Source organism: Narcine bancroftii, chromosome 11, assembly GCF_036971445.1.
Source record: "Narcine bancroftii isolate sNarBan1 chromosome 11, sNarBan1.hap1, whole genome shotgun sequence".
Taxonomy (NCBI): domain Eukaryota; kingdom Metazoa; phylum Chordata; class Chondrichthyes; order Torpediniformes; family Narcinidae; genus Narcine; species Narcine bancroftii.
The window spans coordinates 55778644-56058656 of NC_091479.1; the positions used below are offsets into that span (position 1 = coordinate 55778644).

Consider the following 280013-nt stretch of genomic DNA (forward strand, 5'->3'; position numbering starts at 1 on the left):
CTAACTTTGAATAATCAGATGTTCTTCCACAGATTCACATTTAAACATCCTATGTCCATGGGCACTTTAATTCAAAGTTTTAGTAACATTTAATCACTTGGACCTTGCCTGATCTGTTTGTGTTTTTTAATGGTAGTGAAATTTTATGTACTCACTAAAGAACTTCAGAAGGGAAGGGGAAGGAATTTTGAGTATAGTATACTCCTTAAATCATGTTCTATTAGACATATGTTTTAATTGTTTAAATGTTTATCACTTTATTTCTGTTTGTTATGATATAATGGTTAGACATGATCAATTTATTTTTATAATTTGTATTTTATCTGAATATTCCTTTTTATGTATTACCATTGATTAATGGCTTCTGTTTGTTTCCTGTTTCTGTAAAGGCAACTGAAAATATTTTAAAAGAGAGCCTCATGCCTTTGAAGCAATGGGCCTCCTGCCGGGTACCGGATATGAAAGGGGCCACCAGCCGGATGTGGATTGGGCCTCCTGCCAGATGCCGGATGTGGTATAGTCCTCCTGCCGGATGTGGAATGGGCCTCCATCCGGATGCCGGATGTGAAATGGGCCTCCTGCCGGATGTGGAACGGGACTCCTGCCGGATGCTGGATGTGGAATAGTCCTCCTGCCGGATGTGGAAAGAGCCTCAATCCGGATGCCGGATGTGCAGTGTGCCTCCTGCTGGGAAGGTAATTATTTACATATTTTTTGGTCTCATGCATGTATTTCCACTTTTTGTGAAGATACCTTTCATATCTTGTCAGGTTCAGAATCAGGATTTATTGTCAAGAACATGTCCTAATATTTGGTGATTTGGGGCAGCAGGATGGAGAAAACATTCATCTTATAACCATCGTTCAGAACTAGACTTAAAAATAAAGTTAACAGTGCACAAAAAAGCAAGGCTGTGTCTTTGGCTCATTGATTATACAGGATCTGGTGGCATCAGGGAAGAAACTGACATGGTGGCATTGACCTCTATTCCTCAGGCTCCAGTACCTTATCCAATGATAGTAGAGTGAGGAAGTTATGGTCTGGTGTGGTGGAGGTTTTACATGATAGAGACTTTTATTTTAAGACAGCATGTCATGTATAGTTTCTGACTGGAGTGAATTCTGGTGCCTGTGATGTTACAGGGAGAGTTAAACACCCTCTCGAAATTATCATTTTCCTGAGAGATGGCACCTCCAGACCAGGCAGTGATGCAACCTACCAGAATGATCTGCATAGTACACCTGTGGAGGTTAAGGTGTGTCTTCATTGCGATAATGAATCTCCTCAGGTACATCTCACAGTATAGCCAATGGTGAGGCTTTTTTGTGAAAGCATCACCATGGAGGCTCCATGACAGATCCTCAGAGTTTTAATGCTTAGGAATTTGACGTTCGCGAACATCTGCACTCCTGAGACCTCCATGAAGACTGGGTCGTGTTCTTTTGACTACCTGCTGAATCCAAAATCTTATCCATTGTTTTGTTGACATTGAGTGAATGGTTTGATTTGTTAGCTTTCAACCAGCTGATCTATGTCCTTCCTTCTTCGCTTCATCATTGCCATTTATTGTTTGCTGACCATTCTGGTGTCATCAGCCAACATGTCGATAGCAATGGAATTATGGCTCACCACACACAGTCATGGGTTTGCAGAGAGTAGAGCAGGGGGCTAAGCACACATCCTTGGACTGCGCCTGTGTTGATGATCAGTGGGGAAGAGACCTTGTTTCCAAATCGTCCTGACTGTGGTCTTCCAATGAGAATGTCAAAGATCCAATTGCAGAGTGAGGTACAGAGGGATAAAGTTAGTTGCTTTTTGACCAGCACTGAGGGAACAATGGTATTGAAGTACGTCCTGAAGTTGATAACTAATCTAATATTGCTCCTTTTGAATCAACAGAGACTACCGAAATGAATTGAACTATGAATTAACCACATGCAGTCTCTTTTGCCTCCCTTGTTGCTTGACGTTTAATATTGATGAGTTGGAAAGATGCTGTTGCCCGTAAAAACACTCAATTACTCTGTGATATGGTGGCAGGCCTAACTTTGAATAATCAGATGTTCTTCCACAGATTCACATTTAAACATCCTATGTCCATGGGCACTTTAATTCAAAGTTTTTGTAACATTTAATCACTTGGACCTTGCTTGATCTGTTTGTGTTTTTTAATGGTAGTGAAATTTTATGTACTCACTAAAGAACTTCAGAAGGGAAGGGGAAGGAATTTTGAGTATAGTATACTCCTTAAATCATGTTCTATTAGACATATGTTTTAATTGTTTAAATGTTTATCACTTTATTTCTGTTTGTTATGATATAATGGTTAGACATTGTCAATTTATTTTTATAATTTGTATTTTATCTGAATATTCCTTTTTATGTATTACCATTGATTAATGGCTTCTGTTTGTTTCCTGTTTCTGTAAAGGCCACTGAAAATATTTTAAAAGAGAGCCTCATGCCTTTGAAGCAATGGGCCTCCTGCCGGGTACCGGATATGAAAGGGGCCACCAGCCGGATGTGGATTGGGCCTCCTGCCAGATGCCGGATGTGGTATAGTCCTCCTGCCGGATGTGGAATGGGCCTCCATCCGGATGCCGGATGTGAAATGGGCCTCCTGCCGGATGTGGAACGGGACTCCTGCCGGATGCTGGATGTGGAATAGTCCTCCTGCCGGATGTGGAAAGAGCCTCAATCCGGATGCCGGATGTGCAGTGTGCCTCCTGCTGGGAAGGTAATTGTTTACATATTTTTTGGTCTCATGCACCTATTTCCACTTTTTGTGAAGATACCTTTCATATCTTGTCAGGTTCAGAATCAGGATTTATTGTCAAGAACATGACCTAATATTTGGTGATTTGGGGCAGCAGGATGGAGCAAACATTCATCTTATAACCATCGTTCAGAACTAGACTTAAAAATAAAGTTAACAGTGCACAAAAAAGCAAGGCTGTGTCTTTGGCTCATTGATTATACAGGATCAGGTGGCATCAGGGAAGAAACTGACATGGTGGCATTGACCTCTATTCCTCAGGCTCCAGTACCTTATCCAATGATAGTAGAGTGAGGAAGTTATGGTCTGGTGTGGTGGAGGTTTTACATGATAGAGACTTTTATTTTAAGACAGCATGTCATGTATAGTTTCTGACTGGAGTGAATTCTGGTGCCTGTGATGTTACAGGGAGAGTTAAACACCCTCTCGAAATTATCATTTTCCTGAGAGATGGCACCTCCAGACCAGGCAGTGATGCAACCTACCAGAATGATCTGCATAGTACACCTGTGGAGGTTAAGGTGTGTCTTCATTGCGATAATGAATCTCCTCAGGTACATCTCACAGTATAGCCAATGGTGAGGCTTTTTTGAGAAAGCATCACCATGGAGGCTCCATGACAGATCCTCAGAGTTTTAATGCTTAGGAATTTGACGTTCGCGAACATCTGCACTCCTGACACCTCCATGAAGACTGGGTCGTGTTCTTTTGACTTCCTGCTGAATCCAAAATCTTATCCATTGTTTTGTTGACATTGAGTGAATGGTTTGATTTGTTAGCATTCAACCAGCTGATCTATGTCCTTCCTTCTTCGCTTCATCATTGCCATTTATTGTTTGCTGACAATTCTGGTGTCATCAGCCAACATGTCGATAGCAATGGAATTATGGCTCACCACACACAGTCATGGGTTTGCAGAGAGTAGAGCAGGGGGCTAAGCACACATCCTTGGACTGCGCCTGTGTTGATGATCAGTGTCGAAGAGACCTTGTTTCCAATTCATCCTGACTGTGGTCTTCCAATGAGAATGTCAAAGATCCAATTGCAGAGTGAGGTACAGAGGGATAAAGTTAGTTGCTTTTTGACCAGCATTGAGGGAACAATGGTATTGATGGACGTCCTGAAGTTGATAACTAATCTAATATTGCTCCTTTTGAATCAAAAGAGACTACCTAACTGAATTGAACTATGAATTAACCACATGCAGTCTCTTTTGCCTCCCTTGTTGCTCGACGTTTAATATTGATGAGTTGGAAAGATGCTGTTGCCCTTAAAAACACTCAATTACTCTGTGATATGGTGGCAGGCCTAACTTTGAATAATCAGATGTTCTTCCACAGATTCACATTTAAACATCCTATGTCCATGGGCACTTTAATTCAAAGTTTTTGTAACATTTAATCACTTGGACCTTGCTTGATCTGTTTGTGTTTTTTAATGGTAGTGAAATTTTATGTACTCACTAAAGAACTTCAGAAGGGAAGGGGAAGGAATTTTGAGTATAGTATACTCCTTAAATCATGTTCTATTAGACATATGTTTTAATTGTTTAAATGTTTATCACTTTATTTCTGTTTGTTATGATATAATGGTTAGACATGATCAATTTATTTTTATAATTTGTATTTTATCTGAATATTCCTTTTTATGTATTACCATTGATTAATGGCTTCTGTTTGTTTCCTGTTTCTGTAAAGGCAACTGAAAATATTTTAAAAGAGAGCCTCATGCCTTTGAAGCAATGGGCCTCCTGCCGGGTACCGGATATGAAAGGGGCCACCAGCCGGATGTGGATTGGGCCTCCTGCCAGATGCCGGATGTGGTATAGTCCTCCTGCCGGATGTGGAATGGGCCTCCATCCGGATGCCGGATGTGAAATGGGCCTCCTGCCGGATGTGGAACGGGACTCCTGCCGGATGCTGGATGTGGAATAGTCCTCCTGCCGGATGTGGAAAGAGCCTCAATCCGGATGCCGGATGTGCAGTGTGCCTCCTGCTGGGAAGGTAATTGTTTACATATTTTTTGGTCTCATGCACCTATTTCCACTTTTTGTGAAGATACCTTTCATATCTTGTCAGGTTCAGAATCAGGATTTATTGTCAAGAACATGACCTAATATTTGGTGATTTGGGGCAGCAGGATGGAGCAAACATTCATCTTATAACCATCGTTCAGAACTAGACTTAAAAATATAGTTAACAGTGCACAAAAAAGCAAGGCTGTGTCTTTGGCTCATTGATTATACAGGATCTGGTGGCATCAGGGAAGAAACTGACATTGTGGCATTGACCTCTATTCCTCAGGCTCCAGTACCTTATCCAATGATAGTAGAGTGAGGAAGTTATGGTCTGGTGTGGTGGAGGTTTTCCACGATAGAGACTTTTATTTTAAGACAGCATGTCATATATAGGTTCTGAATGGAGTGAATTCTGGTGCCTGTGATGTTACAGGGAGAGTTAAACACCCTCTCGAAATTATCATTTTCCTGAGAGATGGCACCTCCAGACCAGGCAGTGATGCAACCTACCAGAATGATCTGCATAGTACACCTGTGGAGGTTAAGGTGTGTCTTCATTGCGATAATGAATCTCCTCAGGTACATCTCACAGTATAGCCAATGGTGAGGCTTTTTTGTGAAAGCATCACCATGGAGGCTCCATGACAGATCCTCAGAGTTTTAATGCTTAGGAATTTGACGTTCGCGAACATCTGCACTCCTGAGACCTCCATGAAGACTGGGTCGTGTTCTTTTGACTACCTGCTGAATCCAAAATCTTATCCATTGTTTTGTTGACATTGAGTGAATGGTTTGATTTGTTAGCTTTCAACCAGCTGATCTATGTCCTTCCTTCTTCGCTTCATCATTGCCATTTATTGTTTGCTGACCATTCTGGTGTCATCAGCCAACATGTCGATAGCAATGGAATTATGGCTCACCACACACAGTCATGGGTTTGCAGAGAGTAGAGCAGGGGGCTAAGCACACATCCTTGGACTGCGCCTGTGTTGATGATCAGTGGGGAAGAGACCTTGTTTCCAAATCGTCCTGACTGTGGTCTTCCAATGAGAATGTCAAAGATCCAATTGCAGAGTGAGGTACAGAGGGATAAAGTTAGTTGCTTTTTGACCAGCACTGAGGGAACAATGGTATTGAAGTACGTCCTGAAGTTGATAACTAATCTAATATTGCTCCTTTTGAATCAACAGAGACTACCGAAATGAATTGAACTATGAATTAACCACATGCAGTCTCTTTTGCCTCCCTTGTTGCTTGACGTTTAATATTGATGAGTTGGAAAGATGCTGTTGCCCGTAAAAACACTCAATTACTCTGTGATATGGTGGCAGGCCTAACTTTGAATAATCAGATGTTCTTCCACAGATTCACATTTAAACACCCTATGTCCATGGGCACTTTAATTCAAAGTTTTTGTAACATTTAATCACTTGGACCTTGCTTGATCTGTTTGTGTTTTTTAATGGTAGTGAAATTTTATGTACTCACTAAAGAACTTCAGAAGGGAAGGGGAAGGAATTTTGAGTATAGTATACTCCTTAAATCATGTTCTATTAGACATATGTTTTAATTGTTTAAATGTTTATCACTTTATTTCTGTTTGTTATGATATAATGGTTAGACATTGTCAATTTATTTTTATAATTTGTATTTTATCTGAATATTCCTTTTTATGTATTACCATTGATTAATGGCTTCTGTTTGTTTCCTGTTTCTGTAAAGGCCACTGAAAATATTTTAAAAGAGAGCCTCATGCCTTTGAAGCAATGGGCCTCCTGCCGGGTACCGGATATGAAAGGGGCCACCAGCCGGATGTGGATTGGGCCTCCTGCCAGATGCCGGATGTGGTATAGTCCTCCTGCCGGATGTGGAATGGGCCTCCATCCGGATGCCGGATGTGAAATGGGCCTCCTGCCGGATGTGGAACGGGACTCCTGCCGGATGCTGGATGTGGAATAGTCCTCCTGCCGGATGTGGAAAGAGCCTCAATCCGGATGCCGGATGTGCAGTGTGCCTCCTGCTGGGAAGGTAATTGTTTACATATTTTTTGGTCTCATGCACCTATTTCCACTTTTTGTGAAGATACCTTTCATATCTTGTCAGGTTCAGAATCAGGATTTATTGTCAAGAACATGACCTAATATTTGGTGATTTGGGGCAGCAGGATGGAGCAAACATTCATCTTATAACCATCGTTCAGAACTAGACTTAAAAATAAAGTTAACAGTGCACAAAAAAGCAAGGCTGTGTCTTTGGCTCATTGATTATACAGGATCAGGTGGCATCAGGGAAGAAACTGACATGGTGGCATTGACCTCTATTCCTCAGGCTCCAGTACCTTATCCAATGATAGTAGAGTGAGGAAGTTATGGTCTGGTGTGGTGGAGGTTTTACATGATAGAGACTTTTATTTTAAGACAGCATGTCATGTATAGTTTCTGACTGGAGTGAATTCTGGTGCCTGTGATGTTACAGGGAGAGTTAAACACCCTCTCGAAATTATCATTTTCCTGAGAGATGGCACCTCCAGACCAGGCAGTGATGCAACCTACCAGAATGATCTGCATAGTACACCTGTGGAGGTTAAGGTGTGTCTTCATTGCGATAATGAATCTCCTCAGGTACATCTCACAGTATAGCCAATGGTGAGGCTTTTTTGAGAAAGCATCACCATGGAGGCTCCATGACAGATCCTCAGAGTTTTAATGCTTAGGAATTTGACGTTCGCGAACATCTGCACTCCTGACACCTCCATGAAGACTGGGTCGTGTTCTTTTGACTTCCTGCTGAATCCAAAATCTTATCCATTGTTTTTTTGACATTGAGTGAATGGTTTGATTTGTTAGCATTCAACCAGCTGATCTATGTCCTTCCTTCTTCGCTTCATCATTGCCATTTATTGTTTGCTGACAATTCTGGTGTCATCAGCCAACATGTCGATAGCAATGGAATTATGGCTCACCACACACAGTCATGGGTTTGCAGAGAGTAGAGCAGGGGGCTAAGCACACATCCTTGGACTGCGCCTGTGTTGATGATCAGTGTCGAAGAGACCTTGTTTCCAATTCATCCTGACTGTGGTCTTCCAATGAGAATGTCAAAGATCCAATTGCAGAGTGAGGTACAGAGGGATAAAGTTAGTTGCTTTTTGACCAGCATTGAGGGAACAATGGTATTGATGGACGTCCTGAAGTTGATAACTAATCTAATATTGCTCCTTTTGAATCAACAGAGACTACCTAACTGAATTGAACTATGAATTAACCACATGCAGTCTCTTTTGCCTCCCTTGTTGCTCGACGTTTAATATTGATGAGTTGGAAAGATGCTGTTGCCCTTAAAAACACTCAATTACTCTGTGATATGGTGGCAGGCCTAACTTTGAATAATCAGATGTTCTTCCACAGATTCACATTTAAACATCCTATGTCCATGGGCACTTTAATTCAAAGTTTTTGTAACATTTAATCACTTGGACCTTGCTTGATCTGTTTGTGTTTTTTAATGGTAGTGAAATTTTATGTACTCACTAAAGAACTTCAGAAGGGAAGGGGAAGGAATTTTGAGTATAGTATACTCCTTAAATCATGTTCTATTAGACATATGTTTTAATTGTTTAAATGTTTATCACTTTATTTCTGTTTGTTATGATATAATGGTTAGACATGATCAATTTATTTTTATAATTTGTATTTTATCTGAATATTCCTTTTTATGTATTACCATTGATTAATGGCTTCTGTTTGTTTCCTGTTTCTGTAAAGGCAACTGAAAATATTTTAAAAGAGAGCCTCATGCCTTTGAAGCAATGGGCCTCCTGCCGGGTACCGGATATGAAAGGGGCCACCAGCCGGATGTGGATTGGGCCTCCTGCCAGATGCCGGATGTGGTATAGTCCTCCTGCCGGATGTGGAATGGGCCTCCATCCGGATGCCGGATGTGAAATGGGCCTCCTGCCGGATGTGGAACGGGACTCCTGCCGGATGCTGGATGTGGAATAGTCCTCCTGCCGGATGTGGAAAGAGCCTCAATCCGGATGCCGGATGTGCAGTGTGCCTCCTGCTGGGAAGGTAATTGTTTACATATTTTTTGGTCTCATGCACCTATTTCCACTTTTTGTGAAGATACCTTTCATATCTTGTCAGGTTCAGAATCAGGATTTATTGTCAAGAACATGACCTAATATTTGGTGATTTGGTGCAGCAGGTTGGAGCAAACATTCATCTTATAACCATCGTTCAGAACTAGACTTAAAAATATAGTTAACAGTGCACAAAAAAGCAAGGCTGTGTCTTTGGCTCATTGATTATACAGGATCTGGTGGCATCAGGGAAGAAACTGACATGGTGGCATTGACCTCTATTCCTCAGGCTCCATTACCTTATCCAATGATAGTAGAGTGAGGAACTTATGGTCTGGTGTGGTGGAGGTTTTACATGATAGAGACTTTTATTTTAAGACAGCATGTCATGTATAGTTTCTGACTGGAGTGAATTCTGGTGCCTGTGATGTTACAGGGAGAGTTAAACACCCTCTCGAAATTATCATTTTCCTGAGAGATGGCACCTCCAGACCAGGCAGTGATGCAACCTACCAGAATGATCTGCATAGTACACCTGTGGAGGTTAAGGTGTGTCTTCATTGCGATAATGAATCTCCTCAGGTACATCTCACAGTATAGCCAATGGTGAGGCTTTTTTGTGAAAGCATCACCATGGAGGCTCCATGACAGATCCTCAGAGTTTTAATGCTTAGGAATTTGACGTTCGCGAACATCTGCACTCCTGACACCTCCATGAAGACTGGGTCGTGTTCTTTTGACTTCCTGCTGAATCCAAAATCTTATCCATTGTTTTGTTGACATTGAGTGAATGGTTTGATTTGTTAGCATTCAACCAGCTGATCTATGTCCTTCCTTCTTCGCTTCATCATTGCCATTTATTGTTTGCTGACAATTCTGGTGTCATCAGCCAACATGTCGATAGCAATGGAATTATGGCTCACCACACACAGTCATGGGTTTGCAGAGAGTAGAGCAGGGGGCTAAGCACACATCCTTGGACTGCGCCTGTGTTGATGATCAGTGTCGAAGAGACCTTGTTTCCAATTCATCCTGACTGTGGTCTTCCAATGAGAATGTCAAAGATCCAATTGCAGAGTGAGGTACAGAGGGATAAAGTTAGTTGCTTTTTGACCAGCATTGAGGGAACAATGGTATTGATGGACGTCCTGAAGTTGATAACTAATCTAATATTGCTCCTTTTGAATCAACAGAGACTACCTAACTGAATTGAACTATGAATTAACCACATGCAGTCTCTTTTGCCTCCCTTGTTGCTCGACGTTTAATATTGATGAGTTGGAAAGATGCTGTTGCCCTTAAAAACACTCAATTACTCTGTGATATGGTGGCAGGCCTAACTTTGAATAATCAGATGTTCTTCCACAGATTCACATTTAAACATCCTATGTCCATGGGCACTTTAATTCAAAGTTTTTGTAACATTTAATCACTTGGACCTTGCTTGATCTGTTTGTGTTTTTTAATGGTAGTGAAATTTTATGTACTCACTAAAGAACTTCAGAAGGGAAGGGGAAGGAATTTTGAGTATAGTATACTCCTTAAATCATGTTCTATTAGACATATGTTTTAATTGTTTAAATGTTTATCACTTTATTTCTGTTTGTTATGATATAATGGTTAGACATGATCAATTTATTTTTATAATTTGTATTTTATCTGAATATTCCTTTTTATGTATTACCATTGATTAATGGCTTCTGTTTGTTTCCTGTTTCTGTAAAGGCAACTGAAAATATTTTAAAAGAGAGCCTCATGCCTTTGAAGCAATGGGCCTCCTGCCGGGTACCGGATATGAAAGGGGCCACCAGCCGGATGTGGATTGGGCCTCCTGCCAGATGCCGGATGTGGTATAGTCCTCCTGCCGGATGTGGAATGGGCCTCCATCCGGATGCCGGATGTGAAATGGGCCTCCTGCCGGATGTGGAACAGGACTCCTGCCGGATGCTGGATGTGGAATAGTCCTCCTGCCGGATGTGGAAAGAGCCTCAATCCGGATGCCGGATGTGCAGTGTGCCTCCTGCTGGGAAGGTAATTATTTACATATTTTTTGGTGTCATGCATGTATTTCCACTTTTTGTGAAGATACCTTTCATATCTTGTCAGGTTCAGAATCAGGATTTATTGTCAAGAACATGTCCTAATATTTGGTGATTTGGGGCAGCAGGATGGAGAAAACATTCATCTTATAACCATCGTTCAGAACTAGACTTAAAAATAAAGTTAACAGTGCACAAAAAAGCAAGGCTGTTTCTTTGGCTCATTGATTATACAGGATCTGGTGGCATCAGGGAAGAAACTGACATTGTGGCATTGACCTCTATTCCTCAGGCTCCAGTACCTTATCCAATGATAGTAGAGTGAGGAAGTTATGGTCTGGTGTGGTGGAGGTTTTCCACGATAGAGACTTTTATTTTAAGACAGCATGTCATATATAGGTTCTGAATGGAGTGAATTCTGGTGCCTGTGATGTTACAGGGAGAGTTAAACACCCTCTCGAAATTATCATTTTCCTGAGAGATGGCACCTCCAGACCAGGCAGTGATGCAACCTACCAGAATGATCTGCATAGTACACCTGTGGAGGTTAAGGTGTGTCTTCATTGCGATAATGAATCTCCTCAGGTACATCTCACAGTATAGCCAATGGTGAGGCTTTTTTGTGAAAGCATCACCATGGAGGCTCCATGACAGATCCTCAGAGTTTTAATGCTTAGGAATTTGACGTTCGCGAACATCTGCACTCCTGAGACCTCCATGAAGACTGGGTCGTGTTCTTTTGACTACCTGCTGAATCCAAAATCTTATCCATTGTTTTGTTGACATTGAGTGAATGGTTTGATTTGTTAGCTTTCAACCAGCTGATCTATGTCCTTCCTTCTTCGCTTCATCATTGCCATTTATTGTTTGCTGACCATTCTGGTGTCATCAGCCAACATGTCGATAGCAATGGAATTATGGCTCACCACACACAGTCATGGGTTTGCAGAGAGTAGAGCAGGGGGCTAAGCACACATCCTTGGACTGCGCCTGTGTTGATGATCAGTGGGGAAGAGACCTTGTTTCCAAATCGTCCTGACTGTGGTCTTCCAATGAGAATGTCAAAGATCCAATTGCAGAGTGAGGTACAGAGGGATAAAGTTAGTTGCTTTTTGACCAGCACTGAGGGAACAATGGTATTGAAGTACGTCCTGAAGTTGATAACTAATCTAATATTGCTCCTTTTGAATCAACAGAGACTACCGAAATGAATTGAACTATGAATTAACCACATGCAGTCTCTTTTGCCTCCCTTGTTGCTTGACGTTTAATATTGATGAGTTGGAAAGATGCTGTTGCCCGTAAAAACACTCAATTACTCTGTGATATGGTGGCAGGCCTAACTTTGAATAATCAGATGTTCTTCCACAGATTCACATTTAAACATCCTATGTCCATGGGCACTTTAATTCAAAGTTTTTGTAACATTTAATCACTTGGACCTTGCTTGATCTGTTTGTGTTTTTTAATGGTAGTGAAATTTTATGTACTCACTAAAGAACTTCAGAAGGGAAGGGGAAGGAATTTTGAGTATAGTATACTCCTTAAATCATGTTCTATTAGACATATGTTTTAATTGTTTAAATGTTTATCACTTTATTTCTGTTTGTTATGATATAATGGTTAGACATTGTCAATTTATTTTTATAATTTGTATTTTATCTGAATATTCCTTTTTATGTATTACCATTGATTAATGGCTTCTGTTTGTTTCCTGTTTCTGTAAAGGCCACTGAAAATATTTTAAAAGAGAGCCTCATGCCTTTGAAGCAATGGGCCTCCTGCCGGGTACCGGATATGAAAGGGGCCACCAGCCGGATGTGGATTGGGCCTCCTGCCAGATGCCGGATGTGGTATAGTCCTCCTGCCGGATGTGGAATGGGCCTCCATCCGGATGCCGGATGTGAAATGGGCCTCCTGCCGGATGTGGAACGGGACTCCTGCCGGATGCTGGATGTGGAATAGTCCTCCTGCCGGATGTGGAAAGAGCCTCAATCCGGATGCCGGATGTGCAGTGTGCCTCCTGCTGGGAAGGTAATTGTTTACATATTTTTTGGTCTCATGCACCTATTTCCACTTTTTGTGAAGATACCTTTCATATCTTGTCAGGTTCAGAATCAGGATTTATTGTCAAGAACATGACCTAATATTTGGTGATTTGGGGCAGCAGGATGGAGCAAACATTCATCTTATAACCATCGTTCAGAACTAGACTTAAAAATAAAGTTAACAGTGCACAAAAAAGCAAGGCTGTGTCTTTGGCTCATTGATTATACAGGATCAGGTGGCATCAGGGAAGAAACTGACATGGTGGCATTGACATCTATTCCTCAGGCTCCAGTACCTTATCCAATGATAGTAGAGTGAGGAAGTTATGGTCTGGTGTGGTGGAGGTTTTACATGATAGAGACTTTTATTTTAAGACAGCATGTCATGTATAGTTTCTGACTGGAGTGAATTCTGGTGCCTGTGATGTTACAGGGAGAGTTAAACACCCTCTCGAAATTATCATTTTCCTGAGAGATGGCACCTCCAGACCAGGCAGTGATGCAACCTACCAGAATGATCTGCATAGTACACCTGTGGAGGTTAAGGTGTGTCTTCATTGCGATAATGAATCTCCTCAGGTACATCTCACAGTATAGCCAATGGTGAGGCTTTTTTGTGAAAGCATCACCATGGAGGCTCCATGACAGATCCTCAGAGTTTTAATGCTTAGGAATTTGACGTTCGCGAACATCTGCACTCCTGAGACCTCCATGAAGACTGGGTCGTGTTCTTTTGACTTCCTGCTGAATCCAAAATCTTATCCATTGTTTTGTTGACATTGAGTGAATGGTTTGATTTGTTAGCTTTCAACCAGCTGATCTATGTCCTTCCTTCTTCGCTTCATCATTGCCATTTATTGTTTGCTGACCATTCTGGTGTCATCAGCCAACATGTCGATAGCAATGGAATTATGGCTCACCACACACAGTCATGGGTTTGCAGAGAGTAGAGCAGGGGGCTAAGCACACATCCTTGGACTGTGCCTGTGTTGGTGATCAGTGGGGAAGAGACCTTGTTTCCAATTCGTCCTGACTGTGGTCTTCCAATGAGAATGTCAAAGATCCAATTGCAGAGTGAGGTACAGAGGGATAAAGTTAGTTGCTTTTTGACCAGCACTGAGGGAACAATGGTATTGAAGGACGTCCTGAAGTTGATAACTAATCTAATATTGCTCCTTTTGAATCAACAGAGACTACCTAAATGAATTGAACTATGAATTAACCACATGCAGTCACTTTTGCCTCCCTTGTTGCTTGACGTTTAATATTGATGAGTTGGAAAGATGCTGTTGCCCGTAAAAACACTCAATTACTCTGTGATATGGTGGCAGGCCTAACTTTGAATAATCAGATGTTCTTCCACAGATTCACATTTAAACATTCTATGTCCATGGGCACTTTAATTCAAAGTTTTAGTAACATTTAATCACTTGGACCTTGCTTGATCTGTTTGTGTTTTTTAATGGTAGTGAAATTTTATGTACTCACTAAAGAACTTCAGAAGGGAAGGGGAAGGAATTTTGAGTATAGTATACTCCTTAAATCATGTTCTATTAGACATATGTTTTAATTGTTTAAATGTTTATCACTTTATTTCTGTTTGTTATGATATAATGGTTAGACATGATCAATTTATTTTTATAATTTGTATTTTATCTGAATATTCCTTTTTATGTATTACCATTGATTAATGGCTTCTGTTTGTTTCCTGTTTCTGTAAAGGCAACTGAAAATATTTTAAAAGAGAGCCTCATGCCTTTGAAGCAATGGGCCTCCTGCCGGGTACCGGATATGAAAGGGGCCACCAGCCGGATGTGGATTGGGCCTCCTGCCAGATGCCGGATGTGGTATAGTCCTCCTGCCGGATGTGGAATGGGCCTCCATCCGGATGCCGGATGTGAAATGGGCCTCCTGCCGGATGTGGAACGGGACTCCTGCCGGATGCTGGATGTGGAATAGTCCTCCTGCCGGATGTGGAAAGAGCCTCAATCCGGATGCCGGATGTGCAGTGTGCCTCCTGCTGGGAAGGTAATTGTTTACATATTTTTTGGTCTCATGCACCTATTTCCACTTTTTGTGAAGATACCTTTCATATCTTGTCAGGTTTAGAATCAGGATTTATTGTCAAGAACATGACCTAATATTTGGTGATTTGGGGCAGCAGGATGGAGCAAACATTCATCTTATAACCATCGTTCAGAACTAGACTTAAAAATATAGTTAACAGTGCACAAAAAAGCAAGGCTGTGTCTTTGGCTCATTGATTATACAGGATCTGGTGGCATCAGGGAAGAAACTGACATGGTGGCATTGACCTCTATTCCTCAGGCTCCAGTACCTTATCCAATGATAGTAGAGTGAGGAAGTTATGGTCTGGTGTGGTGGAGGTTTTACATGATAGAGACTTTTATTTTAAGACAGCATGTCATGTATAGTTTCTGACTGGAGTGAATTCTGGTGCCTGTGATGTTACAGGGAGAGTTAAACACCCTCTCGAAATTATCATTTTCCTGAGAGATGGCACCTCCAGACCAGGCAGTGATGCAACCTACCAGAATGATCTGCATAGTACACCTGTGGAGGTTAAGGTGTGTCTTCATTGCGATAATGAATCTCCTCAGGTACATCTCACAGTATAGCCAATGGTGAGGCTTTTTTGAGAAAGCATCACCATGGAGGCTCCATGACAGATCCTCAGAGTTTTAATGCTTAGGAATTTGACGTTCGCGAACATCTGCACTCCTGACACCTCCATGAAGACTGGGTCGTGTTCTTTTGACTTCCTGCTGAATCCAAAATCTTATCCATTGTTTTGTTGACATTGAGTGAATGGTTTGATTTGTTAGCATTCAACCAGCTGATCTATGTCCTTCCTTCTTCGCTTCATCATTGCCATTTATTGTTTGCTGACAATTCTGGTGTCATCAGCCAACATGTCGATAGCAATGGAATTATGGCTCACCACACACAGTCATGGGTTTGCAGAGAGTAGAGCAGGGGGCTAAGCACACATCCTTGGACTGCGCCTGTGTTGATGATCAGTGTCGATGAGACCTTGTTTCCAATTCATCCTGACTGTGGTCTTCCAATGAGAATGTCAAAGATCCAATTGCAGAGTGAGGTACAGAGGGATAAAGTTAGTTGCTTTTTGACCAGCATTGAGGGAACAATGGTATTGATGGACGTCCTGAAGTTGATAACTAATCTAATATTGCTCCTTTTGAATCAACAGAGACTACCTAACTGAATTGAACTATGAATTAACCACATGCAGTCTCTTTTGCCTCCCTTGTTGCTCGACGTTTAATATTGATGAGTTGGAAAGATGCTGTTGCCCTTAAAAACACTCAATTACTCTGTGATATGGTGGCAGGCCTAACTTTGAATAATCAGATGTTCTTCCACAGATTCACATTTAAACATCCTATGTCCATGGGCACTTTAATTCAAAGTTTTTGTAACATTTAATCACTTGGACCTTGCTTGATCTGTTTGTGTTTTTTAATGGTAGTGAAATTTTATGTACTCACTAAAGAACTTCAGAAGGGAAGGGGAAGGAATTTTGAGTATAGTATACTCCTTAAATCATGTTCTATTAGACATATGTTTTAATTGTTTAAATGTTTATCACTTTATTTCTGTTTGTTATGATATAATGGTTAGACATGATCAATTTATTTTTATAATTTGTATTTTATCTGAATATTCCTTTTTATGTATTACCATTGATTAATGGCTTCTGTTTGTTTCCTGTTTCTGTAAAGGCAACTGAAAATATTTTAAAAGAGAGCCTCATGCCTTTGAAGCAATGGGCCTTCTGCCGGGTACCGGATATGAAAGGGGCCACCAGCCGGATGTGGATTGGGCCTCCTGCCAGATGCCGGATGTGGTATAGTCCTCCTGCCGGATGTGGAATGGGCCTCCATCCGGATGCCGGATGTGAAATGGGCCTCCTGCCGGATGTGGAACGGGACTCCTGCCGGATGCTGGATGTGGAATAGTCCTCCTGCCGGATGTGGAAAGAGCCTCAATCCGGATGCCGGATGTGCAGTGTGCCTCCTGCTGGGAAGGTAATTATTTACATATTTTTTGGTCTCATGCATGTATTTCCACTTTTTGTGAAGATACCTTTCATATCTTCTCAGGTTCAGAATCAGGATTTATTGTCAAGAACATGTCCTAATATTTGGTGATTTGGGGCAGCAGGATGGAGAAAACATTCATCTTATAACCATCGTTCAGAACTAGACTTAAAAATAAAGTTAACAGTGCACAAAAAAGCAAGGCTGTGTCTTTGGCTCATTGATTATACAGGATCTGGTGGCATCAGGGAAGAAACTGACATTGTGGCATTGACCTCTATTCCTCAGGCTCCAGTACCTTATCCAATGATAGTAGAGTGAGGAAGTTATGGTCTGGTGTGGTGGAGGTTTTCCACGATAGAGACTTTTATTTTAAGACAGCATGTCATATATAGGTTCTGAATGGAGTGAATTCTGGTGCCTGTGATGTTACAGGGAGAGTTAAACACCCTCTCGAAATTATCATTTTCCTGAGAGATGGCACCTCCAGACCAGGCAGTGATGCAACCTACCAGAATGATCTGCATCGTACACCTGTGGAGGTTAAGGTGTGTCTTCATTGCGATAATGAATCTCCTCAGGTACATCTCACAGTATAGCCAATGGTGAGGCTTTTTTGTGAAAGCATCACCATGGAGGCTCCATGACAGATCCTCAGAGTTTTAATGCTTAGGAATTTGACGTTCGCGAACATCTGCACTCCTGAGACCTCCATGAAGACTGGGTCGTGTTCTTTTGACTACCTGCTGAATCCAAAATCTTATCCATTGTTTTGTTGACATTGAGTGAATGGTTTGATTTGTTAGCTTTCAACCAGCTGATCTATGTCCTTCCTTCTTCGCTTCATCATTGCCATTTATTGTTTGCTGACCATTCTGGTGTCATCAGCCAACATGTCGATAGCAATGGAATTATGGCTCACCACACACAGTCATGGGTTTGCAGAGAGTAGAGCAGGGGGCTAAGCACACATCCTTGGAGTGCGCCTGTGTTGATGATCAGTGGGGAAGAGACCTTGTTTCCAAATCGTCCTGACTGTGGTCTTCCAATGAGAATGTCAAAGATCCAATTGCAGAGTGAGGTACAGAGGGATAAAGTTAGTTGCTTTTTGACCAGCACTGAGGGAACAATGGTATTGAAGTACGTCCTGAAGTTGATAACTAATCTAATATTGCTCCTTTTGAATCAACAGAGACTACCGAAATGAATTGAACTATGAATTAACCACATGCAGTCTCTTTTGCCTCCCTTGTTGCTTGACGTTTAATATTGATGAGTTGGAAAGATGCTGTTGCCCGTAAAAACACTCAATTACTCTGTGATATGGTGGCAGGCCTAACTTTGAATAATCAGATGTTCTTCCACAGATTCACATTTAAACATCCTATGTCCATGGGCACTTTAATTCAAAGTTTTTGTAACATTTAATCACTTGGACCTTGCTTGATCTGTTTGTGTTTTTTAATGGTAGTGAAATTTTATGTACTCACTAAAGAACTTCAGAAGGGAAGGGGAAGGAATTTTGAGTATAGTATACTCCTTAAATCATGTTCTATTAGACATATGTTTTAATTGTTTAAATGTTTATCACTTTATTTCTGTTTGTTATGATATAATGGTTAGACATTGTCAATTTATTTTTATAATTTGTATTTTATCTGAATATTCCTTTTTATGTATTACCATTGATTAATGGCTTCTGTTTGTTTCCTGTTTCTGTAAAGGCCACTGAAAATATTTTAAAAGAGAGCCTCATGCCTTTGAAGCAATGGGCCTCCTGCCGGGTACCGGATATGAAAGGGGCCACCAGCCGGATGTGGATTGGGCCTCCTGCCAGATGCCGGATGTGGTATAGTCCTCCTGCCGGATGTGGAATGGGCCTCCATCCGGATGCCGGATGTGAAATGGGCCTCCTGCCCGATGTGGAACGGGACTCCTGCCGGATGCTGGATGTGGAATAGTCCTCCTGCCGGATGTGGAAAGAGCCTCAATCCGGATGCCGGATGTGCAGTGTGCCTCCTGCTGGGAAGGTAATTGTTTACATATTTTTTGGTCTCATGCACCTATTTCCACTTTTTGTGAAGATACCTTTCATATCTTGTCAGGTTCAGAATCAGGATTTATTGTCAAGAACATGACCTAATATTTGGTGATTTGGGGCAGCAGGATGGAGCAAACATTCATCTTATAACCATCGTTCAGAACTAGACTTAAAAATAAAGTTAACAGTGCACAAAAAAGCAAGGCTGTGTCTTTGGCTCATTGATTATACAGGATCAGGTGGCATCAGGGAAGAAACTGACATGGTGGCATTGACCTCTATTCCTCAGGCTCCAGTACCTTATCCAATGATAGTAGAGTGAGGAAGTTATGGTCTGGTGTGGTGGAGGTTTTACATGATAGAGACTTTTATTTTAAGACAGCATGTCATGTATAGTTTCTGACTGGAGTGAATTCTGGTGCCTGTGATGTTACAGGGAGAGTTAAACACCCTCTCGAAATTATCATTTTCCTGAGAGATGGCACCTCCAGACCAGGCAGTGATGCAACCTACCAGAATGATCTGCATAGTACACCTGTGGAGGTTAAGGTGTGTCTTCATTGCGATAATGAATCTCCTCAGGTACATCTCACAGTATAGCCAATGGTGAGGCTTTTTTGTGAAAGCATCACCATGGAGGCTCCATGACAGATCCTCAGAGTTTTAATGCTTAGGAATTTGACGTTCGCGAACATCTGCACTCCTGAGACCTCCATGAAGACTGGGTCGTGTTCTTTTGACTTCCTGCTGAATCCAAAATCTTATCCATTGTTTTGTTGACATTGAGTGAATGGTTTGATTTGTTAGCTTTCAACCAGCTGATCTATGTCCTTCCTTCTTCGCTTCATCATTGCCATTTATTGTTTGCTGACCATTCTGGTGTCATCAGCCAACATGTCGATAGCAATGGAATTATGGCTCACCACACACAGTCATGGGTTTGCAGAGAGTAGAGCAGGGGGCTAAGCACACATCCTTGGACTGTGCCTGTGTTGGTGATCAGTGGGGAAGAGACCTTGTTTCCAATTCGTCCTGACTGTGGTCTTCCAATGAGAATGTCAAAGATCCAATTGCAGAGTGAGGTACAGAGGGATAAAGTTAGTTGCTTTTTGACCAGCACTGAGGGAACAATGGTATTGAAGGACGTCCTGAAGTTGATAACTAATCTAATATTGCTCCTTTTGAATCAACAGAGACTACCTAAATGAATTGAACTATGAATTAACCACATGCAGTCACTTTTGCCTCCCTTGTTGCTTGACGTTTAATATTGATGAGTTGGAAAGATGCTGTTGCCCGTAAAAACACTCAATTACTCTGTGATATGGTGGCAGGCCTAACTTTGAATAATCAGATGTTCTTCCACAGATTCACATTTAAACATTCTATGTCCATGGGCACTTTAATTCAAAGTTTTAGTAACATTTAATCACTTGGACCTTGCTTGATCTGTTTGTGTTTTTTAATGGTAGTGAAATTTTATGTACTCACTAAAGAACTTCAGAAGGGAAGGGGAAGGAATTTTGAGTATAGTATACTCCTTAAATCATGTTCTATTAGACATATGTTTTAATTGTTTAAATGTTTATCACTTTATTTCTGTTTGTTATGATATAATGGTTAGACATGATCAATTTATTTTTATAATTTGTATTTTATCTGAATATTCCTTTTTATGTATTACCATTGATTAATGGCTTCTGTTTGTTTCCTGTTTCTGTAAAGGCAACTGAAAATATTTTAAAAGAGAGCCTCATGCCTTTGAAGCAATGGGCCTCCTGCCGGGTACCGGATATGAAAGGGGCCACCAGCCGGATGTGGATTGGGCCTCCTGCCAGATGCCGGATGTGGTATAGTCCTCCTGCCGGATGTGGAATGGGCCTCCATCCGGATGCCGGATGTGAAATGGGCCTCCTGCCGGATGTGGAACGGGACTCCTGCCGGATGCTGGATGTGGAATAGTCCTCCTGCCGGATGTGGAAAGAGCCTCAATCCGGATGCCGGATGTGCAGTGTGCCTCCTGCTGGGAAGGTAATTGTTTACATATTTTTTGGTCTCATGCACCTATTTCCACTTTTTGTGAAGATACCTTTCATATCTTGTCAGGTTCAGAATCAGGATTTATTGTCAAGAACATGACCTAATATTTGGTGATTTGGGGCAGCAGGATGGAGCAAACATTCATCTTATAACCATCGTTCAGAACTAGACTTAAAAATATAGTTAACAGTGCACAAAAAAGCAAGGCTGTGTCTTTGGCTCATTGATTATACAGGATCTGGTGGCATCAGGGAAGAAACTGACATGGTGGCATTGACCTCTATTCCTCAGGCTCCAGTACCTTATCCAATGATAGTAGAGTGAGGAAGTTATGGTCTGGTGTGGTGGAGGTTTTACATGATAGAGACTTTTATTTTAAGACAGCATGTCATGTATAGTTTCTGACTGGAGTGAATTCTGGTGCCTGTGATGTTACAGGGAGAGTTAAACACCCTCTCGAAATTATCATTTTCCTGAGAGATGGCACCTCCAGACCAGGCAGTGATGCAACCTACCAGAATGATCTGCATAGTACACCTGTGGAGGTTAAGGTGTGTCTTCATTGCGATAATGAATCTCCTCAGGTACATCTCACAGTATAGCCAATGGTGAGGCTTTTTTGAGAAAGCATCACCATGGAGGCTCCATGACAGATCCTCAGAGTTTTAATGCTTAGGAATTTGACGTTCGCGAACATCTGCACTCCTGACACCTCCATGAAGACTGGGTCGTGTTCTTTTGACTTCCTGCTGAATCCAAAATCTTATCCATTGTTTTGTTGACATTGAGTGAATGGTTTGATTTGTTAGCATTCAACCAGCTGATCTATGTCCTTCCTTCTTCGCTTCATCATTGCCATTTATTGTTTGCTGACAATTCTGGTGTCATCAGCCAACATGTCGATAGCAATGGAATTATGGCTCACCACACACAGTCATGGGTTTGCAGAGAGTAGAGCAGGGGGCTAAGCACACATCCTTGGACTGCGCCTGTGTTGATGATCAGTGTCGAAGAGACCTTGTTTCCAATTCATCCTGACTGTGGTCTTCCAATGAGAATGTCAAAGATCCAATTGCAGAGTGAGGTACAGAGGGATAAAGTTAGTTGCTTTTTGACCAGCATTGAGGGAACAATGGTATTGATGGACGTCCTGAAGTTGATAACTAATCTAATATTGCTCCTTTTGAATCAACAGAGACTACCTAACTGAATTGAACTATGAATTAACCACATGCAGTCTCTTTTGCCTCCCTTGTTGCTCGACGTTTAATATTGATGAGTTGGAAAGATGCTGTTGCCCTTAAAAACACTCAATTACTCTGTGATATGGTGGCAGGCCTAACTTTGAATAATCAGATGTTCTTCCACAGATTCACATTTAAACATCCTATGTCCATGGGCACTTTAATTCAAAGTTTTTGTAACATTTAATCACTTGGACCTTGCTTGATCTGTTTGTGTTTTTTAATGGTAGTGAAATTTTATGTACTCACTAAAGAACTTCAGAAGGGAAGGGGAAGGAATTTTGAGTATAGTATACTCCTTAAATCATGTTCTATTAGACATATGTTTTAATTGTTTAAATGTTTATCACTTTATTTCTGTTTGTTATGATATAATGGTTAGACATGATCAATTTATTTTTATAATTTGTATTTTATCTGAATATTCCTTTTTATGTATTACCATTGATTAATGGCTTCTGTTTGTTTCCTGTTTCTGTAAAGGCAACTGAAAATATTTTAAAAGAGAGCCTCATGCCTTTGAAGCAATGGGCCTCCTGCCGGGTACCGGATATGAAAGGGGCCACCAGCCGGATGTGGATTGGGCCTCCTGCCAGATGCCGGATGTGGTATAGTCCTCCTGCCGGATGTGGAATGGGCCTCCATCCGGATGCCGGATGTGAAATGGGCCTCCTGCCGGATGTGGAACGGGACTCCTGCCGGATGCTGGATGTGGAATAGTCCTCCTGCCGGATGTGGAAAGAGCCTCAATCCGGATGCCGGATGTGCAGTGTGCCTCCTGCTGGGAAGGTAATTATTTACATATTTTTTGGTCTCATGCATGTATTTCCACTTTTTGTGAAGATACCTTTCATATCTTCTCAGGTTCAGAATCAGGATTTATTGTCAAGAACATGTCCTAATATTTGGTGATTTGGGGCAGCAGGATGGAGAAAACATTCATCTTATAACCATCGTTCAGAACTAGACTTAAAAATAAAGTTAACAGTGCACAAAAAAGCAAGGCTGTGTCTTTGGCTCATTGATTATACAGGATCTGGTGGCATCAGGGAAGAAACTGACATTGTGGCATTGACCTCTATTCCTCAGGCTCCAGTACCTTATCCAATGATAGTAGAGTGAGGAAGTTATGGTCTGGTGTGGTGGAGGTTTTCCACGATAGAGACTTTTATTTTAAGACAGCATGTCATATATAGGTTCTGAATGGAGTGAATTCTGGTGCCTGTGATGTTACAGGGAGAGTTAAACACCCTCTCGAAATTATCATTTTCCTGAGAGATGGCACCTCCAGACCAGGCAGTGATGCAACCTACCAGAATGATCTGCATCGTACACCTGTGGAGGTTAAGGTGTGTCTTCATTGCGATAATGAATCTCCTCAGGTACATCTCACAGTATAGCCAATGGTGAGGCTTTTTTGTGAAAGCATCACCATGGAGGCTCCATGACAGATCCTCAGAGTTTTAATGCTTAGGAATTTGACGTTCGCGAACATCTGCACTCCTGAGACCTCCATGAAGACTGGGTCGTGTTCTTTTGACTACCTGCTGAATCCAAAATCTTATCCATTGTTTTGTTGACATTGAGTGAATGGTTTGATTTGTTAGCTTTCAACCAGCTGATCTATGTCCTTCCTTCTTCGCTTCATCATTGCCATTTATTGTTTGCTGACCATTCTGGTGTCATCAGCCAACATGTCGATAGCAATGGAATTATGGCTCACCACACACAGTCATGGGTTTGCAGAGAGTAGAGCAGGGGGCTAAGCACACATCCTTGGACTGCGCCTGTGTTGATGATCAGTGGGGAAGAGACCTTGTTTCCAAATCGTCCTGACTGTGGTCTTCCAATGAGAATGTCAAAGATCCAATTGCAGAGTGAGGTACAGAGGGATAAAGTTAGTTGCTTTTTGACCAGCACTGAGGGAACAATGGTATTGAAGTACGTCCTGAAGTTGATAACTAATCTAATATTGCTCCTTTTGAATCAACAGAGACTACCGAAATGAATTGAACTATGAATTAACCACATGCAGTCTCTTTTGCCTCCCTTGTTGCTTGACGTTTAATATTGATGAGTTGGAAAGATGCTGTTGCCCGTAAAAACACTCAATTACTCTGTGATATGGTGGCAGGCCTAACTTTGAATAATCAGATGTTCTTCCACAGATTCACATTTAAACATCCTATGTCCATGGGCACTTTAATTCAAAGTTTTTGTAACATTTAATCACTTGGACCTTGCTTGATCTGTTTGTGTTTTTTAATGGTAGTGAAATTTTATGTACTCACTAAAGAACTTCAGAAGGGAAGGGGAAGGAATTTTGAGTATAGTATACTCCTTAAATCATGTTCTATTAGACATATGTTTTAATTGTTTAAATGTTTATCACTTTATTTCTGTTTGTTATGATATAATGGTTAGACATTGTCAATTTATTTTTATAATTTGTATTTTATCTGAATATTCCTTTTTATGTATTACCATTGATTAATGGCTTCTGTTTGTTTCCTGTTTCTGTAAAGGCCACTGAAAATATTTTAAAAGAGAGCCTCATGCCTTTGAAGCAATGGGCCTCCTGCCGGGTACCGGATATGAAAGGGGCCACCAGCCGGATGTGGATTGGGCCTCCTGCCAGATGCCGGATGTGGTATAGTCCTCCTGCCGGATGTGGAATGGGCCTCCATCCGGATGCCGGATGTGAAATGGGCCTCCTGCCGGATGTGGAACGGGACTCCTGCCGGATGCTGGATGTGGAATAGTCCTCCTGCCGGATGTGGAAAGAGCCTCAATCCGGATGCCGGATGTGCAGTGTGCCTCCTGCTGGGAAGGTAATTGTTTACATATTTTTTGGTCTCATGCACCTATTTCCACTTTTTGTGAAGATACCTTTCATATCTTGTCAGGTTCAGAATCAGGATTTATTGTCAAGAACATGACCTAATATTTGGTGATTTGGGGCAGCAGGATGGAGCAAACATTCATCTTATAACCATCGTTCAGAACTAGACTTAAAAATATAGTTAACAGTGCACAAAAAAGCAAGGCTGTGTCTTTGGCTCATTGATTATACAGGATCTGGTGGCATCAGGGAAGAAACTGACATGGTGGCATTGACCTCTATTCCTCAGGCTCCAGTACCTTATCCAATGATAGTAGAGTGAGGAAGTTATGGTCTGGTGTGGTGGAGGTTTTACATGATAGAGACTTTTATTTTAAGACAGCATGTCATGTATAGTTTCTGACTGGAGTGAATTCTGGTGCCTGTGATGTTACAGGGAGAGTTAAACACCCTCTCGAAATTATCATTTTCCTGAGAGATGGCACCTCCAGACCAGGCAGTGATGCAACCTACCAGAATGATCTGCATAGTACACCTGTGGAGGTTAAGGTGTGTCTTCATTGCGATAATGAATCTCCTCAGGTACATCTCACAGTATAGCCAATGGTGAGGCTTTTTTGAGAAAGCATCACCATGGAGGCTCCATGACAGATCCTCAGAGTTTTAATGCTTAGGAATTTGACGTTCGCGAACATCTGCACTCCTGACACCTCCATGAAGACTGGGTCGTGTTCTTTTGACTTCCTGCTGAATCCAAAATCTTATCCATTGTTTTGTTGACATTGAGTGAATGGTTTGATTTGTTAGCATTCAACCAGCTGATCTATGTCCTTCCTTCTTCGCTTCATCATTGCCATTTATTGTTTGCTGACAATTCTGGTGTCATCAGCCAACATGTCGATAGCAATGGAATTATGGCTCACCACACACAGTCATGGGTTTGCAGAGAGTAGAGCAGGGGGCTAAGCACACATCCTTGGACTGCGCCTGTGTTGATGATCAGTGTCGAAGAGACCTTGTTTCCAATTCATCCTGACTGTGGTCTTCCAATGAGAATGTCAAAGATCCAATTGCAGAGTGAGGTACAGAGGGATAAAGTTAGTTGCTTTTTGACCAGCATTGAGGGAACAATGGTATTGATGGACGTCCTGAAGTTGATAACTAATCTAATATTGCTCCTTTTGAATCAACAGAGACTACCTAACTGAATTGAACTATGAATTAACCACATGCAGTCTCTTTTGCCTCCCTTGTTGCTCGACGTTTAATATTGATGAGTTGGAAAGATGCTGTTGCCCTTAAAAACACTCAATTACTCTGTGATATGGTGGCAGGCCTAACTTTGAATAATCAGATGTTCTTCCACAGATTCACATTTAAACATCCTATGTCCATGGGCACTTTAATTCAAAGTTTTTGTAACATTTAATCACTTGGACCTTGCTTGATCTGTTTGTGTTTTTTAATGGTAGTGAAATTTTATGTACTCACTAAAGAACTTCAGAAGGGAAGGGGAAGGAATTTTGAGTATAGTATACTCCTTAAATCATGTTCTATTAGACATATGTTTTAATTGTTTAAATGTTTATCACTTTATTTCTGTTTGTTATGATATAATGGTTAGACATGATCAATTTATTTTTATAATTTGTATTTTATCTGAATATTCCTTTTTATGTATTACCATTGATTAATGGCTTCTGTTTGTTTCCTGTTTCTGTAAAGGCAACTGAAAATATTTTAAAAGAGAGCCTCATGCCTTTGAAGCAATGGGCCTCCTGCCGGGTACCGGATATGAAAGGGGCCACCAGCCGGATGTGGATTGGGCCTCCTGCCAGATGCCGGATGTGGTATAGTCCTCCTGCCGGATGTGGAATGGGCCTCCATCCGGATGCCGGATGTGAAATGGGCCTCCTGCCGGATGTGGAACGGGACTCCTGCCGGATGCTGGATGTGGAATAGTCCTCCTGCCGGATGTGGAAAGAGCCTCAATCCGGATGCCGGATGTGCAGTGTGCCTCCTGCTCGGAAGGTAATTATTTACATATTTTTTGGTCTCATGCATGTATTTCCACTTTTTGTGAAGATACCTTTCATATCTTCTCAGGTTCAGAATCAGGATTTATTGTCAAGAACATGTCCTAATATTTGGTGATTTGGGGCAGCAGGATGGAGAAAACATTCATCTTATAACCATCGTTCAGAACTAGACTTAAAAATAAAGTTAACAGTGCACAAAAAAGCAAGGCTGTGTCTTTGGCTCATTGATTATACAGGATCTGGTGGCATCAGGGAAGAAACTGACATTGTGGCATTGACCTCTATTCCTCAGGCTCCAGTACCTTATCCAATGATAGTAGAGTGAGGAAGTTATGGTCTGGTGTGGTGGAGGTTTTCCACGATAGAGACTTTTATTTTAAGACAGCATGTCATATATAGGTTCTGAATGGAGTGAATTCTGGTGCCTGTGATGTTACAGGGAGAGTTAAACACCCTCTCGAAATTATCAATTTCCTGAGAGATGGCACCTCCAGACCAGGCAGTGATGCAACCTACCAGAATGATCTGCATCGTACACCTGTGGAGGTTAAGGTGTGTCTTCATTGCGATAATGAATCTCCTCAGGTACATCTCACAGTATAGCCAATGGTGAGGCTTTTTTGTGAAAGCATCACCATGGAGGCTCCATGACAGATCCTCAGAGTTTTAATGCTTAGGAATTTGACGTTCGCGAACATCTGCACTCCTGAGACCTCCATGAAGACTGGGTCGTGTTCTTTTGACTACCTGCTGAATCCAAAATCTTATCCATTGTTTTGTTGACATTGAGTGAATGGTTTGATTTGTTAGCTTTCAACCAGCTGATCTATGTCCTTCCTTCTTCGCTTCATCATTGCCATTTATTGTTTGCTGACCATTCTGGTGTCATCAGCCAACATGTCGATAGCAATGGAATTATGGCTCACCACACACAGTCATGGGTTTGCAGAGAGTAGAGCAGGGGGCTAAGCACACATCCTTGGACTGCGCCTGTGTTGATGATCAGTGGGGAAGAGACCTTGTTTCCAAATCGTCCTGACTGTGGTCTTCCAATGAGAATGTCAAAGATCCAATTGCAGAGTGAGGTACAGAGGGATAAAGTTAGTTGCTTTTTGACCAGCACTGAGGGAACAATGGTATTGAAGTACGTCCTGAAGTTGATAACTAATCTAATATTGCTCCTTTTGAATCAACAGAGACTACCTAAATGAATTGAACTATGAATTAACCACATGCAGTCTCTTTTGCCTCCCTTGTTGCTTGACGTTTAATATTGATGAGTTGGAAAGATGCTGTTGCCCGTAAAAACACTCAATTACTCTGTGATATGGTGGCAGGCCTAACTTTGAATAATCAGATGTTCTTCCACAGATTCACATTTAAACATCCTATGTCCATGGGCACTTTAATTCAAAGTTTTTGTATCATTTAATCACTTGGACCTTGCTTGATCTGTTTGTGTTTTTTAATGGTAGTGAAATTTTATGTACTCACTAAAGAACTTCAGAAGGGAAGGGGAAGGAATTTTGAGTATAGTATACTCCTTAAATCATGTTCTATTAGACATATGTTTTAATTGTTTAAATGTTTATCACTTTATTTCTGTTTGTTATGATATAATGGTTAGACATTGTCAATTTATTTTTATAATTTGTATTTTATCTGAATATTCCTTTTTATGTATTACCATTGATTAATGGCTTCTGTTTGTTTCCTGTTTCTGTAAAGGCAACTGAAAATATTTTAAAAGAGAGCCTCATGCCTTTGAAGCAATGGGCCTCCTGCCGGGTACCGGATATGAAAGGGGCCACCAGCCGGATGTGGATTGGGCCTCCTGCCAGATGCCGGATGTGGTATAGTCCTCCTGCCGGATGTGGAATGGGCCTCCATCCGGATGCCGGATGTGAAATGGGCCTCCTGCCGGATGTGGAACGGGACTCCTGCCGGATGCTGGATGTGGAATAGTCCTCCTGCCGGATGTGGAAAGAGCCTCAATCCGGATGCCGGATGTGCAGTGTGCCTCCTGCTGGGATGGTAATTATTTACATATTTTTTGGTCTCATGCATGTATTTCCACTTTTTGTGAAGATACCTTTCATATCTTGTCAGGTTCAGAATCAGGATTTATTGTCAAGAACATGTCCTAATATTTGGTGATTTGGGGCAGCAGGATGGAGAAAACATTCATCTTATAACCATCGTTCAGAACTAGACTTAAAAATAAAGTTAACAGTGCACAAAAAAGCAAGGCTGTGTCTTTGGCTCATTGATTATACAGGATCTGGTGGCATCAGGGAAGAAACTGACATTGTGGCATTGACCTCTATTCCTCAGGCTCCAGTACCTTATCCAATGATAGTAGAGTGAGGAAGTTATGGTCTGGTGTGGTGGAGGTTTTCCACGATAGAGACTTTTATTTTAAGACAGCATGTCATATATAGGTTCTGACTGGAGTGAATTCTGGTGCCTGTGATGTTACAGGGAGAGTTAAACACCCTCTCGAAATTATCATTTTCCTGAGAGATGGCACCTCCAGACCAGGCAGTGATGCAAACTACCAGAATGATCTCCATATTACACCTGTTGAGGTTAAGGTGGTTTCATTGTGATAATGAATCTCCTCAGGCACATTACACAGTATAACCAATAGTCCTTTTTTTGAACGCATCAACAGGGAGACTCCATGACAGATCCTCAGAATTTTAATGCTTAGGAATTTGACATTCGTGAAAATCTGACGACTCCTTAGTTAATTTGGTGTTGCTTCTGGTATGTGTGAGTTGGTCATGATCCCAGTAGTATCTTCCTCCTGCTTGATGTGGAATTCTCCAAATGCCAGATGCCGGATGTGGAATGTTTCTGCTACGAGATGCCGGATGTGGAATGGTCGGCCTGCCAGATGCCAGATGTGGAATAGTCCACCTTTCAATGCCGGATGTGGAATGTTCCTGCTGCTAGATGCCAGATGTGGAATAGTTTTTCTGCCAGATGTGGGATGGTCTGCCTGCCAGATGTTGAATTGTCCGCCTACCAGTTTCCAGATGTGGGATGGTCTGCCTGCGAGATATGGAATGGTCTGCTTTCCAGATGTGGAATGGACCACCTCCCAGATGCCAGATGAGGAATGGACCGCCAGCCAGGTGCCTGTTGTGGGATGGTCTGTCTGGCAGGTGCCGGATTTGGACTGGGCCTCCTGACGGATGTCGGCTGTGTAATAGTCCTTCTGGTTGTAGAAAGGGCCTGCTAAAGGAAAAGATACTTTGGGGAATCACCGATGTTCTTCTACCTTGATCACATTTAACCTTTCTCTGTTTATGAGCTACTTTTATTCAATATTTTCCTAATTTATGTGATCACTAGAAACTTGCTTTATTATTTTGTGTTTTACTTTAATGGTAGTGAAATGATTTGTACTTACCCGAGAAGTTTTTGGAACGTAGAATAATATCAGTAGTATTTATAAGTACATTTAAACTGTTTTCAAATGATCAAAAACAAAGGCACATCCCAACCAGAAAGGCCTCTGCAGAGAGTGGGATTACGGTGGCTGTGGGTAGTGGGGTTACGGTGGCTGTGGGTAGTGGGGTTACGGTGGCTCTGGGTAGTGGGGTTATGGTGGCTCTGGGTAGTGGGGATACGGTGGCTCTGCGTAGTGGGGTTACGGTGGCTCTGGGTAGTGGGGTAACGGTGGCTCTGGGAGGTAGGGTTAAGGTGGTTCTGGGTAGTGGGGATACGGTGGCTCTGGGTAGTAAGGTTACGGTGGCTCTGGGTAGTGGGGTTATGGTGGGTCTGGGTAGTGGGGTTACGATGGCTCTGGGTAGTGGGGTTACGGTGGCTCAGGGTAGTGGGGTTATCGTGGCTCTGGGTAGTGGGTTTACGGAGGCTCTGGGTGGTGGGATTACGGTGGCTATGGATGGTGGGGTTACGGTGGCTCTGGGTGGTGGGGTTACGGTGGCTCTGGGTGGTGGGGTTACGGTGGCTCTGGATTGTGGGGTTACGATGGCTCTGGGTCGTGCGGTTTCGGTGGCTCTGGGTATTGGGGTTACGGTGGCTCTGAGTAGTGGGATTACGGTGGCTCTGGGTCATGGGGTTACGGCGGCTCTGGGTAGTGGGGTTACGGTGGCTCTGGGTAGTGGGGTTACAGTGGCTCTGGGTAGTGGGGATACGGTGGCTCTGGTTAGTGGGGTTAAGGTGGCTCTGGGTAGTGGGGTTACGGTGGATCTGGGTAGTGGGTTTATGGTGGCTCTGAGCAGTGGGGTTATGGTGGCTCTGGGTAGTGGGGTTACGGTGGCTCTGGGTGGTGGGGTTAGGGTGGCTCTGGGTGGTGGGGTTAGGGTGGCTCTGGGTGGTGTGGTTACGGAGGCTCTGGGTGGTGGGGTTAGGTTGGCTCTGGGTGGTGGGGTTACGGTGGCTCTGGGTGGTGGGGTTAGGTTGGCTCTGGGTGGTGGGGTTACGGTGGCTCTGGATGGTGGGGTTACGGTGGCTCTGGGTAGTGGGGTTACGGTGGTTCTGGGTAGTGGGGTTATGGTGGCTCTGGGCAGTGGGGTTACGGTGGCTCAGGGTGATGGGGTTAGTGTGGCTCTGTGTGGTGGGGTTACGGTGGCTCTGGGTGGTGGGGTTACGGTGGCTCTGGGTGGTGGGGTTACGGAGGCTCTGGATGGTGGGGTTACGGAGGCTCTGGGTAGTGGCTCTGGGTGGTGGGGTTTCGGTGGCTCTGGGTAGTGGAGTTACGGTGGCTCTGGGTAGTGAGGTTACGGTGGCTCTGGGTAGTGGGGTTACGGTGGCTCTAGGTGGTGGGGTTACGGTGGCTCTGGGTGGTGGGGTTACGGTGGCTCTGGGTAGTGGCGTTACGGTGGCTCTGGGTAGTGGGGTTACGGTGGCTCTGGGTAGTGGGGTTACGGTGGCTCTGGGTAGTGGGGTTACGGTGTCTCTGGGTAGAGGGGTTACGACTGCTCTGGGTAGTGGGGTTACGGTGGTTCTGGGTCATGGTGTTACAGTGGCGCTGGGTCATGGGTGTTACGGTGGCTCTGGGTAGTGGGTGTTACGGCGACTCTGGGTAGAGGGGTTACGACGGCTCTGGGTAGTGGGGTTACGGTGGCTCTGGGTAGTGGGATTAAGGTAGCTCTGGGTAGTGGGGTTACATTGGCTCTGGGTAGTCGGGTTACGGTGACCCTGGGTAGTGAGGTTACGGTGGCTCTGGGAATTGGGGCTACGGTGATTCTGGGTAGTGGGCATACGGTGCCTCTGTGTAGTGGGGTAATGGTGGCTCTGGGTAGTGGGGTTACGGTGGCACTGGGTGGTGGGCTTACGGCGGCTCTGGGTAGTGGGGTTACGGCGGCTCTAGATGGTGGGGTTACGGCGGCTCTGGGTAGTGTGGTTAGAGAGGCTCTGGGTAGATGGGTTACGGTGGCTCTGGGTAGTGGGATTATGGTACCTCTGGGTCGTGGGGTTACAGTGGCTCTGAGAAGTGGGGCTACGGTGATTCTGGGTAGTGGGGATACAGTGCCTCTGAGTAGTGGGGTAATGGTGGCTCTGTGTAGTGGGGTAATGGTGGCTCTGGGTAGTGGGGTTACAGTGGCACTGGGTGGTGGGGTTACGGCGGCTCTGGGTAGTGTGGTTAGAGAGGCTCTGGGTAGTGGGGTTACGGTGGCTCTGGGTTGTGGGGTTACGGTGGCTCTGGGTAGTGTGGTTAGAGAGGCTCTGGGTAGAGGGGTTACGGTGGCTTTGGGAAGTGGGATTATGGTAGCTCTGGGTCATGGGGTTACAGTGGCTCTGGGTATTGGGATTAAGGTGGCTCTGGGTAGTGGAGTTACGGTGTCTCTGGGTAGAGGGGTTACGACGGCTCTGGGTAGTGGGGTTACGGTGGTTCTGGGTCGTGGGGTTACGGTGGCACTCGGTAATGGGGTTACAGTGGCGCTGGGTCATGGGTGTTAAGGTGGCTCTGGGTAGTGGGTGTTACGGCGACTCTGGGTAGAGGGGTTACGACGGCTCTGGGTAGTGGGGTTACGGTGGTTCTGGGTCGTGGGGTTATGGTGGCACTCGGTAATGGGGTTACAGTGGCGCTGGGTCATGGGTGTTACGGTGGCTCTGGGTAGTAGGGTTACGGTGGCTCTGGGTAGTGTGGTTAGAGAGGCTCTGGGTAGAGGGTTTACGGTCGCTCTGGGTAGTGGGATTATGGTAGCTCTGGGTCATGGGGTTACAGTGGCTCTGGGTATTGGGATTAAGGTGGCTCTGGGTAGTGGAGTTACGGTGTCTCTGGGTAGAGGGGTTACGACGGCTCTGGGTAGAGGGGTTACGACGGCTCTGGGTAGTGGGGTTACGGTGGTTCTGGGTCGTGGGGTTACGGTGGCACTCGGTAATGGGGTTACAGTGGCGCTGGGTCATGGGTGTTACGGAGGCTCTGGGTAGTGGGATTAAGGTGGCTCTGGGTAGTGGGGTTACATTGGCTCTGGGAAGTCGGGTTACATTGACCCTGGGTAGTGGGGTTACGGTGGCTCTGGGTAGTGTGGTTAGAGAGGCTCTGGGTAGAGGGGTTACGGTCGCTCTGGGTAGTGGGATTATGGTAGCTCTGGGTCATGGGGTTACAGTGGCTCTGGGTATTGGGATTAAGGTGGCTCTGGGTAGTGGAGTTACGGTGTCTCTGGGTAGAGGGGTTACGACGGCTCTGGGTAGTGGGGTTACGGTGGTTCTGGGTCGTGGGGTTACGGTGGCACTCGGTAATGGGGTTACAGTGGCGCTGGGTCATGGGTGATACGGTGGCTCTGGTTAGTGGGTGTTACGGCGACTCTGGGTAGAGGGGTTACGACGGCTCTGGGTAGTGGGGTTACGGTGGTTCTGGGTCGTGGGGTTACGGTGGCACTCGGTAATGGGGTTACAGTGGCGCTGGGTCATGGGTGTTACGGAGGCTCTGGGTAGTGGGATTAAGGTGGCTCTGGGTAGTGGGGTTACATTGGCTCTGGGAAGTCGGGTTACATTGACCCTGGGTAGTGGTGTTACGGTGGCTCAGGGAAGTGGGGCTACGGTGATTCTGGGTAGTGGGGATACGGTGCCTCTGTGTAGTGGGGTAATGGTGGCTCTGGGTGGTGGGGTTACGGTGGCATTGGGTGGTGGGGTTACGGCGGTTCTAGATGGTGGGGTTACGGCGGTTCTGGGTGGTGGGGTTATGGCAGCTCTAGATGGTGGGGTTAAGACCCCTCTGGGTGGTGGGGTGACGGCGGCTCTGGCTGGTGGGGTTATGGCGGCTCTGGATAGTGGGGTTACGGTGGCTCTGGGTCGTGGGGTTATGACGGCTCTGGGTCGTGGGGTTCCGGTGGCTCTGGGTTGTGGGGTTACGCCGGCTCTGGGTTGTGGGGTTACAGCGGCTCTGGGTCGTGGGGTTACAGTGGCTCTGGGTCGTTGGGTGACGACGGCTCTGGGTAGTGGGGTTCCGGCTGCTCTGTGTCGTGGAGTTACGGCGGCTCTGGGTCTTGGGGTTATGACGGCTCTGGGTCTTGGGGTTACGTCGGCTCTGGGTAGTGGGGTTACGTTGACTCTGGGTAGTGGGGTTGCGGTGGCTCTGGGTAGTGGGGTTACGGTGTCTTTGGGTAGTGGGGTTACGGTGGCTCTGGGTAGTGGGGTTAAGGTGGCTCTGGGTAGTGGTGTTACGGTGGCTCTGGGTACTGGGGGTTACAGCGGCTCTTGGTAGTGGGGTTACGTCGGCTCAGGGTGGTGGGGTTACGGCGGCTCTGGGTCGTGGGGTTACGGCGGTTGTGCGTCATGGAGTTACGGCGGCTCTGGGTCTTGGGGGTTGAGGCGGCTCTTGGTAGTGGGATTACGGTGGCTCTGGGTAGTAGGGTTATGGTGGCTCTGGGTAGTGGGGTTACGGCGGTTCTGAGTGGTGGGGTTATGGCAGCTCTAGATGGTGGAGTTAAGACCCCTCTGGGTGGTGGGGTTACGGCAGCTCTGGCTAGTGGGGTTACAGCGGCTCTGGGTGGTGGGGTTACGGTGGCTCTGGGTGGTGGAGTTAGGTTGGCTCTGGGTGGTGGGGTTATGGTGGCTCTGGATGGTGGGGTTACGGTGGCTCTGGGTAGTGGGGTTACGGTGGCTCTGGGTAGTGGGGTTATGGTGGCTCTGGGCAGTGGGGTTACGGTGGCTCTGGGTGGTGGGGTTAGTGTGGCTCTGGATGGTGGGGTTACGGTGGCTCTGGGTAGTGGGGTTACGGTGGCTCTGGGTAGTGGGGTTATGGTGGCTCTGGGCAGTGGGGTTACGGTGGCTCAGGGTGATGGGGTTAGTGTGGCTCTGTGTGGTGGGGTTACGGTGGCTCTGGGTGGTGGGGTTACGGTGGCTCTGGGTGGTGGGGTTACGGTGGCTCTGGATGGTGGGGTTACGGAGGCTCTGGGTAGTGGCTCTGGGTGGTGGGGTTTCGGTGGCTCTGGGTAGTGGAGTTACGGTGGCTCTGGGTAGTGAGGTTACGGTGGCTCTGGGTAGTGGGGTTACGGTGGCTCTAGGTGGTGGGGTTACGGTGGCTCTGGGTGGTGGGGTTACGGTGGCTCTGGGTAGTGGCGTTACGGTGGCTCTGGGTAGTGGGGTTACGGTGGCTCTGGGTAGTGGGGTTACGGAGGCTCTGGGTAATGGGGTTACGGTGTCTCTGGGTAGAGGGGTTACGACTGCTCTGGGTAGTGGGGTTACGGTGGTTCTGGGTCATGGTGTTACAGTGGCGCTGGGTCATGGGTGTTACGACGGCTCTGGGTAGTGGGGTTCCGGCTGCTCTGTGTCGTGGAGTTACGGTGGCTCTGGATTGTGGGGTTACGATGGCTCTGGGTCGTGCGGTTTCGGTGGCTCTGGGTATTGGGGTTACGGTGGCTCTGGGTAGTGGGATTACGGTGGCTCTGGGTGGTGGGGTTAGTGTGGCTCTGGATGGTGGGGTTACGGTGGCTCTGGGTAGTGGGGTTACGGTGGCTCTGGGTAGTGGGGTTAGTGTGGCTCTGGATGGTGGGGTTACGGTGGCTCTGGGTAGTGGGGTTATGGTGGCTCTGGGCAGTGGGGTTACGGTGGCTCAGGGTGATGGGGTTAGTGTGGCTCTGTGTGGTGGGGTTACGGTGGCTCTGGGTAGTGGGGTTATGGTGGCTCTGGGCAGTGGGGTTACGGTGGCTCTGGGTGGTGGGGTTAGTGTGGCTCTGTGTGGTGGGGTTACGGTGGCTCTGGGTAGTGGGGTTATGGTGGCTCTGGGCAGTGGGGTTACGGTGGCTCTGGGTGGTGGGGTTAGTGTGGCTCTGGATGGTGGGGTTACGGTGGCTCTGGGTAGTGGGGTTACGGTGGCTCTGGGTAGTGGGGTTATGGTGGCTCTGGGCAGTGGGGTTACGGTGGCTCAGGGTGATGGGGTTAGTGTGGCTCTGTGTGGTGGGGTTATGGCAGCTCTAGATGGTGGGGTTAAGACCCCTCTGGGTGGTGGGGTTACGGCGGCTCTGGCTGGTGGGGTTATGGCGGCTCTGGATAGTGGGGTTACGGTGGCTCTGGGTCGTGGGGTTATGACGGTTCTGGGTCGTGGGGTTCCGGTGGCTCTGGGTTGTGGGGTTACGCCGGCTCTGGGTCGTGGGGTTACAGTGGCTCTGGGTCGTGGGGTTACGACGGCTCTGGGTAGTGGGGTTCCGGCTGCTCTGTGTCGTGGAGTTACGGTGGCTCTGGATTGTGGGGTTCGATGGCTCTGGGTCGTGCGGATTCGGTGGCTCTGGGTATTGGGGTTACGGTGGCTCTGGGTAGTGGGATTACGGTGGCTCTGGGTCGTGGGGTTATGACGGTTCTGGGTCGTGGGGTTCCGGTGGCTCTGGGTTGTGGGGTTACGCCGGCTCTGGGTTGTGGGGTTACAGCGGCTCTGGGTCGTGGGGTTACAGTGGCTCTGGGTCGTGGGGTTACGACGGCTCTGGGTAGTGTGGTTCCGGCTGCTCTGTGTCGTGGAGTTACGGTGGCTCTGGGTAGTGGGGTTACGGTGGCTCTGGGTGGTGGGGTTAGGGTGGCTCTGGGTGGTGGGGTTAGGGTGGCTCTGGGTGGTGTGGTTACGGAGGCTCTGGGTGGTTGGGTTAGGTTGGCTCTGGGTGGTGGGGTTACGGTGGCTCTGGGTGGTGGAGTTAGGTTGGCTCTGGGTGGTGGGGTTATGGTGGCTCTGGATGGTGGGGTTACGGTGGCTCTGGGTAGTGGGGTTACGGTGGCTCTGGGTAATGGGGTTACGGTGTCTCTGGGTAGAGGGGTTACGACTGCTCTGGGTAGTGGGGTTACGGTGGTTCTGGGTCATGGTGTTACAGTGGCGCTGGGTCATGGGTGTTACGACGGCTCTGGGTAGTGGGGTTCCGGCTGCTCTGTGTCGTGGAGTTACGGTGGCTCTGGATTGTGGGGTTACGATGGCTCTGGGTCGTGCGGTTTCGGTGGCTCTGGGTATTGGGGTTACGGTGGCTCTGGGTAGTGGGATTACGGTGGCTCTGGGTCGTGGGGTTATGACGGTTCTGGGTCGTGGGGTTCCGGTGGCTCTGGGTTGTGGGGTTACGCCGGCTCTGGGTTGTGGGGTTACAGCGGCTCTGGGTCGTGGGGTTACAGTGGCTCTGGGTCGTGGGGTTACGACGGCTCTGGGTAGTGGGGTTCCGGCTGCTCTGTGTCGTGGAGTTACGGTGGCTCTGGGTAGTGGGGTTACGGTGGCTCTGGGTGGTGGGGTTAGGGTGGCTCTGGGTGGTGGGGTTAGGGTGGCTCTGGGTGGTGTGGTTACGGAGGCTCTGGGTGGTTGGGTTAGGTTGGCTCTGGGTGGTGGGGTTACGGTGGCTCTGGGTGGTGGAGTTAGGTTGGCTCTGGGTGGTGGGGTTATGGTGGCTCTGGATGGTGGGGTTACGGTGGCTCTGGGTAGTGGGGTTACGGTGGCTCTGGGTAGTGGGGTTATGGTGGCTCTGGGCAGTGGGGTTACGGTGGCTCTGGGTGGTGGGGTTAGTGTGGCTCTGGATGGTGGGGTTACGGTGGCTCTGGGTAGTGGGGTTACGGTGGCTCTGGGTAGTGGGGTTATGGTGGCTCTGGGCAGTGGGGTTACGGTGGCTCAGGGTGATGGGGTTAGTGTGGCTCTGTGTGGTGGGGTTACGGTGGCTCTGGGTGGTGGGGTTACGGTGGCTCTGGGTGGTGGGGTTACGGTGGCTCTGGATGGTGGGGTTACGGAGGCTCTGGGTAGTGGCTCTGGGTGGTGGGGTTTCGGTGGCTCTGGGTAGTGGAGTTACGGTGGCTCTGGGTAGTGAGGTTACGGTGGCTCTGGGTAGTGGGGTTACGGTGGCTCTAGGTGGTGGGGTTACGGTGGCTCTGGGTAGTGGGGATACGGTGCCTCTGTGTAGTGGGGTAATGGTGGCTCTGGGTGGTGGGGTTACGGTGGCATAGGGTGGTGGGGTTACGGCGGTTCTAGATGGTGGGGTTACGGCGGTTCTGGGTGGTGGGGTTATGGCAGCTCTAGATGGTGGGGTTAAGACCCCTCTGGGTGGTGGGGTTACGGCGGCTCTGGCTGGTGGGGTTATGGCGGCTCTGGATAGTGGGGTTACGGTGGCTCTGGGTCGTGGGGTTATGACGGTTCTGGGTCGTGGGGTTCCGGTGGCTCTGGGTTGTGGGGTTACGCCGGCTCTGGGTTGTGGGGTTACAGCGGCTCTGGGTCGTGGGGTTACAGTGGCTCTGGGTCGTGGGGTTACGACGGCTCTGGGTAGTGGGGTTCCGGCTGCTCTGTGTCGTGGAGTTACGGTGGCTCTGGGTAGTGGGGTTATGGTGGCTCTGGGCAGTGGGGTTACGGTGGCTCAGGGTGATGGGGTTAGTGTGGCTCTGTGTGGTGGGGTTACGGTGGCTCTGGGTGGTGGGGTTACGGTGGCTCTGGGTCGTGGGGTTATGACGGTTCTGGGTCGTGGGGTTCCGGTGGCTCTGGGTTGTGGGGTTACGCCGGCTCTGGGTTGTGGGGTTACAGCGGCTCTGGGTCGTGGGGTTACAGTGGCTCTGGGTCGTGGGGTTACGGTGTCTCTGGGTAGAGGGGTTACGACTGCTCTGGGTAGTGGGGTTACGGTGGTTCTGGGTCATGGTGTTACAGTGGCGCTGGGTCATGGGTGTTACGGTGGCTCTGGGTAGTGGGTGTTACGGCGACTCTGGGTAGAGGGGTTACGACGGCTCTGGGTAGTGGGGTTACGGTGGCTCTGGGTAGTGGGATTAAGGTAGCTCTGGGTAGTGGGGTTACATTGGCTCTGGGTAGTCGGGTTACGGTGACCCTGGGTAGTGAGGTTACGGTGGCTCTGGGAATTGGGGCTACGGTGATTCTGGGTAGTGGGCATACGGTGCCTCTGTGTAGTGGGGTAATGGTGGCTCTGGGTAATGGGGTTACGGTGTCTCTGGGTAGAGGGGTTACGACTGCTCTGGGTAGTGGGGTTACGGTGGTTCTGGGTCATGGTGTTACAGTGGCGCTGGGTCATGGGTGTTACGGTGGCTCTGGGTAGTGGGTGTTACGGCGACTCTGGGTAGAGGGGTTACGACGGCTCTGGGTAGTGGGGTTACGGTGGCTCTGGGTAGTGGGATTAAGGTAGCTCTGGGTAGTGGGGTTACATTGGCTCTGGGTAGTCGGGTTACGGTGACCCTGGGTAGTGGGGTTACGGTGGCACTGGGTGGTGGGCTTACGGCGGCTCTGGGTAGTGGGGTTACGGCGGCTCTAGATGGTGGGGTTACGGCGGCTCTGGGTAGTGTGGTTAGAGAGGCTCTGGGTAGATGGGTTACGGTGGCTCTGGGTAGTGGGATTATGGTAGCTCTGGGTCGTGGGGTTACAGTGGCTCTGAGAAGTGGGGCTACGGTGATTCTGGGTAGTGGGGATACAGTGCCTCTGAGTAGTGGGGTAATGGTGGCTCTGTGTAGTGGGGTAATGGTGGCTCTGGGTAGTGGGGTTACAGTGGCACTGGGTGGTGGGGTTACGGCGGCTCTGGGTAGTGGGGTTACGGCGGCTCTAGATGGTGGGGTTACGGCGGTTCTGGGTGGTGGGGTTATGGCAGCTCTAGATGGTGGGGTTGAGACCCCTCTGGGTGGTGGGGTTACGGCGGCTCTGGGTAGTGTGGTTAGAGAGGCTCTGGGTAGTGGGGTTACGGTGGCTCTGGGTTGTGGGGTTACGGTGGCTCTGGGTAGTGTGGTTAGAGAGGCTCTGGGTAGAGGGGTTACGGTCGCTCTGGGTAGTGGGATTATGGTAGCTCTGGGTCATGGGGTTACAGTGGCTCTGGGTATTGGTATTAAGGTGGCTCTGGGTAGTGGAGTTACGGTGTCTCTGGGTAGAGGGGTTACGACGGCTCTGGGTAGTGGGGTTACGGTGGTTCTGGGTCGTGGGGTTACGGTGGCACTCGGTAATGTGGTTACAGTGGCGCTGGGTCATGGGTGTTACGGTGGCTCTGGGTAGTGGGTGTTACGGCGACTCTGGGTAGAGGGGTTACGACGGCTCTGGGTAGTGGGGTTACGGTGGTTCTGGGTCGTGGGGTTACGGTGGCACTCGGTAATGGGGTTACAGTGGCGCTGGGTCATGGGTGTTACGGAGGCTCTGGGTAGTGGGATTAAGGTGGCTCTGGGTAGTGGGGTTACATTGGCTCTGGGAATTCGGGTTACATTGACCCTGGGTAGTGGTGTTACGGTGGCTCAGGGAAGTGGGGCTACGGTGATTCTGGGTAGTGGGGATACGGTGCCTCTATGTAGTGGGGTAATGGTGGCTCTGGGTGGTGGGGTTACGGTGGCATTGGGTGGTGGGGTTACGGCGGTTCTAGATGGTGGGGTTACGGCGGTTCTGGGTGGTGGGGTTATGGCAGCTCTAGATGGTGGGGTTAAGACCCCTCTGGGTGGTGGGGTTACGGCGGCTCTGGCTGGTGGGGTTATGGCGGCTCTGGATAGTGGGGTTACGGTGGCTCTGGGTCGTGGGGTTATGACGGCTCTGGGTCGTGGAGTTCCGGTGGCTCTGGGTCGTGAGGTTACAGTGGCTCTGGGTCGTGGGGTTACGACGGCTCTGGGTAGTGGGGTTCCGGCTGCTCTTTGTCGTGGAGTTACGGCGGCTCTGGGTCTTGGGGTTATGACGGCTCTGGGTCTTGGGGTTACGTCGGCTCTGGGTAGTGGGGTTACGTTGACTCTGGGTAGTGGGGTTGCGGTGGCTCTTGGTAGTGGGGTTACGGTGTCTTTGGGTAGTGGGGTTACGGTGGCTCTGTGTAGTGGTGTTAAGGTGGCTCTGGGTAGTGGTGTTACGGTGGCTCTGGGTACTGGGGGTTACAGCGGCTCTTGGTAGTGGGGTTACGTCGGCTCAGGGTGGTGGGGTTACGGCGACTGTGGGTCGTGGGGTTACGGCGGCTCTGGGTCGTGGGGTTACGGCGGTTGTGCGTCATGGAGTTATGGCGGCTCTGGGTCTTGGGGGTTGAGGCGGCTCTTGGTAGTGGGATTACGGTGGCTCTGGGTAGTAGGGTTATGGTGGCTCTGGGTAGTGGGGTTACGGCGGTTCTGGGTGGTGGGGTTATGGCAGCTCTAGATGGTGGAGTTAAGACCCCTCTGGGTGGTGGGGTTACGGCAGCTCTGGCTAGTGGGGTTACAGCGGCTCTGGGTCGTGGGGTTACGACGGCTCTGGGTCGTGGGGTTCCGGCGGCTCTGTGTCGTGGAGTTACGGCGGCTCTGGATCTTGGGGTTACGGCGGCTCTGGGTCATGGGGTTACGGTGGCTCTGGGTAGTGGGGTTACGGTGACTCTAGGTAGTGGGGTTACGGTGGCTCTGGGTAGTGGGGTTACGGTGTCTTTGGGTAGTGGGGTTACGGTGGCTCTTGGTAGTGGCTCTGTGTAGTGGTGTTACGGTGGCTCTGGGTACTGTGGGTTACAGCGGCTCTTGGTAGTGGGGTTACATCGGCTCTGGGCGGTGGGATTACGGCGGCTGTGGGTCGTGCGGTTACGGCGGCTCTGGGTCGTGTGGTTACGGTGACTGTGCGTCATGGAGTTACGGCGGCTCTGGGTCTTGGGGGTTAAGGCGGCTCTTGGTAGTGGGATTACGGTGGCTCTGGGTGGTGGGGTTAGGGTGGCTCTGGGTAGTGTGGTTACGGAGGCTCTGGGTAGTGCGGTTACGGTGGCTCTGGGTAGTGGGGTTACATTGGCTCTGGGTAGTCGGGTTACGGTGACCCTGGGTAGTGAGGTCACGGTGGCTCTGGGAATTGGGGCTACGGTGATTCTGGGTAGTGGGGATACGGTGCCTCTGTGTAGTGGGGTAATGGTGGCTCTGGGTAGTGGGGTTACGGTGGCACTGGGTGGTGGGGTTACGGCGGCTCTGGGTTGTGGGGTTACGGCGGCTCTAGATGGTGGGCTTACGGCGGCTCTGGGTAGTGTGGTTAGAGAGGCTCTGGGTAGATGGGTTACGGTGGCTCTGGGTAGTGGGATTATGGTAGCTCTGGGTCGTGGGGTTACAGTGGCTCTGAGAAGTGGGGCTACGGTGATTCTGGGTAGTGGGGATACAGTGCCTCTGTGTAGTGGGGTAATGGTGGCTCTGGGTAGTGGGGTTACGGTGGCACTGGGTGGTGGGGTTAAGGCGGCTCTGGGTAGTGGGGTTACGGCGGCTCTAGATGGTGGGGTTACGGCGGCTCTGGGTAGTGTGGTTAGAGAGGCTCTGGGTAGATGGGTTACGGTGGCTCTGGGTAGTGGGATTATGGTAGCTCTGGGTCGTGGGGTTACAGTGGCTCTGAGAAGTGGGGCTACGGTGATTCTGGGTAGTGGGGATACAGTGCCTCTGTGTAGTGGGGTAATGGTGGCTCTGGGTAGTGGGGTTACGGTGGCACTGGGTGGTGGGGTTACGGCGGCTCTTGGTAGTGGGGTTACTGCGGCTCTAGATGGTGGGGTTACGGCGGCTCTGGGTAGTGTAGTTAGAGAGGCTCTGGGTAGATGGGTTACGGTGGCTCTGGGTAGTGGGATTATGGTAGCTCTGGGTCGTGGGGATACAGTGGCTCTGAGAAGTGGGGCTACGGTGATTCTGGGTAGTGGGGATACAGTGCCTCTGTGTAGTGGGGTAATGGTGGCTCTGTGTAGTGGGGTAATGGTGGCTCTGGGTAGTGGGGTTACAGTGGCACTGGGTGGTGGGGTTACGGCGGCTCTGGGTAGTGGGGTTACGGCGGCTCTAGATGGTGAGGTTACGGCGGTTCTGGGTGGTGGGGTTATGGCAGCTCTAGATGGTGCGGTTAAGACCCCTCTGGGTGGTAGGGTTACGGCGGCTCTGGGTAGTGTGGTTAGAGAGGCTCTGGGTAGTGGGGTTACGGTGGCTCTGGGTTGTGGGGTTACGGTGGCTCTGGGTAGTGTGGTTAGAGAGGCTCTGGGTAGAGGGGTTACGGTCGCTCTGGGTAGTGGGATTATGTTAGCTCTGGGTCATGGGGTTACAGTGGCTCTGGGTCATGGGGTTACAGTGGCTCTGGGTATTGGGATTAAGGTGGCTCTGGGTAGTGGAGTTACGGTGTCTCTGGGTAGAGGGGTTAGGACGGCTCTGGGTAGTGGGGTTATGGTGGTTCTGGGTCGTGGGGTTACGGTGGCACTCGGTAATGGGGTTACAGTGGCGCTGGGTCATGGGTGTTACGGTGGCTCTGGGTAGTGGGTGTTACGGCGACTCTGGGTAGAGGGGTTACGACGGCTCTGGGAAGTGGGGTTACGGTGGTTCTGGGTCGTGGGGTTACGGTGGCACTCGGTAATGGGGTTACAGTGGCGCTGGGTCATGGGTGTTACGGTGGCTCTGGGTAGTGGGGTTACATTGGCTCTGGGAAGTCGGGTTACGGTGACCCTGGGTAGTGGTGTTACGGTGGCTCTGGGAAGCGGGGCTACGGTGATTCTGGGTAGTGGGGATACGGTGCCTCTGTGTAGTGGGGTAATGGTGGCTCTGGGTAGTGGGGTTACGGTGGCTCTGGGAAGTGAGGCTACGGTGATTCTGGGTAGTGGGGATACGGTGCCTCTGTGTAGTGGGGTAATGGTGGCTCTGGGTGGTGGGGTTACGGTGGCATAGGGTGGTGGGGTTACGGCGGTTCTAGATGGTGGGGTTACGGCGGTTCTGGGTGGTGGGGTTATGGCAGCTCTAGATGGTGGGGTTAAGACCCCTCTGGGTGGTGGGGTTACGGCGGCTCTGGCTGGTGGGGTTATGGCGGCTCTGGATAGTGGGGTTACGGTGGCTCTGGGTCGTGGGGTTATGACGGTTCTGGGTCGTGGGGTTCCGGTGGCTCTGGGTTGTGGGGTTACGCCGGCTCTGGGTTGTGGGGTTACAGCGGCTCTGGGTCGTGGGGTTACAGTGGCTCTGGGTCGTGGGGTTACGACGGCTCTGGGTAGTGGGGTTCCGGCTGCTCTGTGTCGTGGAGTTACGGTGGCTCTGGATTGTGGGGTTACGATGGCTCTGGGTCGTGCGGTTTCGGTGGCTCTGGGTATTGAGGTTACGGTGGCTCTGGGTAGTGGGATTACGGTGGCTCTGGGTCATGGGGTTACGGCGGCTCTGGGTAGTGGGGTTACGGTGGCTCTGGGTAGTGGGGTTACAGTGGCTCTGGGTAGTGGGGATACGGTGGCTCTCGTTAGTGGGGTTAAGGTGGCTCTGGGTAGTGGGGTTACGGTGGCTCTGGGTAGTGGGTTTATGGTGGCTCTGAGCAGTGGGGTTATGGTGGCTCTGGGTAGTGGGGTTACGGTGGCTCTGGGTGGTGGGGTTAGGGTGGCTCTGGGTGGTGGGGTTAGGGTGGCTCTGGGTGGTGTGGTTACGGAGGCTCTGGGTGGTTGGGTTAGGTTGGCTCTGGGTGGTGGGGTTACGGTGGCTCTGGGTGGTGGAGTTAGGTTGGCTCTGGGTGGTGGGGTTATGGTGGCTCTGGATGGTGGGGTTACGGTGGCTCTGGGTAGTGGGGTTACGGTGGCTCTGGGTAGTGGGGTTATGGTGGCTCTGGGCAGTGGGGTTACGGTGGCTCAGGGTGATGGGGTTAGTGTGGCTCTGTGTGGTGGGGTTACGGTGGCTCTGGGTGGTGGGGTTACGGTGGCTCTGGGTGGTGGGGTTACGGTGGCTCTGGATGGTGGGGTTACGGAGGCTCTGGGTAGTGGCTCTGGGTGGTGGGGTTTCGGTGGCTCTGGGTAGTGGAGTTACGGTGGCTCTGGGTAGTGAGGTTACGGTGGCTCTGGGTAGTGGGGTTACGGTGGCTCTAGGTGGTGGGGTTACGGTGGCTCTGGGTGGTGGGGTTACGGTGGCTCTGGGTAGTGGCGTTACGGTGGCTCTGGGTAGTGGGGTTACGGTGGCTCTGGGTAGTGGGGTTACGGTGGCTCTGGGTAATGGGGTTACGGTGTCTCTGGGTAGAGGGGTTACGACTGCTCTGGGTAGTGGGGTTACGGTGGTTCTGGGTCATGGTGTTACAGTGGCGCTGGGTCATGGGTGTTACGGTGGCTCTGGGTAGTGGGTGTTACGGCGACTCTGGGTAGATGGGTTACGACGGCTCTGGGTAGTAGGGTTATGGTGGCTCTGGGTAGTGGGGTTACGGCGGTTCTGGGTGGTGGGGTTATGGCAGCTCTAGATGGTGGAGTTAAGACCCCTCTGGGTGGTGGGGTTACGGCAGCTCTGGCTAGTGGGGTTACAGCGGCTCTGGGTCGTGGGGTTACGACGGCTCTGGGTCGTGGGGTTCCGGCGGCTCTGTGTCGTGGAGTTACGGCGGCTCTGGATCTTGGGGTTACGGCGGCTCTGGGTCATGGGGTTACGGTGGCTCTGGGTAGTGGGGTTACGGTGACTCTAGGTAGTGGGGTTACGGTGGCTCTGGGTAGTGGGGTTACGGTGTCTTTGGGTAGTGGGGTTACGGTGGCTCTTGGTAGTGGCTCTGTGTAGTGGTGTTACGGTGGCTCTGGGTACTGTGGGTTACAGCGGCTCTTGGTAGTGGGGTTACATCGGCTCTGGGCGGTGGGATTACGGCGGCTGTGGGTCGTGCGGTTACGGCGGCTCTGGGTCGTGTGGTTACGGTGACTGTGCGTCATGGAGTTACGGCGGCTCTGGGTCTTGGGGGTTAAGGCGGCTCTTGGTAGTGGGATTACGGTGGCTCTGGGTGGTGGGGTTAGGGTGGCTCTGGGTAGTGTGGTTACGGAGGCTCTGGGTAGTGCGGTTACGGTGGCTCTGGGTAGTGGGGTTACATTGGCTCTGGGTAGTCGGGTTACGGTGACCCTGGGTAGTGAGGTCACGGTGGCTCTGGGAATTGGGGCTACGGTGATTCTGGGTAGTGGGGATACGGTGCCTCTGTGTAGTGGGGTAATGGTGGCTCTGGGTAGTGGGGTTACGGTGGCACTGGGTGGTGGGGTTACGGCGGCTCTGGGTTGTGGGGTTACGGCGGCTCTAGATGGTGGGCTTACGGCGGCTCTGGGTAGTGTGGTTAGAGAGGCTCTGGGTAGATGGGTTACGGTGGCTCTGGGTAGTGGGATTATGGTAGCTCTGGGTCGTGGGGTTACAGTGGCTCTGAGAAGTGGGGCTACGGTGATTCTGGGTAGTGGGGATACAGTGCCTCTGTGTAGTGGGGTAATGGTGGCTCTGGGTAGTGGGGTTACGGTGGCACTGGGTGGTGGGGTTAAGGCGGCTCTGGGTAGTGGGGTTACGGCGGCTCTAGATGGTGGGGTTACGGCGGCTCTGGGTAGTGTGGTTAGAGAGGCTCTGGGTAGATGGGTTACGGTGGCTCTGGGTAGTGGGATTATGGTAGCTCTGGGTCGTGGGGTTACAGTGGCTCTGAGAAGTGGGGCTACGGTGATTCTGGGTAGTGGGGATACAGTGCCTCTGTGTAGTGGGGTAATGGTGGCTCTGGGTAGTGGGGTTACGGTGGCACTGGGTGGTGGGGTTACGGCGGCTCTTGGTAGTGGGGTTACTGCGGCTCTAGATGGTGGGGTTACGGCGGCTCTGGGTAGTGTAGTTAGAGAGGCTCTGGGTAGATGGGTTACGGTGGCTCTGGGTAGTGGGATTATGGTAGCTCTGGGTCGTGGGGATACAGTGGCTCTGAGAAGTGGGGCTACGGTGATTCTGGGTAGTGGGGATACAGTGCCTCTGTGTAGTGGGGTAATGGTGGCTCTGTGTAGTGGGGTAATGGTGGCTCTGGGTAGTGGGGTTACAGTGGCACTGGGTGGTGGGGTTACGGCGGCTCTGGGTAGTGGGGTTACGGCGGCTCTAGATGGTGAGGTTACGGCGGTTCTGGGTGGTGGGGTTATGGCAGCTCTAGATGGTGCGGTTAAGACCCCTCTGGGTGGTAGGGTTACGGCGGCTCTGGGTAGTGTGGTTAGAGAGGCTCTGGGTAGTGGGGTTACGGTGGCTCTGGGTTGTGGGGTTACGGTGGCTCTGGGTAGTGTGGTTAGAGAGGCTCTGGGTAGAGGGGTTACGGTCGCTCTGGGTAGTGGGATTATGTTAGCTCTGGGTCATGGGGTTACAGTGGCTCTGGGTCATGGGGTTACAGTGGCTCTGGGTATTGGGATTAAGGTGGCTCTGGGTAGTGGAGTTACGGTGTCTCTGGGTAGAGGGGTTAGGACGGCTCTGGGTAGTGGGGTTATGGTGGTTCTGGGTCGTGGGGTTACGGTGGCACTCGGTAATGGGGTTACAGTGGCGCTGGGTCATGGGTGTTACGGTGGCTCTGGGTAGTGGGTGTTACGGCGACTCTGGGTAGAGGGGTTACGACGGCTCTGGGAAGTGGGGTTACGGTGGTTCTGGGTCGTGGGGTTACGGTGGCACTCGGTAATGGGGTTACAGTGGCGCTGGGTCATGGGTGTTACGGTGGCTCTGGGTAGTGGGGTTACATTGGCTCTGGGAAGTCGGGTTACGGTGACCCTGGGTAGTGGTGTTACGGTGGCTCTGGGAAGCGGGGCTACGGTGATTCTGGGTAGTGGGGATACGGTGCCTCTGTGTAGTGGGGTAATGGTGGCTCTGGGTAGTGGGGTTACGGTGGCTCTGGGAAGTGAGGCTACGGTGATTCTGGGTAGTGGGGATACGGTGCCTCTGTGTAGTGGGGTAATGGTGGCTCTGGGTGGTGGGGTTACGGTGGCATAGGGTGGTGGGGTTACGGCGGTTCTAGATGGTGGGGTTACGGCGGTTCTGGGTGGTGGGGTTATGGCAGCTCTAGATGGTGGGGTTAAGACCCCTCTGGGTGGTGGGGTTACGGCGGCTCTGGCTGGTGGGGTTATGGCGGCTCTGGATAGTGGGGTTACGGTGGCTCTGGGTCGTGGGGTTATGACGGTTCTGGGTCGTGGGGTTCCGGTGGCTCTGGGTTGTGGGGTTACGCCGGCTCTGGGTTGTGGGGTTACAGCGGCTCTGGGTCGTGGGGTTACAGTGGCTCTGGGTCGTGGGGTTACGACGGCTCTGGGTAGTGGGGTTCCGGCTGCTCTGTGTCGTGGAGTTACGGTGGCTCTGGATTGTGGGGTTACGATGGCTCTGGGTCGTGCGGTTTCGGTGGCTCTGGGTATTGAGGTTACGGTGGCTCTGGGTAGTGGGATTACGGTGGCTCTGGGTCATGGGGTTACGGCGGCTCTGGGTAGTGGGGTTACGGTGGCTCTGGGTAGTGGGGTTACAGTGGCTCTGGGTAGTGGGGATACGGTGGCTCTCGTTAGTGGGGTTAAGGTGGCTCTGGGTAGTGGGGTTACGGTGGCTCTGGGTAGTGGGTTTATGGTGGCTCTGAGCAGTGGGGTTATGGTGGCTCTGGGTAGTGGGGTTACGGTGGCTCTGGGTGGTGGGGTTAGGGTGGCTCTGGGTGGTGGGGTTAGGGTGGCTCTGGGTGGTGTGGTTACGGAGGCTCTGGGTGGTTGGGTTAGGTTGGCTCTGGGTGGTGGGGTTACGGTGGCTCTGGGTGGTGGAGTTAGGTTGGCTCTGGGTGGTGGGGTTATGGTGGCTCTGGATGGTGGGGTTACGGTGGCTCTGGGTAGTGGGGTTACGGTGGCTCTGGGTAGTGGGGTTATGGTGGCTCTGGGCAGTGGGGTTACGGTGGCTCAGGGTGATGGGGTTAGTGTGGCTCTGTGTGGTGGGGTTACGGTGGCTCTGGGTGGTGGGGTTACGGTGGCTCTGGGTGGTGGGGTTACGGTGGCTCTGGATGGTGGGGTTACGGAGGCTCTGGGTAGTGGCTCTGGGTGGTGGGGTTTCGGTGGCTCTGGGTAGTGGAGTTACGGTGGCTCTGGGTAGTGAGGTTACGGTGGCTCTGGGTAGTGGGGTTACGGTGGCTCTAGGTGGTGGGGTTACGGTGGCTCTGGGTGGTGGGGTTACGGTGGCTCTGGGTAGTGGCGTTACGGTGGCTCTGGGTAGTGGGGTTACGGTGGCTCTGGGTAGTGGGGTTACGGTGGCTCTGGGTAATGGGGTTACGGTGTCTCTGGGTAGAGGGGTTACGACTGCTCTGGGTAGTGGGGTTACGGTGGTTCTGGGTCATGGTGTTACAGTGGCGCTGGGTCATGGGTGTTACGGTGGCTCTGGGTAGTGGGTGTTACGGCGACTCTGGGTAGATGGGTTACGACGGCTCTGGGTAGTAGGGTTATGGTGGCTCTGGGTAGTGGGGTTACGGCGGTTCTGGGTGGTGGGGTTATGGCAGCTCTAGATGGTGGAGTTAAGACCCCTCTGGGTGGTGGGGTTACGGCAGCTCTGGCTAGTGTGGTTACAGCGGCTCTGGTTCGTGGGGTTACGACGGCTCTGGGTCGTGGGGTTCCGGCGGCTCTGTGTCGTGGAGTTACGGCGGCTCTGGATCTTGGGGTTACGGCGGCTCTGGGTCATGGGGTTACGGTGGCTCTGGGTAGTGGGGTTACGGTGACTCTAGGTAGTGGGGTTACGGTGGCTCTGGGTAGTGGGGTTACGGTGTCTTTGGGTAGTGGGGTTACGGTGGCTCTTGGTAGTGGCTCTGTGTAGTGGTGTTACGGTGGCTCTGGGTACTGTGGGTTACAGCGGCTCTTGGTAGTGGGGTTACATCGGCTCTGGGCGGTGGGATTACGGCGGCTGTGGGTCGTGCGGTTACGGCGGCTCTGGGTCGTGTGGTTACGGTGACTGTGCGTCATGGAGTTACGGCGGCTCTGGGTCTTGGGGGTTAAGGCGGCTCTTGGTAGTGGGATTACGGTGGCTCTGGGTGGTGGGGTTAGGGTGGCTCTGGGTAGTGTGGTTACGGAGGCTCTGGGTAGTGCGGTTACGGTGGCTCTGGGTAGTGGGGTTACATTGGCTCTGGGTAGTCGGGTTACGGTGACCCTGGGTAGTGAGGTCACGGTGGCTCTGGGAATTGGGGCTACGGTGATTCTGGGTAGTGGGGATACGGTGCCTCTGTGTAGTGGGGTAATGGTGGCTCTGGGTAGTGGGGTTACGGTGGCACTGGGTGGTGGGGTTACGGCGGCTCTGGGTTGTGGGGTTACGGCGGCTCTAGATGGTGGGGTTACGGCGGCTCTGGGTAGTGTGGTTAGAGAGGCTCTGGGTAGATGGGTTATGGTGGCTCTGGGTAGTGGGATTATGGTAGCTCTGGGTCGTGGGGTTACAGTGGCTCTGAGAAGTGGGGCTACGGTGATTCTGGGTAGTGGGGATACAGTGCCTCTGTGTAGTGGGGTAATGGTGGCTCTGGGTAGTGGGGTTACGGTGGCACTGGGTGGTGGGGTTACGGCGGCTCTGGGTAGTGGGGTTACGGCGGCTCTAGATGGTGGGGTTACGGCGGCTCTGGGTAGTGTGGTTAGAGAGGCTCTGGGTAGATGGGTTACGGTGGCTCTGGGTAGTGGGATTATGGTAGCTCTGGGTCGTGGGGTTACAGTGGCTCTGAGAAGTGGGGCTACGGTGATTCTGGGTAGTGGGGATACAGTGCCTCTGTGTAGTGGGGTAATGGTGGCTCTGGGTAGTGGGGTTACGGTGGCACTGGGTGGTGGGGTTACGGCGGCTCTTGGTAGTGGGGTTACTGCGGCTCTAGATGGTGGGGTTACGGCGGCTCTGGGTAGTGTAGTTAGAGAGGCTCTGGGTAGATGGGTTACGGTGGCTCTGGGTAGTGGGATTATGGTAGCTCTGGGTCGTGGGGATACAGTGGCTCTGAGAAGTGGGGCTACGGTGATTCTGGGTAGTGGGGATACAGTGCCTCTGTGTAGTGGGGTAATGGTGGCTCTGTGTAGTGGGGTAATGGTGGCTCTGGGTAGTGGGGTTACAGTGGCACTGGGTGGTGGGGTTACGGCGGCTCTGGGTAGTGGGGTTACGGCGGCTCTAGATGGTGAGGTTACGGCGGTTCTGGGTGGTGGGGTTATGGCAGCTCTAGATGGTGCGGTTAAGACCCCTCTGGGTGGTAGGGTTACGGCGGCTCTGGGTAGTGTGGTTAGAGAGGCTCTGGGTAGTGGGGTTACGGTGGCTCTGGGTTGTGGGGTTACGGTGGCTCTGGGTAGTGTGGTTAGAGAGGCTCTGGGTAGAGGGGTTACGGTCGCTCTGGGTAGTGGGATTATGTTAGCTCTGGGTCATGGGGTTACAGTGGCTCTGGGTCATGGGGTTACAGTGGCTCTGGGTATTGGGATTAAGGTGGCTCTGGGTAGTGGAGTTACGGTGTCTCTGGGTAGAGGGGTTAGGACGGCTCTGGGTAGTGGGGTTATGGTGGTTCTGGGTCGTGGGGTTACGGTGGCACTCGGTAATGGGGTTACAGTGGCGCTGGGTCATGGGTGTTACGGTGGCTCTGGGTAGTGGGTGTTACGGCGACTCTGGGTAGAGGGGTTACGACGGCTCTGGGAAGTGGGGTTACGGTGGTTCTGGGTCGTGGGGTTACGGTGGCACTCGGTAATGGGGTTACAGTGGCGCTGGGTCATGGGTGTTACGGTGGCTCTGGGTAGTGGGGTTACATTGGCTCTGGGAAGTCGGGTTACGGTGACCCTGGGTAGTGGTGTTACGGTGGCTCTGGGAAGCGGGGCTACGGTGATTCTGGGTAGTGGGGATACGGTGCCTCTGTGTAGTGGGGTAATGGTGGCTCTGGGTAGTGGGGTTACGGTGGCTCTGGGAAGTGAGGCTACGGTGATTCTGGGTAGTGGGGATACGGTGCCTCTGTGTAGTGGGGTAATGGTGGCTCTGGGTGGTGGGGTTACGGTGGCATAGGGTGGTGGGGTTACGGCGGTTCTAGATGGTGGGGTTACGGCGGTTCTGGGTGGTGGGGTTATGGCAGCTCTAGATGGTGGGGTTAAGACCCCTCTGGGTGGTGGGGTTACGGCGGCTCTGGCTGGTGGGGTTATGGCGGCTCTGGATAGTGGGGTTACGGTGGCTCTGGGTCGTGGGGTTATGACGGTTCTGGGTCGTGGGGTTCCGGTGGCTCTGGGTTGTGGGGTTACGCCGGCTCTGGGTTGTGGGGTTACAGCGGCTCTGGGTCGTGGGGTTACAGTGGCTCTGGGTCGTGGGGTTACGACGGCTCTGGGTAGTGGGGTTCCGGCTGCTCTGTGTCGTGGAGTTACGGTGGCTCTGGATTGTGGGGTTACGATGGCTCTGGGTCGTGCGGTTTCGGTGGCTCTGGGTATTGAGGTTACGGTGGCTCTGGGTAGTGGGATTACGGTGGCTCTGGGTCATGGGGTTACGGCGGCTCTGGGTAGTGGGGTTACGGTGGCTCTGGGTAGTGGGGTTACAGTGGCTCTGGGTAGTGGGGATACGGTGGCTCTCGTTAGTGGGGTTAAGGTGGCTCTGGGTAGTGGGGTTACGGTGGCTCTGGGTAGTGGGTTTATGGTGGCTCTGAGCAGTGGGGTTATGGTGGCTCTGGGTAGTGGGGTTACGGTGGCTCTGGGTGGTGGGGTTAGGGTGGCTCTGGGTGGTGGGGTTAGGGTGGCTCTGGGTGGTGTGGTTACGGAGGCTCTGGGTGGTTGGGTTAGGTTGGCTCTGGGTGGTGGGGTTACGGTGGCTCTGGGTGGTGGAGTTAGGTTGGCTCTGGGTGGTGGGGTTATGGTGGCTCTGGATGGTGGGGTTACGGTGGCTCTGGGTAGTGGGGTTACGGTGGCTCTGGGTAGTGGGGTTATGGTGGCTCTGGGCAGTGGGGTTACGGTGGCTCAGGGTGATGGGGTTAGTGTGGCTCTGTGTGGTGGGGTTACGGTGGCTCTGGGTGGTGGGGTTACGGTGGCTCTGGGTGGTGGGGTTACGGTGGCTCTGGATGGTGGGGTTACGGAGGCTCTGGGTAGTGGCTCTGGGTGGTGGGGTTTCGGTGGCTCTGGGTAGTGGAGTTACGGTGGCTCTGGGTAGTGAGGTTACGGTGGCTCTGGGTAGTGGGGTTACGGTGGCTCTAGGTGGTGGGGTTACGGTGGCTCTGGGTGGTGGGGTTACGGTGGCTCTGGGTAGTGGCGTTACGGTGGCTCTGGGTAGTGGGGTTACGGTGGCTCTGGGTAGTGGGGTTACGGTGGCTCTGGGTAATGGGGTTACGGTGTCTCTGGGTAGAGGGGTTACGACTGCTCTGGGTAGTGGGGTTACGGTGGTTCTGGGTCATGGTGTTACAGTGGCGCTGGGTCATGGGTGTTACGGTGGCTCTGGGTAGTGGGTGTTACGGCGACTCTGGGTAGATGGGTTACGACGGCTCTGGGTAGTGGGGTTACGGTGGCTCTGGGTAGTGGGATTAAGGTAGCTCTGGGTAGTGGGGTTACATTGGCTCTGGGTAGTCGGGTTACGGTGACCCTGGGTAGTGAGGTTACGGTGGCTCTGGGAATTGGGGCTACGGTGATTCTGGGTAGTGGGCATACGGTGCCTCTGTGTAGTGGGGTAATGGTGGCTCTGGGTAGTGGGGTTACGGTGGCACTGGGTGGTGGGCTTACGGCGGCTCTGGGTAGTGGGGTTACGGCGGCTCTAGATGGTGGGGTTACGGCGGCTCTGGGTAGTGTGGTTAGAGAGGCTCTGGGTAGATGGGTTACGGTGGCTCTGGGTAGTGGGATTATGGTAGCTCTGGGTCGTGGGGTTACAGTGGCTCTGAGAAGTGGGGCTACGGTGATTCTGGGTAGTGGGGATACAGTGCCTCTGAGCAGTGGGGTAATGGTGGCTCTGTGTAGTGGGGTAATGGTGGCTCTGGGTAGTGGGGTTACAGTGGCACTGGGTGGTGGGGTTATGGTCGCTCTGGATGGTGGGGTTACGGTGGCTCTGGGTAGTGGGGTTACGGTGGCTCTGGGTAGTGGGGTTATGGTGGCTCTGGGCAGTGGGGTTACGGCGGCTCTGGGTAGTGTGGTTAGAGAGGCTCTGGGTAGTGGGGTTACGGTGGCTCTGGGTTGTGGGGTTACGGTGGCTCTGGGTAGTGTGGTTAGAGAGGCTCTGGGTAGAGGGGTTACGGTGGCTCTGGGAAGTGGGATTATGGTAGCTCTGGGTCATGGGGTTACAGTGGCTCTGGGTATTGGGATTAAGGTGGCTCTGGGTAGTGGAGTTACGGTGTCTCTGGGTAGAGGGGTTACGACGGCTCTGGGTAGTGGGGTTACAGTGGTTCTGGGTCGTGGGGTTACGGTGGCACTCGGTAATGGGGTTACAGTGGCGCTGGGTCATGGGTGTTACGGTGACTCTGGGTAGTGGGTGTTACGGCGACTCTGGGTAGAGGGGTTACGACGGCTCTGGGTAGTGGGGTTACGGTGGTTCTGGGTCGTGGGGTTATGGTGGCACTCGGTAATGGGGTTACAGTGGCGCTGGGTCATGGGTGTTACGGTGGCTCTGGGTAGTGGGGTTACGGTGGCTCTGGGTAGTGTGGTTAGGGAGGCTCTGGGTAGAGGGGTTACGGTCGCTCTGGGTAGTGGGATTATGGTAGCTCTGGGTCATGGGGTTACAGTGGCTCTGGGTATTGGGATTAAGGTGGCTCTGGGTAGTGGAGTTACGGTGTCTCTGGGTAGAGGGGTTACGACGGCTCTGGGTAGTGGGGTTACGGTGGTTCTGGGTCGTGGGGTTACGGTGGCACTCGGTAATGGGGTTACAGTGGCGCTGGGTCATGGGTGTTACGGTGGCTCTGGGTAGTGGGTGTTACGGCGACTCTGGGTAGAGGGGTTACGACGGCTCTGGGTAGTGGGGTTACGGTGGTTCTGGGTCGTGGGGTTACGGTGGCACTCGGTAATGGGGTTACAGTGGCGCTGGGTAATGGGTGTTACGGAGGCTCTGGGTAGTGGGATTAAGGTGGCTCTGGGTAGTGGGGTTACATTGGCTCTGGGAATTCGGGTTACATTGACCCTGGGTAGTGGTGTTACGGTGGCTCAGGGAAGTGGGGCTACGGTGATTCTGGGTAGTGGGGATACGGTGCCTCTGTGTAGTGGGGTAATGGTGGCTCTGGGTGGTGGGGTTACGGTGGCATTGGGTGGTGGGGTTACGGCGGTTCTAGATGGTGGGGTTACGGCGGTTCTGGGTGGTGGGGTTATGGCAGCTCTAGATGGTGGGGTTAAGAACCCTCTGGGTCGTGGGGTTACGACGGCTCTGGGTAGTGGGGTTCCGGCTGCTCTTTGTCGTGGAGTTACGGCGGCTCTGGGTCTTGGGGTTATGACGGCTCTGGGTCTTGGGGTTACGTCGGCTCTGGGTAGTGGGGTTACGTTGACTCTGGGTAGTGGGGTTGCGGTGGCTCTGGGTAGTGGGGTTACGGTGTCTTTGGGTAGTGGGGTTACGGTGGCTCTGTGTAGTGGTGTTAAGGTGGCTCTGGGTAGTGGTGTTACGGTGGCTCTGGGTACTGGGGGTTACAGCGGCTCTTGGTAGTGGGGTTACGTCGGCTCAGGGTGGTGGGGTTACGGCGACTGTGGGTCGTGGGGTTACGGCGGCTCTGGGTCGTGGGGTTACGGCGGTTGTGCGTCATGGAGTTACGGCGGCTCTGGGTCTTGGGGGTTGAGGCGGCTCTTGGTAGTGGGATTACGGTGGCTCTGGGTAGTAGGGTTATGGTGGCTCTGGGTAGTGGGGTTACGGCGGTTCTGGGTGGTGGCGTTATGGCAGCTCTAGATGGTGGAGTTAAGACCCCTCTGGGTGGTGGGGTTACGGCAGCTCTGGCTAGTGGGGTTACAGCGGCTCTGGGTGGTGGGGTTACGACGGCTCTGGGTCGTGGGGTTCCGGCGGCTCTGTGTCGTGGAGTTACGGCGGCTCTGGATCTTGGGGTTACGGCGGCTCTGGGTCATGGGGTTACGGTGGCTCTGGGTAGTGGGGTTACGGTGACTCTAGGTAGTGGGGTTACGGTGGCTCTGGGTAGTGGGGTTACGGTGTCTTTGGGTAGTGGGGTTACGGTGGCTCTTGGTAGTGGCTCTGTGTAGTGGTGTTACGGTGGCTCTGGGTACTGTGGGTTACAGCGGCTCTTGGTAGTGGGGTTACATCGGCTCTGGGCGGTGGGATTACGGCGGCTGTGGGTCGTGCGGTTACGGCGGCTCTGGGTCGTGTGGTTACGGTGACTGTGCGTCATGGAGTTACGGCGGCTCTGGGTCTTGGGGGTTAAGGCGGCTCTTGGTAGTGGGATTACGGTGGCTCTGGGTGGTGGGGTTAGGGTGGCTCTGGGTAGTGGGGTTAAGGTGGCTCTGGGTAGTGGTGTTACGGTGGCTCTGGGTACTGGGGGTTACAGCGGCTCTTGGTAGTGGGGTTACGTCGGCTCAGGGTGGTGGGGTTACGGCGGCTCTGGGTCGTGGGGTTACGGCGGTTGTGCGTCATGGAGTTACGGCGGCTCTGGGTCTTGGGGGTTGAGGCGGCTCTTGGTAGTGGGATTACGGTGGCTCTGGGTAGTAGGGTTATGGTGGCTCTGGTTAGTGGGGTTACGGCGGTTCTGAGTGGTGGGGTTATGGCAGCTCTAGATGGTGGAGTTAAGACCCCTCTGGGTGGTGGGGTTACGGCAGCTCTGGCTAGTGGGGTTACAGCGGCTCTGGGTGGTGGGGTTACGACGGCTCTGGGTCGTGGGGTTCCGGCGGCTCTGTGTCGTGGAGTTACGGCGGCTCTGGATCTTGGGGTTACGGCGGCTCTGGGTCTTGGGGTTACGGTGGCTCTGGGTAGTGGGGTTACGGTGACTCTAGGTACTGGGGTTACGGTGGCTCTGGGTAGTGGGGTTACGGTGTCTTTGGGTAGTGGGGTTATGGTGGCTCTTGGTAGTGGCTCTGTGTAGTGGTGTTACGGTGGCTCTGGGTACTGTGGGTTACAGCGGCTCTTGGTAGTGGGGTTACATCGGCACTGGGCGGTGGGGTTACGGCGGCTGTGGGTCATGCGGTTACGGCGGCTCTGGGTCATGTGGTTACGGCGACTGTGCGTCATGGAGTTACGGCGGCTCTGGGTCTTGGGGGTTAAGGCGGCTCTTGGTAGTGGGATTACGGTGGCTCTGGGAGTGGGGTTATGGTGGCTCTGGGTAGTGGGGTTATGGTGGCTCTGGGTAGTGCGGTTACGGTGGCTCTGGGTAGTGGGGTTACATTGGCTCTGGGTAGTCGGGTTACGGTGACCCTGGGTAGTGAGGTTACGGTGGCTCTGGGAATTGGGGCTACGGTGATTCTGGGTAGTGGGGATACGGTGCCTCTGTGTAGTGGGGTAATGGTGGCTCTGGGTGGTGGGGTTACGGTGGCATAGGGTGGTGGGGTTACGGCGGTTCTAGATGGTGGGGTTACGGCGGTTCTGGGTGGTGGGGTTATGGCAGCTCTAGATGGTGGGGTTAAGACCCCTCTGGGTGGTGGGGTTACGGCGGCTCTGGCTGGTGGGGTTATGGCGGCTCTGGATAGTGGGGTTACGGTGGCTCTGGGTCGTGGGGTTATGACGGTTCTGGGTCGTGGGGTTCCGGTGGCTCTGGGTTGTGGGGTTACGCCAGCTCTGGGTTGTGGGGTTACAGCGGCTCTGGGTCGTGGGGTTACAGTGGCTCTGGGTCGTGGGGTTACGACGGCTCTGGGTAGTGGGGTTCCGGCTGCTCTGTGTCGTGGAGTTACGGTGGCTCTGGATTGTGGGGTTACGATGGCTCTGGGTCGTGCGGTTTCGGTGGCTCTGGGTATTGGGGTTACGGTGGCTCTGGGTAGTGGGATTACGGTGGCTCTGGGTCGTGGGGTTATGACGGTTCTGGGTCGTGGGGTTCCGGTGGCTCTGGGTTGTGGGGTTACGCCGGCTCTGGGTTGTGGGGTTACAGCGGCTCTGGGTCGTGGGGTTACAGTGGCTCTGGGTCGTGGGGTTACGACGGCTCTGGGTAGTGGGGTTCCGGCTGCTCTGTGTCGTGGAGTTACGGTGGCTCTGGGTAGTGGGGTTACGGTGGCTCTGGGTGGTGGGGTTAGGGTGGCTCTGGGTGGTGGGGTTAGGGTGGCTCTGGGTGGTGTGGTTACGGAGGCTCTGGGTGATTGGGTTAGGTTGGCTCTGGGTGGTGGGGTTACGGTGGCTCTGGGTGGTGGAGTTAGGTTGGCTCTGGGTGGTGGGGTTATGGTGGCTCTGGATGGTGGGGTTACGGTGGCTCTGGGTCGTGGGGTTACGGTGGCTCTGGGTAGTGGGGTTATGGTGGCTCTGGGCAGTGGGGTTACGGTGGCTCTGGGTGGTGGGGTTAGTGTGGCTCTGGATGGTGGGGTTACGGTGGCTCTGGGTAGTGGGGTTACGGTGGCTCTGGGTAGTGGGGTTATGGTGGCTCTGGGCAGTGGGGTTACGGTGGCTCAGGGTGATGGGGTTAGTGTGGCTCTGTGTGGTGGGGTTACGGTGGCTCTGGGTGGTGGGGTTACGGTGGCTCTGGGTGGTGGGGTTACGGTGGCTCTGGATGGTGGGGTTACGGAGGCTCTGGGTAGTGGCTCTGGGTGGTGGGGTTTCGGTGGCTCTGGGTAGTGGAGTTACGGTGGCTCTGGGTAGTGAGGTTACGGTGGCTCTGGGTAGTGGGGTTACGGTGGCTCTAGGTGGTGGGGTTACGGTGGCTCTGGGTGGTGGGGTTACGGTGGCTCTGGGTAGTGGCGTTACGGTGGCTCTGGGTAGTGGGGTTACGGTGGCTCTGGGTAGTGGGGTTACGGTGGCTCTGGGTAATGGGGTTACGGTGTCTCTGGGTAGAGGGGTTACGACTGCTCTGGGTAGTGGGGTTACGGTGGTTCTGGGTCATGGTGTTACAGTGGCGCTGGGTCATGGGTGTTACGACGGCTCTGGGTAGTGGGGTTCCGGCTGCTCTGTGTCGTGGAGTTACGGTGGCTCTGGATTGTGGGGTTACGGTGGCTCTGGGTAGTGGAGTTACGGTGTCTCTGGGTAGAGGGGTTACGACGGCTCTGGGTAGTGGGGTTACGGTGGTTCTGGGTCGTGGGGTTACGGTGGCACTCGGTAATGGGGTTACAGTGGCGCTGGGTCATGGGTGTTACGGTGACTCTGGGTAGTGGGTGTTACGGCGACTCTGGGTAGAGGGGTTACGACGGCTCTGGGTAGTGGGGTTACGGTGGTTCTGGGTCGTGGAGTTATGGTGGCACTCGGTAATGGGGTTACAGTGGCGCTGGGTCATGGGTGTTACGGTGGCTCTGGGTAGTGGGGTTACGGTGGCTCTGGGTAGTGTGGTTAGAGAGGCTCTGGGTAGAGGGGTTACGGTCGCTCTGGGTAGTGGGATTATGGTAGCTCTGGGTCATGGGGTTACAGTGGCTCTGGGTATTGGGATTAAGGTGGCTCTGGGTAGTGGAGTTACGGTGTCTCTGGGTAGAGGGGTTACGACGGCTCTGGGTAGTGGGGTTACGGTGGTTCTGGGTCGTGGGGTTACGGTGGCACTCGGTAATGGGGTTACAGTGGAGCTGGGTCATGGGTGTTACGGTGGCTCTGGGTAGAGGGGTTACGACGGCTCTGGGTAGTGGGGTTACGGTGGTTCTGGGTCGTGGGGTTACGGTGGCACTCGGTAATGGGGTTACAGTGGCGCTGGGTCATGGGTGTTACGGAGGCTCTGGGTAGTGGGATTAAGGTGGCTCTGGGTAGTGGGGTTACATTGGCTCTGGGAATTCGGGTTACATTGACCCTGTGTAGTGGTGTTACGGTGGCTCAGGGAAGTGGGGCTACGGTGATTCTGGGTAGTGGGGATACGGTGCCTCTGTGTAGTGGGGTAATGGTGGCTCTGGGTGGTGGGGTTACGGTGGCATTGGGTGGTGGGGTTACGGCGGTTCTAGATGGTGGGGTTACGGCGGTTCTGGGTGGTGGGGTTATGGCAGCTCTAGATGGTGGGGTTAAGACCCCTCTGGGTGGTGGGGTTACGGCGGCTCTGGCTGGTGGGGTTATGGCGGCTCTGGATAGTGGGGTTACGGTGCCTCTGGGTCGTGGGGTTATGACGGCTCTGGGTCGTGGAGTTCCGGTGGCTCTGGGTCGTGGGGTTACAGTGGCTCTGGGTCGTGGGGTTACGACGGCTCTGGGTAGTGGGGTTCCGGCTGCTCTTTGTCGTGGAGTTACGGCGGCTCTGGGTCTTGGGGTTACGTCGGCTCTGGGTAGTGGGGTTACGTTGACTCTGGGTAGTGGGGTTGCGGTGGCTCTGGGTAGTGGGGTTACGGTGTCTTTGGGTAGTGGGGTTACGGTGGCTCTGTGTAGTGGTGTTAAGGTGGCTCTGGGTAGTGGTGTTACGGTGGCTCTGGGTACTGGGGGTTACAGCGGCTCTTGGTAGTGGGGTTACGTCGGCTCAGGGTGGTGGGGTTACGGCGACTGTGGGTCGTGGGGTTACGGCGGCTCTGGGTCGTGGGGTTACGGCGGTTGTGCGTCATGGAGTTACGGCGGCTCTGGGTCTTGGGGGTTGAGGCGGCTCTTGGTAGTGGGATTACGGTGGCTCTGGGTAGTAGGGTTATGGTGGCTCTGGGTAGTGGGGTTACGGCGGTTCTGGGTGGTGGGGTTATGGCAGCTCTAGATGGTGGAGTTAAGACCCCTCTGGGTGGTGGGGTTACGGCAGCTCTGGCTAGTGGGGTTGCAGCGGCTCTGGGTCGTGGGGTTACGACGGCTCTGGGTCGTGGGGTTCCGGCGGCTCTGTGTCGTGGAGTTACGGCGGCTCTGGATCTTGGGGTTACGGCGGCTCTGGGTCATGGGGTTACGGTGGCTCTGGGTAGTGGGGTTACGGTGACTCTAGGTAGTGGGGTTACGGTGGCTCTGGGTAGTGGGGTTACGGTGTCTTTGGGTAGTGGGGTTACGGTGGCTCTTGGTAGTGGCTCTGTGTAGTGGTGTTACGGTGGCTCTGGGTACTGTGGGTTACAGCGGCTCTTGGTAGTGGGGTTACATCGGCTCTGAGCGGTGGGATTACGGCGGCTGTGGGTCGTGCGGTTACGGCGGCTCTGGGTCGTGTGGTTACGGTGACTGTGCGTCATGTAGTTACGGCAGCTCTGGGTCTTGGGGGTTAAGGCGGCTCTTGGTAGTGGGATTACGGTGGCTCTGGGTGGTGGGGTTAGGGTGGCTCTGGGTAGTGTGGTTACGGAGGCTCTGGGTAGTGCGGTTACGGTGGCCCTGGGTAGTGGGGTTACGTTGACTCTGGGTAGTGGGGTTGCGGTGCTCTGGGTAGTGGGGTTACGGTGTCTTTGGGTAGTGGGGTTACGGTGGCTCTGGGTAGTGGGGTTAAGGTGGCTCTGGGTAGTGGTGTTACGGTGGCTCTGGGTACTGGGGGTTACAGCGGCTCTTGGTAGTGGGGTTACGTCAGCTCAGGGTGGTGGGGTTACGGCGGCTCTGGGTCGTGGGGTTACGGCGGTTGTGCGTCATGGAGTTACGGCGGCTCTGGGTCTTGGGGGTTGAGGCGGCTCTTGGTAGTGGGATTACGGTGGCTCTGGGTAGTAGGGTTATGGTGGCTCTGGGTAGTGGGGTTACGGCGGTTCTGAGTGGTGGGGTTATGGCAGCTCTAGATGGTGGAGTTAAGACCCCTCTGGGTGGTGGGGTTACGGCAGCTCTGGCTAGTGGGGTTACAGCGGCTCTGGGTGGTGGGGTTACGACGGCTCTGGGTCGTGGGGTTCCGGCGGCTCTGTGTCGTGGAGTTACGGCGGCTCTGGATCTTGGGGTTACGGCGGCTCTGGGTCTTGGGGTTACGGTGGCTCTGGGTGGTGGGGTTACGGTGACTCTAGGTACTGGGGTTACGGTGGCTCTGGGTAGTGGGGTTACGGAGTCTTTGGGTAGTGGGGTTATGGTGGCTCTTGGTAGTGGCTCTGTGTAGTGGTGTTACGGTGGCTCTGGGTACTGTGGGTTACAGCGGCTCTTGGTAGTGGGGTTACATCGGCTCTGGGCGGTGGGGTTACGGCGGCTGTGGGTCATGCGGTTACGGCGGCTCTGGGTCATGTGGTTACGGCGACTGTGCGTCATGGAGTTACGGCGGCTCTGGGTCTTGGGGGTTAAGGCGGCTCTTGGTAGTGGGATTACGGTGGCTCTGGGAGTGGGGTTATGGTGGCTCTGGGTAGTGGGGTTATGGTGGCTCTGGGTAGTGCGGTTACGGTGGCTCTGGGTAGTGGGGTTACATTGGCTCTGGGTAGTCGGGTTACGGTGACCCTGGGTAGTGAGGTTACGGTGGCTCTGGGAATTGGGGCTACGGTGATTCTGGGTAGTGGGGATACGGTGCCTCTGTGTAGTGGGGTAATGGTGGCTCTGGGTGGTGGGGTTACGGTGGCATAGGGTGGTGGGGTTACGGCGGTTCTAGATGGTGGGGTTACGGCGGTTCTGGGTGGTGGGGTTACGACGGCTCTGGGTCGTGGGGTTCCGGCGGCTCTGTGTCGTGGAGTTACGGCGGCTCTGGATCTTGGGGTTACGGCGGCTCTGGGTCTTGGGGTTACGGTGGCTCTGGGTGGTGGGGTTACGGTGACTCTAGGTACTGGGGTTACGGTCGCTCTGGGTAGTGGGATTATGGTAGCTCTGGGTCATGGGGTTACAGTGGCTCTGGGTATTGGGATTAAGGTGGCTCTGGGTAGTGGAGTTACGGTGTCTCTGGGTAGAGGGGTTACGACGGCTCTGGGTAGTGGGGTTACGGTGGTTCTGGGTCGTGGGGTTACGGTGGCACTCGGTAATGGGGTTACAGTGGCGCTGGGTCATGGGTGTTACGGTGGCTCTGGGTAGTGGGTGTTACGGCGACTCTGGGTAGAGGGGTTACGACGGCTCTGGGTAGTGGGGTTACGGTGGTTCTGGGTCGTGGGGTTACGGTGGCACTCGGTAATGGGGTTACAGTGGCGCTGGGTAATGGGTGTTACGGAGGCTCTGGGTAGTGGGATTAAGGTGGCTCTGGGTAGTGGGGTTACATTGGCTCTGGGAATTCGGGTTACATTGACCCTGGGTAGTGGTGTTACGGTGGCTCAGGGAAGTGGGGCTACGGTGATTCTGGGTAGTGGGGATACGGTGCCTCTGTGTAGTGGGGTAATGGTGGCTCTGGGTGGTGGGGTTACGGTGGCATTGGGTGGTGGGGTTACGGCGGTTCTAGATGGTGGGGTTACGGCGGTTCTGGGTGGTGGGGTTATGGCAGCTCTAGATGGTGGGGTTAAGAACCCTCTGGGTCGTGGGGTTACGACGGCTCTGGGTAGTGGGGTTCCGGCTGCTCTTTGTCGTGGAGTTACGGCGGCTCTGGGTCTTGGGGTTATGACGGCTCTGGGTCTTGGGGTTACGTCGGCTCTGGGTAGTGGGGTTACGTTGACTCTGGGTAGTGGGGTTGCGGTGGCTCTGGGTAGTGGGGTTACGGTGTCTTTGGGTAGTGGGGTTACGGTGGCTCTGTGTAGTGGTGTTAAGGTGGCTCTGGGTAGTGGTGTTACGGTGGCTCTGGGTACTGGGGGTTACAGCGGCTCTTGGTAGTGGGGTTACGTCGGCTCAGGGTGGTGGGGTTACGGCGACTGTGGGTCGTGGGGTTACGGCGGCTCTGGGTCGTGGGGTTACGGCGGTTGTGCGTCATGGAGTTACGGCGGCTCTGGGTCTTGGGGGTTGAGGCGGCTCTTGGTAGTGGGATTACGGTGGCTCTGGGTAGTAGGGTTATGGTGGCTCTGGGTAGTGGGGTTACGGCGGTTCTGGGTGGTGGCGTTATGGCAGCTCTAGATGGTGGAGTTAAGACCCCTCTGGGTGGTGGGGTTACGGCAGCTCTGGCTAGTGGGGTTACAGCGGCTCTGGGTGGTGGGGTTACGACGGCTCTGGGTCGTGGGGTTCCGGCGGCTCTGTGTCGTGGAGTTACGGCGGCTCTGGATCTTGGGGTTACGGCGGCTCTGGGTCATGGGGTTACGGTGGCTCTGGGTAGTGGGGTTACGGTGACTCTAGGTAGTGGGGTTACGGTGGCTCTGGGTAGTGGGGTTACGGTGTCTTTGGGTAGTGGGGTTACGGTGGCTCTTGGTAGTGGCTCTGTGTAGTGGTGTTACGGTGGCTCTGGGTACTGTGGGTTACAGCGGCTCTTGGTAGTGGGGTTACATCGGCTCTGGGCGGTGGGATTACGGCGGCTGTGGGTCGTGCGGTTACGGCGGCTCTGGGTCGTGTGGTTACGGTGACTGTGCGTCATGGAGTTACGGCGGCTCTGGGTCTTGGGGGTTAAGGCGGCTCTTGGTAGTGGGATTACGGTGGCTCTGGGTGGTGGGGTTAGGGTGGCTCTGGGTAGTGGGGTTAAGGTGGCTCTGGGTAGTGGTGTTACGGTGGCTCTGGGTACTGGGGGTTACAGCGGCTCTTGGTAGTGGGGTTACGTCGGCTCAGGGTGGTGGGGTTACGGCGGCTCTGGGTCGTGGGGTTACGGCGGTTGTGCGTCATGGAGTTACGGCGGCTCTGGGTCTTGGGGGTTGAGGCGGCTCTTGGTAGTGGGATTACGGTGGCTCTGGGTAGTAGGGTTATGGTGGCTCTGGGTAGTGGGGTTACGGCGGTTCTGAGTGGTGGGGTTATGGCAGCTCTAGATGGTGGAGTTAAGACCCCTCTGGGTGGTGGGGTTACGGCAGCTCTGGCTAGTGGGGTTACAGCGGCTCTGGGTGGTGGGGTTACGACGGCTCTGGGTCGTGGGGTTCCGGCGGCTCTGTGTCGTGGAGTTACGGCGGCTCTGGATCTTGGGGTTACGGCGGCTCTGGGTCTTGGGGTTACGGTGGCTCTGGGTAGTGGGGTTACGGTGACTCTAGGTACTGGGGTTACGGTGGCTCTGGGTAGTGGGGTTACGGTGTCTTTGGGTAGTGGGGTTATGGTGGCTCTTGGTAGTGGCTCTGTGTAGTGGTGTTACGGTGGCTCTGGGTACTGTGGGTTACAGCGGCTCTTGGTAGTGGGGTTACATCGGCACTGGGCGGTGGGGTTACGGCGGCTGTGGGTCATGCGGTTACGGCGGCTCTGGGTCATGTGGTTACGGCGACTGTGCGTCATGGAGTTACGGCGGCTCTGGGTCTTGGGGGTTAAGGCGGCTCTTGGTAGTGGGATTACGGTGGCTCTGGGAGTGGGGTTATGGTGGCTCTGGGTAGTGGGGTTATGGTGGCTCTGGGTAGTGCGGTTACGGTGGCTCTGGGTAGTGGGGTTACATTGGCTCTGGGTAGTCGGGTTATGGTGACCCTGGGTAGTGAGGTTACGGTGGCTCTGGGAATTGGGGCTACGGTGATTCTGGGTAGTGGGGATACGGTGCCTCTGTGTAGTGGGGTAATGGTGGCTCTGGGTGGTGGGGTTACGGTGGCATAGGGTGGTGGGGTTACGGCGGTTCTAGATGGTGGGGTTACGGCGGTTCTGGGTGGTGGGGTTATGGCAGCTCTAGATGGTGGGGTTAAGACCCCTCTGGGTGGTGGGGTTACGGCGGCTCTGGCTGGTGGGGTTATGGCGGCTCTGGATAGTGGGGTTACGGTGGCTCTGGGTCGTGGGGTTATGACGGTTCTGGGTCGTGGGGTTCCGGTGGCTCTGGGTTGTGGGGTTACGCCAGCTCTGGGTTGTGGGGTTACAGCGGCTCTGGGTCGTGGGGTTACAGTGGCTCTGGGTCGTGGGGTTACGACGGCTCTGGGTAGTGGGGTTCCGGCTGCTCTGTGTCGTGGAGTTACGGTGGCTCTGGATTGTGGGGTTACGATGGCTCTGGGTCGTGCGGTTTCGGTGGCTCTGGGTATTGGGGTTACGGTGGCTCTGGGTAGTGGGATTACGGTGGCTCTGGGTCGTGGGGTTATGACGGTTCTGGGTCGTGGGGTTCCGGTGGCTCTGGGTTGTGGGGTTACGCCGGCTCTGGGTTGTGGGGTTACAGCGGCTCTGGGTCGTGGGGTTACAGTGGCTCTGGGTCGTGGGGTTACGACGGCTCTGGGTAGTGGGGTTCCGGCTGCTCTGTGTCGTGGAGTTACGGTGGCTCTGGGTAGTGGGGTTACGGTGGCTCTGGGTGGTGGGGTTAGGGTGGCTCTGGGTGGTGGGGTTAGGGTGGCTCTGGGTGGTGTGGTTACGGAGGCTCTGGGTGATTGGGTTAGGTTGGCTCTGGGTGGTGGGGTTACGGTGGCTCTGGGTGGTGGAGTTAGGTTGGCTCTGGGTGGTGGGGTTATGGTGGCTCTGGATGGTGGGGTTACGGTGGCTCTGGGTAGTGGGGTTACGGTGGCTCTGGGTAGTGGGGTTATGGTGGCTCTGGGCAGTGGGGTTACGGTGGCTCTGGGTGGTGGGGTTAGTGTGGCTCTGGATGGTGGGGTTACGGTGGCTCTGGGTAGTGGGGTTACGGTGGCTCTGGGTAGTGGGGTTATGGTGGCTCTGGGCAGTGGGGTTACGGTGGCTCAGGGTGATGGGGTTAGTGTGGCTCTGTGTGGTGGGGTTACGGTGGCTCTGGGTGGTGGGGTTACGGTGGCTCTGGGTGGTGGGGTTACGGTGGCTCTGGATGGTGGGGTTACGGAGGCTCTGGGTAGTGGCTCTGGGTGGTGGGGTTTCGGTGGCTCTGGGTAGTGGAGTTACGGTGGCTCTGGGTAGTGAGGTTACGGTGGCTCTGGGTAGTGGGGTTACGGTGGCTCTAGGTGGTGGGGTTACGGTGGCTCTGGGTGGTGGGGTTACGGTGGCTCTGGGTAGTGGCGTTACGGTGGCTCTGGGTAGTGGGGTTACGGTGGCTCTGGGTAGTGGGGTTACGGTGGCTCTGGGTAATGGGGTTACGGTGTCTCTGGGTAGAGGGGTTACGACTGCTCTGGGTAGTGGGGTTACGGTGGTTCTGGGTCATGGTGTTACAGTGGCGCTGGGTCATGGGTGTTACGACGGCTCTGGGTAGTGGGGTTCCGGCTGCTCTGTGTCGTGGAGTTACGGTGGCTCTGGATTGTGGGGTTACGGTGGCTCTGGGTAGTGGAGTTACGGTGTCTCTGGGTAGAGGGGTTACGACGGCTCTGGGTAGTGGGGTTACGGTGGTTCTGGGTCGTGGGGTTACGGTGGCACTCGGTAATGGGGTTACAGTGGCGCTGGGTCATGGGTGTTACGGTGACTCTGGGTAGTGGGTGTTACGGCGACTCTGGGTAGAGGGGTTACGACGGCTCTGGGTAGTGGGGTTACGGTGGTTCTGGGTCGTGGAGTTATGGTGGCACTCGGTAATGGGGTTACAGTGGCGCTGGGTCATGGGTGTTACGGTGGCTCTGGGTAGTGGGGTTACGGTGGCTCTGGGTAGTGTGGTTAGAGAGGCTCTGGGTAGAGGGGTTACGGTCGCTCTGGGTAGTGGGATTATGGTAGCTCTGGGTCATGGGGTTACAGTGGCTCTGGGTATTGGGATTAAGGTGGCTCTGGGTAGTGGAGTTACGGTGTCTCTGGGTAGAGGGGTTACGACGGCTCTGGGTAGTGGGGTTACGGTGGTTCTGGGTCGTGGGGTTACGGTGGCACTCGGTAATGGGGTTACAGTGGAGCTGGGTCATGGGTGTTACGGTGGCTCTGGGTAGTGGGTGTTACGGCGACTCTGGGTAGAGGGGTTACGACGGCTCTGGGTAGTGGGGTTACGGTGGTTCTGGGTCGTGGGGTTACGGTGGCACTCGGTAATGGGGTTACAGTGGCGCTGGGTCATGGGTGTTACGGAGGCTCTGGGTAGTGGGATTAAGGTGGCTCTGGGTAGTGGGGTTACATTGGCTCTGGGAATTCGGGTTACATTGACCCTGTGTAGTGGTGTTACGGTGGCTCAGGGAAGTGGGGCTACGGTGATTCTGGGTAGTGGGGATACGGTGCCTCTGTGTAGTGGGGTAATGGTGGCTCTGGGTGGTGGGGTTACGGTGGCATTGGGTGGTGGGGTTACGGCGGTTCTAGATGGTGGGGTTACGGCGGTTCTGGGTGGTGGGGTTATGGCAGCTCTAGATGGTGGGGTTAAGACCCCTCTGGGTGGTGGGGTTACGGCGGCTCTGGCTGGTGGGGTTATGGCGGCTCTGGATAGTGGGGTTACGGTGCCTCTGGGTCGTGGGGTTATGACGGCTCTGGGTCGTGGAGTTCCGGTGGCTCTGGGTCGTGGGGTTACAGTGGCTCTGGGTCGTGGGGTTACGACGGCTCTGGGTAGTGGGGTTCCGGCTGCTCTTTGTCGTGGAGTTACGGCGGCTCTGGGTCTTGGGGTTACGTCGGCTCTGGGTAGTGGGGTTACGTTGACTCTGGGTAGTGGGGTTGCGGTGGCTCTGGGTAGTGGGGTTACGGTGTCTTTGGGTAGTGGGGTTACGGTGGCTCTGTGTAGTGGTGTTAAGGTGGCTCTGGGTAGTGGTGTTACGGTGGCTCTGGGTACTGGGGGTTACAGCGGCTCTTGGTAGTGGGGTTACGTCGGCTCAGGGTGGTGGGGTTACGGCGACTGTGGGTCGTGGGGTTACGGCGGCTCTGGGTCGTGGGGTTACGGCGGTTGTGCGTCATGGAGTTACGGCGGCTCTGGGTCTTGGGGGTTGAGGCGGCTCTTGGTAGTGGGATTACGGTGGCTCTGGGTAGTAGGGTTATGGTGGCTCTGGGTAGTGGGGTTACGGCGGTTCTGGGTGGTGGGGTTATGGCAGCTCTAGATGGTGGAGTTAAGACCCCTCTGGGTGGTGGGGTTACGGCAGCTCTGGCTAGTGGGGTTGCAGCGGCTCTGGGTCGTGGGGTTACGACGGCTCTGGGTCGTGGGGTTCCGGCGGCTCTGTGTCGTGGAGTTACGGCGGCTCTGGATCTTGGGGTTACGGCGGCTCTGGGTCATGGGGTTACGGTGGCTCTGGGTAGTGGGGTTACGGTGACTCTAGGTAGTGGGGTTACGGTGGCTCTGGGTAGTGGGGTTACGGTGTCTTTGGGTAGTGGGGTTACGGTGGCTCTTGGTAGTGGCTCTGTGTAGTGGTGTTACGGTGGCTCTGGGTACTGTGGGTTACAGCGGCTCTTGGTAGTGGGGTTACATCGGCTCTGAGCGGTGGGATTACGGCGGCTGTGGGTCGTGCGGTTACGGCGGCTCTGGGTCGTGTGGTTACGGTGACTGTGCGTCATGTAGTTACGGCAGCTCTGGGTCTTGGGGGTTAAGGCGGCTCTTGGTAGTGGGATTACGGTGGCTCTGGGTGGTGGGGTTAGGGTGGCTCTGGGTAGTGTGGTTACGGAGGCTCTGGGTAGTGCGGTTACGGTGGCCCTGGGTAGTGGGGTTACGTTGACTCTGGGTAGTGGGGTTGCGGTGGCTCTGGGTAGTGGGGTTACGGTGTCTTTGGGTAGTGGGGTTACGGTGGCTCTGGGTAGTGGGGTTAAGGTGGCTCTGGGTAGTGGTGTTACGGTGGCTCTGGGTACTGGGGGTTACAGCGGCTCTTGGTAGTGGGGTTACGTCAGCTCAGGGTGGTGGGGTTACGGCGGCTCTGGGTCGTGGGGTTACGGCGGTTGTGCGTCATGGAGTTACGGCGGCTCTGGGTCTTGGGGGTTGAGGCGGCTCTTGGTAGTGGGATTACGGTGGCTCTGGGTAGTAGGGTTATGGTGGCTCTGGGTAGTGGGGTTACGGCGGTTCTGAGTGGTGGGGTTATGGCAGCTCTAGATGGTGGAGTTAAGACCCCTCTGGGTGGTGGGGTTACGGCAGCTCTGGCTAGTGGGGTTACAGCGGCTCTGGGTGGTGGGGTTACGACGGCTCTGGGTCGTGGGGTTCCGGCGGCTCTGTGTCGTGGAGTTACGGCGGCTCTGGATCTTGGGGTTACGGCGGCTCTGGGTCTTGGGGTTACGGTGGCTCTGGGTGGTGGGGTTACGGTGACTCTAGGTACTGGGGTTACGGTGGCTCTGGGTAGTGGGGTTACGGAGTCTTTGGGTAGTGGGGTTATGGTGGCTCTTGGTAGTGGCTCTGTGTAGTGGTGTTACGGTGGCTCTGGGTACTGTGGGTTACAGCGGCTCTTGGTAGTGGGGTTACATCGGCTCTGGGCGGTGGGGTTACGGCGGCTGTGGGTCATGCGGTTACGGCGGCTCTGGGTCATGTGGTTACGGCGACTGTGCGTCATGGAGTTACGGCGGCTCTGGGTCTTGGGGGTTAAGGCGGCTCTTGGTAGTGGGATTACGGTGGCTCTGGGAGTGGGGTTATGGTGGCTCTGGGTAGTGGGGTTATGGTGGCTCTGGGTAGTGCGGTTACGGTGGCTCTGGGTAGTGGGGTTACATTGGCTCTGGGTAGTCGGGTTACGGTGACCCTGGGTAGTGAGGTTACGGTGGCTCTGGGAATTGGGGCTACGGTGATTCTGGGTAGTGGGGATACGGTGCCTCTGTGTAGTGGGGTAATGGTGGCTCTGGGTGGTGGGGTTACGGTGGCATAGGGTGGTGGGGTTACGGCGGTTCTAGATGGTGGGGTTACGGCGGTTCTGGGTGGTGGGGTTATGGCAGCTCTAGATGGTGGGGTTAAGACCCCTCTGGGTGGTGGGGTTACGGCGGCTCTGGCTGGTGGGGTTATGGCGGCTCTGGATAGTGGGGTTACGGTGGCTCTGGGTCGTGGGGTTATGACGGTTCTGGGTCGTGGGGTTCCGGTGGCTCTGGGTTGTGGGGTTACGCCGGCTCTGGGTTGTGGGGTTACAGCGGCTCTGGGTCGTGGGGTTACAGTGGCTCTGGGTCGTGGGGTTACGACGGCTCTGGGTAGTGGGGTTCCGGCTGCTCTGTGTCGTGGAGTTACGGTGGCTCTGGATTGTGGGGTTACGATGGCTCTGGGTCGTGCGGTTTCGGTGGCTCTGGGTATTGGGGTTACGGCGGCTCTGGGTAGTGGGGTTACGGTGGCTCTGGGTAGTGGGGTTACAGTGGCTCTGGGTAGTGGGGATACGGTGGCTCTCGTTAGTGGGGTTAAGGTGGCTCTGGGTAGTGGGGTTATGGTGGCTCTGGGTAGTGGGTTTATGGTGGCTCTGAGCAGTGGGGTTATGGTGGCTCTGGGTAGTGGGGTTACGGTGGCTCTGGGTGGTGGGGTTAGGGTGGCTCTGGGTGGTGGGGTTAGGGTGGCTCTGGGTGGTGTGGTTACGGAGGCTCTGGGTGGTTGGGTTAGGTTGGCTCTGGGTGGTGGGGTTACGGTGGCTCTGGGTGGTGGAGTTAGGTTGGCTCTGGGTGGTGGGGTTATGGTGGCTCTGGATGGTGGGGTTACGGTGGCTCTGGGTAGTGGGGTTACGGTGGCTCTGGGTAGTGGGGTTATGGTGGCTCTGGGCAGTGGGGTTACGGTGGCTCAGGGTGATGGGGTTAGTGTGGCTCTGTGTGGTGGGGTTACGGTGGCTCTGGGTGGTGGGGTTACGGTGGCTCTGGGTGGTGGGGTTACGGTGGCTCTGGATGGTGGGGTTACGGAGGCTCTGGGTAGTGGCTCTGGGTGGTGGGGTTTCGGTGGCTCTGGGTAGTGGAGTTACGGTGGCTCTGGGTAGTGAGGTTACGGTGGCTCTGGGTAGTGGGGTTACGGTGGCTCTAGGTGGTGGGGTTACGGTGGCTCTGGGTGGTGGGGTTACGGTGGCTCTGGGTAGTGGCGTTACGGTGGCTCTGGGTAGTGGGGTTACGGTGGCTCTGGGTAGTGGGGTTACGGTGGCTCTGGGTAATGGGGTTACGGTGTCTCTGGGTAGAGGGGTTACGACTGCTCTGGGTAGTGGGGTTACGGTGGTTCTGGGTCATGGTGTTACAGTGGCGCTGGGTCATGGGTGTTACGGTGGCTCTGGGTAGTGGGTGTTACGGCGACTCTGGGTAGAGGGGTTACGACGGCTCTGGGTAGTGGGGTTACGGTGGCTCTGGGTAGTGGGATTAAGGTAGCTCTGGGTAGTGGGGTTACATTGGCTCTGGGTAGTCGGGTTACGGTGACCCTGGGTAGTGAGGTTACGGTGGCTCTGGGAATTGGGGCTACGGTGATTCTGGGTAGTGGGCATACGGTGCCTCTGTGTAGTGGGGTAATGGTGGCTCTGGGTAGTGGGGTTACGGTGGCACTGGGTGGTGGGCTTACGGCGGCTCTGGGTAGTGGGGTTACGGCGGCTCTAGATGGTGGGGTTACGGCGGCTCTGGGTAGTGTGGTTAGAGAGGCTCTGGGTAGATGGGTTACGGTGGCTCTGGGTAGTGGGATTATGGTAGCTCTGGGTCGTGGGGTTACAGTGGCTCTGAGAAGTGGGGCTACGGTGATTCTGGGTAGTGGGGATACAGTGCCTCTGAGTAGTGGGGTAATGGTGGCTCTGTGTAGTGGGGTAATGGTGGCTCTGGGTAGTGGGGTTACAGTGGCACTGGGTGGTGGGGTTATGGTGGCTCTGGATGGTGGGGTTACGGTGGCTCTGGGTAGTGGGGTTACGGTGGCTCTGGGTAGTGGGGTTATGGTGGCTCTGGGCAGTGGGGTTACGGCGGCTCTGGGTAGTGTGGTTAGAGAGGCTCTGGGTAGTGGGGTTACGGTGGCTCTGGGTTGTGGGGTTACGGTGGCTCTGGGTAGTGTGGTTAGAGAGGCTCTGGGTAGAGGGGTTACGGTGGCTCTGGGAAGTGGGATTATGGTAGCTCTGGGTCATGGGGTTACAGTGGCTCTGGGTATTGGGATTAAGGTGGCTCTGGGTAGTGGAGTTACGGTGTCTCTGGGTAGAGGGGTTACGACGGCTCTGGGTAGTGGGGTTACAGTGGTTCTGGGTCGTGGGGTTACGGTGGCACTCGGTAATGGGGTTACAGTGGCGCTGGGTCATGGGTGTTACGGTGACTCTGGGTAGTGGGTGTTACGGCGACTCTGGGTAGAGGGGTTACGACGGCTCTGGGTAGTGGGGTTACGGTGGTTCTGGGTCGTGGGGTTATGGTGGCACTCGGTAATGGGGTTACAGTGGCGCTGGGTCATGGGTGTTACGGTGGCTCTGGGTAGTGGGGTTACGGTGGCTCTGGGTAGTGTGGTTAGGGAGGCTCTGGGTAGAGGGGTTACGGTCGCTCTGGGTAGTGGGATTATGGTAGCTCTGGGTCATGGGGTTACAGTGGCTCTGGGTATTGGGATTAAGGTGGCTCTGGGTAGTGGAGTTACGGTGTCTCTGGGTAGAGGGGTTACGACGGCTCTGGGTAGTGGGGTTACGGTGGTTCTGGGTCGTGGGGTTACGGTGGCACTCGGTAATGGGGTTACAGTGGCGCTGGGTCATGGGTGTTACGGTGGCTCTGGGTAGTGGGTGTTACGGCGACTCTGGGTAGAGGGGTTACGACGGCTCTGGGTAGTGGGGTTACGGTGGTTCTGGGTCGTGGGGTTACGGTGGCACTCGGTAATGGGGTTACAGTGGCGCTGGGTAATGGGTGTTACGGAGGCTCTGGGTAGTGGGATTAAGGTGGCTCTGGGTAGTGGGGTTACATTGGCTCTGGGAATTCGGGTTACATTGACCCTGGGTAGTGGTGTTACGGTGGCTCAGGGAAGTGGGGCTACGGTGATTCTGGGTAGTGGGGATACGGTGCCTCTGTGTAGTGGGGTAATGGTGGCTCTGGGTGGTGGGGTTACGGTGGCATTGGGTGGTGGGGTTACGGCGGTTCTAGATGGTGGGGTTACGGCGGTTCTGGGTGGTGGGGTTATGGCAGCTCTAGATGGTGGGGTTAAGAACCCTCTGGGTCGTGGGGTTACGACGGCTCTGGGTAGTGGGGTTCCGGCTGCTATTTGTCGTGGAGTTACGGCGGCTCTGGGTCTTGGGGTTATGACGGCTCTGGGTCTTGGGGTTACGTCGGCTCTGGGTAGTGGGGTTACGTTGACTCTGGGTAGTGGGGTTGCGGTGGCTCTGGGTAGTGGGGTTACGGTGTCTTTGGGTAGTGGGGTTACGGTGGCTCTGTGTAGTGGTGTTAAGGTGGCTCTGGGTAGTGGTGTTACGGTGGCTCTGGGTACTGGGGGTTACAGCGGCTCTTGGTAGTGGGGTTACGTCGGCTCAGGGTGGTGGGGTTACGGCGACTGTGGGTCGTGGGGTTACGGCGGCTCTGGGTCGTGGGGTTACGGCGGTTGTGCGTCATGGAGTTACGGCGGCTCTGGGTCTTGGGGGTTGAGGCGCCTCTTGGTAGTGGGATTACGGTGGCTCTGGGTAGTAGGGTTATGGTGGCTCTGGGTAGTGGGGTTACGGCGGTTCTGGGTGGTGGCGTTATGGCAGCTCTAGATGGTGGAGTTAAGACCCCTCTGGGTGGTGGGGTTACGGCAGCTCTGGCTAGTGGGGTTACAGCGGCTCTGGGTCGTGGGGTTACGACGGCTCTGGGTCGTGGGGTTCCGGCGGCTCTGTGTCGTGGAGTTACGGCGGCTCTGGATCTTGGGGTTACGGCGGCTCTGGGTCATGGGGTTACGGTGGCTCTGGGTAGTGGGGTTACGGTGACTCTAGGTAGTGGGGTTACGGTGGCTCTGGGTAGTGGGGTTACGGTGTCTTTGGGTAGTGGGGTTACGGTGGCTCTTGGTAGTGGCTCTGTGTAGTGGTGTTACGGTGGCTCTGGGTACTGTGGGTTACAGCGGCTCTTGGTAGTGGGGTTACATCGGCTCTGGGCGGTGGGATTACGGCGGCTGTGGGTCGTGCGGTTACGGCGGCTCTGGGTCGTGTGGTTACGGTGACTGTGCGTCATGGAGTTACGGCGGCTCTGGGTCTTGGGGGTTAAGGCGGCTCTTGGTAGTGGGATTACGGTGGCTCTGGGTGGTGGGGTTAGGGTGGCTCTGGGTAGTGGGGTTAAGGTGGCTCTGGGTAGTGGTGTTACGGTGGCTCTGGGTACTGGGGGTTACAGCGGCTCTTGGTAGTGGGGTTACGTCGGCTCAGGGTGGTGGGGTTACGGCGGCTCTGGGTCGTGGGGTTACGGCGGTTGTGCGTCATGGAGTTACGGCGGCTCTGGGTCTTGGGGGTTGAGGCGGCTCTTGGTAGTGGGATTACGGTGGCTCTGGGTAGTAGGGTTATGGTGGCTCTGGGTAGTGGGGTTACGGCGGTTCTGAGTGGTGGGGTTATGGCAGCTCTAGATGGTGGAGTTAAGACCCCTCTGGGTGGTGGGGTTACGGCAGCTCTGGCTAGTGGGGTTACAGCGGCTCTGGGTGGTGGGGTTACGACGGCTCTGGGTCGTGGGGTTCCGGCGGCTCTGTGTTGGAGTTACGGCGGCTCTGGATCTTGGGGTTACGGCGGCTCTGGGTCTTGGGGTTACGGTGGCTCTGGGTAGTGGGGTTACGGTGACTCTAGGTACTGGGGTTACGGTGGCTCTGGGTAGTGGGGTTACGGTGTCTTTGGGTAGTGGGGTTATGGTGGCTCTTGGTAGTGGCTCTGTGTAGTGGTGTTACGGTGGCTCTGGGTACTGTGGGTTACAGCGGCTCTTGGTAGTGGGGTTACATCGGCACTGGGCGGTGGGGTTACGGCGGCTGTGGGTCATGCGGTTACGGCGGCTCTGGGTCATGTGGTTACGGCGACTGTGCGTCATGGAGTTACGGCGGCTCTGGGTCTTGGGGGTTAAGGCGGCTCTTGGTAGTGGGATTACGGTGGCTCTGGGAGTGGGGTTATGGTGGCTCTGGGTAGTGGGGTTATGGTGGCTCTGGGTAGTGCGGTTACGGTGGCTCTGGGTAGTGGGGTTACATTGGCTCTGGGTAGTCGGGTTACGGTGACCCTGGGTAGTGAGGTTACGGTGGCTCTGGGAATTGGGGCTACGGTGATTCTGGGTAGTGGGGATACGGTGCCTCTGTGTAGTGGGGTAATGGTGGCTCTGGGTGGTGGGGTTACGGTGGCATAGGGTGGTGGGGTTACGGCGGTTCTAGATGGTGGGGTTACGGCGGTTCTGGGTGGTGGGGTTATGGCAGCTCTAGATGGTGGGGTTAAGACCCCTCTGGGTGGTGGGGTTACGGCGGCTCTGGCTGGTGGGGTTATGGCGGCTCTGGATAGTGGGGTTACGGTGGCTCTGGGTCGTGGGGTTATGACGGTTCTGGGTCGTGGGGTTCCGGTGGCTCTGGGTTGTGGGGTTACGCCGGCTCTGGGTTGTGGGGTTACAGCGGCTCTGGGTCGTGGGGTTACAGTGGCTCTGGGTCGTGGGGTTACGACGGCTCTGGGTAGTGGGGTTCCGGCTGCTCTGTGTCGTGGAGTTACGGTGGCTCTGGATTGTGGGGTTACGATGGCTCTGGGTCGTGCGGTTTCGGTGGCTCTGGGTATTGGGGTTACGGTGGCTCTGGGTAGTGGGATTACGGTGGCTCTGGGTCGTGGGGTTATGACGGTTCTGGGTCGTGGGGTTCCGGTGGCTCTGGGTTGTGGGGTTACGCCGGCTCTGGGTTGTGGGGTTACAGCGGCTCTGGGTCGTGGGGTTACAGTGGCTCTGGGTCGTGGGGTTACGACGGCTCTGGGTAGTGGGGTTCCGGCTGCTCTGTGTCGTGGAGTTACGGTGGCTCTGGGTAGTGGGGTTACGGTGGCTCTGGGTGGTGGGGTTAGGGTGGCTCTGGGTGGTGGGGTTAGGGTGGCTCTGGGTGGTGTGGTTACGGAGGCTCTGGGTGATTGGGTTAGGTTGGCTCTGGGTGGTGGGGTTACGGTGGCTCTGGGTGGTGGAGTTAGGTTGGCTCTGGGTGGTGGGGTTATGGTGGCTCTGGATGGTGGGGTTACGGTGGCTCTGGGTAGTGGGGTTACGGTGGCTCTGGGTAGTGGGGTTATGGTGGCTCTGGGCAGTGGGGTTACGGTGGCTCTGGGTGGTGGGGTTAGTGTGGCTCTGGATGGTGGGGTTACGGTGGCTCTGGGTAGTGGGGTTACGGTGGCTCTGGGTAGTGGGGTTATGGTGGCTCTGGGCAGTGGGGTTACGGTGGCTCAGGGTGATGGGGTTAGTGTGGCTCTGTGTGGTGGGGTTACGGTGGCTCTGGGTGGTGGGGTTACGGTGGCTCTGGGTGGTGGGGTTACGGTGGCTCTGGATGGTGGGGTTACGGAGGCTCTGGGTAGTGGCTCTGGGTGGTGGGGTTTCGGTGGCTCTGGGTAGTGGAGTTACGGTGGCTCTGGGTAGTGAGGTTACGGTGGCTCTGGGTAGTGGGATTACGGTGGCTCTAGGTGGTGGGGTTACGGTGGCTCTGGGTGGTGGGGTTACGGTGGCTCTGGGTAGTGGCGTTACGGTGGCTCTGGGTAGTGGGGTTACGGTGGCTCTGGGTAGTGGGGTTACGGTGGCTCTGGGTAATGGGGTTACGGTGTCTCTGGGTAGAGGGGTTACGACTGCTCTGGGTAGTGGGGTTACGGTGGTTCTGGGTCATGGTGTTACAGTGGCGCTGGGTCATGGGTGTTACGACGGCTCTGGGTAGTGGGGTTCCGGCTGCTCTGTGTCGTGGAGTTACGGTGGCTCTGGATTGTGGGGTTACGATGGCTCTGGGTCGTGCGGTTTCGATGGCTCTGGGTATTGGGGTTACGGTGGCTCTGGGTAGTGGGATTACGGTGGCTCTGGGTCGTGGGGTTATGACCATTCTGGGTCGTGGGGTTCCGGTGGCTCTGGGTTGTGGGGTTACGCCGGCTCTGGGTTGTGGGGTTACAGCGGCTCTGGGTCGTGGGGTTACAGTGGCTCTGGGTCGTGGGGTTACGACGGCTCTGGGTAGTGGGGTTCCGGCTGCTCTGTGTCGTGGAGTTACGGTGGCTCTGGGTAGTGGGGTTACGGTGGCTCTGGGTGGTGGGGTTAGGGTGGCACTGGGTGGTGGGGTTAGGGTGGCTCTGGGTGGTGTGGTTACGGAGGCTCTGGGTGGTTGGGTTAGGTTGGCTCTGGGTGGTGGGGTTACGGTGGCTCTGGGTGGTGGAGTTAGGTTGGCTCTGGGTGGTGGGGTTATGGTGGCTCTGGATGGTGGGGTTACGGTGGCTCTGGGTAGTGGGGTTACGGTGGCTCTGGGTAGTGGGGTTATGGTGGCTCTGGGCAGTGGGGTTACGGTGGCTCTGGGTGGTGGGGTTAGTGTGGCTCTGGATGGTGGGGTTACGGTGGCTCTGGGTAGTGGGGTTACGGTGGCTCTGGGTAGTGGGGTTATGGTGGCTCTGGGCAGTGGGGTTACGGTGGCTCAGGGTGATGGGGTTAGTGTGGCTCTGTGTGGTGGGGTTACGGTGGCTCTGGGTGGTGGGGTTACGGTGGCTCTGGGTGGTGGGGTTACGGTGGCTCTGGATGGTGGGGTTACGGAGGCTCTGGGTAGTGGCTCTGGGTGGTGGGGTTTCGGTGGCTCTGGGTAGTGGAGTTACGGTGGCTCTGGGTAGTGAGGTTACGGTGGCTCTAGGTGGTGGGGTTACGGTGGCTCTGGGTAGTGGGGATACGGTGCCTCTGTGTAGTGGGGTAATGGTGGCTCTGGGTGGTGGGGTTACGGTGGCATAGGGTGGTGGGGTTACGGCGGTTCTAGATGGTGGGGTTACGGCGGTTCTGGGTGGTGGGGTTATGGCAGCTCTAGATGGTGGGGTTAAGACCCCTCTGGGTGGTGGGGTTACGGCGGCTCTGGCTGGTGGGGTTATGGCGGCTCTGGATAGTGGGGTTACGGTGGCTCTGGGTCGTGGGGTTATGACGGTTCTGGGTCGTGGGGTTCCGGTGGCTCTGGGTTGTGGGGTTACGCCGGCTCTGGGTTGTGGGGTTACAGCGGCTCTGGGTCGTGGGGTTACAGTGGCTCTGGGTCGTGGGGTTACGACGGCTCTGGGTAGTGGGGTTCCGGCTGCTCTGTGTCGTGGAGTTACGGTGGCTCTGGATTGTGGGGTTACGATGGCTCTGGGTCGTGCGGTTTCGGTGGCTCTGGGTATTGGGGTTACGGTGGCTCTGGGTAGTGGGATTACGGTGGCTCTGGGTCGTGGGGTTATGACGGTTCTGGGTCGTGGGGTTCCGGTGGCTCTGGGTTGTGGGGTTACGCCGGCTCTGGGTTGTGGGGTTACAGCGGCTCTGGGTCGTGGGGTTACAGTGGCTCTGGGTCGTGGGGTTACGACGGCTCTGGGTAGTGGGGTTCCGGCTGCTCTGTGTCGTGGAGTTACGGTGGCTCTGGGTAGTGGGGTTACGGTGGCTCTGGGTGGTGGGGTTAGGGTGGCTCTGGGTGGTGGGGTTAGGGTGGCTCTGGGTGGTGTGGTTACGGAGGCTCTGGGTGGTTGGGTTAGGTTGGCTCTGGGTGGTGGGGTTACGGTGGCTCTGGGTGGTGGAGTTAGGTTGGCTCTGGGTGGTGGGGTTATGGTGGCTCTGGATGGTGGGGTTACGGTGGCTCTGGGTAGTGGGGTTACGGTGGCTCTGGGTAGTGGGGTTATGGTGGCTCTGGGCAGTGGGGTTACGGTGGCTCTGGGTGGTGGGGTTAGTGTGGCTCTGGATGGTGGGGTTACGGTGGCTCTGGGTAGTGGGGTTACGGTGGCTCTGGGTAGTGGGGTTATGGTGGCTCTGGGCAGTGGGGTTACGGTGGCTCAGGGTGATGGGGTTAGTGTGGCTCTGTGTGGTGGGGTTACGGTGGCTCTGGGTGGTGGGGTTACGGTGGCTCTGGGTGGTGGGGTTACGGTGGCTCTGGATGGTGGGGTTACGGAGGCTCTGGGTAGTGGCTCTGGGTGGTGGGGTTTCGGTGGCTCTGGGTAGTGGAGTTACGGTGGCTCTGGGTAGTGAGGTTACGGTGGCTCTGGGTAGTGGGGTTACGGTGGCTCTAGGTGGTGGGGTTACGGTGGCTCTGGGTGGTGGGGTTACGGTGGCTCTGGGTAGTGGCGTTACGGTGGCTCTGGGTAGTGGGGTTACGGTGGCTCTGGGTAGTGGGGTTACGGTGGCTCTGGGTAATGGGGTTACGGTGTCTCTGGGTAGAGGGGTTACGACTGCTCTGGGTAGTGGGGTTACGGTGGTTCTGGGTCATGGTGTTACAGTGGCGCTGGGTCATGGGTGTTACGACGGCTCTGGGTAGTGGGGTTCCGGCTGCTCTGTGTCGTGGAGTTACGGTGGCTCTGGATTGTGGGGTTACGATGGCTCTGGGTCGTGCGGTTTCGGTGGCTCTGGGTATTGGGGTTACGGTGGCTCTGGGTAGTGGGATTACGGTGGCTCTGGGTGGTGGGGTTAGTGTGGCTCTGGATGGTGGGGTTACGGTGGCTCTGGGTAGTGGGGTTACGGTGGCTCTGGGTAGTGGGGTTAGTGTGGCTCTGGATGGTCGGGTTACGGTGGCTCTGGGTAGTGGGGTTATGGTGGCTCTGGGCAGTGGGGTTACGGTGGCTCAGGGTGATGGGGTTAGTGTGGCTCTGTGTGGTGGGGTTACGGTGGCTCTGGGTAGTGGGGTTATGGTGGCTCTGGGCAGTGGGGTTACGGTGGCTCTGGGTGGTGGGGTTAGTGTGGCTCTGTGTGGTGGGGTTACGGTGGCTCTGGGTAGTGGGGTTATGGTGGCTCTGGGCAGTGGGGTTACGGTGGCTCTGGGTGGTGGGGTTAGTGTGGCTCTGGATGGTGGGGTTACGGTGGCTCTGGGTAGTGGGGTTACGGTGGCTCTGGGTAGTGGGGTTATGGTGGCTCTGGGCAGTGGGGTTACGGTGGCTCAGGGTGATGGGGTTAGTGTGGCTCTGTGTGGTGGGGTTATGGCAGCTCTAGATGGTGGGGTTAAGACCCCTCTGGGTGGTGGGGTTACGGCGGCTCTGGGTAGTGGGGTTACGGTGGCTCTGGGTAGTGGGGTTACGGTGGCTCTGGGCAGTGGGGTTACGGTGGCTCTGGGTAATGGGGTTACGGTGTCTCTGGGTAGAGGGGTTACGACTGCTCTGGGTAGTGGGGTTACGGTGGTTCTGGGTCATGGTGTTACAGTGGCGCTGGGTCATGGGTGTTATGACGGCTCTGGGTAGTGGGGTTCCGGCTGCTCTGTGTCGTGGAGTTACGGTGGCTCTGGATTGTGGGGTTACGATGGCTCTGGGTCGTGCGGTTTCGATGGCTCTGGGTATTGGGGTTACGGTGGCTCTGGGTAGTGGGATTACGGTGGCTCTGGGTCGTGGGGTTATGACGGTTCTGGGTCGTGGGGTTCCGGTGGCTCTGGGTTGTGGGGTTACGCCGGCTCTGGGTTGTGGGGTTACAGCGGCTCTGGGTCGTGGGGTTACAGTGGCTCTGGGTCGTGGGGTTACGACGGCTCTGGGTAGTGGGGTTCCGGCTGCTCTGTGTCGTGGAGTTACGGTGGCTCTGGGTAGTGGGGTTACGGTGGCTCTGGGTGGTGGGGTTAGGGTGGCACTGGGTGGTGGGGTTAGGGTGGCTCTGGGTGGTGTGGTTACGGAGGCTCTGGGTGGTTGGGTTAGGTTGGCTCTGGGTGGTGGGGTTACGGTGGCTCTGGGTGGTGGAGTTAGGTTGGCTCTGGGTGGTGGGGTTATGGTGGCTCTGGATGGTGGGGTTACGGTGGCTCTGGGTAGTGGGGTTACGGTGGCTCTGGGTAGTGGGGTTATGGTGGCTCTGGGCAGTGGGGTTACGGTGGCTCTGGGTGGTGGGGTTAGTGTGGCTCTGGATGGTGGGGTTACGGTGGCTCTGGGTAGTGGGGTTACGGTGGCTCTGGGTAGTGAGGTTATGGTGGCTCTGGGCAGTGGGGTTACGGTGGCTCAGGGTGATGGGGTTAGTGTGGCTCTGTGTGGTGGGGTTACGGTGGCTCTGGGTGGTGGGGTTACGGTGGCTCTGGGTGGTGGGGTTACGGTGGCTCTGGATGGTGGGGTTACGGAGGCTCTGGGTAGTGGCTCTGGGTGGTGGGGTTTCGGTGGCTCTGGGTAGTGGAGTTACGGTGGCTCTGGGTAGTGAGGTTACGGTGGCTCTAGGTGGTGGGGTTACGGTGGCTCTGGGTAGTGGGGATACGGTGCCTCTGTGTAGTGGGGTAATGGTGGCTCTGGGTGGTGGGGTTACGGTGGCATAGGGTGGTGGGGTTACGGCGGTTCTAGATGGTGGGGTTACGGCGGTTCTGGGTGGTGGGGTTATGGCAGCTCTAGATGGTGGGGTTAAGACCCCTCTGGGTGGTGGGGTTACGGCGGCTCTGGCTGGTGGGGTTATGGCGGCTCTGGATAGTGGGGTTACGGTGGCTCTGGGTCGTGGGGTTATGACGGTTCTGGGTCGTGGGGTTCCGGTGGCTCTGGGTTGTGGGGTTACGCCGGCTCTGGGTTGTGGGGTTACAGCGGCTCTGGGTCGTGGGGTTACAGTGGCTCTGGGTCGTGGGGTTACGACGGCTCTGGGTAGTGGGGTTCCGGCTGCTCTGTGTCGTGGAGTTACGGTGGCTCTGGATTGTGGGGTTACGATGGCTCTGGGTCGTGCGGTTTCGGTGGCTCTGGGTATTGGGGTTACGGTGGCTCTGGGTAGTGGGATTACGGTGGCTCTGGGTCGTGGGGTTATGACGGTTCTGGGTCGTGGGGTTCCGGTGGCTCTGGGTTGTGGGGTTACGCCGGCTCTGGGTTGTGGGGTTACAGCGGCTCTGGGTCGTGGGGTTACAGTGGCTCTGGGTCGTGGGGTTACGACGGCTCTGGGTAGTGGGGTTCCGGCTGCTCTGTGTCGTGGAGTTACGGTGGCTCTGGGTAGTGGGGTTACGGTGGCTCTGGGTGGTGGGGTTAGGGTGGCTCTGGGTGGTGGGGTTAGGGTGGCTCTGGGTGGTGTGGTTACGGAGGCTCTGGGTGGTTGGGTTAGGTTGGCTCTGGGTGGTGGGGTTACGGTGGCTCTGGGTGGTGGAGTTAGGTTGGCTCTGGGTGGTGGGGTTATGGTGGCTCTGGATGGTGGGGTTACGGTGGCTCTGGGTAGTGGGGTTACGGTGGCTCTGGGTAGTGGGGTTATGGTGGCTCTGGGCAGTGGGGTTACGGTGGCTCTGGGTGGTGGGGTTAGTGTGGCTCTGGATGGTGGGGTTACGGTGGCTCTGGGTAGTGGGGTTACGGTGGCTCTGGGTAGTGGGGTTATGGTGGCTCTGGGCAGTGGGGTTACGGTGGCTCAGGGTGATGGGGTTAGTGTGGCTCTGTGTGGTGGGGTTACGGTGGCTCTGGGTGGTGGGGTTACGGTGGCTCTGGGTGGTGGGGTTACGGTGGCTCTGGATGGTGGGGTTACGGAGGCAGTGGGTAGTGGCTCTGGGTGGTGGGGTTTCGGTGGCTCTGGGTAGTGGAGTTACGGTGGCTCTGGGTAGTGAGGTTACGGTGGCTCTGGGTAGTGGGGTTACGGTGGCTCTAGGTGGTGGGGTTACGGTGGCTCTGGGTGGTGGGGTTACGGTGGCTCTGGGTAGTGGCGTTACGGTGGCTCTGGGTAGTGGGGTTACGGTGGCTCTGGGTAGTGGGGTTACGGTGGCTCTGGGTAATGGGGTTACGGTGTCTCTGGGTAGAGGGGTTACGACTGCTCTGGGTAGTGGGGTTACGGTGGTTCTGGGTCATGGTGTTACAGTGGCACTGGGTCATGGGTGTTACGACGGCTCTGGGTAGTGGGGTTCCGGCTGCTCTGTGTCGTGGAGTTACGGTGGCTCTGGATTGTGGGGTTACGATGGCTCTGGGTCGTGCGGTTTCGGTGGCTCTGGGTATTGGGGTTACGGTGGCTCTGGGTAGTGGGATTACGGTGGCTCTGGGTGGTGGGGTTAGTGTGGCTCTGGATGGTGGGGTTACGGTGGCTCTGGGTAGTGGGGTTACGGTGGCTCTGGGTAGTGGGGTTAGTGTGGCTCTGGATGGTCGGGTTACGGTGGCTCTGGGTAGTGGGGTTATGGTGGCTCTGGGCAGTGGGGTTACGGTGGCTCAGGGTGATGGGGTTAGTGTGGCTCTGTGTGGTGGGGTTACGGTGGCTCTGGGTAGTGGGGTTATGGTGGCTCTGGGCAGTGGGGTTACGGTGGCTCTGGGTGGTGGGGTTAGTGTGGCTCTGTGTGGTGGGGTTACGGTGGCTCTGGGTAGTGGGGTTATGGTGGCTCTGGGCAGTGGGGTTACGGTGGCTCTGGGTGGTGGGGTTAGTGTGGCTCTGGATGGTGGGGTTACGGTGGCTCTGGGTAGTGGGGTTACGGTGGCTCTGGGTAGTGGGGTTATGGTGGCTCTGGGCAGTGGGGTTACGGTGGCTCAGGGTGATGGGGTTAGTGTGGCTCTGTGTGGTGGGGTTATGGCAGCTCTAGATGGTGGGGTTAAGACCCCTCTGGGTGGTGGGGTTACGGCGGCTCTGGCTGGTGGGGTTATGGCGGCTCTGGATAGTGGGGTTACGGTGGCTCTGGGTCGTGGGGTTATGACGGTTCTGGGTCGTGGGGTTCCGGTGGCTCTGGGTTGTGGGGTTACGCCGGCTCTGGGTTGTGGGGTTACAGCGGCTCTGGGTCGTGGGGTTACAGTGGCTCTGGGTCGTGGGGTTACGACGGCTCTGGGTAGTGGGGTTCCGGCTGCTCTGTGTCGTGGAGTTACGGTGGCTCTGGATTGTGGGGTTACGATGGCTCTGGGTCGTGCGGTTTCGGTGGCTCTGGGTATTGGGGTTACGGTGGCTCTGGGTAGTGGGATTACGGTGGCTCTGGGTCGTGGGGTTATGACGGTTCTGGGTCGTGGGGTTCCGGTGGCTCTGGGTTGTGGGGTTACGCCGGCTCTGGGTTGTGGGGTTACAGCGGCTCTGGGTCGTGGGGTTACAGTGGCTCTGGGTCGTGGGGTTACGACGGCTCTGGGTAGTGGGGTTGCGGCTGCTCTGTGTCGTGGAGTTACGGTGGCTCTGGGTAGTGGGGTTACGGTGGCTCTGGGTGGTGGGGTTAGGGTGGCTCTGGGTGGTGGGGTGAGGGTGGCTCTGGGTGGTGTGGTTACGGAGGCTCTGGGTGATTGGGTTAGGTTGGCTCTGGGTGGTGGGGTTACGGTGGCTCTGGGTGGTGGAGTTAGGTTGGCTCTGGGTGGTGGGGTTAGGGTGGCTCTGGGTGGTGTGGTTACGGAGGCTCTGGGTGGTTGGGTTAGGTTGGCTCTGGGTGGTGGGGTTACGGTGGCTCTGGGTGGTGGAGTTAGGTTGGCTCTGGGTGGTGGGGTTATGGTGGCTCTGGATGGTGGGGTTACGGTGGCTCTGGGTAGTGGGGTTACGGTGGCTCTGGGTAGTGGGGTTATGGTGGCTCTGGGCAGTGGGGTTACGGTGGCTCAGGGTGATGGGGTTAGTGTGGCTCTGTGTGGTGGGGTTACGGTGGCTCTGCGTGGTGGGGTTACGGTGGCTCTGGGTGGTGGGGTTACGGTGGCTCTGGATGGTGGGGTTACGGAGGCTCTGGGTAGTGGCTCTGGGTGGTGGGGTTTCGGTGGCTCTGGGTAGTGGAGTTACGGTGGCTCTGGGTAGTGAGGTTACGGTGGCTCTGGGTAGTGGCGTTACGGTGGCTCTAGGTGGTGGGGTTACGGTGGCTCTGGGTGGTGGGGTTACGGTGGCTCTGGGTAGTGGCGTTACGGTGGCTCTGGGTAGTGGGGTTACGGTGGCTCTGGGTAGTGGGGTTACGGTGGCTCTGGGTAATGGGGTTACGGTGTCTCTGGGTAGAGGGGTTACGACTGCTCTGGGTAGTGGGGTTACGGTGGTTCTGGGTCATGGTGTTACAGTGGCGCTGGGTCATGGGTGTTACGACGGCTCTGGGTAGTGGGGTTCCGGCTGCTCTGTGTCGTGGAGTTACGGTGGCTCTGGATTGTGGGGTTACGATGGCTCTGGGTCGTGCGGTTTCGGTGGCTCTGGGTATTGGGGTTACGGTGGCTCTGGGTAGTGGGATTACGGTGGCTCTGGGTCGTGGGGTTATGACGGTTCTGGGTCGTGGGGTTCCGGTGGCTCTGGGTTGTGGGGTTACGCCGGCTCTGGGTTGTGGGGTTACAGCGGCTCTGGGTCGTGGGGTTACAGTGGCTCTGGGTCGTGGGGTTACGACGGCTCTGGGTAGTGGGGTTCCGGCTGCTCTGTGTCGTGGAGTTACGGTGGCTCTGGGTAGTGGGGTTACGGTGGCTCTGGGTGGTGGGGTTAGGGTGGCTCTGGGTGGTGGGGTTAGGGTGGCTCTGGGTGGTGTGGTTACGGAGGCTCTGGGTGGTTGGGTTAGGTTGGCTCTGGGTGGTGGGGTTACGGTGGCTCTGGGTGGTGGAGTTAGGTTGGCTCTGGGTGGTGGGGTTATGGTGGCTCTGGATGGTGGGGTTACGGTGGCTCTGGGTAGTGGGGTTACGGTGGCTCTGGGTAGTGGGGTTATGGTGGCTCTGGGCAGTGGGGTTACGGTGGTTCTGGGTGGTGGGGTTAGTGTGGCTCTGGATGGTGGGGTTACGGTGGCTCTGGGTAGTGGGGTTACGGTGGCTCTGGGTAGTGGGGTTATGGTGGCTCTGGGCAGTGGGGTTACGGTGGCTCAGGGTGATGGGGTTAGTGTGGCTCTGTGTGGTGGGGTTACGGTGGCTCTGGGTGGTGGGGTTACGGTGGCTCTGGGTGGTGGGGTTACGTTGGCTCTGGATGGTGGGGTTACGGAGGCTCTGGGTAGTGGCTCTGGGTGGTGGGGTTTCGGTGGCTCTGGGTAGTGGAGTTACGGTGGCTCTGGTTAGTGAGGTTACGGTGGCTCTAGGTGGTGGGGTTACGGTGGCTCTGGGTAGTGGGGATACGGTGCCTCTGTGTAGTGGGGTAATGGTGGCTCTGGGTGGTGGGGTTACGGTGGCATAGGGTGGTGGGGTTACGGCGGTTCTAGATGGTGGGGTTACGGCGGTTCTGGGTGGTGGGGTTATGGCAGCTCTAGATGGTGGGGTTAAGACCCCTCTGGGTGGTGGGGTTACGGCGGCTCTGGCTGGTGGGGTTATGGCGGCTCTGGATAGTGGGGTTACGGTGGCTCTGGGTCGTGGGGTTATGACGGTTCTGGGTCGTGGGGTTCCGGTGGCTCTGGGTTGTGGGGTTACGCCGGCTCTGGGTTGTGGGGTTACAGCGGCTCTGGGTCGTGGGGTTACAGTGGCTCTGGGTCGTGGGGTTACGACGGCTCTGGGTAGTGGGGTTCCGGCTGCTCTGTGTCGTGGAGTTACGGTGGCTCTGGATTGTGGGGTTACGATGGCTCTGGGTCGTGCGGTTTCGGTGGCTCTGGGTATTGGGGTTACGGTGGCTCTGGGTAGTGGGATTACGGTGGCTCTGGGTCGTGGGGTTATGACGGTTCTGGGTCGTGGGGTTCCGGTGGCTCTGGGTTGTGGGGTTACGCCGGCTCTGGGTTGTGGGGTTACAGCGGCTCTGGGTCGTGGGGTTACAGTGGCTCTGGGTCGTGGGGTTACGACGGCTCTGGGTAGTGGGGTTCCGGCTGCTCTGTGTCGTGGAGTTACGGTGGCTCTGGGTAGTGGGGTTACGGTGGCTCTGGGTGGTGGGGTTAGGGTGGCTCTGGGTGGTGGGGTTAGGGTGGCTCTGGGTGGTGTGGTTACGGAGGCTCTGGGTGGTTGGGTTAGGTTGGCTCTGGGTGGTGGGGTTACGGTGGCTCTGGGTGGTGGAGTTAGGTTGGCTCTGGGTGGTGGGGTTATGGTGGCTCTGGATGGTGGGGTTACGGTGGCTCTGGGTAGTGGGGTTACGGTGGCTCTGGGTAGTGGGGTTATGGTGGCTCTGGGCAGTGGGGTTACGGTGGCTCTGGGTTGTGGGGTTACAGCGGCTCTGGGTCGTGGGGTTACAGTGGCTCTGGGTCGTGGGGTTACGACGGCTCTGGGTAGTGGGGTTCCGGCTGCTCTGTGTCGTGGAGTTACGGTGGCTCTGGGTAGTGGGGTTACGGTGGCTCTGGGTGGTGGGGTTAGGGTGGCTCTGGGTGGTGGGGTTAGGGTGGCTCTGGGTGGTGTGGTTACGGAGGCTCTGGGTGGTTGGGTTAGGTTGGCTCTGGGTGGTGGGGTTACGGTGGCTCTGGGTGGTGGAGTTAGGTTGGCTCTGGGTGGTGGGGTTATGGTGGCTCTGGATGGTGGGGTTACGGTGGCTCTGGGTAGTGGGGTTACGGTGGCTCTGGGTAGTGGGGTTATGGTGGCTCTGGGCAGTGGGGTTACGGTGGCTCTGGGTGGTGGGGTTAGTGTGGCTCTGGATGGTGGGGTTACGGTGGCTCTGGGTAGTGGGGTTACGGTGGCTCTGGGTAGTGGGGTTATGGTGGCTCTGGGCAGTGGGGTTACGGTGGCTCAGGGTGATGGGGTTAGTGTGGCTCTGTGTGGTGGGGTTACGGTGGCTCTGGGTGGTGGGGTTACGGTGGCTCTGGGTGGTGGGGTTACGGTGGCTCTGGATGGTGGGGTTACGGAGGCTCTGGGTAGTGGCTCTGGGTGGTGGGGTTTCGGTGGCTCTGGGTAGTGGAGTTACGGTGGCTCTGGGTAGTGAGGTTACGGTGGCTCTGGGTAGTGGGGTTACGGTGGCTCTAGGTGGTGGGGTTACGGTGGCTCTGGGTGGTGGGGTTACGGTGGCTCTGGGTAGTGGCGTTACGGTGGCTCTGGGTAGTGGGGTTACGGTGGCTCTGGGTAGTGGGGTTACGGTGGCTCTGGGTAATGGGGTTACGGTGTCTCTGGGTAGAGGGGTTACGACTGCTCTGGGTAGTGGGGTTACGGTGGTTCTGGGTCATGGTGTTACAGTGGCGCTGGGTCATGGGTGTTACGACGGCTCTGGGTAGTGGGGTTCCGGCTGCTCTGTGTCGTGGAGTTACGGTGGCTCTGGATTGTGGGGTTACGATGGCTCTGGGTCGTGCGGTTTCGGTGGCTCTGGGTATTGGGGTTACGGTGGCTCTGGGTAGTGGGATTACGGTGGCTCTGGGTGGTGGGGTTAGTGTGGCTCTGGATGGTGGGGTTACGGTGGCTCTGGGTAGTGGGGTTACGGTGGCTCTGGGTAGTGGGGTTAGTGTGGCTCTGGATGGTGGGGTTACGGTGGCTCTGGGTAGTGGGGTTATGGTGGCTCTGGGCAGTGGGGTTACGGTGGCTCAGGGTGATGGGGTTAGTGTGGCTCTGTGTGGTGGGGTTACGGTGGCTCTGGGTAGTGGGGTTATGGTGGCTCTGGGCAGTGGGGTTACGGTGGCTCTGGGTGGTGGGGTTAGTGTGGCTCTGTGTGGTGGGGTTACGGTGGCTCTGGGTAGTGGGGTTATGGTGGCTCTGGGCAGTGGGGTTACGGTGGCTCTGGGTGGTGGGGTTAGTGTGGCTCTGGATGGTGGGGTTACGGTGGCTCTGGGTAGTGGGGTTACGGTGGCTCTGGGTAGTGGGGTTATGGTGGCTCTGGGCAGTGGGGTTACGGTGGCTCAGGGTGATGGGGTTAGTGTGGCTCTGTGTGGTGGGGTTATGGCAGCTCTAGATGGTGGGGTTAAGACCCCTCTGGGTGGTGGGGTTACGGCGGCTCTGGCTGGTGGGGTTATGGCGGCTCTGGATAGTGGGGTTACGGTGGCTCTGGGTCGTGGGGTTATGACGGTTCTGGGTCGTGGGGTTCCGGTGGCTCTGGGTTGTGGGGTTACGCCGGCTCTGGGTTGTGGGGTTACAGCGGCTCTGGGTCGTGGGGTTACAGTGGCTCTGGGTCGTGGGGTTCCGGCTGCTCTGTGTCGTGGAGTTACGGTGGCTCTGGATTGTGGGGTTACGATGGCTCTGGGTCGTGCGGTTTCGGTGGCTCTGGGTATTGGGGTTACGGTGGCTCTGGGTAGTGGGATTACGGTGGCTCTGGGTCGTGGGGTTATGACGGTTCTGGGTCGTGGGGTTCCGGTGGCTCTGGGTCGTGGGGTTCCGGTGGCTCTGGGTAGTGGGGTTACGGTGGCTCTGGGTGGTGGGGTTAGGGTGGCTCTGGGTGGTGGGGTTAGGGTGGCTCTGGGTGGTGTGGTTACGGAGGCTCTGGGTGGTTGGGTTAGGTTGGCTCTGGGTGGTGGGGTTACGGTGGCTCTGGGTGGTGGAGTTAGGTTGGCTCTGGGTGGTGGGGTTATGGTGGCTCTGGATGGTGGGGTTACGGTGGCTCTGGGTAGTGGGGTTACGGTGGCTCTGGGTAGTGGGGTTATGGTGGCTCTGGGCAGTGGGGTTACGGTGGCTCTGGGTGGTGGGGTTAGTGTGGCTCTGGATGGTGGGGTTACGGTGGCTCTGGGTAGTGGGGTTACGGTGGCTCTGGGTAGTGGGGTTATGGTGGCTCTGGGCAGTGGGGTTACGGTGGCTCAGGGTGATGGGGTTAGTGTGGCTCTGTGTGGTGGGGTTACGGTGGCTCTGGGTGGTGGGGTTACGGTGGCTCTGGATGGTGGGGTTACGGAGGCTCTGGGTAGTGGCTCTGGGTGGTGGGGTTTCGGTGGCTCTGGGTAGTGGAGTTACGGTGGCTCTGGGTAGTGAGGTTACGGTGGCTCTGGGTAGTGGGGTTACGGTGGCTCTAGGTGGTGGGGTTACGGTGGCTCTGGGTGGTGGGGTTACGGTGGCTCTGGGTAGTGGCGTTACGGTGGCTCTGGGTAGTGGGGTTACGGTGGCTCTGGGTAGTGGGGTTACGGTGGCTCTGGGTAATGGGGTTACGGTGTCTCTGGGTAGAGGGGTTACGACTGCTCTGGGTAGTGGGGTTACGGTGGTTCTGGGTCATGGTGTTACAGTGGCGCTGGGTCATGGGTGTTACGACGGCTCTGGGTAGTGGGGTTCCGGCTGCTCTGTGTCGTGGAGTTACGGTGGCTCTGGATTGTGGGGTTACGATGGCTCTGGGTCGTGCGGTTTCGGTGGCTCTGGGTATTGGGGTTACGGTGGCTCTGGGTAGTGGGATTACGGTGGCTCTGGGTGGTGGGGTTAGTGTGGCTCTGGATGGTGGGGTTACGGTGGCTCTGGGTAGTGGGGTTACGGTGGCTCTGGGTAGTGGGGTTAGTGTGGCTCTGGATGGTGGGGTTACGGTGGCTCTGGGTAGTGGGGTTATGGTGGCTCTGGGCAGTGGGGTTACGGTGGCTCAGGGTGATGGGGTTAGTGTGGCTCTGTGTGGTGGGGTTACGGTGGCTCTGGGTAGTGGGGTTATGGTGGCTCTGGGCAGTGGGGTTACGGTGGCTCTGGGTGGTGGGGTTAGTGTGGCTCTGTGTGGTGGGGTTACGGTGGCTCTGGGTAGTGGGGTTATGGTGGCTCTGGGCAGTGGGGTTACGGTGGCTCTGGGTGGTGGGGTTAGTGTGGCTCTGGATGGTGGGGTTACGGTGGCTCTGGGTAGTGGGGTTACGGTGGCTCTGGGTAGTGGGGTTATGGTGGCTCTGGGCAGTGGGGCTACGGTGGCTCAGGGTGATGGGGTTAGTGTGGCTCTGTGTGGTGGGGTTATGGCAGCTCTAGATGGTGGGGTTAAGACCCCTCTGGGTGGTGGGGTTACGGCGGCTCTGGCTGGTGGGGTTATGGCGGCTCTGGATAGTGGGGTTACGGTGGCTCTGGGTCGTGGGGTTATGACGGTTCTGGGTCGTGGGGTTCCGGTGGCTCTGGGTTGTGGGGTTACGCCGGCTCTGGGTTGTGGGGTTACAGCGGCTCTGGGTCGTGGGGTTACAGTGGCTCTGGGTCGTGGGGTTACGACGGCTCTGGGTAGTGGGGTTCCGGCTGCTCTGTGTCGTGGAGTTACGGTGGCTCTGGATTGTGGGGTTACGATGGCTCTGGGTCGTGCGGTTTCGGTGGCTCTGGGTATTGGGGTTACGCTGGCTCTGGGTAGTGGGATTACGGTGGCTCTGGGTCGTGGGGTTATGACGGTTCTGGGTCGTGGGGTTCCGGTGGCTCTGGGTAGTGGGGTTCCGGCTGCTCTGTGTCGTGGAGTTACGGTGGCTCTGGGTAGTGGGGTTACGGTGGCTCTGGGTGGTGGGGTTAGGGTGGCTCTGGGTGGTGGGGTTAGGGTGGCTCTGGGTGGTGTGGTTACGGAGGCTCTGGGTGGTTGGGTTAGGTTGGCTCTGGGTGGTGGGGTTACGGTGGCTCTGGGTGGTGGAGTTAGGTTGGCTCTGGGTGGTGGGGTTATGGTGGCTCTGGATGGTGGGGTTACGGTGGCTCTGGGTAGTGGGGTTACGGTGGCTCTGGGTAGTGGGGTTATGGTGGCTCTGGGCAGTGGGGTTACGGTGGCTCTGGGTGGTGGGGTTAGTGTGGCTCTGGATGGTGGGGTTACGGTGGCTCTGGGTAGTGGGGTTACGGTGGCTCTGGGTAGTGGGGTTATGGTGGCTCTGGGCAGTGGGGTTACGGTGGCTCAGGGTGATGGGGTTAGTGTGGCTCTGTGTGGTGGGGTTACGGTGGCTCTGGGTGGTGGGGTTACGGTGGCTCTGGGTGGTGGGGTTACGGTGGCTCTGGATGGTGGGGTTACGGAGGCTCTGGGTAGTGGCTCTGGGTGGTGGGGTTTCGGTGGCTCTGGGTAGTGGAGTTACGGTGGCTCTGGGTAGTGAGGTTACGGTGGCTCTGGGTAGTGGGGTTACGGTGGCTCTAGGTGGTGGGGTTACGGTGGTTCTGGGTCATGGTGTTACAGTGGCGCTGGGTCATGGGTGTTACGACGGCTCTGGGTAGTGGGGTTCCGGCTGCTCTGTGTCGTGGAGTTACGGTGGCTCTGGATTGTGGGGTTACGATGGCTCTGGGTCGTGCGGTTTCGGTGGCTCTGGGTATTGGGGTTACGGTGGCTCTGGGTAGTGGGATTACGGTGGCTCTGGGTGGTGGGGTTAGTGTGGCTCTGGATGGTGGGGTTACGGTGGCTCTGGGTAGTGGGGTTACGGTGGCTCTGTGTAGTGGGGTTAGTGTGGCTCTGGATGGTGGGGTTACGGTGGCTCTGGGTAGTGGGGTTATGGTGGCTCTGGGCAGTGGGGTTACGGTGGCTCAGGGTGATGGGGTTAGTGTGGCTCTGTGTGGTGGGGTTACGGTGGCTCTGGGTAGTGGGGTTATGGTGGCTCTGGGCAGTGGGGTTACGGTGGCTCTGGGTGGTGGGGTTAGTGTGGCTCTGTGTGGTGGGGTTACGGTGGCTCTGGGTAGTGGGGTTATGGTGGCTCTGGGCAGTGGGGTTACGGTGGCTCTGGGTGGTGGGGTTAGTGTGGCTCTGGATGGTGGGGTTACGGTGGCTCTGGGTAGTGGGGTTACGGTGGCTCTGGGTAGTGGGGTTATGGTGGCTCTGGGCAGTGGGGTTACGGTGGCTCAGGGTGATGGGGTTAGTGTGGCTCTGTGTGGTGGGGTTATGGCAGCTCTAGATGGTGGGGTTAAGACCCCTCTGGGTGGTGGGGTTACAGCGGCTCTGGCTGGTGGGGTTATGGCGGCTCTGGATAGTGGGGTTACGGTGGCTCTGGGTCGTGGGGTTATGACGGTTCTGGGTCGTGGGGTTCCGGTGGCTCTGGGTTGTGGGGTTACGCCGGCTCTGGGTCGTGGGGTTACAGTGGCTCTGGGTCGTGGGGTTACGACGGCTCTGGGTAGTGGGGTTCCGGCTGCTCTGTGTCGTGGAGTTACGGTGGCTCTGGATTGTGGGGTTACGATGGCTCTGGGTCGTGCGGTTTCGGTGGCTCTGGGTATTGGGGTTACGGTGGCTCTGGGTAGTGGGATTACGGTGGCTCTGGGTCGTGGGGTTATGACGGTTCTGGGTCGTGGGGTTCCGGTTGCTCTGGGTTGTGGGGTTACGCCGGCTCTGGGTTGTGGGGTTACAGCGGCTCTGGGTCGTGGGGTTACAGTGGCTCTGGGTCGTGGGGTTACGACGGCTCTGGGTAGTGGGGTTCCGGCTGCTCTGTGTCGTGGAGTTACGGTGGCTCTGGGTAGTGGGGTTACGGTGGCTCTGGGTGGTGGGGTTAGGGTGGCTCTGGGTGGTGGGGTTAGGGTGGCTCTGGGTGGTGTGGTTACGGAGGCTCTGGGTGGTTGGGTTAGGTTGGCTCTGGGTGGTGGGGTTACGGTGGCTCTGGGTGGTGGAGTTAGGTTGGCTCTGGGTGGTGGGGTTATGGTGGCTCTGGATGGTGGGGTTACGGTGGCTCTGGGTAGTGGGGTTACGGTGGCTCTGGGTAATGGGGTTACGGTGTCTCTGGGTAGAGGGGTTACGACTGCTCTGGGTAGTGGGGTTACGGTGGTTCTGGGTCATGGTGTTACAGTGGCGCTGGGTCATGGGTGTTACGACGGCTCTGGGTAGTGGGGTTCCGGCTGCTCTGTGTCGTGGAGTTACGGTGGCTCTGGATTGTGGGGTTACGATGGCTCTGGGTCGTGCGGTTTCGGTGGCTCTGGGTATTGGGGTTACGGTGGCTCTGGGTAGTGGGATTACGGTGGCTCTGGGTCGTGGGGTTATGACGGTTCTGTGTCGTGGGGTTCCGGTGGCTCTGGGTTGTGGGGTTACGCCGGCTCTGGGTTGTGGGGTTACAGCGGCTCTGGGTCGTGGGGTTACAGTGGCTCTGGGTCGTGGGGTTACGACGGCTCTGGGTAGTGGGGTTCCGGCTGCTCTGTGTCGTGGAGTTACGGTGGCTCTGGGTAGTGGGGTTACGGTGGCTCTGGGTGGTGGGGTTAGGGTGGCTCTGGGTGGTGGGGTTAGGGTGGCTCTGGGTGGTGTGGTTACGGAGGCTCTGGGTGGTTGGGTTAGGTTGGCTCTGGGTGGTGGGGTTACGGTGGCTCTGGGTGGTGGAGTTAGGTTGGCTCTGGGTGGTGGGGTTATGGTGGCTCTGGATGGTGGGGTTACGGTGGCTCTGGGTAGTGGGGTTACGGTGGCTCTGGGTAGTGGGGTTATGGTGGCTCTGGGCAGTGGGGTTACGGTGGCTCTGGGTGGTGGGGTTAGTGTGGCTCTGGACGGTGGGGTTACGGTGGCTCTGGGTAGTGGGGTTACGGTGGCTCTGGGTAGTGGGGTTATGGTGGCTCTGGGCAGTGGGGTTACGGTGGCTCAGGGTGATGGGGTTAGTGTGGCTCTGTGTGGTGGGGTTACGGTGGCTCTGGGTGGTGGGGTTACGGTGGCTCTGGGTGGTGGGGTTACGGTGGCTCTGGATGGTGGGGTTACGGAGGCTCTGGGTAGTGGCTCTGGGTGGTGGGGTTTCGGTGGCTCTGGGTAGTGGAGTTACGGTGGCTCTGGGTAGTGAGGTTACGGTGGCTCTGGGTAGTGGGGTTACGGTGGCTCTAGGTGGTGGGGTTAAGACCCCTCTGGGTGGTGGGGTTACGGTGGCTCTGGGTAGTGGCGTTACGGTGGCTCTGGGTAGTGGGGTTACGGTGGCTCTGGGTAGTGGGGTTACGGTGGCTCTGGGTAATGGGGTTACGGTGTCTCTGGGTAGAGGGGTTACGACTGCTCTGGGTAGTGGGGTTACGGTGGTTCTGGGTCATGGTGTTACAGTGGCGCTGGGTCATGGGTGTTACGACGGCTCTGGGTAGTGGGGTTCCGGCTGCTCTGTGTCGTGGAGTTACGGTGGCTCTGGATTGTGGGGTTACGATGGCTCTGGGTCGTGCGGTTTCGGTGGCTCTGGGTATTGGGGTTACGGTGGCTCTGGGTAGTGGGATTACGGTGGCTCTGGGTGGTGGGGTTAGTGTGGCTCTGGATGGTGGGGTTACGGTGGCTCTGGGTAGTGGGGTTACGGTGGCTCTGTGTAGTGGGGTTAGTGTGGCTCTGGATGGTGGGGTTACGGTGGCTCTGGGTAGTGGGGTTATGGTGGCTCTGGGCAGTGGGGTTACGGTGGCTCAGGGTGATGGGGTTAGTGTGGCTCTGTGTGGTGGGGTTACGGTGGCTCTGGGTAGTGGGGTTATGGTGGCTCTGGGCAGTGGGGTTACGGTGGCTCTGGGTGGTGGGGTTAGTGTGGCTCTGTGTGGTGGGGTTACGGTGGCTCTGGGTAGTGGGGTTATGGTGGCTCTGGGCAGTGGGGTTACGGTGGCTCTGGGTGGTGGGGTTAGTGTGGCTCTGGATGGTGGGGTTACGGTGGCTCTGGGTAGTGGGGTTACGGTGGCTCTGGGTAGTGGGGTTATGGTGGCTCTGGGCAGTGGGGTTACGGTGGCTCAGGGTGATGGGGTTAGTGTGGCTCTGTGTGGTGGGGTTATGGCAGCTCTAGATGGTGGGGTTAAGACCCCTCTGGGTGGTGGGGTTACGGCGGCTCTGGCTGGTGGGGTTATGGCGGCTCTGGATAGTGGGGTTACGGTGGCTCTGGGTCGTGGGGTTATGACGGTTCTGGGTCGTGGGGTTCCGGTGGCTCTGGGTTGTGGGGTTACGCCGGCTCTGGGTCGTGGGGTTACAGTGGCTCTGGGTCGTGGGGTTACGACGGCTCTGGGTAGTGGGGTTCCGGCTGCTCTGTGTCGTGGAGTTACGGTGGCTCTGGATTGTGGGGTTACGATGGCTCTGGGTCGTGCGGTTTCGGTGGCTCTGGGTATTGGGGTTACGGTGGCTCTGGGTAGTGGGATTACGGTGGCTCTGGGTCGTGGGGTTATGACGGTTCTGGGTCGTGGGGTTCCGGTGGCTCTGGGTTGTGGGGTTACGCCGGCTCTGGGTTGTGGGGTTACAGCGGCTCTGGGTCGTGGGGTTACAGTGGCTCTGGGTCGTGGGGTTACGACGGCTCTGGGTAGTGGGGTTCCGGCTGCTCTGTGTCGTGGAGTTACGGTGGCTCTGGGTAGTGGGGTTACGGTGGCTCTGGGTGGTGGGGTTAGGGTGGCTCTGGGTGGTGGGGTTAGGGTGGCTCTGGGTGGTGTGGTTACGGAGGCTCTGGGTGGTTGGGTTAGGTTGGCTCTGGGTGGTGGGGTTACGGTGGCTCTGGGTGGTGGAGTTAGGTTGGCTCTGGGTGGTGGGGTTATGGTGGCTCTGGATGGTGGGGTTACGGTGGCTCTGGGTAGTGGGGTTACGGTGGCTCTGGGTAATGGGGTTACGGTGTCTCTGGGTAGAGGGGTTACGACTGCTCTGGTTAGTGGGGTTACGGTGGTTCTGGGTCATGGTGTTACAGTGGCGCTGGGTCATGGGTGTTACGACGGCTCTGGGTAGTGGGGTTCCGGCTGCTCTGTGTCGTGGAGTTACGGTGGCTCTGGATTGTGGGGTTACGATGGCTCTGGGTCGTGCGGTTTCGGTGGCTCTGGGTATTGGGGTTACGGTGGCTCTGGGTAGTGGGATTACGGTGGCTCTGGGTCGTGGGGTTATGACGGTTCTGTGTCGTGGGGTTCCGGTGGCTCTGGGTTGTGGGGTTACGCCGGCTCTGGGTTGTGGGGTTACAGCGGCTCTGGGTCGTGGGGTTACAGTGGCTCTGGGTCGTGGGGTTACGACGGCTCTGGGTAGTGGGGTTCCGGCTGCTCTGTGTCGTGGAGTTACGGTGGCTCTGGGTAGTGGGGTTACGGTGGCTCTGGGTGGTGGGGTTAGGGTGGCTCTGGGTGGTGGGGTTAGGGTGGCTCTGGGTGGTGTGGTTACGGAGGCTCTGGGTGGTTGGGTTAGGTTGGCTCTGGGTGGTGGGGTTACGGTGGCTCTGGGTGGTGGAGTTAGGTTGGCTCTGGGTGGTGGGGTTATGGTGGCTCTGGATGGTGGGGTTACGGTGGCTCTGGGTAGTGGGGTTACGGTGGCTCTGGGTAATGGGGTTACGGTGTCTCTGGGTAGAGGGGTTACGACTGCTCTGGGTAGTGGGGTTACGGTGGTTCTGGGTCATGGTGTTACAGTGGCGCTGGGTCATGGGTGTTACGACGGCTCTGGGTAGTGGGGTTCCGGCTGCTCTGTGTCGTGGAGTTACGGTGGCTCTGGATTGTGGGGTTACGATGGCTCTGGGTCGTGCGGTTTCGGTGGCTCTGGGTATTGGGGTTACGGTGGCTCTGGGTAGTGGGATTACGGTGGCTCTGGGTCGTGGGGTTATGACGGTTCTGTGTCGTGGGGTTCCGGTGGCTCTGGGTTGTGGGGTTACGCCGGCTCTGGGTTGTGGGGTTACAGCGGCTCTGGGTCGTGGGGTTACAGTGGCTCTGGGTCGTGGGGTTACGACGGCTCTGGGTAGTGGGGTTCCGGCTGCTCTGTGTCGTGGAGTTACGGTGGCTCTGGGTAGTGGGGTTACGGTGGCTCTGGGTGGTGGGGTTAGGGTGGCTCTGGGTGGTGGGGTTAGGGTGGCTCTGGGTGGTGTGGTTACGGAGGCTCTGGGTGGTTGGGTTAGGTTGGCTCTGGGTGGTGGGGTTACGGTGGCTCTGGGTGGTGGAGTTAGGTTGGCTCTGGGTGGTGGGGTTATGGTGGCTCTGGATGGTGGGGTTACGGTGGCTCTGGGTAGTGGGGTTACGGTGGCTCTGGGTAGTGGGGTTATGGTGGCTCTGGGCAGTGGGGTTACGGTGGCTCTGGGTGGTGGGGTTAGTGTGGCTCTGGACGGTGGGGTTACGGTGGCTCTGGGTAGTGGGGTTACGGTGGCTCTGGGTAGTGGGGTTATGGTGGCTCTGGGCAGTGGGGTTACGGTGGCTCAGGGTGATGGGGTTAGTGTGGCTCTGTGTGGTGGGGTTACGGTGGCTCTGGGTGGTGGGGTTACGGTGGCTCTGGGTGGTGGGGTTACGGTGGCTCTGGATGGTGGGGTTACGGAGGCTCTGGGTAGTGGCTCTGGGTGGTGGGGTTTCGGTGGCTCTGGGTAGTGGAGTTACGGTGGCTCTGGGTAGTGAGGTTACGGTGGCTCTGGGTAGTGGGGTTACGGTGGCTCTAGGTGGTGGGGTTAAGACCCCTCTGGGTGGTGGGGTTACGGTGGCTCTGGGTAGTGGCGTTACGGTGGCTCTGGGTAGTGGGGTTACGGTGGCTCTGGGTAGTGGGGTTACGGTGGCTCTGGGTAATGGGGTTACGGTGTCTCTGGGTAGAGGGGTTACGACTGCTCTGGGTAGTGGGGTTACGGTGGTTCAGGGTCATGGTGTTACAGTGGCGCTGGGTCATGGGTGTTACGACGGCTCTGGGTAGTGGGGTTCCGGCTGCTCTGTGTCGTGGAGTTACGGTGGCTCTGGATTGTGGGGTTACGATGGCTCTGGGTCGTGCGGTTTCGGTGGCTCTGGGTATTGGGGTTACGGTGGCTCTGGGTAGTGGGATTACGGTGGCTCTGGGTGGTGGGGTTAGTGTGGCTCTGGATGGTGGGGTTACGGTGGCTCTGGGTAGTGGGGTTACGGTGGCTCTGTGTAGTGGGGTTAGTGTGGCTCTGGATGGTGGGGTTACGGTGGCTCTGGGTAGTGGGGTTATGGTGGCTCTGGGCAGTGGGGTTACGGTGGCTCAGGGTGATGGGGTTAGTGTGGCTCTGTGTGGTGGGGTTACGGTGGCTCTGGGTAGTGGGGTTATGGTGGCTCTGGGCAGTGGGGTTACGGTGGCTCTGGGTGGTGGGGTTAGTGTGGCTCTGTGTGGTGGGGTTACGGTGGCTCTGGGTAGTGGGGTTATGGTGGCTCTGGGCAGTGGGGTTACGGTGGCTCTGGGTGGTGGGGTTAGTGTGGCTCTGGATGGTGGGGTTACGGTGGCTCTGGGTAGTGGGGTTACGGTGGCTCTGGGTAGTGGGGTTATGGTGGCTCTGGGCAGTGGGGTTACGGTGGCTCAGGGTGATGGGGTTAGTGTGGCTCTGTGTGGTGGGGTTATGGCAGCTCTAGATGGTGGGGTTAAGACCCCTCTGGGTGGTGGGGTTACGGCGGCTCTGGCTGGTGGGGTTATGGCGGCTCTGGATAGTGGGGTTACGGTGGCTCTGGGTCGTGGGGTTATGACGGTTCTGGGTCGTGGGGTTCCGGTGGCTCTGGGTTGTGGGGTTACGCCGGCTCTGGGTCGTGGGGTTACAGTGGCTCTGGGTCGTGGGGTTACGACGGCTCTGGGTAGTGGGGTTCCGGCTGCTCTGTGTCGTGGAGTTACGGTGGCTCTGGATTGTGGGGTTACGATGGCTCTGGGTCGTGCGGTTTCGGTGGCTCTGGGTATTGGGGTTACGGTGGCTCTGGGTAGTGGGATTACGGTGGCTCTGGGTCGTGGGGTTATGACGGTTCTGGGTCGTGGGGTTCCGGTGGCTCTGGGTTGTGGGGTTACGCCGGCTCTGGGTTGTGGGGTTACAGCGGCTCTGGGTCGTGGGGTTACAGTGGCTCTGGGTCGTGGGGTTACGACGGCTCTGGGTAGTGGGGTTCCGGCTGCTCTGTGTCGTGGAGTTACGGTGGCTCTGGGTAGTGGGGTTACGGTGGCTCTGGGTGGTGGGGTTAGGGTGGCTCTGGGTGGTGGGGTTAGGGTGGCTCTGGGTGGTGTGGTTACGGAGGCTCTGGGTGGTTGGGTTAGGTTGGCTCTGGGTGGTGGGGTTACGGTGGCTCTGGGTGGTGGAGTTAGGTTGGCTCTGGGTGGTGGGGTTATGGTGGCTCTGGATGGTGGGGTTACGGTGGCTCTGGGTAGTGGGGTTACGGTGGCTCTGGGTAATGGGGTTACGGTGTCTCTGGGTAGAGGGGTTACGACTGCTCTGGGTAGTGGGGTTACGGTGGTTCTGGGTCATGGTGTTACAGTGGCGCTGGGTCATGGGTGTTACGACGGCTCTGGGTAGTGGGGTTCCGGCTGCTCTGTGTCGTGGAGTTACGGTGGCTCTGGATTGTGGGGTTACGATGGCTCTGGGTCGTGCGGTTTCGGTGGCTCTGGGTATTGGGGTTACGGTGGCTCTGGGTAGTGGGATTACGGTGGCTCTGGGTCGTGGGGTTATGACGGTTCTGTGTCGTGGGGTTCCGGTGGCTCTGGGTTGTGGGGTTACGCCGGCTCTGGGTTGTGGGGTTACAGCGGCTCTGGGTCGTGGGGTTACAGTGGCTCTGGGTCGTGGGGTTACGACGGCTCTGGGTAGTGGGGTTCCGGCTGCTCTGTGTCGTGGAGTTACGGTGGCTCTGGGTAGTGGGGTTACGGTGGCTCTGGGTGGTGGGGTTAGGGTGGCTCTGGGTGGTGGGGTTAGGGTGGCTCTGGGTGGTGTGGTTACGGAGGCTCTGGGTGGTTGGGTTAGGTTGGCTCTGGGTGGTGGGGTTACGGTGGCTCTGGGTGGTGGAGTTAGGTTGGCTCTGGGTGGTGGGGTTATGGTGGCTCTGGATGGTGGGGTTACGGTGGCTCTGGGTAGTGGGGTTACGGTGGCTCTGGGTAGTGGGGTTATGGTGGCTCTGGGCAGTGGGGTTACGGTGGCTCTGGGTGGTGGGGTTAGTGTGGCTCTGGACGGTGGGGTTACGGTGGCTCTGGGTAGTGGGGTTACGGTGGCTCTGGGTAGTGGGGTTATGGTGGCTCTGGGCAGTGGGGTTACGGTGGCTCAGGGTGATGGGGTTAGTGTGGCTCTGTGTGGTGGGGTTACGGTGGCTCTGGGTGGTGGGGTTACGGTGGCTCTGGGTGGTGGGGTTACGGTGGCTCTGGATGGTGGGGTTACGGAGGCTCTGGGTAGTGGCTCTGGGTGGTGGGGTTTCGGTGGCTCTGGGTAGTGGAGTTACGGTGGCTCTGGGTAGTGAGGTTACGGTGGCTCTGGGTAGTGGGGTTACGGTGGCTCTAGGTGGTGGGGTTACGGTGGCTCTGGGTAGTGGGGATACGGTGCCTCTGTGTAGTGGGGTAATGGTGGCTCTGGGTGGTGGGGTTACGGTGGCATAGGGTGGTGGGGTTACGGCGGTTCTAGATGGTGGGGTTACGGCGGTTCTGGGTGGTGGGGTTATGGCAGCTCTAGATGGTGGGGTTAAGACCCCTCTGGGTGGTGTGGTTACGGCGGCTCTGGCTGGTGGGGTTATGGCGGCTCTGGATAGTGGGGTTACGGTGGCTCTGGGTCGTGGGGTTATGACGGTTCTGGGTCGTGGGGTTCCGGTGGCTCTGGGTTGTGGGGTTACGCCGGCTCTGGGTTGTGGGGTTACAGCGGCTCTGGGTCGTGGGGTTACAGTGGCTCTGGGTCGTGGGGTTACGACGGCTCTGGGTAGTGGGGTTCCGGCTGCTCTGTGTCGTGGAGTTACGGTGGCTCTGGATTGTGGGGTTACGATGGCTCTGGGTCGTGCGGTTTCGGTGGCTCTGGGTATTGGGGTTACGGTGGCTCTGGGTAGTGGGATTACGGTGGCTCTGGGTCGTGGGGTTATGACGGTTCTGGGTCGTGGGGTTCCGGTGGCTCTGGGTTGTGGGGTTACGCCGGCTCTGGGTTGTGGGGTTACAGCGGCTCTGGGTCATGGGGCTACAGTGGCTCTGGGTCGTGGGGTTACGACGGCTCTGGGTAGTGGGGTTCCGGCTGCTCTGTGTCGTGGAGTTACGGTGGCTCTGGGTAGTGGGGTTACGGTGGCTCTGGGTGGTGGGGTTAGGGTGGCTCTGGGTGGTGGGGTTAGGGTGGCTATGGGTGGTGTGGTTATGGTGGCTCTGGATGGTGGGGTTACGGTGGCTCTGGGTAGTGGGGTTACGGTGGCTCTGGGTAATGGGGTTACGGTGTCTCTGGGTAGAGGGGTTACGACTGCTCTGGGTAGTGGGGTTACGGTGGTTCTGGGTCATGGTGTTACAGTGGCGCTGGGTCATGGGTGTTACGACGGCTCTGGGTAGTGGGGTTCCGGCGGCTCTGTGTCGTGGAGTTACGGCGGCTCTGGATCTTGGGGTTACGGCGGCTCTGGGTCTTGGGGTTACGGTGGCTCTGGGTAGTGGGGTTACGGTGACTCTAGGTACTGGGGTTACGGTGGCTCTGGGTAGTGGGGTTACGGTGTCTTTGGGTAGTGGGGTTATGGTGGCTCTTGGTAGTGGCTCTGTGTAGTGGTGTTACGGTGGCTCTGGGTACTGTGGGTTACAGCGGCTCTTGGTAGTGGGGTTACATCGGCTCTGGGCGGTGGGGTTACGGCGGCTGTGGGTCATGCGGTTACGGCGGCTCTGGGTAATGTGGTTACGGCGACTGTGCGTCATGGAGTTACGGCGGCTCTGGGTCTTGGGGGTTAAGGCGGCTCTTGGTAGTGGGATTACGGTGGCTCTGGGAGTGGGGTTATGGTGGCTCTGGGTAGTGGGGTTATGGTGGCTCTGGGTAGTGCGGTTACGGTGGCTCTGGGTAGTGGGGTTACATTGGCTCTGGGTAGTCGGGTTACGGTGACCCTGGGTAGTGAGGTTACGGTGGCTCTGGGAATTGGGGCTACGGTGATTCTGGGTAGTGGGGATACGGTGCCTCTGTGTAGTGGGGTAATGGTGGCTCTGGGTGGTGGGGTTACGGTGGCATAGGGTGGTGGGGTTACGGCGGTTCTAGATGGTGGGGTTACGGCGGTTCTGGGTGGTGGGGTTATGGCAGCTCTAGATGGTGGGGTTAAGACCCCTCTGGGTGGTGGGGTTACGGCGGCTCTGGCTGGTGGGGTTATGGCGGCTCTGGATAGTGGGGTTACGGTGGCTCTGGGTCGTGGGGTTATGACGGTTCTGGGTCGTGGGGTTCCGGTGGCTCTGGGTTGTGGGGTTACGCCGGCTCTGGGTTGTGGGGTTACAGCGGCTCTGGGTCGTGGGGTTACAGTGGCTCTGGGTCGTGGGGTTACGACGGCTCTGGGTAGTGGGGTTCCGGCTGCTCTGTGTCGTGGAGTTACGGTGGCTCTGGATTGTGGGGTTACGATGGCTCTGGGTCGTGCGGTTTCGGTGGCTCTGGGTATTGGGGTTACGGTGGCTCTGGGTAGTGGGATTACGGTGGCTCTGGGTCATGGGGTTACGGCGGCTCTGGGTAGTGGGGTTACGGTGGCTCTGGGTAGTGGGGTTACAGTGGCTCTGGGTAGTGGGGATACGGTGGCTCTCGTTAGTGGGGTTAAGGTGGCTCTGGGTAGTGGGGTTATGGTGGCTCTGGGTAGTGGGTTTATGGTGGCTCTGAGCAGTGGGGTTATGGTGGCTCTGGGTAGTGGGGTTACGGTGGCTCTGGGTGGTGGGGTTAGGGTGGCTCTGGGTGGTGGGGTTAGGGTGGCTCCGGGTGGTGTGGTTACGGAGGCTCTGGGTGGTTGGGTTAGGTTGGCTCTGGGTGGTGGGGTTACGGTGGCTCTGGGTGGTGGAGTTAGGTTGGCTCTGGGTGGTGGGGTTATGGTGGCTCTGGATGGTGGGGTTACGGTGGCTCTGGGTAGTGGGGTTACGGTGGCTCTGGGTAGTGGGGTTATGGTGGCTCTGGGCAGTGGGGTTACGGTGGCTCAGGGTGATGGGGTTAGTGTGGCTCTGTGTGGTGGGGTTACGGTGGCTCTGGGTGGTGGGGTTACGGTGGCTCTGGGTGGTGGGGTTACGGTGGCTCTGGATGGTGGGGTTACGGAGGCTCTGGGTAGTGGCTCTGGGTGGGGTTTCGGTGGCTCTGGGTAGTGGAGTTACGGTGGCTCTGGGTAGTGAGGTTACGGTGGCTCTGGGTAGTGGGGTTACGGTGGCTCTAGGTGGTGGGGTTACGGTGGCTCTGGGTGGTGGGGTTACGGTGGCTCTGGGTAGTGGCGTTACGGTGGCTCTGGGTAGTGGGGTTACGGTGGCTCTGGGTAGTGGGGTTACGGTGGCTCTGGGTAATGGGGTTACGGTGTCTCTGGGTAGAGGGGTTACGACTGCTCTGGGTAGTGGGGTTACGGTGGTTCTGGGTCATGGTGTTACAGTGGCGCTGGGTCATGGGTGTTACGGTGGCTCTGGGTAGTGGGTGTTACGGCGACTCTGGGTAGAGGGGTTACGACGGCTCTGGGTAGTGGGGTTACGGTGGCTCTGGGTAGTGGTATTAAGGTAGCTCTGGGTAGTGGGGTTACATTGGCTCTGGGTAGTCGGGTTACGGTGACCCTGGGTAGTGAGGTTACGGTGGCTCTGGGAATTGGGGCTACGGTGATTCTGGGTAGTGGGCATACGGTGCCTCTGTGTAGTGGGGTAATGGTGGCTCTGGGTAGTGGGGTTACGGTGGCACTGGGTGGTGGGCTTACGGCGGCTCTGGGTAGTGGGGTTACGGCGGCTCTAGATGGTGGGGTTACGGCGGCTCTGGGTAGTGTGGTTAGAGAGGCTCTGGGTAGATGGGTTACGGTGGCTCTGGGTAGTGGGATTATGGTAGCTCTGGGTCGTGGGGTTACAGTGGCTCTGAGAAGTGGGGCTACGGTGATTCTGGGTAGTGGGGATACAGTGCCTCTGAGTAGTGGGGTAATGGTGGCTCTGTGTAGTGGGGTAATGGTGGCTCTGGGTAGTGGGGTTACAGTGGCACTGGGTGGTGGGGTTACGGCGGCTCTGGGTAGTGGGGTTACGGCGGCTCTAGATGGTGGGGTTACGGCGGTTCTGGGTGGTGGGGTTATGGCAGCTCTAGATGGTCGGGTTGAGACCCCTCTGGGTGGTGGGGTTACGGCGGCTCTGGGTAGTGTGGTTAGAGAGGCTCTGGGTAGTGGGGTTACGGTGGCTCTGGGTTGTGGTGTTACGGTGGCTCTGGGTAGTGTGGTTAGAGAGGCTCTGGGTAGAGGGGTTACGGTGGCTCTGGGAAGTGGGATTATGGTAGCTCTGGGTCATGGGGTTACAGTGGCTCTGGGTATTGGGATTAAGGTGGCTCTGGGTAGTGGAGTTACGGTGTCTCTGGGTAGAGGGGTTACGACGGCTTTGGGTAGTGGGGTTACGGTGGTTCTGGGTCGTGGGGTTACGGTGGCACTCGGTAATGGGGTTACAGTGGCGCTGGGTCATGGGTGTTACGGTGACTCTGGGTAGTGGGTGTTACGGCGACTCTGGGTAGAGGGGTTACGACGGCTCTGGGTAGTGGGGTTACGGTGGTTCTGGGTCGTGGGGTTATGGTGGCACTCGGTAATGGGGTTACAGTGGCGCTGGGTCATGGGTGTTACGGTGGCTCTGGGTAGTGGGGTTACGGTGGCTCTGGGTAGTGTGGTTAGAGAGGCTCTGGGTAGAGGGGTTACGGTCGCTCTGGGTAGTGGGATTATGGTAGCTCTGGGTCATGGGGTTACAGTGGCTCTGGGTATTGGGATTAAGGTGGCTCTGGGTAGTGGAGTTACGGTGTCTCTGGGTAGAGGGGTTACGACGGCTCTGGGTAGTGGGGTTACGGTGGTTCTGGGTCGTGGGGGTACGGTGGCACTCGGTAATGGGGTTACAGTGGCGCTGGGTCATGGGTGTTACGGTGGCTCTGGGTAGTGGGTTTATGGTGGCTCTGAGCAGTGGGGTTATGGTGGCTCTGGGTAGTGGGGTTACGGTGGCTCTGGGTGGTGGGGTTAGGGTGGCTCTGGGTGGTGGGGTTAGGGTGGCTCTGGGTGGTGTGGTTACGGAGGCTCTGGGTGGTGGGGTTAGGTTGGCTCTGGGTGGTGGGGTTACGGTGGCTCTGGGTGGTGGGGTTAGGTTGGCTCTGGGTGGTGGGGTTACGGTGGCTCTGGATGGTGGGGTTACGGTGGCTCTGGGTAGTGGGGTTACGGTGGCTCTGGGTAGTGGGGTTATGGTGGCTCTGGGCAGTGGGGTTACGGTGGCTCAGGGTGATGGGGTTAGTGTGGCTCTGTGTGGTGGGGTTACGGTGGCTCTGGGTGGTGGGGTTACGGTGGCTCTGGGTGGTGGGGTTACGGAGGCTCTGGATGGTGGGGTTACGGAGGCTCTGGGTAGTGGCTCTGGGTGGTGGGGTTTCGGTGGCTCTGGGTAGTGGAGTTACGGTGGCTCTGGGTAGTGAGGTTACGGTGGCTCTGGGTAGTGGGGTTACGGTGGCTCTAGGTGGTGGGGTTACGGTGGCTCTGGGTGGTGGGGTTACGGTGGCTCTGGGTAGTGGCGTTACGGTGGCTCTGGGTAGTGGGGTTACGGTGGCTCTGGGTAGTGGGGTTACGGTGGCTCTGGGTAGTGGGGTTACAGTGGCTCTGGGTCGTGGGGTTACGACGGCTCTGGGTAGTGGGGTTCCGGCTGCTCTGTGTCGTGGAGTTACGGTGGCTCTGGATTGTGGGGTTACGATGGCTCTGGGTCGTGCGGTTTCGGTGGCTCTGGGTATTGGGGTTACGGTGGCTCTGGGTAGTGGGATTACGGTGGCTCTGGGTCGTGGGGTTATGACGGTTCTGGGTCGTGGGGTTCCGGTGGCTCTGGGTTGTGGGGTTACGCCGGCTCTGGGTTGTGGGGTTACAGCGGCTCTGGGTCATGGGGCTACAGTGGCTCTGGGTCGTGGGGTTACGACGGCTCTGGGTAGTGGGGTTCCGGCTGCTCTGTGTCGTGGAGTTACGGTGGCTCTGGGTAGTGGGGTTACGGTGGCTCTGGGTGGTGGGGTTAGGGTGGCTCTGGGTGGTGGGGTTAGGGTGGCTATGGGTGGTGTGGTTATGGTGGCTCTGGATGGTGGGGTTACGGTGGCTCTGGGTAGTGGGGTTACGGTGGCTCTGGGTAATGGGGTTACGGTGTCTCTGGGTAGAGGGGTTACGACTGCTCTGGGTAGTGGGGTTACGGTGGTTCTGGGTCATGGTGTTACAGTGGCGCTGGGTCATGGGTGTTACGACGGCTCTGGGTAGTGGGGTTCCGGCGGCTCTGTGTCGTGGAGTTACGGCGGCTCTGGATCTTGGGGTTACGGCGGCTCTGGGTCTTGGGGTTACGGTGGCTCTGGGTAGTGGGGTTACGGTGACTCTAGGTACTGGGGTTACGGTGGCTCTGGGTAGTGGGGTTACGGTGTCTTTGGGTAGTGGGGTTATGGTGGCTCTTGGTAGTGGCTCTGTGTAGTGGTGTTACGGTGGCTCTGGGTACTGTGGGTTACAGCGGCTCTTGGTAGTGGGGTTACATCGGCTCTGGGCGGTGGGGTTACGGCGGCTGTGGGTCATGCGGTTACGGCGGCTCTGGGTAATGTGGTTACGGCGACTGTGCGTCATGGAGTTACGGCGGCTCTGGGTCTTGGGGGTTAAGGCGGCTCTTGGTAGTGGGATTACGGTGGCTCTGGGAGTGGGGTTATGGTGGCTCTGGGTAGTGGGGTTATGGTGGCTCTGGGTAGTGCGGTTACGGTGGCTCTGGGTAGTGGGGTTACATTGGCTCTGGGTAGTCGGGTTACGGTGACCCTGGGTAGTGAGGTTACGGTGGCTCTGGGAATTGGGGCTACGGTGATTCTGGGTAGTGGGGATACGGTGCCTCTGTGTAGTGGGGTAATGGTGGCTCTGGGTGGTGGGGTTACGGTGGCATAGGGTGGTGGGGTTACGGCGGTTCTAGATGGTGGGGTTACGGCGGTTCTGGGTGGTGGGGTTATGGCAGCTCTAGATGGTGGGGTTAAGACCCCTCTGGGTGGTGGGGTTACGGCGGCTCTGGCTGGTGGGGTTATGGCGGCTCTGGATAGTGGGGTTACGGTGGCTCTGGGTCGTGGGGTTATGACGGTTCTGGGTCGTGGGGTTCCGGTGGCTCTGGGTTGTGGGGTTACGCCGGCTCTGGGTTGTGGGGTTACAGCGGCTCTGGGTCGTGGGGTTACAGTGGCTCTGGGTCGTGGGGTTACGACGGCTCTGGGTAGTGGGGTTCCGGCTGCTCTGTGTCGTGGAGTTACGGTGGCTCTGGATTGTGGGGTTACGATGGCTCTGGGTCGTGCGGTTTCGGTGGCTCTGGGTATTGGGGTTACGGTGGCTCTGGGTAGTGGGATTACGGTGGCTCTGGGTCATGGGGTTACGGCGGCTCTGGGTAGTGGGGTTACGGTGGCTCTGGGTAGTGGGGTTACAGTGGCTCTGGGTAGTGGGGATACGGTGGCTCTCGTTAGTGGGGTTAAGGTGGCTCTGGGTAGTGGGTTTATGGTGGCTCTGAGCAGTGGGGTTATGGTGGCTCTGGGTAGTGGGGTTACGGTGGCTCTGGGTGGTGGGGTTAGGGTGGCTCTGGGTGGTGGGGTTAGGGTGGCTCCGGGTGGTGTGGTTACGGAGGCTCTGGGTGGTTGGGTTAGGTTGGCTCTGGGTGGTGGGGTTACGGTGGCTCTGGGTGGTGGAGTTAGGTTGGCTCTGGGTGGTGGGGTTATGGTGGCTCTGGATGGTGGGGTTACGGTGGCTCTGGGTAGTGGGGTTACGGTGGCTCTGGGTAGTGGGGTTATGGTGGCTCTGGGCAGTGGGGTTACGGTGGCTCAGGGTGATGGGGTTAGTGTGGCTCTGTGTGGTGGGGTTACGGTGGCTCTGGGTGGTGGGGTTACGGTGGCTCTGGGTGGTGGGGTTACGGTGGCTCTGGATGGTGGGGTTACGGAGGCTCTGGGTAGTGGCTCTGGGTGGTGGGGTTTCGGTGGCTCTGGGTAGTGGAGTTACGGTGGCTCTGGGTAGTGAGGTTACGGTGGCTCTGGGTAGTGGGGTTACGGTGGCTCTAGGTGGTGGGGTTACGGTGGCTCTGGGTGGTGGGGTTACGGTGGCTCTGGGTAGTGGCGTTACGGTGGCTCTGGGTAGTGGGGTTACGGTGGCTCTGGGTAGTGGGGTTACGGTGGCTCTGGGTAATGGGGTTACGGTGTCTCTGGGTAGAGGGGTTACGACTGCTCTGGGTAGTGGGGTTACGGTGGTTCTGGGTCATGGTGTTACAGTGGCGCTGGGTCATGGGTGTTACGGTGGCTCTGGGTAGTGGGTGTTACGGCGACTCTGGGTAGAGGGGTTACGACGGCTCTGGGTAGTGGGGTTACGGTGGCTCTGGGTAGTGGTATAAAGGTAGCTCTGGGTAGTGGGGTTACATTGGCTCTGGGTAGTCGGGTTACGGTGACCCTGGGTAGTGAGGTTACGGTGGCTCTGGGAATTGGGGCTACGGTGATTCTGGGTAGTGGGCATACGGTGCCTCTGTGTAGTGGGGTAATGGTGGCTCTGGGTAGTGGGGTTACGGTGGCACTGGGTGGTGGGCTTACGGCGGCTCTGGGTAGTGGGGTTACGGCGGCTCTAGATGGTGGGGTTACGGCGGCTCTGGGTAGTGTGGTTAGAGAGGCTCTGGGTAGATGGGTTACGGTGGCTCTGGGTAGTGGGATTATGGTAGCTCTGGGTCGTGGGGTTACAGTGGCTCTGAGAAGTGGGGCTACGGTGATTCTGGGTAGTGGGGATACAGTGCCTCTGAGTAGTGGGGTAATGGTGGCTCTGTGTAGTGGGGTAATGGTGGCTCTGGGTAGTGGGGTTACAGTGGCACTGGGTGGTGGGGTTACGGCGGCTCTGGGTAGTGGGGTTACGGCGGCTCTAGATGGTGGGGTTACGGCGGTTCTGGGTGGTGGGGTTATGGCAGCTCTAGATGGTGGGGTTGAGACCCCTCTGGGTGGTGGGGTTACGGCGGCTCTGGGTAGTGTGGTTAGAGAGGCTCTGGGTAGTGGGGTTACGGTGGCTCTGGGTTGTGGTGTTACGGTGGCTCTGGGTAGTGTGGTTAGAGAGGCTCTGGGTAGAGGGGTTACGGTGGCTCTGGGAAGTGGGATTATGGTAGCTCTGGGTCATGGGGTTACAGTGGCTCTGGGTATTGGGATTAAGGTGGCTCTGGGTAGTGGAGTTACGGTGTCTCTGGGTAGAGGGGTTACGACGGCTTTGGGTAGTGGGGTTACGGTGGTTCTGGGTCGTGGGGTTACGGTGGCACTCGGTAATGGGGTTACAGTGGCGCTGGGTCATGGGTGTTACGGTGACTCTGGGTAGTGGGTGTTACGGCGACTCTGGGTAGAGGGGTTACGACGGCTCTGGGTAGTGGGGTTACGGTGGTTCTGGGTCGTGGGGTTATGGTGGCACTCGGTAATGGGGTTACAGTGGCGCTGGGTCATGGGTGTTACGGTGGCTCTGGGTAGTGGGGTTACGGTGGCTCTGGGTAGTGTGGTTAGAGAGGCTCTGGGTAGAGGGGTTACGGTCGCTCTGGGTAGTGGGATTATGGTAGCTCTGGGTCATGGGGTTACAGTGGCTCTGGGTATTGGGATTAAGGTGGCTCTGGGTAGTGGAGTTACGGTGTCTCTGGGTAGAGGGGTTACGACGGCTCTGGGTAGTGGGGTTACGGTGGTTCTGGGTCGTGGGGGTACGGTGGCACTCGGTAATGGGGTTACAGTGGCGCTGGGTCATGGGTGTTACGGTGGCTCTGGGTAGTGGGTTTATGGTGGCTCTGAGCAGTGGGGTTATGGTGGCTCTGGGTAGTGGGGTTACGGTGGCTCTGGGTGGTGGGGTTAGGGTGGCTCTGGGTGGTGGGGTTAGGGTGGCTCTGGGTGGTGTGGTTACGGAGGCTCTGGGTGGTGGGGTTAGGTTGGCTCTGGGTGGTGGGGTTACGGTGGCTCTGGGTGGTGGGGTTAGGTTGGCTCTGGGTGGTGGGGTTACGGTGGCTCTGGATGGTGGGGTTACGGTGGCTCTGGGTAGTGGGGTTACGGTGGCTCTGGGTAGTGGGGTTATGGTGGCTCTGGGCAGTGGGGTTACGGTGGCTCAGGGTGATGGGGTTAGTGTGGCTCTGTGTGGTGGGGTTACGGTGGCTCTGGGTGGTGGGGTTACGGTGGCTCTGGGTGGTGGGGTTACGGATGCTCTGGATGGTGGGGTTACGGAGGCTCTGGGTAGTGGCTCTGGGTGGTGGGGTTTCGGTGGCTCTGGGTAGTGGAGTTACGGTGGCTCTGGGTAGTGAGGTTACGGTGGCTCTGGGTAGTGGGGTTACGGTGGCTCTAGGTGGTGGGGTTACGGTGGCTCTGGGTGGTGGGGTTACGGTGGCTCTGGGTGGTGGCGTTACGGTGGCTCTGGGTAGTGGGGTTACGGTGGCTCTGGGTAGTGGGGTTACGGTGGCTCTGGGTAGTGGGGTTACGGTGTCTCTGGGTAGAGGGGTTACGACTGCTCTGGGTAGTGGGGTTACGGTGGTTCTGGGTCATTGTGTTACAGTGGCGCTGGGTCATGGGTGTTACGGTGGCTCTGGGTAGTGGGTGTTACGGCGACTCTGGGTAGAGGGGTTACGACGGCTCTGGGTAGTGGGGTTACGGTGGCTCTGGGTAGTGGGATTAAGGTAGCTCTGGGTAGTGGGGTTACATTGGCTCTGGGTAGTCGGGTTACGGTGACCCTGGGTAGTGAGGTTACGGTGGCTCTGGGAATTGGGGCTACGGTGATTCTGGGTAGTGGGCATACGGTGCCTCTGTGTAGTGGGGTAATGGTGGCTCTGGGTAGTGGGGTTACGGTGGCACTGGGTGGTGGGCTTACGGCGGCTCTGGGTAGTGGGGTTACGGCGGCTCTAGATGGTGGGGTTACGGCGGCTCTGGGTAGTGTGGTTAGAGAGGCTCTGGGTAGATGGGTTACGGTGGCTCTGGGTAGTGGGATTATGGTACCTCTGGGTCGTGGGGTTACAGTGGCTCTGAGAAGTGGGGCTACGGTGATTCTGGGTAGTGGGGATACAGTGCCTCTGAGTAGTGGGGTAATGGTGGCTCTGTGTAGTGGGGTAATGGTGGCTCTGGGTAGTGGGGTTACAGTGGCACTGGGTGGTGGGGTTACGGCGGCTCTGGGTAGTGGGGTTACGGCGGCTCTAGATGGTGGGGTTACGGCGGTTCTGGGTGGTGGGGTTATGGCAGCTCTAGATGGTGGGGTTAAGACCCCTCTGGGTGGTGGGGTTACGGCGGCTCTGGGTAGTGTGGTTAGAGAGGCTCTGGGTAGTGGGGTTACGGTGGCTCTGGGTTGTGGGGATACGGTGGCTCTGGGTAGTGTGGTTAGAGAGGCTCTGGGTAGAGGGGTTACGGTGGCTTTGGGAAGTGGGATTATGGTAGCTCTGGGTCATGGGGTTACAGTGGCTCTGGGTATTGGGATTAAGGTGGCTCTGGGTAGTGGAGTTACGGTGTCTCTGGGTAGAGGGGTTACGACGGCTCTGGGTAGTGGGGTTACGGTGGTTCTGGGTCGTGGGGTTACGGTGGCACTCGGTAATGGGGTTACAGTGGCGCTGGGTCATGGGTGTTACGGTGGCTCTGGGTAGTGGGTGTTACGGTGGTTCTGGGTCGTGGGGTTATGGTGGCACTCGGTAATGGGGTTACAGTGGCGCTGGGTCATGGGTGTTACGGTGGCTCTGGGTAGTAGGGTTACGGTGGCTCTGGGTAGTGTGGTTAGAGAGGCTCTGGGTAGAGGGTTTACGGTCGCTCTGGGTAGTGGGATTATGGTAGCTCTGGGTCATGGGGTTACAGTGGCTCTGGGTATTGGGATTAAGGTGGCTCTGGGTAGTGGAGTTACGGTGTCTCTGGGTAGAGGGGTTACGACGGCTCTGGGTAGTGGGGTTACGGTGGTTCTGGGTCGTGGGGTTACGGTGGCACTCGGTAATGGGGTTACAGTGGCGCTGGGTCATGGGTGTTACGGTGGCTCTGGGTAGTGGGTGTTACGGTGGTTCTGGGTCGTGGGGTTATGGTGGCACTCGGTAATGGGGTTACAGTGGCGCTGGGTCATGGGTGTTACGGTGGCTCTGGGTAGTAGGGTTACGGTGGCTCTGGGTAGTGTGGTTAGAGAGGCTCTGGGTAGAGGGTTTACGGTCGCTCTGGGTAGTGGGATTATGGTAGCTCTGGGTCATGGGGTTACAGTGGCTCTGGGTATTGGGATTAAGGTGGCTCTGGGTAGTGGAGTTACGGTGTCTCTGGGTAGAGGGGTTACGACGGCTCTGGGTAGTGGGGTTACGGTGGTTCTGGGTCGTGGGGTTACGGTGGCACTCGGTAATGGGGTTACAGTGGAGCTGGGTCATGGGTGTTACGGTGGCTCTGGGTAGTGGGTGTTACGGCGACTCTGGGTAGAGGGGTTACGACGGCTCTGGGTAGTGGGGTTACGGTGGTTCTGGGTCGTGGGGTTACGGTGGCACTCGGTAATGGGGTTACAGTGGCGCTGGGTCATGGGTGTTACGGAGGCTCTGGGTAGTGGGATTAAGGTGGCTCTGGGTAGTGGGGTTACATTGGCTCTGGGAAGTCGGGTTACATTGACCCTGGGTAGTGGGGTTACGGTGGCTCTGGGTAGTGTGGTTAGAGAGGCTCTGGGTAGAGGGGTTACGGTCGCTCTGGGTAGTGGGATTATGGTAGCTCTGGGTCATGGGGTTACAGTGGCTCTGGGTATTGGGATTAAGGTGGCTCTGGGTAGTGGAGTTACGGTGTCTCTGGGTAGAGGGGTTACGACGGCTCTGGGTAGTGGGATTAAGGTGGCTCTGGGTAGTGGGGTTACATTGGCTCTGGGAAGTCGGGTTACATTGACCCTGGGTAGTGGTGTTACGGTGGCTCAGGGAAGTGGGGCTACGGTGATTCTGGGTAGTGGGGATACGGTGCCTCTGTGTAGTGGGGTAATGGTGGCTCTGGGTGGTGGGGTTACGGTGGCATTGGGTGGTGGGGTTACGGCGGTTCTAGATGGTGGGGTTACGGCGGTTCTGGGTGGTGGGGTTATGGCAGCTCTAGATGGTGGGGTTAAGACCCCTCTGGGTGGTGGGGTGACGGCGGCTCTGGCTGGTGGGGTTATGGCGGCTCTGGATAGTGGGGTTACGGTGGCTCTGGGTCGTGGGGTTATGACGGCTCTGGGTCGTGGGGTTCCGGTGGCTCTGGGTTGTGGGGTTACGCCGGCTCTGGGTTGTGGGGTTACAGCGGCTCTGGGTCGTGGGGTTACAGTGGCTCTGGGTCGTGGGGTTACGACGGCTCTGGGTAGTGGGGTTCCGGCTGCTCTGTGTCGTGGAGTTACGGCGGCTCTGGGTCTTGGGGTTATGACGGCTCTGGGTCTTGGGGTTACGTCGGCTCTGGGTAGTGGGGTTACGTTGACTCTAGGTAGTGGGGTTGCGGTGGCTCTGGGTAGTGGGGTTACGGTGTCTTTGGGTAGTGGGGTTACGGTGGCTCTGGGTAGTGGGGTTAAGGTGGCTCTGGGTAGTGGTGTTACGGTGGCTCTGGGTACTGGGGGTTACAGCGGCTCTTGGTAGTGGGGTTACGTCGGCTCAGGGTGGTGGGGTTACGGCGGCTCTGGGTCGTGGGGTTACGGCGGTTGTGCGTCATGGAGTTACGGCGGCTCTGGGTCTTGGGGGTTGAGGCGGCTCTTGGTAGTGGGATTACGGTGGCTCTGGGTAGTAGGGTTATGGTGGCTCTGGGTAGTGGGGTTACGGCGGTTCTGAGTGGTGGGGTTATGGCAGCTCTAGATGGTGGAGTTAAGACCCCTCTGGGTGGTGGGGTTACGGCAGCTCTGGCTAGTGGGGTTACAGTGGCTCTGGGTGGTGGGGTTACGACGGCTCTGGGTCGTGGGGTTCCGGCGGCTCTGTGTCGTGGAGTTACGGCGGCTCTGGATCTTGGGGTTACGGCGGCTCTGGGTCTTGGGGTTACGGTGGCTCTGGGTAGTGGGGTTACGGTGACTCTAGGTACTGGGGTTACGGTGGCTCTGGGTAGTGGGGTTACGGTGTCTTTGGGTAGTGGGGTTATGGTGGCTCTTGGTAGTGGCTCTGTGTAGTGGTGTTACGGTGGCTCTGGGTACTGTGGGTTACAGCGGCTCTTGGTAGTGGGGTTACATCGGCTCTGGGCGGTGGGGTTACGGCGGCTCTGGGTCATGTGGTTACGGCGACTGTGCGTCATGGAGTTACGGCGGCTCTGGGTCTTGGGGGTTAAGGCGGCTCTTGGTAGTGGGATTACGGTGGCTCTGGGAGTGGGGTTATGGTGGCTCTGGGTAGTGGGGTTATGGTGGCTCTGGGTAGTGCGGTTACGGTGGCTCTGGGTAGTGGGGTTACATTGGCTCTGGGTAGTCGGGTTACGGTGACCCTGGGTAGTGAGGTTACGGTGGCTCTGGGAATTGGGGCTACGGTGATTCTGGGTAGTGGGGATACGGTGCCTCTGTGTAGTGGGGTAATGGTGGCTCTGGGTGGTGGGGTTACGGTGGCATAGGGTGGTGGGGTTACGGCGGTTCTAGATGGTGGGGTTACGGCGGTTCTGGGTGGTGGGGTTATGGCAGCTCTAGATGGTGGGGTTAAGACCCCTCTGGGTGGTGGGGTTACGGCGGCTCTGGCTGGTGGGGTTATGGCGGCTCTGGATAGTGGGGTTACGGTGGCTCTGGGTCGTGGGGTTATGACGGTTCTGGGTCGTGGGGTTCCGGTGGCTCTGGGTTGTGGGGTTACGCCGGCTCTGGGTTGTGGGGTTACAGCGGCTCTGGGTCGTGGGGTTACAGTGGCTCTGGGTCGTGGGGTTACGACGGCTCTGGGTAGTGGGGTTCCGGCTGCTCTGTGTCGTGGAGTTACGGTGGCTCTGGATTGTGGGGTTACGATGGCTCTGGGTCGTGCGGTTTCGGTGGCTCTGGGTATTGGGGTTACGGTGGCTCTGGGTAGTGGGATTACGGTGGCTCTGGGTCATGGGGTTACGGCGGCTCTGTGTAGTGGGGTTACGGTGGCTCTGGGTAGTGGGGTTACAGTGGCTCTGGGTAGTGGGGATACGGTGGCTCTCGTTAGTGGGGTTAAGGTGGCTCTGGGTAGTGGGGTTATGGTGGCTCTGAGCAGTGGGGTTATGGTGGCTCTGGGTAGTGGGGTTACGGTGGCTCTGGGTGGTGGGGTTAGGGTGGCTCTGGGTGGTGGGGTTAGGGTGGCTCTGGGTGGTGTGGTTACGGAGGCTCTGGGTGGTTGGGTTAGGTTGGCTCTGGGTGGTGGGGTTACGGTGGCTCTGGGTGGTGGAGTTAGGTTGGCTCTGGGTGGTGGGGTTATGGTGGCTCTGGATGGTGGGGTTACGGTGGCTCTGGGTAGTGGGGTTACGGTGGCTCTGGGTAGTGGGGTTATGGTGGCTCTGGGCAGTGGGGTTACGGTGGCTCAGGGTGATGGGGTTAGTGTGGCTCTGTGTGGTGGGGTTACGGTGGCTCTGGGTGGTGGGGTTACGGTGGCTCTGGGTCGTGGGGTTATGACGGTTCTGGGTCGTGGGGTTCCGGTGGCTCTGGGTTGTGGGGTTACGCCGGCTCTGGGTTGTGGGGTTACAGCGGCTCTGGGTCGTGGGGTTACAGTGGCTCTGGGTCGTGGGGTTACGGTGTCTCTGGGTAGAGGGGTTACGACTGCTCTGGGTAGTGGGGTTACGGTGGTTCTGGGTCATGGTGTTACAGTGGCGCTGGGTCATGGGTGTTACGGTGGCTCTGGGTAGTGGGTGTTACGGCGACTCTGGGTAGAGGGGTTACGACGGCTCTGGGTAGTGGGGTTACGGTGGCTCTGGGTAGTGGGATTAAGGTAGCTCTGGGTAGTGGGGTTACATTGGCTCTGGGTAGTCGGGTTACGGTGACCCTGGGTAGTGAGGTTACGGTGGCTCTGGGAATTGGGGCTACAGTGATTCTGGGTAGTGGGCATACGGTGCCTCTGTGTAGTGGGGTAATGGTGGCTCTGGGTAGTGGGGTTACGGTGGCACTGGGTGGTGGGCTTACGGCGGCTCTGGGTAGTGGGGTTACGGCGGCTCTAGATGGTGGGGTTACGGCGGCTCTGGGTAGTGTGGTTAGAGAGGCTCTGGGTAGATGGGTTACGGTGGCTCTGGGTAGTGGGATTATGGTAGCTCTGGGTCGTGGGGTTACAGTGGCTCTGAGAAGTGGGGCTACGGTGATTCTGTGTAGTGGGGATACAGTGCCTCTGAGTAGTGGGGTAATGGTGGCTCTGTGTAGTGGGGTAATGGTGGCTCTGGGTAGTGGGGTTACAGTGGCACTGGGTGGTGGGGTTACGGCGGCTCTGGGTAGTGGGGTTACGGCGGCTCTAGATGGTGGGGTTACGGCGGTTCTGGGTGGTGGGGTTATGGCAGCTCTAGATGGTGGGGTTGAGACCCCTCTGGGTGGTGGGGTTACGGCGGCTCTGGGTAGTGTGGTTAGAGAGGCTCTGGGTAGTGGGGTTACGGTGGCTCTGGGTTGTGGGGTTACGGTGGCTCTGGGTAGTGTGGTTAGAGAGGCTCTGGGTAGAGGGGTTACGGTGGCTCTGGGAAGTGGGATTATGGTAGCTCTGGGTCATGGGGTTACAGTGGCTCTGGGTATTGGGATTAAGGGGGCTCTGGGTAGTGGAGTTACGGTGTCTCTGGGTAGAGGGGTTACGACGGCTCTGGGTAGTGGGGTTACGGTGGTTCTGGGTCGTGTGGTTACGGTGGCACTCGGTAATGGGGTTACAGTGGCGCTGGGTCATGGGTGTTACGGTGGCTCTGGGTAGTGGGTGTTACGGCGACTCTGGGTAGAGGGGTTACGACGGCTCTGGGTAGTGGGGTTACGGTGGTTCTGGGTCGTGGGGTTACGGTGGCACTCGGTAATGGGGTTACAGTGGCGCTGGGTCATGGGTGTTACGGAGGCTCTGGGTAGTGGGATTAAGGTGGCTCTGGGTAGTGGGGTTACATTGGCTCTGGGAATTCGGGTTACATTGACCCTGGGTAGTGGTGTTACGGTGGCTCAGGGAAGTGGGGCTACGGTGATTCTGGGTAGTGGGGATACGGTGCCTCTGTGTAGTGGGGTAATGGTGGCTCTGGGTGGTGGGGTTACGGTGGCATTGGGTGGTGGGGTTACGGCGGTTCTAGATGGTGGGGTTACGGCGGTTCTGGGTGGTGGGGTTATGGCAGCTCTAGATGGTGGGGTTAAGACCCCTCTGGGTGGTGGGGTTACGGCGGCTCTGGCTGGTGGGGTTATGGCGGCTCTGGATAGTGGGGTTACGGTGGCTCTGGGTCGTGGGGTTATGACGGCTCTGGGTCGTGGAGTTCCGGTGGCTCTGGGTCGTGGGGTTACAGTGGCTCTGGGTCGTGGGGTTACGACGGCTCTGGGTAGTGGGGTTCCGGCTGCTCTTTGTCGTGGAGTTACGGCGGCTCTGGGTCTTGGGGTTATGACGGCTCTGGGTCTTGGGGTTACGTCGGCTCTGGGTAGTGGGGTTACGGTGTCTTTGGGTAGTGGGGTTACGGTGGCTCTGTGTAGTGGTGTTAAGGTGGCTCTGGGTAGTGGTGTTACGGTGGCTCTGGGTACTGGTGGTTACAGCGGCTCTTGGTAGTGGGGTTACGTCGGCTCAGGGTGGTGGGGTTACGGCGACTGTGGGTCGTGGGGTTACGGCGGCACTGGGTCGTGGGGTTACGGCGGTTGTGCGTCATGGAGTTACGGCGGCTCTGGGTCTTGGGGGTTGAGGCGGCTCTTGGTAGTGGGATTACGGTGGCTCTGGGTAGTAGGGTTATGGTGGCTCTGGGTAGTGGGGTTACGGCGGTTCTGGGTGGTGGGGTTATGGCAGCTCTAGATGGTGGAGTTAAGACCCCTCTGGGTGGTGGGGTTACGGCAGCTCTGGCTAGTGGGGTTACAGCGGCTCTGGGTCGTGGGGTTACGACGGCTCTGGGTCGTGGGGTTCCGGCGGCTCTGTGTCGTGGAGTTACGGCGGCTCTGGATCTTGGGGTTATGGCGGCTCTGGGTCATGGGGTTACGGTGGCTCTGGGTAGTGGGGTTACGGTGACTCTAGGTAGTGGGGTTACGGTGGCTCTGGGTAGTGGGGTTACGGTGTCTTTGGGTAGTGGGGTTACGGTGGCTCTTGGTAGTGGCTCTGTGTAGTGGTGTTACGGTGGCTCTGGGTACTGTGGGTTACAGCGGCTCTTGGTAGTGGGGTTACATCGGCTCTGGGCGGTGGGATTACGGCGGCTGTGGGTCGTGCGGTTACGGCGGCTCTGGGTCGTGTGGTTACGGTGACTGTGCGTCATGGAGTTACGGCGGCTCTGGGTCTTGGGGGTTAAGGCGGCTCTTGGTAGTGGGATTACGGTGGCTCTGGGTGGTGGGGTTAGGGTGGCTCTGGGTAGTGTGGTTACGGAGGCTCTGGGTAGTGCGGTTACGGTGGCTCTGGGTAGTGGGGTTACATTGGCTCTGGGTAGTCGGGTTACGGTGACCCTGGGTAGTGAGGTCACGGTGGCTCTGGGAATTGGGGCTACGGTGATTCTGGGTAGTGGGGATACGGTGCCTCTGTGTAGTGGGGTAATGGTGGCTCTGGGTAGTGGGGTTACGGTGGCACTGGGTGGTGGGGTTACGGCGGCTCTGGGTAGTGGGGTTACGGCGGCTCTAGATGGTGGGGTTACGGCGGCTCTGGGTAGTGTGGTTAGAGAGGCTCTGGGTAGATGGGTTACGGTGGCTCTGGGTAGTGGGATTATGGTAGCTCTGGGTCGTGGGGTTACAGTGGCTCTGAGAAGTGGGGCTACGGTGATTCTGGGTAGTGGGGATACAGTGCCTCTGTGTAGTGGGGTAATGGTGGCTCTGGGTAGTGGGGTTACGGTGGCACTGGGTGGTGGGGTTACTGCGGCTCTTGGTAGTGGGGTTACTGCGGCTCTAGATGGTGGGGTTACGGCGGCTCTGGGTAGTGTAGTTAGAGAGGCTCTGGGTAGATGGGTTACGGTGGCTCTGGGTAGTGGGATTATGGTAGCTCTGGGTCGTGGGGATACAGTGGCTCTGAGAAGTGGGGCTACGGTGATTCTGGGTAGTGGGGATACAGTGCCTCTGTGTAGTGGGGTAATGGTGGCTCTGTGTAGTGGGGTAATGGTGGCTCTGGGTAGTGGGGTTACAGTGGCACTGGGTGGTGGGGTTACGGCGGCTCTGGGTAGTGGGGTTACGGCGGCTCTAGATGGTGAGGTTACGGCGGTTCTGGGTGGTGGGGTTATGGCAGCTCTAGATGGTGCGGTTAAGACCCCTCTGGGTGGTAGGGTTACGGCGGCTCTGGGTAGTGTGGTTAGAGAGGCTCTGGGTAGTGGGGTTACGGTGGCTCTGGGTTGTGGGGTTACGGTGGCTCTGGGTAGTGTGGTTAGAGAGGCTCTGGGTAGAGGGGTTACGGTCGCTCTGGGTAGTGGGATTATGGTAGCTCTGGGTCATGGGGTTACAGTGGCTCTGGGTATTGGGATTAAGGTGGCTCTGGGTAGTGGAGTTACGGTGTCTCTGGGTAGAGGGGTTACGACGGCTCTGGGTAGTGGGGTTACGGTGGTTCTGGGTCGTGGGGTTACGGTGGCACTCGGTAATGGGGTTACAGTGGCGCTGGGTCATGGGTGTTACGGTGGCTCTGGGTAGTGGGGTTACATTGGCTCTGGGAAGTCGGGTTACGGTGACCCTGGGTAGTGGTGTTACGGTGGCTCTGGGAAGCGGGGCTACGGTGATTCTGGGTAGTGGGGATACGGTGCCTCTGTGTAGTGGGGTAATGGTGGCTCTGGGTAGTGGGGTTACGGTGGCTCTGGGAAGTGAGGCTACGGTGATTCTGGGTAGTGGGGATACGGTGCCTCTGTGTAGTGGGGTAATGGTGGCTCTGGGTGGTGGGGTTACGGTGGCATAGGGTGGTGGGGTTACGGCGGTTCTAGATGGTGGGGTTACGGCGGTTCTGGGTGGTGGGGTTATGGCAGCTCTAGATGGTGGGGTTAAGACCCCGCTGGGTGGTGGGGTTACGGCGGCTCTGGCTGGTGGGGTTATGGCGGCTCTGGATAGTAGGGTTACGGTGGCTCTGGGTCGTGGGGTTATGACGGTTCTGGGTCGTGGGGTTCCGGTGGCTCTGGGTTGTGGGGTTACGCCGGCTCTGGGTTGTGGGGTTACAGCGGCTCTGGGTCGTGGGGTTACAGTGGCTCTGGGTCGTGGGGTTACGACGGCTCTGGGTAGTGGGGTTCCGGCTGCTCTGTGTCGTGGAGTTACGGTGGCTCTGGATTGTGGGGTTACGATGGCTCTGGGTCGTGCGGTTTCGGTGGCTCTGGGTATTGGGGTTACGGTGGCTCTGTGTAGTGGGATTACGGTGGCTCTGGGTCATGGGGTTACGGCGGCTCTGGGTAGTGGGGTTACGGTGGCTCTGGGTAGTGGGGTTACAGTGGCTCTGGGTAGTGGGGATACGGTGGCTCTCGTTAGTGGGGTTAAGGTGGCTCTGGGTAGTGGGGTTACGGTGGCTCTGGGTAGTGGGTTTATGGTGGCTCTGAGCAGTGGGGTTATGGTGGCTCTGGGTAGTGGGGTTACGGTGGCTCTGGGTGGTGGGGTTAGGGTGGCTCTGGGTGGTGGGGTTAGGGTGGCTCTGGGTGGTGTGGTTACGGAGGCTCTGGGTGGTTGGGTTAGGTTGTCTCTGGGTGGTGGGGTTACGGTGGCTCTGGGTGGTGGAGTTAGGTTGGCTCTGGGTGGTGGGGTTATGGTGGCTCTGGATGGTGGGGTTACGGTGGCTCTGGGTAGTGGGGTTACGGTGGCTCTGGGTAGTGGGGTTATGGTGGCTCTGGGCAGTGGGGTTACGGTGGCTCAGGGTGATGGGGTTAGTGTGGCTCTGTGTGGTGGGGTTACGGTGGCTCTGGGTGGTGGGGTTACGGTGGCTCTGGGTGGTGGGGTTACGGTGGCTCTGGATGGTGGGGTTACGGAGGCTCTGGGTAGTGGCTCTGGGTGGTGGGGTTTCGGTGGCTCTGGGTAGTGGAGTTACGGTGGCTCTTGGTAGTGAGGTTACGGTGGCTCTGGGTAGTGGGGTTACGGTGGCTCTAGGTGGTGGGGTTACGGTGGCTCTGGGTGGTGGGGTTACGGTGGCTCTGGGTAGTGGCGTTACGGTGGCTCTGGGTAGTGGGGTTACGGTGGCTCTGGGTAGTGGGGTTACGGTGGCTCTGGGTAATGGGGTTACGGTGTCTCTGGGTAGAGGGGTTACGACTGCTCTGGGTAGTGGGGTTACGGTGGTTCTGGGTCATGGTGTTACAGTGGCGCTGGGTCATGGGTGTTACGGTGGCTCTGGGTAGTGGGTGTTACGGCGACTCTGGGTAGAGGGGTTACGACGGCTCTGGGTAGTGGGGTTACGGTGGCTCTGGGTAGTGGGATTAAGGTAGCTCTGGGTAGTGGGGTTACATTGGCTCTGGGTAGTCGGGTTACGGTGACCCTGGGTAGTGAGGTTACGGTGGCTCTGGGAATTGGGGCTACGGTGATTCTGGGTAGTGGGCATACGGTGCCTCTGTGTAGTGGGGTAATGGTGGCTCTGGGTAGTGGGGTTACGGTGGCACTGGGTGGTGGGCTTACGGCGGCTCTGGGTAGTGGGGTTACGGCGGCTCTAGATGGTGGGGTTACGGCGGCTCTGGGTAGTGTGGTTAGAGAGGCTCTGGGTAGATGGGTTACGGTGGCTCTGGGTAGTGGGATTATGGTAGCTCTGGGTCGTGGGGTTACGGTGGTTCTGGGTCGTGTGGTTACGGTGGCACTCGGTAATGGGGTTACAGTGGCGCTGGGTCATGGGTGTTACGGTGGCTCTGGGTAGTGGGTGTTACGGCGACTCTGGGTAGAGGGGTTACGACGGCTCTGGGTAGTGGGGTTACGGTGGTTCTGGGTCGTGGGGTTACGGTGGCACTCGGTAATGGGGTTACAGTGGCGCTGGGTCATGGGTGTTACGGAGGCTCTGGGTAGTGGGATTAAGGTGGCTCTGGGTAGTGGGGTTACATTGGCTCTGGGAATTCGGGTTACATTGACCCTGGGTAGTGGTGTTACGGTGGCTCAGGGAAGTGGGGCTACGGTGATTCTGGGTAGTGGGGATACGGTGCCTCTGTGTAGTGGGGTAATGGTGGCTCTGGGTGGTGGGGTTACGGTGGCATTGGGTGGTGGGGTTACGGCGGTTCTAGATGGTGGGGTTACGGCGGTTCTGGGTGGTGGGGTTATGGCAGCTCTAGATGGTGGGGTTAAGACCCCTCTGGGTGGTGGGGTTACGGCGGCTCTGGCTGGTGGGGTTATGGCGGCTCTGGATAGTGGGGTTACGGTGGCTCTGGGTCGTGGGGTTATGACGGCTCTTGGTCGTGGAGTTCCGGTGGCTCTGGGTCGTGGGGTTACAGTGGCTCTGGGTCGTGGGGTTACGACGGCTCTGGGTAGTGGGGTTCCGGCTGCTCTTTGTCGTGGAGTTACGGCGGCTCTGGGTCTTGGGGTTATGACGGCTCTGGGTCTTGGGGTTACGTCGGCTCTGGGTAGTGGGGTTACGGTGTCTTTGGGTAGTGGGGTTACGGTGGCTCTGTGTAGTGGTGTTAAGGTGGCTCTGGGTAGTGGTGTTACGGTGGCTCTGGGTACTGGGGGTTACAGCGGCTCTTGGTAGTGGGGTTACGTCGGCTCAGGGTGGTGGGGTTACGGCGACTGTGGGTCGTGGGGTTACGGCGGCACTGGGTCGTGGGGTTACGGCGGTTGTGCGTCATGGAGTTACGGCGGCTCTGGGTCTTGGGGGTTGAGGCGGCTCTTGGTAGTGGGATTACGGTGGCTCTGGGTAGTAGGGTTATGGTGGCTCTGGGTAGTGGGGTTACGGCGGTTCTGGGTGGTGGGGTTATGGCAGCTCTAGATGGTGGAGTTAAGACCCCTCTGGGTGGTGGGGTTACGGCAGCTCTGGCTAGTGGGGTTACAGCGGCTCTGGGTCGTGGGGTTACGACGGCTCTGGGTCGTGGGGTTCCGGCGGCTCTGTGTCGTGGAGTTACGGCGGCTCTGGATCTTGGGGTTACGGCGGCTCTGGGTCATGGGGTTACGGTGGCTCTGGGTAGTGGGGTTACGGTGACTCTAGGTAGTGGGGTTACGGTGGCTCTGGGTAGTGGGGTTACGGTGTCTTTGGGTAGTGGGGTTACGGTGGCTCTTGGTAGTGGCTCTGTGTAGTGGTGTTACGGTGGCTCTGGGTACTGTGGGTTACAGCGGCTCTTGGTAGTGGGGTTACATCGGCTCTGGGCGGTGGGATTACGGCGGCTGTGGGTCGTGCGGTTACGGCGGCTCTGGGTCGTGTGGTTACGGTGACTGTGCGTCATGGAGTTACGGCGGCTCTGGGTCTTGGGGGTTAAGGCGGCTCTTGGTAGTGGGATTACGGTGGCTCTGGGTGGTGGGGTTAGGATGGCTCTGGGTAGTGTGGTTACGGAGGCTCTGGGTAGTGCGGTTACGGTGGCTCTGGGTAGTGGGGTTACATTGGCTCTGGGTAGTCGGGTTACGGTGACCCTGGGTAGTGAGGTCACGGTGGCTCTGGGAATTGGGGCTACGGTGATTCTGGGTAGTGGGGATACGGTGCCTCTGTGTAGTGGGGTAATGGTGGCTCTGGGTAGTGGGGTTACGGTGGCACTGGGTGGTGGGGTTACGGCGGCTCTGGGTAGTGGGGTTACGGCGGCTCTAGATGGTGGGGTTACGGCGGCTCTGGGTAGTGTGGTTAGAGAGGCTCTGGGTAGATGGGTTACGGTGGCTCTGGGTAGTGGGATTATGGTAGCTCTGGGTCGTGGGGTTACAGTGGCTCTGAGAAGTGGGGCTACGGTGATTCTGGGTAGTGGGGATACAGTGCCTCTGTGTAGTGGGGTAATGGTGGCTCTGGGTAGTGGGGTTACGGTGGCACTGGGTGGTGGGGTTACTGCGGCTCTTGGTAGTGGGGTTACTGCGGCTCTAGATGGTGGGGTTACGGCGGCTCTGGGTAGTGTAGTTAGAGAGGCTCTGGGTAGATGGGTTACGGTGGCTCTGGGTAGTGGGATTATGGTAGCTCTGGGTCGTGGGGATACAGTGGCTCTGAGAAGTGGGGCTACGGTGATTCTGGGTAGTGGGGATACAGTGCCTCTGTGTAGTGGGGTAATGGTGGCTCTGTGTAGTGGGGTAATGGTGGCTGTGGGTAGTGGGGTTACAGTGGCACTGGGTGGTGGGGTTACGGCGGCTCTGGGTAGTGGGGTTACGGCGGCTCTAGATGGTGAGGTTACGGCGGTTCTGGGTGGTGGGGTTATGGCAGCTCTAGATGGTGCGGTTAAGACCCCTCTGGGTGGTAGGGTTACGGCGGCTCTGGGTAGTGTGGTTAGAGAGGCTCTGGGTAGTGGGGTTACGGTGGCTCTGGGTTGTGGGGTTACGGTGGCTCTGGGTAGTGTGGTTAGAGAGGCTCTGGGTAGAGGGGTTACGGTCGCTCTGGGTAGTGGGATTATGGTAGCTCTGGGTCATGGGGTTACAGTGGCTCTGGGTATTGGGATTAAGGTGGCTCTGGGTAGTGGAGTTACGGTGTCTCTGGGTAGAGGGGTTAGGACGGCTCTGGGTAGTGGGGTTATGGTGGTTCTGGGTCGTGGGGTTACGGTGGCACTCGGTAATGGGGTTACAGTGGCGCTGGGTCATGGGTGTTACGGTGGCTCTGGGTAGTGGGTGTTACGGCGACTCTGGGTAGAGGGGTTACGACGGCTCTGGGTAGTGGGGTTACGGTGGTTCTGGGTCGTGGGGTTACGGTGGCACTCGGTAATGGGGTTACAGTGGCGCTGGGTCATGGGTGTTACGGTGGCTCTGGGTAGTGGGGTTACATTGGCTCTGGGAAGTCGGGTTACGGTGACCCTGGGTAGTGGTGTTACGGTGGCTCTGGGAAGCGGGGCTACGGTGATTCTGGGTAGTGGGGATACGGTGCCTCTGTGTAGTGGGGTAATGGTGGCTCTGGGTAGTGGGGTTACGGTGGCTCTGGGAAGTGAGGCTACGGTGATTCTGGGTAGTGGGGATACGGTGCCTCTGTGTAGTGGGGTAATGGTGGCTCTGGGTGGTGGGGTTACGGTGGCATAGGGTGGTGGGGTTACGGCGGTTCTAGATGGTGGGGTTACGGCGGTTCTGGGTGGTGGGGTTATGGCAGCTCTAGATGGTGGGGTTAAGACCCCGCTGGGTGGTGGGGTTACGGCGGCTCTGGCTGGTGGGGTTATGGCGGCTCTGGATAGTAGGGTTACGGTGGCTCTGGGTCGTGGGGTTATGACGGTTCTGGGTCGTGGGGTTCCGGTGGCTCTGGGTTGTGGGGTTACGCCGGCTCTGGGTTGTGGGGTTACAGCGGCTCTGGGTCGTGGGGTTACAGTGGCTCTGGGTCGTGGGGTTACGACGGCTCTGGGTAGTGGGGTTCCGGCTGCTCTGTGTCGTGGAGTTACGGTGGCTCTGGATTGTGGGGTTACGATGGCTCTGGGTCGTGCGGTTTCGGTGGCTCTGGGTATTGGGGTTACGGTGGCTCTGGGTAGTGGGATTACGGTGGCTCTGGGTCATGGGGTTACGGCGGCTCTGGGTAGTGGGGTTACGGTGGCTCTGGGTAGTGGGGTTACAGTGGCTCTGGGTAGTGGGGATACGGTGGCTCTCGTTAGTGGGGTTAAGGTGGCTCTGGGTAGTGGGGTTACGGTGGCTCTGGGTAGTGGGTTTATGGTGGCTCTGAGCAGTGGGGTTATGGTGGCTCTGGGTAGTGGGGTTACGGTGGCTCTGGGTGGTGGGGTTAGGGTGGCTCTGGGTGGTGGGGTTAGGGTGGCTCTGGGTGGTGTGGTTACGGAGGCTCTGGGTGGTTGGGTTAGGTTGTCTCTGGGTGGTGGGGTTACGGTGGCTCTGGGTGGTGGAGTTAGGTTGGCTCTGGGTGGTGGGGTTACGGTGGCTCTGGATGGTGGGGTTACGGTGGCTCTGGGTAGTGGGGTTACGGTGGCTCTGGATGGTGGGGTTACGGAGGCTCTGGGTAGTGGCTCTGGGTGGTGGGGTTTCGGTGGCTCTGGGTAGTGGAGTTACGGTGGCTCTGGGTAGTGAGGTTACGGTGGCTCTGGGTAGTGGGGTTACGGTGGCTCTAGGTGGTGGGGTTACGGTGGCTCTGGGTGGTGGGGTTACGGTGGCTCTGGGTAGTGGCGTTACGGTGGCTCTGGGTAGTGGGGTTACGGTGGCTCTGGGTAGTGGGGTTACGGTGGCTCTGGGTAATGGGGTTACGGTGTCTCTGGGTAGAGGGGTTACGACTGCTCTGGGTAGTGGGGTTACGGTGGTTCTGGGTCATGGTGTTACAGTGGCGCTGGGTCATGGGTGTTACGGTGGCTCTGGGTAGTGGGTGTTACGGCGACTCTGGGTAGAGGGGTTACGACGGCTCTGGGTAGTGGGGTTACGGTGGCTCTGGGTAGTGGGATTAAGGTAGCTCTGGGTAGTGGGGTTACATTGGCTCTGGGTAGTCGGGTTACGGTGACCCTGGGTAGTGAGGTTACGGTGGCTCTGGGAATTGGGGCTACGGTGATTCTGGGTAGTGGGCATACGGTGCCTCTGTGTAGTGGGGTAATGGTGGCTCTGGGTAGTGGGGTTACGGTGGCACTGGGTGGTGGGCTTACGGCGGCTCTGGGTAGTGGGGTTACGGCGGCTCTAGATGGTGGGGTTACGGCGGCTCTGGGTAGTGTGGTTAGAGAGGCTCTGGGTAGATGGGTTACGGTGGCTCTGGGTAGTGGGATTATGGTAGCTCTGGGTCGTGGGGTTACAGTGGCTCTGAGAAGTGGGGCTACGGTGATTCTGGGTAGTGGGGATACAGTGCCTCTGAGTAGTGGGGTAATGGTGGCTCTGTGTAGTGGGGTAATGGTGGCTCTGGGTAGTGGGGTTACAGTGGCACTGGGTGGTGGGGTTACGGCGGCTCTGGGTAGTGGGGTTACGGCAGCTCTAGATGGTGGGGTTACGGCGGTTCTGGGTGGTGGGGTTATGGCAGCTCTAGATGGTGGGGTTGAGACCCCTCTGGGTGGTGGGGTTACGGCGGCTCTGGGTAGTGTGGTTAGAGAGGCTCTGGGTAGTGGGGTTACGGTGGCTCTGGGTTGTGGGGTTACGGTGGCTCTGGGTAGTGTGGTTAGAGAGGCTCTGTGTAGAGGGGTTACGGTGGCTCTGGGAAGTGGGATTATGGTAGCTCTGGGTCATGGGGTTACAGTGGCTCTGGGTATTGGGATTAAGGTGGCTCTGGGTAGTGGAGTTACGGTGTCTCTGGGTAGAGGGGTTACGACGGCTCTGGGTAGTGGGGTTACGGTGGTTCTGGGTCGTGGGGTTACGGTGGCACTCGGTAATGGGGTTACAGTGGCGCTGGGTCATGGGTGTTACGGTGACTCTGGGTAGTGGGTGTTACGGCGACTCTGGGTAGAGGGGTTACGACGGCTCTGGGTAGTGGGGTTACGGTGGTTCTGGGTCGTGGAGTTATGGTGGCACTCGGTAATGGGGTTACAGTGGCGCTGGGTCATGGGTGTTACGGTGGCTCTGGGTAGTGGGGTTACGGTGGCTCTGGGTAGTGTGGTTAGAGAGGCTCTGGGTAGAGGGGTTACGGTCGCTCTGGGTAGTGGGATTATGGTAGCTCTGGGTCATGGGGTTACAGTGGCTCTGGGTATTGGGATTAAGGTGGCTCTGGGTAGTGGAGTTACGGTGTCTCTGGGTAGAGGGGTTACGACGGCTCTGGGTAGTGGGGTTACGGTGGTTCTGGGTCGTGGGGTTACGGTGGCACTCGGTAATGGGGTTACAGTGGCGCTGGGTCATGGGTGTTACGGTGGCTCTGGGTAGTGGGTGTTACGGCGACTCTGGGTAGAGGGGTTACGACGGCTCTGGGTAGTGGGGTTACGGTGGTTCTGGGTCGTGGGGTTACGGTGGCACTCGGTAATGGGGTTACAGTGGCGCTGGGTCATGGGTGTTACGGAGGCTCTGGGTAGTGGGATTAAGGTGGCTCTGGGTAGTGGGGTTACATTGGCTCTGGGAATTCGGGTTACATTGACCCTGTGTAGTGGTGTTACGGTGGCTCAGGGAAGTGGGGCTACGGTGATTCTGGGTAGTGGGGATACGGTGCCTCTGTGTAGTGGGGTAATGGTGGCTCTGGGTGGTGGGGTTACGGTGGCATTGGGTGGTGGGGTTACGGCGGTTCTAGATGGTGGGGTTACGGCGGTTCTGGGTGGTGGGGTTATGGCAGCTCTAGATGGTGGGGTTAAGACCCCTCTGGGTGGTGGGGTTACGGCGGCTCTGGCTGGTGGGGTTATGGCGGCTCTGGATAGTGGGGTTACGGTGCCTCTGGGTCGTGGGGTTATGACGGCTCTGGGTCGTGGAGTTCCGGTGGCTCTGGGTCGTGGGGTTACAGTGGCTCTGGGTCGTGGGGTTACGACGGCTCTGGGTAGTGGGGTTCCGGCTGCTCTTTGTCGTGGAGTTACGGCGGCTCTGGGTCTTGGGGTTACGTCGGCTCTGGGTAGTGGGGTTACGTTGACTCTGGGTAGTGGGGTTGCGGTGGCTCTGGGTAGTGGGGTTACGGTGTCTTTGGGTAGTGGGGTTACGGTGGCTCTGTGTAGTGGTGTTAAGGTGGCTCTGGGTAGTGGTGTTACGGTGGCTCTGGGTACTGGGGGTTACAGCGGCTCTTGGTAGTGGGGTTACGTCGGCTCAGGGTGGTGGGGTTACGGCGACTGTGGGTCGTGGGGTTACGGCGGCTCTGGGTCGTGGGGTTACGGCGGTTGTGCGTCATGGAGTTACGGCGGCTCTGGGTCTTGGGGGTTGAGGCGGCTCTTGGTAGTGGGATTACGGTGGCTCTGGGTAGTAGGGTTATGGTGGCTCTGGGTAGTGGGGTTACGGCGGTTCTGGGTGGTGGGGTTATGGCAGCTCTAGATGGTGGAGTTAAGACCCCTCTGGGTGGTGGGGTTACGGCAGCTCTGGCTTGTGGGGTTGCAGCGGCTCTGGGTCGTGGGGTTACGACGGCTCTGGGTCGTGGGGTTCCGGCGGCTCTGTGTCGTGGAGTTACGGCGGCTCTGGATCTTGGGGTTACGGCGGCTCTGGGTCATGGGGTTACGGTGGCTCTGGGTAGTGGGGTTACGGTGACTCTAGGTAGTGGGGTTACGGTGGCTCTGGGTAGTGGGGTTACGGTGTCTTTGGGTAGTGGGGTTACGGTGGCTCTTGGTAGTGGCTCTGTGTAGTGGTGTTACGGTGGCTCTGGGTACTGTGGGTTACAGCGGCTCTTGGTAGTGGGGTTACATCGGCTCTGAGCGGTGGGATTACGGCGGCTGTGGGTCGTGCGGTTACGGCGGCTCTGGGTCGTGTGGTTACGGTGACTGTGCGTCATGTAGTTACGGCAGCTCTGGGTCTTGGGGGTTAAGGCGGCTCTTGGTAGTGGGATTACGGTGGCTCTGGGTGGTGGGTTAGGGTGGCTCTGGGTAGTGTGGTTACGGAGGCTCTGGGTAGTGCGGTTACGGTGGCCCTGGGTAGTGGGGTTACGTTGACTCTGGGTAGTGGGGTTGCGGTGGCTCTGGGTAGTGGGGTTACGGTGTCTTTGGGTAGTGGGGTTACGGTGGCTCTGGGTAGTGGGGTTAAGGTGGCTCTGGGTAGTGGTGTTACGGTGGCTCTGGGTACTGGGGGTTACAGCGGCTCTTGGTAGTGGGGTTACGTCAGCTCAGGGTGGTGGGGTTACGGCGGCTCTGGGTCGTGGGGTTACGGCGGTTGTGCGTCATGGAGTTACGGCGGCTCTGGGTCTTGGGGGTTGAGGCGGCTCTTGGTAGTGGGATTACGGTGGCTCTGGGTAGTAGGGTTATGGTGGCTCTGGGTAGTGGGGTTACGGCGGTTCTGAGTGGTGGGGTTATGGCAGCTCTAGATGGTGGAGTTAAGACCCCTCTGGGTGGTGGGGTTACGGCAGCTCTGGCTAGTGGGGTTACAGCGGCTCTGGGTGGTGGGGTTACGACGGCTCTGGGTCGTGGGGTTCCGGCGGCTCTGTGTCGTGGAGTTACGGCGGCTCTGGATCTTGGGGTTACGGCGGCTCTGGGTCTTGGGGTTACGGTGGCTCTGGGTAGTGGGGTTACGGTGACTCTAGGTACTGGGGTTACGGTGGCTCTGGGTAGTGGGGTTACGGAGTCTTTGGGTAGTGGGGTTATGGTGGCTCTTGGTAGTGGCTCTGTGTAGTGGTGTTACGGTGGCTCTGGGTACTGTGGGTTACAGCGGCTCTTGGTAGTGGGGTTACATCGGCTCTGGGCGGTGGGGTTACGGCGGCTGTGGGTCATGCGGTTACGGCGGCTCTGGGTCATGTGGTTACGGCGACTGTGCGTCATGGAGTTACGGCGGCTCTGGGTCTTGGGGGTTAAGGCGGCTCTTGGTAGTGGGATTACGGTGGCTCTGGGAGTGGGGTTATGGTGGCTCTGGGTAGTGGGGTTATGGTGGCTCTGGGTAGTGCGGTTACGGTGGCTCTGGGTAGTGGGGTTACATTGGCTCTGGGTAGTCGGGTTACGGTGACCCTGGGTAGTGAGGTTACGGTGGCTCTGGGAATTGGGGCTACGGTGATTCTGGGTAGTGGGGATACGGTGCCTCTGTGTAGTGGGGTAATGGTGGCTCTGGGTGGTGGGGTTACAGTGGCATAGGGTGGTGGGGTTACGGCGGTTCTAGATGGTGGGGTTACGGCGGTTCTGGGTGGTGGGGTTATGGCAGCTCTAGATGGTGGGGTTAAGACCCCTCTGGGTGGTGGGGTTACGGCGGCTCTGGCTGGTGGGTTTATGGCGGCTCTGGATAGTGGGGTTACGGTGGCTCTGGGTCGTGGGGTTATGACGGTTCTGGGTCGTGGGGTTCCGGTGGCTCTGGGTTGTGGGGTTACGCCGGCTCTGGGTTGTGGGGTTACAGCGGCTCTGGGTCGTGGGGTTACAGTGGCTCTGGGTCGTGGGGTTACGACGGCTCTGGGTAGTGGGGTTCCGGCTGCTCTGTGTCGTGGAGTTACGGTGGCTCTGGATTGTGGGGTTACGATGGCTCTGGGTCGTGCGGTTTCGGTGGCTCTGGGTATTGGGGTTACGGTGGCTCTGGGTAGTGGGATTACGGTGGCTCTGGGTCATGGGGTTACGGCGGCTCTGGGTAGTGGGGTTACGGTGGCTCTGGGTAGTGGGGTTACAGTGGCTCTGGGTAGTGGGGATACGGTGGCTCTCGTTAGTGGGGTTAAGGTGGCTCTGGGTAGTGGGGTTATGGTGGCTCTGGGTAGTGGGTTTATGGTGGCTCTGAGCAGTGGGGTTATGGTGGCTCTGGGTAGTGGGGTTACGGTGGCTCTGGGTGGTGGGGTTAGGGTGGCTCTGGGTGGTGGGGTTAGGGTGGCTCTGGGTGGTGTGGTTACGGAGGCTCTGGGTGGTTGGGTTAGGTTGGCTCTGGGTGGTGGGGTTACGGTGGCTCTGGGTGGTGGAGTTAGGTTGGCTCTGGGTGGTGGGGTTATCGTGGCTCTGGATGGTGGGGTTACGGTGGCTCTGGGTAGTGGGGTTACGGTGGCTCTGGGTAGTGGGGTTATGGTGGCTCTGGGCAGTGGGGTTACGGTGGCTCAGGGTGATGGGGTTAGTGTGGCTCTGTGTGGTGGGGTTACGGTGGCTCTGGGTGGTGGGGTTACGGTGGCTCTGGGTGGTGGGGTTACGGTGGCTCTGGATGGTGGGGTTACGGAGGCTCTGGGTAGTGGCTCTGGGTGGTGGGGTTTCGGTGGCTCTGGGTAGTGGAGTTACGGTGGCTCTGGGTAGTGAGGTTACGGTGGCTCTGGGTAGTGGGGTTACGGTGGCTCTAGGTGGTGGGGTTACGGTGGCTCTGGGTGGTGGGGTTACGGTGGCTCTGGGTAGTGGCGTTACGGTGGCTCTGGGTAGTGGGGTTACGGTGGCTCTGGGTAGTGGGGTTACGGTGGCTCTGGGTAATGGGGTTACGGTGTCTCTGGGTAGAGGGGTTACGACTGCTCTGGGTAGTGGGGTTACGGTGGTTCTGGGTCATGGTGTTACAGTGGCGCTGGGTCATGGGTGTTACGGTGGCTCTGGGTAGTGGGTGTTACGGCGACTCTGGGTAGAGGGGTTACGACGGCTCTGGGTAGTGGGGTTACGGTGGCTCTGGGTAGTGGGATTAAGGTAGCTCTGGGTAGTGGTGTTACATTGGCTCTGGGTAGTCGGGTTACGGTGACCCTGGGTAGTGAGGTTACGGTGGCTCTGGGAATTGGGGCTACGGTGATTCTGGGTAGTGGGCATACGGTGCCTCTGTGTAGTGGGGTAATGGTGGCTCTGGGTAGTGGGGTTACGGTGGCACTGGGTGGTGGGCTTACGGCGGCTCTGGGTAGTGGGGTTACGGCGGCTCTAGATGGTGGGGTTACGGAGGCTCTGGGTAGTGTGGTTAGAGAGGCTCTGGGTAGATGGGTTACGGTGGCTCTGGGTAGTGGGATTATGGTAGCTCTGGGTCGTGGGGTTACAGTGGCTCTGAGAAGTGGGGCTACGGTGATTCTGGGTAGTGGGGATACAGTGCCTCTGAGTAGTGGGGTAATGGTGGCTCTGTGTAGTGGGGTAATGGTGGCTCTGGGTAGTGGGGTTACAGTGGCACTGGGTGGTGGGGTTACGGCGGCTCTGGGTAGTGGGGTTACGGCGGCTCTAGATGGTGGGGTTACGGCGGTTCTGGGTGGTGGGGTTATGGCAGCTCTAGATGGTGGGGTTGAGACCCCTCTGGGTGGTGGGGTTACGGCGGCTCTGGGTAGTGTGGTTAGAGAGGCTCTGGGTAGTGGGGTTACGGTGGCTCTGGGTTGTGGGGTTACGGTGGCTCTGGGTAGTGTGGTTAGAGAGGCTCTGGGTAGAGGGGTTACGGTGGCTCTGGGAAGTGGGATTATGGTAGCTCTGGGTCATGGGGTTACAGTGGCTCTGGTTATTGGGATTAAGGTGGCTCTGGGTAGTGGAGTTACGGTGTCTCTGGGTAGAGGGGTTACGACGGCTCTGGGTAGTGGGGTTACGGTGGTTCTGGGTCGTGGGGTTAGGGTGGCACTCGGTAATGGGGTTACAGTGGCGCTGGGTCATGGGTGTTACGGTGACTCTGGGTAGTGGGTGTTACGGCGACTCTGGGTAGAGGGGTTACGACGGCTCTGGGTAGTGGGGTTACGGTGGTTCTGGGTCGTGGGGTTATGGTGGCACTCGGTAATGGGGTTACAGTGGCGCTGGGTCATGGGTGTTACGGTGGCTCTGGGTAGTGGGGTTACGGTGGCTCTGGGTAGTGTGGTTAGAGAGGCTCTGGGTAGAGGGGTTACGGTCGCTCTGGGTAGTGGGATTATGGTAGCTCTGGGTCATGGGGTTACAGTGGCTCTGGGTATTGGGATTAAGGTGGCTCTGGGTAGTGGAGTTACGGTGTCTCTGGGTAGAGGGGTTACGACGGCTCTGGGTAGTGGGGTTACGGTGGTTCTGGGTCGTGGGGTTACGGTGGCACTCGGTAATGGGGTTACAGTGGCGCTGGGTCATGGGTGTTACGGTGGCTCTGGGTAGTGGGTGTTACGGCGACTCTGGGTAGAGGGGTTACGACGGCTCTGGGTAGTGGGGTTACGGTGGTTCTGGGTCGTGGGGTTATGGTGGCACTCGGTAATGGGGTTACAGTGGCGCTGGGTCATGGGTGTTACGGAGGCTCTGGGTAGTGGGATTAAGGTGGCTCTGGGTAGTGGGGTTACAATGGCTCTGGGAATTCGGGTTACATTGACCCTGGGTAGTGGTGTTACGGTGGCTCAGGGAAGTGGGGCTACGGTGATTCTGGGTAGTGGGGATACGGTGCCTCTGTGTAGTGGGGTAATGGTGGCTCTGGGTGGTGGGGTTACGGTGGCATTGGGTGGTGGGGTTACGGCGGTTCTAGATGGTGGGGTTACGGCGGTTCTGGGTGGTGGGGTTATGGCAGCTCTAGATGGTGGGGTTAAGACCCCTCTGGGTGGTGGGGTTACGGCGGCTCTGGCTGGTGGGGTTATGGCGGCTCTGGATAGTGGGGTTACGGTGGCTCTGGGTCGTGGGGTTATGACGGCTCTGGGTCGTGGAGTTCCGGTGGCTCTGGGTCGTGGGGTTACAGTGGCTCTGGGTCGTGGGGTTACGACGGCTCTGGGTAGTAGGGTTCCGGCTGCTCTTTGTCGTGGAGTTACGGCGGCTCTGGGTCTTGGGGTTATGACGGCTCTGGGTCTTGGGGTTACGTCGGCTCTGGGTAGTGGGGTTACGTTGACTCTGGGTAGTGGGGTTGCGGTGGCTCTGGGTAGTGGGGTTACGGTGTCTTTGGGTAGTGGGGTTACGGTGGCTCTGTGTAGTGGTGTTAAGGTGGCTCTGGGTAGTGGTGTTACGGTGGCTCTGGGTACTGGGGGTTACAGCGGCTCTTGGTAGTGGGGTTACGTCGGCTCAGGGTGGTGGGGTTATGGCGACTGTGGGTCGTGGGGTTACAGCGGCTCTGGGTCGTGGGGTTACGGCGGTTGTGCGTCATGGAGTTACGGCGGCTCTGGGTCTTGGGGGTTGAGGCGGCTCTTGGTAGTGGGATTACGGTGGCTCTGGGTAGTAGGGTTATGGTGGCTCTGGGTAGTGGGGTTACGGCGGTTCTGGGTGGTGGGGTTATGGCAGCTCTAGATGGTGGAGTTAAGACCCCTCTGGGTGGTGGGGTTACGGCAGCTCTGGCTAGTGGGGTTACAGCGGCTCTGGGTCGTGGGGTTACGACGGCTCTGGGTCGTGGGGTTCCGGCGGCTCTGTGTCGTGGAGTTACGGCGGCTCTGGATCTTGGGGTTACGGCGGCTCTGGGTCATGGGGTTACGGTGGCTCTGGGTAGTGGGGTTACGGTGACTCTAGGTAGTGGGGTTACGGTGGCTCTGGGTAGTGGGGTTACGGTGTCTTTGGGTAGTGGGTTTACGGTGGCTCTTGGTAGTGGCTCTGTGTAGTGGTGTTACGGTGGCTTTGGGTACTGTGGGTTACAGCGGCTCTTGGTAGTGGGGTTACATCGGCTCTGGGCGGTGGGATTACGGCGGCTGTGGGTCGTGCGGTTACGGCGGCTCTGGGTCGTGTGGTTACGGTGACTGTGCGTCATGGAGTTACGGCGGCTCTGGGTCTTGGGGGTTAAGGCGGCTCTTGGTAGTGGGATTACGGTGGCTCTGGGTGGTGGGGTTAGGGTGGCTCTGGGTAGTGTGGTTACGGAGGCTCTGGGTAGTGCGGTTACGGTGGCTCTGGGTAGTGGGGTTACATTGGCTCTGGGTAGTCGGGTTACGGTGACCCTGGGTAGTGAGGTCACGGTGGCTCTGGGAATTGGGGCTACGGTGATTCTGGGTAGTGGGGATACGGTGCCTCTGTGTAGTGGGGTAATGGTGGCTCTGGGTAGTGGGGTTACGGTGGCACTGGGTGGTGGGGTTACGGCGGCTCTGGGTAGTGGGGTTACGGCGGCTCTAGATGGTGGGGTTACGGCGGCTCTGGGTAGTGTGGTTAGAGAGGCTCTGGGTAGATGGGTTACGGTGGCTCTGGGTAGTGGGATTATGGTAGCTCTGGGTCGTGGGGTTACAGTGGCTCTGAGAAGTGGGGCTACGGTGATTCTGGGTAGTGGGGATACAGTGCCTCTGTGTAGTGGGGTAATGGTGGCTCTGGGTAGTGGGGTTACGGTGGCACTGGGTGGTGGGGTTACTGCGGCTCTGGGTAGTGGGGTTACTGCGGCTCTAGATGGTGGGGTTACGGCGGCTCTGGGTAGTGTAGTTAGAGAGGCTCTGGGTAGATGGGTTACGGTGGCTCTGGGTAGTGGGATTATGGTAGCTCTGGGTCGTGGGGATACAGTGGCTCTGAGAAGTGGGGCTACGGTGATTCTGGGTAGTGGGGATACAGTGCCTCTGTGTAGTGGGGTAATGGTGGCTCTGTGTAGTGGGGTAATGGTGGCTCTGGGTAGTGGGGTTACAGTGGCACTGGGTGGTGGGGTTACGGCGGCTCTGGGTAGTGGGGTTACGGCGGCTCTAGATGGTGAGGTTACGGCGGTTCTGGGTGGTGGGGTTATGGCAGCTCTAGATGGTGCGGTTAAGACCCCTCTGGGTGGTAGGGTTACGGCGGCTCTGGGTAGTGTGGTTAGAGAGGCTCTGGGTAGTGGGGTTACGGTGGCTCTGGGTTGTGGGGTTACGGTGGCTCTGGGTCGTGTGGTTAGAGAGGCTCTGGGTAGAGGGGTTACGGTCGCTCTGGGTAGTGGGATTATGGTAGCTCTGGGTCATGGGGTTACAGTGGCTCTGGGTATTGGGATTAAGGTGGCTCTGGGTAGTGGAGTTACGGTGTCTCTGGGTAGAGGGGTTAGGACGGCTCTGGGTAGTGGGGTTATGGTGGTTCTGGGTCGTGGGGTTACGGTGGCACTCGGTAATGGGGTTACAGTGGCGCTGGGTCATGGGTGTTACGGTGGCTCTGGGTAGTGGGTGTTACGGCGACTCTGGGTAGAGGGGTTACGATGGCTCTGGGTAGTGGGGTTACGGTGGTTCTGGGTCGTGGGGTTACGGTGGCACTCGGTAATGGGGTTACAGTGGCGCTGGGTCATGGGTGTTACGGTGGCTCTGGGTAGTGGGGTTACATTGGCTCTGGGAAGTCGGGTTACGGTGACCATGGGTAGTGGTGTTACGGTGGCTCTGGGAAGTGGGGCTACGGTGATTCTGGGTAGTGGGGATACGGTGCCTCTGTGTAGTGGGGTAATGGTGGCTCTGGGTAGTGGGGTTACGGTGGCTCTGGGAAGTGAGGCTACGGTGATTCTGGGTAGTGGGGATACGGTGCCTCTGTGTAGTGGGGTAATGGTGGCTCTGGGTGGTGGGGTTACGGTGGCATAGGGTGGTGGGGTTACGGCGGTTCTAGATGGTGGGGTTACGGCGGTTCTGGGTGGTGGGGTTATGGCAGCTCTAGATGGTGGGGTTAAGACCCCTCTGGGTGGTGGAGTTACGGCGGCTCTGGCTGGTGGGGTTATGGCGGCTCTGGATAGTGGGGTTACGGTGGCTCTGGGTCGTGGGGTTATGACGGTTCTGGGTCGTGGGGTTCCGGTAGCTCTGGGTCGTGGGGTTACGACGGCTCTAGGTAGTGGGGTTCCGGCTGCTCTGTGTCGTGGAGTTACGGTGGCTCTGGATTGTGGGGTTACGATGGCTCTGGGTCGTGCGGTTTCGGTGGCTCTGGGTATTGGGGTTACGGTGGCTCTGGGTAGTGGGATTACGGTGGCTCTGGGTCATGGGGTTACGGCGGCTCTGGGTAGTGGGGTTACGGTGGCTCTGGGTAGTGGGGTTACAGTGGCTCTGGGTAGTGGGGATACGGTGGCTCTCGTTAGTAGGGTTACGGTGGCTCTGGGTGGTGGGGTTAGGGTGGCTCTGGGTGGTGGGGTTAGGGTGGCTCTGGGTGGTGTGGTTACGGAGGCTCTGGGTGGTTGGGTTAGGTTGGCTCTGGGTGGTGGGGTTACGGTGGCTCTGGGTGGTGGAGTTAGGTTGGCTCTGGGTGGTGGGGTTATGGTGGCTCTGGATGGTGGGGTTACGGTGGCTCTGGGTAGTGGGGTTACGGTGGCTCTGGGTAGTGGGGTTATGGTGGCTCTGGGCAGTGGTGTTACGGTGGCTCAGGGTGATGGGGTTAGTGTGGCTCTGTGTGGTGGGGTTACGGTGGCTCTGGGTGGTGGGGTTACGGTGGCTCTGGGTGGTGGGGTTACGGTGGCTCTGGATGGTGGGGTTACGGAGGCTCTGGGTAGTGGCTCTGGGTGGTGGGGTTTCGGTGGCTCTGGGTAGTGGAGTTACGGTGGCTCTGGGTAGTGAGGTTACGGTGGCTCTGGGTAGTGGGGTTACGGTGGCTCTAGGTGGTGGGGTTACGGTGGCTCTGGGTGGTGGGGTTACGGTGGCTCTGGGTAGTGGCGTTACGGTGGCTCTGGGTAGTGGGGTTACGGTGGCTCTGGGTAGTCGGGTTACGGTGGCTCTGGGTAATGGGGTTACGGTGTCTCTGGGTAGAGGGGTTACGACTGCTCTGGGTAGTGGGGTTACGGTGGTTCTGGGTCATGGTGTTACAGTGGCGCTGGGTCATGGGTGTTACGGTGGCTCTGGGTAGTGGGTGTTACGGCGACTCTGGGTAGAGGGGTTACGACGGCTCTGGGTAGTGGGGTTACGGTGGCTCTGGGTAGTGGGATTAAGGTAGCTCTGGGTAGTGGGGTTACATTGGCTCTGGGTAGTCGGGTTACGGTGACCCTGGGTAGTGAGGTTACGGTGGCTCTGGGAATTGGGGCTACGGTGATTCTGGGTAGTGGGCATACGGTGCCTCTGTGTAGTGGGGTAATGGTGGCTCTGGGTAGTGGGGTTACGGTGGCACTGGGTGGTGGGCTTACGGCGGCTCTGGGTAGTGGGGTTACGGCGGCTCTAGATGGTGGGGTTACGGCGGCTCTGGGTAGTGTGGTTAGAGAGGCTCTGGGTAGATGGGTTACGGTGGCTCTGGGTAGTGGGATTATGGTAGCTCTGGGTCGTGGGGTTACAGTGGCTCTGAGAAGTGGGGCTACGGTGATTCTGGGTAGTGGGGATACAGTGCCTCTGAGTAGTGGGGTAATGGTGGCTCTGTGTAGTGGGGTAATGGTGGCTCTGGGTAGTGGGGTTACAGTGGCACTGGGTGGTGGGGTTACGGCGGCTCTGGGTAGTGGGGTTACGGCAGCTCTAGATGGTGGGGTTACGGCGGTTCTGGGTGGTGGGGTTATGGCAGCTCTAGATGGTGGGGTTGAGACCCCTCTGGGTGGTGGGGTTACGGCGGCTCTGGGTAGTGTGGTTAGAGAGGCTCTGGGTAGTGGGGTTACGGTGGCTCTGGGTTGTGGGGTTACGGTGGCTCTGGGTAGTGTGGTTAGAGAGGCTCTGTGTAGAGGGGTTACGGTGGCTCTGGGAAGTGGGATTATGGTAGCTCTGGGTCATGGGGTTACAGTGGCTCTGGGTATTGGGATTAAGGTGGCTCTGGGTAGTGGAGTTACGGTGTCTCTGGGTAGAGGGGTTACGACGGCTCTGGGTAGTGGGGTTACGGTGGTTCTGGGTCGTGGGGTTACGGTGGCACTCGGTAATGGGGTTACAGTGGCGCTGGGTCATGGGTGTTACGGTGACTCTGGGTAGTGGGTGTTACGGCGACTCTGGGTAGAGGGGTTACGACGGCTCTGGGTAGTGGGGTTACGGTGGTTCTGGGTCGTGGAGTTATGGTGGCACTCGGTAATGGGGTTACAGTGGCGCTGGGTCATGGGTGTTACGGTGGCTCTGGGTAGTGGGGTTACGGTGGCTCTGGGTAGTGTGGTTAGAGAGGCTCTGGGTAGAGGGGTTACGGTCGCTCTGGGTAGTGGGATTATGGTAGCTCTGGGTCATGGGGTTACAGTGGCTCTGGGTATTGGGATTAAGGTGGCTCTGGGTAGTGGAGTTACGGTGTCTCTGGGTAGAGGGGTTACGACGGCTCTGGGTAGTGGGGTTACGGTGGTTCTGGGTCGTGGGGTTACGGTGGCACTCGGTAATGGGGTTACAGTGGCGCTGGGTCATGGGTGTTACGGTGGCTCTGGGTAGTGGGTGTTACGGCGACTCTGGGTAGAGGGGTTACGACGGCTCTGGGTAGTGGGGTTACGGTGGTTCTGGGTCGTGGGGTTACGGTGGCACTCGGTAATGGGGTTACAGTGGCGCTGGGTCATGGGTGTTACGGAGGCTCTGGGTAGTGGGATTAAGGTGGCTCTGGGTAGTGGGGTTACATTGGCTCTGGGAATTCGGGTTACATTGACCCTGGGTAGTGGTGTTACGGTGGCTCAGGGAAGTGGGGCTACGGTGATTCTGGGTAGTGGGGATACGGTGCCTCTGTGTAGTGGGGTAATGGTGGCTCTGGGTGGTGGGGTTACGGTGGCATTGGGTGGTGGGGTTACGGCGGTTCTAGATGGTGGGGTTACGGCGGTTCTGGGTGGTGGGGTTATGGCAGCTCTAGATGGTGGGGTTAAGACCCCTCTGGGTGGTGGGGTTACGGCGGCTCTGGCTGGTGGGGTTATGGCGGCTCTGGATAGTGGGGTTACGGTGCCTCTGGGTCGTGGGGTTATGACGGCTCTGGGTCGTGGAGTTCCGGTGGCTCTGGGTCGTGGGGTTACAGTGGCTCTGGGTCGTGGGGTTACGACGGCTCTGGGTAGTGGGGTTCCGGCTGCTCTTTGTCGTGGAGTTACGGCGGCTCTGGGTCTTGGGGTTACGTCGGCTCTGGGTAGTGGGGTTACGTTGACTCTGGGTAGTGGGGTTGCGGTGGCTCTGGGTAGTGGGGTTACGGTGTCTTTGGGTAGTGGGGTTACGGTGGCTCTGTGTAGTGGTGTTAAGGTGGCTCTGGGTAGTGGTGTTACGGTGGCTCTGGGTACTGGGGGTTACAGCGGCTCTTGGTAGTGGGGTTACGTCGGCTCAGGGTGGTGGGGTTACGGCGACTGTGGGTCGTGGGGTTACGGCGGCTCTGGGTCGTGGGGTTACGGCGGTTGTGCGTCATGGAGTTACGGCGGCTCTGGGTCTTGGGGGTTGAGGCGGCTCTTGGTAGTGGGATTACGGTGGCTCTGGGTAGTAGGGTTATGGTGGCTCTGGGTAGTGGGGTTACGGCGGTTCTGGGTGGTGGGGTTATGGCAGCTCTAGATGGTGGAGTTAAGACCCCTCTGGGTGGTGGGGTTACGGCAGCTCTGGCTAGTGGGGTTGCAGCGGCTCTGGGTCGTGGGGTTACGACGGCTCTGGGTCGTGGGGTTCCGGCGGCTATGTGTCGTGGAGTTACGGCGGCTCTGGATCTTGGGGTTACGGCGGCTCTGGGTCATGGGGTTACGGTGGCTCTGGGTAGTGGGGTTACGGTGACTCTAGGTAGTGGGGTTACGGTGGCTCTGGGTAGTGGGGTTACGGTGTCTTTGGGTAGTGGGGTTACGGTGGCTCTTGGTAGTGGCTCTGTGTAGTGGTGTTACGGTGGCTCTGGGTACTGTGGGTTACAGCGGCTCTTGGTAGTGGGGTTACATCGGCTCTGAGCGGTGGGATTACGGCGGCTGTGGGTCGTGCGGTTACGGCGGCTCTGGGTCGTGTGGTTACGGTGACTGTGCGTCATGTAGTTACGGCAGCTCTGGGTCTTGGGGGTTAAGGCGGCTCTTGGTAGTGGGATTACGGTGGCTCTGGGTGGTGGGGTTAGGGTGGCTCTGGGTAGTGTGGTTACGGAGGCTCTGGGTAGTGCGGTTACGGTGGCCCTGGGTAGTGGGGTTACGTTGACTCTGGGTAGTGGGGTAGCGGTGGCTCTGGGTAGTGGGGTTACGGTGTCTTTGGGTAGTGGGGTTACGGTGGCTCTGGGTAGTGGGGTTAAGGTGGCTCTGGGTAGTGGTGTTACGGTGGCTCTGGGTACTGGGGGTTACAGCGGCTCTTGGTAGTGGGGTTACGTCGTCTCAGGATGGTGGGGTTACGGCGGCTCTGGGTCGTGGGGTTACGGCGGTTGTGCGTCATGGAGTTACGGCGGCTCTGGGTCTTGGGGGTTGAGGCGGCTCTTGGTAGTGGGATTACGGTGGCTCTGGGTAGTAGGGTTATGGTGGCTCTGGGTAGTGGGGTTACGGCGGTTCTGAGTGGTGGGGTTATGGCAGCTCTAGATGGTGGAGTTAAGACCCCTCTGGGTGGTGGGGTTACGGCAGCTCTGGCTAGTGGGGTTACAGCGGCTCTGGGTGGTGGGGTTACGACGGCTCTGGGTCGTGGGGTTCCGGCGGCTCTGTGTCGTGGAGTTACGGCGGCTCTGGATCTTGGGGTTACGGCGGCTCTGGGTCTTGGGGTTACGGTGGCTCTGGGTAGTGGGGTTACGGTGACTCTAGGTACTGGGGTTACGGTGGCTCTGGGTAGTGGGGTTACGGAGTCTTTGGGTAGTGGGGTTATGGTGGCTCTTGGTAGTGGCTCTGTGTAGTGGTGTTACGGTGGCTCTGGGTACTGTGGGTTACAGCGGCTCTTGGTAGTGGGGTTACATCGGCTCTGGGCGGTGGGGTTACGGCGGCTGTGGGTCATGCGGTTACGGCGGCTCTGGGTCATGTGGTTACGGCGACTGTGCGTCATGGAGTTACGGCGGCTCTGGGTCTTGGGGGTTAAGGCGGCTCTTGGTAGTGGGATTACGGTGGCTCTGGGAGTGGGGTTATGGTGGCTCTGGGTAGTGGGGTTATGGTGCCTCTGGGTAGTGCGGTTACGGTGGCTCTGGGTAGTGGGGTTACATTGGCTCTGGGTAGTCGGGTTACGGTGACCCTGGGTAGTGAGGTTACGGTGGCTCTGGGAATTGGGGCTACGGTGATTCTGGGTAGTGGGGATACGGTGCCTCTGTGTAGTGGGGTAATGGTGGCTCTGGGTGGTGGGGTTACGGTGGCATAGGGTGGTGGGGTTACGGCGGTTCTAGATGGTGGGGTTACGGCGGTTCTGGGTGGTGGGGTTATGGCAGCTCTAGATGGTGGGGTTAAGACCCCTCTGGGTGGTGGGGTTACGGCGGCTCTGGCTGGTGGGGTTATGGCGGCTCTGGATAGTGGGGTTACGGTGGCTCTGGGTCGTGGGGTTATGACGGTTCTGGGTCGTGGGGTTCCGGTGGCTCTGGGTTGTGGGGTTACGCCGGCTCTGGGTTGTGGGGTTACAGCGGCTCTGGGTCGTGGGGTTACAGTGGCTCTGGGTCGTGGGGTTACGACGGCTCTGGGTAGTGGGGTTCCGGCTGCTCTGTGTCGTGGAGTTACGGTGGCTCTGGATTGTGGGGTTACGATGGCTCTGGGTCGTGCGGTTTCGGTGGCTCTGGGTATTGGGGTTACGGTGGCTCTGGGTAGTGGGATTACGGTGGCTCTGGGTCATGGGGTTACGGCGGCTCTGGGTAGTGGGGTTACGGTGGCTCTGGGTAGTGGGGTTACAGTGGCTCTGGGTAGTGGGGATACGGTGGCTCTCGTTAGTGGGGTTAAGGTGGCTCTGGGTAGTGGGGTTATGGTGGCTCTGGGTAGTGGGTTTATGGTGGCTCTGAGCAGTGGGGTTATGGTGGCTCTGGGTAGTGGGGTTACGGTGGCTCTGGGTGGTGGGGTTAGGGTGGCTCTGGGTGGTGGGGTTAGGGTGGCTCTGGGTGGTGTGGTTACGGAGGCTCTGGGTGGTTGGGTTAGGTTGGCTCTGGGTGGTGGGGTTACGGTGGCTCTGGGTGGTGGAGTTAGGTTGGCTCTGGGTGGTGGGGTTATGGTGGCTCTGGATGGTGGGGTTACGGTGGCTCTGGGTAGTGGGGTTACGGTGGCTCTGGGTAGTGGGGTTATGGTGGCTCTGGGCAGTGGGGTTACGGTGGCTCAGGGTGATGGGGTTAGTGTGGCTCTGTGTGGTGGGGTTACGGTGGCTCTGGGTGGTGGGGTTACGGTGGCTCTGGGTGGTGGGGTTACGGTGGCTCTGGATGGTGGGGTTACGGAGGCTCTGGGTAGTGGCTCTGGGTGGTGGGGTTTCGGTGGCTCTGGGTAGTGGAGTTACGGTGGCTCTGGGTAGTGAGGTTACGGTGGCTCTGGGTAGTGGGGTTACGGTGGCTCTAGGTGGTGGGGTTACGGTGGCTCTGGGTGGTGGGGTTACGGTGGCTCTGGGTAGTGGCGTTACGGTGGCTCTGGGTAGTGGGGTTACGGTGGCTCTGGGTAGTGGGGTTACGGTGGCTCTGGGTAATGGGGTTACGGTGTCTCTGGGTAGAGGGGTTACGACTGCTCTGGGTAGTGGGGTTACGGTGGTTCTGGGTCATGGTGTTACAGTGGCGCTGGGTCATGGGTGTTACGGTGGCTCTGGGTAGTGGGTGTTACGGCGACTCTGGGTAGAGGGGTTACGACGGCTCTGGGTAGTGGGGTTACGGTGGCTCTGGGTAGTGGGATTAAGGTAGCTCTGGGTAGTGGTGTTACATTGGCTCTGGGTAGTCGGGTTACGGTGACCCTGGGTAGTGAGGTTACGGTGGCTCTGGGAATTGGGGCTACGGTGATTCTGGGTAGTGGGCATACGGTGCCTCTGTGTAGTGGGGTAATGGTGGCTCTGGGTAGTGGGGTTACGGTGGCACTGGGTGGTGGGCTTACGGCGGCTCTGGGTAGTGGGGTTACGGCGGCTCTAGATGGTGGGGTTACGGCGGCTCTGGGTAGTGTGGTTAGAGAGGCTCTGGGTAGATGGGTTACGGTGGCTCTGGGTAGTGGGATTATGGTAGCTCTGGGTCGTGGGGTTACAGTGGCTCTGAGAAGTGGGGCTACGGTGATTCTGGGTAGTGGGGATACAGTGCCTCTGAGTAGTGGGGTAATGGTGGCTCTGTGTAGTGGGGTAATGGTGGCTCTGGGTAGTGGGGTTACAGTGGCACTGGGTGGTGGGGTTACGGCGGCTCTGGGTAGTGGGGTTACGGCGGCTCTAGATGGTGGGGTTACGGCGGTTCTGGGTGGTGGGGTTATGGCAGCTCTAGATGGTGGGGTTGAGACCCCTCTGGGTGGTGGGGTTACGGCGGCTCTGGGTAGTGTGGTTAGAGAGGCTCTGGGTAGTGGGGTTACGGTGGCTCTGGGTTGTGGGGTTACGGTGGCTCTGGGTAGTGTGGTTAGAGAGGCTCTGGGTAGAGGGGTTACGGTGGCTCTGGGAAGTGGGATTATGGTAGCTCTGGGTCATGGGGTTACAGTGGCTCTGGTTATTGGGATTAAGGTGGCTCTGGGTAGTGGAGTTACGGTGTCTCTGGGTAGAGGGGTTACGACGGCTCTGGGTAGTGGGGTTACGGTGGTTCTGGGTCGTGGGGTTATGGTGGCACTCGGTAATGGGGTTACAGTGGCGCTGGGTCATGGGTGTTACGGTGGCTCTGGGTAGTGGGGTTACGGTGGCTCTGGGTAGTGTGGTTAGAGAGGCTCTGGGTAGAGGGGTTACGGTCGCTCTGGGTAGTGGGATTATGGTAGCTCTGGGTCATGGGGTTACAGTGGCTCTGGGTATTGGGATTAAGGTGGCTCTGGGTAGTGGAGTTACGGTGTCTCTGGGTAGAGGGGTTACGACGGCTCTGGGTAGTGGGGTTACGGTGGTTCTGGGTCGTGGGGTTACGGTGGCACTCGGTAATGGGGTTACAGTGGCGCTGGGTCATGGGTGTTACGGTGGCTCTGGGTGGTGGGTGTTACGGCGACTCTGGGTAGAGGGGTTACGACGGCTCTGGGTAGTGGGGTTACGGTGGTTCTGGGTCGTGGGGTTATGGTGGCACTCGGTAATGGGGTTACAGTGGCGCTGGGTCATGGGTGTTACGGAGGCTCTGGGTAGTGGGATTAAGGTGGCTCTGGGTAGTGGGGTTACATTGGCTCTGGGAATTCGGGTTACATTGACCCTGGGTAGTGGTGTTACGGTGGCTCAGGGAAGTGGGGCTACGGTGATTCTGGGTAGTGGGGATACGGTGCCTCTGTGTAGTGGGGTAATGGTGGCTCTGGGTGGTGGGGTTACGGTGGCATTGGGTGGTGGGGTTACGGCGGTTCTAGATGGTGGGGTTACGGCGGTTCTGGGTGGTGGGGTTATGGCAGCTCTGGATGGTGGGGTTAAGACCCCTCTGGGTGGTGGGGTTACGGCGGCTCTGGCTGGTGGGGTTATGGCGGCTCTGGATAGTGGGGTTACGGTGGCTCTGGGTCGTGGGGTTATGACGGCTCTGGGTCGTGGAGTTCCGGTGGCTCTGGGTCGTGGGGTTACAGTGGCTCTGGGTCGTGGGGTTACGACGGCTCTGGGTAGTAGGGTTCCGGCTGCTCTTTGTCGTGGAGTTACGGCGGCTCTGGGTCTTGGGGTTATGACGGCTCTGGGTCTTGGGGTTACGTCGGCTCTGGGTAGTGGGGTTACGTTGATTCTGGGTAGTGGGGTTGCGGTGGCTCTGGGTAGTGGGGTTACGGTGTCTTTGGGTAGTGGGGTTACGGTGGCTCTGTGTAGTGGTGTTAAGGTGGCTCTGGGTAGTGGTGTTACGGTGGCTCTGGGTACTGGGGGTTACAGCGGCTCTTGGTAGTGGGGTTACGTCGGCTCAGGGTGGTGGGGTTACGGCGACTGTGGGTCGTGGGGTTACGGCGGCTCTGGGTCGTGGGGTTACGGCGGTTGTGCGTCATGGAGTTACGGCGGCTCTGGGTCTTGGGGGTTGAGGCGGCTCTTGGTAGTGGGATTACGGTGGCTCTGGGTAGTAGGGTTATGGTGGCTCTGGGTAGTGGGGTTACGGCGGTTCTGGGTGGTGGGGTTATGGCAGCTCTAGATGGTGGAGTTAAGACCCCTCTGGGTGGTGGGGTTACGGCAGCTCTGGCTAGTGGGGTTACAGCGGCTCTGGGTCGTGGGGTTACGACGGCTCTGGGTCGTGGGGTTCCGGCGGCTCTGTGTCGTGGAGTTACGGCGGCTCTGGATCTTGGGGTTACGGCGGCTCTGGGTCATGGGGTTACGGTGGCTCTGGGTAGTGGGGTTACGGTGACTCTAGGTAGTGGGGTTACGGTGGCTCTGGGTAGTGGGGTTACGGTGTCTTTGGGAAGTGGGTTTACGGTGGCTCTTGGTAGTGGCTCTGTGTAGTGGTGTTACGGTGGCTTTGGGTACTGTGGGTTACAGCGGCTCTTGGTAGTGGGGTTACATCGGCTCTGGGCGGTGGGATTACGGCGGCTGTGGGTCGTGCGGTTACGGCGGCTCTGGGTCGTGTGGTTACGGTGACTGTGCGTCATGGAGTTACGGCGGCTCTGGGTCTTGGGGGTTAAGGCGGCTCTTGGTAGTGGGATTACGGTGGCTCTGGGTGGTGGGGTTAGGGTGGCTCTGGGTAGTGTGGTTACGGAGGCTCTGGGTAGTGCGGTTACGGTGGCTCTGGGTAGTGGGGTTACATTGGCTCTGGGTAGTCGGGTTACGGTGACCCTGGGTAGTGAGGTCACGGTGGCTCTGGGAATTGGGGCTACGGTGATTCTGGGTAGTGGGGATACGGTGCCTCTGTGTAGTGGGGTAATGGTGGCTCTGGGTAGTGGGGTTACGGTGGCACTGGGTGGTGGGGTTACGGCGGCTCTGGGTAGTGGGGTTACGGCGGCTCTAGATGGTGGGGTTACGGCGGCTCTGGGTAGTGTGGTTAGAGAGGCTCTGGGTAGATGGGTTACGGTGGCTCTGGGTAGTGGGATTATGGTAGCTCTGGGTCGTGGGGTTACAGTGGCTCTGAGAAGTGGGGCTACGGTGATTCTGGGTAGTGGGGATACAGTGCCTCTGTGTAGTGGGGTAATGGTGGCTCTGGGTAGTGGGGTTACGGTGGCACTGGGTGGTGGGGTTACTGCGGCTCTGGGTAGTGGGGTTACTGCGGCTCTAGATGGTGGGGTTACGGCGGCTCTGGGTAGTGTAGTTAGAGAGGCTCTGGGTAGATGGGTTACGGTGGCTCTGGGTAGTGGGATTATGGTAGCTCTGGGTCGTGGGGATACAGTGGCTCTGAGAAGTGGGGCTACGGTGATTCTGGGTAGTGGGGATACAGTGCCTCTGTGTAGTGGGGTAATGGTGGCTCTGTGTAGTGGGGTAATGGTGGCTCTGGGTAGTGGGGTTACAGTGGCACTGGGTGGTGGGGTTACGGCGGCTCTGGGTAGTGGGGTTACGGCGGCTCTAGATGGTGAGGTTACGGCGGTTCTGGGTGGTGGGGTTATGGCAGCTCTAGATGGTGCGGTTAAGACCCCTCTGGGTGGTAGGGTTACGGCGGCTCTGGGTAGTGTGGTTAGAGAGGCTCTGGGTAGTGGGGTTACGGTGGCTCTGGGTTGTGGGGTTACGGTGGCTCTGGGTCGTGTGGTTAGAGAGGCTCTGGGTAGAGGGGTTACGGTCGCTCTGGGTAGTGGGATTATGGTAGCTCTGGGTCATGGGGTTACAGTGGCTCTGGGTATTGGGATTAAGGTGGCTCTGGGTAGTGGAGTTACGGTGTCTCTGGGTAGAGGGGTTAGGACGGCTCTGGGTAGTGAGGTTATGGTGGTTCTGGGTCGTGGGGTTACGGTGGCACTCGGTAATGGGGTTACAGTGGCGCTGGGTCATGGGTGTTACGGTGGCTCTGGGTAGTGGGTGTTACGGCGACTCTGGGTAGAGGGGTTACGATGGCTCTGGGTAGTGGGGTTACGGTGGTTCTGGGTCGTGGGGTTACGGTGGCACTCGGTAATGGGGTTACAGTGGCGCTGGGTCATGGGTGTTACGGTGGCTCTGGGTAGTGGGGTTACATTGGCTCTGGGAAGTCGGGTTACGGTGACCATGGGTAGTGGTGTTACGGTGGCTCTGGGAAGTGGGGCTACGGTGATTCTGGGTAGTGGGGATACGGTGCCTCTGTGTAGTGGGGTAATGGTGGCTCTGGGTAGTGGGGTTACGGTGGCTCTGGGAAGTGAGGCTACGGTGATTCTGGGTAGTGGGGATACGGTGCCTCTGTGTAGTGGGGTAATGGTGGCTCTGGGTGGTGGGGTTACGGTGGCATAGGGTGGTGGGGTTACGGCGGTTCTAGATGGTGGGGTTACGGCGGTTCTGGGTGGTGGGGTTATGGCAGCTCTAGATGGTGGGGTTAAGACCCCTCTGGGTGGTGGAGTTACGGCGGCTCTGGCTGGTGGGGTTATGGCGGCTCTGGATAGTGGGGTTACGGTGGCTCTGGGTCGTGGGGTTATGACGGTTCTGGGTCGTGGGGTTCCGGTAGCTCTGGGTCGTGGGGTTACGACGGCTCTGGGTAGTGGGGTTCCGGCTGCTCTGTGTCGTGGAGTTACGGTGGCTCTGGATTGTGGGGTTACGATGGCTCTGGGTCGTGCGGTTTCGGTGGCTCTGGGTATTGGGGTTACGGTGGCTCTGGGTAGTGGGATTACGGTGGCTCTGGGTCATGGGGTTACGGCGGCTCTGGGTAGTGGGGTTACGGTGGCTCTGGGTAGTGGGGTTACAGTGGCTCTGGGTAGTGGGGATACGGTGGCTCTCGTTAGTAGGGTTACGGTGGCTCTGGGTGGTGGGGTTAGGGTGGCTCTGGGTGGTGGGGTTAGGGTGGCTCTGGGTGGTGTGGTTACGGAGGCTCTGGGTGGTTGGGTTAGGTTGGCTCTGGGTGGTGGGGTTACGGTGGCTCTGGGTGGTGGAGTTAGGTTGGCTCTGGGTGGTGGGGTTATGGTGGCTCTGGATGGTGGGGTTACGGTGGCTCTGGGTAGTGGGGTTACGGTGGCTCTGGGTAGTGGGGTTATGGTGGCTCTGGGCAGTGGTGTTACGGTGGCTCAGGGTGATGGGGTTAGTGTGGCTCTGTGTGGTGGGGTTACGGTGGCTCTGGGTGGTGGGGTTACGGTGGCTCTGGGTGGTGGGGTTACGGTGGCTCTGGATGGTGGGGTTACGGAGGCTCTGGGTAGTGGCTCTGGGTGGTGGGGTTTCGGTGGCTCTGGGTAGTGGAGTTACGGTGGCTCTGGGTAGTGAGGTTACGGTGGCTCTGGGTAGTGGGGTTACGGTGGCTCTAGGTGGTGGGGTTACGGTGGCTCTGGGTGGTGGGGTTACGGTGGCTCTGGGTAGTGGCGTTACGGTGGCTCTGGGTAGTGGGGTTACGGTGGCTCTGGGTAGTGGGGTTACGGTGGCTCTGGGTAATGGGGTTACGGTGTCTCTGGGTAGAGGGGTTATGACTGCTCTGGGTAGTGGGGTTACGGTGGTTCTGGGTCATGGTGTTACAGTGGCGCTGGGTCATGGGTGTTACGGTGGCTCTGGGTAGTGGGTGTTACGGTGACTCTGGGTAGAGGGGTTACGACGGCTCTGGGTAGTGGGGTTACGGTGGCTCTGGGTAGTGGGATTAAGGTAGCTCCGGGTAGTGGGGTTACATTGGCTCTGGGTAGTCGGGTTACGGTGACCCTGGGTAGTGAGGTTACGGTGGCTCTGGGAATTGGGGCTACGGTGATTCTGGGTAGTGGGCATACGGTGCCTCTGTGTAGTGGGGTAATGGTGGCTCTGGGTAGTGGGGTTACGGTGGCACTGGGTGGTGGGCTTACGGCGGCTCTGGGTAGTGGGGTTACGGCGGCTCTAGATGGTGGGGTTACGGCGGCTCTGGGTAGTGTGGTTAGAGAGGCTCTGGGTAGATGGGTTACGGTGGCTCTGGGTAGTGGGATTATGGTAGCTCTGGGTCGTGGGGTTACAGTGGCTCTGAGAAGTGGGGCTACGGTGATTCTGGGTAGTGGGGATACAGTGCCTCTGAGTAGTGGTGTAATGGTGGCTCTGTGTAGTGGGGTAATGGTGGCTCTGGGTAGTGGGGTTACAGTGGCACTGGGTGGTGGGGTTACGGCGGCTCTGGGTAGTGGGGTTACGGCGGCTCTAGATGGTGGGGTTACGGCGGTTCTGGGTGGTGGGGTTATGGCAGCTCTAGATGGTGGGGTTGAGACCCCACTGGGTGGTGGGGTTACGGCAGCTCTGGGTAGTGTGGTTAGAGAGGCTCTGGGTAGTGGGGTTACGGTGGCTCTGGGTTGTGGGGTTACGGTGGCTCTGGGTAGTGTGGTTAGAGAGGCTCTGGGTAGAGGGGTTACGGTGGCTCTGGGAAGTGGGATTATGGTAGCTCTGGGTCATGGGGTTACAGTGGCTCTGGGTATTGGGATTAAGGTGGCTCTGGGTAGTGGAGTTACGGTGTCTCTGGGTAGAGGGGTTACGACGGCTCTGGGTAGTGGGGTTACGGTGGTTCTGGGTCGTGGGGTTACGGTGGCACTCGGTAATGGGGTTACAGTGGCGCTGGGTCATGGGTGTTACGGTGACTCTGGGTAGTGGGTGTTACGGCGACTCTGGGTAGAGGGGTTACGACGGCTCTGGGTAGTGGGGTTACGGTGGTTCTGGGTCGTGGGTTTATGGTGGCACTCGGTAATGGGGTTACAGTGGCGCTGGGTCATGGGTGTTACGGTGGCTCTGGGTAGTGGGGTTACGGTGGCTCTGGGTAGTGTGGTTAGAGAGGCTCTGGGTAGAGGGGTTACGGTCGCTCTGGGTAGTGGGATTATGGTAGCTCTGGGTCATGGGGTTACAGTGGCTCTGGGTATTGGGATTAAGGTGGCTCTGGGTAGTGGAGTTACGGTGTCTCTGGGTAGAGGGGTTACGACGGCTCTGGGTAGTGGGGTTCCGGCTGCTCTTTGTCGTGGAGTTACGGCGGCTCTGGGTCTTGGGGTTATGACGGCTCTGGGTCTTGGGGTTACGTCGGCTCTGGGTAGTGGGGTTACGTTGACTCTGGGTAGTGGGGTTGCGGTGGCTCTGGGTAGTGGGGTTACGGTGTCTTTGGGTAGTGGGGTTACGGTGGCTCTGTGTAGTGGTGTTAAGGTGGCTCTGGGTAGTGGTGTTACGGTGGCTCTGGGTACTGGGGGTTACAGCGGCTCTTGGTAGTGGGGTTACATCGGCTCTGGGCGGTGGGGTTACGGCGGCTGTGGGTCGTGCGGTTACGGCGGCTCTGGGTCATGTGGTTACGGCGACTGTGCGTCATGGAGTTACGGCGGCTCTGGGTCTTGGGGGTTAAGGCGGCTCTTGGTAGTAGGATTACGGTGGCTCTGGGAGTGGGGTTATGGTGGCTCTGGGTAGTGGGGTTACGGTGGCTCTGGGTAGTGTAGTTAGAGAGGCTCTGGGTAGATGGGTTACGGTGGCTCTGGGTAGTGGGATTATGGTAGCTCTGGGTCGTGGGGATACAGTGGCTCTGAGAAGTGGGGCTACGGTGATTCTGGGTAGTGGGTATACAGTGCCTCTGTGTAGTGGGGTAATGGTGGCTCTGTGTAGTGGGGTAATGGTGGCTCTGGGTAGTGGGGTTACAGTGGCACTGGGTGGTGGGGTTACGGCGGCTCTGGGTAGTGGGGTTACGGCGGCTCTAGATGGTGAGGTTACGGCGGTTCTGGGTGGTGGGGTTATGGCAGCTCTAGATGGTGCGGTTAAGACCCCTCTGGGTGGTAGGGTTACGGCGGCTCTGGGTAGTGTGGTTAGAGAGGCTCTGGGTAGTGGGGTTACGGTGGCTCTGGGTTGTGGGGTTACGGTGGCTCTGGGTAGTGTGGTTAGAGAGGCTCTGGGTAGAGGGGTTACGGTCGCTCTGGGTAGTGGGATTATGGTAGCTCTGGGTCATGGGGTTACAGTGGCTCTGGGTATTGGGATTAAGGTGGCTCTGGGTAGTGGAGTTACGGTGTCTCTGGGTAGAGGGGTTAGGACGGCTCTGGGTAGTGGGGTTATGGTGGTTCTGGGTCGTGGGGTTACGGTGGCACTCGGTAATGGGGTTACAGTGGCGCTGGGTCATGGGTGTTACGGTGGCTCTGGGTAGTGGGTGTTACGGCGACTCTGGGTAGAGGGGTTACGACGGCTCTGGGTAGTGGGGTTACGGTGGTTCTGGGTCGTGGGGTTACGGTGGCACTCGGTAATGGGGTTACAGTGGCGCTGGGTCATGGGTGTTACGGTGGCTCTGGGTAGTGGGGTTACATTGGCTCTGGGAAGTCGGGTTACGGTGACCATGGGTAGTGGTGTTACGGTGGCTCTGGGAAGTGGGGCTACGGTGATTCTGGGTAGTGGGGATACGGTGCCTCTGTGTAGTGGGGTAATGGTGGCTCTGGGTAGTGGGGTTACGGTGGCTCTGGGAAGTGAGGCTACGGTGATTCTGGGTAGTGGGGATACGGTGCCTCTGTGTAGTGGGGTAATGGTGGCTCTGGGTGGTGGGGTTACGGTGGCATAGGGTGGTGGGGTTACGGCGGTTCTAGATGGTGGGGTTACGGCGGTTCTGGGTGGTGGGGTTATGGCAGCTCTAGATGGTGGGGTTAAGACCCCTCTGGGTGGTGGGGTTACGGCGGCTCTGGCTGGTGGGGTTATGGCGGCTCTGGATAGTGGGGTTACGGTGGCTCTGGGTCGTGGGGTTATGACGGTTCTGGGTCGTGGGGTTCCGGTGGCTCTGGGTTGTGGGGTTACGCCGGCTCTGGGTTGTGGGGTTACAGCGGCTCTGGGTCGTGGGGTTACAGTGGCTCTGGGTCGTGGGGTTACGACGGCTCTGGGTAGTGGGGTTCCGGCTGCTCTGTGTCGTGGAGTTACGGTGGCTCTGGATTGTGGGGTTACGATGGCTCTGGGTCGTGCGGTTTCGGTGGCTCTGGGTATTGGGGTTACGGTGGCTCTGGGTAGTGTGGTTAGAGAGGCTCTGGGTAGAGGGGTTACGGTGGCTCTGGGAAGTGGGATTATGGTAGCTCTTGGTCATGGGGTTACAGTGGCTCTGGGTATTGGGATTAAGGTGGCTCTGGGTAGTGGAGTTACGGTGTCTCTGGGTAGAGGGGTTACGACGGCTCTGGGTAGTGTGGTTACGGTGGTTCTGGGTCGTGGGGTTACGGTGGCACTCGGTAATGGGGTTACAGTGGCGCTGGGTCATGGGTGTTACGGTGACTCTGGGTAGTGGGTGTTACGGCGACTCTGGGTAGAGGGGTTACGACGGCTCTGGGTAGTGGGGTTACGGTGGTTCTGGGTCGTGGGTTTATGGTGGCACTCGGTAATGGGGTTACAGTGGCGCTGGGTCATGGGTGTTACGGTGGCTCTGGGTAGTGGGGCTACGGTGGCTCTGGGTAGTGTGGTTAGAGAGGCTCTGGGTAGAGGGGTTACGGTCGCTCTGGGTAGTGGGATTATGGTAGCTCTGGGTCATGGGGTTACAGTGGCTCTGGGTATTGGGATTAAGGTGGCTCTGGGTAGTGGAGTTACGGTGTCTCTGGGTAGAGGGGTTACGACGGCTCTGGGTAGTGGGGTTCCGGCTGCTCTTTGTCGTGGAGTTACGGCGGCTCTGGGTCTTGGGGTTATGACGGCTCTGGGTCTTGGGGTTACGTCGGCTCTGGGTAGTGGGGTTACGTTGACTCTGGGTAGTGGGGTTGCGGTGGCTCTGGGTAGTGGGGTTACGGTGTCTTTGGGTAGTGGGGTTACGGTGGCTCTGTGTAGTGGTGTTAAGGTGGCTCTGGGTAGTGGTGTTACGGTGGCTCTGGGTACTGGGGGTTACAGCGGCTCTTGGTAGTGGGGTTACATCGGCTCTGGGCGGTGGGGTTACGGCGGCTGTGGGTCGTGCGGTTACGGCGGCTCTGGGTCATGTGGTTACGGCGACTGTGCGTCATGGAGTTACGGCGGCTCTGGGTCTTGGGGGTTAAGGCGGCTCTTGGTAGTAGGATTACGGTGGCTCTGGGAGTGGGGTTATGGTGGCTCTGGGTAGTGGGGTTACGGTGGCTCTGGGTAGTGTAGTTAGAGAGGCTCTGGGTAGATGGGTTACGGTGGCTCTGGGTAGTGGGATTATGGTAGCTCTGGGTCGTGGGGATACAGTGGCTCTGAGAAGTGGGGCTACGGTGATTCTGGGTAGTGGGGATACAGTGCCTCTGTGTAGTGGGGTAATGGTGGCTCTGTGTAGTGGGGTAATGGTGGCTCTGGGTAGTGGGGTTACAGTGGCACTGGGTGGTGGGGTTACGGCGGCTCTGGGTAGTGGGGTTACGGCGGCTCTAGATGGTGAGGTTACGGCGGTTCTGGGTGGTGGGGTTATGGCAGCTCTAGATGGTGCGGTTAAGACCCCTCTGGGTGGTAGGGTTACGGCGGCTCTGGGTAGTGTGGTTAGAGAGGCTCTGGGTAGTGGGGTTACGGTGGCTCTGGGTTGTGGGGTTACGGTGGCTCTGGGTAGTGTGGTTAGAGAGGCTCTGGGTAGAGGGGTTACGGTCGCTCTGGGTAGTGGGATTATGGTAGCTCTGGGTCATGGGGTTACAGTGGCTCTGGGTATTGGGATTAAGGTGGCTCTGGGTAGTGGAGTTACGGTGGCTCTGGGAAGTGGGGCTACGGTGATTCTGGGTAGTGGGGATACGGTGCCTCTGTGTAGTGGGGTAATGGTGGCTCTGGGTAGTGGGGTTACGGTGGCTCTGGGAAGTGAGGCTACGGTGATTCTGGGTAGTGGGGATACGGTGCCTCTGTGTAGTGGGGTAATGGTGGCTCTGGGTGGTGGGGTTACGGTGGCATAGGGTGGTGGGGTTACGGCGGTTCTAGATGGTGGGGTTACGGCGGTTCTGGGTGGTGGGGTTATGGCAGCTCTAGATGGTGGGGTTAAGACCCCTCTGGGTGGTGGGGTTACGGCGGCTCTGGCTGGTGGGGTTATGGCGGCTCTGGATAGTGGGGTTACGGTGGCTCTGGGTCGTGGGGTTATGACGGTTCTGGGTCGTGGGGTTCCGGTGGCTCTGGGTTGTGGGGTTACGCCGGCTCTGGGTTGTGGGGTTACAGCGGCTCTGGGTCGTGGGGTTACAGTGGCTCTGGGTCGTGGGGTTACGACGGCTCTGGGTAGTGGGGTTCCGGCTGCTCTGTGTCGTGGAGTTACGGTGGCTCTGGATTGTGGGGTTACGATGGCTCTGGGTCGTGCGGTTTCGGTGGCTCTGGGTATTGGGGTTACGGTGGCTCTGGGTAGTGGGATTACGGTGGCTCTGGGTCATGGGGTTACGGCGGCTCTGGGTAGTGGGGTTACGGTGGCTCTGGGTAGTGGGGTTACAGTGGCTCTGGGTAGTGGGGATACGGTGCCTCTGTGTAGTGGGGTAATGGTGGCTCTGGGTGGTGGGGTTACGGTGGCATAGGGTGGTGGGGTTACGGCGGTTCTAGATGGTGGGGTTACGGCGGTTCTGGGTGGTGAGGTTATGGCAGCTCTAGATGGTGGGGTTAAGACCCCTCTGGGTGGTGGGGTTACGGCGGCTCTGGCTGGTGGGGTTATGGCGGCTCTGGATAGTGGGGTTACGGTGGCTCTGGGTCGTGGGGTTATGACGGTTCTGGGTCGTGGGGTTCCGGTGGCTCTGGGTTGTGGGGTTACGCCGGCTCTGGGTTGTGGGGTTACAGCGGCTCTGGGTCGTGGGGTTACAGTGGCTCTGGGTCGTGGGGTTACGACGGCTCTGGGTAGTGGGGTTCCGGCTGCTCTGTGTCGTGGAGTTACGGTGGCTCTGGATTGTGGGGTTACGATGGCTCTGGGTCGTGCGGTTTCGGTGGCTCTGGGTATTGGGGTTACGGTGGCTCTGGGTAGTGGGATTACGGTGGCTCTGGGTCATGGGGTTACGGCGGCTCTGGGTAGTGGGGTTACGGTGGCTCTGGGTAGTGGGGTTACAGTGGCTCTGGGTAGTGGGGATACGGTGGCTCTCGTTAGTGGGGTTACGGTGGCTCTGGGTGGTGGGGTTAGGGTGGCTCTGGGTGGTGGGGTTAGGGTGGCTCTGGGTGGTGTGGTTACGGAGGCTCTGGGTGGTTGGGTTAGGTTGGCTCTGGGTGGTGGGGTTACGGTGGCTCTGGGTGGTGGAGTTAGGTTGGCTCTGGGTGGTGGGGTTATGGTGGCTCTGGATGGTGGGGTTACGGTGGCTCTGGGTAGTGGGGTTACGGTGGCTCTGGGTAGTGGGGTTATGGTGGCTCTGGGCAGTGGTGTTACGGTGGCTCAGGGTGATGGGGTTAGTGTGGCTCTGTGTGGTGGGGTTACGGTGGCTCTGGGTGGTGGGGTTACGGTGGCTCTGGGTGGTGGGGTTACGGTGGCTCTGGATGGTGGGGTTACGGAGGCTCTGGGTAGTGGCTCTGGGTGGTGGGGTTTCGGTGGCTCTGGGTAGTGGAGTTACGGTGGCTCTGGGTAGTGAGGTTACGGTGGCTCTGGGTAGTGGGGTTACGGTGGCTCTAGGTGGTGGGGTTACGGTGGCTCTGGGTGGTGGGGTTACGGTGGCTCTGGGTAGTGGCGTTACGGTGGCTCTGGGTAGTGGGGTTACGGTGGCTCTGGGTAGTGGGGTTACGGTGGCTCTGGGTAATGGGGTTACGGTGTCTCTGGGTAGAGGGGTTACGACTGCTCTGGGTAGTGGGGTTACGGTGGTTCTGGGTCATGGTGTTACAGTGGCGCTGGGTCATGGGTGTTACGGTGGCTCTGGGTAGTGGGTGTTACGGTGACTCTGGGTAGAAGGGTTACGACGGCTCTGGGTAGTGGGGTTACGGTGGCTCTGGGTAGTGGGATTAAGGTAGCTCCGGGTAGTGGGGTTACATTGGCTCTGGGTAGTCGGGTTACGGTGACCCTGGGTAGTGAGGTTACGGTGGCTCTGGGAATTGGGGCTACGGTGATTCTGGGTAGTGGGCATACGGTGCCTCTGTGTAGTGGGGTAATGGTGGCTCTAGATGGTGGGGTTACGGCGGCTCTGGGTAGTGTGGTTAGAGAGGCTCTGGGTAGATGGGTTACGGTGGCTCTGGGTAGTGGGATTATGGTAGCTCTGGGTCGTGGGGTTACAGTGGCTCTGAGAAGTGGGGCTACGGTGATTCTGGGTAGTGGGGATACAGTGCCTCTGAGTAGTGGTGTAATGGTGGCTCTGTGTAGTGGGGTAATGGTGGCTCTGGGTAGTGGGGTTACAGTGGCACTGGGTGGTGGGGTTACGGCGGCTCTGGGTAGTGGGGTTACGGCGGCTCTAGATGGTGGGGTTACGGCGGTTCTGGGTGGTGGGGTTATGGCAGCTCTAGATGGTGGGGTTGAGACCCCACTGGGTGGTGGGGTTACGGCAGCTCTGGGTAGTGTGGTTAGAGAGGCTCTGGGTAGTGGGGTTACGGTGGCTCTGGGTTGTGGGGTTACGGTGGCTCTGGGTAGTGTGGTTAGAGAGGCTCTGGGTAGAGGGGTTACGGTGGCTCTGGGAAGTGGGATTATGGTAGCTCTGGGTCATGGGGTTACAGTGGCTCTGGGTATTGGGATTAAGGTGGTTCTGGGTAGTGGAGTTACGGTGTCTCTGGGTAGAGGGGTTACGACGGCTCTGGGTAGTGGGGTTACGGTGGTTCTGGGTCGTGGGGTTACGGTGGCACTCGGTAATGGGGTTACAGTGGCGCTGGGTCATGGGTGTTACGGTGACTCTGGGTAGTGGGTGTTACGGCGACTCTGGGTAGAGGGGTTACGACGGCTCTGGGTAGTGGGGTTACGGTGGTTCTGGGTCGTGGGTTTATGGTGGCACTCGGTAATGGGGTTACAGTGGCGCTGGGTCATGGGTGTTACGGTGGCTCTGGGTAGTGGGGTTACGGTGGCTCTGGGTAGTGTGGTTAGAGAGGCTCTGGGTAGAGGGGTTACGGTCGCTCTGGGTAGTGGGATTATGGTAGCTCTGGGTCATGGGGTTACAGTGGCTCTGGGTATTGGGATTAAGGTGGCTCTGGGTAGTGGAGTTACGGTGTCTCTGGGTAGAGGGGTTACGACGGCTCTGGGTAGTGGGGTTCCGGCTGCTCTTTGTCGTGGAGTTACGGCGGCTCTGGGTCTTGGGGTTATGACGGCTCTGGGTCTTGGGGTTACGTCGGCTCTGGGTAGTGGGGTTACGTTGACTCTGGGTAGTGGGGTTGCGGTGGCTCTGGGTAGTGGGGTTACGGTGTCTTTGGGTAGTGGGGTTACGGTGGCTCTGTGTAGTGGTGTTAAGGTGGCTCTGGGTAGTGGTGTTACGGTGGCTCTGGGTACTGGGGGTTACAGCGGCTCTTGGTAGTGGGGTTACATCGGCTCTGGGCGGTGGGGTTACGGCGGCTGTGGGTCGTGCGGTTACGGCGGCTCTGGGTCATGTGGTTACGGCGACTGTGCGTCATGGAGTTACGGCGGCTCTGGGTCTTGGGGGTTAAGGCTGCTCTTGGTAGTAGGATTACGGTGGCTCTGGGAGTGGGGTTATGGTGGCTCTGGGTAGTGTGGTTATGGTGGCTCTGGGTAGTGCGGTTACGGTGGCTCTGGGTAGTGGGGTTACATTGGCTCTGGGTAGTCGGGTTACGGTGACCCTGGGTAGTGAGGTTACGGTGGCTCTGGGAATTGGGGCTACGGTGATTCTGGGTAGTGGGGATACGGTGCCTCTGTGTAGTGGGGTAATGGTGGCTCTGGGTGGTGGGGTTACGGTGGCATAGGGTGGTGGGGTTACGGCGGTTCTAGATGGTGGGGTTACGGCGGTTCTGGGTGGTGGGGTTATGGCAGCTCTAGATGGTGGGGTTAAGACCCCTCTGGGTGGTGGGGTTACGGCGGCTCTGGCTGGTGGGGTTATGGCGGCTCTGGATAGTGGGGTTACGGTGGCTCTGGGTCGTGGGGTTATGACGGTTCTGGGTCGTGGGGTTCCGGTGGCTCTGGGTTGTGGGGTTACGCCGGCTCTGGGTTGTGGGATTACAGCGGCTCTGGGTCGTGGGGTTACAGTGGCTCTGGGTCGTGGGGTTACGACGGCTCTGGGTAGTGGGGTTCCGGCTGCTCTGTGTCGTGGAGTTACGGTGGCTCTGGATTGTGGGGTTACGATGGCTCTGGGTCGTGCGGTTTCGGTGGCTCTGGGTATTGGGGTTACGGTGGCTCTGGGTAGTGGGATTACGGTGGCTCTGGGTCATGGGGTTACGGCGGCTCTGGGTAGTGGGGTTACGGTGGCTCTGGGTAGTGGGGTTACAGTGGCTCTGGGTAGTGGGGATACGGTGGCTCTCGTTAGTGGGGTTAAGGTGGCTCTGGGTAGTGGGGTTATGGTGGCTCTGGGTAGTGGGTTTATGGTGGCTCTGAGCAGTGGGGTTATGGTGGCTCTGGGTAGTGGGGTTACGGTGGCTCTGGGTGGTGGGGTTAGGGTGGCTCTGGGTGGTGGGGTTAGGGTGGCTCTGGGTGGTGTGGTTACGGAGGCTCTGGGTGGTTGGGTTAGGTTGGCTCTGGGTGGTGGGGTTACGGTGGCTCTGGGTGGTGGAGTTAGGTTGGCTCTGGGTGGTGGGGTTATGGTGGCTCTGGATGGTGGGGTTACGGTGGCTCTGGGTAGTGGGGTTACGGTGGCTCTGGGTAGTGGGGTTATGGTGGCTCTGGGCAGTGGGGTTACGGTGGCTCAGGGTGATGGGGTTAGTGTGGCTCTGTGTGGTGGGGTTACGGTGGCTCTGGGTGGTGGGGTTACGGTGGCTCTGGGTGGTGGGGTTATGGTGGCTCTGGATGGTGGGGTTACGGAGGCTCTGGGTAGTGGCTCTGGGTGGTGGGGTTTCGGTGGCTCTGGGTAGTGGAGTTACGGTTGCTCTGGGTAGTGAGGTTACGGTGGCTCTGGGTAGTGGGGTTACGGTGGCTCTAGGTGGTGGGGTTACGGTGGCTCTGGGTGGTGGGGTTACGGTGGCTCTGGGTAGTGGCGTTACGGTGGCTCTGGGTAGTGGGGTTACGGTGGCTCTGGGTAGTGGGGTTACGGTTGCTCTGGGTAATGGGGTTACGGTGTCTCTGGGTAGAGGGGTTACGACTGCTCTGGGTAGTGGGGTTACAGTGGTTCTGGGTCATGGTGTTACAGTGGCGCTGGGTCATGGGTGTTACGGTGGCTCTGGGTAGTGGGTGTTACGGCGACTCTGGGTAGAGGGGTTACGACGGCTCTGGGTAGTGGGGTTACGGTGGCTCTGGGTAGTGGGATTAAGGTAGCTCTGGGTAGTGGGGTTACATTGGCTCTGGGTAGTCGGGTTACGGTGACCCTGGGTAGTGGTGTTACGGTGGCACTGGGTGGTGGGCTTACGGCGGCTCTGGGTAGTGAGGTTACGGCGGCTCTAGATGGTGGGGTTACGGCGGCTCTGGGTAGTGTGGTTAGAGAGGCTCTGGGTAGATGGGTTACGGTGGCTCTGGGTAGTGGGATTATGGTAGCTCTGGGTCGTGGGGTTACAGTGGCTCTGAGAAGTGGGGCTACGGTGATTCTGGGTAGTGGGGATACAGTGCCTCTGAGTAGTGGGGTAATGGTGGCTCTGTGTAGTGGGGTAATGGTGGCTCTGGGTAGTGGGGTTACAGTGGCACTGGGTGGTGGGGTTACGGCGGCTCTGGGTAGTGGGGTTACGGCGGCTCTAGATGGTGGGGTTACGGCGGTTCTGGGTGGTGGGGTTATGGCAGCTCTAGATGGTGGGGTTGAGACCCCTCTGGGTGGTGGGGTTACGGCGGCTCTGGGTAGTGTGGTTAGAGAGGCTCTGGGTAGTGGGGTTACGGTGGCTCTGGGTTGTGGGGTTACGGTGGCTCTGGGTAGTGTGGTTAGAGAGGCTCTGGGTAGAGGGGTTACGGTGGCTCTGGGAAGTGGGATTATGGTAGCTCTGGGTCATGGGGTTACAGTGGCTCTGGGTATTGGGATTAAGGTGGCTCTGGGTAGTGGAGTTACGGTGTCTCTGGGTAGAGGGGTTACGACGGCTCTGGGTAGTGGGGTTACGGTGGTTCTGGGTCGTGGGGTTACGGTGGCACTCGGTAATGGGGTTACAGTGGCGCTGGGTCATGGGTGTTACGGTGACTCTGGGTAGTGGGTGTTACGGCGACTCTGGGTAGAGGGGTTACGACGGCTCTGGGTAGTGGGGTTACGGTGGTTCTGGGTCGTGGGGTTATGGTGGCACTCGGTAATGGGGTTACAGTGGCGCTGGGTCATGGGTGTTACGGTGGCTCTGGGTAGTGGGGTTACGGTGGCTCTGGGTAGTGTGGTTAGAGAGGCTCTGGGTAGAGGGGTTACGGTCGCTCTGGGTAGTGGGATTATGGTAGCTCTGGGTCATGGGGTTACAGTGGCTCTGGGTATTGGGATTAAGGTGGCTCTGGGTAGTGGAGTTACGGTGTCTCTGGGTAGAGGGGTTACGACGGCTCTGGGTAGTGGGGTTACGGTGGTTCTGGGTCGTGGGGTTACGGTGGCACTCGGTAATGGGGTTACAGTGGCGCTGGGTCATGGGTGTTACGGTGGCTCTGGGTAGTGGGTGTTACGGCGACTCTGGGTAGAGGGGTTACGACGGCTCTGGGTAGTGGGGTTACGGTGGTTCTGGGTCGTGGGGTTACGGTGGCACTCGGTAATGGGGTTACAGTGGCGCTGGGTCATGGGTGTTACGGAGGCTCTGGGTAGTGGGATTAAGGTGGCTCTGGGTAGTGGGGTTACATTGGCTCTGGGAATTCGGGTTACATTGACCCTGGGTAGTGGTGTTATGGTGGCTCAGGGAAGTGGGGCTACGGTGATTCTGGGTAGTGGGGATACGGTGCCTCTGTGTAGTGGGGTAATGGTGGCTCTGGGTGGTGGGGTTACGGTGGCATTGGGTGGTGGGGTTACGGCGGTTCTAGATGGTGGGGTTACGGCGGTTCTGGGTGGTGGGGTTATGGCAGCTCTAGATGGTGGGGTTAAGACCCCTCTGGGTGGTGGGGTTACGGCGGCTCTGGCTGGTGGGGTTATGGCGGCTCTGGATAGTGGGGTTACGGTGGCTCTGGGTCGTGGGGTTATGACGGCTCTGGGTCGTGGAGTTCCGGTGGCTCTGGGTCGTGGGGTTACAGTGGCTCTGGGTCGTGGGGTTACGACGGCTCTGGGTAGTGGGGTTCCGGCTGCTCTTTGTCGTGGAGTTACGGCGGCTCTGGGTCTTGGGGTTATGACGGCTCTGGGTCTTGGGGTTACGTCGGCTCTGGGTAGTGGGGTTACGTTGACTCTGGGTAGTGGGGTTGCGGTGGCTCTGGGTAGTGGGGTTTCGGTGTCTTTGGGTAGTGGGGTTACGGTGGCTCTGTGTAGTGGTGTTAAGGTGGCTCTGGGTAGTGGTGTTACGGTGGCTCTGGGTACTGGGGGTTACAGCGGCTCTTGGTAGTGGGGTTACGTCGGCTCAGGGTAGTGGGGTTACGGCGACTGTGGGTCGTGGGGTTACGGCAGCTCTGGGTCTTGGGGTTATGACGGCTCTGGGTCTTGGGGTTACGTCGGCTCTGGGTAGTGGGGTTACGTTGACTCTGGGTAGTGGGGTTGCGGTGGCTCTGGGTAGTGGGGTTACGTCGGCTCAGGGTAGTGGGGTTACGGCGACTGTGGGTCGTGGGGTTACGGCAGCTCTGGGTCGTGGGGTTACGGCGGTTGTGCGTCTTGGAGTTACGGCGGCTCTGGGTCTTGGGGGTTGAGGCGGCTCTTGGTAGTGGGATTACGGTGGCTCTGGGTAGTAGGGTTATGGTGGCTCTGGGTAGTGGGGTTACGGCGGTTCTGGGTGGTGGGGTTATGGCAGCTCTAGATGGTGGAGTTAAGACCCCTCTGGGTCGTGGAGTTACGGCGGCTCTGGATCTTGGGGTTACGGCGGCTCTGGGTCATGGGGTTACGGTGGCTCTGGGTAGTGGGGTTACGGTGACTCTAGGTAGTGGGGTTACGGTGGCTCTGGGTAGTGGGGTTACGGTGTCTTTGGGTAGTGGGGTTACGGTGGCCCTTGGTAGTGGCTCTGTGTAGTGGTGTTACGGTGGCTCTGGGTACTGTGGGTTACAGCGGCTCTTGGTAGTGGGGTTACATCGGCTCTGGGCGGTGGGATTACGGCGGCTGTGGGTCGTGCGGTTACGGCGGCTCTGGGTCGTGTGGTTACGGTGACTGTGCGTCATAGAGTTACGGCGGCTCTGGGTCTTGGGGGTTAAGGCGGCTCTTGGTAGTGGGATTACGGTGGCTCTGGGAGTGGGGTTATGGTGGCTCTGGGTAGTGGGGTTATGGTGGCTATGGGTAGTGCGGTTACGGTGGCTCTGGGTAGTGGGGTTACATTGGCTCTGGGTAGTCGGGTTACGGTGACCCTGGGTAGTGAGGTCACGGTGGCTCTGGGAATTGGGGCTACGGTGATTCTGGGTAGTGGGGATACGGTGCCTCTGTGTAGTGGGGTAATGGTGGCTCTGGGTAGTGGGGTTACAGTGGCAATGGGTGGTGGGGTTACGGCGGCTCTGGGTAGTGGGGTTACGGCGGCTCTAGATGGTGGGGTTACGGCGGCTCTGGGTAGTGTGGTTAGAGAGTCTCAGGGTAGATGGGTTACGGTGGCTCTGGGTAGTGGGATTATGGTAGCTCTGGGTCGTGGGGTTACAGTGGCTCTGAGAAGTGGGGCTACGGTGATTCTGGGTAGTGGGGATACAGTGCCTCTGTGTAGTGGGGTAATGGTGGCTCTGGGTAGTGGGGTTACGGTGGCACTGGGTGGTGGGGTTACGGCGGCTCTGGGTAGTGGGGTTACTGCGGCTCTAGATGGTGGGGTTACGGCGGCTCTGGGTAGTGTAGTTAGAGAGGCTCTGGGTAGATGGGTTATGGTGGCTCTGGGTAGTGGGATTATGGTAGCTCTGGGTCGTGGGGATACAGTGGCTCTGAGAAGTGGGGCTACGGTGATTCTGGGTAGTGGGGATACAGTGCCTCTGTGTAGTGGGGTAATGGTGGCTCTGTGTAGTGGGGTAATGGTGGCTCTGGGTAGTGGGGTTACAGTGGCACTGGGTGGTGGGGTTACGGCGGCTCTGGGTAGTGGGGTTACGGCGGCTCTAGATGGTGCGGTTAAGACCCCTCTGGGTGGTAGGGTTACGGCGGCTCTGGGTAGTGTGGTTAGAGAGGCTCTGGGTAGTGGGGTTACGGTGGCTCTGGGTTGTGGGGTTACGGTGGCTCTGGGTAGTGTGGTTAGAGAGGCTCTGGGTAGAGGGGTTACGGTGGCTCTGGGTAGTGGGATTATGGTAGCTCTGGGTCATGGGGTTACAGTGGCTCTGGGTATTGGGATTAAGGTGGCTCTGGGTAGTGGAGTTACGGTGTCTCTGGGTAGAGGGGTTAGGACGGCTCTGGGTAGTGGGGTTATGGTGGTTCTGGGTCGTGGGGTTACGGTGGCACTCGGTAATGGGGTTACAGTGGCGCTGGGTCATGGGTGTTACGGTGGCTCTGGGTAGTGGGTGTTACGGCGACTCTGGGTAGAGGGGTTACGACGGCTCTGGGTAGTGGGGTTACGGTGGTTCTGGGTCGTGGGGTTACGGTGGCACTCGGTAATGGGGTTACAGTGGCGCTGGGTCATGGGTGTTACGGTGACTCTGGGTAGTGGGTGTTACGGCGACTCTGGGTAGAGGGGTTACGACGGCTCTGGGTAGTGGGGTTACGGTGGTTCTGGGTCGTGGGGTTATGGTGGCACTCGGTAATGGGGTTACAGTGGCGCTGGGTCATGGGTGTTACGGTGGCTCTGGGTAGTGGGGATACGGTGGCTCTGGGTAGTGTGGTTAGAGAGGCTCTGGGTAGAGGGGTTACGGTCGCTCTGGGTAGTGGGATTATGGTAGCTCTGGGTCATGGGGTTACAGTGGCTCTGGGTATTGGGATTAAGGTGGCTCTGGGTAGTGGAGTTACGGTGTCTCTGGGTAGAGGGGTTACGACGGCTCTGGGTAGTGGGGTTACGGTGGTTCTGGGTCGTGGGGTTACGGTGGCACTCGGTAATGGGGTTACAGTGGCGCTGGGTCATGGGTGTTACGGTGGCTCTGGGTAGTGGGTGTTACGGCGACTCTGGGTAGAGGGGTTACGACGGCTCTGGGTAGTGGGGTTACGGTGGTTCTGGGTCGTGGGGTTACGGTGGCACTCGGTAATGGGGTTACAGTGGCGCTGGGTCATGGGTGTTACGGAGGCTCTGGGTAGTGGGATTAAGGTGGCTCTGGGTAGTGGGGTTACATTGGCTCTGGGAATTCGGGTTACATTGACCCTGGGTAGTGGTGTTATGGTGGCTCAGGGAAGTGGGGCTACGGTGATTCTGGGTAGTGGGGATACGGTGCCTCTGTGTAGTGGGGTAATGGTGGCTCTGGGTGGTGGGGTTACGGTGGCATTGGGTGGTGGGGTTACGGCGGTTCTAGATGGTGGGGTTACGGCGGTTCTGGGTGGTGGGGTTATGGCAGCTCTAGATGGTGGGGTTAAGACCCCTCTGGGTGGTGGGGTTACGGCGGCTCTGGCTGGTGGGGTTATGGCGGCTCTGGATAGTGGGGTTACGGTGGCTCTGGGTCGTGGGGTTATGACGGCTCTGGGTCGTGGAGTTCCGGTGGCTCTGGGTCGTGGGGTTACAGTGGCTCTGGGTCGTGGGGTTACGACGGCTCTGGGTAGTGGGGTTCCGCCTGCTCTTTGTCGTGGAGTTACGGCGGCTCTGGGTCTTGGGGTTATGACGGCTCTGGGTCTTGGGGTTACGTCGGCTCTGGGTAGTGGGGTTACGTTGACTCTGGGTAGTGGGGTTGCGGTGGCTCTGGGTAGTGGGGTTTCGGTGTCTTTGGGTAGTGGGGTTACGGTGGCTCTGTGTAGTGGTGTTAAGGTGGCTCTGGGTAGTGGTGTTACGGTGGCTCTGGGTACTGGGGGTTACAGCGGCTCTTGGTAGTGGGGTTACGTCGGCTCAGGGTAGTGGGGTTACGGCGACTGTGGGTCGTGGGGTTACGGCAGCTCTGGGTCTTGGGGTTATGACGGCTCTGGGTCTTGGGGTTACGTCGGCTCTGGGTAGTGGGGTTACGTTGACTCTGGGTAGTGGGGTTGCGGTGGCTCTGGGTAGTGGGGTTACGTCGGCTCAGGGTAGTGGGGTTACGGCGACTGTGGGTCGTGGGGTTACGGCAGCTCTGGGTCGTGGGGTTACGGCGGTTGTGCGTCTTGGAGTTACGGCGGCTCTGGGTCTTGGGGGTTGAGGCGGCTCTTGGTAGTGGGATTACGGTGGCTCTGGGTAGTAGGGTTATGGTGGCTCTGGGTAGTGGGGTTACGGCGGTTCTGGGTGGTGGGGTTATGGCAGCTCTAGATGGTGGAGTTAAGACCCCTCTGGGTGGTGGGGATACGGCAGCTCTGGCTAGTGGGGTTACAGCGGCTCTGGGTCGTGGGGTTACGACGGCTCTGGGTCGTGGGGTTCCGGCGGCTCTGTGTCGTGGAGTTACGGCGGCTCTGGATCTTGGGGTTACGGCGGCTCTGGGTCATGGGGTTACGGTGGCTCTGGGTAGTGGGGTTACGGTGACTCTAGGTAGTGGGGTTACGGTGGCTCTGGGTAGTGGGGTTACGGTGTCTTTGGGTAGTGGGGTTACGGTGGCCCTTGGTAGTGGCTCTGTGTAGTGGTGTTACGGTGGCTCTGGGTACTGTGGGTTACAGCGGCTCTTGGTAGTGGGGTTACATCGGCTCTGGGCGGTGGGATTACGGCGGCTGTGGGTCGTGCGGTTACGGCGGCTCTGGGTCGTGTGGTTACGGTGACTGTGCGTCATAGAGTTACGGCGGCTCTGGGTCTTGGGGGTTAAGGCGGCTCTTGGTAGTGGGATTACGGTGGCTCTGGGAGTGGGGTTATGGTGGCTCTGGGTAGTGGGGTTATGGTGGCTCTGGGTAGTGCGGTTACGGTGGCTCTGGGTAGTGGGGTTACATTGGCTCTGGGTAGTCGGGTTACGGTGACCCTGGGTAGTGAGGTCACGGTGGCTCTGGGAATTGGGGCTACGGTGATTCTGGGTAGTGGGGATACGGTGCCTCTGTGTAGTGGGGTAATGGTGGCTCTGGGTAGTGGGGTTACGGTGGCACTGGGTGGTGGGGTTACGGCGGCTCTGGGTAGTGGGGTTACGGCGGCTCTAGATGGTGGGGTTACGGCGGCTCTGGGTAGTGTGGTTAGAGAGGCTCAGGGTAGATGGGTTACGGTGGCTCTGGGTAGTGGGATTATGGTAGCTCTGGGTCGTGGGGTTACAGTGGCTCTGAGAAGTGGGGCTACGGTGATTCTGGGTAGTGGGGATACAGTGCCTCTGTGTAGTGGGGTAATGGTGGCTCTGGGTAGTGGGGTTACGGTGGCACTGGGTGGTGGGGTTACGGCGGCTCTGGGTAGTGGGGTTGCTGCGGCTCTAGATGGTGGGGTTACGGCGGCTCTGGGTAGTGTAGTTAGAGAGGCTCTGGGTAGGTGGTTTATGGTGGCTCTGGGTAGTGGGATTATGGTAGCTCTGGGTCGTGGGGATACAGTGGCTCTGAGAAGTGGGGCTACGGTGATTCTGGGTAGTGGGGATACAGTGCCTCTGTGTAGTGGGGTAATGGTGGCTCTGTGTAGTGGGGTAATGGTGGCTCTGGGTAGTGGGGTTACAGTGGCACTGGGTGGTGGGGTTACGGCGGCTCTGGGTAGTGGGGTTACGGCGGCTCTAGATGGTGCGGTTAAGACCCCTCTGGGTGGTAGGGTTACGGCGGCTCTGGGTAGTGTGGTTAGAGAGGCTCTGGGTAGTGGGGTTACGGTGGCTCTGGGTTGTGGGGTTACGGTGGCTCTGGGTAGTGTGGTTAGAGAGGCTCTGGGTAGAGGGGTTACGGTGGCTCTGGGTAGTGGGATTATGGTAGCTCTGGGTCATGGGGTTACAGTGGCTCTGGGTATTGGGATTAAGGTGGCTCTGGGTAGTGGAGTTACGGTGTCTCTGGGTAGAGGGGTTAGGACGGCTCTGGGTAGTGGGGTTATGGTGGTTCTGGGTCGTGGGGTTACGGTGGCACTCGGTAATGGGGTTACAGTGGCGCTGGGTCATGGGTGTTACGGTGGCTCTGGGTAGTGGGTGTTACGGCGACTCTGGGTAGAGGGGTTACGACGGCTCTGGGTAGTGGGGTTACGGTGGTTCTGGGTCGTGGGGTTACGGTGGCACTCGGTAATGGGGTTACAGTGGCGCTGGGTCATGGGTGTTACGGTGGCTCTGGGTAGTGGGGTTACATTGGCTCTGGGAAGTCGGGTTACGGTGACCCTGGGTAGTGGTGTTACGGTGGCTCTGGGAAGTGGGGCTACGGTGATTCTGGGTAGTGGGGATACGGTGCCTCTGTGTAGTGGGGTAATGGTGGCTCTGGGTAGTGGGGTTACGGTGGCACTGGGTGGTGGGGTTACGGCGGCTCTGGGTAGTGGGGTTACGGCGGCTCTAGATGGTGGGGTTACGGCAGTTCTGGGTGGTGGGGTTATGGCAGCTCTAGATGGTGGGGTTAAGACCCCTCTGGGTGGTGGGGTTACAGTGCCTCTGGGTATTGGGATTAAGGTGGCTTTGGGTAGTGGAGTTACGGTGTCTCTGGGTAGAGGGGTTACGACGGCTCTGGGTAGTGGGGTTACGGTGGTTCTGGGTCGTGGGGTTACGGTGGCACTCGGTAATGGGGTTACAGTGGCGCTGGGTCATGGGTGTTACGGTGGCTCTGGGTAGTGGGTGTTACGGCGACTCTGGGTAGAGGGGTTACGACGGCTCTGGATAGTGGGGTTACGGTGGTTCTGGGTCGTGGGGTTATGGTGGCACTCGGTAATGGGGTTACAGTGGCGCTGGGTCATGGGTGTTACGGTGGCTCTGGGTAGTGGGGTTACGGTGGCTCTGGGTAGTGTGGTTAGAGAGGCTCTGGGTAGAGGGGTTACGGTGGCTCTGGGTAGTGGGATTATGGTAGCTCTGGGTCATGGGGTTACAGTGGCTCTGGGTATTGGGATTAAGGTGGCTCTGGGTAGTGGAGTTACGGTGTCTCTGGGTAGAGGGGTTACGACGGCTCTGGGTAGTGGGGTTACAGTGGCTCTGGGTCGTGGGGTTACAGTGGCTCTGGGTCGTGGGGTTACGATGGCTGTGGGTAGTGGGGTTCCGGCTGCTCTGTGTCGTGGAGTTACGGTGGCTCTGGATTGTGGGGTTACGATGGCTCTGGGTCGTGCGGCTTCGGTGGCTCTGGGTATTGGGGTTACGGTGGCTCTGGGTAGTGGGATTACGGTGGCTCTGGGTCATGGGGTTACGGCGGCTCTGGGTAGTGGGGTTACGGTGGCTCTGGGTAGTGGGGTTACAGTGGCTCTGGGTAGTGGGGATACGGTGGCTCTGGTTAGTGGGGTTAAGATGGCTCTGGGTAGTGGGGTTACGGTGGCTCTGGGTAGTGGGTTTATGGTGGCTCTGAGCAGTGGGGTTATGGTGGCTCTGGGTAGTGGGGTTACGGTGGCTCTGGGTGGTGGGGTTAGGGTGGCTCTGGGTGGTGGGGTTAGGGTGGCTCTGGGTGGTGTGGTTACGGAGGCTCTGGGTGGTGGGGTTAGGTTGGCTCTGGGTGGTGGGGTTACGGTGGCTCTGGGTGGTGGAGTTAGGTTGGCTCTGGGTGGTGGGGTTACGGTGGCTCTGGATGGTGGGGTTACGGTGGCTCTGGGTAGTGGGGTTACGGTGGCTCTGGGTAGTGGGGTTATGGTGGCTCTGGGCAGTGGGGTTACGGTGGCTCAGGGTGATGGGGTTAGTGTGGCTCTGTGTGGTGGGGTTACGGTGGCTCTGGGTGGTGGGGTTACGGTGGCTCTGGGTGGTGGGGTTACGGAGGCTCTGGATGGTGGGGTTACGGAGGCTCTGGGTAGTGGCTCTGGGTGGTGGGGTTTTGGTGACTCTGGGTAGTGGAGTTACGGTGGCTCTGGGTAGTGAGGTTACGGTGGCTCTGGGTAGTGGGGTTACGGTGGCTCTAGGTGGTGGGGTTACGGTGGCTCTGGGTGGTGGGGTTACGGTGGCTCTGGGTAGTGGCGTTACGGTGGCTCTGGGTAGTGGGGTTACGGTGGCTCTGGGTAGTGGGGTTACGGTGGCTCTGGGTAGTGGGGTTACGGTGTCTCTGGGTAGAGGGGTTACGACTGCTCTGGGTAGTGGGGTTACGGTGGTTCTGGGTCATGGTGTTACAGTGGCGCTGGGTCATGGGTGTTACGGTGGCTCTGGGTAGTGGGTGTTACGGCGACTCTGGGTAGAGGGTTTACGACGGCTCTGGGTAGTGGGGTTACGGTGGCTCTGGGTAGTGGGATTAAGGTAGCTCTGGGTAGTGGGGTTACATTGGCTCTGGGTAGTCGGGTTACGGTGACCCTGGGTAGTGAGGTTACGGTGGCTCTGGGAATTGGGGCTACGGTGATTCTGGGTAGTGGGCATACGGTGCCTCTGTGTAGTGGGGTAATGGTTGCTCTGGGTAGTGGTGTTACGGTGGCACTGGGTGGTGGGCTTACGGCGGCTCTGGGTAGTGGGGTTACGGCGGCTCTAGATGGTGGGGTTACGGCGGCTCTGGGTAGTGTGGTTAGAGAGGCTCTGGGTAGATGGGTTACGGTGGCTCTGGGTAGTGGGATTATGCTAGCTCTGGGTCGTGGGGTTACAGTGGCTCTGAGAAGTGGGGCTACGGTGATTCTGGGTAGTGGGGATACAGTGCCTCTGAGTAGTGGGGTAATGGTGGCTCTGTGTAGTGGGGTAATGGTGGCTCTGGGTAGTGCGGTTACAGTGGCACTGGGTGGTGGGGTTACGGCGGCTCTGGGTAGTGGGGTTACGGCGGCTCTAGATGGTGGGGTTACGGCGGTTCTGGGTGGTGGGGTTATGGCAGCTCTAGATGGTGGGGTTAAGACCCCTCTGGGTGGTGGGGTTACGGCGGCTCTGGGTAGTGTGGTTAGAGAGGATCTGGGTAGTGGGGTTATGGTGGCTCTGGGTTGTGGGGTTACGGTGGCTCTGGTTAGTGTGGTTAGAGAGGCTCTGGGTAGAGGGGTTACGGTGGCTCTGGGAAGTGGGATTATGGTAGCTCTGGGTCATGGGGTTACAGTGGCTCTGGGTATTGGGATTAATGTGGCTCTGGGTAGTGGAGTTACGGTGTCTCTGGGTAGAGGGGTTACGACGGCTCTGGGTAGTGGGGTTACGGTGGTTCTGGGTCGTGGGGTTACGGTGGCACTCGGTAATGGGGTTACAGTGGCGCTGGGTCATGGGTGTTACGGTGGCTCTTGGTAGTGGGTGTTACGGCGACTCTGGGTAGAGGGGTTACGACGGCTCTGGGTAGTGGGGTTACGGTGGTTCTGGGTCGTGGGGTTATGGTGGCACTCGGTAATGGGGTTACAGTGGCGCTGGGTCATGGGTGTTACGGTGGCTCTGGGTAGTGGGGTTACGGTGGCTCTGGGTAGTGTGGTTAGAGAGGCTCTGGGTAGAGGGGTTACGGTCGCTCTGGGTAGTGGGATTATGGTAGCTCTGGGTCATGGGGTTACAGTGGCTCTGGGTATTGGGATTAAGGTGGCTCTGGGTAGTGGAGTTACGGTGTCTCTGGGTAGAGGGGTTACGACGGCTCTGGGTAGTGGGGTTACGGTGGTTCTGGGTCGTGGGGTTATGGTGGCACTCGCTAATGGGGTTACAGTTGCGCTGGGTCATGGGTGTTACGGTGGCTCTGGGTAGTGGGTGTTACGGCGACTCTGGGTAGAGGGGTTACGACGGCTCTGGGTAGTGGGGTTACGGTGGTTCTGGGTCGTGGGGTTACGGTGGCACTCGGTAATGGGGTTACAGTGGCGCTGGGTCATGGGTGTTACGGAGGCTCTGGGTAGTGGGATTAAGGTGGCTCTGGGTAGTGGGGTTACATTGGCTCTGGGAAGTCGGGTTACATTGACCCTGGGTAATGGTGTTACGGTGGCTCAGGGAAGTGGGGCTACGGTGATTCTGGGTAGTGGGGATACGGTGCCTCTGTGTAGTGGGGTAATGGTGGCTCTGGGTGGTGGGGTTACGGTGGCATTGGGTGGTGGGGTTACGGCGGTTCTAGATGGTGGGGTTACGGCGGTTCTGGGTGGTGGGGTTATGGCAGCTCTAGATGGTGGGGTTAAGACCCCTCTGGGTGGTGGATTTACGGCGGCTCTGGCTGGTGGGGTTATGGCGGCTCTGGATAGTGGGGTTACGGTGGCTCTGGGTCGTGGGGTTATGACGGCTCTGGGTCGTGGGGTTCCGGTGGCTCTGGGTCGTGGGGTTACAGTGGCTCTGGGTCGTGGGGTTACGACGGCTCTGGGTAGTGGGGTTCCGGCTGCTCTGTGTCGTGGAGTTACGGCGGCTCTGGGTCTTGGGGTTATGACGGCTCTGGGTCTTGGGGTTACGTCGGCTCTGGGTAGTGGGGTTACGTTGACTCTGGGTAGTGGGGTTGCGGTGGCTCTGGGTAGTGGGGTTACGGTGTCTTTGGGTAGTGGGGTTACGGTGGCTCTCTGTAGTGGTGTTGAGGTGGCTCTGGGTAGTGGTGTTACGGTGGCTCTGGGTACTGGGGGTTACAGCGGCTCTTGGTAGTGGGGTTACGTCGGCTCAGGGTGGTGGGGTTACGGCGGCTGTGGGTCGTGGGGTTACGGCGGCTCTGGGTCGTGGGGTTACGGCGGTTGTGCATCATGGAGTTACGGCGGCTCTGGGTCTTGGGGGTTGAGGCGGCTCTTGGTAGTGGGATTACGGTGGCTCTGGGTAGTAGGGTTATGGTGGCTCTGGGTAGTGGGGTTACGGCGGTTCTGGGTGGTGGGGTTATGGCAGCTCTAGATGGTGGAGTTAAGACCCCTCTGGGTGGTGGGGTTATGGCAGCTCTGGCTAGTGGGGTTACAGCGGCTCTGGGTCGTGGGGTTACGACGGCTCTGGGTCGTGGGGTTCCGGCGGCTCTGTGTCGTGGAGTTACGGCGGCTCTGGATCTTGGGGTTACGGCGGCTCTGGGTCTTGGGGTTACGGTGGATCTGGGTAGTGGGGTTACGGTGACTCTAGGTAGTGGTGTTACGGTGGCTCTGGGTAGTGGGGTTACGGTGTCTTTGGGTAGTGGGGTTACGGTGGCTCTTGGTAGTGGCTCTGTGTAGTGGTGTTACGGTGGCTCTGGGTACTGTGGGTTACAGCGGCTCTTGGTAGTGGGGTTACATCGGCTCTGGGCGGTGGGGTTACGGCGGCTGTGGGTCGTGCGGTTACGGCGGCTCTGGGTCGTGTGGTTACGGCGACTGAGCGTCATGGAGTTACGGCGGCTCTGGGTCTTGGGGGTTAAGGCGGCTCTTGGTAGTGGGATTACGGTGGCTCTGGGAGTGGGGTTATGGTGGCACTCGGTAATGGGGTTACAGTGGCGCTGGGTCATGGGTGTTACGGTGGCTCTGGGTAGTGGGGTTACGGTGGCTCTGGGTAGTGTGGTTAGAGAGGCTCTGGGTAGAGGGGTTATGGTGGCTCTGGGTAGTGGGATTATGGTAGCTCTGGGTCATGGTGTTACAGTGGCTCTGGGTATTGGGATTAAGGTGGCTCTGGGTAGTGGAGTTATGGTGTCTCTGGGTAGAGGGGTTACGACGGCTCTGGGTAGTGGGGTTACGGTGGTTCTGGGTCGTGGGGTTACGGTGGCACTCGGTAATGGGGTTACAGTGGCGCTGGGTCATGGGTGTTACGGTGGCTCTGGGTAGTGGGTGTTACGGCGACTCTGGGTAGAGGGGTTACGACGGCTCTGGGTAGTGGGGTTACGGTGGTTCTGGGTCGTGGGGTTACGGTGGCACTCGGTAATGGGGTTACAGTGGCGCTGGGTCATGGGTGTTACGGAGGCTCTGGGTAGTGGGATTAAGGTGGCTCTGGGTAGTGGTGTTACGGAGGCTCTGGGTAGTGGCTCTGGGTGGTGGGGTTTCAGTGGCTCTGGGTAGTGGAGTTACGGTGGCTCTGGGTAGTGAGGTTACGGTGGCTCTGGGTAGTGGGGTTACGGTGGCTCTAGGTGGTGGGGTTACGGTGGCTCTGGGTGGTGGGGTTACGGTGGCTCTGGGTAGTGGCATTACGGTGGCTCTGGGTAGTGGGGTTACGGTGGCTCTGGGTAGTGGGGTTACGGTGGCTCTGGGTAGTGAGGTTACGGTGTCTCTGGGTAGAGGGGTTACGACTGCTCTGGGTAGTGGGGTTACGGTGGTTCTGGGTCATGGTGTTACAGTGGCGCTGGGTCATGGGTGTTACGGTGGCTCTGGGTAGTGGGTGTTACTGCGACTCTGGGTAGAGGGGTTACGACGGCTCTGGGTAGTGGGGTTACGGTGGCTCTGGGTAGTGGGATTATGGTAGCTCTGGGTAGTGGGGTTACATTGGCTCTGGGTAGTCGGGTTACGGTGACCCTGGGTAGTGAGGTTACGGTGGCTCTGGGAATTGGGGCTACGGTGATTCTGGGTAGTGGGCATACGGTGCCTCTGTGTAGTGGGGTAATGGTGGCTCTGGGTGGTGGGGTTACGGTGGCATTGGGTGATGGGGTTACGGCGGTTCTAGATGGTGGGGTTACGGCGGTTCTGGGTGGTGGGGTTATGGCAGCTCTAGATGGTGGGGTAAAGACCCCTCTGGGTGGTGGGGTTACGGCGGCTCTGGCTGGTGGGGTTATGGCGGCTCTGGATAGTGGGGTTACGGTGGCTCTGGGTCGTGGGGTTATGACGGCTCTGGGTCGTGGGGTTCCGGTGGCTCTGGGTAGTGTGGTTAGAGAGGCTCTGGGTAGATGGGTTACGGTGGCTCTGGGTAGTGGGATTATGGTAGCTCTGGGTCGTGGGGTTACAGTGGCTCTGAGAAGTTGGGCTACGGTGATTCTGGGTAGTGGGGATACAGTGCCTCTGTGTAGTGGGGTAATGGTGGCTCTGGGTAGTGGGGTTACGGTGGCACTGGGTGGTGGGGTTACGGCGGCTCTGGGTAGTGGGGTTACTGCGGCTCTAGATGGTGGGGTTACGGCGGCTCTGGGTAGTGTAGTTAGAGAGGCTCTGGGTAGATGGGTTACGGTGGCTCTGGGTAGTGGGATTATGGTAGCTCTGGGTCGTGGGGATACAGTGGCTCTGAGAAGTGGGGCTACGGTGATTCTGGGTATTGGGGATACAGTGCCTCTGTGTAGTGGGGTAATGGTGGCTCTGTGTAGTGGGGTAATGGTGGCTCTGGGTAGTGGGGTTACAGTGGCACTGGGTGGTGGGGTTACGGCGGCTCTGGGTAGTGGGGTCATGGCGGCTCTAGATGGTGAGGTTACGGCGGTTCTGGGTGGTGGGGTTATGGCAGCTCTAGATGGTGCGGTTAAGACCCCTCTGGGTGGTGGGGTTACGGCGGCTCTGGGTAGTGTGGTTAGAGAGGCTCTGGGTAGTGGGGTTACGGTGGCTCTGGGTTGTGGGGTTACGGTGGCTCTGGGTAGTGTGGTTAGAGAGGCTCTGGGTAGAGGGGTTACGGTGGCTCTGGGTAGTGGGATTATGGTAGCTCTGGGTCATGGGGTTACAGTGCCTCTGGGTATTGGGATTAAGGTGGCTCTGGGTAGTGGAGTTACGGTGTCTCTGGGTAGAGGGGTTACGACGGCTCTGGGTAGTGGGGTTATGGTGGTTCTGGGTCGTGGGGTTACGGTGGCACTCGGTAATGGGGTTACAGTGGCGCTGGGTCATGGGTGTTACGGTGGCTCTGGGTAGTGGGTGTTACGGCGACTCTGGGTAGAGGGGTTACGACGGCTCTGGGTAGTGGGGTTACGGTGGTTCTGGGTCGTGGGGTTACGGTGGCACTCGGTAATGGGGTTACAGTGGCGCTGGGTCATGGGTGTTACGGTGGCTCTGGGTAGTGGGGTTACATTGGCTCTGGGAAGTCGGGTTACGGTGACCCTGGGTAGTGGTGTTACGGTGGCTCTGGGAAGTGGGGCTACGGTGATTCTGGGTAGTGGGGATACGGTGCCTCTGTGTAGTGGGGTAATGGTGGCTCTGGGTAGTGGGGTTACGGTGGCACTGGGTGGTGGGGTTACGGCGGCTCTGGGTAGTGGGGTTACGGCGGCTCTAGATGGTGGGGTTACGGCAGTTCTGGGTGGTGGAGTTATGGCAGCTCTAGATGGTGGGGTTAAGACCCCTCTGGGTGGTGGGGTTACAGTGGCTCTGGGTATTGGGATTAAGGTGGCTTTGGGTAGTGGAGTTACGGTGTCTCTGGGTAGAGGGGTTACGACGGCTCTGGATAGTGGTGTTACGGTGGTTCTGGGTCGTGGGGTTATGGTGGCACTCGGTAATGGGGTTACAGTGGCGCTGGGTCATGGGTGTTACGGTGGCTCTGGGTAGTGGGGTTACGGTGGCTCTGGGTAGTGGGATTATGGTAGCTCTGGGTCATGGGGTTACAGTGGCTCTGGGTATTGGGATTAAGGTGGCTCTGCGTAGTGGAGTTACGGTGTCTCTGGGTATTGGGATTAAGGTGGCTCTGGGTAGTGGAGTTACGGTGTCTCTGGGTAGAGGGGTTACGACGGCTCTGGGTAGTGGGATTATGGTAGCTCTGGGTCATGGGGTTACAGTGGCTCTGGGTATTGGGATTAAGGTGGCTCTGCGTAGTGGAGTTACGGTGTCTCTGGGTAGAGGGATTAAGGTGGCTCTGGGTAGTGGAGTTACGGTGTCTCTGGGTAGAGGGGTTACGACGGCTCTGGGTAGTGGGATTATGGTAGCTCTGGGTCATGGGGTTACAGTGGCTCTGGGTATTGGGATTAAGGTGGCTCTGCGTAGTGGAGTTACGGTGTCTCTGGGTAGAGGGGTTACGACGGCTCTGGGTAGTGGGGTTACAGTGGCTCTGGGTCGTGGGGTTACAGTGGCTCTGGGTCGTGGGGTTACGATGGCTCTGGGTAGTGGGGTTCCGGCTGCTCTGTGTCGTGGAGTTACGGTGGCTCTGGATTGTGGGGTTACGATGGCTCTGGGTCGTGCGGTTTCGGTGGCTCTGGGTATTGGGGTTACGGTGGCTCTGGGTAGTGGGATTACGGTGGCTCTGGGTCATGGGGTTACGGCGGCTCTGGGTAGTGGGGTTACGGTGGTTCTGGGTCGTGGGGTTATGGTGGCACTCGGTAATGGGGTTACAGTGGCGCTGGGTCATGGGTGTTACGGTGGCTCTGGGTAGTGGGGTTACGGTGGCTCTGGGTAGTGGGATTATGGTAGCTCTGGGTCATGGGGTTACAGTGGCTCTGGGTATTGGGATTAAGGTGGCTCTGCGTAGTGGAGTTACGGTGTCTCTGGGTATTGGGATTAAGGTGGCTCTGGGTAGTGGAGTTACGGTGTCTCTGGGTAGAGGGGTTACGACGGCTCTGGGTAGTGGGATTATGGTAGCTCTGGGTCATGGGGTTACAGTGGCTCTGGGTATTGGGATTAAGGTGGCTCTGCGTAGTGGAGTTACGGTGTCTCTGGGTAGAGGGGTTACGACGGCTCTGGGTAGTGGGGTTACAGTGGCTCTGGGTCGTGGGGTTACAGTGGCTCTGGGTCGTGGGGTTACGATGGCTCTGGGTAGTGGGGTTCCGGCTGCTCTGTGTCGTGGAGTTACGGTGGCTCTGGATTGTGGGGTTACGATGGCTCTGGGTCGTGCGGTTTCGGTGGCTCTGGGTATTGGGGTTACGGTGGCTCTGGGTAGTGGGATTACGGTGGCTCTGGGTCATGGGGTTACGGCGGCTCTGGGTAGTGGGGTCACGGTGGCTCTGGTTAGTGGGGTTACAGTTGCTCTGGATAGTGGGGATACGGTGGCTCTGGTTAGTGGGGTTAAGGTGGCTCTGGGTAGTGGGGTTACGGTGGCTCTGGGTAGTGGGTTTATGGTGGCTCTGAGCAGTGGGGTTATGGTGGCTCTGGGTAGTGGGGTTACGGTGGCTCTGGGTGGTGGGGTTAGGGTGGCTCTGGGTGGTGGGGTTAGGGTGGCTCTGGGTGGTGTGACTACGGAGGCTCTGGGTGGTGGGGTTAGGTTGGCTCTGGGTGGTGGGGTTACGGTGGCTCTGGGTGGTGGAGTTAGGTTGGCTCTGGGTGGTGGGGTTACGGTGGCTCTGGATGGTGGGGTTACGGTGGCTCTGGGTAGTGGGGTTACGGTGGCTCTGGGTAGTGGGGTTATGGTGGCTCTGGGCAGTGGGGTTACGGTGGCTCAGGGTGATGGGTTTAGTGTGGCTCTGTGTGGTGGGGTTACGGTGGCTCTGGGTGGTGGGGTTACGGTGGCTCTGGGTGGTGGGGTTACGGAGGCTCTGGATGGTGGGGTTACGGAGGCTCTGGGTAGTGGCTCTGGGTGGTGGGGTTTTGGTGGCTCTGGGTAGTGGAGTTACGGTGGCTCTGGGTAGTGAGGTTACGGTGGCTCTGGGTAGTGGGGTTACGGTGGCTCTAGGTGGTGGGGTTACGGTGGCTCTGGGTGGTGGGGTTACGGTGGCTCTGGGTAGTGGCGTTACGGTGGCTCTGGGTAGTGGGGTTACGGTGGCTCTGGGTAGTGGGGTTACGGTGGCTCTGGGTAGTGGGGTTACGGTGTCTCTGGGTAGAGGGGTTACGACTGCTCTGGGTAGTGGGGTTACGGTGGTTCTGGGTCATGGTGTTACAGTGGCGCTGGGTCATGGGTGTTACGGTGGCTCTGGGTAGTGGGTGTTACGGCGACTCTGGGTAGAGGGGTTACGACGGCTCTGGGTAGTGGGGTTACGGTGGCTCTGGGTAGTGGGATTAAGGTAGCTCTGGGTAGTGGGGTTACATTGGCTCTGGGTAGTCGGGTTACGGTGACCCTGGGTAGTGAGGTTACGGTGGCTCTGGGAATTGGGGCTACGGTGATTCTGGGTAGTGGGCATACGGTGCCTCTGTGTAGTGGGGTAATGGTTGCTCTGGGTAGTGGTGTTACGGTGGCACTGGGTGGTGGGCTTACGGCGGCTCTGGGTAGTGGGGTTACGGCGGCTCTAGATGGTGGGGTTACGGCGGCTCTGGGTAGTGTGGTTAGAGAGGCTCTGGGTAGATGGGTTACGGTGGCTCTGGGTAGTGGGATTATGCTAGCTCTGGGTCGTGGGGTTACAGTGGCTCTGAGAAGTGGGGCTACGGTGATTCTGGGTAGTGGGGATACAGTGCCTCTGAGTAGTGGGGTAATGGTGGCTCTGTGTAGTGGGGTAATAGTGGCTCTGGGTAGTGCGGTTACAGTGGCACTGGGTGGTGGGGTTACGGCGGCTCTGGGTAGTGGGGTTACGGCGGCTCTAGATGGTGGGGTTACGGCGGTTCTGGGTGGTGGGGTTATGGCAGCTCTAGATGGTGGGGTTAAGACCCCTCTGGGTGGTGGGGTTACGGCGGCTCTGGGTAGTGTGGTTAGAGAGGATCTGGGTAGTGGGGTTATGGTGGCTCTGGGTTGTGGGGTTACGGTGGCTCTGGTTAGTGTGGTTAGAGAGGCTCTGGGTAGAGGGGTTACGGTGGCTCTGGGAAGTGGGATTATGGTAGCTCTGGGTCATGGGGTTACAGTGGCTCTGGGTATTGGGATTAATGTGGCTCTGGGTAGTGGAGTTACGGTGTCTCTGGGTAGAGGGGTTACGACGGCTCTGGGTAGTGGGGTTACGGTGGTTCTGGGTCGTGGGGTTACGGTGGCACTCGGTAATGGGGTTACAGTGGCGCTGGGTCATGGGTGTTACGGTGGCTCTTGGTAGTGGGTGTTACGGCGACTCTGGGTAGAGGGGTTACGACGGCTCTGGGTAGTGGGGTTACGGTGGTTCTGGGTCGTGGGGTTATGGTGGCACTCGGTAATGGGGTTACAGTGGCGCTGGGTCATGGGTGTTACGGTGGCTCTGGGTAGTGGGGTTACGGTGGCTCTGGGTAGTGTGGTTAGAGAGGCTCTGGGTAGAGGGGTTACGGTCGCTCTGGGTAGTGGGATTATGGTAGCTCTGGGTCATGGGGTTACAGTGGCTCTGGGTATTGGGATTAAGGTGGCTCTGGGTAGTGGAGTTACGGTGTCTCTGGGTAGAGGGGTTACGACGGCTCTGGGTAGTGGGGTTACGGTGGTTCTGGGTCGTGGGGTTATGGTGGCACTCGGTAATGGGGTTACAGTTGCGCTGGGTCATGGGTGTTACGGTGGCTCTGGGTAGTGGGTGTTACGGCGACTCTGGGTAGAGGGGTTACGACGGCTCTGGGTAGTGGGGTTACGGTGGTTCTGGGTCGTGGGGTTACGGTGGCACTCGGTAATGGGGTTACAGTGGCGCTGGGTCATGGGTGTTACGGAGGCTCTGGGTAGTGGGATTAAGGTGGCTCTGGGTAGTGGGGTTACATTGGCTCTGGGAAGTCGGGTTACATTGACCCTGGGTAATGGTGTTACGGTGGCTCAGGGAAGTGGGGCTACGGTGATTCTGGGTAGTGGGGATACGGTGCCTCTGTGTAGTGGGGTAATGGTGGCTCTGGGTGGTGGGGTTACGGTGGCATTGGGTGGTGGGGTTACGGCGGTTCTAGATGGTGGGGTTACGGCGGTTCTGGGTGGTGGGGTTATGGCAGCTCTAGATGGTGGGGTTAAGACCCCTCTGGGTGGTGGATTTACGGCGGCTCTGGCTGGTGGGGTTATGGCGGCTCTGGATAGTGGGGTTACGGTGGCTCTGGGTCGTGGGGTTATGACGGCTCTGGGTCGTGGGGTTCCGGTGGCTCTGGGTCGTGGGGTTACAGTGGCTCTGGGTCGTGGGGTTACGACGGCTCTGGGTAGTGGGGTTCCGGCTGCTCTGTGTCGTGGAGTTACGGCGGCTCTGGGTCTTGGGGTTATGACGGCTCTGGGTCTTGGGGTTACGTCGGCTCTGGGTAGTGGGGTTACGTTGACTCTGGGTAGTGGGGTTGCGGTGGCTCTGGGTAGTGGGGTTACGGTGTCTTTGGGTAGTGGGGTTACGGTGGCTCTCTGTAGTGGTGTTGAGGTGGCTCTGGGTAGTGGTGTTACGGTGGCTCTGGGTACTGGGGGTTACAGCGGCTCTTGGTAGTGGGGTTACGTCGGCTCAGGGTGGTGGGGTTACGGCGGCTGTGGGTCGTGGGGTTACGGCGGCTCTGGGTCGTGGGGTTACGGCGGTTGTGCATCATGGAGTTACGGCGGCTCTGGGTCTTGGGGGTTGAGGCGGCTCTTGGTAGTGGGATTACGGTGGCTCTGGGTAGTAGGGTTATGGTGGCTCTGGGTAGTGGGGTTACGGCGGTTCTGGGTGGTGGGGTTATGGCAGCTCTAGATGGTGGAGTTAAGACCCCTCTGGGTGGTGGGGTTATGGCAGCTCTGGCTAGTGGGGTTACAGCGGCTCTGGGTCGTGGGGTTACGACGGCTCTGGGTCGTGGGGTTCCGGCGGCTCTGTGTCGTGGAGTTACGGCGGCTCTGGATCTTGGGGTTACGGCGGCTCTGGGTCTTGGGGTTACGGTGGATCTGGGTAGTGGGGTTACGGTGACTCTAGGTAGTGGTGTTACGGTGGCTCTGGGTAGTGGGGTTACGGTGTCTTTGGGTAGTGGGGTTACGGTGGCTCTTGGTAGTGGCTCTGTGTAGTGGTGTTACGGTGGCTCTGGGTACTGTGGGTTACAGCGGCTCTTGGTAGTGGGGTTACATCGGCTCTGGGCGGTGGGGTTACGGCGGCTGTGGGTCGTGCGGTTACGGCGGCTCTGGGTCGTGTGGTTACGGCGACTGAGCGTCATGGAGTTACGGCGGCTCTGGGTCTTGGGGGTTAAGGCGGCTCTTGGTAGTGGGATTACGGTGGCTCTGGGAGTGGGGTTATGGTGGCACTCGGTAATGGGGTTACAGTGGCGCTGGGTCATGGGTGTTACGGTGGCTCTGGGTAGTGGGGTTACGGTGGCTCTGGGTAGTGTGGTTAGAGAGGCTCTGGGTAGAGGGGTTATGGTGGCTCTGGGTAGTGGGATTATGGTAGCTCTGGGTCATGGTGTTACAGTGGCTCTGGGTATTGGGATTAAGGTGGCTCTGGGTAGTGGAGTTATGGTGTCTCTGGGTAGAGGGGTTACGACGGCTCTGGGTAGTGGGGTTACGGTGGTTCTGGGTCGTGGGGTTACGGTGGCACTCGGTAATGGGGTTACAGTGGCGCTGGGTCATGGGTGTTACGGTGGCTCTGGGTAGTGGGTGTTACGGCGACTCTGGGTAGAGGGGTTACGACGGCTCTGGGTAGTGGGGTTACGGTGGTTCTGGGTCGTGGGGTTACGGTGGCACTCGGTAATGGGGTTACAGTGGCGCTGGGTCATGGGTGTTACGGAGGCTCTGGGTAGTGGGATTAAGGTGGCTCTGGGTAGTGGTGTTACGGAGGCTCTGGGTAGTGGCTCTGGGTGGTGGGGTTTCAGTGGCTCTGGGTAGTGGAGTTACGGTGGCTCTGGGTAGTGAGGTTACGGTGGCTCTGGGTAGTGGGGTTACGGTGGCTCTAGGTGGTGGGGTTACGGTGGCTCTGGGTGGTGGGGTTACGGTGGCTCTGGGTAGTGGCATTACGGTGGCTCTGGGTAGTGGGGTTACGGTGGCTCTGGGTAGTGGGGTTACGGTGGCTCTGGGTAGTGAGGTTACGGTGTCTCTGGGTAGAGGGGTTACGACTGCTCTGGGTAGTGGGGTTACGGTGGTTCTGGGTCATGGTGTTACAGTGGCGCTGGGTCATGGGTGTTACGGTGGCTCTGGGTAGTGGGTGTTACTGCGACTCTGGGTAGAGGGGTTACGACGGCTCTGGGTAGTGGGGTTACGGTGGCTCTGGGTAGTGGGATTATGGTAGCTCTGGGTAGTGGGGTTACATTGGCTCTGGGTAGTCGGGTTACGGTGACCCTGGGTAGTGAGGTTACGGTGGCTCTGGGAATTGGGGCTACGGTGATTCTGGGTAGTGGGCATACGGTGCCTCTGTGTAGTGGGGTAATGGTGGCTCTGGGTGGTGGGGTTACGGTGGCATTGGGTGGTGGGGTTACGGCGGTTCTAGATGGTGGGGTTACGGCGGTTCTGGGTGGTGGGGTTATGGCAGCTCTAGATGGTGGGGTAAAGACCCCTCTGGGTGGTGGGGTTACGGCGGCTCTGGCTGGTGGGGTTATGGCGGCTCTGGATAGTGGGGTTACGGTGGCTCTGGGTCGTGGGGTTATGACGGCTCTGGGTCGTGGGGTTCCGGTGGCTCTGGGTAGTGTGGTTAGAGAGGCTCTGGGTAGATGGGTTACGGTGGCTCTGGGTAGTGGGATTATGGTAGCTCTGGGTCGTGGGGTTACAGTGGCTCTGAGAAGTTGGGCTACGGTGATTCTGGGTAGTGGGGATACAGTGCCTCTGTGTAGTGGGGTAATGGTGGCTCTGGGTAGTGGGGTTACGGTGGCACTGGGTGGTGGGGTTACGGCGGCTCTGGGTAGTGGGGTTACTGCGGCTCTAGATGGTGGGGTTACGGCGGCTCTGGGTAGTGTAGTTAGAGAGGCTCTGGGTAGATGGGTTACGGTGGCTCTGGGTAGTGGGATTATGGTAGCTCTGGGTCGTGGGGATACAGTGGCTCTGAGAAGTGGGGCTACGGTGATTCTGGGTATTGGGGATACAGTGCCTCTGTGTAGTGGGGTAATGGTGGCTCTGTGTAGTGGGGTAATGGTGGCTCTGGGTAGTGGGGTTACAGTGGCACTGGGTGGTGGGGTTACGGCGGCTCTGGGTAGTGGGGTCATGGCGGCTCTAGATGGTGAGGTTACGGCGGTTCTGGGTGGTGGGGTTATGGCAGCTCTAGATGGTGCGGTTAAGACCCCTCTGGGTGGTGGGGTTACGGCGGCTCTGGGTAGTGTGGTTAGAGAGGCTCTGGGTAGTGGGGTTACGGTGGCTCTGGGTTGTGGGGTTACGGTGGCTCTGGGTAGTGTGGTTAGAGAGGCTCTGGGTAGAGGGGTTACGGTGGCTCTGGGTAGTGGGATTATGGTAGCTCTGGGTCATGGGGTTACAGTGCCTCTGGGTATTGGGATTAAGGTGGCTCTGGGTAGTGGAGTTACGGTGTCTCTGGGTAGAGGGGTTACGACGGCTCTGGGTAGTGGGGTTATGGTGGTTCTGGGTCGTGGGGTTACGGTGGCACTCGGTAATGGGGTTACAGTGGCGCTGGGTCATGGGTGTTACGGTGGCTCTGGGTAGTGGGTGTTACGGCGACTCTGGGTAGAGGGGTTACGACGGCTCTGGGTAGTGGGGTTACGGTGGTTCTGGGTCGTGGGGTTACGGTGGCACTCGGTAATGGGGTTACAGTGGCGCTGGGTCATGGGTGTTACGGTGGCTCTGGGTAGTGGGGTTACATTGGCTCTGGGAAGTCGGGTTACGGTGACCCTGGGTAGTGGTGTTACGGTGGCTCTGGGAAGTGGGGCTACGGTGATTCTGGGTAGTGGGGATACGGTGCCTCTGTGTAGTGGGGTAATGGTGGCTCTGGGTAGTGGGGTTACGGTGGCACTGGGTGGTGGGGTTACGGCGGCTCTGGGTAGTGGGGTTACGGCGGCTCTAGATGGTGGGGTTACGGCAGTTCTGGGTGGTGGAGTTATGGCAGCTCTAGATGGTGGGGTTAAGACCCCTCTGGGTGGTGGGGTTACAGTGGCTCTGGGTATTGGGATTAAGGTGGCTTTGGGTAGTGGAGTTACGGTGTCTCTGGGTAGAGGGGTTACGACGGCTCTGGGTAGTGGGGTTACGGTGGATCTGGGTCGTGGGGTTACGGTGGCACTCGGTAATGGGGTTACAGTGGCGCTGGGTCATGGGTGTTACTGTGGCTCTGGGTAGTGGGTGTTACGGCGAGACTGGGTAGAGGGGTTACGACGGCTCTGGATAGTGGTGTTACGGTGGTTCTGGGTCGTGGGGTTATGGTGGCACTCGGTAATGGGGTTACAGTGGCGCTGGGTCATGGGTGTTACGGTGGCTCTGGGTAGTGGGGTTACGGTGGCTCTGGGTAGTGGGATTATGGTAGCTCTGGGTCATGGGGTTACAGTGGCTCTGGGTATTGGGATTAAGGTGGCTCTGCGTAGTGGAGTTACGGTGTCTCTGGGTATTGGGATTAAGGTGGCTCTGGGTAGTGGAGTTACGGTGTCTCTGGGTAGAGGGGTTACGACGGCTCTGGGTAGTGGGATTATGGTAGCTCTGGGTCATGGGGTTACAGTGGCTCTGGGTATTGGGATTAAGGTGGCTCTGCGTAGTGGAGTTACGGTGTCTCTGGGTAGAGGGATTAAGGTGGCTCTGGGTAGTGGAGTTACGGTGTCTCTGGGTAGAGGGGTTACGACGGCTCTGGGTAGTGGGATTATGGTAGCTCTGGGTCATGGGGTTACAGTGGCTCTGGGTATTGGGATTAAGGTGGCTCTGCGTAGTGGAGTTACGGTGTCTCTGGGTAGAGGGGTTACGACGGCTCTGGGTAGTGGGGTTACAGTGGCTCTGGGTCGTGGGGTTACAGTGGCTCTGGGTCGTGGGGTTACGATGGCTCTGGGTAGTGGGGTTCCGGCTGCTCTGTGTCGTGGAGTTACGGTGGCTCTGGATTGTGGGGTTACGATGGCTCTGGGTCGTGCGGTTTCGGTGGCTCTGGGTATTGGGGTTACGGTGGCTCTGGGTAGTGGGATTACGGTGGCTCTGGGTCATGGGGTTACGGCGGCTCTGGGTAGTGGGGTTACGGTGGTTCTGGGTCGTGGGGTTATGGTGGCACTCGGTAATGGGGTTACAGTGGCGCTGGGTCATGGGTGTTACGGTGGCTCTGGGTAGTGGGGTTACGGTGGCTCTGGGTAGTGGGATTATGGTAGCTCTGGGTCATGGGGTTACAGTGGCTCTGGGTATTGGGATTAAGGTGGCTCTGCGTAGTGGAGTTACGGTGTCTCTGGGTATTGGGATTAAGGTGGCTCTGGGTAGTGGAGTTACGGTGTCTCTGGGTAGAGGGGTTACGACGGCTCTGGGTAGTGGGATTATGGTAGCTCTGGGTCATGGGGTTACAGTGGCTCTGGGTATTGGGATTAAGGTGGCTCTGCGTAGTGGAGTTACGGTGTCTCTGGGTAGAGGGGTTACGACGGCTCTGGGTAGTGGGGTTACAGTGGCTCTGGGTCGTGGGGTTACAGTGGCTCTGGGTCGTGGGGTTACGATGGCTCTGGGTAGTGGGGTTCCGGCTGCTCTGTGTCGTGGAGTTACGGTGGCTCTGGATTGTGGGGTTACGATGGCTCTGGGTCGTGCGGTTTCGGTGGCTCTGGGTATTGGGGTTACGGTGGCTCTGGGTAGTGGGATTACGGTGGCTCTGGGTCATGGGGTTACGGCGGCTCTGGGTAGTGGGGTCACGGTGGCTCTGGTTAGTGGGGTTACAGTTGCTCTGGATAGTGGGGATACGGTGGCTCTGGTTAGTGGGGTTAAGGTGGCTCTGGGTAGTGGGGTTACGGTGGCTCTGGGTAGTGGGTTTATGGTGGCTCTGAGCAGTGGGGTTATGGTGGCTCTGGGTAGTGGGGTTACGGTGGCTCTGGGTGGTGGGGTTAGGGTGGCTCTGGGTGGTGGGGTTAGGGTGGCTCTGGGTGGTGTGACTACGGAGGCTCTGGGTGGTGGGGTTAGGTTGGCTCTGGGTGGTGGGGTTACGGTGGCTCTGGGTGGTGGAGTTAGGTTGGCTCTGGGTGGTGGGGTTACGGTGGCTCTGGATGGTGGGGTTACGGTGGCTCTGGGTAGTGGGGTTACGGTGGCTCTGGGTAGTGGGGTTATGGTGGCTCTGGGCAGTGGGGTTACGGTGGCTCATGGTGATGGGTTTAGTGTGGCTCTGTGTGGTGGGGTTACGGTGGCTCTGGGTGGTGGGGTTACGGTGGCTCTGGGTGGTGGGGTTACGGAGGCTCTGGATGGTGGGGTTACGGAGGCTCTGGGTAGTGGCTCTGGGTGGTGGGGTTTTGGTGGCTCTGGGTAGTGGAGTTACGGTGGCTCTGGGTAGTGAGGTTACGGTGGCTCTGGGTAGTGGGGTTACGGTGGCTCTAGGTGGTGGGGTTACGGTGGCTCTGGGTGGTGGGGTTACGGTGGCTCTGGGTAGTGGCGTTACGGTGGCTCTGGGTAGTGGGGTTACGGTGGCTCTGGGTAGTGGGGTTACGGTGGCTCTGGGTAGTGGGGTTACGGTGTCTCTGGGTAGAGGGGTTACGACTGCTCTGGGTAGTGGGGTTACGGTGGTTCTGGGTCATGGTGTTACAGTGGCGCTGGGTCATGGGTGTTACGGTGGCTCTGGGTAGTGGGTGTTACGGACTCTGGGTAGAGGGGTTATGACGGCTCTGGGTAGTGGGGTTACGGTGGCTCTGGGTAGTGGGATTAAGGTAGCTCTGGGTAGTGGGGTTACATTGGCTCTGGGTAGTCGGGTTACGGTGACCCTGGGTAGTGAGGTTACGGTGGCTCTGGGAATTGGGGCTACGGTGATTCTGGGTAGTGGGCATACGGTGCCTCTGTGTAGTGGGGTAATGGTGGCTCTGGGTAGTGGGGTTACGGTGGCACTGGGTGGTGGGCTTACGGCGGCTCTGGGTAGTGGGGTTACGTCGGCTCTAGATGGTGGGGTTACGGCGGCTCTGGGTAGTGTGGTTAGAGAGGCTCTGGGTAGATGGGTTACGGTGGCTCTGGGTAGTGGGATTATGGTAGCTCTGGGTCGTGGGGTTACAGTGGCTCTGAGAAGTGGGGCTACGGTGATTCTGGGTAGTGGGGATACAGTGCCTCTGAGTAGTGGGGTAATGGTGGCTCTGTGTAGTGGGGTAATGGTGGCTCTGGGTAGTGGGGTTACAGTGGCACTGGGTGGTGGGGTTACGGCGGCTCTGGGTAGTGGGGTTACGGCGGCTCTAGATGGTGGGGTTACGGCGGTTCTGGGTGGTGGGGTTATGGCAGCTCTAGATGGTGGGGTTAAGACACCTCTGGGTGGTGGGGTTACGGCGGCTCTGGGTAGTGTGGTTAGAGAGGCTCTGGGTAGTGGGGTTACGGTGGCTCTGGGTTGTGGGGTTACGGTGGCTCTGGGTAGTGTGGTTAGAGAGGCTCTGGGTAGAGGGGTTACGGTGGCTCTGGGAAGTGGGATTATGGTAGCTCTGGGTCATGGGGTTACAGTGGCTCTGGGTATTGGGATTAAGGTGGCTCTGGGTAGTGGAGTTACGGTGTCTCTGGGTAGAGGGGTTACGACGGCTCTGGGTAGTGGGGTTACGGTGGTTCTGGGTCATGGGGTTACGGTGGCACTCGGTAATGGGGTTACAGTGGCGCTGGGTCATGGGTGTTACGGTGGCTCTGGGTAGTGGGTGTTACGGCGACTCTGGGTAGAGGGGTTACGACGGCTCTGGGTAGTGGGGTTACGGTGGTTCTGGGTCGTGGGGTTATGGTGGCACTCGGTAATGGGGTTACAGTGGCGCTGGGTCATGGGTGTTATGGTGGCTCTGGGTAGTGGGGTTACGGTGGCTCTGGGTAGTGTGGTTAGAGAGGCTCTGGGTAGAGGGGTTACGGTCGCTCTGGGTAGTGGGTTTATGGTAGCTCTGGGTCATGGGGTTACAGTGGCTCTGGGTATTGGGATTAAGGTGGCTCTGGGTAGTGGAGTTACGGTGTCTCTGGGTAGAGGGGTTACGACGGCTCTGGGTAGTGCGGTTACGGTGGTTCTGGGTCGTGGGGTTACGGTGGCACTCGGTAATGGGGTTACAGTGGCGCTGGGTCATGGGTGTTACGGAGGCTCTGGGTAGTGGGATTAAGGTGGCTCTGGGTAGTGGGGTTACATTGGCTCTGGGAAGTCGGGTTACATTGACCCTGGGTAGTGGTGTTACGGTGGCTCAGGGAAGTGGGGCTACGGTGATTCTGGGTAGTGGGGATACGGTGCCTCTGTGTAGTGGGGTAATGGTGGCTCTGGGTGGTGGGGTTACGGTGGCATTGGGTGGTGGGGTTACGGCGGTTCTAGATGGTGGGGTTACGGCGGTTCTGTGTGGTGGGGTTATGGCAGCTCTAGATGGTGGGGTTAAGACCCCTCTGGGTGGTGGATTTACGGCGGCTCTGGCTGGTGGGGTTATGGCGGCTCTGGATAGTGGGGTTACGGTGGCTCTGGGTCGTGGGGTTATGACGGCTCTGGGTCGTGGGGTTCCGGTGGCTCTGGGTCGTGGGGTTACAGTGGCTCTGGGTCGTGGGGTTACGACGGCTCTGGGTAGTGGGGTTCCGGCTGCTCTGTGTCGTGGAGTTACGGCGGCTCTGGGTCTTGGGGTTATGACGGCTCTGGGTCTTGGGGTTACGTCGGCTCTGGGTAGTGGGGTTACGTTGACTCTGGGTAGTGGGGTTGCGGTGGCTCTGGGTAGTGGGGTTACGGTGTCTTTGGGTAGTGGGGTTACGGTGGCTCTCTGTAGTGGTGTTAAGGTGGCTCTCGGTAGTGGTGTTACGGTGGCTCTGGGTACTGGGGGTTATAGCGGCTCTTGGTAGTGGGGTTACGTCGGCTGAGGGTGGTGGGGTTACGGCGGCTGTGGGTCGTGGGGTTACGGTGGCTCTGGGTCGTGGGGTTACGGCGGTTGTGCGTCATGGAGTTACGGCGGCTCTGGGTCTTGGGGGTTGAGGCGGCTCTTGGTAGTGGGATTACGGTGGCTCTGGGTAGTAGGGTTATGGTGGCTCTGGGTAGTGGGGTTACGGCGGTTCTCGGTGGTGGGGTTATGGCAGCTCTAGATGGTGGAGTTAAGACCCCTCTGGGTGGTGGGGTTACGGCAGCTCTGGCTAGTGGGGTTACAGCGGCTCTGGGTCGTGGGGTTACGACGGCTCTGGGTCGTGGGGTTCCGGCGGCTCTGTGTCGTGGAGTTACGGCGGCTCTGGATCTTGGGGTTACGGCGGCTCTGGGTCTTGGGGTTACGGTGGCTCTGGGTAGTGGGGTTACGGTGACTCTAGGTAGTGGGGTTACGGTGGCTCTGGGTAGTGGGGTTACATTGGCTCTGGGTAGTCGGGTTACGGTGACCCTGGGTAGTGAGGTTACGGTGGCTCTGGGAATTGGGGCTACGGTGATTCTGGGTAGTGGGCATACGGTGCCTCTGTGTAGTGGGGTAATGGTGGCTCTGGGTAGTGGGGTTACGGTGGCACTGGGTGGTGGGCTTTCGGCGGCTCTGGGTAGTGGGGTTACGGCGGCTCTAGATGGTGGGGTTACGGCGGCTCTGGGTAGTGTGGTTAGAGAGGCTCTGGGTAGATGGGTTACGGTGGCTCTGGGTAGTGGGATTATGGTAGCTCTGGGTCGTGGGGTTACAGTGGCTCTGAGAAGTGGGGCTACGGTGATTCTGGGTAGTGGGGATACAGTGCCTCTGAGTAGTGGGGTAATGGTGGCTCTGTGTAGTGGGGTAATGGTGGCTCTGGGTAGTGGGGTTACAGTGGCACTGGGTGGTGGGGTTACGGCGGCTCTGGGTAGTGGGGTTACGGCGGCTCTAGATGGTGGGGTTACGGCGGTTCTGGGTGGTGGGGTTATGGCAGCTCTAGATGGTGGGGTTAAGACACCTCTGGGTGGTGGGGTTACGGCGGCTCTGGGTAGTGTGGTTAGAGAGGCTCTGGGTAGTGGGGTTACGGTGGCTCTGGGTTGTGGGGTTACGGTGGCTCTGGGTAGTGTGGTTAGAGAGACTCTGGGTAGAGGGGTTACGGTGGCTCTGGGAAGTGGGATTATGGTAGCTCTGGGTCATGGGGTTACAGTGGCTCTGGGTATTGGGATTAAGGTGGCTCTGGGTAGTGGAGTTACGGTGTCTCTGGGTAGAGGGGTTACGACGGCTCTGGGTAGTGGGGTTACGGTGGTTCTGGGTCGTGGGGTTACGGTGGCACTCGGTAATGGGGTTACAGTGGCGCTGGGTCATGGGTGTTACGGTGGCTCTGGGTAGTGGGTGTTACGGCGACTCTGGTTAGAGGGGTTACGACGGCTCTGGGTAGTGGGGTTACGGTGGTTCAGGGTCGTGGGGTTATGGTGGCACTCGGTAATGGGGTTACAGTGGCGCTGGGTCATGGGTGTTACGGTGGCTCTGGGTAGTGGGGTTACGGTGGCTCTGGGTAGTGTGGTTAGAGAGGCTCTGGGTAGAGGGGTTACGGTCGCTCTGGGTAGTGGGATTATGGTAGCTCTGGGTCATGGGGTTACAGTGGCTCTGGGTATTGGGATTAAGGTGGCTCTGGGTAGTGGAGTTACGGTGTCTCTGGGTAGAGGGGTTACGACGGCTCTGGGTAGTGGGGTTACGGTGGTTCTGGGTCGTGGGGTTACGGTGGCACTCGGTAATGGGGTTACAGTGGCGCTGGGTCATGGGTGTTACGGTGGCTCTGGGTAGTGGGTGTTACGGCGACTCTGGGTAGAGGGGTTACGACGGCTCTGGGTAGTGGGGTTACGGTGGTTCTGGGTCGTGGGGTTACGGTGGCACTCGGTAATGGGGTTACAGTGGCGCTGGGTCATGGGTGTTACGGAGGCTCTGGGTAGTGGGATTAAGGTGGCTCTGGGTAGTGGGGTTACATTGGCTCTGGGAAGTCGGGTTACATTGACCCTGGGTAGTGGTGTTACGGTGGCTCAGGGAAGTGGGGCTACGGTGATTCTGGGTAGTGGGGATACGGTGCCTCTGTGTAGTGGGGTAATGGTGGCTCTGGGTGGTGGGGTTACGGTGGCATTGGGTGGTGGGGTTACGGCGGTTCTAGATGGTGGGGTTACGGCGGTTCTGGATAGTGGGGTTACGGTGGCTCTGGGTCGTGGGGTTATGACGGCTCTGGGTTGTGGGGTTCCGGTGGCTCTGGGTCGTGGGGTTACAGTGGCTCTGGGTCGTGGGGTTACGACGGCTCTGGGTAGTGGGGTTCCGGCTGCTCTGTGTCGTGGAGTTACGGCGGCTCTGGGTCTTGGGGTTATGACGGCTCTGGGTCTTGGGGTTACGTCGGCTCTGGGTAGTGGGGTTACGTTGACTCTGGGTAGTGGGGTTGCGGTGGCTCTGGGTAGTGGGGTTACGGTGTCTTTGGGTAGTGGGGTTACGGTGGCTCTCTGTAGTGGTGTTAAGGTGGCTCTGGGTAGTGGTGTTACGGTGGCTCTGGGTACTGGGGGTTACAGCGGCTCTTGGTAGTGGGGTTACGTCGGCTCAGGGTGGTGGGGTTACGGCGGCTGTGGGTCGTGGGGTTACGGCGGCTCTGGGTCGTGGGGTTACGGCGGTTGTGCGTCATGGAGTTACGGCGGCTCTGGGTCTTGGGGGTTGAGGCGGCTCTTGGTAGTGGGATTACGGTGGCTCTGGGTAGTAGGGTTATGGTGGCTCTGGGTAGTGGGGTTACGGCGGTTCTGGGTGGTGGGGTTATGGCAGCTCTAGATGGTGGAGTTAAGACCCCTCTGGGTGGTGGGGTTACGGCAGCTCTGACTAGTGGGGTTACAGCGGATCTGGGTCATGGGGTTACGACGGCTCTGGGTCGTGGGGTTCCGGCAACTCTGTGTCGTGGAGTTACGGCGGCTCTGGATCTTGGGGTTACGGCGGATCTGGGTCTTGGGGTTATGGTGGCTCTGGGTAGTGGGGTTACGGTGACTCTAGGTATTGGGATACGGTGGCTCTGGGTAGTGGGGTTACGGTGTCTTTGGGTAGTGGGGTTACGGTGGCTCTTGGTAGTGGCTCTGTGTAGTGGTGTTACGGTGGCTCTGGGTACTGTGGGTTACAGTGGCTCTTGGTAGTGGGGTTACATCGGCTCTGGGCGGTGGGGTTACGGCGGCTGTGGGTCGTGCGGTTACGGCGGCTCTGGGTCGTGTGGTTACGGCGACTGTGCGTCATGGATTTACGGCGGCTCTGGGTCTTGGGGGTTAAGGCGGCTCTTGGTAGTGGGATTACGGTGGCTCTGGGAGTGGGGTTATGGTGGCACTCGGTAATGGGGTTACAGTGGCGCTGGGTCATGGGTGTTACGGTGGCTCTGGGTAGTGGGGTTACGGTGGCACTGGGTCGTGTGGTTAGAGAGGCTCTGGGTAGAGGGGTTACGGTGGCTCTGGGTAGTGGGATTATGGTAGCTCTGGGTCATGGGGTTACAGTGGCTCTGGGTATTGGGATTAAGGTGGCTCTGGGTAGTGGAGTTACGGTGTCTCTGGGTAGAGGGGTTACGACGGCTCTGGGTAGTGGGGTTACGGTGGTTCTGGGTCGTGGGGTTACGGTGGCACTCGGTAATGGGGTTACAGTGGCGCTGGGTCATGGGTGTTACGGTGGCTCTGGGTAGTGGGTGTTACGGCGACTCTGGGTAGAGGGGTTACGACGGCTCTGGGTAGTGGGGTTACGGTGGTTCTGGGTCGTGGGGTTACGGTGGCACTCGGTAATGGGGTTACAGTGGCGCTGGGTCATGGGTGTTACGGAGGCTCTGGGTAGTGGGATTAAGGTGGCTCTGGGTAGTGGGGTTACATTGGCTCTGGGAAGTCGGGTTACAGTGACCCTGGGTAGTGGTGTTACGGAGGCTCTGGGTAGTGAGGATACGGTGGCTCTGGGTAGTGGGGTTACGGTGGCTCTAGGTGGTGGGGTTACGGTGGCTCTGGGTGGTGGGGTTACGGTGGCTCTGGGTAGTGGCGTTACGGTGGCTCTGGGTAGTGGGGTTACGGTGGCTCTGGGTAGTGAGGTTATGGTGTCTCTGGGTAGAGGGGTTACGACTGCTCTGGGTAGTGGGGTTACGGTGGTTCTGGGTCATGGTGTTACAGTGGCGCTGGGTCATGGGTGTTACGGTGGCTCTGGGTAGTGGGTGTTACGGCGACTCTGGGTAGAGGGGTTACGACGGCTCTGGGTAGTGGGGTTACGGTGGCTCTGGGTAGTGGGATTAAGGTAGCTCTGGGTAGTGGGGTTACATTGGCTCTGGGTAGTCGGGTTACGGTGACCCTGGGTAGTGAGGTTACGGTGGCTCTGGGAATTGGGGCTACGGTGATTCTGGGTAGTGGGCATACGGTGCCTCTGTGTAGTGGGGTAATGGTGGCTCTGGGTGGTGGGGTTACGGTGGCATTGGGTGGTGGGGTTACGGCGGTTCTAGATGGTGGGGTTACGGCGGTTCTGGGTGGTGGGGTAATGGCAGCTCTAGATGTTGGGTTTAAGACCCCTCTGGGTGGTGGGGTTACGGCGGCTCTGGCTGGTGGGGTTATGGCGGCTCTGGATAGTGGGGCTACGGTGGCTCTGGGTCGTGGGGTTATGACGGCTCTGGGTCGTGGGGTTCCGGTGGCTCTGGGTCGTGGGGTTACAGTGGCTCTGGGTCGTGGGGTTACGACGGCTCTGGGTAGTGGGGTTACGGTGTCTTTGGGTAGTGGGGTTACTGTGGCTCTCTGTAGTGGTGTTAAGGTGGCTCTGGGTAGTGGTGTTACGGTGGCTCTGGGTACTGGGGGTTACAGCGGCTCTTGGTAGTGGGGTTACGTCGGCTCAGGGTGGTGGGGTTACGGCGGCTGTGGGTCGTGGGGTTACGGCGGCTCTGGGTCGTGGGGTTACGGCGGTTGTGCGTCATGGAGTTACGGCGGCTCTGGGTCTTGGGGGTTGAGGCGGCTCTTGGTAGTGGGATTACGGTGGCTCTGGGTAGTAGGGTTATGGTGGCTCTGGGTAGTGGGGTTACGGCGGTTCTGGGTGGTGGGGTTATGGCAGCTCTAGATGGTGGAGTTAAGACCCCTCTGGGTGGTGGGGTTACGGCAGCTCTGGCTAGTGGGGTTACAGCGGCTCTGGGTCGTGGGGTTACGACGGCTCTGGGTCGTGGGGTTCCGGCGGCTCTGTGTCGTGGAGTTACGGCGGCTCTGGATCTTGGGGTTACGGCGGCTCTGGGTCTTGGAGTTACGGTGGCTCTGGGTAGTGGGGTTACGGTGACTCTAGGTAGTGGGGTTACGGTGGCTCTGGGTAGTGGGGTTACGGTGTCTTTGGGTAGTGGGGTTACGGTGGCTCTTGGTAGTGGCTCTGTGTAGTGGTGTTACGGTGGCTCTGGGTACTGTGGGTTACAGCGGCTCTTGGTAGTGGGGTTACATCGGCTCTGGGCGGTGGGGTTACGGCGGCTGTGGGTCGTGCGGTTACGGCGGCTCTGGGTCGTGTGGTTACGGCGACTGTGCGTCATGGAGTTACGGCGGCTCTGGGTCTTGGGGGTTAAGGCGGCTCTTGGTAGTGGGATTACGGTGGCTCTGGGAGTGGGGTTATGGTGGCTCTGGGTAGTGGGGTTATGGTGGCTCTGGGTAGTGCGGTTACGGTGGCTCTGGGTAGTGGGGTTACATTGGCTCTGGGTAGTCGAGTTACGGTGACCCTGGGTAGTGAGGTTACGGTGGCTCTGGGAATTGGGGCTACGGTGATTCTGGGTAGTGGGAATACGGTGCCTCTGTGTAGTGGGGTAATGGTGGCTCTGGGTAGTGGGGTTACGGTGGCACTGGGTGGTGGGGTTACGGCGGCTCTGGGTAGTGGGGTTACTGCGGCTCTAGATGGTGGGGTTACGGCAGCTCTGGGTAGTGTAGTTAGAGAGGCTCTGGGTAGATGGGTTACGGTGGCTCTGGGTAGTGGGATTATGGTAGCTCTGGGTCGTTGGGATACAGTGGCTCTGAGAAGTGGGGATACGGTGATTCTGGGTAGTGGGGATACAGTGCCTCTGTGTAGTGGGGTAATGGTGGCTCTGTGTAGTGGGGTAATGGTGGCTCTGGGTAGTGGGGTTACAGTGGCACTGGGTGGTGGGGTTACGGCGGCTCTGGGTAGTGGGGTTACGGCGGCTCTAGATGGTGAGGTTACGGCGGTTCTGGGTGGTGGGGTTATGGCAGCTCTAGATGGTGCGGTTAAGACCCCTCTGGGTGGTGGGGTTACGGCGGCTCTGGGTAGTGTGGTTAGAGAGGCTCTGGGTAGTGGGGTTACAGTGGCTCTGGGTTGTGGGGTTACGGGGCTCTGGGTAGTGTGGTTAGAGAGGCTCTGGGTAGAGGGGTTACGGTGGCTCTGGGTAGTGGGATTATGGTAGCTCTGGGTCATGGGGTTACAGTGGCTCTGGGTATTGGGATTAAGGTGGCTCTGGGTAGTGGAGTTACGGTGTCTCTGGGTAGAGGGGTTACGACGGCTCTGGGTAGTGGGGTTATGGTGGTTCTGGGTCGTGGGGTTACGGTGGCACTCGGTAATGGGGTTACAGTGGCGCTGGGTCATGGGTGTTACGGTGGCTCTGGGTAGTGGGTGTTACGGCGACTCTGGGTAGAGGGGTTACGACGGCTCTGGGTAGTGGGGTTACGGTGCTTCTGGGTCGTGGGGTTACGGTGGCACTCGGTAATGGGGTTACAGTGGCGCTGGGTCATGGGTGTTACGGTGGCTCTGGGTAGTGGGGTTACATTGGCTCTGGGAAGTCGGGTTACGCTGACCCTGGGTAGTGGTGTTACGGTGGCTCTGGGAAGTGGGGCTACGGTGATTCTGGGTAGTGGGGATACGGTGCCTCTGTGTAGTGGGGTAATGGTGGCTCTGGATAGTGGGGTTACGGTGGCACTGGGTGGTGGGGTTACGGCGGCTCTGGATAGTGGGTTTACGGCGGCTCTAGATGGTGGGGTTACGGCAGTTCTGGGTGGTGGGGTTATGGCAGCTCTAGATGGTGGGGTTAAGACCCCTCTGGGTGGTGGGGTTACAGTGGCTCTGGGTATTGGGATTAAGGTGGCTTTGGGTAGTGGAGTTACGGTGTCTCTGGGTAGAGGGGTTACGACGGCTCTGGGTAGTGGGGTTACGGTGGTTCTGGGTCGTGGGGTTATGGTGGCACTCGGTAATGGGGTTACAGTGGCGCTGGGTCATGGGTGTTACGGTGGCTCTGGGTAGTGTGGTTAGAGAGGCTCTGGGTAGAGGGGTTACGGTGGCTCTGGGTAGTGGGATTATGGTAGCTCTGGGTCATGGGGTTACAGTGGCTCTGGGTATTGGGATTAAGGTGGCTCTGGGTAGTGGAGTTACGGTGTCTCTGGGTAGAGGGGTTACGACGGCTCTGGGTAGTGGGGTTACGGTGGTTCTGGGTCGTGGGGTTACGGTGGCACTCGGTAATGGGGTTACAGTGGCGCTGGGTGATGGGTGTTACGGTGGCTCTGGGTAGTGGGTGTTACGGCAACTCTGGGTAGAGGGGTTACGACGGCTCTGGGTAGTGGGGTTACGGTGGTTCTGGGTCGTGGGGTTACGGTGGCACTCGGTAATGGGGTAACAGTGGCGCTGGGTCATGGGTGTTACGGAGGATCTGGGTAGTGGGATTAAGGTGGCTCTGGGTAGTGGGGTTACATTGGCTCTGGGAAGTCGGGTTACAGTGACCCTGGGTAGTGGTGTTACGGTGGCTCTGGGAAGTGGGGCTACGGTGATTCTGGGTAGTGGGGATACGGTGCCTCTGTGTAGTGGGGTAAAGGTGGCTCTGGGTGGTGGGGTTACGGTGGCATTGGGTGGTAGGGTTACGGCGGTTCTAGATGGTGGGGTTACGGTGGTTCTGGGTGGTGGGGTTATGGCAGCTCTAGATGGTGGGGTTAAGACCCCTCTGGGTGGTGGGGTTACGGTGGCTCTGGCTGGTGGGATTATGGCGGCTCTGGATAGTGGGGTTACGGTGGCTCTGGGTCGTGGGGTTATGACGGCTCTGGGTCGTGGGGTTCCGGTGGCTCTGGGATGTGGGGTTACGCCGGCTCTGGGTTGTGGGGTTACAGCGGCTCTGGGTCGTGGGGTTACAGTGGCTCTGGGTCATGGGGTTACGACGGCTCTGGGTAGTGGGGTTCCGGCTGCTCTGTGTCGTGGAGTTACGGCGGCTCTGGGTCTTGGGGTTATGACGGCTCTGGGTCTTGGGGTTACGTCGGCTCTGGGTAGTGGGGTTACGTTGACTCTGGGTAGTGGGGTTGCGGTGGATCTGGGTAGTGGTGTTACGGTGTCTTTGGGTAGTGGGGTTACGGTGGCTCTGGGTAGTGGGGTTAAGGTGGCTCTGGGTAGTGGTGTTACGGTGGCTCTGGGTACTGGGGGTTACAGCGGCTCTTGGTAGTGGGGTTACGTCGGCTCAGGGTGGTGGGGTTACGGCGGCTGTGGGTCGTGGGGTTACGGCGGCTCTGGGTCGTGGGGTTACGGCGGTTTTGCGTCATGGAGTTACGGCGGCTCTGGGTCTTGGGGGTTGAGGCGGCTCTTGGTAGTGGGATTACGGTGGCTCTGGGTAGTAGGGTTATGGTGGCTCTGGGTAGTGGGGTTACGGCGGTTCTGGGTGGTGGGGTTATGGCAGCTCTAGATGGTGGAGTTAAGACCCCTCTGGGTGGTGGGGTTACGGCAGCTCTGGCTAGTGGGGTTACAGCGGCTCTGGGTCGTGGGGTTACGACGGCTCTGGGTCTTGGGGTACCGGCGGCTCTGTGTCGTGGAGTTACGGCGGCTCTGGGTCTTGGGGTTACGGCGGCTCTGGGTCTTGGGGTTACGGTGGCTCTGGGTAGTGGGGTTACGGTGACTCTAGGTAGTGGGGTTACGGTGGCTCTGGGTAGTGGGGTTACGGTGTCTTTGGGTAGTGGGGTTACGGTGGCTCTTGGTAGTGGCTCTGGGTAGTGGTGTTACGGTGGCTCTGGGTACTGTGGGTTACAGCGGCTCTTGGTAGTGGGGTTACATCGGCTCTGGGCGGTGGGGTTACGGCGGCTGTGGGTCGTGGGGTTACGGCGGCTCTGGGTCGTGTGGTTACGGCGACTGTGCGTCATGGAGTTACGGCGGCTCTGGGTCTTGGGGGTTAAGGCGGCTCTTGGTAGTGGGATTACGGTGGCTCTGGGAGTGGGGTTATGGTGGCTATGGGTAGTGGGGTTATGGTGGCTCTGGGTAGTGCGGTTACGGTGGCTCTGGGTAGTGGGGTTACATTGGCTCTGGGTAGTCGGGTTACGGTGACCCTGGGTAGTGAGGTTACGGTGGCTCTGGGAATTGGGGCTACGGTGATTCTGGGTAGTGGGGATACGGTGCCTCTGTGTAGTGGGGTAATGGTGGCTCTGGGTAGTGGGGTTACGGTGGCACTGGGTGGTGGGGTTACGGCGGCTCTGGGTAGTGGGGTTACGGCGGCTCTAGATGGTGGGGTTACGGCGGCTCTGGGTAGTGGGGTTAGAGAGGCTCTGGGTAGATGGGTTACGGTGGCTCTGGGTAGTGGGATTATGGTAGCTCTGGGTCGTGGGGTTACAGTGGCACTGAGAAGTGGGGCTACGGTGATTCTGGGTAGTGGGGATACAGTGCCTCTGTGTAGTGGGGTAATGGTGGCTCTGGGTAGTGGGGTTACGGTGGCACTGGGTGGTGGGGTTACGGCGGCTCTGGGTAGTGGGGTTACGGCGGCTCTAGATGGTGGGGTTACGGCGGCTCTGGGTAGTGTAGTTAGAGAGGCTCTGGGTAGATGGGTTACGGTGGCTCTGGGTAGTGGGATTATGGTAGCTCTGGGTCGTGGGGTTACAGTGGCTCTGAGAAGTGGGGCTACGATGATTCTGGGTAGTGGGGATACAGTGCCTCTGTGTAGTGGGGTAATGGTGGCTCTGTGTAGTGGGGTAATGGTGGCTCTGGGTAGTGGGGTTACAGTGGCACTGGGAGGTGGGGTTACGGCGGCTCTGGGTAGTGGGGTTACGGCGGCTCTAGATGGTGGGGTTACGGTGGTTCTGGGTGGTGGGGTTATGGCAGCTCTAGATGGTGCGGTTAAGACCCCTCTGGGTGGTGGGGTTACGGCGGCTCTGGGTAGTGTGGTTAGAGAGGCTCTGGGTAGTGGGGTTACGGTGGCTCTGGGTAGTGTGGTTAGAGAGGCTCTGGGTCATGGGGTTACAGTGGCTCTGGGTATTGGTATTAAGGTGGCTCTGGGTAGTGGAGTTACGGTGTCTCTGGGTAGAGGGGTTATGGTGGTTCTGGGTCGTGGGGTTACGGTGGCACTCGGTAATGGGGTTACAGTGGCGCTGGGTCATGGGTTTTACGGTGGCTCTGGGTAGTGGGTGTTACGGCGACTCTGGGTAGAGGGGTTACGACGGCTCTGGGTAGTGGTGTTACGGTGGCTCTGGGAAGTGGGGCTACGGTGATTCTGGGTAGTAGGGATACGGTGCCTCTGTGTAGTGGGGTAATGGTGGCTCTGGGCAGTGGGGATACGGTTGCACTGGGTGGTGGGGTTACGGCGGCTCTGGGTAGTGTGGTTAGAGAGGCTCTGGGTAGAGGGGTTACGGTGCCTCTGGGTAGTGGGGTTACAGCGGCTCTGGGTCATGGGGTTACAGTGGCTCAGGGTCGTGGGGTTACGACAGCTCTGTGTCTTGGGGTTACGGTGGCTCTGGGTAGTGGGGTTACGATGACTCTGGGTAGTGGGGTTACGGTGGCTCTGGGTAGTGGGGTTACGGTGTCTTTGGGTAGTGGGGTTACGGTGGCTCTTGGTAGTGGCTCTGGGTAGTGGTGTTACGGTGGCTCTGGGTACTGTGGGTTACAGCGGCTCTTGGTAGTGGGGTTACATCGGCTCTGGGCGGTGGGGTTACGGCGGCTGTGGGTCGTGGGGTTACGGCGGCTCTGGGTCGTGTGTTTACGGCGACTGTGCGTTATGGAGTTACGGCGGCTCTGGGTCTTGGGGGTTAAGGCGGCTCTTGGTAGTGGGATTACGGTGGCTCTGGGAGTGGGGTTATGGTGGCTCTGGGTAGTGGGGTTATGGTGGCTCTGGGTAGTGCGGTAACGGTGGCTCTGGGTAGTGGAGTTACATTGGCTCTGGGTAGTCGGGTTACGGTGACCCTGGGTAGTGAGGTTATGGTGGCTCTGGGAATTGGGGCTACGGTGATTCTGGGTAGTGGGGATACGGTGCCTCTGTGTAGTGGGGTAATGGTGGCTCTGGGTAGTGGGGTTACGGTGGCACTGGGTGGTGGGGTTACGGCGGCTCTGGGTAGTGGGGTTACGGCGGCTCTAGATGGTGGGGTTACGGCGGCTCTGGGTAGTGTGGTTAGAGAGGCTCTGGGTAGATGGGTTACGGTGGCTCTGGGTAGTGGGATTATGGTAGCTCTGGGTCGTGGGGTTACAGTGGCTCTGAGAAGTGGGGCTACGGTGATTCTGGGTAGTGGGGATACAGTGCCTCTATGTAGTGGGGTAATGGTGACTCTGTGTAGTGGGGTAATGGTGGCTCTGGGTAGTGGGGTTACAGTGGCACTGGGTGGTGGGGTTACGGCGGCTCTGGGTAGTGGGGTTACGGCGGCTCTAGATGGTGGGGTTACGGCGGTTCTGGGAGGTGGGGTTATGGCAGCTCTAGATGGTGGAGTTAAGACCCCTCTGGGTGGTTGGGTTACGGCAGCTCTGGCTAGTGGGGTTACAGCGGCTCTGGGTCGTGGGGTTAGAGAGGCTCTGGGTAGTGGGGTTACGGTGGCTCTGGGTTGTGGGGTTACGGTGGCTCTGGGTAGTGTGGTTAGAGAGGCTCTGGGTAGAGGGGTTACGGTGGCTCTGGGTAGTGGGATTATGGTAGCTCTGGGTCATGGGGTTACAGTGGCTCTGCGTATTGGGATTAAGGTGGCTCTGGGTAGTGGAGTTACGGTGTCTCTGGGTAGAGGGGTTACGACGGCTCTGGGTAGTGGGGTTATGGTGGTTCTGGGTCGTTTGGTTACGATGGCACTCGGTAATGGGGTTACAGTGGCGCTGGGTCATGGGTGTTACGGTGGCTCTGGGTAGTGGGTGTTACGGCGAATCTGGGTAGAGGGGTTACGACGGCTCTGGGTAGTGGGGTTACGGTGGTTCTGGGTCGTGGGGTTACGGTGGCACTCGGTAATGGGGTTACAGTGGCGCTGGGTCATGGGTGTTACGGTGGCTCTGGGTAGTGGGATTAAGGTGGCTCTGGGTAGTGGGGTTACATTGGCTCTGGGAAGTCGGGTTACGGTGACCCTGGGTAGTGGTGTTACGGTGGCTCTGGGAAGTGGGGCTACGGTGATTCTGGGTAGTGGGGATACGGTGCCTCTGTGTAGTGGGGTAATGGTGGCTCTGGGTAGTGGGGTTACGGTGGCACTGGGTGGTGGGGTTACTGCGGCTCTGGGTAGTGTGGTTAGAGAGGCTCTGGGAAATGGGGTTACGGTGGCTCTGGGTTGTGGGGTTACGGTGGATCTGGGTAGTGTGGTTAGAGAGGCTCTGGGTAGAGGGGTTATGGTGGCTCTGGGTTGTGGGGTTACGGTGGCTCTGGGTAGTGTGGTTAGAGAGGCTCTGGGTAGAGGGGTTACGGTGGCTCTGGGTAGTGGGATTATGTTAGCTCTGGGTCATGGGGTTACAGTGGCTCTGCGTATTGGGATTAAGGTGGCTCTGGGTAGTGGAGTTACGGTGTCTCTGGGTAGAGGGGTTACGACGGCTCTGGGTAGTGGGGTTATGGTGGTTCTGGGTCGTTGGGTTACGGTGGCACTCGGTAATGGGGTTACAGTGGCGCTGGGTCATGGGTGTTACGGTGGCTCAGGGTAGTGGGTGTTACGGCGAATCTGGGTAGAGGGGTTACGACGGCTCTGGGTAGTGGGGTTACGGTGGTTCTGGGTCGTGGGGTTACGGTGGCACTCGGTAATGGGGTTACAGTGGCGCTGGGTCATGGGTGTTACGGTGGCTCTGGGTAGTGGGATTAAGGTGGCTCTGGGTAGTGGGGTTACATTGGCTCTGGGAAGTCGGGTTACGGTGACCCTGGGTAGTGGTGTTACGGTGGCTCTGGGAAGTGGGGCTACGGTGATTCTGGGTAGTGGGGATACGGTGCCTCTGTGTAGTGGGGTAATGGTGGCTTTGGGTAGTGGGGTTACGGTGGCACTGGGTGGTGGGGTTACGGTGGCACTGGGTAGTGGGGTTACGGCGGCTCTAGATGGTGGGGTTACGGCGGCTCTGGGTAGTGTGACTAGAGTGGCTCTGGGTAGATGGGTTACGGTGGCTCTGGGTAGTGGGATTATGGTAGCTCTGGGTCGTGGGGTTACAGTGGCTCTGAGAAGTGGGGCTATGGTGATTCTGGGTAGTGGGGATACAGTGCCTCTGTGTAGTGGGGTAATGGTGACTCTGTGTAGTGGGGTAATGGTGGCTCTGGGTAGTGGGGTTACAGTGACACTGGGTGGTGGGGTTACGGCGGCTCTGGGTAGTGGGGTTACGGCGGCTCTAGATGGTGGGGTTACGGTGGTTCTGGGTGGTGGGGTTATGGCAGCTCTAGATGGTGCGGTTAAGACCCCCCTGGGTGGTGGGGTTACGGCGGCTCTGGGTAGTGTGGTTAGAGAGGCTCTGGGTAGTGGGGTTACGGTGGCTCTGGGTTGTGGGATTACGGTGGCTCTGGGTAGTGTGGTTAGATAGGCTCTGGGTAGAGGGGTTACGGTGGCTCTGGGTAGTGGGATTATGGTAGCTCTGGGTCATGGGGTTACAGTGGCTCTGGGTATTGGGATTAAGGTGGCTCTGGGTAGTGGAGTTACGGTGTCTCTGGGTAGAGGGGTTACGACGGCTCTGGGTAGTGGGGTTATGGTGGTTCTGGGTCGTTTGGTTACGGTGGCACTCGGTAATGGGGTTACAGTGGCGCTGGGTCATGGGTGTTACGGTGGCTCTGGGTAGTGGGTGTTACGGCGAATCTGGGTAGAGGGGTTATGACGGCTCTGGGTAGTGGGGTTACGGTGGTTCTGGGTCGTGGGGTTACGGTGGCACTCGGTAATGGGGTTACAGTGGCGCTGGGTCATGGGTGTTACGGTGGCTCTGGGTAGTGGGATTAAGGTGGCTCTGGGTAGTGGGGTTACATTGGCTCTGGGAAGTCGGGTTACGGTGACCCTGGGTAGTGGTGTTACGTTGGCTCTGGGAAGTGGGGCTACGGTGATTCTGGGTAGTGGGGATACGGTGCCTCTGTGTAGTGGGGTAATGGTGGCTCTGGGTGGTGGGGTTACGGTGGCATTGGGTGGTGGGGTTACGGCGGTTCTAGATGGTGGGGTTACGGCGGTTCTGGGTGGTGGGGTTATGGCAGCTCTAGATGTTGGGTTTAAGACCCCTCTGGGTGGTGGGGTTACGGCGGCTCTGGCTGGTGGGGTTATGGCGGCTCTGGATAGTGGGGTTACGGTGGCTCTGGGTCGTGGGGTTATGACGGCGCTGGGTCGTGGGGTTCCGGTGGCTCTGGGTCGTGGGGTTACAGTGGCTCTGGGTCGTGGGGTTACGACGGCTCTGGGTAGTGGGGTTACGGTGTCTTTGGGTAGTGGGGTTAATGTGGCTCTCTGTAGTGGTGTTAAGGTGGCTCTGGGTAGTGGTGTTACGGTGGCTCTGGGTACTGGGGGTTACAGCGGCTCTTGGTAGTGGGGTTACGTCGGCTCAGGGTGGTGGGGTTACGGCGGCTGTGGGTCGTGGGGTTACGGCGGCTCTGGGTCGTGGGGTTACGGCGGTTGTGCGTCATGGAGTTACGGCGGCTCTGGGTCTTGGGGGTTGAGGCGGCTCTTGGTAGTGGGATTACGGTGGCTCTGGGTAGTAGGGTTATGGTGGCTCTGGGTAGTGGGGTTACGGCGGTTCTGGGTGGTGGGGTTATGGCAGCTCTAGATGGTGGAGTTAAGACCCCTCTGGGTGGTGGGGTTACGGCAGCTCTGGCTAGTGGGGTTACAGCGGCTCTGGGTCGTGGGGTTACGACGGCTCTGGTTCGTGGGGTTCCGGCGGCTCTGTGTCGTGGAGTTACGGCGGCTCTGGATCTTGGGGTTACGGCGGCTCTGGGTCTTGGAGTTACGGTGGCTCTGGGTAGTGGGGTTACGGTGACTCTAGGTAGTGGGGTTACGGTGGCTCTGGGTAGTGGGGTTACGGTGTCTTTGGGTAGTGGGGTTACGGTGGCTCTTGGTAGTGGCTCTGTGTAGTGGTGTTACGGTGGCTCTGGGTACTGTGGGTTACAGCGGCTCTTGGTAGTGGGGTTACATCGGCTCTGGGCGGTGGGGTTACGGCGGCTGTGGGTCGTGCGGTTACGGCGGCTCTGGGTCGTGTGGTTACGGCGACTGTGCGTCATGGAGTTACGGCGGCTCTGGGTCTTGGGGGTTAAGGCGGCTCTTGGTAGTGGGATTACGGTGGCTCTGGGAGTGGGGTTATGGTGGCTCTGGGTAGTGGGGTTATGGTGGCTCTGGGTAGTGCGGTTACGGTGGCTCTGGGTAGTGGGGTTACATTGGCTCTGGATAGTCGAGTTACGGTGACCCTGGGTAGTGAGGTTACGGTGGCTCTGGGAATTGGGGCTACGGTGATTCTGGGTAGTGGGAATACGGTGCCTCTGTGTAGTGGGGTAATGGTGGCTCTGGGTAGTGGGGTTACGGTGGCACTGGGTGGTGGGGTTACGGCGGCTCTGGGTAGTGGGGTTACTGCGGCTCTAGATGGTGGGGTTACGGCAGCTCTGGGTAGTGTAGTTAGAGAGGCTCTGGGTAGATGGGTTACGGTGGCTCTGGGTAGTGGGATTATGGTAGCTCTGGGTCGTGGGGATACAGTGGCTCTGAGAAGTGGGGCTACGGTGATTCTGGGTAGTGGGGATACAGTGCCTCTGTGTAGTGGGGTAATGGTGGCTCTGTGTAGTGGGGTAATGGTGGCTCTGGGTAGTGGGGTTACAGTGGCACTGGGTGGTGGGGTTACGGCGGCTCTGGGTAGTGGGGTTACGGCGGCTCTAGATGGTGAGGTTACGGCGGTTCTGGGTGGTGGGGTTATGGCAGCTCTAGATGGTGCGGTTAAGACCCCTCTGGGTGGTGGGGTTACGGCGGCTCTGGGTAGTGTGGTTAGAGAGGCTCTGGGTAGTGGGGTTACAGTGGCTCTGGGTTGTGGGGTTACGGGGCTCTGGGTAGTGTGGTTAGAGAGGCTCTGGGTAGAGGGGTTACGGTGGCTCTGGGTAGTGGGATTATGGTAGCTCTGGGTCATGGGGTTACAGTGGCTCTGGGTATTGGGATTAAGGTGGCTCTGGGTAGTGGAGTTACGGTGTCTCTGGGTAGAGGGGTTACGACGGCTCTGGGTAGTGGGGTTATGGTGGTTCTGGGTCGTGGGGTTACGGTGGCACTCGGTAATGGGGTTACAGTGGCGCTGGGTCATGGGTGTTACGGTGGCTCTGGGTAGTGGGTGTTACGGCGACTCTGGGTAGAGGGGTTACGACGGCTCTGGGTAGTGGGGTTACGGTGGTTCTGGGTCGTGGGGTTACGGTGGCACTCGGTAATGGGGTTACAGTGGCGCTGGGTCATGGGTGTTACGGTGGCTCTGGGTAGTGGGGTTACATTGGCTCTGGGAAGTCGGGTTACGCTGACCCTGGGTAGTGGTGTTACGGTGGCTCTGGGAAGTGGGGCTACGGTGATTCTGGGTAGTGGGGATACGGTGCCTCTGTGTAGTGGGGTAATGGTGGCTCTGGGTAGTGGGGTTACGGTGGCACTGGGTGGTGGGGTTACGGCGGCTCTGGATAGTGGGTTTACGGCGGCTCTAGATGGTGGGGTTACGGCAGTTCTGGGTGGTGGGGTTATGGCAGCTCTAGATGGTGGGGTTAAGACCCCTCTGGGTGGTGGGGTTACAGTGGCTCTGGGTATTGGGATTAAGGTGGCTTTGGGTAGTGGAGTTACGGTGTCTCTGGGTAGAGGGGTTACGACGGCTCTGGGTAGTGGGGTTACGGTGGTTCTGGGTCGTGGGGTTATGGTGGCACTCGGTAATGGGGTTACAGTGGCGCTGGGTCATGGGTGTTACGGTGGCTCTGGGTAGTGTGGTTAGAGAGGCTCTGGGTAGAGGGGTTACGGTGGCTCTGGGTAGTGGGATTATGGTAGCTCTGGGTCATGGGGTTACAGTGGCTCTGGGTATTGGGATTAAGGTGGCTCTGGGTAGTGGAGTTACGGTGTCTCTGGGTAGAGGGGTTACGACGGCTCTGGGTAGTGGGGTTACGGTGGTTCTGGGTCGTGGGGTTACGGTGGCACTCGGTAATGGGGTTACAGTGGCGCTGGGTGATGGGTGTTACGGTGGCTCTGGGTAGTGGGTGTTACGGCAACTCTGGGTAGAGGGGTTACGACGGCTCTGGGTAGTGGGGTTACGGTGGTTCTGGGTCGTGGGGTTACGGTGGCACTCGGTAATGGGGTTACAGTGGCGCTGGGTCATGGGTGTTACGGAGGATCTGGGTAGTGGGATTAAGGTGGCTCTGGGTAGTGGGGTTACATTGGCTCTGGGAAGTCGGGTTACAGTGACCCTGGGTAGTGGTGTTACGGTGGCTCTGGGAAGTGGGGCTACGGTGATTCTGGGTAGTGGGGATACGGTGCCTCTGTGTAGTGGGGTAATGGTGGCTCTGGGTGGTGGGGTTACGGTGGCATTGGGTGGTAGGGTTACGGCGGTTCTAGATGGTGGGGTTACGGTGGTTCTGGGTGGTGGGGTTATGGCAGCTCTAGATGGTGGGGTTAAGACCCCTCTGGGTGGTGGGGTTACGGTGGCTCTGGCTGGTGGGATTATGGCGGCTCTGGATAGTGGGGTTACGGTGGCTCTGGGTCGTGGGGTTATGACGGCTCTGGGTCGTGGGGTTCCGGTGGCTCTGGGATGTGGGGTTACGCCGGCTCTGGGTTTTGGGGTTACAGCGGCTCTGGGTCGTGGGGTTACAGTGGCTCTGGGTCATGGGGTTACGACGGCTCTGGGTAGTGGGTTCCGGCTGCTCTGTGTCGTGGAGTTACGGCGGCTCTGGGTCTTGGGGTTATGACGGCTCTGGGTCTTGGGGTTACGTCGGCTCTGGGTAGTGGGGTTACGTTGATTCTGGGTAGTGGGGTTGCGGTGGATCTGGGTAGTGGTGTTACGGTGTCTTTGGGTAGTGGGGTTACGGTGGCTCTGGGTAGTGGGGTTAAGGTGGCTCTGGGTAGTGGTGTTACGGTGGCTCTGGGTACTGGGGGTTACAGCGGCTCTTGGTAGTGGGGTTACGTCGGCTCAGGGTGGTGGGGTTACAGCGGCTGTGGGTCGTGGGGTTACGGCGGCTCTGGGTCGTGGGGTTACGGCGGTTTTGCGTCATGGAGTTACGGCGGCTCTGGGTCTTGGGGGTTGAGGCGGCTCTTGGTAGTGGGATTACGGTGGCTCTGGGTAGTAGGGTTATGGTGGCTCTGGGTAGTGGGATTATGGTAGCTCTGGGTCGTGGGGTTACAGTGGCTCTGAGAAGTGGGGCTACGATGATTCTGGGTAGTGGGGATACAGTGCCTCTGTGTAGTGGGGTAATGGTGGCTCTGTGTAGTGGGGTAATGGTGGCTCTGGGTAGTGGGGTTACAGTGGCACTGGGTGGTGGGGTTACGGCGGCTCTGGGTAGTGGGGTTACGGCGGCTCTAGATGGTGGGGTTACGGTGGTTCTGGGTGGTGGGGTTATGGCAGCTCTAGATGGTGCGGTTAAGACCCCTCTGGGTGGTGGGGTTACGGCGGCTCTGGGTAGTGTGGTTAGAGAGGCTCTGGGTAGTGGGGTTACGGTGGCTCTGGGTAGTGTGGTTAGAGAGGCTCTGGGTCATGGGGTTACAGTGGCTCTGGGTATTGGTATTAAGGTGGCTCTGGGTAGTGGAGTTACGGTGTCTCTGGGTAGAGGGGTTATGGTGGTTCTGGGTCGTGGGGTTACGGTGGCACTCGGTAATGGGGTTACAGTGGCGCTGGGTCATGGGTTTTACGGTGGCTCTGGGTAGTGGGTGTTACGGCGACTCTGGGTAGAGGGGTTACGACGGCTCTGGGTAGTGGTGTTACGGTGGCTCTGGGAAGTGGGGCTACGGTGATTCTGGGTAGTAGGGATACGGTGCCTCTGTGTAGTGGGGTAATGGTGGCTCTGGGCAGTGGGGATACGGTTGCACTGGGTGGTGGGGTTACGGCGGCTCTGGGTAGTGTGGTTAGAGAGGCTCTGGGTAGAGGGGTTACGGTGCCTCTGGGTAGTGGGGTTACAGCGGCTCTGGGTCATGGGGTTACAGTGGCTCAGGGTCGTGGGGTTACGACAGCTCTGTGTCTTGGGGTTACGGTGGCTCTGGGTAGTGGGGTTACGATGACTCTGGGTAGTGGGGTTACGGTGGCTCTGGGTAGTGGGGTTACGGTGTCTTTGGGTAGTGGGGTTACGGTGGCTCTTGGTAGTGGCTCTGGGTAGTGGTGTTACGGTGGCTCTGGGTACTGTGGGTTACAGCTGCTCTTGGTAGTGGGGTTACATCGGCTCTGGGCGGTGGGGTTACGGCGGCTGTGGGTCGTGGGGTTACGGCGGCTCTGGGTCGTGTGTTTACGGCGACTGTGCGTCATGGAGTTACGGCGGCTCTGGGTCTTGGGGGTTAAGGCGGCTCTTGGTAGTGGGATTACGGTGGCTCTGGGAGTGGGGTTATGGTGGCTCTGGGTAGTGGGGTTATGGTGGCTCTGGGTAGTGCGGTAACGGTGGCTCTGGGTAGTGGAGTTACATTGGCTCTGGGTAGTCGGGTTACGGTGACCCTGGGTAGTGAGGTTATGGTGGCTCTGGGAATTGGGGCTACGGTGATTCTGGGTAGTGGGGATACGGTGCCTCTGTGTAGTGGGGTAATGGTGGCTCTGGGTAGTGGGGTTACGGTGGCACTGGGTGGTGGGGTTACGGCGGCTCTGGGTAGTGGGGTTACGGCGGCTCTAGATGTTGGGGTTACGGCGGCTCTGGGTAGTATGGTTAGAGAGGCTCTGGGTAGATGGGTTACGGTGGCTCTGGGTAGTGGGATTATGGTAGCTCTGGGTCGTGGGGTTACAGTGGCTCTGAGAAGTGGGGCTACGGTGATTCTGGGTAGTGGGGATACAGTGCCTCTATGTAGTGGGGTAATGGTGACTCTGTGTAGTGGGGTAATGGTGGCTCTGGGTAGTGGGGTTACAGTGGCACTGGGTGGTGGGGTTACGGCGGCTCTGGGTAGTGGGGTTACGGCGGCTCTAGATGGTGGGGTTACGGCGGTTCTGGGTGGTGGGGTTATGGCAGCTCTAGATGGTGGAGTTAAGACCCCTCTGGGTGGTTGGGTTACGGCAGCTCTGGCTAGTGGGGTTACAGCGGCTCTGGGTCGTGGGGTTAGAGAGGCTCTGGGTAGTGGGGTTACGGTGGCTCTGGGTTGTGGGGTTACGGTGGCTCTGGGTAGTGTGGTTAGAGAGGCTCTGGGTAGAGGGGTTACGGTGGCTCTGGGTAGTGGGATTATGGTAGCTCTGGGTCATGGGGTTACAGTGGCTCTGCGTATTGGGATTAAGGTGGCTCTGGGTAGTGGAGTTACGGTGTCTCTGGGTAGAGGGGTTACGACGGCTCTGGGTAGTGGGGTTATGGTGGTTCTGGGTCGTTTGGTTACGATGGCACTCGGTAATGGGGTTACAGTGGCGCTGGGTCATGGGTGTTACGGTGGCTCTGGGTAGTGGGTGTTACGGCGAATCTGGGTAGAGGGGTTACGACGGCTCTGGGTAGTGGGGTTACGGTGGTTCTGGGTCGTGGGGTTACGGTGGCACTCGGTAATGGGGTTACAGTGGCGCTGGGTCATGGGTGTTACGGTTGCTCTGGGTAGTGGGATTAAGGTGGCTCTGGGTAGTGGGGTTACATTGGCACTGGGAAGTCGGGTTACGGTGACCCTGGGTAGTGGTGTTACGGTGGCTCTGGGAAGTGGGGCTACGGTGATTCTGGGTAGTGGGGATACGGTGCCTCTGTGTAGTGGGGTAATGGTGGCTCTGGGTAGTGGGGTTACGGTGGCACTGGGTGGTGGGGTTACTGCGGCTCTGGGTAGTGTGGTTAGAGAGGCTCTGGGAAATGGGGTTACGGTGGCTCTGGGTTGTGGGGTTACGGTGGCTCTGGGTAGTGTGGTTAGAGAGGCTCTGGGTAGAGGGGTTACGGTGGCTCTGGGTAGTGGGATTATGTTAGCTCTGGGTCATGGGGTTACAGTGGCTCTGCGTATTGGGATTAAGGTGGCTCTGGGTAGTGGAGTTACGGTGTCTCTGGGTAGAGGGGTTACGACGGCTCTGGGTAGTGGGGTTATGGTGGTTCTGGGTCGTTGGGTTACGGTGGCACTTGGTAATGGGGTTACAGTGGCGCTGGGTCATGGGTGTTACGGTGGCTCAGGGTAGTGGGTGTTACGGCGAATCTGGGTAGAGGGGTTACGACAGCTCTGGGTAGTGGGGTTACGGTGGTTCTGGGTCGTGGGGTTACGGTGGCACTCGGTAATGGGGTTACAGTGGCGCTGGGTCATGGGTGTTACGGTGGCTCTGGGTAGTGGGATTAAGGTGGCTCTGGGTAGTGGGGTTACATTGGCTCTGGGAAGTCGGGTTACGGTGACCCTGGGTAGTGGTGTTACGGTGGCTCTGGGAAGTGGGGCTACGGTGATTCTGGGTAGTGGGGATACGGTGCCTCTGTGTAGTGGGGTAATGGTGGCTTTGGGTAGTGGGGTTACGGTGGCACTGGGTGGTGGGGTTACGGTGGCACTGGGTAGTGGGGTTACGGCGGCTCTAGATGGTGGGGTTACGGCGGCTCTGGGTAGTGTGGCTAGAGTGGCTCTGGGTAGATGGGTTACGGTGGCTCTGGGTAGTGGGATTATGGTAGCTCTGGGTCGTGGGGTTACAGTGGCTCTGAGAAGTGGGGCTATGGTGATTCTGGGTAGTGGGGATACAGTGCCTCTGTGTAGTGGGGTAATGGTGACTCTGTGTAGTGGGGTAATGGTGGCTCTGGGTAGTGGGGTTACAGTGACACTGGGTGGTGGGGTTACGGCGGCTCTGGGTAGTGGGGTTACGGCGGCTCTAGATGGTGGGGTTACGGTGGTTCTGGGTGGTGGGGTTACGGCGGCTCTGGGTAGTGTGGTTAGAGAGGCTCTGGGTAGTGGGGTTACGGTGGCTCTGGGTTGTGGGATTACGGTGGCTCTGGGTAGTGTGGTTAGATAGGCTCTGGGTAGAGGGGTTACGGTGGCTCTGGGTAGTGGGATTATGGTAGCTCTGGGTCATGGGGTTACAGTGGCTCTGGGTATTGGGATTAAGGTGGCTCTGGGTAGTGGAGTTACGGTGTCTCTGGGTAGAGGGGTTACGACGGCTCTGGGTAGTGGGGTTATGGTGGTTCTGGGTCGTTTGGTTACGGTGGCACTCGGTAATGGGGTTACAGTGGCGCTGGGTCATGGGTGTTACGGTGGCTCTGGGTAGTGGGTGTTACGGCGAATCTGGGTAGAGGGGTTATGACGGCTCTGGGTAGTGGGGTTACGGTGGTTCTGGGTCGTGGGGTTACGGTGGCACTCGGTAATGGGGTTACAGTGGCGCTGGGTCATGGGTGTTACGGTGGCTCTGGGTAGTGGGATTAAGGTGGCTCTGGGTAGTGGGGTTACATTGGCTCTGGGAAGTCGGGTTACGGTGACCCTGGGTAGTGGTGTTACGTTGGCTCTGGGAAGTGGGGCTACGGTGATTCTGGGTAGTGGGGATACGGTGCCTCTGTGTAGTGGGGTAATGGTGGCTCTGGGTGGTGGGGTTACGGTGGCATTGGGTGGTGGGGTTACGGCGGTTCTAGATGGTGGGGTTACGGCGGTTCTGGGTGGTGGGGTTATGGCAGCTCTAGATGTTGGGTTTAAGACCCCTCTGGGTGGTGGGGTTACGGCGGCTCTGGCTGGTGGGGTTATGGCGGCTCTGGATAGTGGGGTTACGGTGGCTCTGGGTCGTGGGGTTATGACGGCTCTGGGTCGTGGGGTTCCGGTGGCTCTGGGTCGTGGGGTTACAGTGGCTCTGGGTCGTGGGGTTACGACGGCTCTGGGTAGTGGGGTTACGGTGTCTTTGGGTAGTGGGGTTACTGTGGCTCTCTGTAGTGGTGTTAAGGTGGCTCTGGGTAGTGGTGTTACGGTGGCTCTGGGTACTGGGGGTTACAGCGGCTCTTGGTAGTGGGGTTACGTCGGCTCAGGGTGGTGGGGTTACGGCGGCTGTGGGTCGTGGGGTTACGGCGGCTCTGGGTCGTGGGGTTACGGCGGTTGTGCGTCATGGAGTTACGGCGGCTCTGGGTCTTGGGGGTTCAGGCGGCTCTTGGTAGTGGGATTACGGTGGCTCTGGGTAGTAGGGTTATGGTGGCTCTGGGTAGTGGGGTTACGGCGGTTCTGGGTGGTGGGGTTATGGCAGCTCTAGATGGTGGAGTTAAGACCCCTCTGGGTGGTGGGGTTACGGCAGCTCTGGCTAGTGGGGTTACAGCGGCTCTGGGTCGTGGGGTTACGACGGCTCTGGGTCGTGGGGTTCCGGCGGCTCTGTGTCGTGGAGTTACGGCGGCTCTGGATCTTGGGGTTACGGCGGCTCTGGGTCTTGGAGTTACGGTGGCTCTGGGTAGTGGGGTTACGGTGACTCTAGGTAGTGGGGTTGTGGTGGCTCTGGGTAGTGGGGTTACGGTGTCTTTGGGTAGTGGGGTTACGGTGGCTCTTGGTAGTGGCTCTGTGTAGTGGTGTTACGGTGGCTCTGGGTACTGTGGGTTACAGCGGCTCTTGGTAGTGGGGTTACATCGGCTCTGGGCGGTGGGGTTACGGCGGCTGTGGGTCGTGCGGTTACGGCGGCTCTGGGTCGTGTGGTTACGGCGACTGTGCGTCATGGAGTTACGGCGGCTCTGGGTCTTGGGGGTTAAGGCGGCTCTTGGTAGTGGGATTACGGTGGCTCTGGGAGTGGGGTTATGGTGGCTCTGGGTAGTGGGGTTATGGTGGCTCTGGGTAGTGTGGTTACGGTGGCTCTGGGTAGTGGGGTTACATTGGCTCTGGATAGTCGAGTTACGGTGACCCTGGGTAGTGAGGTTACGGTGGCTCTGGGAATTGGGGCTACGGTGATTCTGGGTAGTGGGAATACGGTGCCTCTGTGTAGTGGGGTAATGGTGGCTCTGGGTAGTGGGGTTACGGTGGCACTGGGTGGTGGGGTTACGGCGGCTCTGGGTAGTGGGGTTACTGCGGCTCTAGATGGTGGGGTTACGGCAGCTCTGGGTAGTGTAGTTAGAGAGGCTCTGGGTAGATGGGTTACGGTGGCTCTGGGTAGTGGGATTATGGTAGCTCTGGGTCGTGGGGATACAGTGGCTCTGAGAAGTGGGGCTACGGTGATTCTGGGTAGTGGGGATACAGTGCCTCTGTGTAGTGGGGTAATGGTGGCTCTGTGTAGTGGGGTAATGGTGGCTCTGGGTAGTGGGGTTACAGTGGCACTGGGTGGTGGGGTTACGGCGGCTCTGGGTAGTGGGGTTACGGCGGCTCTAGATGGTGAGGTTACGGCGGTTCTGGGTGGTGGGGTTATGGCAGCTCTAGATGTTGCGGTTAAGACCCCTCTGGGTGGTGGGGTTACGGCGGCTCTGGGTAGTGTGGTTAGAGAGGCTCTGGGTAGTGGGGTTACAGTGGCTCTGGGTTGTGGGGTTACGGGGCTCTGGGTAGTGTGGTTAGAGAGGCTCTGGGTAGAGGGGTTACGGTGGCTCTGGGTAGTGGGATTATGGTAGCTCTGGGTCATGGGGTTACAGTGGCTCTGGGTATTGGGATTAAGGTGGCTCTGGGTAGTGGAGTTACGGTGTCTCTGGGTAGAGGGGTTACGACGGCTCTGGGTAGTGGGGTTATGGTGGTTCTGGGTCGTGGGGTTACGGTGGCACTCGGTAATGGGGTTACAGTGGCGCTGGGTCATGGGTGTTACGGTGGCTCTGGGTAGTGGGTGTTACGGCGACTCTGGGTAGAGGGGTTACGACGGCTCTGGGTAGTGGGGTTACGGTGGTTCTGGGTCGTGGGGTTACGGTGGCACTCGGTAATGGGGTTACAGTGGCGCTGGGTCATGGGTGTTACGGTGGCTCTGGGTAGTGGGGTTACATTGGCTCTGGGAAGTCGGGTTACGCTGACCCTGGGTAGTGGTGTTACGGTGGCTCTGGGAAGTGGGGCTACGGTGATTCTGGGTAGTGGGGATACGGTGCCTCTGTGTAGTGGGGTAATGGTGGCTCTGGGTAGTGGGGTTACGGTGGCACTGGGTGGTGGGTTTACGGCGGCTCTGGATAGTGGGTTTACGGCGGCTCTAGATGGTGGGGTTACGGCAGTTCTGGGTGGTGGGGTTATGGCAGCTCTAGATGGTGGGGTTAAGACCCCTCTGGGTGGTGGGGTTACAGTGGCTCTGGGTATTGGGATTAAGGTGGCTTTGGGTAGTGGAGTTACGGTGTCTCTGGGTAGAGGGGTTACGACGGCTCTGGGTAGTGGGGTTACGGTGGTTCTGGGTCGTGGGGTTATGGTGGCACTCGGTAATGGGGTTACAGTGGCGCTGGGTCATGGGTGTTACGGTGGCTCTGGGTAGTGTGGTTAGAGAGGCTCTGGGTAGAGGGGTTACGGTGGCTCTGGGTAGTGGGATTATGGTAGCTCTGGGTCATGGGGTTACAGTGGCTCTGGGTATTGGGATTAAGGTGGCTCTGGGTAGTGGAGTTACGGTGTCTCTGGGTAGAGGGGTTACGACGGCTCTGGGTAGTGGGGTTACGGTGGTTCTGGGTCGTGGGGTTACGGTGGCACTCGGTAATGGGGTTACAGTGGCGCTGGGTGATGGGTGTTACGGTGGCTCTGGGTAGTGGGTGTTACGGCAACTCTGGGTAGAGGGGTTACGACGGCTCTGGGTAGTGGGGTTACGGTGGTTCTGGGTCGTGGGGTTACGGTGGCACTCGGTAATGGGGTTACAGTGGCGCTGGGTCATGGGTGTTACGGAGGATCTGGGTAGTGGGATTAAGGTGGCTCTGGGTAGTGGGGTTACATTGGCTCTGGGAAGTCGGGTTACAGTGACCCTGGGTAGTGGTGTTACGGTGGCTCTGGGAAGTGGGGCTACGGTGATTCTGGGTAGTGGGGATACGGTGCCTCTGTGTAGTGGGGTAATGGTGGCTCTGGGTGGTGGGGTTACGGTGGCATTGGGTGGTAGGGTTACGGCGGTTCTAGATGGTGGGGTTACGGTGGTTCTGGGTGGTGGGGTTATGGCAGCTCTAGATGGTGGGGTTAAGACCCCTCTGGGTGGTGGGGTTACGGTGGCTCTGGCTGGTGGGATTATGGCGGCTCTGGATAGTGGGGTTACGGTGGCTCTGGGTCGTGGGGTTATGACGGCTCTGGGTCGTGGGGTTCCGGTGGCTCTGGGATGTGGGGTTACGCCGGCTCTGGGTTGTGGGGTTACAGCGGCTCTGGGTCGTGGGGTTACAGTGGCTCTGGGTCATGGGGTTACGACGGCTCTGGGTAGTGGGGTTCCGGCTGCTCTGTGTCGTGGAGTTACGGCGGCTCTGGGTCTTGGGGTTATGACGGCTCTGGGTCTTGGGGTTACGTCGGCTCTGGGTAGTGGGGTTACGTTGATTCTGGGTAGTGGGGTTGCGGTGGATCTGGGTAGTGGTGTTACGGTGTCTTTGGGTAGTGGGGTTACGGTGGCTCTGGGTAGTGGGGTTAAGGTGGCTCTGGGTAGTGGTGTTACGGTGGCTCTGGGTACTGGGGGTTACAGCGGCTCTTGGTAGTGGGGTTACGTCGGCTCAGGGTGGTGGGGTTACGGCGGCTGTGGGTCGTGGGGTTACGGCGGCACTGGGTCGTGGGGTTACGGCGGTTGTGCGTCATGGAGTTACGGCGGCTCTGGGTCTTGGGGGTTGAGGCGGCTCTTGGTAGTGGGATTACGGTGGCTCTGGGTAGTAGGGTTATGGTGGCTCTGGGTAGTGGGGTTACGGCGGTTCTGGGTGGTGGGGTTATGGCAGCTCTAGATGGTGGAGTTAAGACCCCTCTGGGTGGTGGGGTTACGGCAGCTCTGGCTAGTGGGGTTACAGCGGCTCTGGGTCGTGGGGTTACGACGGCTCTGGGTCTTGGGGTACCGGCGGCTCTGTGTCGTGGAGTTACGGCGGCTCTGGGTCTTGGGGTTACGGCGGCTCTGGGTCTTGGGGTTACGGTGGCTCTGGGTAGTGGGGTTACGGTGACTCTAGGTAGTGGGGTTACGGTGGCTCTGGGTAGTGGGGTTACGGTGTCTTTGGGTAGTGGGGTTACGGTGGCTCTTGGTAGTGGCTCTGGGTAGTGGTGTTACGGTGGCTCTGGGTACTGTGGGTTACAGCGGCTCTTGGTAGTGGGGTTACATCGGCTCTGGGCGGTGGGGTTACGGCGGCTGTGGGTCGTGGGGTTACGGCGGCTCTGGGTCGTGTGGTTACGGCGACTGTGCGTCATGGAGTTACGGCGGCTCTGGGTCTTGGGGGTTAAGGCGGCTCTTGGTAGTGGGATTACGGTGGCTCTGGGAGTGGGGTTATGGTGGCTATGGGTAGTGGGGTTATGGTGGCTCTGGGTAGTGCGGTTACGGTGGCTCTGGGTAGTGGGGTTACATTGGCTCTGGGTAGTCGGGTTACGGTGACCCTGGGTAGTGAGGTTACGGTGGCTCTGGGAATTGGGGCTACGGTGATTCTGGGTAGTGGGGATACGGTGCCTCTGTGTAGTGGGGTAATGGTGGCTCTGGGTAGTGGGGTTACGGTGGCACTGGGTGGTGGGGTTACGGCGGCTCTGGGTAGTGGGGTTACGGCGGCTCTAGATGGTGGGGTTACGGCGGCTCTGGGTAGTGGGGTTAGAGAGGCTCTGGGTAGATGGGTTACGGTGGCTCTGGGTAGTGGGATTATGGTAGCTCTGGGTCGTGGGGTTACAGTGGCACTGAGAAGTGGGGCTACGGTGATTCTGGGTAGTGGGGATACAGTGCCTCTGTGTAGTGGGGTAATGGTGGCTCTGGGTAGTGGGGTTACGGTGGCACTGGGTGGTGGGGTTACGGCGGCTCTGGGTAGTGGGGTTACGGCGGCTCTAGATGGTGGGGTTACGGCGGCTCTGGGTAGTGTAGTTAGAGAGGCTCTGGGTAGATGGGTTACGGTGGCTCTGGGTAGTGGGATTATGGTAGCTCTGGGTCGTGGGGTTACAGTGGCTCTGAGAAGTGGGGCTACGATGATTCTGGGTAGTGGGGATACAGTGCCTCTGTGTAGTGGGGTAATGGTGGCTCTGTGTAGTGGGGTAATGGTGGCTCTGGGTAGTGGGGTTACAGTGGCACTGGGTGGTGGGGTTACGGCGGCTCTGGGTAGTGGGGTTACGGCGGCTCTAGATGGTGGGGTTACGGCGGTTCTGGGTGGTGGGGTTATGGCAGCTCTAGATGGTGCGGTTAAGACCCCTCTGGGTGGTGGGGTTACGGCGGCTCTGGGTAGTGTGGTTAGAGAGGCTCTGGGTAGTGGGGTTACGGTGGCTCTGGGTAGTGTGGTTAGAGAGGCTCTGGGTCATGGGGTTACAGTGGCTCTGGGTATTGGTATTAAGGTGGCTCTGGGTAGTGGAGTTACGGTGTCTCTGGGTAGAGGGGTTATGGTGGTTCTGGGTCGTGGGGTTACGGTGGCACTCGGTAATGGGGTTACAGTGGCGCTGGGTCATGGGTTTTACGGTGGCTCTGGGTAGTGGGTGTTACGGCGACTCTGGGTAGAGGGGTTACGACGGCTCTGGGTAGTGGTGTTACGGTGGCTCTGGGAAGTGGGGCTACGGTGATTCTGGGTAGTAGGGATACGGTGCCTCTGTGTAGTGGGGTAATGGTGGCTCTGGGCAGTGGGGATACGGTTGCACTGGGTGGTGGGGTTACGGCGGCTCTGGGTAGTGTGGTTAGAGAGGCTCTGGGTAGAGGGGTTACGGTGCCTCTGGGTAGTGGGGTTACAGCGGCTCTGGGTCATGGGGTTACAGTGGCTCAGGGTCGTGGGGTTACGACGGCTCTGTGTCTTGGGGTTACGGTGGCTCTGGGTAGTGGGGTTACGATGACTCTGGGTAGTGGGGTTACGGTGGCTCTGGGTAGTGGGGTTACGGTGTCTTTGGGTAGTGGGGTTACGGTGGCTCTTGGTAGAGGCTCTGGGTAGTGGTGTTACGGTGGCTCTGGGTACTGTGGGTTACAGCGGCTCTTGGTAGTGGGGTTACATCGGCTCTGGGCGGTGGGGTTACGGCGGCTGTAGGTCGTGGGGTTACGGCGGCTCTGGGTCGTGTGTTTACGGCGACTGTGCGTCATGGAGTTACGGCGGCTCTGGGTCTTGGGGGTTAAGGCGGCTCTTGGTAGTGGGATTACAGTGGCTCTGGGAGTGGGGTTATGGTGGCTCTGGGTAGTGGGGTTATGGTGCCTCTGGGTAGTGCGGTTACGGTGGCTCTGGGTAGTGGGGTTACATTGGCTCTGGGTAGTCGGGTTACGGTGACCCTGGGTAGTGAGGTTATGGTGGCTCTGGGAATTGGGGCTACGGTGATTCTGGGTAGTGGGGATACGGTGCCTCCGTGTAGTGGGGTAATGGTGGCTCTGGGTAGTGTGGTTACGGTGGCACTGGGTGGTGGGGTTACGGCGGCTCTGGGTAGTGGGGTTACGGCGGCTCTAGATGGTGGGGTTACGGCGGCTCTGGGTAGTGTGGTTAGAGAGGCTCTGGGTAGATGGGTTACGGTGGGTCTGGGTAGTGGGATTATGGTAGCTCTGGGTCGTGGGGTTACAGTGGCTCTGAGAAGTGGGGCTACGGTGATTCTGGGTAGTGGGGATACAGTGCCTCTATGTAGTGGGGTAATGGTGACTCTGTGTAGTGGGGTAATGGTGGCTCTGGGTAGTGGGGTTACAGTGGCACTGGGTGGTGGGGTTACGGCGGCTCTGGGTAGTGGGGTTACGGCGGCTCTAGATGGTGGGGTTACGGCGGTTCTGGGTGGTGGGGTTATGGCAGCTCTAGATGGTGGAGTTAAGACCCCTCTGGGTGGTTGGGTTACGGCAGCTCTGGCTAGTGGGGTTACAGCGGCTCTGGGTCGTGGGGTTAGAGAGGCTCTGGGTAGTGGGGTTACGGTGGCTCTGGGTTGTGGGGTTACGGTGGCTCTGGGTAGTGTGGTTAGAGATGCTCTGGGTAGAGGGGTTACGGTGGCTCTGGGTAGTGGGATTATGGTAGCTCTGGGTCATGGGGTTACAGTGGCTCTGCGTATTGGGATTAAGGTGGCTCTGGGTAGTGGAGTTACTGTGTCTCTGGGTAGAGGGGTTACGACGGCTCTGGGTAGTGGGGTTATGGTGGTTCTGGGTCGTTTGGTTACGATGGCACTCGGTAATGGGGTTACAGTGGCGCTGGGTCATGGGTGTTACGGTGGCTCTGGCTAGTGGGTGTTACGGCGAATCTGGGTAGAGGGGTTACGACGGCTCTGGGTAGTGGGGTTACGGTGGTTCTGGGTCGTGGGGTTACGGTGGCACTCGGTAATGGGGTTACAGTGGCGCTGGGTCATGGGTGTTACGGTGGCTCTGGGTAGTGGGATTAAGGTGGCTCTGGGTAGTGGGGTTACATTGGCTTGGGAAGTCGGGTTACGGTGACCCTGGGTAGTGGTGTTACGGTGGCTCTGGGAAGTGGGGCTACGGTGATTCTGGGTAGTGGGGATACGGTGCCTCTGTGTAGTGGGGTAATGGTGGCTCTGGGTAGTGGGGTTACGGTGGCACTGGGTGGTGGGGTTACTGCGGCTCTGGGTAGTGTGGTTAGAGAGGCTCTGGGAAATGGGGTTACGGTGGCTCTGGGTTGTGGGGTTACGGTGGATCTGGGTAGTGTGGTTAGAGAGGCTCTGGGTAGAGGGGTTATGGTGGCTCTGGGTTGTGGGGTTACGGTGGCTCTGGGTAGTGTGGTTAGAGAGGCTCTGGGTAGAGGGGTTACGGTGGCTCTGGGTAGTGGGATTATGTTAGCTCTGGGTCATGGGGTTACAGTGGCTCTGCGTATTGGGATTAAGGTGGCTCTGGGTAGTGGAGTTACGGTGTCTCTGGGTAGAGGGGTTACGACGGCTCTGGGTAGTGGGGTTATGGTGGTTCTGGGTCGTTGGGTTACGGTGGCACTCGGTAATGGGGTTACAGTGGCGCTGGGTCATGGGTGTTACGGTGGCTCAGGGTAGTGGGTGTTACGGCGAATCTGGGTAGAGGGGTTACGACGGCTCTGGGTAGTGGGGTTACGGTGGTTCTGGGTCGTGGGGTTACGGTGGCACTCGGTAATGGGGTTACAGTGGCGCTGGGTCATGGGTGTTACGGTGGCTCTGGGTATTGGGATTAAGGTGGCTCTGGGTAGTGGGGTTACATTGGCTCTGGGAAGTCGGGTTACGGTGACCCTGGGTAGTGGTGTTACGGTGGCTCTGGGAAGTGGGGCTACGGTGATTCTGGGTAGTGGGGATACGGTGCCTCTGTGTAGTGGGGTAATGGTGGCTTTGGGTAGTGGGGTTACGGTGGCACTGGGTGGTGGGGTTACGGTGGCACTGGGTAGTGGGGTTACGGCGGCTCTAGATGGTGGGGTTACGGCGGCTCTGGGTAGTGTGGCTAGAGTGGCTCTGGGTAGATGGGTTACGGTGGCTCTGGGTAGTGGGATTATGGTAGCTCTGGGTCGTGGGGTTACAGTGGCTCTGAGAAGTGGGGCTATGGTGATTCTGGGTAGTGGGGATACAGTGCCTCTGTGTAGTGGGGTAATGGTGACTCTGTGTAGTGGGGTAATGGTGGCTCTGGGTAGTGGGGTTACAGTGACACTGGGTGGTGGGGTTACGGCGGCTCTGGGTAGTGGGGTTACGGCGGCTCTAGATGGTGGGGTTACGGTGGTTCTGGGTGGTGGGGTTATGGCAGCTCTAGATGGTGCGGTTAAGACCCCCCTGGGTGGTGGGGTTACGGCGGCTCTGGGTAGTGTGGTTAGAGAGGCTCTGGGTAGTGGGGTTACGGTGGCTCTGGGTTGTGGGATTACGGTGGCTCTGGGTAGTGTGGTTAGATAGGCTCTGGGTAGAGGGGTTACGGTGGCTCTGGGTAGTGGGATTATGGTAGCTCTGGGTCATGGGGTTACAGTGGCTCTGGGTATTGGGATTAAGGTGGCTCTGGGTAGTGGAGTTACGGTGTCTCTGGGTAGAGGGGTTACGACGGCTCTGGGTAGTGGGGTTATGGTGGTTCTGGGTCGTTGGGTTACGGTGGCACTCGGTAATGGGGTTACAGTGGCGCTGGGTCATGGGTGTTACGGTGGCTCTGGGTAGTGGGTGTTACGGCGAATCTGGGTAGAGGGGTTACGACAGCTCTGGGTAGTGGGGTTACGGTGGTTCTGGGTCGTGGGGTTACGGTGGCACTCGGTAATGGGGTTACAGTGGCGCTGGGTCATGGGTGTTACGGTGGCTCTGGGTAGTGGGATTAAGGTGGCTCTGGGTAGTGGGGTTACATTGGCTCTGGGAAGTCGGGTTACGGTGACCCTGGGTAGTGGTGTTACGTTGGCTCTGGGAAGTGGGGCTACGGTGATTCTGGGTAGTGGGGATACGGTGCCTCTGTGTAGTGGGGTAATGGTGGCTCTGGGTAGTGGGGTTACGGTGGCACTGGGTGGTGGGATTACGGCGGCACTGGGTAGTGGGGTTACGGCGGCTCTAGATGGTGGGGTTACGGCGGTTCTGGGTGGTGGGGTTATGGCAGCTCTAGATGGTGGGGTTAAGACCCCTCTGGGTGGTGGGGTTACGGCGGCTCTGGATAGTGGGGTTACGGGGGCTCTTGGTCGTGGGATTATGACGGCTCTGGGTCGTGGGGTTCCGGTGGCTCTGGGTCGTGGGGTTACGCCGGCTCTGGGTTGTGGGGTTACAGCGGCTCTGGGTCGTGGGGTTACAGTGGCTCTGGGTCGTGGGGTTACGACGGCTCTGGGTAGTGGGGTTCCGGCTGCTCTGTGTCGTGGAGTTACGGCTGCTCTGGGTCTTGGGGTTACGACGGCTCTGGGTCTTGGGGTTACGTCGGCTCTGGGTAATGGGGTTACGTTGACTGTGGGTAGTGGGGTTGCGGTGGCTCTGGGTAGTGGGGTTACTGTGTCTCTGGGTAGTGGGGTTATGGTGGCTCTGGGTAGTGGGGTTAAGGTGGCTCTGGGTAGTGGGATTATGGTAGCTCTGGGTCGTGGGGTTACAGTGGCTCTGAGAAGTGGGGCTATGGTGATTCTGGGTAGTGGGGATACAGTGCCTCTGTGTAGTGGGGTAATGGTGACTCTGTGTAGTGGGGTAATGGTGGCTCTGGGTAGTGGGGTTACAGTGACACTGGGTGGTGGGGTTACGGCGGCTCTGGGTAGTGGGGTTACGGCGGCTCTAGATGGTGGGGTTACGGTGGTTCTGGGTGGTGGGGTTATGGCAGCTCTAGATGGTGCGGTTAAGACCCCCCTGGGTGGTGGGGTTACGGCGGCTCTGGGTAGTGTGGTTAGAGAGGCTCTGGGTAGTGGGGTTACGGTGGCTCTGGGTTGTGGGATTACGGTGGCTCTGGGTAGTGTGGTTAGATAGGCTCTGGGTCTTGGGGTTACGTCGGCTCTGGGTAATGGGGTTACGTTGACTGTGGGTAGTGGGGTTGCGGTGGCTCTGGGTAGTGGGGTTACTGTGTCTCTGGGTAGTGGGGTTATGGTGGCTCTGGGTAGTGGGGTTAAGGTGGCTCTGGGTAGTGGTGTTACGGTGGCTCTGGGTACTGTGGGTTACAGCGGCTCTTGGTAGTGGGGTTACGTCGGCTCTGGGCGGTGGGGTTACGGCGGCTGTGGGTCATGGGTTTACGGCGGCACTGGGTCGTGGGGTTACGGTGACTGTGCGTCATGTAGTTAAGGCGGCTCTGGGTCTTGGGGGTTAAGGCGGCTCTTGGTAGTGGGATTACGGTGGCTCTGGGAGTGGGGTTATGGTGGCTCTGGGTAGTGGTGTTATGGTGGCTCTGGGTAGTGCGGTTACGGTGGCTCTGGGTAGTGGGGTTACGGTGGGTCTGGGTAGTGGGGTTACGGTGACTCTGGGTAGTGGGGTTACGGTGGCTCTGGGTAGTGGGGTTACGGTGTCTCTGGGTAGTGGGGTTACGGTGGCTCTGGGAAGTGGGGTTACGGTGGCTCTGGTTAGTGTGGTTACGGTGGCTCTGGGTTCTGGGGGTTACAGCGGCTCTTGGTAGTGGGGTTTCGTCGGCTCTGGGTGGTGGGGTTACGGCGGCTGTGGGTCGTGGGGTTACGGCGGCTCTGGGTCATGGGGTTACGGTGGCTCTGGGTAGTGTGGTTATGGTGGCTCTGGGTAATGGGGGTTATGATGGCTCTGGGTAGTGGGTTTACGGTGGCTCTGGGTAGTGGGGTTACGGTGATTCTGGTTGCTGGGGTTATTGTGGCTCATGGTAGTCGGGTTACGGATGTTCTGGGTAGTGGGGTTACGGCGGCTCTGGGTTGTGGGGTTACTGCACCTCTTGGTAGTGGAGTTACGGCGGCTCTGGATAGTGGGGTTACTGCGGATCTGGGAGGTGGGGTTACGGTTCCTCTGGGTAGTGGGGTTACGGTTCCTCTGGGTAGTGGGGTTACGGTGGCTCTGGGTAGTGGGATTACGGCGGCTCTGGGTAGTGGGGTTACGGTGGCTGTGTAGTGGGGTTACGGTGGCTCTGGGTCGTGAGTTTACGGTGTCTCTGGGTCGTGGGATTACGGTGGCTCTGGGTCGTGGGGTTATAGTGGCTCTGGGCAGTGGGATTAAGGTGGCTCTGGGTAGTGGGGTTACAGTGGCTCTGGGTAGTGGGGGTTAAGGTGACTCTGGGTAGTGGGGTTAAGGTGATTCTGGGTAGTGGGGATACGGTGGCTCTGAGTAGTGGGGTTACGGTGACTCTGGGTAGTGGGGGTTACGGTGGCTATGGGTAGTGGGTTACGACGACTATGGGTGGTGGGGATACAGCGGCTCTGGGTAGTGGGGTTACGGTGGCTCTGTGTAGTGTGGGTACGGTGGCTCTAGGTCGTGGGGTTACGGTGGCACTCGGTAGTGGGGTTACGGTGGCTCTGGGTCGTGGGGTTACGGTGGCACTCGGTCGTGGTGTTACGGTGGCTCTGGGTAGTGGGCTTACGGGACTCATTTAAGGACTCTTATGTTAGGACTTTAGCGATTGTTTTCCAATGTATTGTACACTTTGTTTACAGTTCTTCATGGGATTAAATGTGTATGTTGTGTACAGTTTTCTTTGACTGCCAATTAGTGGTAATTGTGTCTGTCCAGAGGAAAAATTAATCTCTGAGTTTTTATGTGTGTAATTGACAATAAATCGGAATCGATATGGCACCATTTGTTCCCAGTTGTTCTTTATTTGTTTCCCTGCGTAGGTTGAGTTGGTTCTTTTTGGCATGACCAAGAAGTGGTAACTCTGCCTCGCCTACAGGAACAAGAATCTCAGGGTTGAATGTGACGTCATGCACTGAACTCTGACAGTCAATCTGTAGTTGGCCCAAAGGGCCTGTTTCTACGCTGGGAAACTCTGTGAAAAGATCTGAGTGGCGGGAAATAATTTTTTTCAGGGAATGCCACAGTAAAGTCTGGAAATTCAAACTGCGTTTAATTGTAATGATTCAGCAAAAATATGAGGAGAATTAGGATCAGTTGTTGGGAGAGAACAGGGAAGCAGAGCTCAAGTCCCCTCCTTTCCTGTCACAAGGAAATACAAGACCACGAGAGAAGGTACCACGGACATTGAGCCATGTGCACGGTGCACAGGCTTTGTTGGGAAGAGTTGGAGCTGAAGCAGGGCCCTCAGCAAAGCCACATCTGTCCCCATCTTTATCACCATCCTGACTGGGACTGTTGGAACCCTCCTTATTTGCTCAACAGCATTGAACACAGAACATTCTAGCACAGACCGGCCGTTCATTCCACGATGTTGTGCTGACCGACGTAAACCTTCTCCATAACAATCTAAACCCTCCCCACCTTACACCCGTCACCCTTTATTATCCTTACATCCATCTGCCTGTCAAAGAGTCTTCAATGTCCTGGTTGTCCCAGCCTTGATCACCACCCTCGGCAATGCATTCCAGGCAGTACCACTCTCTGTGTGGACAAACAAAAGAGTCAGATCTCTCTCACATTTCCAAGAGTTAAGATTCAATTTATTGCCATGTAATAAAGACAGTGCAACATTACACAAAATTTGTTTTTCGTCTGCTGTAGGGCAGACAGATTTGACATTGGCAGAAATTGCTTGAAGCACCTCTTTACAGTCAGAGAAAGAGAAGCAAATGAGACCTCCCCAGAGTCACTGAGCGTCCGTCAATTTGGCTCCAACCCTCCCATAGCCCCTGTTACCACACAGAATCTAGTCCAAACCATCAGCAGCTTGAGCTCCAGATCTGAGCCCCCATCATGATGAGGAACCCTTCAGGAACCTCGGCCCCCTCTCCTCTCATCCTGCTTCAGATCCCTGGATCCACTTCGGCCAATCTTGAGACAGTCTCCTGCAGTCCCGTGAATCCCTCAACTGCACTCGTCAGCAGCTCACAGCCTGAGGAGTTTCCTTCCCTCGAATCGCCCCCACCCCCCCCCCCCCCCGCCTGTGGGTTGAACCACAGAACCCCTCTCTGGGCTGCCGCTGTGATCCTGTCCCAGGGGTCACCTCCTCTGCATCTCCTTCTTAAACCGGGTTGGGCTCCCCATTTCCTGGTGCCCTGAGCCAGTCCTCTGCTTCCCCGAAGTCTCTCACCTCTCCTGGCTGCTGCCAATCATAGGCCCTGCTATCCTGGAGGCGGCCCCCACGGCTGCAGCATTTTTAAAATAAAACCAGCGTCAGGTCAATTTACAGGTCTTTTAAAGCCTTTCCGGATCCAACAGCATTCAGACTAGATGGTAGGAGCCCACGACGGAGCACTGGGTTTCCGCTCTCCGTGGGTCTGCAGCTCCGCCAGTGCTGCCATGTTCTCCCAGTCCCAGCTCTCTGAACAGTCAGGGTACCAAGGCTGTGTGGAGAAGCAGGGGAGTGGGACGGTGGGAGAATGGATCAGTTCATGATGAAATGGTGGAGCGGACTCGATGGTCTGAATGGCCGACCTGCTCCTAGGTCTCATTGTCTCATCTTTTGCAAAGTACAGACATGGTTTTTAAACCAAAACACACAATTTGTAAATCACAGTTTGGGCTTTTTAAATGAAAACTGCCCACATTTCGGCCCTGCAAAGTTGTGGTTTTTGACCCCAAAACACCACACATTTTGTCAAATACAACCTGATCTTTTGGAAAAAAATATTACTGTGCACTTTCCTGCAAAACACAGCACAGGCCCTTTGGCCCTCGAGATTGTGCTGACCCATATATTCCAATACAAAACTTTCCCGACCCTGTTTTCTTTATCCATGTGCCTGTCTACGAGTCTCTTAAATCCCCTAATGTTTCAACCTCCACCTCCATTCCAGGCCACCACAACTCTGCTTAAAATAAACTTACCCCTGATGGATCACCGAAATTCCCCTCTCTCCACTGTGGACACACGTCCTCGGGTGTTTGCTATTCCTGCCCTGGGAAACAGGCGTTTGCTGCCCACCCTATCTATGCCTCTCTGAATCTGGGAGACCTCTATTAAGTCTCCTCTGATCCTTCTGCCTCCAAAAAGAAAAGGCCCAGCTTTACTTACCTTGCCTCATCACTTCTTTTCCAATCTGGACAACCTCTTTACAGGAAGGAACAGGTGAATCTTTGGAGATGGACCAGGATGTTGTCTGGATTGGAGAATGTGCCTTGTGAGGCAAGGTTCAAAGACCTTGGGCTTCTCCCTTTGAAGTGAAGAATGAGATGGGCCTTGGAAGTCTACAAGATGATGAGGCATAGATCGGGTGGACCACCAGCACCTTCCCCCAGTTTGCGAGAGTAGCAAACACCAGGTAACGTCTGTACACAGTGAGGGGAGGAATGTTTAGGGGAGACATCAGAACCAAACATTGAGAGGAGTGGGTGCCTGGAATGATTGACCTGGGAGGTGGAGGCTGGTACAGTCAGGACATCTAAAAGAGTCTGAGGGTCTTAGGCACATGGATGGAAGAAAGTGAGAGGGTGATGAGGAGATGGCTGCAGTTAAAGAAGACAGCTCACTCCCACACTCCCCACAGCTGAGTGGGAAACACTTGCTTTCAGATCAGATTCGATACAATTTATTGTCATGTAATCAGACAGAAATGTAATATTACACATCATCAGCGACAATATTACAGCAGCAATCATCGGGCATGAACACCACCCAGAACATGCTCTGTTCTCACTGGCACCATCAGGAAAGAAGTCTCGATGCCACAAGCCTCGCACCACCAGGTTCAGAAAGAGCTGCTCCCCCTCCACCATCAGACTCCTCAACTACAAACTGTCACGTGAATCAAAGCTCGCACAACTGGAGGGGGAATAAATGCTTTGATTAGCTTATAACGATGGGAGGATCTCACAGACATCTTCGGAAGGGTTCTCTGTTTAGGCAGGAAAACAGGGTTAGATGGGGCAGAGCCAGGAGGCCGGGCCAGGTATCAGCGCAACACACTACCAGTGAATCCCAGTTCACTGCATTCACCCCTTCTTGTAGAATTTAGGGTCTGTGAATGAAGAGAGAGATCATGGGTTCAGAAGAAAAGTTGAAAAATAAACATTTACAAATTTACAGAATTAAGCGATGCGGGGACCTGGAGATCCTGGTGGAGCTCCTTAGCACTGGGGGGGGGGGGGGGGGGGGGCCTTAGGCTCCTTGGGTCTCCTGGTCCCCTTGTGAGGGAGGAGAGGTGGGCTGGTCCTCTGGCTCAATGGTGGAGGGGGATGCACTTTCCTCCTGATCTGGATCCCCCGAGGCCCTGACTGGGGGCTGTGAGAATGAGCTCCGTGACTTGCAGGGCACCTGAGGCAACAGACCCTTTGATCTGGTGGTTGCCAGGGCCTGATGGGTATCCACAAAGGCATACGTGGGATTGGTGTGGAGCAGGTTCGCCCTTTCCACCAGGGGGTCGGTTCTTGCTTCTCCTCACGTGCTTCCTGAGAAGGACTGGACCCGGAGTGGTGATCCAGGTTAGGAGTGTTGTTCTCGATGTCGACCTACTTTCCAAATTGAGTAAGAGCTTGTGACGAGTAGTGTTGGTCATGGTACATAGTAGCGACTGGATGGAATGGAGCGCCATAGGGAGGACTTCCTGTTACCCCTCACCAGCAGGTGGCTCGTCACTCATAAAGGATGAATATAGCTGGGACACCTGAACAGTGCTCTAACAAACCTTTCCCTATTGATCTCCCAAAAACATATCTATATACTCTGTCACACATTGCTGAAGTCCACAATCAGCTCTTTGACGCAGACAGTGGGTGTTATATTGCTTCAGCCAAGATTTCTGTCTCCGTCCTGTGTGCTGACCCATTGACCCTTTTTATACAGTGCACTGCTGTGGTATCATTTGCTAATAAGTGATTGGAAAATGTAATTTCTTAATCAGTCATAGGTGCAAAGAGAATAGAGCAGGAGATGGAATTGGCCAGCCTGTGACTCTCCGCTCCTGATTGTGGAGGAAATGAGTTTGCCAATCCGTACTCTTTGGGGTCTGAAGGGAAGGAAATCCAAGTGGTCAAGTCACCTTTATTTAATCATTCAAACCATTGCCATTAATATCACAGGAAAGATGAGAGAGGGTTTATCCAGGAACAAGGAGCATATTGACATAAATCGGAATGAACTATTAAGTCATAAGACAATTTTTTTTAAAAAACCCACGAAAACAAACCCATGATATAAGAGTACACATATGTTCTCGGAATAGAGGAGCCTGATGGCTTGCGGATAAAAGCTGTTACACAATCTGGATGCGTGGGCCTGAACGCTCCTTCCAGATGGAAGAATGGAGACCTTTTCCAAGAAGGGTGTGTGAAGTCTTTCACCATATTATTTGCCTTCCACGTGGATCTTGCCTTGTAGATGTCCATCATGGCAGGAAGAGAGACCTCAATGATATTCTCTGCTGATTCCACTATCCTCTGGAGGGTTTTAAGGTCTGAGGTGGTACAGTTTCCAAACCAGAGTGTGATGCAATGGCTCCGAATCCTCTCAATACATCCTCTGTAGGATGTCGTGTGGATGGAGGTTGGGAGATGAACTTTCCTCTGCCTTCAGAGGATGAAGAGATGCTGCTGGGCTTTCTCGATAATGGAGCTGGTGTTGAGGACCAGGGGAGATTCTCCACCAAACGCACACCAAGAAACCTGGTCCTTTTCACAACCTCAACGGTGGAGCCGTCAGTGGTCAGTGAACAGTGATCCTTCGGGCCTCCCTGAAGTGGACAACCATCTCTTTGGTTTTATTAACATTCAGATATAGACTGTTGGCTCTGCACTAGTCTGTTAGCAACTGCACCTCAACACTGACTCATCATTCTTGCAGATAAGGCCCACCACGGTCGCATCATCAATGGACTTGAGGATATGGTTTGAGCTGAGTCTAGTTGCACAGCCATGGGTCAGCAGAGTAGACAGCAATGGACAAGCCCACAGCCCGGGGGAGGTGGGGAGGGGTGATGATCTGGGAAGTCCTGATTGTGACCCAGAATGCTTGAGATCTCCCCCACAGGATGTCAAGAATCTAACTGCAGAGGGAAGTGTTTAGGTCCAGCAGGTTCAACGTCTCCATCAGGTACTGAGGTCTGATTGGGTTGAAGGCTGAAGTGAAGTCAATGAACAACATTCCAACAGACCTGTGTTTGCTTCCAGATGGGTGAGGCTAAATGGAGGGAGGTGGTGATGGCATAATCTATAGAGCAGTTTGATCAATATACGAATGGCAGGGGGTCCAGTGAGGGGAGAAACAGGAGATTGATGTGCCCCATGATGAGACTCTCAAAGCACTTCATGATGGTAGATGTAAATGGAGCAGGGCAGCCGTCACTGAGGAAAGAACTGATGACTTCTTCGGCCCAGGGATGATGGTGGCGGCTTTGAAGAAGTAGGAACTGTGCCCCTGTAGAAGCACAAGGTCGACTGGTGCTCCTCCATCTTCTGTCTGGGCTGTGGTCATTCAGGCACAGGGCTTGTGACCTGGTTTATGGTGGCCTCGTTCTCTCATTGTCCGCCAAACACATCGGCATGGGCTGCGACTGTCCTGGGATTTGAGAAGTCCTCGTCTGCTTGCAGGAACGGGATGTCCTCTGGCATTTGTTCGAGGTAGGCTTGCTCAAGCATCAGGCAGGGTCTGTGACCTTCTATCAGTGCAAGCATCTCGTCCATCAAGGCCAATTTTATCAATACAGTCATCTGTTCTAGGAATAATATAACCATCTGTTTTAGTTACTGAATTAACCTTCCTGTAATCTGTACAGAATCTAATAATTCCATCTGGTTTCGGTACCAGAATACAAGAAAAAAAACCTTCTGAGTTTGAAGGTCTAATAATGTAATTTCTCAACATATATTCCACCTCCTGATCCATGATTTTACTCCTTAATGTATATACTATATAGGTCTGTTCCCCAGGCCATTGAGGTGCATCAGCCTGGCTGCGTGCTGCCGACAGGAGAGTCTTTCTTTTCTTTTTCAATCTTTTTATTATTATTATAATTTATAAACACATACAGTTCAAAGAGATATAAAAAAATACATAGTAAGTAATGAATTAATACAGAGATATTAAACAATAATATTACAGAATAAAAATATATCATAAAAAAAATTTGATCAGTTTAGGGTGTGAACTATCTCTAAAAAAAAAGATATAATTAATAACAATATATGAAAAAAGAGAAAAAAAAAAACCCCAAAAAAGAAGAAAAAACAAATCTGAATTTTAAAAAAAACTTTAAACAGAGTTTCTAATTTTCTCTAAATTTAAACATAGTATGGTTTGGGTAAACCATTGGAAAACAGTGGGAGGATTTACCTCTTTCCAATTTAATAGTATAGATCTTCTAGCCATTAGTGTAAGAAAAGCAATCATACGATCCGCAGGAAGAGATAAATAAGTCAAATCTATCATAGGTAATCCAAAAATTGCAGTAATGGGATGTGGTTGTAAATCAATATTCAAAACAGTAGATATAATGGAAAAAATTTCCTTCCAATAATTCTGTAAAGAGGGACAGGACCAAAACATATGTGTAAGGGAAACTATTTCCAATTGACATTTATCACATATAGGATCGACATGAGAATAAAAGCGATGGAGTTTATCTTTAGACATATGAGCTCTATGAACAACTTTAAACTGTATTAGTGAATGTTTTGCACATAGAGAAGAAGAGTTTACCAGTCGCAGAATTTTATTCCAATTTTCATTAGAAATATGAAGGTTGAGTTCTCTTTCCCAATCATTTTTAAACTTTTCAAAAGTCCCAGAATTTATTTTTGTAATTATAATTTAGATATCACACCTTTTGGAGGGAATTTTGAATATAGTATATCCTTTAAAACAGTCGTAGTTTCCCGATTGGGAAAAGAGGGTAAAGTCGAAACTAAGAAACTCCTAATCTGCAAATATCGAAAATGAGATCGAGGTAAATCATATTTCATGGATAATTGTTCAAATGACATGAAAGAGTTATCCAAGAATAAATCCGAAAAGCATGTTATACCTTTAACTTTCCAGAGTAAATAAGCTTGATCAATTAGAGAGGGATGAAAAAGGAAATTTAGTACAATAGGAGTTTCCAAGATAAAATGACTTAGGCCAAAAAATCTCCGGAATTGAAACCATATACGTAGTGTATGTTTAGCCATTGGATTATCAATTTGTTCATATAATTTAGTAAGTGTAAAAGGGAGAGCAGCTCCCAAAATAGAGCTAATTGAAAAATTTTGTATCGGTTTAATTTCTAAATTTACCCAATGGGGATTTAGAGATAATTCTGAATAATTCAACCAATACCTTAAGTAACTAATATTAATTGCCCAGTAATAAATTCTAAAGTTGGGTAATGCCAACCCTCCCTCTAGTTTAGATTTCTGTAAATATTTTTTCCCCAATCTAGGATTCTTGTTTTGCCAGATATACGAGGACAATTTAGAATCGACCTTATCAAAAAAAGATTTAGGAACAAAAATAGGTATAGCTTGGAATATATATAAAAATTTAGGTAAGATCATCATCTTAATAGCATTAATTCGGCCTATCATGGATAGGGATAATGGTGACCAAGGAGAGTCTAAAGATGCTGAGGAGGAGGGTTTTGAGGGCAATGTACTTGTCCTCCTCAGAGGGATCATGGATCAGATCATCAACTCTGGCTGCTCTTTCCTTGCTGAGGACACTCACCATGTGGTAGAACACACATGGTGATCTGCCGGAGTTGAAGCTCCGCCTCCACCTGCCTGATCCATGTGCGGGGCCGGTGGGTCCAGAATGGGGGAGCTTCACAGAGACAGTGCTGATCGCCGAGGAATCCATGATTTGAGACCAGATGTCATCTGGGCTCTGCAGGGTCACCAATGTAGTGGCCGCTACACACAGAAAACACCACAGGACTTGATGGAATTTCCAGGACAATTGTTTAATTGAATTTGGAGCGCCCCAATTTAAGGCCAACGTTTGTTCTGCCCCACGCAGTGGTGACGTCATGAAGTGGCCCGGGACACAAACTGAGGCCACGAGGCAATAAGCAAGCCCTGACAGCGCCATCTTCTTCAGCTGCCCCACCAGCGCAGCGGTACAAACAGGGCCGGTTCATTCACAGAGATGTGCACCACCCCCAAACCTTATGATGAGGATAAGGGGAGTGGAGAACCATCTGTTTCAGAGGTGTTTGCTGTTGAGAGGGTTGAAGAAGTTATCGATCATAAGATTATGGCAACAAAATCTTGTGAGGGTAACCTTAAAGAAACCATGGTTCCTGAGCGCCTGTCGAACTCAGCAATTTTGGAAAATTTGGAGGAAAAGTTAGGTCATCTTAAATCACAAGAAACAGATGCAATTGAAGGAAGTAATTTTGAAATTTACAGATTTGTTCCTGATGTGCCAAAATAAACACATCAGTGATTTATCATGATGTAGACGTGGGAGAAGCAAGTCCCATGAATAAACACCCATATAGTATATACATTAAGGAGTAAAATCATGGATCAGGAGGTGGAATTTACATTGAGAAATGACATTATTAGACCTTCAAACTCAGAAAGATTTTTTTTCTTGTATTCTGGTACCGAAACCAGATGGAATTATTAGGTTCAGTTCAGATTACAGGAAGGTTAATTCAGTAACTAAAACAGATACTTATCCTATTCCGAGAACAGATGACTGTATTGATAAAATTGGCAAAGCTAAATTTCTTACTAAGTTGGATTTGTTGAAAGGTTACTGGTGTCTGTCTTTAACTGGGAGAGGAAAGAATATTTCGGCTTTTGTAACTCCATCCGGTTTATATGAGTATAACGTGTTACCTTTTGGCATGAAAAATGCCCCTGCTACATTCCAAAGGATGATTAATTTGGTAATCCAAGGGTTAACTCATACAGATGCTTATATTGACAAAGTGGGTGATGTGGCCATCTTGGGTCTGTCCTCAGGGTGCACCGGGATCTGGTGATATCCGCACACCAGGTCAACCTTGGAGAAAGCCCTCGCACCGTGCAGGTTGGCCGTAAAGTTCTGGATGTGAGGGATGGGGTAACGGTCAGGAATGGTTGCCTCGTTGAGTCGTCGATAGTCTCCGCAGGGACGCCAGCCGCCGGAGACTCACTAACCTGACAGATTGACACTGTGGAATCCTTGATGAAATTGAAACTTAAATGCAAATTTCCCTAACTACATTCTGGTTTCTGGTTGAAAAGTACATATTTCAACTTCTTTAACTGTTTTACAAGTGCTATTAATATTTAAACATGACAGTTCATAGATGTCAAAACAATGTTTAATCATTTCCCAAAAAAACATTTATTTTAATGTTTGTAGTTTCATTTTAGCATTTATATTATGTTTTTTTAAAATAGAAATGAGGATGTGAATTTCCTGATCTACATTTTGTTTCTTGTAGAAAAGTATTTTTTTCCAACCTCTGAGAACGTTTCACATATGAAATTAATTTATATACAACACAGTTCATAGTTTGTGAAAACAAAGATAAAACTTTTCCCAAAATAGCATTTATTTTAGTGTTTGTAGTTACATTTTAGCACATATTTAAAATTGAAATGTCGATGTGAATTTCCTGATGTACATTTTGTTTTCTTGAAGAAAAATCCTTTTACATGTGCTGTTAATTTATACACAACACAGTTCATAGCTTGTGAAAACAAAGATTAAACATTTCCCAAAATGCCATTTATTTTAGTGTTTGTAGTTCCTTTCCATTTTAACATCCCAATTTTATACTCTGAGACTCAAGAACTTTACAGGTTGATACTGTGGAGTTCACTTCCATAAAAATGTCACACTTTGAAACTCACTCACATCACCAGGTCACACTGTGAAAATTATTCACATACCAAGTTTACACTGTGGGACTCACTCACATAACATTTACAATGTGGGATTCACTAAGTAAACAAGATTATACCGTGCAAATCTCCCACATACCAAGTTTACACTGTGGGACTCACTCACATAACATTTTCAATGTGGGATTCACTAAGTAAACAAGATTATACCGTGCAAATCTCCCACATACCAAGTTTACACTGTGGAACTCACTCACATTACATTTACAATGTGGGATTCATAAAGAAGACATGATTACACTGTGGGACTCACTAACATAAAGTTTACAATATGGGATTCACAAAGAAAACATGATTATTCTTTGGAACTCACTCACATCACAAGGTTACACTGTCGAACTCACTAACAAAACATTTTCAATGTCGAACTCCAATGAGAAAACAAGGTCAAAAGGTGGGACTCACTCACTTACAAGGTTAGACGGCGGGTAAAAATCACATCACATGTTCATTCTGATGAATTCATTCAAATAACAAAGTTACATTGTGGAATCCCCCTCAATAAGAAAGATAAACTGGAAGAGTCATGTAATGGAGTAGGGGCCGGTAGGAGAATACCAGCCCTCTCCAGAAAAAAAGGAAATAAGTGAAGAAAAAGCAAACCCCTGTCTTGGGTAAACTTATACCTCTCAATTTGTTCATTTTAGATTGGTCACAGTGTTTGAGCCACCGAAAGAAAATAGACACACACACACCGAGAGCAGTTCAGTTTATACAAATGTTTATTACTAATTCAAAAGCTGATTTCACAAGACAATATGCAAGCCCTTCCCAACTATACTTATCAATGCCTGGGCTGGTCCCAACTGCCGAAGCGAGGCAACAACTACACACTTGTAGTAGGTTGTCAGGGCGCCGGTAGCAGCTTCTCCACCTCCCCCGACTGGGACGTTGCTTGGACTCTGGCTGTTCTTCCTTCTTGACAAGGGGTGTTCCCACCCCTCGGAGAGTCTAAACTTCAGTAGCAGGACCACAGGCTTATATACCCCAAAAAGAATTAATCATGCGCCTACTCCTTCTAATATTTATCAGTCAAAATCAAAATTGAACATTATATTCTACAATTTAGAAGATTAATTATTATGGAACCAGGATGTTATGATTTCCTGGTTTATCTCGTAGATACAAAGACTTATTAAAACTTCTCGAGCAAGACAGGTTGTGACCAATTCGTCAATTTCAGAGTGTTGCATTTGACAACTGCTTTCCCTGGGCCTCACAGTGGAATTCCATTTCAAAGTCTATCTTCAGATAAATCCCCATGGCTGAGTTTAATTACATCTGCTAGTTCTGAAAGTAAGGTGACCTGCGTGTGGACCCAATGTCGTCAGTTCCACATAAGCAAAAAGCATCTGTGCACATGGTTTTAATCCTCCATTACAGCCCCAGACACACAAATCATAACAAATAAAAAATAAAGGTGTGGAGAAAATGGCTCCTCAGAAAGAAAAGCCAAAACAACAGGAAGAAAAGAATAAAGACACCAGAAGAGAAAGTGAAGGCCTTACCTGCACGAAAAAGCAGGGACCCACCGTGGAAAGAGGAGCCCGCTCCCCGAGGTGAGTGGAGACACCGCAGGGTCGCGACCCACCAACTGTGGGGCAGCAAAAATGGCTCACGGAGCCAAACAGGGGTGCACCACTGCGGATACGCGAAGAATCGTGCATGCACGATGCGCACGACAAGGAGCATACTGACGGGAGGGGGACCGGCTGTGGAGTTAAACTCCACAGCACCAACAGCTGTGAGATGCCCGACAGCAGGGATCCCAGCTGGAAGATAAAGAAAGCAACTAGAAAGGGAGGGATGAGAAAGAAAAAAGGAAGCAAGAGACACAACAGATAAACAGCCCAGAAAAAGAGGACCAACATCAAGAAACCATGGAAAAAAAACGCAAAAAACTGAGACAAGCAGCTCAACCAGAAAGTCCGAAGAGACACAGATACAAGGAAGAGAAATAGAAGACACAAACCCAAGAGCAGACACAGAAGAAGAAGAAGGAGAACACCAAGCTCTGCACAGAGGAATAGGAGGTAAAATGAATGGAGAGTACGTAAAGAAAAATTATTTTTCAAGAACAAATGAAAGCATTAAAAGAATGGCTGACACTAGAATTTAGTGAAATGAAAAGTACAGAAGAAAAAGTGAGTAAAATAGAGCTGGTCATAACAGATGTAGGGAAAGGATCAGAAAATGTGGAAGAACGTGTAATGACGGTAGAAATGGAAGTGAACAACCTAAAAAAAAAATTGGAAGAAAGTGACAAAAAAATTAAAGAAACACAGGAGTTGTTAGTGCAGAAGTTGGATATAATGGAAAACTATAGTAGGTGAAACAATATAAAGATAGTGGGCCTTAAGGAAGATGAAGAAGGCAAAGATATGAAAGAATTTATAAAAGAATGGATCCCAAAGGTCCTGGGAATGCCAGAAATGCAGGAAGGAATGGAAATAGAAAGCACACACAGAACATTAGCCCCGAAACCACAGTCACAACAAAAAACAAGATCCGTTTTAGTAAAATTCCTGAAGCACATGACAAGAGAAAATATATTGGAGAAGGCAATGAATAAAATTAGAGAAGAGAAAAAACCACTGGAATACAAAGGTCAATTTTTTTTCTACCCCGACTTAAGTTTGGAGCTCCTAAAGAAGAGGAAGGAGTTTAATGCAGCAAAATCGATCCTATGGTACAAAGGCTTTAAATTTATGTTAAGATATCCAGCAGTGCTTAAAATAGTTACCCGGGGCAGCAAAACGGACTGTTCTCGGATCTGGAGAATGCACGAGAATTTGCAGAACACCTGCAAGACAGACAGAGAGATGAAGAGATGTAACAAGAACAAAGAACAACAATAAACTATATATAAAGATGTAAAAATAATGTATAAGTAAGAACTAAAGGAGGGACGAAAAGGGACGTCAGGGAGTAGGGGGAAAGAAAAGAGGAGGAGTTAACAAATAAATAAATAAAACATAAAAAGAAAAAGAGAAGAAACGAGTAGGAGCTTTGTTATAATGTGAAGATAAAAGTCTTTTCTGGAGGGGGTTGGGTGGGAGAGAATAACAGTTACTGCAAAATCAGTTGACACTTGCGAACGGGTTCGCAGTCTGAATGGAGAGGGAAGTTGTGGCTGCCCAGCAAGGGACAAGGGGTGACTCAGAGATGGGGGACAGTTGGGGTTAAGGGAATTATAGATGTGGGAATGGTGGAAATATTTTATGTTTTAGAAGTGTTGTCATACAGTGCGTTCAAAAAAAGAAAACTGAGAAATGGAAATGGGGAAAAGGGGAAAGGTGGTGGTGAGGAATCGGAAATGAGATTTAAACAAAGTATGAGATGGCTATGTTGAACTATATGACTATAAATATTAATGGAATACATAACCAAATCAAAAGGAAGAGGATATTAAATTTACTGAAAAAATAGATATAGCATTCGTGCAGGAAACACATCTAACTGAAGTGGAACAGAAGAGATGAAGGAGAGAGTGGGTCGGGCAGGTAACAGCAGCATCGTATTAATTCAAAAGCCAGAGGTGTAGCCATATTAATCAATAAAAATGTACCAATCAAAACAGAGGAGGAAATAATAGATCCAGCAGGGAGATGTGTAATGATAAAGTGTCAGATATATTCAGAACTCTGGAATTTGGTCAATATATATGCACCTAATGAAGAGGATCAAAAGTTTATGCAAAATATTTTTTTGAAGATTATAAAAACACAGGGGAATATATTGATAGGAGGGGACTTTAACCTTAATTTTGATTCAAAGATGGATAAAACTGGACAAAAGACTAGCAGAAAGTACAAAATAGCCAAATTTATGGTTAAATCAATGCAGGAAATGCAACTTTTGGATCTATGGAGGAAGCAACACCCAAAGGAGAAGGAATACTCACATTATTCGAGTAGACATAAAACATACTCAAGGATTGACCTGTTCCTGTTGTCAGCCCATATTCAAGGGAGATTTAGGATAATGGAATATAAAGCTAGATTGTTATCTGAACGCTCACCCCTGTTATTAGCAATAGAACTGGAGGACATCCCAACAAGAACATATAGATGGAGATTAAACTCCATGCTACTTAAAAGACAGGGGTTTAGAGAATTTATTGAGCGCCAAATTAAAATGTACTTTGAAATAAATATGGAATCAGTGAAAGACAAATTTTATAATGGGATGCAATGAAAGCCTTCATCAGAGGGCAGATAATAAGTTATGTAACTAAGATGAAAAAGGACTACAATTGGGAAATAGAACAGCTGGAAAGGGAAATAGTAAGTACAGAAAAAGATCTAGCATCAAGGGAAGATACAACAAAAAGAAGAGAATTGGCAGACAAAAAAAAATGAAACACTACAAATGTATAAGGTGGAGAAGAACATAATGAAAATAAAGCAGAAGTATTACGAGTGAGGAGAAAAAAACGCACAAAATACTAGCTTGGCAGCTTAAAACAAAACAAGCTAAAAAAACGGTTTTGGCATCAAGGAAAAAAGACAAACAAATTACATAAAACCCAACAGAGATCAATGAAAACTTTAAGGAATTCTAGGACCAATTATACCGAACTGAGATTGAAGGGAAAGAAGACAAAATAGATGAGTTTCTCGCTAAAATTGAACTACCAAAATTGCAATAAGAGGAGAAAACAATCATAGCTCAAAAAACAATTTGAAAAGATGAATTAACTATTTCCATACACCCACCCCTTTTACGTCTATTTTTCTAAATCCACTCCATGATCGAAACATCTCCACTTGACCCAACCCACATTTCTTCTCCCATTCAAGCACTCAGTAATACACCAAGGCAATAAAATAAAATATCAATGCTGGAAATACTCAGCAGATCATCTACTGGAAAAATAATCGGAGTTAAAACCATCAGGTCAATAACCTTTCACTGGGATTCAGAAAGATGATCAAATAAACCTGATTCTATTTGCTGTGAAAAAGAAGAGGGGAAATAACAAACTGAATACATGGGATGAAAAGCCTGAGCAGCAGAAATGGCAGTGGTGCTGGATGAGTGGAGTCGACTCGTTGATCAGCACATCTGTCTGGATGGAGGGGTAAAGGATAAATAAGATAAACATGATGCCGTCACAGTGAGGTACAATACCACAGCTGCAGAGAATCTGAAATGAAGGAATGGTGAAAATACTTGTTTTCGGATCAATGTGACAAAATTTGAGCGAACAAAAGAAAACAAAATTGCTTTGCTCTGCCAGAACTCTCTAGATCAAGGGGCACAATAAAATAGTCCAGAAGCCAACATTATGAAATTGAACAGAGAAGTTATACAAATCGGCAGCAAGAGATAAAACACAGTTACATAATTCTATGAAAGTGGTGTCACAGGATGACAGGGTTCTAAAGACAGCTTTTGTCATCTTGGCCTTCATTAATTAACATATTGAAAATAGGAGTTGGGAAGTTATGGTGAGGTTGGATAAGATGTTGGTCAGGCCAAATTTGGAGTATTGTGTGGAGTTCTGCTCACCTAGCTACAGGAAGGGTATTAGTAAGATTGAAAGAGTGCAGAGAAGATTTACTAAGAAGCTGCCAGGTCTTCAGGAGTTGAGCTGCAGGGAAAGGTTGAACAGGTTGGGACTTTATTCCTTGGAGTCTCGAAAAATGAGTAGGAGATTGCTTAAAGTGGCATATGAATGGGAAGAAAGGCTGAGAAAGACTGCAGTGGACCCAATTGTGAAGGAAAATTTTGCTTGAGAAAAATTGTCATTGGCCCATTTCCTCGGGAGTTATGAAACCACGCACAGAACAAGTCAATGACGTACAATTAAAACAGTGGTTTCCAAACTTTTTCTTTCCAATCACATTCCTCCTTATGTAATCCCTTATTAACAGAGCACTTCTAGCAAAGGGATTAAGTGGAATATGATCCAGGGGGGTGGGGGTGTGGAGGAGGAGTTTGAAAATCACTGTTCTTGATGAAAAGGTTTCTCCATCTCAGTTTTAAGCAGACATCCTTTTATTCTGAGGTTGTTCCAACTGGTCCTAAACTCTCCCAGTACTGGCAAAATCCTCTCTATCCAGCCCTTTCACTATTCATCAGAATTCAATGAGGTCCTGCCTCATCCATCTAAACTCGGGCGAGTACAGGCCCAGAACCTTCAAATGCTCCTCAAACATTATTCCGCTCATCCCCAGGATCCTTCTTGTAAACCACCTCTGGACCATCACATCCTCTCTTAGAAATGGGGTCTAAAATTGCTCACAACACTTATGAGATCAGGACAACCAGAAGGTGGTCACGGGAGGGAAGACAGCTGCAGGACTGCCTCGAGTCCATGGATTGGATGGTGTTCAAGGAGTCAACTGAGGGGAGGTGGGGGGGGGGGTGTCGTGGAAAGATGGCATCAATAAAAGACGTGAGAACAGTGTTGGGAACGACCAGTTTCCCCAATTATCACAGAGACAAAGACTGAAAGACTGAGGGGAACGATAGGCTTTATTACACACAAGACTGCAGGCCCGCGCCCAAGTGAGGGAAGTGAAGGGAAGGAAGAAGTGGCTCGACCTTTATGCCCTGGGTCACAGGGGAGGAGTCCAGGAGAGGATGACATCAGGTGCGGGGGGTGGGGGGGAGCAGCCCGTGCCTGTACTGGTCAGTACATACAACATTTCATTACAAACAACTTAGAAAAAACCTAGGTTTTCAACCTGTGAAAAGTGCAGAAGAAGCAAGGCCGACCTTCCAGAAGGAACCACAGGAGCAGTTAGAGATAGATCCGAATCCTCAACGTAGAACTCGTGAGAAGCTGGAAGAAACATCCGCATCCTCTGCGCCTCCAGAGACGCAAGATGTCGCCAAGATCTTTGGCCTGGCGGCGGTCCAGGAGGAGTGCGAGCGTGGTATCTGACCAGAGCCTGGCTTAACTAAGGAGAGTGGGGGGTGGGTGCCCGAATGCGAGCACAAGTTAGCAAGAAGGTGACTGACAGTATGCAGCGGTCCATCTGGAGATACTCCCCTGCGTGCTACTGAGCTTCTCAGTATGGATGGATGTTCTCACATGCAGGAAATTCTGGATCAGATCCACAGTAGGGCTGCCAGGTATGAGTTGGAGGAGGACAAATCAAAAGTTCAAGATGAAGAAGAACAGGAATGACTACTTGCTGCAGTTGGACTCATTGAAGGGTGGCCTAAGACTTTAAGAACATCTTCTCCAATGAAAGCTGTTGGTTCACCACAGACACCTTCCCCAGTCTTCAAGGCCCCTGCAACAGGGATGGAAGTCAACTTCATGTCTACAGAACTGATCCATCCAAATGAAAAGATGATGTCTTCTATAACCTAAAATTTTGAAACTTTAAATGATCAATTTGCTGGTATAAAGGAAATAATGGCTGGTATGTGTGAAGAAATTATATTTATTCAAGTTGATATTAATAAGAGTTTAACTGCAGTGGATACTGGACAAGATCAATTGCAGAAGATAGAAGACGTTTTTACTGACTGTAAGGACCGTGTGGACCACTATGCGGAGAGAATGGATCATATTGAGGATTTGTTTACAGGCTGAGATTTGTTAAAAAAAATTGATTCATTGGAAAATCAAAGTTGTCGTAATAATATTAAGATAGTTGGTCTGCCGGAAGATATTGATGGTTCAGATCTTGTAAAATTATTTTTGTAAATGGATTCCAGAGTTGTTGGGAGTCGAGTCTTTTTAGATAGGGCTCATAGGGCGTGAAGGAGAAAACCTTTTCTGGGTCAAATGTCAAGAGCGGTTCTTTTAAGATGTTTGTGATATCAGGATAGAGAAATTATATTGCGGCTTGCAGTTCAGAAAGCTCGCCTTGATCAAAGCCCTACGATGTATCAAGGCAATAGGGTTTTATTTTATGCTAATTTAAGTCAGGAGATTATTAAGTGATGGAAAGAGTTTAATCTGGTCAAAGCAGGGCTGTGGAAGAAAGGGTATAAGTTTACTTTTCGGTATCCGACGATATTTAAGGTGATTTATGGGCCAGATCAGTCTCAATGTTTTGAGAGTCCTTATGGTCCTTATGGTGCATTATCTTTTGCAAATTCCTTCCAAGATTTGAAGGAATCAATGGGGAAAATGTCTGAGGATGAGATTGGGAATGGAACGGGAAAAAGAAGTTGGAATCAGAATTGGTGAGTTATGTCTTATTTGCCAATTAATACATATTCATTACAAAGTAAATTTGTTTTGTGGGATGTTTTAAAAGCTAATTTAAGAGGTCTGATAATCAATTATTCTGCAAGAATTAAGACGCAGCATTTGGCAGAGAGGCAAAATTTGGAGAAGGAAATAACAATGTTAGAAAAGGAATTCCAACGAAATTCGACTGTGGATAAAAATACTTTTTTGATTCAGTTGAAACTGTTATAATATAATGCAAACATATAAATATGAAAAATTAATACAATGATCCAAATAGCGTTACTATGAGTAAGGAGAAAGAGCGCATAAGGTTTTCGCTCGGCATCAAGGACAATAAGTGCAGTAAGAAATAATACAGGAGTTACTTTTAAACCTCAGGAAATGAATGATGAATTTCACTCATTTGACCAGAATTTATATCCTTTTGAAGTAAGTCAGGATGAGGAATGTGTTGAGTCTTTTTTAGGTAGTTTGGACTTATCGGTTTTGGACGATAAAGATAGGACAGAATTGGAAGTTCCTTTCAGTGATTTAGAAATTGAAGAAGCGATATTGAATATCACCTGGAGAAGATGGGTTTACAGGAGGGTTTTATAAAGAATTTTATGAAGTCTTGTCTCCTGTTTTGATGGATGTTCTTAAACAAGCTAAAGAAGAGCAAAAGCATTTCCAGAATTCTTTCCTACAGCTAGAACTAGTTCTTACAAAAAAGTAAGAGTCCCATTGAAAGTTGCCTCTTATCGACCAATATCTTTATTAAATGTAGATTATAAGATAGTAGCTAATAGACTTGCGAAGTATTTATCACATTTAATACATGTTGATCAAGCAGGTTTCATTAAGAATGGATTTTCTTCTGAAAATATTATTAGACTGTTGATGTTGATTAATGTGTCAAGACTTTGTTTGAATCAATCAATGAGAGTGATATTAGATGTGGAAAAAGCCTTTGATCGAGTTGAAAGGTACTTTTTATTTAAATACTTGAAGATTTAAGTTTGGACCATTTTTACCTGGTTGGGTTAAAGCCTTGTATAAAAATCCTTTGGCGAGGATGGTGACAAATGGACAAATTTCAGATACGTTTAATTTAACACGCTCCACTAGGCAAGGTTGTCCTTTGTCGCCATTGGTGATAGAACCACTAGCCCAAGCTATCAGACAAAATGATAAAATTAGTGGGATTAAAATAAATGAAGAGAATATAAGATTCATTTGTTTGCAGATGACGTACTAATATATTTAACAAATCCTCAGTAATTGTTATGACATCTGCAAACCTGTTTGGTATAATATAGAGAAAGGTCTGGTTATCAGGTTAATCGGGATAAGAGGAACATATTACCAATTACACAGGAAGATTATCCTGCTTGTAAACAGATTACACAGCTTAGATGGACTAAGAAAATTAAATATTTAGGGGTAATGGTTGATGCGGATTATCAACATTTGTGTAAGTTGAACTATGTTTCTCTATTGATAAAATTCAAGCTTATTTAATTAAATGGAAAGATCTTCCTTTGACATGAATGGCACATGTGAATTGTATTAAAAATGAATATTTTTCCTTGAATTCAATATCTTTTTCAATCAATTCCATGTTCGTGTCCAAACATATTTTTTAAAGAGTTATGCAGCAATCAGAATATTTTTATAGAAAGGTTCATTGGCTAGAGTATTGTTGCAAAACTTAACATGGCAATATGCATTAGGGACTACAATGGCCTCATTTTCAGAATTATTCATTAAATTATTAGTTAATTATCAGTTAAAATTTATTAATAGGATGTTCTATGTTAATCAATCTCCACACTGGGCTAAAGTGTTATTAGCACAGATTTCTCATTCTATTATACATCAATGTATATTTAGATGGACTCCTCGTCTTTTGCATTATTATAATGTGCCAGTATTATGACATTTATGTGATACTTGGGTATAAAAGAAATCTGGCAATAGGAACTGGAGATAAGGTTTCATTACAAATTCCATCATATCAGGATAAATACATATCCTTCTCGATGAATAATCTCAGTATTTAAAGATTTGCCAGATGAAAGGTGTTCAAGTGTTAGCTTATTGTTTTGAAGATGGGATATTTTTTTCCTATGTTAGGCTTCAGGAAAAAATTGAGGTACTGTTAAATTCTTTGCTTGCATATTTTCAAGTACATGCTCCAGTAGTGAAGAGTTTTGGGCGGGAATCGAACATGCCTAGGTTAACTAAATTTAAAAATTTAATTGTAAATGGGACAGAAAGGGATTTATTTCAGAAATGTATTCTTTGTTGCAAGAGAAAATGGCCAAACTGGACTGAGATAAATCAAAGCTTAAATGGGAGAAAGATTTATCCTTAGAATTATCCCAAGAAGGATGGACTACTCTGTGTGAAGATAATGTGACTAAATTTGGTGAACTACAATTTTCTACATCAGTTGAATTAAACACCAGAAAAGTTAAAAAGATATGGATTTAGTCATTTAGAATTATGTTTTAATTGTGCAACTCAAATTGGTACTTTTCTTTTTCAATTCTGTCTGGTTGTGTCAACAAGTAAATCTTTTTGATAAAAATTAAAGAGTTTAAGGCTGATTTATTTCAGACTACTTTAATGTTAGATCCATTGCTTTTTTTAAATGGGGTATATTACAACTTTAACAATGGGTTTAAGAATGGATAAATCTCAAATTGAGTTTATTCGGTTCGCATTAGCATTGGTTGGGGAATGTATTGTTATTACGTGGAAAAATGATGTGGATTTAAATATGAATCTTTGGCAAAATGAAAGCTTGCATATGTTTGGACAAGATAACATAATTTACGTGATAATTATTTTTTTTATGTGAAGACGTAGTCTAAAATTTACAGTCTTTTGCCTCTCTTCCTGCTTAAAGAGTGGAGTAACATTTACAATTTTCCAGTTCAGACTTGGCAGACAAGGATAGATGGACTTTAAACATGAACAAGGTGAGTAATTAGCGAAGCTATTCATTCAGATATACTCCTCACAATGAGGTAATTCCAAAACACCCAAGTTATAGGGTTCCATATGAGAGACGAGGCCAATAGCCGCAGAGATCAAGACAAAGCAGAATCATACACACCATTACTACCAAGATTTACATCAGTGACATATCAGAGTCAATGCGAGACTTTAAGATTAGTTACAGCACAGTAACAGACCCTTTAGGCCCACAAACCTGTGCCTCCCAATTCACCTTCAACACCCTCGTACTTTTTGAACAGTGGGAAAATTCTGGAGGCCCCTCCCCCACCCCAGGGAAAACCTACACACACACAGGGAGAACATAAAAACTCCTCACAGAGAGAACAGGATTTGAACCCCATCCCTATCACTGGAAGTGCAACAGAGTTGCGATTGTGCCATCCACTGTCGAACCATGTTGGACAGGAAGAAACTCAAATCAAGAAAGTCAATAAATGAAGAGCATCAATATTTTGAGTTGGTAAAGATAAGTACAGATTTTGAGAAAAAGATGGATGGACAGGACTTTGCAACAACATAATGACAGTCAGTACAAAAGAAGCCACAGCAAGCTTGCATGGGAGCCACGAAGGGAAAGTAGCCAATTTATTGAAATGGAGGCAAGAGAATGGTCTCAGGAGCAAGAACCCATGTGAGAGAAATTCCGGTTCACGAGCAATTCACTAAAGCCCAATGATGCCTTCCAAAGTGCATTCCGATTTGGGAATACGAGGCATTCGTCTCGACTTATTTCTCCAGTTTGGGCATTTTAGATCATTAATATTCCCCAGTATTCTTAAAAATCTGATGATGAGGTGTTACATGTGTTGCTATGAGGTGTAACAATGCAGCTCGCAGTATTTGCACAACAGATATAATAAGGGATCCACCCTTCCCCCTCTCCTTCATAGTGTCTATTTAAGACAAACATTTTTTCCCTCAATTTGCCCATAATCTGTAAAGAAATGATGATGAGATCACGAGATGAAGCAATAGAACTTGATTCATCTTTTGATTTCATTGTCTAAACAAGTTTTAAAAAAATTACAGAGCAGTGAGGGTCTGGGATGCATTGCTGGGGTGGAGGTGGGGGCTGGTACAGTCTCTCTTTGGCTTGGCTTCGCGGACGAAGATTTATGGAGGGGGTAAAAAGTCCACGTCAGCTGCAGGCTCGTTTGTGGCTGACAAGTCCGATGCGGGACAGGCAGACACGATTGCAGCGGTTGCAAGGGAAAATTGGTTGGTTGGGGTTGGGTGTTGGGTTTTTCCTCCTTTGCCTTTTGTCAGTGAGGTGGGCTCTGCGGTCTTCTTCAAAGGAGGTTGCTGCCCGCCAAACTGTGAGGCGCCAAGATGCACGGTTTGAGGCGTTATCAGCCCACTGGCGGTGGTCAATGTGGCAGGCACCAAGAGATTTCTTTAGGCAGTCCTTGTACCTTTTCTTTGGTTCACCTCTCTCACGGTGGCCAGTGGAGAGCTCGCCATATAACACGATCTTGGGAAGGCGATGGTCCTCCATTCTGGAGACGTGACCCATCCAGCGCAGCTGGATCTTCAGCAGCGTGGACTCGATGCTGTCGACCTCTGCCATCTCGAGTACTTCGACGTTAGGGGTGTAAGCGCTCCAATGGATGTTGAGAATGGAGCGGAGACAACGCTGGTGGAAGCGTTCTAGGAGCCGTAGGTGATGCCGGTAGAGGACCCATGATTCGGAGCCGAACAGGAGTGTGGGTATGACCACAGCTCTGTATACGCTTATCTTTGTGAGATTTTTCAGTTGGTTGTTTTTCCAGACTCTTTTGTGTAGTCTTCCAAAGGCGCTATTTGCCTTGGCGAGTCTGTTGTCTATCTCATTGTCGATCCTTGCATCTGATGAAATGGTGCAGCCGAGATAGGTAAACTGGTTGACCGTTTTGAGTTTTGTGTGCCCAATGGAGATGTGGGGGGGCTGGTAGTCATGGTGGGGAGCTGGCTGATGGAGGACCTCAGTTTTCTTCAGGCTGACTTCCAGGCCAAACATTTTGGCAGTTTCCGCAAAGCAGGACGTCAAGCGCTGAAGAGCTAGCTCCGAATGGGCAACTAAAGCGGCATCATCTGCAAAGAGTAGTTCACGGACAAATTTCTCTTGTGTCTTGGTGTGAGCTTGCAGGCGCCTCAGATTGAAGAGACTGCCATCCGTGCGGTACCGGATGTAAACAGCGTCTTAATTGTTGGGGTCTTTCATGGTACAATAAGGACATTCAAAACACTCTAATATACATGGATGGAAATATAATAGAGGGTAATGAGTGTGAGGTAGGGAAGGGTTAGATTTGTAACGGCACTGATATATCATCGTTTACAAACAATTAAAGAATACCCTCACTCGTTTCTTCCAGAAGACAATGCAGTCGACCTTCTTTATAATCCTCAGACACAACATTGCATTCTTCAACTCCCCAAACATCACCCAGCCAAACCCCTTTGACCTTCTCCTTAGCTCAGTGCCACACGGTGATCCTGACACTCTCTCTCTACTCCTCCAGCACCGAGATCCATCACCCATATACTGACGCTTAACGCACCTGCGCATGTGGGCTATTCCACCAGTGCGATGCTTCAATTACAACATCAGCGGCAACTGGCACCGTTCCCAAAGCAGGCAGATACATCACCGTGACAGCCCCCTCACCCTCTACCTCCAGCCTCCGATCCATACAAGGAGGCGACTGAATGGAACTGTCCCCAGTATAAAACTGGTCTGGAGGGTTGACAGTTCAGCCTGATCTCGTATGATACTGCAAGACAGGCGATGCAGGGAACAACTGGTCCTCTGGCTCTGGCCCTGATGCAGAACGTGGACATTCGAAATACACTGGCTTCAACCTGTTGATGGAAACAGTGTTACCTTTTCCATTCCTGTCAATCACAAAACACTATGGATAGTGTCATAAGACCTGGAAAGGACCATCGTCAATGGGCTAAAGTGGTTTACGAACATCATCATGTCAAAGAAACACACGAGTACAGTGTTGTCAATCATTTGGCACATCCACTGCAGATGATGCTGCCACATAGGAGAACATCAGAGTAATCTCATTTTCTCAAAGATGGTCAAGATAACTGACCTGTCCATGGAGCACTGTGTCTGGACTCAGATTCACAAACTCACCTGGCAAGGTCAGCAGACAGCCATAGACTAGCTCTACCACTAAACATCCATGATCTGCCCTAAGAGCTGTAGTCACGCAAAGGAGAACCATGGGCAAATGTTCGCTCCATGTAGATGATTTGCCACCTGCTGTCAATGGTGCTTTCGATCGTCAATGAAAATGCTCAAAGAAGCTGTTGGTCCTGAAATGCTTAGACATAATTCAGGTAGTGCCCAGAGGATCAGTGAGAGCTCAGACCAATGTTGACTCGAACTGAGACCCTTGATCTGTTGTAATCGTGCCCAGAACACCAAAAGATGGAATCCAATGATCCACAAAAGTCCATGCAATTGTCTCTGCAGAGATGCCGATGATACGAATTTCATCCTGTCACCTGGTAGTCCTGTCCTCACACGTGAACAGATAAGTACATTGACGAGACGGCAGAGGTGGACCTTCCAAGCCACAAGGTGCACGTGCTGGAAATGGGAATCCAAAACAACAAAATCCCCCAGCTTGAATTTCATGTGCCTGGAGACTTTAGGGCGTTGAACCAGCAAGAAAGTCCTTGCCCATAATCCAACATTCTGTTTAACACGAACCCAGGTAAGATGTTCCTTAACCAGTTTGATTGATGTTCTTCTACCAGGAAGAGATAGATTGTGAAGAGAAAATCTCCTGCCTCATAGCCGCCCACACAAACAGCCTAGTCCTTCCTGTTGGGGGAAAAAAAAACACAGACCAGCTTTTCACCCGATTCATCCAGGGTCACATCTTGAAGATGGAGACCAGACTTGATCTGGTTACACCGGATGAAATCGGGATCAGTGCACCATGCATGAGCCATGGCATTGAAATTGATGTCAGTAGTTGTATGTAATGTCGCACTTGGATAGGCCACCAAACACAGCATTCGCTTTCTCTCAGATATCATGTGTGTCCGATGAAAATTGAAGGATGAAGTGCAAGTGCCGAATCTCCCTTGGCAAGTAGAGGTGTGTGCTTGTACTTGCAGTATGTATAAGAGGCTGGTGGTCTTTACAAATGGTCAAAGGATGACCTTCCAATAAAAAGCTGAAATATTGGATTGGAAATTGGGATTCATGAAGGAATTACAAAGAAATTTTTCCAAATTGTATCTTCTACTTCAAAAAGAATCTCCAAACCCAGACTTGAATAAATCAAAAGAAAGATGGGAATTGCATTTGGGAACTGAAATTGACCCTTTTTGCTGGTCTGATATTTGTTGGGACAGTAATTAAAGTTTTTGATAGATTAGTTAATTATAACTTATTCATTAATTATATTTAATGCCACATCAATTTATTTATTCCTAATTTTTCAAATTCATATTTTAGATCTGAATCCCATCTTAAAATTGATTGTGGGGAAATGCAAAATTGTATTCCCTTAGCAAATGTGACTTATAATATTAGAATTGGGTATGATACATACATCAAAATATGGAAACCATATTTAGATATGGGTTTGGATATCTAATGTTTTCACTTCTCCACCCCACCACCATTTTTCTTTAATCTTAATGGTTGAACCTTATCATGTTGGTTTAATTCTACTATTTTATAAATATCCTGCCTTTCCTTTTGGGAGGGAATAGTTATCACAGTAGCTTTGCACCTAGATCTGTATTTTTTATCTTTTATACTTTTTTCTCTTCTCACTTTTATGTACAGTTCGACCATTTATTTTTTTATTCTATTTTCGTAATTGTAAGTTTCATTTGGATACGATTCTATAATTATATTGAACTGTATACAAAACTATACATATATTTTTTTTAAAAACTGAAATATTTCACTGCGAGATAGATAGCTAAGAGTTCTTGCCCAAATGTACTATATTTTTCTGAGCTGGTGACCACTTGGCTGGAAAAAAAATGTCAAAGTTTCCAATTGCCCACAGACTCGTTGTTCGAACACTGGTCCCACAGCACTGACAGATGCATCTGTGGTAAGAGAGCAAGGCCTTGGGCATTTGATGTACAAGCTTAGTGGCATTTGTAAGAACAGTGTTCACATCATGGAAAGCAGACACGGCATCGTCTTTCAAAGTTAAGGTGTTTTTGAAACAGACATCATATCCTTTGAGACATAGAAACATAGAAGATAGGAGCAGGAGTAGGTCATTCGACCCTTCGAGCCTGCTCCGCCATTCAACGAGATCATGGCTGATCTTAAAGTTCAGTACCCCATCCCCGCCTTCTCTCCGTAACCTTTAATACCCTTCTACTGAAGAAATAGATCTAATTCCCTCTTAAATATATTTAATGAACCTGCCTCTACTGCCCTCTGTGGCAATGAATTCCACAGATCCACCACCCTCTGGGTAAAGAAATTCCTCCTCATCTCGGTCCTAATAGAGATGCTGTGGCATTCACCAGGGAACAGCAATAAAAATTCCTCATACCTAAAAATCATCACAATTGGCCAACCTTAATGGGGGGAGGAAATTCTCAAAATTCACGCACTTCCCATTCATCTGGAAAAATACCATGTTGCATAACTCTAGGTCCCATAAATACAAGATCAGCAGCTCCTGAAACACTTTCCTGGGATTGATCACGATGCCACATTCCTCAAGCCTCGGAAACAATGAGATAAGGTGGCTCTTGTTCTCCTCTTCATCCACACTTACAACCAGAATCTCCTCGATCAACACAAGCACCAAACAAACACAAGACGAGTGAGTTCATGGTCCATGAAGCACTGGAATGTCTGAGCTGCATTCCATAGACCGAATGGTATTCTCAGAAACTCAAACATGCCGAACGGGAGCATCACTGCTGTCTTCGTGACATCCGGAGACTCAAATGGATTCTAATAGTAAGCACGTTCTAGATCTATTTTAGCAAGTGCATATTTGCCATGAAGGTTTGCTGAGAAGTCTTGTAAATTTGGAATATTGTATCAGTCAAGCACGGTGGAATTGTTCAGGGGACGATCATCTCTGCAAGACGGCCAATCCCTAGTTTTTTTTCAGAACCATATGCAACCGTGAAGCCCAGCAGCTGTCAGATCTGTGGACGACGCCCAACTCTTGCCAATCCAATCTTGCGATTTTAAGATAATCTGGGGGCATTACGACCTGCGTCTCAGACCCTGCCTTTATATGGTGGCTTATTGCATGTTTGTACACCGTTACAATGGGGTCACGAGGCAAGGGAAATACTTGGGTAAAGTTTGGAAAGGGCAGTAATCAGGTTGAAGGCTTGTCAGGCAGTAGATGGCATTGGAAGGACAACAAATGCAGCTCACTTGCATTCAAGAGCTGCAATCCACACAACAACATTTTTTCAAATACATCACGGAAAAATGTGACAAAAAATCCACTCCCAAAATGGAATTTGCTACATTTATAACTGAAAAACCACCCAAAAAGATTGCAAGACTGAAATGAAGCACGTGTAAATCTCTGGCCATGTTTGAATAAGAGAATCATTTGTAGCTGAAAGAACACATGACATATTAGAAAGTCTATGTTCCTCAGGGTTTGGAGGGACCGGCACCGCTCCAAAGTGACAGATAGTTTTGGAGTTTTACATCGAGATGCCAAACTAATAACCTACTCTAACAACTGCCTAGAATTTTACCTCCATTTTTCTCAGTTGCATTCAATAATCTCTCTCAAATGGGAACAAGATCACAGACAAAGGACTGAACCAGGCCACCAGGCCCATCGAGTCTGCTCCGTAAATAGACACTAAGCTACTCTACACTCCATCCAATTTCTGGACATTTCCCCATATCCCTTCATGCCCTCACTAACAAGATAATTGTCCATTTCTTGTTTAAATACTCCCAGTGACCTGTCTTCCACTGCTGTATGAGGCAGTGAGTTCCACAGATCCACAACCCTCTGGCTAAAGAAGTTCTTCCCAATCCCTGTTTTATGTGGATAACCTCTAATTTTATTGTCCTCGATTCACCCACCAAGGAAAACATCTTACCCGCATCCACCCTGTCTAAACCTTTCAAAATACAAAATGCCTCCTTGAGATTTCTTCTTTACTTTCCTGTACTCCAATGAATACAACCCAAGAGCTGTCACACACTCCTCGTACATTATCCTTTGCATTCTGGGAATCATCCTAGTCATTCTCCTCTGCAACCTCTCCAATAACATCACATCCATTCTCAGATAGGGGGCCCAAAACTGCACACAGTACTCAAAATGAGGTCTCACCAGTGCCCCATAGAGCCTCATCAACACCTCTTTACTCTTGTACACCTTTCCTCTTGAAATGAATGCCAACATAGCATTCGCTTTCTTCATTACCAATTTCACCTGGTCATTAATTTTTAGGTTTCCTTGCACAAGGACACCCAGGTCCCTTTGTACATCCAAGGTCTGAATTTTCATCCCATCCAAATAGTATGCTTCCTGTTTATTTCCACTGCCAAAATGTACAACTGTACATTTCTCGGTGTTAAATCTCATCTGCCATCATTTTGCCCAGTTTCCTAATCTGTCAATATCCTTCTGCAACTTTACGGTTTCTACACTTCCTACTCTGTCCCCTATCTTGGTGACCTCCGCAAATTTGGCCACAAAACCATTTAAACCACAATTCAAATCATTAATTTATTTTTCCTTGGAATATATCTATCCTGCATTCCTTTTATTACTGCCACATGCCAATCCAGAATCGATCATGACTGAACCTGAACATGTTTATTGTGATAAACATCTTCTAATAAATGTTCTGGGTTTAATTTTTAAAAATGTCGTTGTGGTTCCTCTTCATCAACTGTTTGGAAGCTGAATTCACAAAATTTTCCAAATATTTTTTCAGCAATAATTCTGTGGTACAGAGGATTACTCATCTTTCCTAGAGGTTAAAAGTTGCATTTTGATTTTCTTGTCTCAACTGAACATTGTACAAGGTGAAGGCTGATTAAAATGGATTCAGTCATGATGGCCTTCAAATGTTGCATTATTGCTGTGGCTACACAGCTTGAATGATAAACTGGTGTTTCTACAGGGAATTAACTCATGGAAATGTTCTAAATACATTCATTGGAGATAGACCTTTGTGAAAGGTTTATTGCCCATCGGCAACAATCCTTGAAAAGAGATGAATCATCACCCAACAGAATCATCACCTGCCTCACTTCTCTCCTTTATCCCTTTCATGTTCAATAGAGGCATCGTAGTATTTTTACATTTCCCACAGGGGCAGGGGAGAAGAAATCTACCCTCTCCATGACTACAATAGTTGTATAAATTTCAACCAGGTCATCTCTCAGCCTCAAATGCTCCAGAGAAAACTGTTCAAATTTGTCCAACCTCTCCTCAGAGCCAATGCTCTAACCCAAGCAACCCTCTGTCATGCAGTAACTAGAATTGCAGAAAACACTCGAAATGTGGCCTAACCACATTTATACTTCATGCCCTGCTCAATGAAGAATACTTTCTTTTACACCCTACATTTGTGTTGCTACTTTCAAGGAGCTAGCGCTTGCACCCCAAGATCCCCCTGCAACCCTACTACAAGTCTTCTCAAAGTGCAAGACACTTGTCCAGTTTAAACTCCATCTGCCATTTCTCTGCCCATATTTATAATTCATCTGGTTTGCAAGGGAGAATACGAGGGGGACTGGGTGAATCAGCAGGAGAGAGAGTGAAACCTGTGGAGGGGGGAGGTGGTGGGCAGGTTACATGATTTTGGAAAATTCCATATGCATACTATCGAGTCACAAATGCAATAAGAGATGGTTCCTCTGGATTTGACCTCACCTTGACAATGGAGGAGGCAGAAGACAAAGGTCAGTGTGGGAATGGAATGGAACTTAAAACAGCTTGTGACCATGAGCCAAGATGGCCATTGTGATCCAAGTGGAGGCGCTCAGCCAATCTGTCATTTACTCTGGATTGGGTTTCCTGCCACAGAGGGCACGGACATGTTTGGAGCATGTGCATATGAAACTTTACCCTGCATGAGAATCCCTGGATGGTGGTGACTGATGCAGATTGCAGGAGAAAATGCCCAAGGATGGGGAGGAATTAGGAGTCTGTAATTAGTTGTAAGATCTTACTGCAAAATTCATCACCAACGAGTAGGAAAACAGATTCAGTCTATTCTCCCTCTCAGAAAGATTTAGTTAATATACAAAACAATCTTTCAGCACAGCCAGGGGCAAAAGGGCTCTTAGTTTAGTCTTACAATCAACAGACTTTGAAATTACCCACCGTAAATGACTCAAAATTCAATTCTAGATTCACTTCTGGTGGAAGTATAAGAGCCAGTGTCTTGCCTAATCAGATTAGCCTTATTCTGAGTATTCATTTTGACTTTCACACCATCAAATGCAAGCCCCAGTTTTGATCCCCAACTATTTTCTATCCTTACCCACTTTTCAACCACACCTACCTGAAATTGGAACAAACAACAACTAATATTTCCATGTATAAATCATATACAAAATAATTTACCCACATTTTCACATCACTGTAACCACTGAGTGATAACTTGTGCCCATCAGGAAACTGCACCAGCCACTACAGGGTCCTACTTACCTTGGTGTTACTGACTCTTTTCCAGTGTTACTTGCAGACATAATGACATATTTAACATGCACAATATTTATTTTCTTACTGACCAGAACTAGAAAGCATTGTGTAAAAAAGAGAAAAGCTCAAGTCAACCAGGAGATACAAACTCCTGACTGCAATGTTGCTGTGCAAATTTGCTACATTATTGAAGTCTCACAGAGCTTACAACAGATATTCAAAGTCAAGCAATAACAGAAATAACAGAATATTACAGCACGGTACAAGCCCTTTGGCCCACGACGTTGTGCTGATCGAGATATTTCTAACCAAAATAATAATAAAAATAATACCCTGTAGCGGCTCCTACGGTAGATGCTACTCAATAAAGGCAAACACACACAAAGGGAGTCAACTCAAGACTGGTTTATTGCAGAACTACACAGACCTTTTCTTCCCTGCCTGTTAATGAGCTCGTTAGTTAACAGATGCTGGTTATAAGATATAACGAAAGTGCCTTATAGCCAGATAAAGCGCTAATAGTTCACGATCAAAGATGCTGTACATCATTTCCACTGGTCTTAAATGACGATTCAAGAAGGCAAGGGTCTGATAATGGCCATTGACGTATTGTTCCAGAACTGTACCCACAGCTGTTCCTGAGGCTTCTGTGTGAAGCATCAAATCAGTTTCAAGATTTGGATGCGCAATCATTGCTGCTTTGGCTAATGCCTCTTTGGTGGACATAAATGCAGTCTCTGCCTCTGCGGTCCAGGTAATGTTTTAGTTTGGAGCAGAGATGATGTCAAACAGGGGTTGCAGGATGTCAGAAATCCCAGGAATAAAACTGTGCGAAAAAAAATTAACATTCCCAAAAACTTCTGTATCCCTTTGACGGTAACAGGTCTGGAGATTGTATGATGTTGTCAACCTTGCCTGATATTGGAGATGTGCCATCTGCTGGTTCACTTGCCAAATTGACACTTGTCAAGTTTAATTGTCAGTAGTCCAAAGTCTTCGTGACATTGGAAAAGGCGGCGCAAATGCAGGCAGTGACCTTGCTCATTTTGCTTTGCTACAAGGATGATGCCGTCCAAGTAAATATACGCAAAGACTAAATCACTTCCTGGAGTGTCCATAAGCCGCTGAAAAGTTTGTGCGGCATTCTTTAAGCGAAATGGCATTCTGAGGAATTCATAAAGACCAAACGACATAATAATTGCTGTCTTGGGAATATCATTCTCATGAATCGGTGTCTGATGCTATCCCTTAACCAAATCAATCTTTGAAAATATGTGGCAATGATGCAGATGGGCGGCGAAATGCTGTATGTGTGGAATTGAGTATCTGTCAGGTGTTGTGACATCATTAAGCCTACACTAGTCACTGCAGGGTCTCAATCCGCCTGTCTCCTTGGGTACCATATGCAAAGGTGAGGCCCAAGGGCTGTTTGAGCATCGGACAATACCCAATTCTTCCATTGCTTTAATTTCTGCCACAATTTATCAGGTGCCAGATGTCAAGACCTGGCATGGGCCAGTGGGCCTGATGTGTCTATGTAATGAGACCCACCATGGACTATTCTTGAGGCATTGAAGTAAGGGGTGAGAAGATGGGTAAATTCAGTGAGTAGAGCAGTATATGCATCCTTGTGTAACGTATGTACTCTGAGCTGTGAAACTCTCCCCTTGATGCACACCAGTGGATATGTCTGAAAGATGGTGGCATGAACTAATTTTCTGCATTTTATGTCTATCAATACGTCGTGAGAACGTAAAAAATCCACACCCAAATGGGACGAGTGACAGAAGCGAAGACACAATTCTAATAGAACATGGTTCCATCTATTCCAATTGCGACTTGTCTAGTGCCGAAACTTGGAATGGCAGTTCCATTCACCGCTCTCAGGGCCAAGTGGTATTTTGGATGTGTTCTTTCAAAATAGGTCAGTGGGTGCAAACTAAGTTCAACACCTGTGTCTACAAGAAATTTGCACTTACCCATAGCGCCCTGAAGATACAATAGGCCTGGTCATCTCTCGTTTCCCGACTTCTTTTTGTAGTAGAAACATGGGTGGACGCACTTATGGGCATATTTTCCACTGCAGCGATGGTAAAAACACCACTCTTAATGTACTCTTGATGTACGTTGCTCTTTCTTGGATTGGACTGCAGATACTGGAGACTGGTAGGATGCGGGAGATGCTTCTGCAACAAAAACAGGATGTATTGGGGCAGACTCTTGTGTAGGAGTATGATAGAGCCTGTCAGCCTCTCGAGCCACGTCATGGGGATGGTGAAAATCCATGTTACCAATGGTTATGGCCGTGTGTGCTGGAATTTTTGACAGAAATAAGGTTTCAAAAAACAAACAATGGGAATGACCATCTGACAATGCCAGAATCTCATTCATCAGGTCTGATGGATTCTTGTCAGTTAGGCCTTCTATGTTCAAAAGACCCATGCCACGCTCATGCCTAGTAAGTTCCAATGTGTCAAGAAGAAACTGCTGGAACCTGGTGTACTGGTCTTCTGCCGGAGGATGAGCAATAAATTTGCTTACTCGCGATGCAGTGGCCGTGCCCAATTTACTCACGACATGCCAACATTTTGTCTCTTCCACCATTAGACCCCGATGCGAAACTGGGTTTCATCTTGAAGAAACCAAATTTGAGGCTGATGTGTCCAGAAAACAGGGAAAGGAACCCCAACTGCATTAAATGCTGGGGCGGCGGCAGTTGTTGAAGCTGTTGTAATTTCCTCCTTTTCCACAATGATTCAAATTCGTTAAATCTTAACTTTGGGATCAGCAATTTGAGGCAGCTTCTACAGTAGATGCTACTAAATAAAGGTAAACACACACAAAGGGAGTCAACTCAAGATTGGTTTATTGCAGAACTACATAGACCTTTTGTTCCCTGCCTGTTAATGAGCTCGTTAGTGAACAGGACCAGCAGGTTAAAGCTATGAGCCATGCCTTTAGGCAAGGGTGTTCATCTGATCCACTCGCTGCACTTTGGCGCCCAGCACTGTTAGCCCGCGATGTGTCAGGTAAGTCTGTGAACTGACGGTGGAGGTTCGTAATACTGCACTGTGCACCCGCTACAACCCTGTTTTTCTTTCACCCATGCATGCCTGTCTAAGAGTCTCTTAAATGCTCTTTACATGATATTGTAATCGATAAATATATTTGGAGATTTTGGTAATATTTGGGAATTTGGTAAGATTTAGAATAGGTTACATACATACACAAACACACACATTTTAAAACAGATCTTATTTGAAAGACTGAAGAAATATTGAAGATCTCTGGAGAATGTTATTCACATTCACAAGTAGGTGTTAATCGAACTGATGTCATAAAATGAATGACCATTGTTTGGAAATGGAGCCAGGATGGCTACAAGTACTTTTCTGCAGGGTGCTTACAGAAAAGTCACTCCCGGGTTTTGTTTATCTAACAACAGCTTGAGCAGAAGCAAGAACTCCTGTTGTTTGGATTAAGAGGAATGGAAATCTGTAGTAGCTTGCAGAAAGAAATTACCCTCTGAAAAACCCTGATGGGGCAAGTTTCATCAGTGAGACATTGAGGTGACAGATGGTGGTACCTCAGTTGTGGAAATCCTGGAACAACAAATCTCTTTCTTAAAAAAACCTACAAGAACCGTCCTGAGCAATAAACATTTAACTTTCAAGCACCAAAACCTTGTGAAATTTATACATGTTGAATTCTGTGCACAGCAGAAGAATTGCTTACATCCAGAGAACTTGGAAGAAGGAGAAGTGAGATTGAACTGTGAAGCAAAGAACTTTTCTTAAATTTAAACACATTACAAACATGTTCGCTTAGAATTAGAAGGGGTTAATTTGGGTTAGTTAAGTATAGAGTTAAGTTAGTTTCATTCTATTTTCAGGTTTAAATTTGATTAAAATAAATTTGGTTTTAAAAACCACTTGTCTTGCTGAATGTCTATTGCTGCTGGGTTTTGGGATCCTTTGGGCTCATAACAATATCTGCTTGGATAATGACATTGGGCCTGTTCAAAATAGGAAATGGCTTCTACCAGCATGAGTTTCTATTTGTGCGAAATATTGATAGGTGGCTGGCCACATACCTTTCCTAAAAATTAATACCCTCTCCCTCCCTAAACCACATTCAGCCCCGTGACATCTTTCTGCATTGCATTACTGGGGGACCACCAAGGACCTGACCCATTTCCCATCTCTCCTTGCAATGCCAAGATGGCAGCTGCCATTAAGAACTGACAAATCTCATTTTAATTCAGCAAGCAAGATGAAAATCATCCTGACATCCTGCTTAAAAACAAGGGTCAACAAACCTTCCTAATTTTGTCACTTCATTTTTATTTCGAATCCCACGGAGCATTAGCAAAAAATTTGGCTCACCAAATTATGAGTAAAATCATGATCCCTGTTCATGAAAACCCATAACCTTCAATGTTACACAGATAATCTAGGAAGAATTCTGTAATAAAAGTGAATGAAATATTTAAAGAATTTTCGCCTTATAAATGCTGAGATTGTAGTGCGTCAAGCGACCGGGCGAGCAAAAAAGGCCAAATCGCTGCAACACTCAGACAGTCCAAGATGGCATGGTCTCCCCTTCACTGCCGAGAAGGAGCTAGTGCCTAGCTTCCGCATAGCGGCCAGCCGGCCGGAGAGTGACGCCATGACACAATGACATCACTGCTGCAAGTCACCAGAATTTGGCGGGCCAGCGAGAACACGTGGGGAATTTAAACCAGAAAAGCCAGTCTTTGTTTTACACTCACCTTGGGTGGATGTCTCTTTATTTGGTAGTGCTGCCACAGCGAATGCTACAAGGTGATAACTTCTTACTTGCTGCAACCAAACAGGTCTGCAAGATACACCAACCTAAATAGAAAACATGACCAGAAATCTCAGAGATCATAAATTCAAAAGGATTAGTGAAATCTTTACTCTGTATTGTTAACACCAAAGTCCCTATATTTTTCAAGGCATTCTGACAAGTAACTGAGAAACATTACATTTTAAACACATGGTACATCAGGATCATAAGGGTTGGAGCATTATTGTTCAGGTGACACAACTTTCAAAAAATAACATCTAACTTTATGAAGAATGTGATACAACAACAGGAAAAACGGATGGAATCAGACACATTCTATGAGCATTGGGAAGCAAATAAAAATGGATTGGTTTTCCATCCCTTCCAAAGTGACCCATGACCCCGACAGGTCCTCCCAGACCTGCGACCGTAATGGAGCTGAAGGATCAGTCAGATCCCACATTGGTTGCAAGTTGGAGTTTTGCCCCCGTGCGAGGAGCCCTGATGTCTTAGGAGACGTGATAGACCCCGAGCAGAAGACGCCGCCACCATAAGATCAATTTAAGAGGATAGAAGAAGTTTTTATTGACTGTAAGGACCATGTGGACCATTATGCGGAGAGAATGGATCATATTGAGGATCTGTTTACAGGCTGGGATGTCCAGAAGAGAGATTTGTTACAAAACATTGATTCGTTGGAAAATCAAAGTTGTCGTAATAATATTAAAATTGTTGGTCTGCTGGAAGATATTGAAGGTTCAGATCCTGTAAAATTATTTTTGGAAATGGATTCCAGAGATGTTGGGAGTTGAGTTTTTTTTAGATCGGGCTCAGAGGGCGTTAAGGAGAAAATCTTTTCTGGCTCAAATGCCAAGAGCGGTTCTTTTAAGATGTTTGCAATATCAGGATAGAGAAATGAATTTGCGGCTTGTGGTTCAGAAAGCTCGCCTTGATCAAAGCCCTACGATGTATCAAGGAAATAGGGTTTTATATGATGCTGATTTAAGTCAGGAGATTATTAAGTGATGGAAAGAGTTTAATCTGGTCAAAGCAGTGCTGTGGAAGAAAGGGTATAAGTTTACTTTCGGTATCCGACGATATTTAAGGTGATTTATGGGCCAGATCAGTCTCAATGTTTTGAGAGTCCTTATGGTGCATTAACTTTTGTGAATTCCTTACCTGATTTGAAGGAATCGATGGGGAAAATGCCTGAGGTTAAGATTGGGAAGGGAACGGGGAAAAGAATTGGAATCAGAATCGGTAAGTGATGTTGAAGATGAAGCTCAAGCTCAATGTGGGTGTTATCACTGGGATGACTGATGGGTTTTAATGTTCGGTTGGGGGGTGGTGGTCGTCTCTGCTACTTCTAAAGTCATCTGCCACTTGTGGAATTAACTGCACCTGGTTCACAGAGGGGGGGTCTGACTCTTGAACTCTTATGTTTTTATAGTGTTTTCTTATTGTTTCAAAGGTGGGGGGGTGTTGGGATTTTTTTATATATATAGTTGTAATTGCTGTGTGAAGTGTCAATCTCAGGAGGAAATTAAGTTACGGCTCATTTAAATTTTGTGATCTTTAATGTTAAACGACTTAATAATCCGATTGAAAGGAAGGAAATATTAAAGAAAATGAAGGTTGATCTTGCTTTTTTGCAACAAACTCATATGGCTGAGAAAGAACATGAAATTGAAAAGAGATTGGGTCGGACATGTTTTTCATCTCCATTTAATTCGAAAGCTCGAGGTGAGTTGCTACTTTGGTTCATAAGAAGATACCGTTTCAGTTGGAATCATTCTCTGCCAAATCATTTTCTCGAAGACAATCAAGATAACTGACCTGTTCATGGAGCACTGTGCCTGGACTCAGATTCACAAACTCATCTGGCAAGGTCAGCATACAGCCATAGACAAGCTCTACCACTAAACATCCAAGATCTGCCCTAACAGCAGTAGACACGCAAAGGAGAACCATGGCCAAACGTTCGCTACATGGAGATGCATCACCACCTGCTTTCGATTGTCAATGACAACGCTCAAAGAAGCTGTTCGCCTGAAATGCTCAGCGATAATTCAGGTCGTGCCAAGAGGATCAGTGAGAGCTCGGACCGATACCGACTCGAACTGAGACCCTCGATCTGTTGTAATAGTGCCCAGAACACCAAAAGATGGAATCCACAAAAGCACAGGCATTTGTCTCTGCAGAGATGCCAATGTTTGGAATTTCATCCTGCCACCTGGTAGTCCAGTCCTCACACGTGAGCAGATTTGTACATTGCCGAGATGGCGGAAGTGGACATTGCAAGCGACAAGGTGCACGTGCTGGAAATGGGAATCCAAAACAACAAAATCCCCCAGCTTGAATTTTATGTGCCTGGAGACTTTAGGGTGTTGACCCAGCAAGCGAGTCCTTGCCAATAGTCCAACATTCTGTTTAACATAAAGCCAGGTAAAATGTTCCTTTACCAGTTTGATTGATGCTCTTCTACCAGGAAGAGATAGATTGTGAAGAGATAGATTGTGAAGAGAAAATCTCCTGCCTCATAGCCACCACACAAACGGCGGAGTCCTTCCTGTTGGGGCAAAAACATCACAGACCAACTTTTCACCCGATTCATCCAGCATCACATCTTGAAGATGGAGACCAGAGTTGATGTGGTTTCACCGGATGAAATCGGGATCAGTGTGCCATGCATGAGCCATGGCACTGAAATCGATGGCAGTACTTGTATGTCATGTCATGCCTGGATAGGGCACCAGCCACAGCTTTCACTTTTCCTCAGATGTGCTGTGTGTCTGATGAAAATTGTAGGATGAAGTCCAAGTGCTGAATCTCTCTGGGCAAGTAGAGATGTGTGCTTCTACTTGCAGTATGCAGAAGAGGCTGGTGGTCTGTACAAATGGTCAAACAATGACCTTCCAATAAAAAGCTGAAATATCGAATTGGAAATTGGGATTCATGAGAGAATTACAAAGAAATTTATTTCAAAATTGTATCTTCTATATCAAGAGGAATCTCCAAACCCAGAATTGAATAAATCAAAAGAAAGATGGGAATTGGATTTGGGAACTGAAATTGACTCTTTTTGCTTGTCTGACATTTGTTGGGACAGTAATTAATGTTTTTGATAGATTAGTTAATTACAAATTTATTCATCAATTATATTTAATGCAACATCAATTAATTTATTCCTAATTTTTCAAATTCATGTTTTAGATGTGGCACAGAAATTGGTACATTTATACATTGTCTCTGGAGATGTCTGAAGGTGACATCATTTTGGAAAGATGTGGCCAAATTTTTGGAACAAATTATTAAAATGTTTATCATTAACACCTGAGCTTTTACTTTTGGGAAATGTATATGATTTGGAAGCCGAATTCAAGTTCTTAAAAAAACAACATTAATTATTTTTATAAGTTGCATTGGAAATGCCCTGGAGATGTATAGCAATTCCATGGAAATCTGAATCCCATCTTAAAATTGATTGTGGGGAAATGTAAAATTGTATTCCCTTAGCAAAGGTGACTTATAATATGAGAACTGGGTATGATACATAATTCAAAATATGGAAACCATATTTAGATATGGGTTTGGATATCTAATGTATTCAATTCTCCACCCCACCACCACTTTTCACTAATCTTAATGGTTGAACCTTATCACGTTGGTTTAATTCTAATATTTTATTAATATTCTGCCTTTTGTTTTGGGAGGGAATAGTTATCACAGGGGCTTTGCGCCTAGATCTGTATTTTTTTTCTTTTATACTTTTTCTCACTTTTATTCACAGTACAACATTTATTTTTTTATTCTATTTTGATAATTGTAAGTATCATTTGGATACGATTCAATTATATTGAACTGTTTACAAAATTATAAATATATTTTTTTTAACTGAAATGTTTCACTGCGAGATAGATAGCTAAGAGTTCTTGTCCAAATGTACTATACTTTGCCTGAGCCGGTGACCGCTTGGCTGAAAAAAAATTGCCAGAGGTTCCAATTGCCCACAGACTCGTTGTTCAAACACTGCTCCCCACACCATTGACAGATACATCTGTGGTAAGAGAGCAAGGCCTTGGGCATTTGATGTACAAGCTTAGTAGCATTTGTAAGAACAGTGTTCACATCATGGAAAGCTAACACAGCATCGTCTCCCAAAGTTAATGTCTTTTTGAAACAGACATCATATCCTTTGAGTCGTTCAGCAAGAGGTAATAGAGATGCTGCGGTATTCACCAGGGAACAGCAATAAAAATTCCTCGTACCTAAAAACCATCACAACTGGCCAAACGTTACTAACGGGGGGTGGAAATTATCAAATTGCATGCACTTTCCATTCATCAGGCAAAATACTATGTTGCATAACTCTAGGTCCCAAATATACAAGATTAGCAGCTCCAGAAACACTTTCCAAGGATTGATCACGATGCCACATTCCTCAAGCCTCGAAAACAATGAGATAAGGTGGCTCTTGTGCTCCTTTTCATCCACACTTACAACCAGAATCTCCTGGATGAACTTAAGTACTAAAAAATCCAAGGCCAGTGTGTTCGTAGTCCATGAACCGCTGGAATGTCTGAGCTACATTCCATAGACCGAATGGTATTCTCAGAAACTCAAACATGCCGAACGGGAGCATCACTGCTATCTTTGTGACATCCAAAGACTCAAATGGAATCTAATAGTAAGCATGTACTAGATCTATTTTGACAAATGCATATTTGCCGTGGAGGTTGGCTGAGAAGTCTTGTAAATTTGAAATATTGTATCAGTCAGGCACAGTGGAATTGTTCAGGGCACAATTATCTCTGCAAGGCCACCAATCCCTAGTTTTTTTCAGAACCATTTACAACCTTGAAGCCCAGCAGCTATCAGATCTGTGGGCTACGCCCAATTCTTGCCATTCCAATTTTGCGATTTTAAGATAATCCAGGGGTTTTACAAGCCTGCGTCTTATGGACCCTGCCTTAAAATGGTGGCTTATGGCATGTCTGCACACCATTATGATGGGGTCACGAGGCAAGGAAAACCCTTGAGCAAGGCTTGGAAAGGGCAGGAGCCAGGTTGAAGGCTTGTCAGGTAGCAGATGGCATTGGAAGGACAACAAATGCAGCTCACTTGCATTCAAAAGCTGCAGTCCACACAACAGCATTTTTTTCCCAAATACATCACTGAAAAATGTGACAAGAAATCCACTCCCAAAAAGGAATTTGCCACATTTATAACTGAAAACCCACTCAAAACTATTGTGAAGTTGAAATGAAATGCGAATGACCTCTGGCCAAGTTTGAATAAGAGAATCATTTGTCACTGAAAGAACACATGACATATTAGAAAGTCTATGTTCCTCATGGGTTGGAGGGACAGGCACCACTCCAAAGTGACAGATAGTTTTGGAGTTTTACATAGAGATGTCAAACTAATAACCTACTCTAACAACTGCCAAGAATTTTTCCATTTTTCTCAGTTGCCTTCAATAAACTCTGTCAAATGAGAACAAGATCTCAAAACAAAGGACAGAACCTGGCCACAAGTCCCGTCAAGCCTGCTCCATAAACCGACATGAAACCACTCTGCACTCTTTCCAATTTCCGGACTTTTCCCATATTCCTTAATGCCCTTACTAATGAGATACTTGTCAATTTCTTGTTTAAATATGCCCAGTGATCTGGCTTCCTTTGCTATATGCGGCAGCGGTTCCACAGATCCACGAACCTCTGGCTAAAGAAGTTCTTCCCAATCTCTGTTTTATATGGATAACCTCTAATTTTCTTGTCCTCGATTCACCCACGAAGGGAACCATCTTACCCCCATCCACCCTCTCTAAGCCTTTCAATATACAAAATGCCTCCTTGAGATAACTTCTTTAATTTCCTGTACTCCAATGAATTCTTCACTACCAATTACACCTGGTCATTAACTTTTAGGTTTTCTTGCATAAGGACACCCAGCTTGGTGACCTCTGCAAATTTGGCCACAAAACCATTTAAACCACAATCCAAATCACTAATTTATATTTCCTTGCAATATATCTATCCTGCATTCCTTTTATTACGGCCACATGCCATTCTAGAATTGATCATTACTGAACCTGAACATGTTTATTGTGGTAAACATTGAGGTGACTAATGGTGGTTCTTCAGTTGTGGAAATCCTGGAACAACAAATCTCTCTCTAAAAACCCTACAAGAACAATCCTGAGCAGTAAACATTTACCTTTCGAGCACCAAAACCTTGTGAAATTTAGACACGTTCAATTCTGTGCACAGCAGAAGAATTACCTGCATCAGAAAATTTGGAAGAAGGAGAAGTGAGATTGAACTGTGAACCAAAGAACTTTTCTTAAATTTATACACATTACAAACATATTCGCTTAGAATTAGAAAGGGGTCAATTTGGGTTAGTTAAGTATAGAGTTAAGTTAAATTTTCATTCTATTTTCATGATTAAATTTGATTAAAAATAACTTCTGTTTTAAAAACCAATTGTCTTGGTGAATGACTATTGCTTCTCGGTTTTAGGAATCTTTGGACTCGTAACAATATCTTCTTGGATAATGACATTGGGCCTGTTCAAAGTAGGAAATCGCTTCTACCAGCAGGAGTTTCAATTGAGGAAAATATTGATAGGTGGCTGGCCACATACATTTCCTAAAAATTAATGCCCTCTCCCTCCCTAAACCACATTCAGCCCCATGACATCTTTCTACGTTGCATTACTGGGACCAACAAGGACCTGACCCATTTCCCATCTCTCCTTGCAATGCCAATATGGCAGCTGCCATTAAGAACTGACAAATCACATTTTAATTAAGCAAGCAAGATGAAAATCATTCTGACATCCTGCTTAAAAAAAAGTCAACAAACCTTCCTAATTATATCATTTAATTTTTATTTTGATTCCCATGGGGCATTAGTAAAAAATGTCCCATCCATTTGCTCACCAAATTATGAGTAAAATCATGATCCCTGTTCATGAAAACCCATAACATTTAATGTTACACAGATAATCAAGGAAGAATTCTGTAATAAAGGTGAATGAAACATTGAAAGAATTTCCCCCTTTAAAACATTGAGATTGTAGCGTACCAAGTGACGGGGCGAGGAAAAAAAGCCAAATCACTGCAACACTTGGACAGTCCAAGATGGCACGGACTCCCCTTCACTACCGAGAAGGACCCCATGCCTATCACCGTGTATGGGCTTAGGAGCCCTACACTTCTGCGTAGCTGCCAGCTGGCCAGAGAATGATGCAACAACGTCACTGCTGGAAGTCAGGGGTACGTCACCAGAAGTGGCCGGGCCAGCGAGCAGACGTAGGGAATTTAAAACAGTAAAGCCAGTCTTTGTTTTACACTCACTTAGTGTGGATGTCTCTTTATTTGGTAGCGCTGCTGCAGTGGACGCTACAAATCGATAACTTCTTATTGCTGCAACCAAACAGGCCTGCAAGATACACCAACCTAAATAGAAAACATGACCAGAAATCCCAGAGATCATAAATTCAAAAGGATTGGTGAAATCTTGACTCTGTATGTTAACACCAAAGACCCTATATTTTTCAAGTCATTCGGACAAGTAACTGAGAAACATTACATTTTAGACACATGGTACGTCAGGATCAGAAGGATTGGAGCATTATTGTTCAAGTGACACAACTTAAAAAAAAATAACATCTAACTTGATGAAGAATGTGATGCTACAACAGGAAAAACGGATGGAATCAGACACATTCTATGAGCATTGGGAAGCAAAGAAAAATAGATTGGTTTTTCATCCTTTCCTTAGCGACCCAATGACCCCGACAAGTCCTCCCCGACCTGCGACCGTAGTGGAGTCCAAATGATCATCAGATTCCACAATGGTCGCAAGTCGGGATTTTTACCGCGTGCGAGGAGCCCTGAAGTCTTAGAGCCTATTTTTAAAATCAAATGATTTGACAAACGAGAACAGAGACACAGGACACGAAAGACCCAAAATGTGCGGATTGACTCAATGCTTCGGGGTCCATCGGCTGGAGGCAGCCATCTTAATTTCTGTGCGCATGCGCTTGCGCAAACGGTTCGCTTAGTTGCCTTGTCGGCACATCCAAATCAGCCGCACATGCGCGAAGTCACCACGCATGCGCCAACCAGACTTGCCAAGCTCCTGCCCCCGCCCCCTCCCTCTGCAAGTGACCTCGCGGACTCCGGCCTCGCCCTGTCGACGCCATCAGGCCTCGCACCGACGCCTTGGCTCTACTCAAACACCTGGCCGGTACCGGCCACTCCCAGGTAGGGCCCAGCGGGCTGCTGGTCGCCCGTTTTCCCTGGACCGCGCGGCTGACGATGATCCCGGCGCCGTCGCCAACTTCTTCTCTTTAGCGCCCGCGGCGAGGCGATGAATCCCGAGCAGACGACGACGACGCCAACGTCCCGCCTCCCCACTGCACGAGCCAATCAGCCCACGAACCTGCCCATCAATCCAACCAGACTTCAGCGTCCAGTCAGATAGCAGCCCCACCGAATCAACACATTGGCTGGCGCAACTGAAGCAACCAATCAGTGAGCGAGCGAACACACAGGTGCACCCAATCAGTTTCGCAAGACAGAAGACAGGCAGTCGAAGGAGCAGGAGCCCCTTCAGCCCATCCATTTACAACTACCCCAACAACAATCAAAACCTTAGATTTCATAAGATCACTTTGTCCTGGCTCCAGGATTCCTCTGATCTGAAGAAATACAAGGGAGACTATTTATTCTCAATCTTTCCTTCAAATTTATTACCGCTTCCAATTTAATATCTGTTACTTTTTTCAAAGTATCTGCATCTCAGTTCGATGCATCAGATCCCTCTACGAATGTGTATGACAGTAAACTCATCACATGTCCATGGATCCCAATTTCAAATGAACCTTCAACAGGGTAGAGAATTCTAAGGATATTACATTTTCATTGAAGACATTTCTTAAAATCCAAGCAGCTGATCAGTTATTGGGAAATTGTGACACGTGGTGTTCAGCTCCTTTGCATTATCCTCTCTCGATCCGTGCTGCTGTGTCCCCTCATAATGTTGTAAGGCCAACTTCCTTTTTTCCAATGAGAAAGAGATCCATGTTCAAACTTTCCTTCTATCACCCGGTTAAAACATCCCAGAAACAAATCTGATAATATTTGTGCACTTCTCATTCTTCAGATAAGGAAACTGGACACATGATTCCCGATGTAAGATGAGCAAGACCATTCGATGTGAAATTGGAGTCTGCGCGCTACTGTGAAGGGTGGAAAGGACACACACTCAAGAAATCAAAGTTAAAGACTCCTTTATTACACTGGCAGCTCTACTTCTATTCTCTCCCTGCTGGTGTCGACTGGAATTATGTCATATCAGCGCCGGCCTCCAATTAGTCAGTATTACTGTCCTTGTTGATTACTGTTGTGCGGGTTGTCCCCTGGGTCGAAAGTTGTTGGTCCCTGTTGACTCTGCATGGTCATCAGGTTCGTCAGTCATCTTGTTTACAGGGGGGATCCCAGTTAGCATGATCCCCCACCTCCCCAGAACCAGTGATTGGAGCGCTGTTCGCTGCTTTTGGTCGCCTATATCTGCGTCATGGGGGCTGAGTGGAGACCAATTTGCTGGCTTGAGGTGGTCGATGGTTAAAGTCTCTTGCTTCGCAAAATATCCAGCACACTTACCGTGAAGTGTGGAATGAATGATACACACCCAAGAAGTTGAAGTCGAAGACTGGTTTGTTGAACTGGCAGCTCTGCTTATATACTCTCCCACTGCTGAGGACAGGTCTTTTGAGACGGCAGAGCCAGCCTCGGATTGGTGGGTGTTCCTGCCATTGCTCATTGCTTCCCGCCGTGCAGGATGTCACCTGGGACGAAGGTTGTTGGTTCTCGAGGGATCTGCTCAGTCACCGTGTTTGTGATCTGCAACAACCATATATTGTGGAAGAATATGGAGCCCATATTTACAAAGGGTGGGTGTGAATATTTAAATGAAACTCTGACATTCCCTTTCTCCTTAAGGCCTCCGTTTATGAAAAGGAACATTAAAGTAATCGGCGCTCCTGTTTGGGGGGTCCCTTGTCCTCATTTTTCTTCTTTTTTCTTTTTGCACGGGGATAAAGGGGGTTGGGGTGGTTTATGGGGGGTGGATTTCTTTATTCTTTCTTTTAACATGTATTTATATTTGATTTGTATTATTATTAATTGTGTGAATTCTTTGTGGATTTATAAATAATTTTTTAAAATGATCAGAGGTCATTCCACTGGACCTAAAGAGGCCTAGAGCAACACTGGGGACACCCTCCTGCCCCCCCACCACCCCAAATATCAATATGATCCACTATGATCATTGACAAAATCATCGAGGACCCCTTCACCCGGCCAACAGCATCATCCAGCTATTCCTGTTGGGAAAGAGATCCAGGAATTTTAGAGCCGGTACCACCAGCCCCAGGAACAGTTGCTTCCTCCAAACAGGGAGAACGTGGAACGATTGATGAGCTGCTCATACAAATACTCCTCCACTCTGCTATTTATTCAACAATAGTGAGTTATTTTTCTGGACATGCTCCACATGTATCATTTGTCTGTTGGTGTGAGGGCTTGGTTGTGTGTTTACATGTGTTTACCCCAAGAACGCTGTTTCATCAGGTCGTTCTTGTGCTATCCAAGGGTAATAAATTTGACCTTGTACTTTGGAGTGGGTGCAGAAGAGATTTCCTGCATCAGAGAAAGTATCTCAAGAAGTAAAGTTGACTGAGTAGGGCTTTTCTCATCCCACTACCACCACCCCCCCCCCTCCACCACTCAGCAAAATTGACTTTATTCACAAATTATTTCCAAAGAGGAAGGCTGTTCCAAGTCTTTTCTCCTCCTCCTGTTGTATCCAGATATTCCCTTCACTGCACATTGCTGCATACGTCTCTGTTTACCTTCATTGCCACCACTTTGATACTGTGTGGTTAGTGCCCCCCTCTGCTGTTAGAGGAGTTCCCCTTGGTCTCAGCCTCTCAATGCCCGGTAATGAGAGGGTTATGATCCATCCCCATAGTGCCTTCGTTTTGGCTGTGCCAAGCCTCCAGCCATCCCTCAGCATGTACTCCTGCAGCTTGGAATGTGCCAGTCGGCAGCGTTCCATCCCCAACATCTCCGCTTACTGAAAGACCGACAGGACAGGTTTAACATAGAACACGAGAGCACAGTACAAGCACTTCGGCCCTCGATGTTGTGCCAACCGATATATTCCAACCAAAATAAAAATAACTAACCTCTTCCTCCCTCATAACCCTCCATTCTTCTTTCATCCATGTGACTCAGAGACTCTTAAATGCCCCGAAGGTTTCAGCCTTCACCACCACCCCAGTTCTTAGGCTCATCCTATGTCCCTGACCTGGTAGGCATACACTGTATCCCCTCCCCTTGTCACCCTCCTGGTGCCCCCACCCCAAGCCAGAGGTGAAGGTGGTTTCTCAGCCAGGGAGCAGATCCGGGAGATGAACCTCAACTGCATCGAATTCAGGTTCCCGCAGATCAAAGCAGGTCCGTGGGCCAAGGTGAGTGATCCGATGGTGAACTGGAGATCCAGGGGTGGTCTCCGTCCTCTGGGTCCATCCCCAATACTGTCCCCTGTCACCCACCAGGCCCATCTCCAAAGCCCCCATCTCCCACCAGGCCCATCCCCAAACCCCTCCCCCTGCTGAGATCGTCCTCAAAACCCTGTTCACCACCGGACCTGTCAATAAAGTCCCTATCCCCCACCGGTCACGTCCCCAAAGCCTCTGTCCACCACTGGGCCTGTCCCCAATGCTCCGTCCATTGCTTGGACTGTCCCCAGTGCTCCTGTCTCCCACCAGGACCTTAAACAAGCCACTATCCCCCAACATGCCCAGCCCATCCCCGCACCCCCACCCCAATTGGCCTGCAACCAAAGGCCCATACCCCATCAGGTCTGTCCTCCCACCAGACCGGTTCCCTCACTGGGACCCTCTCCAATCGATCACCCATAACAACTACCCCACCCCAGTTCTTGAACCTCCCCCTTCCCCACCGACAGGCCTTGGAATCTGACCTGCTCCTGGGACACCCAGACAGTGGAGATGTGGGGAGGGCAGTGGTCCATCTCCTTCCTGGTGGCAGCATTCCATACCTTCACCAAATTGGGGAATCCCCTGACCCTTGGCACTGGGTCAATTGACCCATCTGAGCCAGGCCTCTCTCTCCCCCCACCGTGGAGAATCTGGCCCAGTTCAGTTGTCTGCTACAGTACACACTGCTCTTCACCTCTTGCCTCAGGACTCCTGCTCCCACTTGTCCTTCAATGAGCTGTGTGACCACAGCCAGGAGCTGCCCCCTCCTCATTACCCTTGGCCCTGTGGGTGAGTGGGTGGGACATGACGAGGGGGTTGTAGGTCATGGAATTGGGGTAAGAAAGTTTGGGTGAAACCTGGGAAAGAGAGCGGTGATCAGCCGGCTGTGATCATCCGGTAAAGATTGTGTCAGGCATTGAAGACAGAGTCAATGCAGTCCCCTGCCGGGTCCATCCCCCACTGGGTCCATCTCCAAAACTCTCCTCCACCAGGTCGATCCTCAATATTATCCCTCGCCGCGACCATCCCCAATGACGTCTGCACTGGGTCCAACCCCAATACCTTCCCTCGCCGGATCTGTCCCAAATACTGATCCCTGCCGGGTCCATCCCCAATCCTGTCCCCGCTGGGTCCATCCAAAATCCCGTCACCCGACAAGTCCGTCCCCAATCCATTCCCCCGCTGCATCCATCCCTAATCTCTTCCCCCACTGGGTCAAACCCCAATACCGTCCACCGCCAGATCAGTCCCCAATACCATCCCCCATTGTATCCGTTCCCAATCGCATCACCACCGAGTCCATAGAAAATCCAATCTCCCCCCGAGTCCGTCCACAATACCATTCCCAACTTGGTCTGTCACTTATTCTTTTGTCCAACAGGTCCTCCCACAAACGCCTCTGACCCCCGCCAGGTCCATTCCCAAAGCCATTGTCCCTCACTGGCTGGTCCCCAAAGCCCCTGCCTCCCCACAAGACTTGTTGTGAAGCCCCAGCCCTCCCCTGGGCCTGTCCCAAAGGCCCATTCCCCATCATGTCTGTCCTTCCACTTCACCAATACTCTCACTTGGCCCACCTCAAATCGATCACGCATCAGAACTGCCTCACCCCAGTTCCTGCACCTCCCCCTTCCCCCACCGACAGGCCTTGGAACCTGTGCTGCTCCTGGGACCCCAAGATGGTAATGTGGAGAGGGCAGTGGTCCAATCTCCTTGCCGGTGGCAGCATCCCAGACCTTCAGTGAGCTGTGGAGTTCCCTGACCCTTTGCACCGGGACATCTGTCCCATCTGAGCCAGTCCTCTCTCTCTCCCCACACCCTGGAGACTGTGCCCCTGTACAGGTGGCTGCTACAGTACACACTGCTCTTCACCTCTTGCCTTAGTACTCCTGCTCTCACTTGTCCTTCAACAAGCTATGTGACTACAGCCTGGACCTGCCCCCACCTCGTTACACTTGGTCCTGTGGGTAAGTGGGTAGAACATGCCAAGGGAGTTGTAGGTGGTGGAATTGGGGTGAGAAAGTTTGGGTGAGAGCCAGGAAAGAGAGTGATGATCATCCGGCCAGTGAGAGGCATTGGGGACAGAGTCACTGGGGAGGGGTCAGAGCCTCAGGGAAACAAGGGCCCTGGAATTGGAAGCAATCACAGCTCATGGAAAGTCAGAGGAAGAACCCTGGGAATCATTGAGAGTGGCGAGGTTAGTGTCGCGGTTAGAACAATGCTGTTAAGGGGCCAGCGAGCCAAGTTCAAATTTGACACTGTCTCTGGGGAGTTGTACGTTCTTCCTGTGTCTGCGTGCATTTCCACCAGTTGCTCCTGGTCCTTCCACCATTTAAAACGTACCGGGGGTTGTAGGTCATTGGTGTAATTGAGTGGTTGAGGCTCAGAGGCTGAAAGGGCCTGTTCCCGGGCTGCATGTGTCAATCTAAAATCTCCATCTAAAATGATAATCCATCCTGTCATGAATTTTTTAAAGATTCAATTCAAAAGACTGGTCCAGATAGACAACTCCGAAACAGTCCTTTCAGCCAGTCTTTTCTGATGGCCAAGCTGCTTCCAAACAGTCCATATCCCTCTCAACCTTTTCATTCCACGGACCCATTCAACTCGCATTGCATTGTCAATCTCACGGCCTGTGGGAAGAAGTTATTTCCCTGTCTGGCAGCCTGATTTTGTTCCTCCATATCTCCTTCCTGATGGTACAGGGTCAAAGATGCTGTGTGCTGGATGTCTGCGGGTCTATTTACAGGCCCCATCCCTGGACAATCAGAGGACCCTTGTCTCAAAGTCCCATCCATGTGGCCCCTCACTCATCAATCCCTCATTGGAACACAACTGCCCCCTCCTTACCTACATCTACCAGCCCTTAGTATCCTCATGACAGTTCCAGGCAACTGTGATGTTGACCCTTGATGAGTTGCGCCAGCTCTAATTTGGACCCTGGCCTCACCTAAAATATTGGAATAACCAGCGCCTTCTACCCTCGAGAGCCCGAGGGAATCCGCACCCTCAGCAGTGTCCTGCTGGTCCACCATCGAATGCCCTCCATCCCCCTTCCACGGGTTCCCTGCTGTTATCATGCTCCTGTATGGACCCCACCCTGGCAAAACTACCCATATTTTCACTGATCCCTCTGTACCTCAACATTCCGTCCAGGGGTCAGGGTTGTATTGTGGGACTTGTGGAGAACAAAGCACCAATATCAGGAGACAGGGAGCAGTGTAGAGACCCCCAGCTCTGTGAGATGGGGAACATTGCAGAGACTCCCAACTCCAGGAGACAGGGACTAGCACAGAGACCCCCAGTTCTGGGAGAATGGCTGAGTTGTACACAAGTCTGGAAGTGGCTGGGCCCAGAAGTATACAATGCTATTTTCCAGGGTAAACTGGAACAAACGCGAGGCAATGCACTTTGGTAAATCAGTCCGCTGTCCTCTTCACAGTCAGATCTGACTACCTGAAGGTGTCGGGAAACTGGCTTGGAGGGGCCGAGGCATGCAACAAGAATTGGTCAGAGCCGATTGTAAAGGTCCACCAGAAACTGGGTCTGTGGGAATGACATTCCCTCTCAGTACTGGGGAAAAACCTGGTCATCAGGTGCAAGGTGCTCTCGGTACTGCTGCGTGTGATGCAGGCGTGGCCCATCCCACACACCTCTGCCCTGGCTATTACCAGAGCAGTTTCCCTCTTCATGTGGGGATCCAAAATGGATGGAGTGAGAAGGAGGTCCATGTACGTCACCAGACTATGGTGTTACGAGCCCAAAGGACCCCAAAACCCAGCAGCAATAGACATTCACCAAGACAAGTAGTTATATAAAGATGTTGTTTTTAATTATCTTTGAACATGAAAACAGAATCAAACTTTAACTTATCTCTATTAACTTAACTAACCTTAATCCCCTTCTAATTTAAGCACATGTGTATTATGTGTGTGTAAATTTAAGAAAAATTATTTGGTTCACTGTTCAATCTCACTTCTCATTCTTCCAAGTTCATTGGTTGGAGGCAATTCTGTTTTTTGAATAGGTGACAAGAAAACTGGATGAAGGTAGGACGGTTGACGAGATCTATTTAAATTTTAGTAAATCTTTTGATAACGTACTGCATGTAAGGTTAGTTAGGAAGGTTAATCACTAGGGATTAATAGATAGTGAGATGAGTTCAGAGTTGGCTGGGAGATAGACAGCAGAGAGTCATGGTGGACAACTATATGTCAGGATGGAAGCCTGTGACTAGCGGTGTGCCTCAGGGATCAGTGTTGGGTCCCCTGTTGTTTATCATTTATATTCATAATTTGGATGATGGTGTGGTTAACTGGGAAAGCAAATATGCAGACGATACAAAAATAGGGCAAATGGTGGATGGTGAGGAAGATTTTCTTGGATTACAGGATTTGGTTTGTTTTAAAAAGTGGACTGAAAGATGGTAGATGGAATTTAATGTTGACAAGTTTGAGGTGCTGCATTCCGGAAAAAATAACCAAAATAGGACCTATGCAGCTAAGGGGAGGGCGTCGAGGAATGCAGAGGAACAGGGATCTTGGAGTTATGGTACAGAGTTCACTGAAGGTGGATTCCCAGGTAGACAGGGTGGTTAAGAAGACATATGGTCTGCTGGCCTTCATAAATCATAGTTTAGAGTGCAGGAGCTGGGAGTTGATGCTGCAGCTGTTAAAGGCATTGGTAAGGCCAGGTTTGGAGTACTGTAAGCTCACACCAAGACACAAGAGCAACTTGTCCGTGAACCACTCTTTGCAGACGATGCCGCTTTAGTTGCCCATTCAGAGCCAGCTCTTCAGCACTTGATGTCCTGTTTTGCGGAAACTGCCAAAATGTTTGGCCTGAAAGTCAGCCTGAAGAAAACTGATGTCCTCCATCAGCCAGCTCCCCACCATGACTACCAGCCCCCCCACATCTCCATCGGCTACACAAAACTCAAAACGGTCAACCAGTTTACCTATCTCGGCTGCACCATTTCATCGGATGCAAGGATAGACAACGAGATAGACAACAGACTCGCCAAGGCAAATAGCGTCTTTGGAAGACTACACAAAAGAGTCTGGAAAAACAACCAACTGAAAAACCTCACAAAGATTAGCGTATACAGAGCCGTTGTCATACCCACACTCTTGTTCGGCTCCGAATCATGGGTCCTCTACCGGCATCACCTACGGCTCCTAGAACGCTTCCATCATCGTTGTCTCTGCTCCATCCTCAACATAATTGGAGCAACTTCATCTCCAACATCAAAGTACTCGAGATGGCAGAGGCCGACAGCATCGAATCCAAGCTGCTGAAGATCCAACTGTGCTGGGTAGGTCACGTCTCCAGAAAGGAGGACCATCGCCTCCCCAATATCGTGTTATATGGCGAGCTCTCCACTGGCCACCGAGACAGAGGTGCACCAAAGAAGAGGTACAGGGACTGCCTAAAGAAATCTCTTGGTGCCTGCCACATTGACCACCGCCAGTGGGCTGATATCGCCTCAAATCGTGGATCTTGGCACCTCACAGATCGGCGGGCAGCAACCTCCTTTGAAGAAGACCACAGAGCCCACCTCACTGACAAAAGACAAAGGAGGAAAAACCCAACACCCAACCCCAACCAACCAATTTTCCCTCGCAACCGCTGCAACCATGTCTGCCTGTCCTGCATCGGACTTGTCAGCACAAACGAGCCTGCAGCTGACGTGGACATTACCCCTTCATAAATCTTCCTCCGCGAAGCCAAGCCAAAGAAAGAGTGCAGGAGCTGGGAGGTGATGCTGCAGCTGTTAAAGGCATTGGTGAGGCCAGGTTTGGAGTACTGTGCTCAGTTCCAGTCTCCGAACTATAGGAAGGATATAGATAAGGTGAAGAGTGTGCAGAGAAGATTTCCATGAATGTTGCCTGGTTTACAGCATCTGGATTACAGAGAGAGATTAAGGAGACTGGGACTTTATTCATTGGAATGTCGATGACTGAGAGGGGACTTGATGGAGGTATTTAAAATTGTGAAAGGAATAGATAGACTAGATATAAACAGACTCATTCCCCTGAGGATAGGGAAGGTTGGAACAAGAGGCCATGAGTTAAGGGTAAGAGGGCAAAACGTTAGGAGAAATATTAGAGGATGCTTCTTCACTCAGAGAATTGTGGCAGAATGGAATGTTCTTCCAAATGAGATAGTTGCAGCAGGGTCCCTTCTGTCATTTACGAGAAGGTTGGATGTGTACATGAAGGTGAGGGGGTTGGTGGGATATTGGCGGAGAGTGGGAGGATTGAGCTAGTGGAGTTGTTCTCGTGAACCGGTGCGAACTCGAAAGGCTGACATGGCCTGTTTCTGCTCTGTAAATGGTTATGTGGTTACATGGTGACACAGTTTTGCATTTCAATGTCCCATCCCTCGTTACAGAACTCTCTGCTCTCCACGTTAGTGCTGCACATTTCTTCACTGCTGCTATTGCTAGACTCAGAAAGTTTGTTTGATATTTATCCAACTTCAGTTTTGTATCTGCTTCATAAAGTTGACCAAGCACAAATATTCTTGCGTCTTTTTAATTTTTTATCTTCATAATTTGTCCTAAAAATATACTGAAATCCTTCCAAAATTCTTCCACTTTTACACAGATCCAAACCGAATGGAAAAAAAAAATCCCGATCTCCTGATTACATTCAAAATATTTCTCGGAATAATTGGAGATAAGTCCATTTAATTTATATGGAGTATAGCATAATTGATGTAGACAATTGTACTTTTATGACTGACATAAATCATATTTGTAACACTGTTGACACAATCTTGACCCTATTTCTTTTTGAATTTGTATATTTCAATCTTTTTTCCACCTTTGTTTCGATTTATATAAATCCTTTTCCCCATATTATATTTGATGTCTATAAAATCTCCTTCCCACAAATTTAATATTCTATTCCCTCTGTTCATAGGCAATAACACATTTTTACCCACTGGTGCTTTTCTTGAGATCCCTACCTTTTTTCCATAAACCTACATTAATTTCTTGCCACATTCTGATCGGATCTATCTGTCTTTTTTTCTAGTAATTTGACTCTCCATTTACTGATAAAATACTTTGCTTCCCCTCCTCCATTGTTGTCGGGTTTGTGTGGGTCCCAAAGGTTAAGAATCAGACCAAAGCAGAGGTACAAAGCACACTTT

The 280013-nt window shown here is 54.8% G+C and overlaps 1 protein-coding gene across 1 annotated transcript; it reads right to left on the reverse strand.

Annotated features, from left to right (window-relative positions):
• Positions 1-29823: 29823 nt before the first annotated feature.
• LOC138745210 (serine/arginine repetitive matrix protein 2-like) lies at positions 29824-220593 on the reverse strand. Its single transcript, XM_069902273.1, has 45 exons — positions 220482-220593; positions 219426-219551; positions 217586-217711; positions 214012-214161; positions 209690-209888; positions 205516-205667; positions 201123-201272; positions 199283-199408; positions 195709-195858; positions 193431-193580; positions 182445-182594; positions 174080-174229; positions 167629-167705; positions 166557-166683; positions 164029-164178; positions 159312-159434; positions 154853-154978; positions 152230-152355; positions 147503-147579; positions 146599-146725; positions 142908-143057; positions 141882-142080; positions 135938-136089; positions 131197-131346; positions 130172-130346; positions 124204-124355; positions 119176-119325; positions 115123-115248; positions 107504-107653; positions 102636-102785; positions 75557-75755; positions 74775-74926; positions 70250-70399; positions 69224-69422; positions 65204-65404; positions 64420-64571; positions 62265-62414; positions 61240-61438; positions 57245-57445; positions 56461-56612; positions 50156-50305; positions 46139-46288; positions 42122-42271; positions 30281-30489; positions 29824-29829 (listed from the first exon to the last, which is right to left on the reverse strand). The coding sequence occupies exons 1-45, from the start codon at positions 220591-220593 to the stop codon at positions 29824-29826; spliced, it is 6648 nt and encodes a 2215-aa protein (XP_069758374.1).
• Between the last annotated feature and the right edge of the window lie 59420 nt (positions 220594-280013).

Bases quoted from the DNA above. Each gene is read 5' to 3' on its own strand.
- LOC138745210 (XM_069902273.1), bottom strand. From the start codon at position 220,593: ATGACCCAGCGCCACTGTAACCCCATTACCGAGTGCCATCGTAACCAA. The intron at 193,581-195,708 runs GTAACCCCACTA...CCACTCCCAGAG, and splicing joins CCCCACCGCCCAGAGCCGAT to CCACCGTAATCCCACTACCA. The intron at 164,179-166,556 runs GTAACCCCACGA...CCACTCCCAGAG, and splicing joins CCCCACGACCCAGAGCCACT to CCACCGTAATCCCACTACCA.